At 37.6% G+C, this 266636-nt stretch overlaps 3 protein-coding genes, 1 long non-coding RNA gene and 1 pseudogene across 4 annotated transcripts; 2 read left to right on the top strand and 3 right to left on the bottom strand.

The window, feature by feature from the left end:
• Positions 1 to 8162: 8162 nt before the first annotated feature.
• sri (sorcin) lies at positions 8163 to 15236 on the bottom strand. Its single transcript, XM_041248841.1, has 8 exons — positions 15105 to 15236; positions 12778 to 12870; positions 11775 to 11844; positions 11428 to 11471; positions 9923 to 10070; positions 9509 to 9622; positions 8731 to 8789; positions 8163 to 8335 (listed from the first exon to the last, which is right to left on the bottom strand). The coding sequence occupies exons 1-8, from the start codon at positions 15150 to 15152 to the stop codon at positions 8309 to 8311; spliced, it is 603 nt and encodes a 200-aa protein (XP_041104775.1). The 5' UTR covers positions 15153 to 15236; the 3' UTR covers positions 8163 to 8308.
• On the top strand, positions 14660 to 23356 carry LOC121315010. The gene is made up of 3 exons (XR_005950187.1): positions 14660 to 15143; positions 16548 to 16633; positions 19478 to 23356. It is a non-coding gene; the product is annotated as an uncharacterized LOC121315010 (long non-coding RNA).
• An 18578-nt stretch (positions 23357 to 41934) lies between these two features.
• Positions 41935 to 54609, bottom strand: LOC121315008 (metalloreductase STEAP4-like). Its single transcript, XM_041248839.1, has 5 exons — positions 54422 to 54609; positions 52040 to 52497; positions 49289 to 49816; positions 48407 to 48571; positions 41935 to 47553 (listed from the first exon to the last, which is right to left on the bottom strand). Exons 2-5 carry the CDS (start codon positions 52493 to 52495, stop codon positions 47287 to 47289), a joined length of 1416 nt encoding a protein of 471 aa, XP_041104773.1. The 5' UTR covers positions 52496 to 52497; positions 54422 to 54609; the 3' UTR covers positions 41935 to 47286.
• A 31359-nt stretch (positions 54610 to 85968) lies between these two features.
• Positions 85969 to 89570, bottom strand: LOC121313995 (annotated as a pseudogene).
• A 41425-nt stretch (positions 89571 to 130995) lies between these two features.
• Positions 130996 to 264925, top strand: LOC121315007 (G patch domain-containing protein 8-like). Its single transcript, XM_041248838.1, has 4 exons — positions 130996 to 131204; positions 236682 to 236825; positions 255131 to 255261; positions 261408 to 264925. The coding sequence occupies exons 1-4, from the start codon at positions 131091 to 131093 to the stop codon at positions 264874 to 264876; spliced, it is 3858 nt and encodes a 1285-aa protein (XP_041104772.1). The 5' UTR covers positions 130996 to 131090; the 3' UTR covers positions 264877 to 264925.
• The last annotated feature ends 1711 nt before the right edge of the window (positions 264926 to 266636 follow it).

The following is a 266636-nucleotide window of genomic DNA, read 5'->3' as shown; positions in this document are numbered from 1 at the left end:
ACACTTTACTTTGAGGAAACGGCAAAGGCAAGGAATGAAAATAAAAAGTAGTGAAAAAGGAAATAAATAAAAGGTGGCAGAGGTCACACTAGCCTTTAAAAATGTGCATTTGTAAAAAGCATACCATCTCAATCTACATTTTCAAACATAGCATCTGCATATTGCATGAAAAATTATATTTCAGATTAACAAATTTAACATGCCAAACAGTACACAGTATAAATAATGGTGACAGAAATAGACATAGACAAGTTTACCATGAAACGTTTTCTTTTGAAAATCCCCCAATCCCAACGTCACAATCAGTTGTAGAACATGTAACAATGTATTTGTGGGTAGCTGTCACCCTCATAACTTTACAGTTTTTCTGTTTAAAAGTTCTTTACATTTTCCTTTTAAATAACTTGTCCTCTTTCCAAATCAAAGTTTGCTGGACTGACAGCTAGAGCCCTGTTCTGCTGATATTCTAGATACATCATTGCAATTGCTATAAGTTTTGCGAAAGGAAAGATTTCGAAATAGTTCTCAATGAAAATCTGCAGGCCTCATCAATGGTCATAAAACTGTTTTCTGAGCATGTGTTTTACTTGTTCAAATTCTAGGCAGAGTGTCAACAGGTAAGATGCTGTGATACAGATTACTGAGTCACTCTAACACCTGGGACATGCGCAGTGCTACATGGGATACTGAGACCTCTGCAACTTTTTTGTTTAAAAAAAAAAAAAAAAAAAAATAGCTGCAAGGCTGCAGCGAGCAGTGGATCGATTTTTACACATTGCATAAAACTGCTTGGTAATGGAAACAAAATTATGGGATACGGATGAAAAGGAGATCTGTTTTCTTTTACATCTATGTTTTAGAAACTCACTGCTGTTATTTTTTTTTGTTGTTTTATTAAAATGTCCTGCGTATAACACAGAATTCTGCGTAAATGTGACCTCAGAAATGCGGTGTCAACTTTATGTACTATTTATTTCGGAAATAAACAAAACAACATTTAACTGCTATTTGGCATCCTTTGTTTTGTAGTTAATTCACTGGGGTAAAGTAAGGCCTGTGCAACGTATTATATAGTCCTGTGATATGTTTCTACTTTGATGTGTCACACAGGCACACACATGGGCCACGCCCCGCTGCCCATGCTGCTATGTTGGTCTGCCTGCGGCCTGAGCAATATAGGCTGTTACTACTTTTTGAAAACGAACAAATATCCGAACGAATATTTAAGTTTATGAGCGAATATCCAAACTTGAAAATCCTTTGTTCATCCCAGCACTAATATATTGTAATGACCCGGACAATTGTATTGTTGCAGGACGTGTTGTCTGTCCCGTTTGTCTTGTCTATCTTTTGTTATGTTTATTGTAAGGGGACCGGGTCACGCTGTTAGTTAGCGGCGGGAAAATTGATTGAGCCAAACAGCGGCGGGAAATGAGGAGAGGATATAAGGGGGTGCATGAGTGACAGAGGGGGAGGGACTGAAACTGAGAGTGAGTGACAGCGACTTGAGAGAAAGCGAGAAAGATAGCAATAAAGTGTAAATAAGGGTTTGCTGTTTTGGTGGCGTGACTTCCAACACCTGACAGGAATTCTGTTGTAATAAAAATTTGAGATCACGAATTCCACACTGTCTCCCTGAGTCCTCCTTAATAAACCTGAGAAAAACGCTACAATATGTACACTGTATATAGCTTTACTACACAAGACCTGTTTTTAGAGGGAAGGTCAGACAATTACCAGAACAGTATGTTCTACAACCATTTTCTAAAGTAGATCTTGACTTAGAATTAACTTGTCCGTGTACATTCTGTAATACAAAAATAAATAATAGACTGTAGGGACGAAAAATGAAATCAATCTCCAAGAGTCGGTGATAAAGAAGGTAGTCTTTATTCAAGCAGATATCTGGAGAGAGAACACTTCACAGGCAATCTGTTAATGCTTCTCTAACAGGTATACACTTAAACAATGATAAATATACTAACGTATTGGAAAAAGGACAGATCTCAACCAATAAAAGCATGCCAGCCTCCTTTAGTGATCATATGGCAGGCTCTGTAAGATGCTAAAGTTTCCTCTCCCTGCGGTTTGCAGTTCTTACAAAAGAAGGAACTGCGATACAATGTGAAACTGTAAACAGAATTCACCTTCACCATATTCTGTTACAAAAGAACCCACCACTGCAGCATGAAAACACTGCACAACATTTAATATCTTAAAAATGAGATAGGTCAGGCACGGCCAGCTCGGTGTCCCGCTGTTATGACAATGCAATGGAAGTGTACTGTCTGTTTACCATCATTATTAATTAATTTAGTTAATTTAGTTTAGTAATTTTGTTCTAAGTTAAGTTATATAGAATCATCCTCATATCACTCAGTTACAGTGCATAATAATATAAAAAATAATAAGCCTTTATACACAAGGGGGGGGCCCCCCCCCCTGTAAGTTTTTTTTTTAAATTGTGCACAAAAAATATAATGTATGATTCCAAAAATCTAGGTTATATATATATATATTTATATTATATATATATACTATAATATATATATATATATATATTGAAGCTCTGAAAAATACAGCTAAGACGACCGTTCGCAAATTTTTCTTAAATCAGCATCTCTACATGTATGGCAGCCATTCCATTCCAGTGTCTGTTGAATTCCAACACAGGCACACTTCATTCTACTGAATGAGGTACTGATCCTACAGTGAGCTTGTGATGTGTATAAATAAATAGAATGGAATTCTCACAACAATAATAGTTCTGACAATTACATATATTTTCCCCAGCTGTTGATGCAATACTTTTTATTCCCTCTGTGTTTGTCTCCAATTCATACACATTTATTTCCACTTTTGGCTGGAGTAACTGTTGTAACTCAAGATATCCTAGGCCTTGCCTCTCAGTAAATGATGAGTGTGGTAAGTCCCAAGGATTTTGGTTTTTTTTTTGTGTTGATATACTTATTGGGTGAAGACTGCACGTTTACCATGCACTCAAAGATTTTACTTAATAGAACTGTGGCTCAGAAGGGCTAACTTCCCAGTTACTTTTCAGATGCATTATCTGTCATATATTAGCTGCATAGAACATTGCAGGTGTCAAAATATCAAACCCCTTTGAGAAGTAGTAAGGCAAAATGTTAAATAAGTGGGAATTATCAAAGATGAGAAGAGTGAACAAGTTTCTTGATTCAAGGAAATGTTCACTGTCATGAAGAGTTTGGCCAGAAGACATGGGAGAATGAAGAAACTAACTGCTTTTAAGAATCTGGGCTGACCCTGAAATCCATACCGTCAATGAGTGCTCTCCAGAATATATGCGTAGTATGTACAGTGAAAATAAAAATAGCAACAAACGTTCTTTCAATTGCAGAATCTGTTGCTTGGGCACTTTTATTTTTTCTCTGAACATAGTACTGTTACAGGTTTCTTTAAAACACAGCACAATACTGTCCCACAATCCCCCAGTGACATGGAAAAAGCACCGAAAAAGAAGCATAAGGTAGTCCAAGATGAGTGTTATTCAAGGTCTGAAATCAGTGGTAGGATGTCCACATGTAGTGATAATCTGTAACACATTTTGTTTAACTGGACTGCCAAGTAATTTCTACTTTCTCACACACCCAACAACTATATTGGAGCTGTCAATACAATCATTATTAAAATGTTACTGAATTTTGCTTATTTTATCTTAATGTAGAGATCAATGAACAATACAGCTAAGTTCAAAGGCCCTCTGTAATACTGGAACTAATTATCTCTGCTGACAAGACATCTTGGCAATGAAATCATATTTCAACTGAACTATGGTGCCATTTCCTTGATTATATATATATATATATATATATATATATATATATATATATATATATATATATACACAAAAAACTAAGAATTCCCTCAAATTCTCATGATCTTTATCCTTCATTTTAAGATTGTTGTAGTGTAAAAACTTGACCCCAATTTCCCTAGTTCTGTGGCAAACGTAACCATATCAGTGCTGGATACTACTTCAGCTACAAGTACAAGTTTTTTTGGTTAAAATGCACATACATTTAAGATGAGAACCAACTGAGTAAACAGATATCCTTACAGTAATTACTGTACATATGACTGAAACACATTCTTCAGCTGCAATTCATATTTGTGGAAAGACAAACCCTGCGGATAATCTTACCTGTACTGCCACTGCAGAAAAATAAGGATTGAGAGAACTCTGTGCACCATGTTGTTGAGATTAGAAAGGCGGAAACTGCACAAGCAGACAAATCACAACTGGTTAAGAGGTTCTCTGTATGAAAGCTATGCAATATCTTCTCATTTTGGTAATAGGAGGCTTAGTGGTCCAGTGGTTAAAGAAAGGGGCTTGACACCAGGAGGAGGTTCAAATCCCATCTCAGCCTTTGACTTGCTGTGTGTGACTCTGAGCAAGTCACTTAACCTCCTTGTACTCTGTCCTTCTGATGAGACGTAAAATCGAGGTCCTGTTGTAAGTGGCTCTGAAGCAATAGTTGTTGTTGAAGCATCGTTCACCCCTTAGTATCTGTAAGTCGATTTGGATAAAAGCATCTGCTAAATGACTAAATAATAATGATAATACATCACTATTGTGAAACTTGGTCAGCATATTTTATATTGATTCTATAACTGTTGCATAAATATTCAACCATATGATGGACAGTCTATTTCCAAATGTAAACTAATAAACAAAATATTTCCCATGTTGCATTGTGTTTCTTGTACTGTGGTTTTAAAGTGCAAAACATGTTTATGATTGATAAAGAAATCACTTTCCAGAATTATAAAATATGTCCTTCATAAAAAATAATGTTTGAGGTTTTTCATTAATACGAATTTCCTAAAAACAAAAAATGAAGCTGCCCTATCTGAAACCACTTAAGACTGGAATGTCGAAAGCCTGTTAGCAATGATTTTTTTTTTTTCACAATTAATCAGCAAATCCTACATGTAATTATATCATGTCTGTAATATGTGAGGGATATACTGAGGGGTGCAGCTAATATTACCAATATGTTTTGTTGCACAGTCTATAAGAAAGCCAAAAACGTTAGGTCAGTCTGTATGCAAAAATATACACCCTCCCTGCACGCTGACATATGCCTCACTGTAGAGTTTTGTGTGCTCTTTTTGCTTTGAAATTAAACATGTATTGTCTAGTCTAGTGTAATACCTTTCTCAACACAGAGAGGAATAAGGCCTGGTAGGTGTTTTCTCAGGTTCATTTACAGCTGGCAATCTTCTTTATTAGGAACACTGCATTGGAAATAACATGTCTTGCAACCTCACATTCTCCAAAAGTTTATGACTGCTAAAGAATGCTCATACCAAACATTCTCAGGTCTAACAGGGAGCAAAACTAGTTGGTTACAAAATGATAATGATCTGAGGAATTTTGCAACTATTACAATGTATCCACTCAGGGGTGGATAAAAGCTGGGTGTCCAACACTCACTTTGTCTTCCACAGGAGGAATAAACTAGCTGCGGTATCAAAATCTTAAGACGACAGATAGACTGTGAAGTTCCAATGAATGAGTAAAGTGATTGCCTTTAAAGAAATACAGCTGACATTCTTCCAAGGTAACCGCTGCATTTTGTCAGTAAAATGTTTGTTCCACCTACAGTATTCACACAACGTGCTATATTAATGCTGTTCAGATGGAATGGAAGCAGTTGCCGGATCTATCATGCTGATTTTGTCAGCTGTTAAGAGTGTGAGAATTCAGCCAGGCAATCACTGAGGCTATGAATTATAGCACATGAAGCTGAAGCAATACATTTCCTGTCAGAGAGGTGTGGCAACACAGACTGCATTGCACTTTTTACTGAGTTGCCTAAGCGACTGTAGGCCATGGTGTGGATCTGTTGGTGGAAGGGCATATTTAAGCTATGATCCTTGTTTACAGAATTTTAATAATTTAGGTCTGCTGTTTAAGAATAATAGACATCTACATTCACCTACTTATCACTGAGGTCATGGTTTGGGCACTATATATTATGTAGTATGGCTTTTTACAATGCCATTTTAAACTGACAGTTTGTAATAAGCTATGGATTTAATTCTCATTAAAAACACCCAATGAATAATGTTGTGATCGTTGTACATACTTTTGTCCACCAACATGATTATTTTTCATTTCATGTTGCCAGAGGGGCAGTCTTCTGTTTGTTGAACATTTTCATTTTTACATTTTAATTACTTTGCTAGTAATTGATGTAAATAACCATTGCTGTTTCCTTGTGTATGACAAATGTTTTCTGACAAGAGATGCACCCGAATTTCAGATTCCATTGGTGATCACGCCAAATTGTTAAGGAGCACAATGTATTCTACTTTTAAACTGATACATTTATGATACATAACTAGAAGAGAACTCTAAGAACAAAACAGTCAAATCTATACTAATATATTCCATGCAGAATCACTTGGCTTTGAGTGAATCACTGTTAAATGGGCTTAGTTGTAGTTAGTCTATTTGTTCATAGCTTTCTACAGTATATCATAATTTTGATGTAGATATATTACTTTATACTACAAACATGACTATATCTAGCGTGGGATACATTTCTGTTATTCCACTTAAGTGGAATAACGTGCTTACCGGGCCTAGTTTAGAATGTGTCTTTGCTTACATTACAATCCAGTGGCGTGCTGCTGAAATTGACAGACTGAACTTAAGCTTCTATCTAAAAAAGATGTTTTGAAATGAATCTGCGTCAAACCTGATATTAAAAGAAAAAAGAAATGCAAACATTGTATTTCGCTTATTATATTACTTGTCCAACAATATTTGGCTTACATGCTTCAAACCCATGAAACTTGTTTTTTTTTTATCACCTAGGTTATAAAGGACATGGAATGAAATTTGAATTAATCAGTCACCAAAGAGAACAAACTTAAGTTGAGCTGGTGGCTTAAATATATATTTTACTAGCAGAGACATTTCATTATGTGTAAAAGAGCTGAATGGACCTACTTTTAGAGGAAAAATGTACCAATTACCAGAGTACAAGGTCCATCTAGACCCATTTTCAGGGAAAGTATACAGTAACTGGGTCTAAAGTGTTTATGTCTCATGCTTTCCTGGAATGTTTAAGTTAAGACCTCACCTAGAATACTGTGTTCAGATCTGGACACCTTGCTACAAAAGGATATTGCAGCTCTAGAAAGAGCGCAAACAACAGCGACCAGAATTATTCAGGTTTTAAAAGGCATGTCATATGCAGACAGGCTTAAAGAATTGAATCTATTCCGTCTTGAACAAAGAAGACTACACTGTGATCTCATTCAAGCATTCAAAATTCAAAAAGGTATTGACAATGTCGACCCAAGGGACTTTTTGACCTGAAAAAAGAAACAAGGACCAGAGGTCACAAATGGAGATTTGACAAAACGGGCATTAAAAACAGAAAATAGGAGGCACTTTTTTACACAGGGAATTGTGAGAGTCTGGAAACAACTCCCTAGTAATGTTGTTGAAGCCGACACCCTGGGATCCTTCAAGAAGCTGCTTGATGAGATTTTGGGACCAATAAGCTACTAACAACCAAATGAGCAAAATGGGCCGAATGGCCTCCTCTCATTTGTAACCTCTCATGTTATTATCTATTGTCAAAAACTGTGTGTACTGTAGAAATGTAAGCACAGCAAACCAAATCAATTCACAGTGACATAGGAAGCCTTGAAAAGTATGCTACACAATAATCTGTATGCATGGTTCGCCACACAATGCTACATGGAGCTTCAATAAATAAAAGCTGCGATCCCAGCCAGGTTACATTCTTTTAAGGCATTTCATTAGGATTAGTGTTCTCAGGCACTGCAGTCTAAGACTGGATGGCAATGGAAGACTTATATCCTAATAGTTAACTAATAGTTAGGAATGTATACATACTGCTATATTCTGGTAGGAATTTATTAAGAAACTTTAAATTGTATTTGAGCTTGTGTTACTGTATCCAGTAGTAGTGGATGCATCACTTTTAAACCTGGAATTAGTCACCATGTCATTAGATTGTTAATCCAGTTTAATTGTTATTACAATTTTTTAATTATAACAATTTTTAACAATAATTGTTTTTAAATTCACAGGCAACAAATATTTTTTTTTAGTATGTATAAGTAAAAAAAATGTTTATGTAAGAAAAAAATACATTAATCATTAGAAAAAACACAAAATGTAAATTTCATGCACACCTGTTACACGGTATAAAGTAATAACGTTGCCTGTATAAACATGGAATGTAAAAAAAACAGAATGTCATTGATGTCTTCGAATTGCTCAGATACTCATTATACACTGGATAAACTGAAAGAAAAAGAAAAAACGAATTAAGAGATTTTGTTTTTGACAGTGAATATCAGACTTTTTAAAACCAAAAAATGTGTTTGACAGGCTCATTTGTAACATTTAACATTATGTTTTAACACTTCTCAAAGGGCTTTGATATTTTTACCTTTTACATAATTTAAGTATAGCTTTTAAAATAAATTCTGAATAGAATTGTTATATAATTGAAATGAGATGCATAATAACTTGCATATTATTAGCAACTAATAAAGGATAATGCATCTGAAAAGTTATTCGGGAAGTTGGCCCTTCTCAGTCACCGTTTTAATGAAGTACATGTGTAGGAGCACAGGAAAAGCATCATGCTGCTTTCAACAGGAAAAGAAGTTCAGAAATGTCTTCAGAAAACTTACATCATCGTATGCAAAGCTGGCTACACCCCGCTGACTCTGATCCCTTCTTCTAAAAGCATCTGTTATATGAAAAAATAGATCCAAATGACAATTCCTAGGTATAAATGACAATTCACGCACACATACCATCTATGGCTTTTTATGTACTTGTCCTACTGGTTTCATAGAGTCCATTTACCGCTAAAAGCAGGCGATAATGTTACAATATCATCTGTAAAGCTGGGCTTGCGCAAACATTTTTATGACATCCCGTAATTGTTTTTGAAAATGCTGTTTTTTTCCATGCTCGGTCAAACTTAATTTGTCTTGCAAGTCTATTCAGTATTATACAGTAAAATAAAATCTCCACTTAGTGCTAATGACAGTAATTGGAGCTTACCTGGTCTCAGTGTTGCGATTTCACTGTACTGAGTCCTATCTAAATAGCACTGTTTCTTGTTTCTTCCAGTTTTACATTAAGAAGTGCCCATCAGATATGTAGTTCTCCCAAAACCAATAACTAATGTGGTTTTAAGTCATATTCTTATGTTTTCTGTACAATGCAATACAGTCTACCCAGATATAAGAATTACTCTCCTTAACTTTAATAACACTTGCCACACACTGGTTTAGATGGTAACTGAAGGCCTAAAGCATGGGCAGCTTCAGCGCAAGCTTGCTATGTTATCCAGCTAGTGTGGACTATTCGCTTGCTTCTTCCAAACCCTTACAATATTTAGGTCTCACACTAGCTAAGAGTAAGTAAGAAAGTCAATGAAAAGAAAGATGAAAAACATACCAGTCAGGGTCCTAAGCTTGATACAACAAGCCACATAGTCATCAAAAGCAATCAACCCGTGGGTGCTAAATCGCTTTAGGATTACAACCAGAGCATTGGGATTTATAGAGTAGCCTAAAAAAAGAGAAAGTTAAAGGAAAACAAGTATTAAAGTAATTGAAGCAAACAGAAAAATAAATACAAATCCATAAACCCATTTTGCACTTCCATTGACTACATAGTTCTCAAATGTGCAGTTTTTAGCATTCACGTGTACAGTATACACTGCAGGTACTCATGACTTCAACGTAATGTTGCATTTTACTCTCATGAAGTGCGTTGTCTCACGACAGGTAAATTACTGGCCTTGGCTACCATTGTAACTCATACTGTATGTAACTCTGGCTAGATCCGCCTAAGGTTACAATCACTTACCCATGCTAGCGATCGACTGCCTCATTTCTTCAGGATCTACTGTGCCACTCCTATCCTTGTCCATAGTCATGAAGTGCTGTTTCCAGGCACTTAAAACAGCCCATAACTCCTTGAATTCATTGAAACCCATTTTACAAGAGCAATCCCTCTTTGACATAATGTTAAGGAACACAGCACTAACATAAAGGTGTGTTAGCCCTTTAAGGGTGAAGTCCATTTTAAAGTCCTCTATCAATTATTGCAGCAATGACATGTATTCCAGATTCAGTTATATTAGATTCAATGTACTTTGGCTTAAATAGCATGAATTAACAAAAAAAAAAAAAAAAAAAAAAAAAAAACTTGTCTTGGTTTTTCTCTTAAGCTGGTATTGTTGGTTCAAAAATGACACATTATTACATTATCTTCTACCTGTGCTAAGGTAGTAGAACATTTGGTTGGCAAGTAGGAAACAGCATAGTGCTTATATAAGATTGTGCGACATTTTCAAAACAGTGAATAAATAGTATTTGATAAACAAATACAAATACCAAAACACAACTAAAAATAAAAATCACAATTCTAACTAACATTATGCTTGGTTACTGATTTGCAACTTTCCATACAATATAAAACACTATTATTTTGCTTATTTCTTTGTATTTACAGTAAAAACAGTTGGAACACACTGTATGAGAAGACCAGACATGCTGTTTTTTCTGTGTGTAAGAAATACTGGAAGTAATAACAATCACAATGTTTATTATGAAATGCTGCATGGGTTTAACATTTGTTAAATTAGAAGTAGGGCTTCCAATTTTCAGTTTTACCCGATAAAAACCAATAAAACACCCCTTATACAAAAAAAAAGAAATCTGTGTATAGCCAATAAACACCGGAAAAACACTGGAAATGGTTACTCAATTCACGTTGACTTCACCCCTTTCCCGCGAAAAAAATAAAATACCTACAAGTTAAAAAGTAAATATAACAAATCCCAATGCAGTTGGGCAATATCCCTCCTTACTGACTTGAATCTCACATTGATTCGTTCTGAATACTTTAAACCCACCCATCTACTGAGTGGTAGCAAATTCGTACATTTCTATTGGAGGATTGTAACACACTTGTGAGATTTAAAGGAAGATGTTCTTGCTCGCGAGACTTAAAGCTATATTACAATACTATAGGTAATATTTATTTACACGCTCATGGAATTTAAAATAGAACTGCAAATCATGGCAAAATGTAACAAAAAATGCCTAAGCACACAAAAAAAACCCAGAGGATTTTGTTGTGGAAGACAGCAAAGGAAAGAAGGTACAATTGAAGTGCTGTTTTGTCGAGTTGCTGTACATATTGTGACAGAAAAAAGAAAAAAAAAACTAAGTAATCGAAAACAATACATTTCATACAGTATAAAAAGAGAAAAATAAGCACTGAAAAATGACATTAACAAAAAACAGAAAAGAAGCCCTAATTATAATAAGCCATATAGAAATGGGTTAATTGAAACTGAAGGATACATCCAGCATGCTGATCATCAGCCTGCAAGTCTCAATGTTGAATGCTGCAAATAAAAGATACAACAAAACACATAATTAGGACATACATTTACAGGCACTCAGAGTTTCCAGTTTTAGTTTTTCTGTTAAGGACCTTTCTTTGTAAAGATGTTTCTGTTGCACTAGCTCTCATAAAATGAATCTTGTGAGGAGCACAAGGACTTGTAGAAAATGACTGTTGATGGTTTTGCTTCAGGGAGGATGAGTGCACACTCTCCCAGGAGACCCCTGTAGAAGTGGCACCACGACCTCATTATGGTTCAGCCTAAATGATTCTGTATGAAAGAAGAAACAGCTAAACAGCTTACGTTTGTAGCTTCCAGAAATGTTTGACTGGGTAAGGCATCTTTGGAGCTCATCAGCATCTATTTGACCATCCTAGATGGAAAGGAACGAAGAAAAAAAAAAAGGTAAAAAAATAACTGGACTGTAGGTCATGTTTTTTGCATGTTACTAATTGTAATAGAGATAATTAAGGAAGATCAACCTGTAGTGTAAAACCACTAATTAGTTAGTGCTGCTAATTTACACTTCCAACTTTCCAAAGTTTCATGTCACCTTGATAAGCAATTCTCCATATATGCGCAAACATAAGTGTGGCATACATACAGACGGACGGCTGAATGGACAGACATCTCTCTATATCCCCAGAATCTGAGACTCAATAATTTAAACTAAGTAAAATACCAAGTTTCATGACAATTGGATAGATGGTTTTGCAGATATAGAGAAATCTGAAGTGTGACTTCTCTATATCCCCTTCACAGGGTATTTCATGGAACAAATAAACATACAGGTACCGTCCTGTTTAAACCCATCCTTAGTTACTGACAGTGCTTTAGCCACCAAAGACAGTGCTAGAAACATAGAACTGTGTTATGTGTTACACTGAAACTAAAGAGGCTTTGTCACAATTTGCAACTATGTATATTTGTTTTTCACATTGTCAATGTATAATTGTATTTTTATCAAACAATATGAAATGCTAAACTGAAATCACAAGCCCTTTTCTAAATGTTATGTTTGAAATGTGCAATACTATAATTAACTAATTGTTGAAATTACTGTTGCATAAAACGGTGTTTGCTTTTCTGTGGATTCGTTAAACAATATACCCGACCCACACTCCCCTTCTCATCACAGCCACTCTTACTTAGAAGATTCAAGAATTAACCAATCAAAATGTGATGTCACAGAAATGCATTAATTTGCAAATAAAGCACTTGTTGAGTTTAAAACTATAAAATGACCTTTACATTGATGAAAGCACAAGCCAAATATCTGTAATCCTGACCACAGAGACAACCTTACCTGTCCTGCCACTGCAGAAAAATAAGGATACAGAGGATCCTGTGCTTGACCAGGGAATCCTGCATAACCAGGGGCTCCAGGGGCACCACCATACTGTAGAGTAAAGAACAGAGAAACCAGAATATTAATAAAACTAAAATTTAAAAAAAGGAAAAGGGTTCCGAGTGCATTGTGCAACACCCAAGATCGGTAACTTATAGGAAACCATAAGGCTACTGTTCCAAAATTGGTCATGCATGAAATACCGAAATACTGAATTTCCTGGGCAATGCCGGATACTTCAGCTAGTATAACATATCCAACGTATTCTGCGCCTGACAGTTGATGTTTAGATACTGTACATATGAAACAAAGCACAATTGAAAAAAAAGGGGAAATATTATTTCTCAAAGACCTCAACTATAATATTGTTAGTTTCATTTTGATAAAATGAAACTAAAAATAAACTAATAACTGTTTTACTTTTTGTTTCAACTGAAACTGAGAATTAAAAAGAAAAAAAAAACATAATAAATGGGTAACAATATACTGCAATAAAATACGGCAAAGTGTTTCCATATGCTATGATGTCAGCTAAATCAATACACGGTATCATATGGGCTATGTTTTGTTGCATAGCAACAATATGCCACTCACATTTTGTACTGTTATGGTTGGAAGCAAGCCAAAATAAAAACCATTGTATCAGCCCCTACACAAAGACTGAAAACAAGTCTTCACAAATATTATTTGTACTTGAACAGAAAACAAACTAGAACAGGGTGTAGACCAAGCCTATTGAATTAATTAGACATTTCTTAATTAATTTTATTTAAAAAAAAATGGTAATAAATTACATAAATCTTCATTTGCACAAATTATCCCAGCATATTTTAATGTTATAGTAATATTAAAAGTAAAATGTTTTCTTAATATTCTCTAGAACTGTTCAATTTTTTAAGTGAATTATTTTTGTCATACAGGGTTTTATTTTGTCAGTTACAGTAGTCCTTTGACTGTATTTTAATGTAGATATGCACTTTCTTAAAAATATATTGCTGTTGCTTCCTGTTCCGTCAGATTAATTTCAAAAGTACACTGCAATCAGACCATGGGACCTACAGCACAGGAAGTGATAAGTTACAAGGAAGCAGCAGTTACAACTATAACCTAGTTTAAAATTCTCAGGTTAACATTTGCAGCTGGAAAGCAAGTTCATAACCAGAACTCTAACTCTACAAATGTGTGTTTTTGTTACCCAAGCATACATTAATACTCAAAAGTTACAACCAGGCCCCCACAATTTTCAAGAAATCTTGTGTCAGAGTGTCAACTTTCTCCACCTAGAAGGCAGTTCCTATCAGGAACTTTGGATGGGAGAGGCTGTTAAAGGAGCAGAACACACACCTGCAGTTCTGGATCATTCAAAAGCTGCACAACACACATTACCTTTGTGCCTTTCACACAGTGCAGCAACTAAACATGCCACCAAGCAAGTCTGCTAACGACTACTTGACTTTACAGCTTACAAAGGTGTTTCAATCAACCTGGCAGTGAATTTTCCATTTGTCTCTACTCCTCACAGAATAAGATCTTAACAATCTGGAATCCATTATAGGGATTCTACCATTGTAACTACTGGTAACCCTTGACAACGTACTGGTTAGTTTTCATTCCTTGAGCCTCACTTTGTCTTCCACAAAGCGTTATGTAGTTGCGTAATCAAGATGTCATTATCTTGCCATAGAAAATCTTGCCTCATTTTTTTTTTTGCCTTTGGAAACAAGCAGATTTTCTTTCAGGTCAGTTTTAAATGTATTTAAACGTTGGCTGTGGTTGAAACCATAACTATGAAATTGGGGACAAGACTGAGTTCACACAGCCATCCAGCACTATGCTCTGTGTACTGCTTGACACTTGGGATTTGTACCAAAATGAAGAACAATGAAAAATGCATAAATGAGATATATCCACATTGTCAGGGAATGTATTTATTTTTTTTTCTGTCCGCCGAAAATTATATTGTTGTCTTATCTCAACTACATCAACGAAGCGGAAAAAAGAATGTGGACCGATGTACCCAGGAAACAGCGGTACTGAGCAGGAAGCTCGTATGAAGGCACACACAGACATACCCTGTTTCAAGACTGAACAGGTTTATTTCTCCACTACGGTCCTATGACATACATTGTGGTTGCAGTCACGAAAACAAAATTACCACATGAAATACCAGAAACGCTCAATTTATGTTATGACCCCAAAATAGGAGCCTACGTCATGTCCTCATTATTGGTTAATCGCTATTTACACACAGAAAAACTGTTCACTGCCTGACTACTAGTACTTACTCCTCCACCGTATCCAGCAGGTGCTCCAGGATACCCAGGGTAAGACATTTTATACAGACAGTACAGTTCTTGTAGTATCGCGTACAGAAAAATCACTTCACTTTACACAGGCAGGTGTGGCAACGGAGGGATATGGACCAAACCATTATAGATAAGCGGGTGGCAATTTTATTAAGCATTATCATTTACATTTTTATGAGCAGACAAAATAGTTTACACAAAGCGACACTAGATTATACTATTAAATACAGTCTTGCAACTACTCCGTTAGCTATATTGCTCTACGATAAAGTACATTCATTTTTTTTTTTTACAATGGTACGACCTAGATATTCTTCAATTGCTTCCGCACGAAAGTGCGTAGCATCCTGTCTGCTCAGGTTGTCATGTTATATTGTGCAGTGCGCTGTTTCTAGAGAACAAAAAAGTGGGATTGGTGGTGGGAGTTGATTATTCTATGCAAAACACTCCTTATCCACTGCGGCCCTTGTTAGTGACCAGACAGCATATTCTAGCAATGCCCCATAATGAGCGCCTTGCCTCGTTCATTACAAAAATGTGCATAATTGATGTTACAGTTTTAAGACCTACGGTATGTGTACTATGCAAAAGGGCTGTCACATTCCCAGGATGTGATCCTGTAATTGACATTCTTACCACAGAAGTGTGCTGAGCACAGTAATTAATGAATGTTTACTGAAAAGGTGTTTTTTTGTTGTTGTTGTTTGCACTAGGGGGTTGTCTCCACCAGAAAAAACCTTGTCCGGGTCAAAAACTGTACAATTAAAAGTGCGAAGTTTGGTTTTAAAAAAAGAAGAAATACAGCTGTTTTTAGGAAAACAACAACCATTCAGTATATCTTTATTTTTACTAAAATTCTGTTTAAATCAGGCATAAATAGAGACAGCTATGTTCCAAGGGTCCTTTCTACACTTCCTGTGTTTTCTTTATAGGGCAGAACAGCACATGACCTTTTAAGTATTTTAGTTTGATTAATTTAAAGAAAAATAATTTGTTTTGAACATTGTCAGAACCTTAACATGTCAACTCTGTACACCTTTTAGACTAAAATTAAAACATGATTTAAGATAACAAAAAAAATGTATAATTTTATTTGCACTTTGTGTTACCTTGAAACCAAGATGGCTAAAAAACAAATCTGAGCCCCATCAGATTCACAATGTAAAAATGGCCTGACAGAATTGACATGTATACTTACAGAGTTCATAAACACCTTCTTGTAATCTAGCCTTAATCTTATTTATTTATTTACTTTAGCTCGTACAATATCGGAAATCTACATTATTTAAATAATTTCAGTGAAATAACCAATTTTTTGGAAACTCTTCTTTTTTTAATGTAAAGTATCTGGACCATCTAAAACCTGCACACATAATTCCTTATAGAAAACCCAACTGTAAAACTGTTATTCTTTATTCTCAGCACCCTAAAGTCATCATGGTCGATGTCAAACTCAAGATCTGAAAGTGAATTTCTATACCCCCATGGACCCAGGGAAGGTAGAAGAGGTGTGTTTCTGTCTATCTGCTTTTCCTTCCATTTGATGATGTTGACATCCTTCTGCCTGGTGTTCATGGCTGAAGTGTAATGCTGGCTCCAGGGATCAGCCTATTTTGCCTCCCTGGTACAAACCACTGTGCGACCTCCCTAACACATTACCTATCGCATTAGCATGACAATTGTCTGGACTGAGCTGAGTAGGGTACTTCTCTGGGGTCTTCAAGTGCGCACCTTCCATCTTTGGTGTTTCATCGACTAGCCCACAAAGAGGGCTTGACAGTGATTCTGGTGTCCCATCATCACCCCCCTCCGTCCCCCACTCATCTAAGCCCAGCCTACTTACCTTCCATTACATCAACGTTGTTTTCTTTCTACGATGCTTGAGATCCCCATCCAGAATCTTTTCGTCTCAGCCAGAGCCAGTTGCTGCTCCTCTCTGCTGCTTCAAATAAGTTCTTCACTATGTGTCACAACTCTTGACCACTGAATACGATGTCACTGAGAAACCGGATTGTGGAGCGTGCCACAAATCCTCAACAACACACCTCCACTGGGTAAACCTGAACTCTCCATCCTCGCTGTTCCGCTTCAGCAGCGAGTTGAGCATACCGAAGTTTCTTCCTTTCATTCACCTCATTAACTCTACCAAGTGAACAAGGCATGCTGATCCAGACCACAAGATAATATCAGGTGAAAGGTTAGTGGTGGCAATCTCAGGTGGGAAAATAAGCCATTGTTCAACATCTGCCAGCATTTTCCAGTCTCTAGCAGCTTCCAGTTGTCCTAGACAAGTTTTGGTTTTAAAACCTTTTCTTGGTGGTTGCTCCCCTGGACGGAGGAATGATGTTCTTCATGTGTCATTGTCACAAAAACAGCTGGAGTGGGAGACGTCAGACCAGAAAAAGGAACCAGGAAATAAACAAAGAGGTGGAGTTTTGGGGAAGCTGAGCATTTCCTTGCGCTCAGCATTTAATAAATGAACAGACAGTAAATGAAAAGGTTGTAACAAAAACAGCACACTGCACGTGAGGCCAAAATAACAAACAAAATGGACTAACACTAAAACAAACAGTGGACTAACAGACAAACATGATAAGTCAAAACAATGGTTATATATTTTACTTTGTTTAGTTTTCTCGTTTTTAATTCTCTCCTCTCCACACCCGTTCTCCACTCACTGAACACACAACCCTGAGTGAGTGAAAACATGCTGCTTTTATGCAGCTGTACTGAGACTCGATTGCTAATCAATCATTCAGTTGGAGTTGCGGTAAAACTGTACGTGAATTAATAAAGTGCAATTCCCCGTGCTCACATATTATTGCATTTTACTTGCATGTGAAGTGTTGTACAATCCTCATGCCTAAATACAAATATACATTTTAAATACTAGTGTTACACAGACCAGTTTATATCCCGTGTACCAATGACTATACATCAAAATTAACACACAACATACAACACAAAATACACACAGGGGCGGGCCACTTTGCCACAGTTATATACTGTTGAAATTGGTAGCAACCTGTTGGTCATGGTGCGCTTGCCTTCCAATGATAAGGCCAAACATCGCATCACCTAGTTATGACACCAAGTAAACCATCCTTGGCTAAGATCCGTTTTACATCCTGTCAAAATGTGTCTTAATGTAGCTGGAGAGGAACACAAAGGACACGACGGATCCTTGCCTACCAATAGATTAAGGTTCTGTGGTGATGGGACAACATCATATGTTGACCTGATGAGGAAACTGATCCTGCTCTGTTCAATTGTCCACAGGTCTTGCCAGCCGATCTTGCATTGTTCCACACTCTCCCATCTCATCCATTCTCCCTGCTTGACCTGGGAAATGGCCTTTACACACCTGATCCTTTCCTCCTGCTTTTTCACCTTGACTACCAGCTTCCTCCTTTGAGCTAGGGTTGCCTTGTGCCATGTTTAGGAGGAGCTGAACTGAGACCAAAACCTACTTTTCCATGCTGAAGTTGCCCCATAATATCTCTGATTCGAAAGGGTAGCCTTAGCGTCTTCCACAGCTTTCTTTGCCGTCCATTTTCTTCCAGTTTTCAACACAGATGCTGCCTCCCTTATACATTTGTTGCTTGAATCTACTAATGTCATTTTCAGTCAGACTTTGGCGCACTTAAACCCCTCGGTTAGAGCAGAGTTCACATTATAAGTTCACATTCCTTTTGTTTACTGGCAATTAATTGAAACATTTGAATATTTTATTTCAATGGGTAAATATTTGAAAACAATTAAATGTCTTTAACCACTGGTTTAATGGCCTGTTTTAAGGTTATTGAATTGAACATGTTTAGCATTTTCCTCATTAGAAATCCTCCTCAACCACCATGTGGTAATTGCAAGACTTGGTACATAATTATACATGTAGGGTAATAATTAGGTTTTCGTTTTTGATTATTCATTAACTATTTGGGAATAGATGAAGATATTTGTATTTGTTTTTCCAAATAACATACATATATTTAAATATTTTCAAATAGTATTTGTTTTCTGCAAAATAAAAGAAATGCAATATTTTCAAGTAATATTTGACTTTGTGCAATTAATATTTGAATATTTAAAAACAAAATTAATTTATTTGAGCATATATATTTATATATTTCAACTATTTGAAATAGTTTAGGTTTACAAATAAAATATTAAATACAACTATATTTGTCCCAGGTCTGGTTTTGTATGTTAATTTTAATGTCCCTATGGTGGCTATAAGTCATGGGGATCTACATTTTCATGATATTGATAGCTCAAATTTTGTATTTACAGAGTAAGAACTTTTGCCACTGACATACATATTGTAAATCAGTTTGTGTTTGTGTACATTGCAGCTCACCACTTCCACCCACCTACCATTTATGAGGACTGAAGATCTACAGACAACCTTTGTTCCCGAGCTTGTTTCAAGCTAATATCACCTGCCACGAATAAGAAATGGATGTTACTAAACCACTGAACCCTGGAGGCAAGGGGCCAGCCTAAAATGCCTGCTACGTGACTCGCTGGGATGGCTGACGTGCGATGATGCAAACTTCCCCCAGCTGCTTTTACCCCATAGCCCTGAGGGAATGTAAAAGACAATGCAGCGCACCTTGTAGGTCAAGATCAACACCTTTGAGCAGGTATTGACTATACACGTAGCTGCCAACACACTAGCTTAAAACTGCTTACTCCCTTATATCACATTTTTAATACAGGAGCGTTAAACTGCTAAACTGCAGTCTGTACGCTTTCAGCCCATATAAGAAAGACTGTTTACATTTCCTAAGATGACTTCACAATCTTTGGTCCCTGGGATAAAGATTTGAGGCTCATCTTTTCAGTCATTTACAATTCTCTATTCCTGTGTCTTCTGTATTTGTTACTGAAGTATAAAGTTTAGCAGAATGATTCTATAATTATGACTAGCTACCAATAACTAAATTATGTAACACCCGCTCGCTCAGAGGGGCTACAGAGGGGTTACTTTTAATATAGACTGTTGTCCGACTATGCCAGTTCAGTGTGATAAGCTAACAATAATCAGGTTCTTTTTATTCAGATATAGTGACAAGGTTTATGTGACAGCACAGTTAAGAGAAACAACACACTGTTCAATATCCAAGCGATCAATTACAGATTTTCCATTAGCAGGTCATCATAATTAAGATTTATCAAAATAGTCATTTTAAATCACCAAAGTGCAAACTGCAATACTGCACTTTAGTAAGAGTACGGTTCGTTAACCAGACGTAAATTGAGAATAATAATACACTGACCATTAAACATGTAACATGTTGTCTGGGCAGGGGAGGGAACATCAGAGCGAGATGAAAATTTGTATAACAATCTCTTACTTTACTTTCCATACGAAAGGTTCCAATTAGCAAATTGCGTAAATGATTACAGGTCATCTTGACCACTGTGACAATTTCATGTATAAAACCATCCCAGAACCTTATAACAATATTATTATAAAATGGCTTGGATAAATAAAAAAATGTGATTGGCTAAACAAGGTCACATGACCGTACAGTAATAATTGCCTTTCTGCAGTGCTAGGGCTGTTTTGCCAGAAGTTTTCCCCTCCAGATCAAGAGGATTCACATTTCAGCTCAGGGCAATCTGGAGGCAAGAAATGGGCAGAGTTTTTTTTTTTTTATTTTTTTTAAAGGTACATTTTAAATTTTAGAGAAGTTTCTAGAGTTTTTTTTTTTTTCCTGTCTGAAACCAGCTTTTAAAGAAGTGAAGCGTGTTTCAGTAGATTCCTATTAATTGCATATGCTACGTGCCTAACAGCTCTAAGCATTTAACCAGAATAGACACATTATCATAAGAAATGTGCTTCACAATTGTATGCAATTGTCAGGTATACAATTAAATGTGCCTGTAATGCACTGTATATTTTACCGATAATTGCATACTCTGGTTAATTGTATACAACTTTTAAGCACAGAGGCTATGTAATTAACAATAATCTACTGTAAAATGACTTAACATGATGTACATATTATTTAAAGTTAGATTTCAGTGCTACTTGCATGAATTGTCTCTTAATAAATTCAGATGTTGAACATTGCACAACATTGTGTGTGTTTACAATTAGGAAAATAAGGAACTTGCACCCTCATGCAAAAATAAATAAATAATAAAATCTCACTTCGCTGGGGGCTCTTTCTCTAGAGGTATACGGTGCAATGCTAAGGTTTTCTAGCATTTTTTAACCCTAACCCTAACCGGTTACTTTTAAAACAAACAAAGGTTATTAAAAAAAAAAAAAATGGCCTTGGAATGGTGCTAAGTCAATAGTGAAAATCGACAGTGGACAGAAGAATATGTGTTTATTTTGCCAGATCACAAGAATACAAAGCCAATATGCTTAATGTGCACTTCAACGGTTACAGTCTGCAAGTTGCAACATCTGCACTTCAAGACGAATCACAGTCATTTTAATGACAGCATTCCTCTTAAATCTAAAATATGCCATCTAAAATCTCCAGAGTTTTACCCTTGTGATCAGTCGAACAGCATCCAAACAGGAAAATGCAACAGCAGCAGCCTCCCTTCGGGTAGCATGGGTTCTTGCAAAAAAAAATAAAATAAAAAAATCACTGAAGCAGAGAGCCTGTGCAATAGAAATGGTCCATGAAGTGCTCAGTAATGAAGAGAAAGAGAAGTCAACAAGTCTAGATCTTGTTAAACAGGCTCTGTTGTCTGACAAGAGCTCAGCAAGATGCGTGGGCTTGCTTAGGGAGGACTTTCTGTTCTTTAATTTGAAAAAAAGGCTGCATTTGATGAATCACGTGACATAAACGACATTGCCCAGTTGTCAACTTTCGTCCACTTTGTTATGTTTGCTACCTTTGCATGGCCAAACCGCCGGTGAAACAATTTTTTGGAGAATCAACAAAGTTTTTTGAAATAGCAATCTGGTCTTCCGTAAAATAAACTTGATCACTCCATCCAGGGCGTGTCAAGTTGAAAGCATCAGTCAATGTACAGCTCTGTCACTGCACTCAACATTTACCTTAAAGTACAGAATTATATTTTATAGTGTGGTAATGTAAATACCTTCTCATGAAAACCAAATAATAAAGTTATGTGTCTTTTGCCAAAAAAAATTAAATGCAAATTGGAATATGTTATGAATATTTAGCGTATATACATTTGGTTAGCCTGTCGTTTTGAGTGTGTAAAGCAGTCTTTCTTTACTGTACGTCTTCACTGTTGAAAGGGCCTTTACATTTGACACAGACATACACGCACCACAATGCCTTGATTTTATAATGAATTGTAAAACTGCTTGAACATGTGTTTTCTACTTGCTAATCGACTGTTGAAATTCTGGACACAGATCGTATACTGTAAACCCCTGGTTGTGATATTGTAGCGTTTCACGCAGGAGACAGAAGAACGGGAGACGACATGCTGTTTTGCAGTCGAAACTCTTCCTTTTATTAAGCCACTGTTTATGAGCACCCTGTAGAGTCCACTGCTTCCACTGCTTCACTGCGGTCCTGGTAAACACACACGCAGCCTGACGAACACTCTCCCAAGCACCCGTTCCAGACACACGCAGCCTGGCGGACACTCTCCCGAGCACTGGCTACAGACACCCACTGCTGGACGCTCTCACGAGCAGCCAAACCAGCGTCGGGGCTCTGTTGCAGCAACCTAGATGCTTCTCTCAGCACCCAGCTCCAGCAGCTCAGCATCAGAAACAAGCACAGAAACAACAACACTCTGCACACCCCAAACACACACGCACACAAAACAACAACGACACAGCGCCCTTATATAACGTAGCTCCGCCCCTTTATGCTAACCATGTGAACAGATATCCCATTGGTCCTCAGCCGCACACCAGAACCAATGGGCACAGACAAACAACAGCCAATGACTGGGAGGGATCAGAATACAACAGTAATAACAGTACACGAACACAGTGGAAATACAGTACGCAAAACAGATGCACGGATTGCTACAATATTCATATACATACAGTGCTCGCTTGCACACACTTAGCTTTTATTTCTTGAAACTTTTTTTTCACACAATACAGAGTACCCTAGTAGTCTGTTGAAAATAAATACTCACTTTCTCCAAAACTAAACCTCGCTAAACAAAATACTTCAGACTGCCGTTGAACATCTATTTTATTTCCTGCAATGAGAGGTTTATCTGTTTTCTAGTCTTTTTTTTCCTGAGCTTTCTGATCCCCGTTTCTTGGACACACACACACACTCACACACATAGGCATATGAAAGAAGGTTTTTTAAAAATGTCCACAAAAGGTTTAAAGTATTAAAACAGTTCATTTTCAGGATGTTTCAGGCAAAAGACCTTCTTCAGCTGTTTAAAAAGAAAAGTAAACACAGTGCAGTGTTCTACAAACCAGTCTGCTAAATGCTTTTTAGATGAATAGCACTGTGTGTTGTATATTGTTATTATACAAAACTCATGGTTCTAAGCCATGATATAATCCCCGGTATAATAACTGTATAGGAAAAAAAATTCTATTTATATTTGAAATGTGGGATTTAGCTTTAGTGATGATCTTGTCCAGAAAGTAACAATTTTCAAAAAACAAAAAAAACACAAACATTTCCTCACTTTTGGCAAAGAAATCTTTATCGTCGCTACAAATACATCTGAGTCTTAACAGTGAACAGGGAATCGAGTCACGGCCAGCCTTAGGGTGTGAGGAGTCATACTGCAGATGTGAATGGGAATCAGCAGGTTTGTAGTAGACAGTGGTGTTAATGGTGGAATTCAAAACAGTGATGGAAATGTTTAAGATATACTATTGCCCTTTTCTGATATGTTCCATGTGAAATCCACGGTTGGGTGGAAATTTGTTACTGACTGAATGAACTGTTTTAAATCCTCACAAGAGTTGGTGGCAATGCCAGAAACGTCATCAATGTACCTAAGATATAGTTTAGGTGTGTTTCCACTGTATTGCTGTAAAACTTTGTTTTCAACTGATCCCACAAAAAGGCAAGCATATGATTGTCCCATTTTAATTCCCTTGCTAACACCCCTTACTTGAGTGTAAAAATCACCATCAAAGGAAAAACAATTCAATATGAGCACAAGTTCATCCAGATAATGCAGTAGACTATTCGTTTAGAGGTACATCTAAAATGTTCATGAATGTTGAATGAAGATTCAGTGCCTCTATCTCTGTTTATCTACGAAGTATAAGAATTAACAGCTCTACATCTCCTATTGCCAGACATTTTAATACAAATGCAGAAGACATTACAATTTGTGGTATAAATCACTACTATGGGACCAATGCAGTCAGGAAGCAAAAAGAATGTAAATTCATTTTCAAATTAGGCACTTTGGAACCTCTTGGAATGAACATTCTATTCTGAAGTCATCATGTCATCATCCTCCTTTTCTTTTCTTTTGAAAGACAACTTGTTTATAAGAACAGCTTGTTTACACACTGCTTTTTCCATCCAGCTGAAGGACTTGCAGTCTAAAACATCCTGATATCATTGATTTTGTATTTATTGTTCACAATTTTGTGTACCTACATTACCTTTTTCTTTTTTATTTTGCACCTTATGGTGCACAGCAGTTTTTTCTTTTTTTAAATTAATTATATATAGTATAAGATATGTTGCATTTTTTCTACTTTGTTGCATTATGAGCATCAACATTACTCAAAGCCTCCACTATTGTTTTCTATTATTATAACAACCTTGACTTGCATAAAGAAGGAAAAACATGGAGTAAAATAGCTTGCATGACTCGATTTTCAAGTGGTATCCAAAGCATAATCAACAAGTACAGAGAAACATCATCTGTAATTGACAAACCCAGGACTGGAAAACCCAGAAAGCTGTCTATCCACATTACACGGGGCAATTTTTGTCACCGGCGATATGTCATCAGTGATTTATTGTGAAAACCTTCTCACCATACACAGGGTGATTTTTGTCATCCAGTGAGAGAATGGCAGAAGGAAGACTGGCAGTTTTATGTGCTTTGAAAAACAGTTAATGTAAATGGGGGTGCAGGGTTTATATATATATATATATATATATATATATATATATATATATATATATATATATACTATATGTACCAAACATCAAAAGAAACATATCACTATTATAACACATTTATTTTCGAAAAGAAATAAGTTATATAAATGATGGACATTAATAAAATGTTTTTGGTTTCTTTTTAATCACTCGATCATTCATCCTTGACCATGACATGCTTGAGTGACTACCACTGAAGCATATGCACTTCATCACCTAATTAGTGAGACAGTTGATTGGACACTGGATATGGAGTGATTTCAGCTGTTAAATTGCAAGCTTGAATAAAAGCAATAAATCACAAAAACAATATGCCATGTCTGTCAAGAGAGCAGCGCCTACGTGCAATCGGCATGTTGGAGGCTGGACTAGGGCAGCGTACTGTGGCTCGCCGTCTTGATTGCTCACAGCCAGCAATTTCAAACCTGGTGAGATGGTATAACCAGACACACTCTCTCAATGACAGACCATGAACTGTGAAACCAAGAGACACAACACCTGCCCCAGATAGACAGATAATTTTGCAGCATCTTTGTGATATCAATTGTTAATCAGCACAATAAAAAGTCACCACACCTGCTCTAAAACAGAGTTTGTAATTTTTCAATCACATCTAGTGAATTTTATGCAAATATAAGTGATACATTTCTTTTGATGCTCAAATATAAGTGATACGTTTCCTTTGATTCACAGCAAACATTCCAACATGCTGTAGCATTATTAATTGTGTATTAGCCTCTTATGCACTTTGTACTTGCAAAAAAAGGAATTTGGCAGCCATTTAACATGTAATGGACATAAGATCGAAAGTAATGTGATAGCATTGAATATCACAATACTGTGCATGGTATCGTATTGATGCTCTCTAACTGAGGTATCACAGAACACTAGTAAATATTGTTGCTATGTCATGGTCCTCAATTTTATCATACTGATAGCATACATTTTGAAGTTACAGCCGTGGTGGCAGATGTGTGTTACTGACATACTTGTTATTGTGTCATTTCTTTTGGGTATTGATGGATGGATACAATGGCAGAACAAAATACAAATATGCCCAGATAACTCATGGTACTGCTAGTCTTAACAGAAATCTAAACTAAAACCAGAACTCTTTTTCCATGACATTTGCTGCTTATTTGGCATTTAAACAGCATGAATACGTGACTAATTAGTAGCTTCAAGGATCTGTGTTTGCCATTATAAATAACTTTTTTTTACATGCATAATTAAATTGAGTGACATTCAAAATTAAACAGAATATTTGTTTTCAACAACGTGGCAAAGTGGTGAGTGAATACAGGTGAGTGCAGTGCAGAGCAGATTAATCACACAGACAATTGCTTTCAGGTACAAGAGTGTTTTATTAATGAATGACAATGTCCAGAGCCCTAAGGCAAACACCAGTAAATAATAAATGTTGAAGTGGTACAGTGCCGTTTATCACTCGTATTTGTAATCCCTGGGTTTGACCCGCAACCAAAAGTTCAGGTTTTACACACACACACCCACACTAAATACAAAACAGAAACACAATACAGTGAGTTAAATTAGGTGCTAGTGGTGTGATTACAGTACTCTGTGAAATGCTGGGGTGAAAGTGATGTCTGGGTTGATGCTGGCTTGCGCTACAGCTCCGGATCGTGTTATTGATAGTCTACAAAGACAAGCAGTTACAGCCCACACTTAACAACACAAAACAAACACTCACGGTTTCTAGTACAGCACGGTATTCCTTCAAGGTCAAATCCAACCATTTACAAAGGAACAGATTACTTTGCTACGCCCCTATTTTATACCCTCGCTCATGACCCCTTGGTTAACGAGCGCATCCACTCCTTCAATCCGCGGATGCCAAACCGTTTCCCGTTCGGGTCATTGAGTTCAGGTACCGTATCTCAGTCCCTTTTCTAGCCGGCCGACTTCCACCTACCCACAGGAATAGCGTGTCATGCCTTTTATTCCAGGGTACTCTGCTCCCTTTATCTAGCGCCTTCTCAGATCGGGAGGGAGATTTAACACCAAGGGTCATTCCATCTCTGTCACAAACAAATAACAGCATGAGTGTTTCTTACACTTGATTGTATTTATACTCAGGCAGGGTCTGATTATTGTTACTGATATTACCAGTATTATTTGCCCATTTTGTTTTCTTACATAATGCAAATGCACATAATTCCAGGGTCCTGGTCCTATGGTTATTTATCTGCCTGGGTCTGTTCTGTTTTTTATGTAGAATGTAGTACTGATGTTCTCTACCTCTCCTCCCCATTGCATTGTTATTATTATTATCACTAAAATAAAAAATATCAGAGGACCACTATAGGTAGTCTAACATAGCATAATCGTTCTTACCTGTACAATACTGTACACTTTCTATGACACACTGTGGTTTTTAGTATTGTAGTTTTCACTACACATAAAATGTGGCTTTTTTTTGTTTTCATTTAGTTTTAAGCCTATAAAAAGATATCGTAAGTCTGTTCTGAAGGCAGTGTAGTGGTCAATTCCAGCCACTGGAGGGAGTCAAATACAAATATATAGGACCTGTGGCTTGACTTTGTACAATAAGTTATAGTTAAAAAAAGAAGAAAAAAAAAAGCAAAACCACAAAGTGATTTCTACAATTTCTAACTGTGGTATTGAAAGATATAAATTAGTGATTCAGCTTGTATATTAAAACACCAAATTATTACATAACATGCATAAAATGAAAAATAACATGCAAAACTAATTTCATACATTGACAAAAGTATTTGAGCAATCAACATGTTTTGTATGAAATACATTCATTGTTAATTATTGACAATTATCATGATTGAAAACCAGCACCTGATGATAATTATAGAATAAATAAATACATAATCAAGTGCCGAAAAGTAAAATTGGAAATTTGTGACACAAAAAAGCAACACAATGGTTAAAACTAAAGAGCACAGCAACAATCTCAACATGGCAGTGATACAACTAAACAAAAAAGGAGAAACTACCAGAAAAATAGCAGAAAGACTGGGTTTACAGAAAAGCACTGTCTGGCTATTACTGACAAACACAGAGAACAGGATTGACTGCAACCAGCTACAGGTGTGGACAACCAAGAAAGATTTCTGCAAGGTCTGGAAGAATTGTTCGAGCAGCCCGGCAAAATACTCAGATTACTGCAAAAATTCAACGATACCTTAAAATGAATGCCCATGGGCAAAAACTAAGATGCAAACCTCTGTTAAAAACAATACACAAAAGAAAGCGATTGGAGTTTTCCATTGACAGGCTAGAGTAATCATGTAATTAAGCAATAATATACGACAGGGTGTGTGTTATCATGAGATATCACCACGCCTTGGGTGTGTTGTGAGGCACGAGATGAAGCCAAGTACAGTTATAGTTGGCGTATTGATTTTGTTTACTGTGATGAGGCTGCTTTGCAGAAAGAAGTTCCTCACTATTGTGTTATCACCAGATATTGAATGGCTATGGAGAAGGCCTCAGCCAACCAGAATCTAGTATTTTCACCAATTGTTTCTATCCATTTTATAATGAAGTAATAATTACACAGAGAACACAACTTTGCCCAGGCACATTGAAACATCAATAATGCAGAGTTGATTGTATTTCCCTGTTTTGTATTAAGAAAGGCTGGGCTTGCTTTGCATTTCCATATTTCAGTGTACAGAAAACTGGAACAGTCCACTATGATCCTTTGAATGAACTTAGCTGCCTGTAGTTATGAGCCAAGAATATTCTACCCCTTTAGCTTGAAAGTCGTGACCTAATCAGGTAGAATAAAAGTAGTTTGGGTGAAAGATCTTGCTTGGCCTGACATTTTTCTCTTCACCTGAATAGAATGCTAATTAAGGTGTGAATATAATACTAGCTTGTCAAGAAGAATAACCCACTTTCTCATGTCCACCGATTGCCTTATTAAATATAAATATTCACAGAAAAAATTGTAATATATGTAGATTATATATACAAGACTATGTATGACACTATGTAAATAAAGTCATGTTCTGTTCAGGTTAATTGCACTTGATGTCGGCAACAGAGTACAAATATTTATAGGTGGTCTGCAGTAGAACTTGAAAAGATAGAGGCAGCTTACTAAACAAGGTTGTAAAATCCATGTTTTTACCTCTTATTAGCATTAGCAGTATTACCTCTGTCCCTTTCTTTTGTTGGTGATTTATTCAGATACAAGACCAAGCTAAAGTACTTCTATACTGTAGCTTAGTTTTACTTGAGAAAAGGGGGGTCAGTGATAAGGAAATAGATTAAAACTTTGGAAAAATACATTCCTTCCCTAGCACAACCCAATTGGGATTCAGAGAACAGATTTGGGGTGGATTTGATTTCATTTTGTAGCAATTATGCTTATTAATAAATTCATGTTCATAACTTTTTATTAAATATTGTAACAGTGTTGTTAAAATGAGTCAGCAAGTTCATTCTTTTAACAAAAAGTTTTAAGAGCTAAAAGAAAAATGTTTAAAAACGCATTTATGAAAATGGCTCAACTGAACTAAGCTAATGTTACAGAGTAACCTTACTGTAACTATGGAACTGGTCTTTAAGACTTGCAAAGACAGTTATCCATTTTTCTGTCACTCCAGCCTGTTATCCTGTACCACTCAAATCAGACCTCAATCGTGGCTTACTGATGTCAACTGACATTTAAAAAGCAATGCACTCTGGTGGTTAGAGGCAATGACTAAGAACTGGACATGTTGCGTTTTAATCCTAGTTCAGTCACCGTCTCAATGTGTGTCGAGTCACATGACCGAAACAAAAACACATGATAACGCAATGCACTTGTGCTTGTAACTAGGGCAAATCAGATTCAAAAATAAATCTTAAATATATTTTCTTATATATTGCAGATATGCGGTCTGTCTTTTGTACCAGAATTAACATTTCCAACAGTGGTAACTTACATTAAAATTAAATATAACAACTCTGAACAAAAGCATGTTTCCAGTGGTGTACAGTTTTACAAGGAGGCCTATGTACATGCGCTCAGTGCTGAGTTAATTTGTGATTTATAACACATCTGAGTGGCACACATTTCTCACGCTTGGTTGCGGTTTGTCGTAGACACTACAATGTGAAATAAATCATGTAAAAAGTCACTGTCTACTCTAAGCGCCATTCTTTTGTAAACAGTGCTCATATGCTATGAAGAGGGCTGGAATTGTAAACATTTTACAAGGGGAACAGAACAGATATAACACATTTTTTGACCCCCTCCCCTCCCCCAGCATTGACATTTTTGTCAGGACATTCGCCCTTCTGTCAGCACTAAAAAATAACAGTTTTAACATGGGGTAGTTTTATTGAATTGGTATTTTAACAACTGTATATTGGCAGGGGATAGTAAGTTTGAATCTGGTGTACAGCTAGGCTTGCCATCTGGCTGATTTTTTTTTTTTTATAAGCACAGTGATCGTACTGCGATAAATAGGCCTACACTCTTTTTTTAATTCTTAACTGTGTATCTTTTAAAGATGTAAAACTTCTGAGCAGTAATCAATTGTTATTAAGTGTATTCCATTTCCTATTTTATGTGGTTATGTATATCAACAGTGGAAGGAGTTTTAATGTCAGGATGGTGTAAAAACCGGAATGAGACAAAACGGCCTGGAACCATATTTTAATGAATAAAATTCTACTGGCTTTAAAAAAAAAAACAACAACAATAACAAAATAAAACAGTGGAGAAAGTGACACGCAGTAGAGAAGAATATTTTAGGGATTACAAGCAATTAATAATTAGTTCCCAAAATTGTCTTCTCAAGTGTGTGTAACTTTCTCTGCTGTTTTTAAATGCAATATAATTAATTATAATGGTGTTCTGTAGGGTTGAATTTGATATCTTTTTTATGTGGATAATCATCAAAGACTCATTGCAGCTACAAAATAAAAACATTTTGGGTTGACTACAGTTGATCGCTTTCTCAAGTTTAATAAAAAGAGATCAACAAACAATGAACCTTAGTTTAAATTGAATGTGCCCGCAAGGTGGACACCTTCACTTACTTTATACTATAGGAATTTCCATTACATTTTATACATGCAGTAGCTCAAAAAAATGTGTCAGGCTCACTATAGTACTTGTTAAATGGTATACAAAGATACAATGATACAAGGATTTCTGTAACCACTGTTGGTGCAGCCTGACCAGTGCAGTCAGGACATATTTAACTTGTTGGCAATTCTTTATCAGGGCATTCCAACTGTGTTTACTTTTTATTCCTCCTAGCCTCCCTTTGGGGAATAGAATGTGACGCATGCATAATATTTGAAAGGGGCCTATGTGGCTTGCTAGCAAAGAGTAGGGTACCAAGGATGTTTTCTGCCACTTCCTGTAATAAAAGTGAACCCTAACACCAATCTCTGCACTTTCATGCTACTGCTTTAAATACATTTATTACAAAAGGTGTCTGTGGCACTATATAAAAATCTAGTATGTGCAGTGGCTACAGTATTTGAAATGTGGACTGACAGCAGTGGCGGCATTTTCCCCCTTTGGGCCCTAAGCAGCACTTAATTCCGGGGCCTCTACCTATGCATACAATAAAGCAGCATCCATACAAATAAGACATGCTTTTCTCCTTACAAAACACACTACACCATTTTAACATGTCATCACGTATTCCAAGCATTAAATTACAATAAATAAGAAAGTTTCCATTTTGTGTGCAGAGTCATTCTATCTCCACAAACAGCCAGATTTTGTTCTGCCAAATGACAATGGCTACAAGTCTAGTCAGAACAGATTACTTCTGTTCCAGCTAAATTAACCCCATGTTGGCATCAATAGTAGTATTGATCCTCATTCCTACCTGTAGGTTGCACCATGTTCCCATGTTCTGTGCATGTGACTTGAATGTTCATGTTCTTTAAGAGAATTTGAAAGGTGCTACCGGGCCTTGAAACCCTCCTTGGAAATACTGCTATCACATTTACCAAAGAATGCACAGCAAAGCAAAACTCTGCATCCGAAGAAAGAGAATATACAAGCCACGCACTGAAGAATTTTGTCATCATTCTTCATGTTCACGTAGTCTCTTTCGTAAAACAGCGTGCAACCGCTGCCACATCGTTCTGTGGAAATTCCATTTCCATATGCTTCTGACCCCTTTTTACAATTTTGCATTGTTGATCGTTGCTTATATGATCTGGAAGAAGCACTAGGTCATTAGATAACATGCTGATTGCTGTGCTAGCCACAACTTGATGTGAGCGGGCCCTCCTCGGTTTCTACATCATCTGCAGGTGTTTCAGATCATGGTCCATGTGACAGAAATAGAATGATTCTTAGTGGTAAATCTCCCTCCTGACCTGTTTGGGCGTTAAGTAAAAGGAACAGAGTACCCTGGACTAGATGGCCTGACAATTCATTCCCAGGGTTAAAAGGAAGTCGGTCGTCTAGAAAGGGGTGGAGCTTTGGTGCACTAACTCATTGACCCGGAAGCGAAACTATGTGGCAGCCAGGGATTGGAGGAGCGACTGCAATTGTTTACCAAGCAGTCATGGGTGATGATGCAAATAAGGGACAGAGCGACGTGATCTGTTCCTACATTTATGGTTAAGGAACGACCCGGAAGGACCAGTGTTTATATATATCATGCCGTGAGTGTTTTGTTTGTTTGTCTCTAATTTGTTACACTTCACCTGTATCACAACATAAATTGCATTTGCACAATGAGCACTACAGCACGCACCCAGGACTGGTGACCATGTTTGTATATTGTGTGTGTGTAATTGACTGTGTTTGGACTTTGGATGTTTTTTTGGACTGCAAAGCCTTTATTTGGAACAGTGCAATACACATTACTGTGTATTACCAGGGATTATTATTTACGGTCACCAGACCAGGATTATAAAAATAAACCTCCTTGCACTTTGGATTATCATTGTCTGCCTTTCGTTGATCACCGAGTCACTCCTGCGCCTGCACACTGTTAACCACTTTGCCACAGTCCAGTAACATCCTCACTAGCTGCAGCTGATGATGTGCTACTACTAGCATCTTCCTTATCGCCTGCTGCTTGCTGTGATGCAAAGAATGATGCTAATTTAGGGTAAGTTACCATATGCTTTGCTTTTTCTTGTGAGTGTTTTTGCTCTTCAGTGCTGCTGGGATAATTCCGCTTCATTATTCTTTTTCACGATCATACACTTTAGTAATTAAAGCATAAGCAACGGTCCGCACTAGAAGATGGGTTCATCTACTTTTTACGTATGGGGGTTGTTTTTTAGACTGTTCAATTAAATGCACTATGAAATTGAATAGGCCTATTCTATTACAAAAATAATCACAAAATGTAACCTATGTAACCTATGTCTATGTAATCACAAACAAAAAAGGTTTATTTATTTATTTATTTTATTTGTTAACTTTAAACACATTTATAGTCTCCAATATAACCCCCCTTTTTTTTTTTGTAATAGTCTTGTCAGGTCATGCGGCTGTCAGTATTAGCAATGTAATTTTTTCCCTTTTAAACCTGCAAAGTCCTTCCTCTGGCCTGAAAAAGTGATATGTACTGTGCTTTGGCTTTCCCTAGTCACCAGTGACTCGTAACTGTCACCTTTGATGTCTTGTCATGTTTTGAATATGTGCATATTGTTCATAAAATGGAAAATAAATGTCACCACACTGTAGGCATGCAGTTGTATGAGTTGCATATCCCTAGCACCGCCACTGTTTGACAGTAATGGTAATCATAATAAAAATAAAAATAAAAAAACTATGCAATTTTTCTCGTGTTTGTCCACTCTATTGCCTCATGTCATTATAGTAGTAGAATATCTGATGCTTTTTACAGTTCTGTCAAATATATATATATATATATATATATTCTTTTCCTGACATTGCAAATATTGCATACTCAACCAAAAAAAAAAAAAAGGGTCATACAAAGGCAGACCTTCGCATCACATAATATGGAGAAACGTCTTTCATCCATCATAGTTGATAATTGGTTGCCAAGTTCTTGATAGACTTACTACACTGAACATATGCATAGCTTCACCAAAGCAAACTATTTTCTACTTGTGAATCCACCTTTGCACACCTCAACAAAATCTTTGAAAGCTTCTCTGCTGTGTAAACAATGCTGCTGTCAAGGCTGATAAGTTAAGAGGGACCAAGTTGACTTGGGTTCTGCATTCAGCTTTAATTACATGCAGAATGTTTTTTTTTTATTTTATGCCAATTGTCAGCACAGTGGAATCTTTATCCAGACACTGGTAGATATGCAAAACCCAATTCTTGTTTTCTTGTGGGTTTTTTTTTTCTAAAAGGACTTGCAAAGTCGAAGCGGTAGCATTATGACACTTTTCCAATCCAGCCTGTTTTTTTTCTTTTCCGGTTGTGCAATTAAAGTGGCTGTGAATCTAGAAAACATGGCTGTGAAAACATGAAAGACATTTTAGGATCATCAGGAAAGAAAAGAATATATCAAAATGGCTCAGTGCTGTTTAGCAAACCTGCAGTAGGTCTCAATAAATGTGAACAATTGCTTACAAACTTTCATTTAATATGCACCAAATTTAAGAAAAGTGTCTGCTTCATCAATGTGAAAAGCAAGGCGCAAAGGGGGTAAACAGAAACGAAAACTGGTGAATGCAGCAGTCGAGGCATTATGAGAAAGAGTAGCCTTGTATGCATTTACATTGTAAACTGAAAGCATCATAGATAGGCCCACTATTAATTTATCTTTTCCCATCCGCAGAGACACTCTGATATGCATTAACTGGTAATAACCAAAATCAATTGCTCGCTGCTCTCTTTAGAAAGGATGAATTTATGACTGGAGGCTGTTCTGTGAAGCCACCGCAAAACCATTTTGTTACTCCCATATTGTCAGATAGGTATCCTGCATTGTACTAGGATTAATGGACATTGGAGTTTTATTCAGCCATTATAACGTCCTTGGTCACAGAAAGGACTGCCAGAGGTAAAGCTTACTCAAATCACACTGACAGCCACCACCACACGAACTAGCTTCCCCTAACGGCTACAGCATCTAATTAAAAAGAAAAAAAAACTCAAGTGATCTTAATAGAAAAATAAGTGGTACTACAATGGCATTGAAATGGTTCTATATAAGGTGCCATGATAAAAACCGTGTAGCTATAATTATATGAGCCTTTGGCAGAGTGGTAACGTTTTCATATCACAATTTTGTGGATGGTATAGTTGCACTAACATGGTAACAAATAATAATTAAAAAACAATAACAAATAAGCATATTGGATCATTCCTCTGTAAATCCCCCAACTTGCCATAGAGAGCAGTAGGGGTCCTATAACACAATAGTTTGGCTGACACACCACAATATATTTTGCAGACCCGTGCAAAACACATTGTTCTAATCACAGTGTTATACTTAACAGAATTGGCAGGCTGTAAACAAAATCCATCTAAGTAAATAAGTGTGATGCAAGTAGCCCCGAAGAGATGTCAAGAGCTGACAAACAAAAATCTCTGTTTCCAGAATTGAGCTGGGGTGCTCATGTGGGAACAAGACAAGCAGTCAACCCTGCAATAGCACTGCAATCAGAGGTAGGCCAAGACAGATCTGGGACATCTAGGTATCAGCTACACTAGCCAATACTTCTAAATAATAAGCCCAACAAGTGACAGAAGAGTTACAAAATGCATACACTTAGATTTCATGTTGAACTATTAGTTGTGACTGATTTTTGTGATTTTTGGAGTTTAAACTGCTTTAGTAATGAAGTGAAATCTTGTAAAGTACAATATTGTAAAATACCTGGAGAAGGGTCTGAATTATTTTTTTTTAGAAGCTGTGTAGAAGGCCGTAACACTGTTGTGAAGTGTCATAAACATTTCACAAATTTGCAAAAGTTCCCAGAATGTATTTGTAACATGCTTAGAACAAAAATAGTTTCAGTCACACACAATGATAGTTGCACTATTATTTGGCTTGCTGCTGACATCTAGTGGTTTTATCAGCAACTGTCTGGAAGTGAGATAAGGAAGTACACTTCTGGCTCAGAGATAATATTGAGTTAAGGAAGTATACTGTCTCGTAAGATGATGATTATTCAATTTATCCCTTGAATTGGACACATTTTGACCAATGGATCGATGTTAATTGTACCAACCTGGTACTGGCCTACCCTCTCCAGACATTCCACGCTTGGAATGTGCATTTCCAGAATCTAGAAAACTATTCTACTATGGTGGCATGATGACATCAAAATTCTAGAAACAAATTATTCCATTCTGGTTATCAATAAAAGTCGCTGTAAACAGTCATTGACATGTGAATATACTGAATAAATCTTGCTTTGGCTCGAATAACCATAGAGGCAGAGAATATTGCAAAAAGAAGCTACCATTCACAACTGGTGATCAAACTGTTCACGTGCTACTTCAATGTCTTTGGCTGTACAGGAATGATAAAACTATTTGAATTTGATTGAGAACGTTACATTTCCTGATGAACTGCTGTTTTCAGCTTGCAAAGTGTTAAGAGGAATGAAAAAAAGTTATAACATTGAAAAGCTAGATAATGGAAAATAAACACAATAAGGAAACAACCTTGAAAACAACTTTCTGTAAGTGTCTGAAACTAGAATTGAATTGTAATGCTTCCACCTCTAAAGAAGATTGAAGAAGGAAACAATGGCACTTGGGAAAACAATCTGTATTCAAGATCAGACTGTAAAATGAATGCAACATACATTTAGAAATAACTGTAGCCAAAGCTGTCTTGTAACTCTTTCCTTAAAGCAGCTACCTGTGGGAAAAAAAAATGTTTAAAGAAAAAAATAAATAACATGTATGTAACAGTAGAAGTGTGTGTACACCAGAAAGAAAGCACAACAGCAGGGAGATTTAAATAGTGATTTATTCAGCAAACAGGCACGCATAGGTCAGTGTTTCAGTAATCAAAGCCTGTCTAACATAAAATAAAAAGCCATTTAGTCAGAAGTAAAAAAAGCAAGTACATCTTTTGTGCAACAAAGGTTCACCCTTTCAGCTCATTTTAGGAGATCAGACCAGTATCAAGGACTTGTCACTGGGCTGGTCCACCACCCTGAAGCGTGGCTGCAGAGGATGTCTGTTTGTGCTGCTTCAGCACCGATCTCTGGTCATCCTAGTGGAACAGCAACCAAGTGTACAACATTCAGATCAATGTCAGACTGCGTGGTTGCTGAGGGAAGAAAGACTAAGTAAATACTTCCAGTAAACATTGTAAAAGACAACAGAGCAATGTGAGAAATTGGTGCACAAGGGTGTATAAAGTCAAAGTAATATACAAATGTTCTGTTTTGTGACTGGTTTTAGATGCTTGTGGTATATACTCTGCAGTGCTCAGTTGTCTAAACTTTTGGGGATATATAGAGTTAAAAAAACTGCATGAGGAAATTTGTTCTCAGTATTAATCTAAATTGACAAATGTTATAAATAATGTAGTAAACAATTTAACACTGAAATCCTGTTCCAATGCATTTGTTATTAATGTACAAGGTACTGCAATTAAAATGATTATCTTTAGTAATTTCTAATTAATCTTGACAGTTTCATAATCTGCATTTAAAAAAATTGTTTTGGGAGTCTGTCCTGTCACACTGCTGGTTTTGAATTTATAAAGAAATATAATGAGTTAAATGCATTTGTTAAGAAATGTAGTTCTGTCTATAGAACCCCAAAGTGCTGATTGTAATTAAAGTAGTCTGGAGAGGCTCAGTTAAAACGCTGCTGCGAGGAGCGCAGGATGAACCAGATCGCGTCCAGGCTGTGCAAAGAGGCTTTGTTGGGGACCCCGAGGGGGGTGTCACATTGGCTCTGTCGCTCCCAGGGTGGGGGATAGAAAACCGGCAGGAATTGCTTCTCCTCATTGCGACCTCCGTCTCCAATCCTGTTCTCCACTCACCAAACACACAACTCAGAGTGAATGAAAACATGCTGCTTTTATGCAACTGTACCGAGACTCGATTGCTAATCAATCATTCAATTGGAGTCTCGGTACATCTGCATGTGAATTAATGTGCAATTCCTTGTGCTCACATATTACTACATTTCACCGGTATGTGAAGTGCTGTGCAATCCTCGTGCCTAAATACATATATACATTTTAAACACTCATGCTCATAACCCATATTACATCCCATGTACCAATAACTATACACCAACATTAAACACGCAACATACAACACAGAAGTACACACAGAAATACACACAGGGGCAGGGCAACATTGCCACAGTATAACTAACCTCTTTCCAGTTGTTTGATTGTCTCTTTTAAAGAGCCCTTCTCCCTTAGTTTTACTGTAAGTTCCTTGGCAATTTATTACTGGAAGTCGGCTTGCCATTTCCCGGGACTCAGGACTCGGCAACTGAAGCCTGAGCTAAACGTTGTGCAACTGCGCTTCGTTTTAAAAAATTAAAATGAACCTTGCAGCTTGCTGCCTGTGTTTTTTTGTTTTCTTTTCCACTTGGCAGCTTTTGAAAAATAACCAAGAGAGAGACATTCCTCCAGCGAGACCCAACTCTGCTGCGCACCACTGCTGAGTCGAGGACTCTGGGCAACCTCAGCATACACACTCACTATGCGAGGCATAGTGCCCCTACAGGTTGTTGATTACTATTGATAACTCTTTTACTGCTTATGGCCAAAAAATAAAAATAAAAAAACCTTACTCTCCAGCTTTCTTTTTCTCTCTCTCTGTCTCTCTTTTTTTCAGATGTGTAGGCTGTGCCACCAGCTGCATGCTATGTGCTGCATCGGTTGTGTACTATACATGATCCAGAGGACGCTGCACCGGTTGTGTGACTGCACGCAGAGCAGATTGCAACTGTCTGAAGGCTATGCTCCACAATGTTGCAAGCTACTCGCTGTTCCTTGGTGCTTGGTACTTGGTGCTTTGGCGCCCCAGTGTCTCAGCCTCGATGCCTGCAGTACCTTCGGGTCTTTAGTGCCTCGGTGCTTCGGCACCCTTTGGTGCCCTAGAGCCTCGATGTCTCGCTGCCCTCTGTGCTCAAGCGCTCCCCTACATCAGTGGCTTTGGTGCCTCGGTGCCTCAGTGATTCTGCATCCTCAGTGCCTCAAAGCCTCTGCGCTTTGATGCCTTCGAGGCTTTAAAGCCCTGTGCAGTGTTGTCCTCGGTGCCTTCGGTGCCCTCGACCCCCTAGATCCCCAGAACTTCGGTTCTTCAACACCCTCTGTGTCCCAGGGCATATCCATCGAGGCATCCTGGGATGGAGACTTCCATGTCCTCCAGAACCAGAGGTCCAGGGGACGACCCAGGAGGTGGGCCCCAGCTCTGAGGTTGCTTCAGAGACTGACGTGGCCCCTCCATCAAACTCAGTTCAAGAGCTTATGGAGTGAGCTTCCAGCTTCCACCAGGTCCAGGGAGTGCCTGAGCGATGCCGGTCTGTTTTCAGACCAGCGCAACCTTTGACTCCCTCAGCCTTTTCAGGTGTTCCTGGATTTTCAGGAGGATGTCAAATCCTCCTGGCACCTCCTGGTCTCGGTGCCCAATGTATTTAAGAGCGCAGCCTCACTGGCCTCCTTGGAAGGTGCAGAGGAGATGAGACGAGCACAGTTTCCACCAGCAGACACCACCATAGTGGCCTTGATGCAAGCCCCCTTGGTAAGAGGCCTGGCTAAGGATTCTGAATGCCCTAACGGCCAACACAGGATCACAGAAGCCCACCTCAAAAAGGTGTATACAGTTGAAACGCAAGTAACACGCCTCGCCAATACAGGAGGTCTCTTGATGGCCTACCTGGATGAAATGCTGTTGTCTGTGTTGCTACCTAAACTGCTAGTTTCAGAGCTACGTTTGGTCTAGGGAACACTGCTACAGATATCCGGCTTCCATGGGCAAGCCCTAGGTAGAAGCCTGGCAGATCTGGTGGCGGCATGCAGACAGCTGTTCCGTATTGGAGAGGGGGAGACGATGGCGTTCGACAGTTACTACGCATTGCCTTCAGGCCTCTGTGGCAGCCAATACACAGGGCCGTCAGCAAGTACTTAGGGCCCCAGTACAGCAGCCCTCAAGGAGACAGTTCCAACGGCACCACCCCAAGCAGCCTTCAACCTCAGCCTCAGCAGCCCCAGCAAGAGGCCTGAAGGCTTCAGACCCACCCGTTCACACAACACCAGCTGAGGTACTGGTTCAGACTCTTGGGTGCTTGCCACCGTACACATCGTTTACACGCTGCAGTTCCACGAGGGATCTCCTCCCTTTTGAGGGATCTCTCCAGGTCTTGGCCTTCAGGCAATAAGTAGACACGCTAGATACTTTTTGGTGCCAAAAAAGGACGACGACCTCCGCCCCATTCTAGACCTGAGACACCTCAATGGTTTCTTGAGGGAGAGGAGGTTCCAGATGGTCACACATCTCCACATCCTCCAGTCTGTCCGGCTGGGTGACTGGTTTACCACTGTGGACCTAAAGGACGTGTATTTCCATGTCCTTATTCGTCTAGCTATATATCTCTTATTCACCTTTCAGGGGAGTGTCTTCAAGTTTTCCGTGCTGCCATTCGGCATCTCCTTAGCCCCCTGCATGTTTTCAAAGTGCATGGATGCCATTCTAGCTCCCTTACATCTACAAGAGATCAGGATAATGTACTACTTGGATGACTGGTTGGTCTGTTCCCAGTTGCAGGAAGCAGTGGCCCACACAACGATTGTGATGAAGTATCTGTTGATGCCAAGAGTCAGTTAGTACCGGTGCAAAGTATGGTCTACTTGGGTCTCTGGCTGGATTCCCTTACGATACGAGCCTACCCGTCGGACAACAGAGTAGCTGCCATTCGCAACTGTCTGGCTGTGTTTCAACAAGAGTTCATAGTACAATTGGTGTTGTGTCAAAAACTATTGGGTCTTCATCAGCCATCCAACTGGTGTTACTCCACATGCGCCAGATCCCCCGTCGGCTGACCGTGTCTCACCTGTACTGGGAAGCCCTACGCTGGGGAAGGCAAGCCTCTCACCTGAGCGAAGGAGTAAGGATGGGAGTGATACACAACCATCAAGTGGTAACGACAGATGCATCCAATTCTGGTTGGCGGGTGGTCTGGACAGTGAGAGGAGTCCGCGGACTCTGGTCGGGTCGCTGGACATCCCTTGCACATAAATACAATGGAGCTGAGAGCGGTCCACCTCGCGTTTCAACATTTCCTTCCTGTGCTCAAGAACAGACATGTCCTTGTCTGCACAAACAACGTGTCAGAAGTGGCGTACGTGAACCACCAGGTAGGTCCCCCTCTACGTTGAAAGTTTACCTAGCAGCATATATCTGCATGCCATGTACCCATTGACTCAGTGTCCCCGGGCGCTCATATACTAGTGACCCATTTTCTGATGGGTGCTTGGCGGTTATTTCCTCCTAAGAAGGACATCCTTCCTGAATGGAAGCTCTCATTAAGGCCCCGTTTGAGCCTATACATTCCACAGAGTTCAAATATCTTTCTATGAAGACAGATTTTCTATTAGCCATCACCTCCACTAAGCGGGTTAGTGAGCTACAGGCTTTGTCAGTGCACAGTTCTTGTATGCGTATTTGGGACAATGGAAATAGGGTATTGTACTAATGCTGGTCTACCCCCACCTGGGAGGGTGGCCACACACTCTACCAGAGGTGTGGCTACATCATGGGCCCTCTTTAGAAGAGTTTCATTGACTGACATTTGTACTTCGGCTAGCTGGGCTACGCCGCATACATTCACCAGATTCTACCAACTTAATGTGGGAGATCCCTCTATGCCTTTATTAGGCACAGGGGTCCTTGAGGTTGCACGCTCACACCATCAACACTAGTTGGCGATAGTGAGACTTCCCTCGTAAGCTGCCCGCTCATACTCCATCACGACGGCTTTTGTACACCTTCCCAAAGGTATTGGCTGGTGGTCATCATCGAATTGAAAGAGAACAATAGGTTAAGGATGTAACCCCAGTTCCCTGAAAGAGAAGACAACCACCAAACCTTGTGAGGTCACATCATTCACATTCACATGCAAAAGAGAACAAGTTCCGTGTGGTGACTATTTATTACCTCGGTGAGGTGGGACCAAGAACATCACTCCAGGGGCTTATCGGCAGCTTTGACATAAAATGCTCAGTGAATACCTGACCTGTGCAGGCATATCCCAAAGGTATGAGTTGGTGTTCGTCTTCTCTTTCAGGGAACCAAGGTTACATCCGTAACCTGTCAATTTTAGTTAGGAATGAAAACAGAGAGAACTACTTTTGTAAAGTGAAATTCAACAAGTGATCTCACAAGGTAGTTGCACAGGCTGCGTTGCAGTTAGTTTTGGAGAATGGGGGTAGTTTTGTTATTCCAGTAGGTTGGAGGATCCTGATTTAGAGGAAGAAGAGCTTTTGGATCTTATTTTCTCTGTAGACCCGGAAGGTAAGACCATTCATTATTCGATTTTATATCTGTTCCTTTATTTATGTTCTTGCTCACATAGCCCTTACTAATATGCCAGGACATATTACATTAGCGATCATTTATCGATAGTTATTTAGGTAGATGATTTTCTTTAAAAAGCAATGTTCACATTTTTTATTTTTTGCTTTTTTAGCCTGATTTTTAGTAGTAATGCTTATACAACAGACATTTTAGGTACAAGGGTGCTGTTTATTAGTCGAGTTATAATGTTTGAGCAATAGATATTTTATTTGCAGCTTATGTTGTTGTTTCGTTTTACTAAGAAGCAAATAACACTACCCTTATAAAAGTTGATCACAAAGTTGATCATAAATTTGCACAATAATTTTGCATGCTTCTCCCATGCTTATGCTACGCATTTACTGTACTTTACTTTACTGTATTTTTTTTTTATTTGCCGGTTGAGAATGTGGCTTTAGCCGCTTCACCATACTTTCTGATTGACCATGCCTGACAGTGCAGACCCCAGTGCAGGTGATCAGGGAGATAGGCCAAGCACCTCGGGACATCTGGTGAGGCTCACCAATTCCTAAGCCTCATGCTCTCCAAAGAGAACAAGGCAGTGTTTCGGCAGTGCAGCTTCTGCAATAGGGGTTCTGATCAGTGACATCAGTATAGGTTGACCATGGTGTCCTCAGACCACTGCGCACCAGCGCCTCCTGTGGTCTGCAGGCTTGCCTGTTAGCTGCCCAGAGCTGCGTTGTCCTCCGACGCTGTAGCTCTGAGGTGGCTGCATGGTGGGCCTGCAGTGTGTAAAAGAAGCGGTCGGCTGACGGCACACGCGTCGGAGGACAGCTTCTGTTCCTATTCACCACTCCCGAGATAGCGCGGGGGTCGTAGCGGTGATAAAATAGTAATTTGCTTTTCCAAATTGTGGAGAAAATGATAAAAAAAAACAATTGCTGACTACTAAATTAAAAAAAATACAAAAATCAAGTTGGCGCATTTTCTTTAAAAAATCCACAAAAAAAAACCCAGTTTGGAAAGGGTTAACATGGAAACAAAGTTAAAGCCTAACTATAGTAGTACCGTCGTGCTGCTATAATATCTCACTATGATTTCCAACTGTGGCGAGGGATGTTACTGACATAAGTTTTTCACAATGAAATGCTAGGGGTGGAAATGAAAGCATGGATATGTGTGTTCAATTACTTATTTCACAATAAATTAACCTTTATAAAGAATAAACAAATCTAAAAATCAGGTTCTGCAATTAAAAGCATAACTAAAATAACAAAGCAAAGACAAGTTTATTAAACAATACGATTTTCCATTTTCTTTTCTGTTGATTTAACATGAATTCATTTTTGTAATTGGATTTAAATAGAAAGCCCCAAGGAAAGTTTGCTTGATCAGCTTCAATAGTACCATAATTACAAATACACGGTATAATAAGAAATGGTGTATTTTTAATATTACCCTGGGGTTCTGCTGCTCAAATTCTGTAAATTAGAACTCAAACTTTTCAGAAATACACACATGTTGTACTTAAATTATATCTGTTTACAGTTTAGACAAGATCAGGTGAAATAATAACGACCAGACAATAATGGTACTAGTTCATACTCTACAGATCCTAGGTTCAATAGAATTAAAATTGGCATGGATTGCCTTTTCTTGGATTTGCTTGGAGTAAATCTAATTGCTGCTCTCAACACAACTCAAACAACACCAGATAACGTTTGTGAACAACCATATGTGACAAATCCTTCATACAAAATGGCACTTGAAAAGAAAACCATGAAGGATTGTACTCATGATGGTGAATACATCATCCAGAACTGGAACTGAAACTGAATTAATATTGCAACATAACTTGTAATCACCTTAGAATATATCATAAATGATGGTATTGGGCTGTTCTACAGTTGCAGTTTATGTCAACTTTCAAAAACAAATATTCAAGACATGTACATGGAGGCTTTCAACTAGAAATGCAAGAAACTATTAATACAGCAGCACCTATAAATTATTACAGCTTGTTCTGAAATGGATCATTAAAGTGAACACTGGCTGATCTCCTGTTTATAGAATTGTATTAACTATACATTAAAAGAATGCATTAAAACAAACCATTAGGAACTGAATTCGAGGAGGTAATGATATCACTAGTATGAACATTATTATTTGTTCCCTAAAGAGTAATGTCTAGCACTGTGGCAGATGTGGTTAATGACTGTACAATACTATCATGCAGTTGGAATGAAAGATCATGGCTGTACCCATAAAGTTGAAAAATGTATTTATTTGTGATAAAATGGCTGTATTTATTTGTGATAAAATTTTTCCCCCACATATATACAGAATTCGATAAAAATGGTATCACATAGTTTTCATTATATAACTCAAAAATGACTCCACAGTTAAAATTACTTACATTTTTTTCAGAAGGTAAAAACCAGGTTACAAAATTAGATATAATGAGAAATATGTTTTTCTACTTAAGTAATTTACTCTTTTGCCCCGTTGTAACAAACATGCATCAACGTGATTAATATCTATATTAATAGCTATATAACTGTTGAAGCCTAAAATGGTACAAAACTATAAAACAAGAGGTAAACATGAAAGAATATATTTTTCAGTTCTGTTGTAAAATGAATTCATGAATGTCTAAAAATGTCAGTGAAAATACAGTACTAGTAAATAAATGAGTACTTCTGCTTTGGTCTGTTAAAACAAACAAACAACAAAAAAGAGCAAACCTAATAACAATCATGGCCATTAACCACAATCTCCTTTACTTCTTTGTGTGTTTCAAGAGCACCATTTAGATAGGGCAGGGGGAGCAATAGCCTGTGGATCCTAGTCCCACAATGCCCTAACTCAAGCTTCCGCCTATCAAAAGCGGGAAAATGTTTGCATGCCCTAGTTTATTCTGTTGCTTTTATGTTAAAACGTGTTAATGAAATGAAGCAGCATCAACACCTGTTTATCTATTGAAGCAAAAACATCTTTAACCACAGTCCTTCCTACAATGTTTACAACATGCTTAACATAAAACGTGTAGAGCAAACAAATTGAAAAGTAGCTTATACTGTTACGATTCACTTAAATACTGCCATTTAAAAGCAGGCCGAACTGTTGTATTTTAGTTGCACTAGTTGTAGACGAGGACAGTCAGAAGGCTCCAAGGTTGAACGGTGTCATGTTAATGATTTTGTTCATGAGGGAATGGAGATCTAACATGTCTAGAATGTCACTGTGTGTTTTTAGTAATGCTCCACGAAGCATTAGCAGCATTTGTGCATGTGGTACCGCTGAGAATTTTCCAAACAAACCTGATATTCTATTTTGTGACATTTTCAATAACTGTTATACTGTATACAAGCTTATAATGCATTCCAACTACTAACCGACACTCGTGAGACTGCAACCGTGCGATTTATCAAATATGCGCCCCTGTTGTGACAGGTCAGTGCTGATTGGTCTATTATCGTTTGTGTTCAAAAGCAATGTAAAAAGGCGCAGTGCACTGCACACACAACTCAGAGTCACACAACCAGCAGGGCTTAATTATTGTACCAGCAGACGCACATTTAACCTTTATAATATTAAAATTAAAGTCACCCCCCCACCACCATTGATATCTGAAATGTTGCCCCTGCTAAATTCATCTGCAGGTTATAAATCTTAAAATGTAGTTTCTTAAAACATAAGCTGTCTAAAGAAATTGTTGTTGAGTCTCAAACTGTAAGAGCAGCATGTTAATCAATCTGTATGCATTGCCTTACTCAAATAACTTGCAAGGCTGTTTGTGCTATCTGTGGGTGGATCAACATGTACAGGGAATTGGACCCCAAGAGATTTTCATGTTAAGCTCTGCCATATAATATTATATTTGAAAATATATGAAAATATAAAAAGCCTGGGTAGAAAACAAATGTAATTATTTATTGAATGTGGTCTACTGCTATACTAATACAAAAAAGGTGGCATAAATTAAATAATCAAGAAGTGCTACCTGCGTCATTATTTATGGGTTTTTGTTAGAAAGGATGTAAATCATAATGAGTAATGCTGGAAATAATAAATATTTCAGAATAATATACTATAAATGATTAATGTAAATTAATACGTGTAAATCAAATGTGTTTGCATTTCACATAAATGTAACATATTAAACAGTAAAAAGCACTAAAATGCACATGGTGTCGTACATGAAGGATTGTGTACTAATGTACTGTATGATAGTACTGTTGAAAGCCAGAAGCTTGAGTTATTTCCTGTTTATATGTATCCATGGCTAATTATACTCTGAAGACATTCATTTTAATTCCACGCTTTACAAATAGCTGCTGTGTTAAAATGATTTAGTTATTTTTTAACCTTTTTTTGTACTCACTGAAAACAATTCATATTGATGACTATCAGAAATATCTTTACAGAATCAAAAAAAAAAAAAACAGGTGCATTTCTGAAAATGTACATAAATTGCATTAAACAGAAGTAGAGAACAACACAAATGTTTCAGCCAGACTATTACACTTAATAGAGTTAACAGTATTTTAAAACTGGCATTGATAACGGATCCATAAAGTTGTGGTTTCCACTGTGCTTCTAAACATATACTTCAGTCAGAATAAAAGTTATAAAGTACAAATTCATGACAAATACTTCCACATGACTTTGGTAACAGGGCAGATATCATGCATTTATAAAGCAAGGGTTTGCCCAGTTGTATCATGTGGAGCATGTGCTGGCTTTCTTTCCCAGCCTTGTCTGATCCTTGTGATGACTCTGTCCACACACGGAGTTATAAGGATGAGCTTGAGGACCAACACAATGCAGGGAACAATGAGTGAAAGCACATAGGCAGGGGGGAGGTACCACCTGTAGCTAGACACATAAAGGAATGCGTTCCAACCATAGACAAGAGTATGAGCTGTGCACAGCAGGAGAGTGATGTGGCCAAGTTTGGACTGTGAAGAAAGAGTATTTTAGTAAGTCAACCACACATGATTTAATTCAGTGAATGAAAAAATATGTACTCTATGTGCAGTAGACTACAATATACTATCTTTTAAGATGCAAATAAGAAGCTATCAGTCAATTACTACTGTTCAATTTTTTTGAAAATAAACAGTAATTTTTATTTATAGTGTCCAATTATTTGACCTCCATGTTGAATGTCCAATCATGTTCTGTTATTGCAGCAACTCCCCACAACAGATAAGAAGAATTTATTATAAGTGGGAGTCCTCTAATCCCATTGCCAAGCCAATTGCCTCTTTACTTCCAGGAACTCGACAGTGAATGTCAGAGAGTCTCCTGCAGGTACAGGTAGTGCAGTCTCAATTTTACCTCCTAAATCCGTGGAAGACTCTAGGTTAATGTGACGCCTCCAGCCAATATCAACAACATGGCACAGCCAGGAAGCGAAGCTGACTATATGACTGCCCTGCCCATCATATGGTCATGGCTTTACTAGAGTAGGTAAGCAACTCAGTGACCCCAATGTCATTCATTTGAAAACTAGGTACTGTTTAAAACCTTGTCAGAAAACTTCAGATTACAAAGCTTGCACTGATGGCTTCCCTTTATTCATTAGCGCAATTAATACATACTCTGAATAGGATTTTTATAATCAAGATTTTTTTTTTTTTAAAACCATACCCTAATCCAGGTGTGGTCCATGGAGATGCAATTGTGGTACATTCATAACAAAGTTAATGAAAAGGATCAAGAGAGAACAATATGAGCTGAGAAAAATAACAGGAAACAAGTACTTAATCTTCCTATGCTTAGAGGAAACCTGTATTTAACAAGTAGTACCTGAACGAAGCGAAATTCCCTCCAGTTGACCATGTTACTGACTGATGGAAGAGATGTTAATCCCAATAGTACATACAGACCGAATCCCAGAATCCCCAGGGAATAGAAGGAATCATTACGCCAGGCCATGATATTGTCAAACGTCAGTGACTTGTTATCCTTGAGCTAAAAAAAAAATGGTAACAGTATTTTAACTAACTTTGTTTGTATATAAATATTTGCAGGGTTTAAATAATGCATGTAAGAAACAAATAATTTAAAATAAATAGGCCAGCCAGTGATACATTATTTATATTCTGTATTTTACAACGCTTAAGGTAATTTCATCCAATTGTACCAGAGCCAGCTATTAATTTATTAAGCATCAACAGCACCTATCTAACCCACACCATATAAACATACAGTACCCTCAACCAAATAGTTATACTGAAACCTGCATCGTGATCTAATTAGATCCTATTTCTGTGCCATTGTCATGGTTCAGTTTAAACACAGCAGATCCCGGTTTCATTACTAAATTTCCAATTCAGCCACAGCTCTGCCTCCTTCAGCCTGAGCTCGCAATATCTCTCCTTTATAAATCCGCACAGATAGGAGACATGAACTTTAATATCCTCAGGGTTGAATAAATTAAATAATCAAGCAGCATCTTCTGGTAACTTCAGGAATAATTACACCTGACCACTGCAAGCACTCACTTTGCTGATGTTTATGAATGCTAGCCACGTGTAAACATTCCCAGGATAACCAGGCGCTGCTAATTTATTATCCCCTTGTGTATTGAAATTGAACTGTTTACATGATTAAGATGATTACACTAGTGTATAACAGTATTACAGCTAAACAGATCAATTCACTTTCCTTATAAAGCAGTGTACTTACCTGGGAAATTGTGTAGATGTGTCTGTGGTAACTAGCATAGTATCTTAATGGAATGACCAATGAGTACAGGACATGAAGAAAAGCCAAAGCCAAGGCTACCAGCCCGAGCTGCTTTCTGCAGAGCATCCACTTGTCGAGCCAGTCAGGGAAACGCTTATATTTTGTGCCATTGTAAAGCTGCAAGATAGCAGCAATCACACCTGGCAGGTAGCACAAAGCTAGCATAATCAGAGACACAATTGGGAAAACGCGGTTAGCAATAGAAACCACAATCCGGAAAGAATGATCTTTTCCCTCAGTGACAAAGGTGTAGACTATTTCAGTGAGCACACAGTAGATAAAGAAAGCTGCAGTCAGCCCTGTGGCAATGTACATGGGCAGTCTCCACAGAGGAAACAGCTGCAGGGGGTAGTTTTCTAGTTCCTTGGCTGCCAGAAGAGACCCTTGGTCTAGAGCTGTGAGTCCGAGACTCCGTGCAATGTCCATGACCATTTGCTTTGATTCACAATTGTCTCCACAAACACAAACCTGTAGGAGAAAGGGAATGTTGTACTGTATGATTAATAACAACAACAAAAATAAATAGATCATATGTAGGGGCACCTGTCTATAGTTATACAATACCCTTAAGTATTGTAAGGATGAATGAATGCAGAATTATTGCAATTTGTGTATTTGTTGCCCATTCTTAGTCAAAACATTTACATTAATTTTGATTAGAATAAAAGAGGTTAAAATACAAACTGATGCAACAAATAAAAAAAACAACCACTGTTCTTTTCACATGAAAACCCATGAGAAATAAAGTCAGCTTTTTTTTTGTTTTTGGGTTTATAATATAGGGGATTTACACCTCTGAAAATGAAAACAGATAGTGGTGTCACCTTTTTTGAATTAGGAATCCTCAGTTGAGGACCTGACAAATTCAGTGTTCAAAACTGTGGCCAATGCACAAGTTGCTAGGGGCTTTCAGTTGTTGCCAGGGAATTCTAGATAATAAACTGAAAAGCTAATAAATAACCAACACTTCAGTGGGGTGAAAATAAACACATAAAAAATGCCACTGCTGCAGTTTGTGACCATTGGGAAGTGCTTTTATTATTTATTATCTTCATATAAAGGCAAAATATCAGTACAAGTTCAGAGAAAAGCATGGGGTAACTTGTGGCGGTAGCTTACCTAAGAAATGTGAACAAGCTGGAGGTCATACACTGGAGTGAGGGATATTTCTTCAATAGGTTATTGGTGTAACACATGAACCATTACCCATTTTGCTCTTTTATTATGTGTTATGCATTTAGCCATTTCTAAACTGCATTTAAAAAAAGAACATATTGTAGTATGCTCATAATTGATCTAATTTTCATCAGCAGGTCAGAAACAGATCTGTACTGTATTTATTTTCTATAAATGATAAATGACAACAGTGGAATACGCTGCTCACCATATATATTGATATCCCTGAACAGATAATTTTACCATCTTCAAATATAGGCAAAATATTTTAAGAATTAATATCTGTATGGGAACCTTTGAAACACACGTGTGTTGCTAGTATGTAGGGCATCACTTCATTTATAGCCATACAATAGCTTGAGATAGAAGGGCCTTGTACAACTTTTTTTGTTTTGTAGTGTGCCCAATTATTTTAACCCCGATTTTTCCCCTCACCACAGCAATTCCCCACCAGCTCAGGAGAACTGAAGGTTCAGTGGGCGTCCTCTGATCCCACGACCAAGCCAGCTTCCTCTTTTACACCCAGGAACTCAAGAGCAGATGTCAGCGAGCTACCAGCCTCTGGAGTGCAAAGGCCAGTCCTGCAGGTGGCCTCTTGAGCTAACTAGACGCCTGGGCCTTATTTGAACTTGACAGTAACTGTGTAAGTAGTATGAATGTGCAATATTTGAGTGCTAATTCATTTCCTCTTTATTGTAAAATCTATCTTCACCTAATTTATATTTAATGAATCCAGTACCTTTCACTTTTCAGGCTAACTGAGAATACAGGGAAGTTTGGTCCTCAGCACCAACAGCCAATGTGCTTCTCTGGATTATCAATACCATGTCAAGGATTGTATAGTTTTTATGGTATTCAGTTTCTGGCTACATGTACACCCATAGTATGTATCAGGTCATTCCATCACATCATGGTTTGACATGAGATACTATAGATACAATGGTTTCTATTGTCTAGGCTGAGCACTGTGAAAGAAAATTACCAGTGGAAACTTTTACCGGTGGAATTCAATTTGTTATTGATAAGATCAATTAGGCATCCAAGTATTCTACTGTAATCCCTGCATACAAATCATTGTATCATATTGAAAAAGTAGCATGATATAAGCCTGAATAACGTGTATTAAAAAACTGGTCAATGTACTTAAAAAATCATAAAAGAAGTCTGGTTACAAAACAGTTTATGAGAAGGTAAATGTATTATTGTGCTACTAGCAACTAAGATTTACCTTTTCTAATATCTTCATTAACACATCAAGTATCACTGTTGTAAACACATATGGCCATATTTTCAAAGCGTTTACCAGTCTTTAATTAACTCCTATTTTCTAAAAGATTTAAATTGAACAGTTATGTATAAAACTGATACCTTCAAGTACCTTACTGAAATGTTTTATACTAGCTTTGTAAAGTCAATAGCTGTTTTTATACTTAATTAAACATTAAACAACACTTAATTACAGACTGAAGTAGACTCTTTGAAAATACGACCCTTACTGTCCTGAAAGATTCTTACCTGCCTGCTTGCGTCCAGGCTGCCAGACTGCAGTGCCCATGCAGAGACTGTATTAAAGGCCTTCACCACATTGGATTGAGGTAGCAGCTTGGCCAGATACTCTGCATTAGACTCTGGGTACTGGTTCTTCCTCAGGTTATTGCTGATGTCCACCAACACTTTTCCTGACAGTTCTTGGGAAAATGCTGACAGGAATTCATAGTTTTCTCGGTGAACTGCTATGAAAATGATACTGGAAGTCTGTGCAGCTTCCAAATGGCTAAGCACTTGTGTTCCTTTGGGAAGCAGGCTTGAGTTCTGGGGATTTCGACTCCCAAATACTACTGAATAGCCAGCTTGCAGCAATCTCAACCCCAGTGACCGGCCAAAGTCACCAGTACCAAAAATACACACTGTACCCAACTTGTTGTGAGCACTGGGGCCAAGTGGAGTCATATTAAAGCAATTATTCTCCATGTCTGCAAAACAGAAAGATTGAATTACTGCTATAAAACAGTTACAGGTATAGACTACCTTTGCACTAATCAGATGTTGTTTTGGAAACATTGGTTACATGCAATTTATTGTTAAGTATTATACCTGTCTACACTAGTGGTAAGATTAATATATAATTATATATATATATATATATATATATATATATATATATATATATATATATATATATATATATATATATATATAGATCTGTGTAACAGATCTATTTTAAAGGCCAAGTGGATTTTAGTAGCACAATTGCTGCCACCACCTTTATTTGACCCGGAAGGTCTGGTTTAACAGATCCCAAAAGACTCAGCAGGGTAAAAGCTCAAACAAGACACAAAGCAAGATAAAGTTTAAAAATATGTCTTTATATAGAGAAAATGAGGTACATGATTTCAAAGCAATTATAATCAGGTTCAATCAATGGATCAATTATTGCACAATCCCAGACTTGGAGGTTTTATAGGCTAATTCTCACACTAGGTGAGTACTGACCTAGGCTATGTGTCTGTACTCACCTAGTCAGGCCAATTCTCATCCTAGTACTCTTCTGGGAGGGTGAACATCAGCCCGGGCCAATTCTCAACCCATTACTCTGTACACATTGTACTGTAATTCTTGATATGTTTTTTTTTTTTTTTTTTTGTACACAAATGTAAGTTGCCCTGGGTAAGGTCATCTGCTAAGAAATTAATAATAATAATAATAATAATAATAATAATAATAATAATAACATAATTGTTTTCATTACTATTACTATTATTATTATTATTATTATTATTATTATTATTAATAATTTCTTAGCAGATGCCCTTACCCTGGGCGACTTACATTTGTATACAAAAAATTGTCATGCTGACGCGCTGGGGAGAACGCACTGGGTTGATCCCCGGAGCCAGCATCACAGCCGTTGTGTGCGCTGATGCGCTGGGGAGGCAAAATGAGCTGATCCCTGGAGCCAGCATTACACTTCAACAATCAACACCAGACATAAAGATATCGGAAAACAACGCAAAAGGATGGAGATGCAGATGGATCACATAAGTTTACTGCAAAGCTAACTTAGTTGGTGCTTATCTTGGTGAGAGCCGAGTTCAAATCAACATGAAGTTCAACATCTACTCTCATGTAATGGAAATCTTTTATATATATATAATTCATAAATAACGGGAAAGCACAAAGAGAGACACATCCAAGAAGCCTGCAAGTTCCTTGATATAAAAGGGATATTATATTCCAATGGAAATACGCAATCAAAAATGTAATACTGTCCAGGGATTCTAATTTTCGATGCTTTACCCTGACTTTTCTACTCTTTAATAATTAAATTGATACCTGTTAAGCCATTTGTGTATCTCAATCACAACTAAGAAACGTGTTAATAGTAAAATAGTAAAAAGCCCATTTAGTCGTTTCTTAGAAAACCCCCTTAAATTAAATCAATTGTACTATTAACAAGTTTTTCAGTTGTGATGAGATGCACGAATGGCTTAACAGGTATCAATTATATTCTTTTTATCAATTACATTTTTAAAGGCGAGTAGAAAATTCAGCTGAAATCGTTTTATCCTGATTTATGTGGTTTAAACTGAACATTTTACAAAACGTTAAAGCTTTATTTTAAGCTTTATTAACATTCAATTAGACTACAGCTACTCACTAACTACAATTTAATCATTAAGTAAACATTAATTAATGATACATTCCAAAAAACAAAAAGCAAAAAAAAAAAAAGGTTTTATAGTGAGTTTCTTTACCAGTGACAGATTTACCTCAGTACTCATTTTCAGTTTGATTTACAATTTTATCAACATGCAAAATACATACCACATACCACATAAGTAACATTGAAATATCAATGGTATTTTAGAATGTATAACATAAAACAAGAACACTTACAGTCAGCTAGCAGAAGTTGGATTATTAAAGGATTATTGAATCCTAAAAGGCCCTTGCTGTAAAGCACTGACAGCACTCCCACTGCCTGAAGCAATCACTTCTATTTCTTCAGCAACTTCTCCAATTTATACTCAGGTTTCAAAATGTTGTACATCGACACGTTGGAGGTCAACTCCCTTCCTAGAGAAAATCCCAGCACTTGCTTACTGTATGTGTGTCCTACATGTGCTAGGATAATTTTGGAGACATCCCAACAGAAATATTGCTCAATATCCAAAACCCTACATCTGTGCACTAGCCAAAACCATAACTCATATATTTTTATAGTTTCTTAACAACAACACATTTTGCAAATGCTACTGAAATATGTGGTTATGGTAGGGATTCAGCCAGTATTAAAAAACTGGTAATACTGTGTTTCTATCAAAGATGCTGCATGACAACTACCTCTTTATTTTATCCTATCTTATTTACATAGCCCACACTATAGCTGTTTTTGGTGCTACTGATTCCCTGTTCTTTGTATTTCTGTTACTGCTATATATTCTGTATAAACATTTGTATAAATAAAGCACTAAATGGGACAAAGTTTCCATGTGCAGTAGACGGCACAATCTGTTCAATACATTAATGTTTTACTTGCTCACGTTTTTTTGGGTAATACTGAACAATTGATAAAGGGTTGTGAATCCTTTTACATACTAAAGGTTATAAGTGGTGCCTTTATTAGATTCAGCACAAAAAATTATCATAATAAAATCACATTGAATATCATTAATTTAATTGTAAATAGGTACGGTATTAAAATTTTAACTTGCTGTACTTTGCACCAGAAATCAGTTTCCAAGCTTCACAGCACATGTTTTGTAAATGTTTGATAGCCTGGATACTACGTCAATGTATTAATTCTGGGTATTATTTGCAAAAGAGATTGTTTGGCAGTTTGTTGAGGAAAGGCAGAAGTGTGGAGGCGAATCAGTGAAAGAAAGATTTATTATTTCATTAAAAGAAAAAAAATAGCCAAGATCGCTCCCTAATCCACAAGAGACACTGCCAAGCCTTATGGCAATCACAGTCAGCCTAAAAATATAATTTCATAAATACAGGGCCACTCCACTACAGTATGTGGATAATGAAAAAAAAACATTGTCTTGCAATTGTGCATGAAGTAGCTTTGGCTTATTGTTGTTTTCTTCGGATCTGTGTTAGGCCTCGGAATGACACACGGTGAGTTCAAGAATTCAATTAAAGGCCCTGTACACACAACATAACCGATCTCGAGAACCGTACTCAAAACCTTCTAATTAATCCGGCTAAAAGCATCCACACTGAAGTACCATTTCATGTTTAGTCTGGCTTAATGCGTACACACACTATTTGAATAGTTCGGTTACAGTTACTAGCAGTGCAATGAACAATGGAAATTAATACAACAGTATACCAACATGCACTGTATTTTATTTGAAAATGAATAGATATTAATAGAGGTGCTGTGACAGGACGGCTAAGTGGTGACGTCAGGCCAGAAGCAGGAAGAACAACACAGCAAGGTAAGGTACTGCAGGGCAAAAGACGCGGTGTGCGCCATTTTATTTCAAACACAAAAATAAATAAAATATTTAAACAAAAACACTTGCTCACAGAGTGAAATAACAGATTTATACAAAATAAACACGAACACAAAAAGAAAATAATAACTCCAGGCCAGGCTGGGCAATTCTCCTTCGCTGTTCCTGTACCTTGTTACTTTTCTCTCTCCTCTCGCTATCCCGTTCCTCCTCTGAACACCCACCCTGAGGGCTGAGAGCTGCAGGCTTTTATGCAGGTGACTATCTCCCGATTAGCAACGAATTAATCACTTAATTAAGGGAGATGGCCACCTTCTGCACAAGGTTTTTAATTATTAATGTGGATGGGCTTCCCACCCACGCTGCAACATAGATACAAAAACAAAGCATACGGCCACGCTGTCAAAACAATAACACAACTCTCGCGATCATTTTTACATATAACAATAAACACAAATAAATAAATCATACTACAAATACATAATAACACAGGGGCGGAGGGGGAGACCCTGTTCTAAAAATAAATCATGTACAGGGCTCCTCGCCCTGTTACATAAACCCCCCGGTGCAAAGCACACATGGCCCCAACGGCTACCTCCCCCCTCAGTCTCAAAGTTCCGGAAGAGGAGAAGCTTGGTGTCCATGGGGGTCACCATGGTGGGAGGTCCTTCACCCCCCACTTCTTTGTGGTTGGCAGCTCCCTCTTCTGGGGCTCCCGCCACAGACTATCCGACAGCGAAAATACTGCGGGGGGACCGGGTCTCCTGACCTCCCCCCCCCATTCCCCTTCTTCATGGCCGGCAGCTCCCCTCTATGGGGCTCCAGCTGCAGTATTTCCTGCTGCCTGGCAGGACTGGCAGTGACCCCAGGCGAAGCGGAGCTGGTGACGACCCCAGGTGAAGCAGAGCAGGCAGTGACCCCAGATGAAACAGAGCCCTCAGCGACCCCAGGTGAAGCAGAGCATTCAACGACCCCAGATGAAGCAGAGCAGGCAGTGACCCCAGATGAAGCAGAGCCCTCAGCGACCCCAGACGAAGCAGGACAGGCAGTGACCCCAGGCGAAGCAGAGCAGGCAGCAATCCCAGGCAAAGCAGAGCAGGCAGTGACCCCAGACGAAGCAGAGCCCTCAGCGACCCCAGACGAAGCAGGACAGGCAGTGACCCCAGGCGAAGCAGAGCAGGCAGCGATCCCAGGCGAAGCAGGACAGGCAGCGACCCCAGGTGAAGCAGGACAGGCAGCGAGCCCAGATGAAGCAGAGCCCTCAGTGACCCCGGGCGAAGTAGAGCCCTCAGTTCACTTCCTGATTATTTGTATTTTTACGTGTCTAAAGGGTGGAGGCAGTTTACAGCAGCCCGGCAGAGACAAAAGCAGAAATAAAACATCACAGGAACTTGTGTAGCGCAAATAAAAAAGGGGAAACTGATGTATTTGACTTACAATTATATTAGAACATTTATTCAGTCTCATGTGTTTTAATATATATATTTTTACAACAATTATAATTATCAAGAAACAAGTGGCTATCAATCAAATCAAATCAAATTTTATTTATAAAGTGCCTTTCATGGCAAACCATCCCAAGACGCTTTTAACAAGAAAAAGAACATTCAGAACAACAATAAAAACAATATAAATAATACAAATTGCAAGAGAAAACAACATTTTAAAATAAAAGCAAATAAAAGCAACAGACAAAGAACTCAAATCAAATAAACAGGAATAAAACTATGCAAAAAAAGAAAGATTATAAAAATATGAAAGCCCTATTATAAAGGTATGTTTTTAATTTAGTTTAAAAAATTGCCAATGTTGGTGCGTCTCTCACTGTACATGGTAGAACATTCCAGAGTTCAAGTTCACTGTGACTGAATGCTCTACCACCTGTCCGTTGCTTTTAAATCCTTGGGACAGAGAGCAGCCCTGCATATACTATTTCATGAACTAAATGTATCAGGTACTCTTTTTTCCTTATTACTGGTAATAATTGAATGAATAACTGTTATTGTATTTATAAATATTTATTTTGAGAAAATAAATCGAATAGTGTCCATCATTGCTCATAAAGACCCTGAGAATAAATGTGTATTATGTCATTGCAATCACTCGGGTGAAACAAGGTCTTGTAATTTGTACAAACATCAATATTTTTCAAAACCTCTAAGCAGAATACAGAATAAAAAATGCTTGATACTGTAAAAAAAAAAAAAAAAAAAAAATTAATTTTTATAGGAAGAGAGTCAACTACAGCCAAAAACATCTGGTCTGGGGAAGCATCCCACTGAAAAATGTTTGGTCCTGAAATGGTTCAAACTGTTTCCTATTTCGTCTGTTAATTTAATAACAACTTGTTTTTTCAGATAGATGAACTCTGGCTGCAACCCTGTTTCCTTGGAGCTCTGGTACACTATGTCCTAATATCATTCCAAAAAGATTTTAGGGAAATTCTCAACCATTATTTATTTGCAACATCTGTGTTGTATTAGGATGTTGAAATGTGACAGCAGATGAGAAATTCCTCTACAGATTCTGGGATGTAATTGCATAATTTCCCTTCTGTCAAGCCAACGTTTTACTGGCTCAAAGACCTTCAAGTTTTTAACCAGGGAGGTGTGACAACTGTGAATAGCTTACACATAGTGGTAGCTGACAACGTAATGTAGCTCTGATGTGTTTAAAATGTGTCTTGTTTTTAAAGAAACAGTTTTCAAAAAGGTTTATTTTAACAAGTATCAATGAATAGCTCTTTGTATTTTTCTTTTCATTCACAAGTAGAAATGAATGGCACAAAGCCATTAGAATTCATTCAAGTAATTTCAAATTTGGCTTGGTATGGCATGGCATGGCAATTTACAATTTTTTTCATTTTCAAAGGCGAGTGAGAGTGTGCATGTGTGTCTCTGGGTCAAAGCAAATTAAGATAAAAGCATATTTTATATGGACCATCAACACATTTGTTTTTAGCAGATGTTATTTTATGGATTTATGAATAAAAAATAGACTGGGTTATTATTACTGTATCAGTATAGGATTGTCTGAATAATATGTTTCTGGAAATACAGCTGTTGTTTGGTCTACTGAACCATTCCCAGTAAGTCAATTCTGTCCATTAATTGAGTCTTTAAATCGTTAGTTGTCCTCTTCTTTAATGATGATTCCAGGTAGTGAAGTTATTTGTTAATTGCATTTTTTCTAGATGTTATTCAGAGCTTGCAGTTTAAAATGTTACATGCTGCCTTCTTCTGACATATTATGTACGTGGGCATTTGCTGGATGGTATTAGCAGTGTTACATTCCAGTTATTAAAAGCAAGCTCCCTTTTCTCTGACTTATTCGTTCGTGTTGGTTGAAGATGTTTTTTGTAAGCTCTCTTTTTCTGACTTTGCTTGCTCTCACTCTACAGCAAAGATAGCTTCTTGGTTGCCCTTGAAGTTTTCCAAACTTACAATATCTCTCATTGTGCACAAGATTTATAATGAATTAGCCGAAGAATTGGCAAGAATTGCTACACTTGCTGGAAGTACCAGCACAGTACTTATTTGGGTGGAGGGGTTTTGTGTTGTAAGACTATTTTGTTTAAAATTTTTATTTTGGCTCTACAAGTTGTTACCTACCTGTCAGTTTGGTTTGCTGTGTGCATCTGAGTGCAGCTTGCCATATTCCAATCTAAATGGCTACTTTCAAGATTAAATATTTTCTTCTGATATATTCTCAGTTGCATTTCTGGAACAAAACAAAGGATTGATATCTCCCATGTACACCGAGAAATAAAGCAACTAGGCTTTCACTGAGTTGGCATCTTGGTGCAACTGCACAAATCCACAGTCGTAGCTATGTCTGTCTCGTAGTCAATCAACAAACAAAGAAAGGCTTGAAATAAAAAACAAAACAAGTGTGCGAGGAGAAGGGGGGATGTCTTGTTTGCTGTGTTTACAAAAAAAGAGTATCTTATGTTATACAGGTAGAACTGTTTATAACTATCATGTTTGTGATTTTGGCTGTCAAACGCCGTCATGATATTTAATTCATATATTTAGGAAAAGTAAAAAACTGGCATACACATACGATTTACAAAGAAAGAGTAATTAACATTTTAAATCCACAATGGGTCAAATTGACCTGCATGGTGGTTCTACTGTTACATACAACATGTTTATAAACCCAAACATAAATGAACAAAATATTAACACCTTTTATTATGAGGTGCAGTATTTCAGTATCTTTGGTTTTAATTCTGATTACTTAAAGAGCAACATTACCAGAGAGCATACTAAATTGCTTTACATAACCAAGAATGCTTAATTCTAAAGAATTATTATTTATTTTTACAGAAAATGTTGATGAGTGGACAGATCTATCAGATTGTGAACTTCTTCACATACGCACCGGTCAAACAATTTGGTGTAAAATTGTATTCATACAATTTTTTCTGATCCTACTTCCTGAGAGTTATAGTTACCACTGACACTTTCACAGTTTGTAGGTAGGAGACACTAAATTACACTTATGGAGACATTTCTAAAAAATAATAATAATAATAATTTGAGTACATTTTATAACATATTTTTTACATTCAAACTAGGTAATCGTAGGGTGTATTTAAGGCTTCCGGTTTTGGGCATTAAAAAAAAAAAAATCGCTAGGTACTTCTCACCACTTATTTTCAGGACTATGAAACAGGAAAAAAATCAGTTAAAACAACTCACCAGCCCATGTTCCACAATAGAAACTGGTAAAAATCACTATACATAAACAACTTACACAGTAATATAATATTAACTGTACTAAAGTCAATAAAACAAGACATGTTATATTCACAGCTTGTGACACTAGTGGAAGGTATTTACTCTCTTGCAACTAAAGCCAGGCCAATGAAGGGATCATGGAAATCAAATGCTGCACTGTACAGTCAGTTTGTCAGCTCTGTTGAAATTAACTTTGTGTATCCAACTTAAAAAAAAAGTCCAACTTAAAAACAACAAACTCCCTTTTAACCATTACACTTTTAAAATGAATAGTCTGCTTTGACTGTAGTAAAGGCACACACATTTTTTTCAACCTGGCAGCAGACACTAAGGATGTAGCAGAAAATGTAAGGAGTGTGTGTAACAACAACAAACCAGATACAAGGAAGCCTTGTAGCCTTCTCGCTTGCATTCCTTTCTCAGATGGGGATGTTAGGGAATGGAGTTCAAAATAAAAACAAGGGGAGGTTCTGCTTTTATCGGTTTAATAAAATAAATTCTGGTAACTTCGGCAAAAATCGTGTTTTACTTAAAACCAGAACCCCTAGGTATATTTTTTCTTATAGTAAAAAGATTATTCTCTTAATAATCTTCAGATTCTTAGCTGTTTAGAAAGGTATAACATGGTATACTTTCAGGTGGATATTTGTCTTGATACACAAGTCAAAAGTCATTTTATCTCAGTCAGATCTCAAACAGGTTGAATGTTCACTGGAGCGGAAGGGTAAGGACAGGTTATTATTGTAGTGTATGTTCATAGTGTAAGTGTTCTGTGGCTACCTCTAATGCACTTGAGAGTGTATTTCTCATGCCCTCTTTGCTGTGTCAGGTCCATGAGTGAAGATTTAAAAAGTACTTTGTGAGAGGATTTCCCTTAGATCACGGAAAGCTGCCTTCGCAGATGTGAGACCGAACCGTTTGGCTTCCAAGGCTGGGAAGCAAGCATTACTTCCCCCAAGGGGAACATAGAATTGGCAGAGAACCGGAAAACAAAAGAGAGTTAGAGTAGATTTGCCCAGGGTTCCCGTCTGGTTCACGGAGAACCTTCCTGGCGGAGGACGAGGCCAGTGCGGCCTCTAAGTTTGGGAATTGATCGTCACTTGTCCCCAAAAGAGGACCACTAACCCCCCATGTCCCTGGTGGGAGGAAACCTTTGGTGGTACCATTGAAGAGATGGCCCCCACTCCGGGCATACTAGCAATACTCTGTTGGGCAAAAGAGATATCATGGCGAGAGGAATGAACACGAGACTCCACTGAAGTGGGAGACCTTTTGACTTTCCCTTTGGCTGCTGAGGTTGCTGAACCTATAGGTAACGAATAAGTTGTCTTTTGTGAGGACAAGGAATGCAGAATGCAGTCCTGGTTGAAGGGGAGACCATTCGGGTGCAGAGGAGAGGTTGAAAGGAGCAAGGGCTGTGGCCATGTAGATTGCACAGGGATACATTTATTTGAATAACACATCACTGAAATGAGGAATAGGCAGAGAAACAAATGTCTAAATGAAGTAAAAACATCCCAATAGCCAAAGAAATTGTACATCTATCAGGAAGTTCCCTGCATTAATATATATATATTTATTTTTTTTATAGTTATTTATCAAACAGCCATTACCAAACACACACACCAAATACACTTACTGTTGTTGTTTTATAGGATATATTGGTGAAAACTGTTTGGTACGGTATACATTTTATTATAAAAAAAATGTGGTGATGTTTAGAGTATTTTATTTCTGAAGCATGTGATTATTTTGTAATGCTTTGTATTACTTTTAAAATTAAGGAAGACTTCTAAAGGAAAGATAGCTGAACATCTCACCATAAATAATGCACTGTTCTATTCTGTTTTTATTTAATACAATACTGTTCAATACCTAAATATTGAAATAAGCAGTTGTGATCTATAATTCCCTTGACAGCTTTAGCCTGTCTTCTTCCAAAATTGCTATTAATTCATAACTTAATTTCTTTTCAATGCTATAGTCTGCCAAACGAAATATTTCCCCAGACACTCATTACAGTATGTTGTATAAATCCACATTAATTTGTGCCCCTTTTATTGCCTTTTCCCTAGGCCCATCCTTCACCTAAATTGAACTACTGTCCCAAGTCTAGATTCCTTCAACACTCTGCCCACCGGAAACACATTGACTCTTTGACATTTATTCCAATCAGAAACCAAAGATGTTATAGACTACAGAAATGCAATTCCTTTACAGCCTCAGTAACTCCATCCAGACTTGCAATAAAGTTTTGCCTACCCTCCTGGGGCTCCTTCTTGACCCAAGGTAACACTTTGAAAGCCATGAAATTGGATGAAGTCCCAGTGCTCCACAGAAACAGGGTCAGTGATGAAGCTTCAGGACTGGGGAGATTATCGTCTCTTATTCTATCTTGCCATATTGAAGCAAGTAAAGAACCATAGCTGAGGGTTTTTTAACCTGATTATCTCCAGAAAGAGTAACTGGTGCACATTCTTTACCCTTTAAGTAAAATTTCTTTGTGTGTGAGTGAGTTTGTTATTGATGTATCATTACAGTCGCTGCTCACGTAATTCAAGATTACCAACGGTACAGCACTGTATAGTCAGGTGTTATTTGAACAAAGAATTATATGTAAATGCAAGCAGAGAGAATTAGCAGAAGGACTAAAGAGCATCTTTGAAGATTTGCTGTAGGCACCCCTGAAATGGTTGGAGATCACCGTGATCCTGGAGTATGCATGGGACCTAAAAAACAAAGTTAAAACTGCAAAAACATCAGCAGGCGTTAGAAAAGCAAAACCTCCTAAATCAACACACAAAAGCATGTCAGCTGTGTGCCACCTGACACTGATGACTGTTCTGGTTCTTCCTGTAAGAATATTCTAATACGTTTCATAGATTTCCCAGTACTGTATATTATTCATTTTTTGTCAGCATGCAAATGATTGCAACAAATTTGACGTGTTCTTTTTTTTATTTACCATTAAGCTATTTTTTAAATCAATGCATACGTATTGTACAAAGAGTCTTCAAAATCCTACAAAATTAATAAAAACTGTAACCCTTTGATTGCTGGTATATTATACATATTTTTATTAATGTAAGTATTTATTAAACCAGGAACAAACCCTTTGAGATTTTCTTCTTGTAAGATATATAATATGCAGTGCATCTTCCACAACTGGCTTCAAACTCCCAGCAATAACAATAGCATACAATGTACAATAACTCACATTGTACTTTTTTATGTGGCAAGGATGTAACAAAAATGTTGCTCAATTATGTGTAATTAATGGGGTGCAGGTTATAAAAAAATATATATTTTAAATGATGATAAGCACATTTTCAAGTAAAACATGAGCCTTGCTTCATTGGGGTATACTGTACATGCTGCACGTTATGCCATTTAAAAACTGCACAATAAGTACTTAAAGTGTGACTATCAATTAAAAACTATTTAAATCTACTGTTCTCTGTATTAGTCTGTGCAAGTTCCACACATTTAATTATAATATTCTTAAATATTTTGAAGGCTTGTCCTTTTTTATCTTAGGGGCTGTAACAGGGGACTCCCTCCCATGATCAATGAAGACTGACTGATGATGAGGATGCGTGATCGCTGCATGATTGACAGTAGACCAAGACTAGAAGGTTATGATTGACAAATCCAGTGTCCTGTTTGTTCTTCTCAAACACCCCGTCAATGGCGTCGCTATGTACCCCAGCAATGACTGTGTCCATTCCCACGCTTTAAAACCCCAACCCCGATAATCTCCCAGCTGTTGTCGGTCTTGAGGACAGACTAAAAAGGGAGCCCAAAACTAGTACTTGGATGTGCTGCATCCGGCCTGCAATTGAAATATTGCAAACCCTACTAGCTTCCCTGTCACCATCATGTACTGTTTTTCGGTTCTTCCAGACCATCTATCATTTGGGGAAATGTTTCTGGAATACCCCAGATGCAGACGATACAACAAATAGCAGCCACATTCTTATCCATCAAGAGGTGTATTAAATATGATTTTCAAGCTCTTACCCACTGCACTTGCCAAAGACCTTGGAACGTTTTGTTTCCCTTTAAGGTCATATCTTGATTTATAGCCAAGTTTCATTCATACAAATTAGAGAAGATTTAAATATTTTTGCACTTGACTATGGCTATCAATATCATTCCTTTTCCCCCCACTTTGTCCAGTCCGGTTTTAATGTTGTCCCTCAGTTCAATAGGCTATTTCCTACATGGGTGCAGTTACTGGGCTCCAGACAGACGTCTTAAACCCATGGATGGGTATTTAAAAAATACTTTCTGTTCAATGATTTATAACTAAAAGTTTCCTCCATTCCACTGATTAGTAAGAACAGTTTGAAATGTTGATTGCACAACTGGCAGTTTTCTGCTAGGTTGCCTTCTAGACACAAAGCCATTGGAGGTTTAAGATGCTCTATTTTAGTAAGAATGACAGTCAAGATTACCTGAGCCAATATCCAGTCACCCTTAATGTTGCTACACAGTGCTTCAGATTTGCTGGAACTCCACAGATAGCTTTCCAATGTGCAAGCTAAAACCCAGCCAACAAGAAACACTAGTGTAAATAAGCCACTGATTTCCAAGATATCTTTGAGCATAAATATTGTGTTAAAACGCTCTTTGACATTATGCAAAAACATCATGCTAATGAAGCCCATATCACATGGTTGATTAACTCATATCTCTGAGTTATACAATTCTGAATGAATGAGCAGAAGCCTTAAACACACAGCTTTATAACTGCTCGTAGTTAATTAATTATGCAAAATGAGCTTTACCGCCCCCATGAGCCTTTTGTATTGCATTATTGTTTTCCCGATGACAATCTACATTGGCTAGACAAGCTACAGTATGTGTGGAATTAACACAAGCTAACTGACTTAATTCCAGGCAGGTATTACACAGATACCACCCAACTAATACTACCAGCCACTAGGAGCTGGGTCGTGGGCACAGGTTCTGTTGTATATAGCCATCACCAATTCAATGATAGGTGTTCCAGTAAAACTGTACTTCCCCATTCCCCAAACAATAATGAATATTCTTTTAGGACTGCAATCTCCAGTGGACCAGATGTCTTGAGGATGTTTACAGAGCCAGCTTTATGATGTCTGTTCCCGAAACACCTTCAGGTGTTGGCTTATAAGATTTTGCTGCTGCCCACACTTTTGATTGCAAGTTCACTTTGTCATTAAAGCTACCTACCTTCACAGTTCACAACTCCAGTAAATCATCTTTGGTCCCATCTTCGGATCTAATGTTATTTTTAAAAATGACGTGAGAAGCAGGGGTGTGTCCAATAGCAGTATAATAAATAAATAAATAAATAAAACATTGTTTGCAAAATGGATAAACTACTGTGATATGAGAATAATTTGAAATAGAAAATGTCCTAGCCCACACCTACTGCAATGCATTAAAGTGAAATGTGCTAGCAAGAGAAGGGGTAGCTGTGGTAGCTCAGTAGCTGTTCTTAACTGACCCCATTGGGTGTGTTGGATTAGTACATAGTCTTGTTCTCCTGGGTCACTGTAGCAGTAGGAAAGGTATTTGATGTAATGACATCTGCATGTTTTGTTCTTTTTTTAAAGAAACAAACAAAAAAATAACTGCTAAATTATACATAATGCTGCAAATGTCTCATACAACAATGTTATAAAAGCAATATTCCCTTCATATAGGAAGAGACAGCAATCCCACCTTGACTCACACATTATATAAATGGTTATTTGAAGTAAGACTCTCTCAGGGTTGAAAGTAAAGCTGTTGTTTCAGCAGCAAATGGCATAAAGTAGCCTCATGCATGTGTAGCCTCAGTTTGAAATAGATTACTGTAATCAGATAAATTAATAATGTAAAGTAGCAAGATTTAACAAAGATGCTAAAGTAATTAATAAGACTGTTGTTTTTCTAAAATTATTGGTTGAATTTCTCCACATGGTATGGTAAGGCTAGAAAAGCAGGGTGCTATAAATAGAATCCCACCTTCCCTCTACCATCAACATGACAACACAGTCATAAATGGTGTAACCTATAGCTAATTAAATTTCATATATTAACTGTTTTGCTCTTTCATTAGCTATATTGTTCTCATATAAAATGTTTTAGAAGAATGCACATATTTTAATTTTACAACAATCATATTTGGTACTATGCTAGTTTAAAGAAAGATCAAGGTAAGTGTAAATGCAAGGTGTGAGGACTAAGATGTTTAGAAATGTTAATTGCTGTACACCAGTATGGTATATTGTGACAGTAACATTGATAAAAGGCCACGTTAAAGCCTTGCATTGCTTTGTAACAGATTTTCACTCTTTACTTTGTTTTTAACTCTTTTCTATATTATAATAGTCATGCACCCAAGCCTTTGTCCAAGCCTTTGTTTAAAGCGCATCCACATTCATTATCCCTGCACTTTGTTTTTTGTGTGCATTTGTTTTACAGCTTTTAGTCCTGCTCTGGTGGAAAAAAATAAACCTTAGATTTCAATTATCAAAATTGTAAAAAAAGATAAAAAGGTGCTTTGCCTAGGAGCTCAGTTCAACAATTCTGAAAACAATTTAAATATTGTAGTGGTGTTTCCTGAAAAATCAGAATATTCCATAAAAACTGCAATTAAATGCAACTAAGATTACTGTGTGCGTGTTAATGTAATGTATCACTATAGCAGGATAGCGTTATGGCCCGGCAGGAGATGAGACTCAGAGACAGAGAGCTGCAGTTAAAGAGCTGTTATGTACATCTATTAACACCAAACAAGCAAAAACACAGAAACAACATAAACAAGGGACAGGGGCCAAAATAAAGGCTTAAAAAAAACACAAGCCATACCCCCAGAACACTATTTTCCTCCAGCATGTAAATAGCATGTGGCTGCTGTTTGACTGATCATTAATTATTCCCTCAACACCCCAGCTACATTCCCCATGTGGATTTTTATTTAAAATAATGCAGCTTTATTTACACAGAGATATACAAGCACACACTATTTACATGTAGGGCTTCTGCCTTTCCTCAATGATTATGTGAACTTCCGCTGCCTGCTGTCTCCTTAGAATACCTTTGTAAACAAGATGGTAACATCTCAAAGTAAATATCCTGGAAAAAACATTCATAATAAATAAATAAAGATTCAAAAGGCAAGCTACTAAAAACACATACTTGTTATGGTCATGTTTTTCTTCTTTAGACTTTGATTTGATTTTAATTGCAATTTACACATTTGTTCATTGATGTGCTAAAAAAAGCAGGGAAGCTGAGAGCTCGAGCAATTACATAAAAACATAATTCAATGCTCATATCAGTGAGTTCAATTAAATTTATTATGATTGGCTCTCCCAACTGCTTTGCATTATAATAATTTACCACCTCACCTGTAATAAAAATGTGAATTAGTTTAAAACAACGATGACTCCATCTGTGAATATCATATATGAAAGGAACATAGATGATTTTTAATAATTTAGCTTGTACTTTCATGGATGATAAAGAAATGAATGTACCTTGTAAGCTCTTTCTTTGAAAAGCAATTAATGATCATCTGCAAAATGCCATAATATTAGTAGTCCATATTCAAAGCTGGGTAGATTTTTTGACATATTACTTATAATAGTGAATAAACTTAATAAAATAAGAAAGTGGAATATAGCTTTATTTTTTCTCATTCAAACATTTATATAAAAAAAGTCTAGAATGTTTACTTTCAGAAAAAAAGTGACACATTTCTGCAATTGATTTATTAATATAACAAAACTACTAACGTTTCCTGTAAGTATTGTTTTTTTAATTGCTGTGTGGCAAATCTTCCATTAAGAGAATCAGTTTTTCTTCCTTGTGTGTTTGCCTCTGTATAGAGTTGTATTAAGAACATTGCTGCTTGTATGTCAACAGTTTAATAAAGTAAACCACTCATACTTCTATTAACAGTTAACTCACTTGTGTTTATGCAACTCACGCCTAGCCCACTACCCTTTTTTTAGACCTTAAGGAGTGACAACACAGTTGTTATTAAGAACTTAAGTTTTTGGAGGGGTTTTACCATGTCGCATTCTGAAATATTAATTACAGTAACATTATCATATAATTTATGGAACAGAAAAATTTTGTTTTATTGTATGTTATGCATTGTGGACTATTTGTTCATTGTTTGGTGTGGTAGCCAGCTGGCAGCATGAAAGATGACACATAAGAATGGACAATTGCAATGAAAAGGAGCAGGTTTTATTATTAAATTATTCACACAATAAGTAATGCTTTTCATAAAATCAAATCAACAAAACAAAACCTTCCCACTTTGGCACTAACTAACCTTTTTTTGTGTAGCACCTCCAGTCCACACCCTGTATTGCTAGTTTCCTTTTTAAACTCCAGAATTCCCGCATACAGGTCACCTGACTTTTAACCAGCAGGATTCTGGTAGTTGAAGTGTATTTTCATAACACACTATTTACAGTACTAACAAATGTAATTAATTAATGTTTATTCATTATTTTGTGCACTGAAATTATTTATTGTGTTTTCCGTTTATGATTTATCCTTACTTGAATGGTTTTTCGTTTGTATTTCCTTTTGTTGTTGCACTTTAGAATCTGCATATTTAAATCACTGTTTATTTTTCTGTGCATACTTTCACCATCTGCATGAGCACTTTCCCTACATTAGTAGGAAGTCCCGCCCCACATCCAGTCAAGCGAATGAGAGTATTCAGGGGGGATATAAAAGAGGAAGGACAGGAAGGGTAATTAAATGATTTGATTTCCTTTTGTTTTGTTGTTTTGGGATTTTGGTTTTTTTGGGACTGTGCTACAATTTTTCTGTTTATTTTTTGGATTTTCTTTTTTTGGTTTATATACCACACCAACTTTTAGTGACGCTTTTCATATCCCATCATATTGGGCTTTTTTTTTTTTTAAAGCTACCAGACACTGCAAAACTAATTGGGATTTAAAAAAGACGTTTTTTGGAGCTGTATACATCTTTTTATTGCTTGCATTTGGCCGGGCTGTCCAGGTTTGAGCAGACTGTTCCACAAGTCCTGTACCAGTGACGAGAGAGAGAAGGGACGTGACGTTCATTATTATTGGCTTATTTTTTGAGACTTTAATATATTATAAACTGTATATCCATAACTTATATTTACCCACCCTGAGTCGGCTCTGTGTTCTGTCAGGGTACGCCTGAAGCCCACCAGGGTGACACCGGTTTCATGTCGGAGATTGAGGTCCAGGGGTCCATTCCAGGGTGATGCTTACCTGTCCTCTGTTGGGGGTCGAAGTCCAGTCCAGGGTGCAACAGTCAGGTTCCAGAATCAGAGAAAGAGGTAGATACATGAGAGTCAGGGATAAGCTAAGGGGAAGTGACCAGCTGGAACACAGGTGTGCATGAGAAAGCTTTACTTACCGTTGTACACGTTTCTGACGGCCTCTTTCTTTGCCCCCCCCCCCTTCCTCCTGTCAGGTTCCCCGTGATCTCCATCTTCATCTTCTTCAGTGGGTCGGTGTATCATTGCAGTGAGGGCCATTGGTGGTTCAATACGTGGGATAGTGGATGTTGGGACGAGTGGGCAGCGGGTTGGTTTGGGAACCAACCTTAATTAGACTTCCAGTACTTTTACTGGGCTCTGTGTGGCAGCTAAACATAAACATTATTTATTTTTTTTTTTTAGAGACTTTTACCAACAGGAGGGGATTACCTCAGTTTGCATTTTTTTGGGTTCTCCTTCATTTTTTATAGTTTCTATTTGTTGCGAGTTTGTGTGGGGTTTTCAAAGAGCATTTTTTACCCTGTTGCGAAACAATAAAATTAGCTTTAACCTACCTGGGTTTCCCTTAGTGTGTGTGTGTTGGACCCCCAGGGATCAAAAATAAAACATGTTACGGGAAGATTATTACTACTCAGTCATAAATGTCCTTGCCCTTTTCAAACTCAATTTGGCATAGTTAGTACTATTCAAATTATTTATTTACTTGTGGGTACCCCTGCTCACCCCACCCGTGACATTAACATTCATGTAGATATCAAATCAGACAAGTACTCAACTTTTAGGTTAATATGCCAGTGCTTATAAATAAAGTGATATACATTTTTACAACTCTGGAACTTAACCCTTCAACTACTTTAAAGTTTTCAGAGGCACTTGGCTCTTATTACCTTTGCACTCTGTAACTATGGATAAGCTTGTTGATAATTAAAATATCAATTCTACCCTTGATGCCATTGATCCAGCTAAGGTTCGAAATGTTTTGCTAAAACAAAAAAATACTTGCCATGGTTTAATGATGTCACTCAAACTTAAATGGGATGGTTGAAAATGAGAGCATAAATGGAGAGGCACTAAGATACATGTGCATGATCTTATATGGAATACGGTGAACTGTACAAAAGGCCGACAACCTTTGCAAGAGGCTTTGTTGTGGACTTGGCAATGATGAAAGACGTTCTTTGCGAACGCCGAAGCCTTTCCCTCAAACTTTAGAAAAGGAACACGTCCTTAACAGACTCATATCGCACCATCCAGCAAACTATGGTGCTGAAAGCAATGAAGACTGAGGTTGGAAAATCCACAAAAAAGCTCAAAAGTGCTATCAACCGGAGTGTTCAAGGGAGTTGCTTTAAATGACACCATGGAAAACATCAACTGACTGTAATTCTACTAGGCAGTAATTGATAATCTAGCCAAACGCCTCCCTGACTCAATTTGTCAACCTACTGAAACCACTGGATACAAAAGATCAGGATTGTCTTATTTTATATGGCAAAAATTAAATACATAGTTTGACAAAGTGTGTCAAAATGGCAGGTGCAGGAGTGACTGCACCCAATCCCATGTCCGACGCATCGGTGTGGAGGATGCATCTCTTAATTAAATTTGGGGCACTCTTTTTGATGAGGTCTACTAAAGGGTTAACCACAGTGGCATACTCAGGGATAAAGCTGCGGTAATAACCAGCTAATCCCAGTAGTGCCCTCACTGAGTCTTGGTTTTGGGGATTTCCCATTAAAAATCCCAAATATTGAGTTTTTGTCTTGGGAAACGCACATTTTCTCAAGTTAGTTGTCAACCAGGCTACCCTTAGAGACTGAAGGATGGCTGTAGCTCTAGCCAAATGCTCTTGCCAGGTGGAGTTGTAAATCACCACATCATCAACATACGCTGCTGCATATTCATAATGTGGGCGTAAAACCTGGCCCACCAGTCTCTGAAAGGCAGTGGGTGCACCATGTAGTTAAAATGGCATGGTTTTAAAGTGAAACAGCCCCTTCTGGTGTTGAAAATGCATTTTTCTCTCTAGAACTGCAGGGTTAAGGGGATCTGCCCTTTGTTAGGTCCAGAGTAGAGATAAACTTTGCCTTTCCCAGTCTATCTAGAAGTTCGTTGACCTGAGGCATAGGGTACGCATCGAACTTGGCAATAGCATTTACCTTCTGGAAGTCCACACAGAAGCGATTGGTGCCGTCTTTCTTGGCCATTATGACAATTGGACTGCACCACTCCAAGTTTGAGCATCGCCCATACCTCTTTGCGAACGCCACTTCGTTGACTTTCCGGGATCCGGTAAGGTCTCTCTTGTACTGTGACACCTGAGAGAGAGACAAGGTCATATTCAACCAAGTTAGTCCTGCTGGGCATGTCAGAAAAAAAAAAGAAAAAAAACATTGCTGAACCCCTCAAAAAGCTTAAGTAGTTCCCGTTGTTGATCTGGAACCAATTGTTCCCCCATCGTTCATCAACTTCATGGAAACCAGGACAGCAGCCATACAAGACCAACATTTGACCTCTGTGGTCGATTTTATTTCAAGGTAATCAATTTATTTTATTTATTTGTTTTTGTTTTGAAGTGGTACATGTGTTTTTGTAAAGGTAAGCAAACTCTATGTGTAGAGCTATAATAATATATGTTTGTATGTGCGTACACACAAAATATTATCTCAACACCAGTCTGACATCATTACCTCCACCGCAGTATCCTCACCTACAATGGTAGTTACGTAAGACTCTGGTGTACCACACCCTTTGCTAATTAATTCCACACAGACCACTATTTGCACTGTACCACACCCTTTGCTAATTAATGACATAAAAGGAGGCCTCTGCTTCTCATTTGGAGAGGGAGCTGAGGAAGCAGGTTGGTGTTTGTTTTGTGGTTTTTGACCACTGAAGGCATTTGCACTGTATTTTGCATTTGTGTTTGATTGCAGCGCATACTTGTCAAAAGCAAAGTTAGTTTGCACTTGAGTGGGGGTTCGCTGTCACTTCACAACTAAGTTGCTTTGTTTAAACAGTAGACTCAAATAAGTAATTGTTTGCTTCACTTACTGTTTTCCAAGAAAACCTTCATTCCATTCTGGTTGACTTGTTCCTGCGTTGAGCTCATGCCTTTTCAGCTTTTCCAACAAACTCTGTTTTAACTGGACTTTGAGGCTAGACTCCACTCTCACAAGTCCATACTTTCTTTATTGTAAAAAAATATTTTGTGTTCCAACTCTTGACTGCAAAACCTCTTCACTCTCTCCCCCTGTGCAAACTCACTCTACCCCTTTCAAAGATGGCTGCCTTTCAGATCCGGGTCATAGGTCAATGATACAGAGTTCTCTTTCTCTTCCTACAACATTTTTTTCACCTCCCAATCTATCTATCTATCTATCTATATCTATCTATCTATCTATATATATATCTATATATATATATATATATGATATAGATATATATATATATATATATATATATATATATATATATATATATATATATATATATATATATATATATATATATATATATAGTAATTACTGCAGACCTCCCAAGAGTCAAAGAGTAATTTGAACACTGCGTAAAACCACTCCTCTAGCTATGCCACTGGTGTATGGTAAGCTCAACACATTAATAGAGCGCAAGACACCCAGTCTGTCATTATACAAATCAAAACTGTGATGTGTAGCTGAGCATTATAATTTAAACAACACTGATACTTTTTAAGGAAAATAATTAGCAGTAGGTCGGGAATCTAACCATTTCTTTGACCTATCAAAGTCTTCTTTTAAAGCAGTCTGAATATCTATCACACTCTGAAGCGAGTGTAAACATCCGTGTCATCGGCACATGCATAAATATTGCTGATGTGACAAAGTAACCGTGTGTCATTAATAAAGATTTTGAATTTCTATGGAAAGCAGGAAAACATGCTGATCTGTTAACCTCAACTGAAGAGTACTGCAAGGAAATGGAAACTGTGAAAGATGTGATACTTATTTATTATTAACTGAAATAGCCAGTAGTGACTAAGCAATGTTGTAGTGCTGGGTTCAAGTGACACTATAAAAGCATTGAGGACCAATATTTATTATAAGGGAATGACATACTTTGCATATTTATCGCGGTACCAAATCTCCACTACGCACTTTTGCTGAAGATTCACATAATACTGATGAAATGTTTTTAGGGGGCAGGTCTTTTGCAGAACCAAATGTAACAAATTCAGCTACTATAAAAGCTTTTGTCCAAATTGCTTAGACTACTCAGATTAAACAAGTAATCGGCACACCCCTGCATTCGGTCTTCAGTGTGCATCATCCTGACATGCTAGAAAACATTCTCCAATTTGTAATCTTACCTGTAATTCTGGATGGTTACTTGCTCCTGGACCTTGAGAATGCTGACTGATTATAAGACTGTCAGATAAAAGACTTACATATGCAATACTTACATATGAAATACATATGTTCGACAGAGCAATTACAATTTGATCCCAATAAAATCAAATATAAAATCTGTTTATTTTATTGAGCCTTATAGTTCACTGATTACTGTACATCCTCATGTGATATTAATCCTGTCATCATTGTTTAATAATAGATCTTGGTATCACCAGTCATCTCTAATTATCTTTTAGTAGCCCCACAAACTAGTGGGGATGCTTAGGACTGGTTTATTTTATTCAATCTTTACCACAGATAAGCCCAAAAAATGTAAGTCTAATCTATTAACAGACTAAACTTTGTGAGCTGCCTATACAACTGAAGTTTTTACCCTGGGGTGGCTTACAAGTGTATGAAGTTTTGTTTCTGAAAGCGGTCAGGTGGTCATAGTGTTAACAATAAAGCTCAAGGTTCACTACCAGTGGACTATTCTGCGTAATTGCCCAAAGGCCCAAAGGGGAGCGAAAGCAGGAAAAGCACATCAAGACTCCTGCATTATGAATGAATTTCCTTTTCATCTGGACCCAGGTGGGACATTACTGAGTTTCAGAAATCAAGCGAGTTTCCATCATTTCAATATGAACTGTCATGGCTTTTGACAGTAAAAACTCATTTTCAACACTGGTTCCTTTTTTTCACTTTAACAGTCGGATTATTTAACAGTAGGCACATACTCAGTTGTAACTGTACTCTAGCCCTGCTCAGTACTGTGAAATCAACAGTGACTGTTTCCTCTTTCTAATGTTTCACTTTTTCTGAACACTAAAGATATTCTTAGTGCAGCGTTACCAATATACAGCTATGGCCAAAGGTTTTGCATCACCCTGTAGAATTAACACATTTTGCTTCATAAAGTCGAATGAAACCTGCTGAATAATGTTATGTTAACATGTTGAATTACACACTACATTATAGTTTTCCATATACCATAAACTGACAAAAGCTGAAAAATGTGACATCTAACATGAAATATTGTACTACTTCTGGTAGACTTTTGCTATATAAACATGTAGTTTCTTTGATTATATTGATAATATAAAATACAGTTGTTTTTTTAAAATGATTTCTCAATCCTGAAATTCTAGATGATGCGTAACCTGTGGCCCTGGCTATAGTTTTGATGTTGCTCTTCTCATCCTGACTTAAGGCGTAATAGGGATTTTGACTTTACACTCAACATTTTTTACTGGCAATATCAATTTACAGTGATTATGTTTAATAGTGAAAATCAAAATTGCAGAATCTGTAGAGGAGGAATTACAGCTTTTGTTTGAAGATGTTTTGCTTGCAAGCTTACACTTTAGTTGGAATTGTTTAAATCAAAGAATGTGGTTTATTTTTCACCAGTTGACCACATATGTCCACTCAAGTAATGAAAAAGATGTTCTTTTCCGCTTTAAAATGTAGCTATTTCCCATATTGACCTTGATTGTTGTAATTAACTTAGGGCCAGGTATTTGTTGTGTTTAAAAACTTTAGGGTACTTTAGGTTTTGCATTCAGATAGGGTTTTTCACTCTAGATGTATCACACTAACACAAAATAAACATTTTAAGCTTTTTTTAAAATTTTTATTTTTGCAATCATTCTGTGGGGTTCTTATTACAGTTCTTCACATATAGGTCCTCATTTGATAAAGGGTGCTAAATTTGGAGTTAACGTGGACGTAAAATAAAGAGCCTAACGTGTGAGATAAATCTAGATTTACTGCCCCATTTACTAACAGGAAACACATTAATTTACGTGGATGGTATTTGGCTAATTTACATACCATAGCGTGCACACTACATGTACTGTGAGCTATAATGTAATGTGCACAATAATGTCAGAGACGTACCCGTGACCACCGTGATAGCAAAAGCTCCAGCAGCCCTGGATTATCTTTTGGTCAGTAGCTTATTGTGAAGGCGGAGGTGGCTTACACTGACCAAAAATGAGCGATCAACAGACACAGCACTCAGCAAGGGACAGGCAGAGGCAATGTAAAGTGAAACTGCACTGCTTTTTAACTTCAAGAAGCCATGGAAAGTGCAGAATTACCTTGGAAGAGAAAGTAACTGGGATTACAACAGATGGTGCACCATATGACTGGGCAAAAGAGTGGACTGATTAGCTGGGTAAAAAAATAAAGAAATGCAGAAGTACCAGTTTTCTTACACTGGATTCTGCATCAACAGGCATTATGTGGAAAAGTTGCAGAATTAGAACACGTAATGAGCATTGTTATCAAGTGTGCAAGAAAAGAAGAGCCAAGAGTCTGGACAGGAGAAGTCATAAAAGGCACATTTCATAGTAGTACTGTTTTTGAGAGATAATACAGAAATTGCAATTATATATATATATATATATATATATATATATATATATATATATATATATATATATGCATGCAATAAGCCGGACTGTCCGGCAAAGGCATATGAAGTTTATACCTCTGGGAGCGCCACAACACTGGGGCGTTGTGAAGCACAAGACGAAGTCGAGTCTCCAGCCCCTGTGAACTCCATATATTCAAGGTATACAGATACCCTGAAGGGTCTTATTGCATTTATAATCCAGGTCAAACAGTAGATTTGAAGAAAAAAAAGCAGAAATCCTGTTTAGGGCAAAAAATTATTATTATTATTTTTTTTAATTAAATATCCTAATATTTATATACACTAATAAAGTAGTCCCATTTATAACTTTGAACTACACACCAAGTTAAGCTGAGTAAATTATTTTTATTGGAACATGCAAAAGAAAGCACATCTGTATTTCTGATATTGTGGACATTGCCATTGAAAAGGTACACCAGGGGGCGGAGTTGAGACTGCACTGAGTTATTTCTTTTCCCTGTCACTGACAGTGCAGACACACTGTTTGAGCAGAACAGACATGATGAATAAAAATAAATACAACAATGTCTCTGATTTCAGTAATTTTTCAAGGTATGTGTCTGACAGGGGTGGATAATTTGCAGAAGTGTCTTTTTGTGTTTTTCTGTAGTGTTTACAAACCACTAAAAATACATTATTTAAGTCAGGGTGACTAGTATAAAGACAGTGATTTTTTTTTTTGCCATCTTCCAGTTCATTTAATTGTTCTTCATCCAAATCCGCATGTCTCCTTACTACTATTTTTTTGAAGGTAATTGGTCACTCGGTTTCTTAGATACAGCTGTACATCTGTAACTGTAAAAGCAAAATGAGTACCATCCGATACTTTTAAATTCTGTGAGGCAGCTCAGTGATTTAGAATATGTGACAAGGCTCCAACTGTTCATATCCATCTGTAGCATGGCGGCAGAAAAACCCTGCACATATGAAATGGGGCAGGGCAAAGCCCTGCTGTTTAAAATGTGTTGTATTTAAAAAAAAAACAAAAAAAAAAAACGGGGTACCCCTCCACACACCTTGTGTATCGTTTTGTATTCTTTTGTATTATTTATTTTGTGATGGCGTAGCCGTGTGTTTTGTTTTGAATGTGTTCTGGCAGAGGCAGAGTTGGCATCTTGTCCTCTGCCAGTTTGTAATTAGAAAACCCGTGCAGAATGTGACTGAGGGATAATCAGATAATTGAAAGCTAGTTAAACCCTCGGTCTCTAATATAAAAGCTCTCCCTGTTCCTGGTGGAAGAGGAGGAGCAAGAGCGAGACTATAGGAACAGTGAAGGCGATTGCCCAGCCTGACCTGTAGTCAGTTTTGTGTTGGTGACTTGTTTTTGTTTATTATTTTATTTTGCTTTGTGTTTTTTTTTTTTTTTTTTTGGTGAAATATTTTAATTTTATTTCTGTGTTAAAATAGACCTTGCTTGTGTTTTGTTCCTGCTTCTAGCCTGACGTAACCACTTAACCATTCCTGTCACGCCATCCGCTACACGGAGAGCTGGAATCTTGCTCGACCAATCACATTGCTTGTTTCACGTTCCATCGCCAGCCCTGGATTATATAAGGGAGGCACTGCCGAAAATGTAAGCAAAAAATAAATTAAAAAATCACAAACTGAATTATCATATACATTTGCTTTTATTTGCACAAATATTACTTATTTTGCATGCACCAAGCTCCACGAATGCGGTTGAGAGCAATATCAGTTGATGGAAAATCTCGCTTGTCTGTGCATATGGCTTCCCAGACAGTCACTGGAGGAGCGGACGACAAGGGAGATTTTGCCTACGCCTGAAGAGTGATTAGCTAATCATATTCCTCCTATTTACATCTCGCAACATCACACATGTTAAAAAACACAGCAAAAGGAAGCAGGAGGTGGGTCTCCTTCCATTGTGTCTGCCAATCATTGGTCTCACTCTGCCTGAACTACAGCATGCATTGCTTGTGTGTGGAAGGCGACGGTAGAGAGAATGAGAAGTGACTGACGATACCAGTAACTGTTATTTTTGTTTTTGTGTAACAAGTTTTAAAAAAAAACAACCAAACATACAGATGCGTAAAGTGCTTTATTTCAAAGTTCAACACTTGGTTTTCCACCATAATTTCAAATCTGATAGCTAATGTTATTTATGACGAGTAAGCTTGTTGCTTTGGCAGTGAATTAGACTGATTTTTAATTTTTTTTTTATCATAATCATGCTCTTGGGGATTTTTTTAAAATATACAATAGGCATAGTACTGTCTGCTTCTTCTTCTTCTTCTTCTTCTTCTTCTTCTTCTTATTATTATGGTGTTGGTATTATTGTCTGGTTTCACGATTGCATATTCAGTTATTAGCGCTTTGCTTTGTTGGTGTATCGTATAGTAAACAAACAGAAGAGTTCAGGTAAATTGCAGCATTTCTATTGAATAGCATCTCTTCAAATGTAATAGCCAAAAAGTCGGACCTGCTGCCAATATTGTATGCCTCCCCAATTTTTGCGGCCACGAACTGCGACTGCTCGGCACAGCCGTAATATTGCAGGGGATCCATCATTTAAAGTGGTTCACTAGTGCAGACATTAAGCAGTTTAAAAAGAAAACAGTACTTGAAGCATGCAGGGATCTTTGCAGTGGATTGTCACCCATAATAAATACTAAAGGTTACAAAATGGATTATTGTTGAATTTGATAAATGCCTCATTTAATTGCTCACATTGTTTTTCAATACTGCATAGAACTTAAGTATAGCCCTGGGTTAATTAGAAAGAAAAAAAAAAAGCCTCATTATTAATTTTACAAAACTGTTGCTTTACAAAAAGGCAAGTAAGCCCAGAAGCCTGTATTTTCTGTGTTTTACATTATTGTAACATGCTATTGTTAGAAAGGATGTTAAGAACTCTTTCAATGTGTATTATCACATGCATTATACACTGTCTTACTATTGAGCTACTTTTTGTTTGTTTCTTCCATTTAGAGTAAAAATATTTAGCGTAATGTTTTCTTTTAATCCATGTATTTTTTCTGTTTATCCGACAAAAGAGATATTTCTTTAAAGAGAGCTATATTTATAACGCTGTACATTTCAATGTATAAGTGCCAAGATATCCAGGGGTGAATTTGACCTTTTGAGCCTTATCTTATAATTCATCCAATTGTGTAGTACTCGAGGTCTCCATTTTATATCAGAAATGATGAATGTATATATGATGAATGTATATACTTACATATGTAAATTACTTCTGAAAGAAAGATTCTTTCTGACAGTAATAATCTAATGCTGATTATTCCACATTGACTGTACATTAATAATTTACTACTCATTTCATGTCATTATGGGAAAGCCTGCATTGCTGTTTTTAAATTCCCACACAGTACAGGTTATAGTTATTATATAACAAATGCTCCTAAATATTTAAATGCGTACCTGAAAAGCAGTACATGCTATAATATTTAGTTTTTTATGTCCAAGTTTTAAAGACATTCAATTTTCACCGTCAAATTAAAAAAACTAAACAAAACAAACAACAAAAATGTTAATAAAAGTAAAAAAATGTAACTATCTTTAGCAGAAGTATTTTCAATCTTGGATGCAGCTGGTGTCTTGTTCATGCAGCTCTATGCAATGTGTTCAATCATGTACCGGAAGGAAATGTAAAAAATTCAGTGTATAACGTAGTGCGTCAATAAAGCAAATTTTTATTTTTTATTTTTTAAGTGATGAAAGATATGTATATTTTGCACTGAAAATTAAATTTCACAGGGAACTACATATTACACAGCAATGGGTAAATTTCACTGAATCGTGAAATCTGTGATAACCATGAAGAATACAGCCTTACCCATGTATTCATTATCTGAAATTTAATCTACTGTACTCACCTGGTAACCTTTCATTTTGGGTATAATGCACTTATTTCCTGTTGTCATGGAGACAACGCTCTAGCCAGACCTCCATGGCTGGTATTTATGTTATAGCACTGTGCATTACAAGCTATGATAAGTAGTCTAAAATAAAACAAAACACTCTGCCTGTGTATCAGTATAATGTGACTCAGTATCATACTTATAATTAAGACTTTTAAAATAAAATAAGACTTTTCCTTATAAAATGTTTTATTATTCATTTATTTTGGACTAATGGTTGATGGCATACACTTGTATTAAAATTGCAGGTCCACTGACTACACCACAGGTCATGTATACACTGCTTGACACTTTATTAGGTCATTTCTACTAAAACAGATTTTCTCTGAATTTTAGATGCAAATTAGGTTGATCATGTGATGTGACATGTGATCCCTGGAGCACTATAAAGCTATGGGAGCAGCACGTTTGCAATCTGAGTCAGAGTTGGTCATCAGAGTGTATGAGCAGATGGTTAGAGAGATTTGTCACATTTTAAATATGTCTGAGTGTATTAACATCGCTTGTGCTACATTGTGTCCAGGATCTACCCACTATTAGGTACAGGTCCATAAAGTGGCTTAGCAGTGTTTCACTAAAACTTTTTAACAAAAAGTTTAGCAGTCAAAATCTAGTTTAAAACTCATAGCACTTAGATAAGAATAATTTAAGTCCATCTCTAATTTTGTTGTCTCGTCAAACTAAGTATATGCTATTGAATGAATTAGTATCCCTTTTTATGAATCAGTGGTCGCAGTGATTTTTAAAATAAATGTTACCCCAATTGTTTTGCACCCAACTAAAATTAAATGTAACTCAAATGTTATCTCACTCCTACAACCGAATTACCTGAATATCAACTAGTTGCCTCCATTTTTACTGTCATGCCAATCAGTTCTTTTCATCCACTGAACAAAAGCAACTGATGTTCCTAAGCTACTGCACCAGTCAAGGGCTCAGTCTGGACTCATGGGCCATCTCAGCAGCATGGTTTGTGTTATGCTGTGATCTGTCTGTATCCCAAGCTGGTAACTCACCATTACCAGGATTCAAACCAGCTCCTGATCACATGACTCACAACATAGTACTGCATTTACTGGGGATCCCATATTACTCTCTTCTGTCAATTATTGCACGATTTTGTGGTAACTGAGCTAGAAAGATAAAAAAAAAAGAAAAAAGAATCACATTCACTCAAATTCTACATAGTTTTTTGTGTTACGTGTGGGTGTATAAAGGACAGGACTTTTTGGTTACGGGTCAAACCCGGGGATTACAAATAAAGTGATACACGACATTGTATCACTTAACATCATTATTGTTTACAGTTGTTTGCAGTCAAGCTCTGGACAAATAACAATTAATAAACACCCTTGCTGTATTACCTTTACCTGCACACACTTACCCGCATTGCCATATGGGCCCACACACATTCAGAAATCAAATTGCAAATATGAGTAAAATGTACTATTTCTGTGCCAGCTATCCCACTCAAGCAGCCTTTAGGGCTAGAAATGTTTAATTTTTACTAAACTAAACTAAACTGTATATGTGCAGGGCAGATTTATTACAGTTCTTTTTTTTAAATAAATCAGGCAACTTGTGTCTACAGACATGTCTGGTTTACTTGTGAAAACCTTCTTGATAGAAAAATATTTTTGATTGGGGGGTTAGTTACTTGAGGTCCATTGCCCAGGACCCACAAAAACCTGGCACCAGCCCTGCCCGTTATAATTATAATACAAATAAAATAACAACACGGGTTGAACATGCATATATGTTTAGATATGGTGGCTCTCAAAAGTATTCACCCCCCTTAGACTTGTCCACATTTTATTGTGTTACAACATGGAATCAAAATGGATTTAATTAGGAGTTTTTGCCACCGATCAACACAAAAAAAGTCCATAATTTCAAGTGAAAAATAAAATCTACAAATTGTTCTAAATTAATTACAAATATAAAACAGAAAATAATTGATTGCATAAGTGTTCACCCCCTTGAGTCAATATTTGGTAGAGGCACCTTTGGCAGCAATTACAGCCATGGGTCTATTTGAATAAGTCTCTACCAGCTTTGCACATCTGGACACTGCAATTTTGTGGCTGAGCCGTTGGTGGCCCTTGGGGCCCCAGGCCCCCCGCTCCTCCGGTTATCCCAGAGCCCCTCGTAGGATATTCCCTGCATGCAGGCTCGGGTGTCGACCCCTCCTAGCTGCTCTCCATCTCTGCTAGATGGGTTAAGCGCTCAAAACAGACGAGGGACATGGACCTCAAGGCACGGATGGCCCAGGTCCTGGAGCTCTTGACAAGGCAGCAGGCACCTGCTGCTCCGGCCACAGTCCTGGCTCTGCCATTGCCTGCCCCAGTACCAAATGCTGACTCACCATCACATTCTCCAGTCCGTCCGGCCGGGTGACTAGTTTACCACCGTGGACTTACCGGACGTGTACTTCCACATTCCCATTCATCCCGATGTTACAAATAACACTGAATCAGCTAGGCATATGCCATAAGTATGTTTTGGTGGTTGTCTTCTCTTTCAGGGAATCAGGGTTACATAATGGGCTACATAATGCATAACTAACAAATATCGTCAACATACAATTAGCCATGTATTAACCATGTAAAACTATAAATGTCCCTTATAGCATGTTTTTTTTTTCTTTTCATTTTTGTATCTTTTACCAGTCACCCAGAGTAACACTGCCACAACTTGGAGATACAAGGCATTGTGGCTTACCTCCAATTGCTTTATAAAATCACGCTCTTAATGTGCATGGAAGACCTGTTTTTCTCTATCTATAAAGACAGAAGAAGAAGAATTGGCAACCGATTTGAATTGTAAAGGTTTTGCTTCCCACTTCACTCACAGGGGCAATACACAGACCTGACACTTCACAGATTGAATTTCTGGAGGACCAGATGCACACCCCAGCCGCTAGTTGCCCATCTATAGCAACGGTTCTATTCACTTTGCACGGGGAACAGGAGAATATGAGCGCTTGGATTACATCAACATTGCATCCAAACTGTAGTAACACAAAATGCCAACAAGCGAGTTTATTGATTGATTAGACATTAGTTATATATTGCTATCGCAGGACAGTATTATATAAACTTTTTGTTTGCACCACCCAATATTTGGCCTCCTAGGCAGCCGTCTATGTTGCTTATCCCTAAAGCCAGGCCTGCTTGCCTATTATGTGAGTTCCACCTCGACTACACCACTGACTATAAAAGCAATAGATTTGGAAGACATCACCTGGGAGCAGAAAATCTTCCCCTCAGAGGAAGGTCGTCCCTGTTTGATGTCATTAGTCTTTTATCAAATCTGCCTCAGAGGCAAACATTTTTTCATGGAACTGGGAACATCCAGATTTTGCATCTGTTACAGTACATAAAGAAATATTATTATAGCCGCCCACCTGGGAGACTGAATGACAATGTTTGAACCTGAAAGTGACTTTAAATGTAGAATGAAATTAAAGGTTTGGGGTTAAATTGTGATTTAAGGGATATATTGGATTTATGTGTAGATGCTCATATATGGCTGGATGTACCTGGTTAGTCTGGATGAATCATATAATATGCACTTTTAATATGTAGTACATTTCCACCTGCTACTGTCTTTTTTTGCATCCTTATTGACCCATTTTTCATAAAATAGCAGTAGCTCTGTATTTCAGCTCTTGAAGAATGGAGGCTGTCTAATCTCAAACCATATTTAATTGTTTATGTTTTAATATTGCAAAAGTGCAAAATGTGAACTCATAAATGAAAAATAATCAGCAGTGGTAAAGTCTGACCTAGATATCTGAAGCATTTGAAAATGAGTAACATACTTGACAGAGATTTATGAAATATTGTTTAAAACGTGCGCTCCATCTAGCTGAGCAAAATGCATATAGACAAAAGCAATTTTATTCAACCCTCAAATTACTTTGGCCACTGTAGGGTGTAAATTATCCTCCATCAGTGTTGGCAGTACAGTATGTGGTCTGTTCAGATAAAGTATTTCCTTGACATTTATTACAAAATTATACCTTTTTTTGACGAAGATGCATGGGACTCTTACATAGGAAAGGCTTTAGGCAATTTAGCATGGTTTCCAATTACTTCAAAATTATTATATTTATACCATGTTATTGTTGCAACTTTAGTATGTGTGCAGAAATACTTAGTAGTCCTTTATTGGGACAGAGACATTAAAATAATATGCTCATGATGTTTGGGTGCTTTTCCATTATTAGGAAGCTCTGAAGTCTTGGGACCATAGAGATTAAATCCTTTACACACTTCTGTTTTAACTTCTGTCTCTTCCAACAGCAGCCATTCATTTCAATCAGAGCATCAGCATTGCTGCAGGAGGAGCATGTAAACAGTGTAGCGGAAATCTGTTTGGGACTATTTAGGCACTCTACTATTTGACTGGCAAAAGATAAAGTTGGTTTAACAGAGTTCATTAAAAAAAAAAAAAAAGTTTTCAGAGCATTTTGCTAATGGCATGACATGTGCAACACACAATACTGGTATTTTCATATGTTTTTTGCTGTTCTTGTTTTTTGCTGTTCTTGTTCTAAATTTCTTGAATGCAGCTGTTCATTTTAAGGATTGTTTTTAACAGTACTCACCATCACAACTGTTGCATGAAAACTGGGTTTACCATATTGTACTGGTGTTAATGCAGCACCTCTCTGCACTGAAGCATTTGTATATCAACTGACAAGGGCTCAGCTGATATCCCATCATGCCTTTCTTCTTAAAGGCATACAGCTTCTATACATGAACCCCCAATATATCTGAGAATCACCTGGGTACATATTTTTACAATAATCACAACAAAGGGAATACCTTTTTTTTTTTTTTGGTGCATATTATGTACTATATATCTCCTTACAGTACCATAATATAACAAAAAAAATGGACTGAATGACAATACCAGAAAATAATTGTGGTAATTTGAGAAGGAAGCAAGGGGTGAATCTTTCAAGTATTTTAGTAGAACAAACGACTCTCAATGATGTTAGTACAGTCACTGTGTATCAGTGCCATTTTCTGATCAGCCACGGTCTAAGCTGATGAGGTATTATAACAAAGGCTAGGGGGTGGTGCTACTCAAAGTACGGATCGTTTACAGGGACCAAATAAACAGTTATAACACTCCTCCCCCTTTAAGCTTAATGCCATTTAAATACAAATAAACTTATCCATTGTATGGCCTGTAGTGTTTTTCTTTCTTTCTTTTTTTTAAACCAAAGAATAACTGTGCTCTCTTAGAAGTCCAGTCTTATTGGAGGTTTGCCACGGCGCTCTGAACGTCGTACACCAACTCTTGTGTCCTTGGAGACTGGGATGGTAACCTCTGCAGGAACTGGGGCCGGGGTCACCGGAGGAGGCAGCGGTGTGGGTGGTGAATTCCTGGACAACTCCATTCCTGGTGCTGTTTCTGCAACCTCTGTATCCAAGATATCTGGTCCCTCAGATATTTCTTCCTGGTCTGCCGACTTAGTAGTGTCCACAGCGCTCGACTCCGTAGGGTCAGAACCAAAAAGAATACGGATGTGGTCCTGATGTCTTCGAATGACACATCCATCCGACAGCTTCACAATAAAAGAAACTGGTCCACTCTTATTCAGAATCACTCCAGGGACCCCGAGCGGACCCTTGCTGAAATTGCGGACATAGACACAGTCACTAGAATTGAAGTCTCTGGACTTGGCTTGCTGGTCATGCAAATCTTTCTGCTTCGCTTGTTTCGACTCCACTCTAGCTCTGATGTCTGGCTGTAGCAAATCTAAATGTGATCTCAGCTTCCTCCCCATCAGTAATTCAGCAGGTGAAAGTCCTGTAGTCATTTGGGGGGTTATCCTGTATTTAAACAGTAAACGTGCCAATTTAGTTTCAACAGTCCCACTAGACATCCTCTTCAATCCGTCCTTGATGGTCTGTACAGCTCTCTCCGCCAGACCATTTGAAGATGGATGGTACGGTGCAGTCTGTACATGTCGGATTCCATTTTTCTGCATAAACTCGTGAAACATTGTCCCTGTAAATGTTGTGCCGTTGTCTGTGACGACCATGTCAGGTAAATCATGGGTCGCAAAAACCTGACGCAACTTTTCAATGGTGGTTTGAGCGGTAATGTAGTTCATTGGATGTACATCTATCCATTTCGAATAAGAGTTTACAATGACTAGGAACATGTAACCCATGAAAGGTCCAGCAAAGTCTATATGCAGCCTGGACCAACCGCGTCCTGGCAATTCCCAGGGGTGTAACGGGGCCTGTGCTGCTGTCTTCCGGCTACTTTGGCACTCTTCGCAGAACTTGACCTTTTCCTCTAGGCTTTTATTCATGCTTGGCCACCACACAAAACTTTGGGCTAAGCTTTTCATGCGTGAAATGCCAGGGTGACCTTCATGCAGATCATTCATGATCGTTGTGCGCCCTGGAGGTGGTACCACTACGCGTGACCCCCACAATATGCACCCGTCTTGCACGCTCAACTCATCCTTACATATGATTCAAGGCTTTAATTCCCCATCTTCTACGTTGTTTGGCCAACCATGTAGAAGGAATTTCTTCACTCGGGACATCACTGGATCCCGCTCTGTCCACAGCTTGATCTGTTTTGTATTCACCGGTGACCTTGACAGTCATTCCATCAAGAATATGGTATCCCCAGGCAACAGTGTGCAGGCAGGTTTGTCTGGCAGGGGCAAGCGGCTCAGGGCATCGGTGTTAGCATTGTCCTTGCCAGCCTTATACACAATTGTATACTGGTAGGCTGATAAAGTAAGTGCCCAGCGTTGTATTCGTGCTGAAGCCATGGGTGAGATGGCTTTTGTCTCATTAAATAAGCTCATTAGAGGCTTGTGGTCTGAGCAAATGGTAAACGGCCTACTATACAAGTGCTGGTGAAATTTCTTCACACCAAACACAATTGCTAGCCCTTCCTTATCGAGCTGGGAGTAGCCTTTCTCTGCCACGGTAAGTGTACGTGATGCAAAACCCACAGGTTTTCCTGATCCCTCTACCATCAGATGAGACAGTACGGCTCCCACGCCATATGGAGAGGCATCACAGGATAGAATAAGCTCCTTCTTTGGGTCAAAATGGACAAGTAAGCGTGCTGACTGTAGCAGCTCTTTGACTTCACTGAAGGCTTTGTCTTGGGCTGTCCTCCAGTGCCATGGAATGTGTTTATGCAACAGCTGGTACAGTGATGATAGTACTGTTGACAAGTCTGGCAAAAACTTCCCATAGTAACTGACCATACCCAGAAATGACTTCAGTTCTGAAAAGTTTCTTGGAGGTGGAGCTTCTTTGATAGCTCTCACTTTCTCTTCCATGGGGAGTCATCCTTGGGCAGTGATCTGGTGCCCTAAGTAAGTCACACTCGGTGCTTGGAAAGTGCACTTGTTGAGTTTTAATCTCAGTCCTGCTTGAGACAGTCTCTTTAACACTTGCCCCAGATTGTCCAAGTGCTCTGTTTCACTGGTTCCAGTTATCAATATATCGTCTAGATAGACAGCAACATGTGGTATGCCTTGTAAGAGGTTGTCAATTGTCCTCTGAAAAATCGCAGGTGCAGATGCCACTCCAAACGGTAAACGATTGTACTTGAACAGACCCCGGTGCATGTTGACAGTGACATACTGCTTTGACTTCTCATCCAACAACAACTGCTGGTAGGCATGGCTCATGTCAAGCTTCGTAAAAGATTTCCCTCCAGCTAGTGTGGTAAAAAGGTCCCCTACGCGTAGCAAAGGATAAGCGTCCAGCTTTGATGCCTGGTTTATGGTCAATTTATAATCTCCACAAATGCGAACAGTCCCATCACTTTTGAGTACTGGCACAATTGGAGCTGCCCAGCGTGAAAACTGTACAGGTTCAATGATCCCTGCATGCTGCAACCTGTCCAGCTCTTCTTCAACCTTGCCCTTCATTGCATATGGTACTGGCCTGAGTTTAAAAAAACGGGGTGGAACTTGAGAGTCCACAACCAACTGAACAGTCTCTCCACGAAGTGTGCCCAGCTCATCTTTGAACACGTCTTGATAACTTTGCAGAACATCTTGGTACTTGGCTGCCTGAATGTGCTTTATTTACCCCCCAGTCAAGCTTTATTTTCTTTAGCCAGTTGTGTCCCAGGAGGCTTGGGCCTGCACCTTCAACTACTAGAAGTGGTAATCTGGCTCGTTGATTTTTGTATTTCACGTCAACATCTAGTGCTCCTAACAGTCTGATCGTTTCTCCAGTGTATGTACGCAGAAATCCTTGCGTCTCTGTAAGTGCTGGCCTGACTGGAACTCCAGGTTTCACGGTAAGTGTGCTCACTTATGACAGATGCTGAGGCTCCTGTATCAATCTCCATTTTAAGCTCTTTATTGTTAACCTTGATACTGGCATACATTGGCTCTACACAGTGTTCACTCAGGTTAAACATAGTATAAGAACACTCCTCCTCTTGCACTGTGCTCTCCAGATGGTGTGCTGTCTGGGGTTTGTTTGACTTAAACTGTCCCGACTTTGCTTTGCCCTTCTTGCCTCTGCACTTCTTAGCAATGTGTCCTTTCTTGCTACAGTTATGGCATACTGCCTCTTTAAATGTGCAACTGCCTGCATGGTGCGGGCCTCCACACCTATAGCACTCTGTAGCTGCACTGGGCTTCTTGCTGCCAGCCTTCTTGTTCACGTAGTGCACTGTACTAGATTGCGTATTTGCTATCTGTAAATCTTGAGCGTTTTTAGCTGCAGTTTCCATTCCCTGAGCCAACTCTAACGACTTTTTAAAAGTTAACTTGGACTCGGACTGCAAGCGCCGCTGTATCCGGTCGTCATTGATTCCACAGACAAGCCTGTCACGTAGCATATCATCCAAAACATTTCCAAACTCGCAGTGTTCCGAATATTGACGTAATTTGGCAACAAACGTTGAGACAGATTCTCCTTATTTACGAAAACGGCTGTGAAACTTGAACCGTTGTACAATCTCTGAAGGTTTAGGGTTGTGGTGATTTCTTACCAGCTCCACTAATTCTTTAAAGGGGGCTTCTCTCGGCTTGACTGATGCGGCCAGATTCCTTATTAGTTTATAGGTTTTCGCCCCGCATACACTGAGAAGGATTGCATGACTTTTACCTTCATCAGTAATCTTGTTTGCCAGAAAAAAAATGTTCTAACCTTTCAATGTACTCAGTCCAGTCCTCCTGTTCTTCCACGAAATCACTGATTGTACCGTAAGTAGATGCTGCTCAATTCTTAGTTGTTTTCTCTTTTTAACTTGTTTTCGGAAAAAAAAAACAAGCAAAGAAAAGTTTATCCTCATCTCCAAATATATGTGGTAACTTGAGAAGGAAGCAAGGGGTGAATCTTTCAAGTATTTTATTAGAACAAACAACTCTCCACAACGTTAGTACAGTCATCGTGTATCAGCGCCATTTTCTGATCAGCCACAGTCTAAGCTGATGAGGTATTATAACAAAGGCTAGGGGGTGGTGCTACAGTTACAACAATAATCGTAATATTTTTTAATAAAATAGCTGGCATATATATAGTATTAGGTGGTGGATCACGCTGATCATCGGTTTATTTTGAAAACCCTGCATAGACGTATCTTTGTGCTTGAGATTAATACACTTTATAAAACAGATTGTTAGAATGTTGCATGCTGATTGGTCATTCAGGTTTCCAAGCTGTTACAATATCCAGCACAATGCCATGATTAGGAATTAGTTAGTAACAAAGTCAAATCACTGCACCTGTACTAACCACGTATCACTGCGCCACCAACATCAAAGAAAACACCTGTCAAAATACCTGCTGTCATGGAAGATACTGAAGATGTCTTGTTATATCTTCCAGTGTATATTAGTTTGCACTACGAATCAGTTTGCTTTTTAAACAAGACACTGCTTTGGTATTATTTGTAGTACCTACCAGTCATGTCAGTAGTTGATATTCAGTTTTATTTTCTTCCCTTTAGTTGGTATCAGCCATCATTTTGCGAAACTGACTCTTCATTAATTTTTAACTGTGGCTATTTTTATATTTTTCGACAGTATTTACATTACTACACACAATGTCTTAACCACCCAACTCTCGCCTTTCTTCACTGTCTCTCTTCTCCTTTACCGCACACTCGCTGTCTTTACAGGTACAAACAGGTAACATTGACGTGCTAGAAAAAAACTCAAAATGAAATTAATATCACAAAACAAATTGGGCTGTTAAATGCTTAAATGACTGGCTTTCTAAGAAAAAAAAATAATACAATTGACTTTAATTACTTAATAATTAATAATCTTAATTCCAACAAGGCACCATAAAATCTTGCGTTGTTTGGTATACGCTAGAGACAATGGGAGTGAATTACCTAGCAACAACATTAGTTAGTTAGTTCATAGGGACTGTTTTCTGTTGTGGAAGGTTATACCTCAAAATGTTAATAAATCTTTAGAAATTATGTAGATTTCTCCTTTCTTTTTTATAAAACATTTATAAATCTGTTTTATAGAAGCAATAAGGCACTTGAGGACATGAGTTGTGTTGAATAGTGTCATTTCTTGGTTGGTTGCAGGCACTCGAATGTGTCTTGTGCCTAACCACGTGCTAAGAAGTGACAATACCCATCATCAAATGTGTTGGTGCTTAGATGCAAAGCTGAAGTCGGTACATTGTTTTTAAACCATTTATCTCCAGTTAAGAAAGGTTGATAATGGAAGTCGTCAAGTCATATAGACAACGGTGGTTATTTATTTTAAGAGTAATTTGGCAAAATGGACTGAAAAGAGATCATCTACAGTGGCATTAAAAAGGAAATCTAGAAAGTAAATTCAGTAAATGTGTTTGACTGGGGTTTAACTGACCTTTGGTTATACTGTCTGTGTGGTGTACTGTATATCAAGTGGAAAGAAAAAAGAATAAACAGTAAATGGATGGTACATATAATTGAAAGGTCCTGTGGGTGGTTGGGGGTGCCATTGTGAATAGATGTGCACACATCCATGAAACAACAATCTGTAAGGAAATCAAAGAATCTGCGCAGTGCAATCGTAAAATAATAACAACACATTATAATAAATCAAAGACAGATCCTGACAGCTCTGTCTTTTTGTTAATCCTGTTCCCTGTCGAAGCTGCAGGGGCTTGTTTAAACATATGCAAACAACATCACAAAAGTTATCTTAATTTGGATAGATGCCCTAGCAGATTTCTTTTGAAAATGTTTAGTATTTGAAGATGACAATTCTTGTGAACATGATGTTATGGGAACCAAAACACTCCCAGGTAGACTACCCTTTTTTTTTTTTTAAAAGAATGGAGTTTATTACACATGGAAATGTATATGAAAATCTATTTGATACTCAAATTGTTTTTGTTACTCAATCAATATTTTGCACTTTATGGTCTAAAGCTTCATACATGCATGTTGTACATTCGTTTTTCATTATGAACAATTATCATCTTTGAAGTGGAAATAAAAAGTATTAGGATCAATGTACAGTATATCTGGAAAATGGGACATTTATGGGACTTTATTGCCGATTTTTGCTCACTTAGACCAGAGCCCTCGCAAGAATATTTTTTTTAATCCCGCTCCCGACCTACCTTGCAAAACCCACTCCCACTCCCACTCTCACTCCCACAATCCATCAATAGAGACATATTTAAAACATGCTGATTCTGCACAGATTTATAAAACAAAAAGGCTAACAAAACAAAATACTTTTCAAATAAAAAGGCACAATAACCAACACAGATAGACAATAAACACACTGTAAACCAACACAAAACAAGTAACGTTCTGGTTTAAAGCCAGCACGAGTAGCAATTGCTTTCTATAGTGTTTACTTTCAATCACGTCTCTCGTACCAACTGTAGACGGACGGTCATGGTAAAGGTGCTCTGCGTGAAGTGCAGGATGCGCCCTATAGCCTGGAGGTTACCAACTGTGGACGAGAGCCCCCCAAAGGGCCATTCACACTTGGCCTAGCATTGCCCAGTTGGGGAAGGCTTAGGTCGGACTTACCTGTAAACTGCCCAGAGCTGTGTTGTCCTCCAACGCTGTAGCTCTGGGTTGGCTACATGGCAGGCCTGCAGAATGAAAAGAGCGGTCGGCTGACCGCACACGTTTCAGAGGACAGTTTGTGTTCATCTTCACCACTCCCGAGGGGGTGGTAGCAGTGAGCTGAGCCTACAATACAATTGGCTCTTTCAAATTGGGAGAAAAGTGGGGTAAAAATCAATTGGCGACTACTAAATTAAAAAAAAATTTAAAAATTTAAAAATACATAAATAAATAAAACAATGTGTTTGTAAACACCAAACCATATATTTTAAATAATAATACAAAATACACCCTGTCACACCATGCTACTAAAACAACAACAACAAAAAAAACACTACGCAATGGTCGTTATTTATTCATTTATTCTCAACAGTTTAACAAATGGGATCCAGACAGAATTTGTACGTTTTATCAAGCAGGCAATAAAAGAGTAAAACAAATCTTGAAAAATAATTAAACTCCCTTTGCTACTGTAATAATAGACTCAAAATAATCTGAAAACTCCACAAAAAATAAAAAATTCTTAGGACAGCAAAACAGCTATGAATTGATTGCACAATATTTACTATTTTTTAAACAAATTTATCCCAAATTTCTGACTTGCCATGTTTCTTCTTCTCGACTGTACTTATTTTTTTCAATTTAAACTTCTGCTTCCTCAGGTTTTAGATCAGTCAGCACTGATAGTCTGCGTATGTGACGTCACAAAAGATTTAGAGCGTGGGCTAACGGTTCACAGAGAGATTTGGACCAAACACCTCAGTGACTACAGGTGTGCGCTCGCTGCTGCCAGGGTGAAATACTTCTCAGAAACCATATCCATGGGACACGATAAACCCAATATTCTCTTTAAAACCATTGACAAAATCTTGCATCCAGCCGCTGATAAATCCATCTCCCGTTCATCCTCCTCTTTCTTTCAGGACAAAATTGACACCATCTATTTTACGGTCTCCTGCCATAAACCCAGTATAGTACTCAACCACGTTGATTCCCTTCCGTTTACCCCTCCTGCTCCCTCCTCCTTCTCTCCTCTTTCCATTAATAATGTCTCCAGCATATCGCTGAAATGTGCCCCTTGGAAATGTGTCCCTTGGACCCATGGCCAACAAATCTTGACCGTCTCTCTGCCTCTGATCTTGCTCCTTCCATTATGCACACTCTCAACCTGTCCCTGGATTCAGGCTTAGTTCCTGCTGCCCTCCCGGTTGCCCGAGTAACGCCGGTGCTCAGAAAACCCTCCCTCAACCAGGCTGTCTATAGCCAATCTTGCTTTTCTCTTCAAAACTCTTGAAAGGGCTGTAGCCAGCCAGCTGATGAAACATCTCACAGATAACAAGTTTGAATCTCTGCAGTCTGGCTTCCGGCCACATCACAGTTCTGAAACTGCTCTGCACCAGATTCTAAATTGTCTCCTACTAAGTGTTGTGCTGCTGCTCCCTCTGTCCTTGTCCTCCTGGACCTAACTGCTGCTTTTGATATCATAGATCATAGCATTCTTCTTGACCGCCTTCAGAAGTATGCTGGTATCTCTGTAACCTGTCTCTCCTGGCTGTCCTCTTACCTATCTGGACGAATGCAGTCTGTTTTCTATGATGAAACAGTGGTGACGCAAACCCGGTCACTTGCGGTGTCCCTCAAGGTCTGTTCTTGGGCCTCTTCTCTTCAAAATCTACATTTTCCCCTTGGGTCACCTCATCCGCCAACATAGCTTCAAGTTTCACTCCTATGCAGATGACACCCAGCTCTACCTAAACCTAAACCCTGGATGTCCCTCTACCATGGTCCAGCTCTCAGCTTACATCCAAATGTCTGCTAATTTTCTTCAGCTCAACACTAACAAATCTGAACTCCTTTTAGTAAGATCGAAAACTTAACTCAAGAATTTCAATATTGCTGCCTTGAACTATAGAAACCTGCTTCTGCCTTCCCCCATTGTACAAAGCCTTGGTGTACTTCTGGATAGTAACCTCTCCTTTGATGCCCAAATCTCCTCTGTAGGCAAATCCTCCTCCTACCACCTCCGAAACATCTCAAAGGTCCATCCCTACCTTTCTCTCCAGGATGCAGAGATACTCTGTCATGCATTCATCTCCTCTCAATTCGACTACTGCAACTCTCTCTATTGTGGTCTTCCGTCACGTGCCATAAACTGATTGCAGCTGGTTCAAAATGCTGCTGCTAGGATCCTAACCAGTTGTAAAAAAAAACATATTCACATTACCTCCTGTCTTGCCCAGCTGCACTGGCTACCTGTAAAGTTCGGGATTACTTTCAAAATTCTCCTGCTTGCCTACACGGCTCTTCATTACACAGGTCCAGAGTATCTCTCCAACTTGCTGACCTGCAATTGACTTTGTTTCCGCAACTTACCACAATCTGACATTTTTGCTCATCTTGTTCAAAGTACATTTTTCCTGCTCCTGCTATCATGTAGGGACCCGCGACAACCCAGTCACGCTGCTGGGATCTCATTCAGAGCCATTACTTACTAAATACCTTGATATGTCATAATAGAAAATCACCTCCTCTTTAAAAATATGCAAAATAATTCATTTTACAAGTACAGTAGAAGCCCGGTCAACCAAACAGCTTGGGGGACATAGAAATAGCTTGTATAGATGAACATTTGGATGAGAGCAAATTTACAAAAAAACATAGATTTTACTCTAAAGGTTTATTTAAACATTAGCATTCTTCTCTTAGCCCCAAATACTGTGTTCTGTACTGAGTTTTTCCCCTGCTAACCAAAGCTGCCTGATGCTGTCTTTTTTTAAATCTGTACAGTCATCCATCACTAGCTTTAAAAGTTGTTCTCTGGATGTAGTCGACTATTGAATAACAATGCTTTCTCTTCAAGCACTGGTCCTGAAATCAGAGTGCTTCTTCACTTTCTTGCATGAAGCACATGTACAAGCTTTTTCTCTCGCATTGTCTTGACAGAGACACATAGTTTTTCGCAGTGCTTAATTCCATGGTCTTTTTGTTTTGCCGTTTGTGTCAGTAATTGTGTTAGTAATTGTTGACTTAACCACAGCATAATCTTTAGCAAGTTAAACAACGCACTCAGCCTTTTTTCAACCATTCAATAATTTTTCAGCTAGAGTAAGTACTGTCCTTGCTGCTATTGGCTGTGATGGATTGATAGAGGCAGGCCTGGGGTACACAAGGGGACTGTGTGGAACAGCAAGAGATTCCTGGCTGGATGTGGAGTCTGGTTGCGTGGTATGCAGAGAGATCTGACCATGTTGTTGTATGGTGTCTCACGGGTGTTTCTAAAACCACAGATGCGATTTCTGGAGGCTGGGGAAATAAGGAGACTGCGAGTAAACAACTGCTGGATCGGTGAGCGACCGCATTACCACTTGAGAACAGTACGAAAGATCGGGGGATTGAAAACAAAGAAGATTGTTGTTGTAAATATTGTTTGTTAACCCAACACACTGTGTGCTTCACTAAAACTCTTGAGACTTGTGTTATTTCATCCATCACGCACCCCTCCCTCAGAGACACGCTTGCTGTGCAGGTAATAAGGTGATTTGGATCAACGGATTTCAAAGTAACGGGCTTCCCAAAATGTTCAAATCTTTCTAGGAAAGCAGAAAAACTTGGGATGGGGAGTTTGTTGTCAGATAACCTCACTCAGACTATTCGCTCACTAAATATATTGGTTTTAATTTTAATTTTAATGAGCAGTCTGTCCCACATATGCAGTATGTAGGGACCAAATTTGAAATAAAGATTCTCCGAGAGTTGATACGAAGCAGCAGTTTTGTTAAGCAGAATTCTGCTAATGCTTTTCTGACATGTAGTTACAAGGTACAGCTTTTTGTAGTAATGCACAAACAAGACAAAATAGTGTGTGTGTGTGTGTGTGCAGTAGAATGTATATTCATCTTAAAAGGAAACAAAGTATCACAAGATGTTCTCGGCACACAGCCAAAGTGCGATGTCCTTGTAAAGCGCTGACTTACCTTACTTACTTACCAGCTTACACCATATCAACATTCACCTCAGCCATCATTACTTTGTGTTGAGCCTTGTCCGGAGCAGTTTTCATCTTTTGTATCGTTTGGAGGAGGGCTGAGTGATCAAAAGTCCCAGCCAGAGTCCACATATAAGCATGGTAAAGCAGATATGGTATTAGAATCTATGCAGTATTAGAAATTGATGGAACATTGCCTATGTTGTATGGAAAGGTGAGTGCGATCAAAAGAAATATACCAGTGATTATGGTTCTGCTGCACAACCTGCTCAAAGCCTTTAAGAGGCCTAACAATAGCAAACTATATCGGTAATTATTACCTACCCTATCATTGCACTCGGTTGTAAGTTTGTGGTGTCATAAGGGCCCCGGAATGGATGGTACAGCGTCCCATACTTCAGCAGCCCATTCTATCCCTAAGCCACCTTCAGGGTTTGCTTGTAATTGAGCTCTATGATTCACTGGCAGTTATCCGGACAGTAAATCAGTAATATCCCGTTCTAATTGGTTTATCATAGTAGTTCCCACCCTGTAACATCTTTCGTCATGCTGAGTAACATTATCATTCATATGCACAATTAATAACACTCTAATAGATCTTAACGTTAGATTTATAGCTTCATCATTGCTGTGTATGGCCACAGCAGCTTCTGCTAACTCTTTAGCTGCATACATTGATGTTGAAACTCATCATTCAATGTATTGATGTCAAAATTAACAATTCCGGATCATCCAGCAACTTCAGATAAGATTTCTCGCCTCTGTCTACCTCTGGTTTTTCCATCCGGGATGACCTTACTTTGTAGACATATCGTTTAATGGCATCGTTAACCTGATCCATAAACAGTTGGCATAGTGTAGAAAAGGTAGACTAAATAAATTGACATAAACCTGAACCTGGTGTCAGATAACATTTTTTAACAAACCCAGAGGTTCCCCAATTTCAGTCAGACCATGTGATGGAGGTGCATCTGTATGTGAACATGGAGTACATTTGTTTTCCCTGTGAATTAGTTGCCCAAAGGAAACAAGGCCCCACCCTTGGGTCCTTCAGTATACTAATATACTAATAATATACAAATCGCGATTCACTCCACACTTCTTAGCCCGATTAAGCTGCCACATGAACCCCAGAATAAAACCACGTCTGGCTTCACTCCTAATCATTACAGAATTATCAGTACACTTCAATGACACATTTACATTTTCCTTAAATTGTTTTAAACAAAATTACCTTTATGCATAATTAGTTTTCTTAGTGTTTCAAATGTACAGATCTCCAAAGACATGTGTTTTCTTTCTAAAAGTTTATTCCAACACAGTCTGTGTAATAGCGATCTTCACATTCTCTCTCTCTCTTTCTCTCTCTCTCTCTGTGCTGACTCCGTTTGTCTCCTAGACCTAGTACCTAGTTGTTCAGCTAAACAGTGAACAGCTATCTGACCCTGCATCTTGCCATTGCTTGCAACATGATTTAAACATTATTCAAATTCCCTTGGTTTTACACTTAAATATCCCAAGAAGTAATTTTATTCGATTGACAGTTGTTATTCGCTAGAATCCTTTCCCAAAGAAAAAAGCATTCCTATGCCCAAATAAGGTCATGCTCTTTTTCTTTGAATCTGCACGACAGCGAGACACAGACCCTGCACAGCCTGACACTCTCCATAGCTCCTAATAGTCTATCTGTGAATTTTTCAAACTTGATTCCAAATTAATTATCTTTCTCTGACAATCTATCAATTGTTGTCTTTGCTTTGCATTTTCCTTATGCATTTCCAATTGCTGTGTAGCAGACAATTGCCTTTCAACCAAAGTAGTTCTTGTAATTGTTTGTAACTGCTTGACTTGCTCTCTCAAACCTTTATTCTCAATAGACAATTACTTACAATTTTCCTCTGTAAAACCATATTGTGTTTGTAACTCCTCGACAGTCTGTCATCTTGCTTGAACGCAATTAGCTTGTTTACCTTTATTTTTTTATTTCTTGTTTCTGTCTATGCATTCCTGCCCTATTGTGATAACAGGTTCACTGCTATTCAGCATAGACTCCCTTTTTACCATGTTTTGCAACATAATCTATGCTCCACGTTGTTGTAGACGACCAGACTCCCTTTTTCCCCAGACAACGTACCCAACACCATACAAAACAAAATCAAACTACACTTACACATACATGCAAAACTCTTGAATAAGCCTTATGCAATACTCTACCTCTACATACCATAACTACACATGCCTGATCCAATTTGCCTTTCTTTTATTTCACTTTTGTTTTCCCCTGTGCCACTGCATAGGCTGCTGAGGAATGCCAGCATCACGTCCTGGTCCTTTCTCTTGTGGTGGAGGTGGGAGCTGCAGGTGGTCTCCACCTAATGGTAATGGGAGCTGCAGATAATCTCCCTCAGGCAGTGGAAGCAGAGGCAACTCCTGCTGCTCTCCCTCTGGCAGTGGAAGCAGAGGCAGCTCCTGCTGCTCTCCCTCTGCCAGTGGAAGCAGAGGCAGCTCCTGCTGCTCTCCCTCTGGCAGTGGAAGCAGAGGCAGTTCCTGCTGCTCTCCTTCTGGTGGTGGAGGCAGTGGAAGCAGAGGCAGCTCCTGCTGCTCTCCCTCTGGCAGTGGAAGCAGAGGTAGCTCCTGCTGTTCTCCCTCTGCCAGTGGAAGCAGAGGCAGCTCCTCCTGCTCTCCCTCTGGCAGTGGAAGCAGAGGCAGCTCCTACTGCTCTCCTTCTGGTGGTGGAGGCAGTGGAAGCAGAGGCAGCTCCTGCTGCTCTCCCTCTGGCAGTGGAAGCAGAGGTAGCTCCTACTGCTCTCCCTCTGGCAGTGGAAGCAGAGGCAGCTCCTGCTGCTCTCCTTCTGGTGGTGGAGGCAGTGGAAGCAGAGGTAGCTCCTGCTGCTCTCCCTCTACCGGTGGAAGCAGAGGTAGCTGCTGCTGCTCTCCCTCTGGTGGTGGAGGCAGAGGTAGCTCTTGTTGCTCTCCTCCTGGTGGTGGAGACAGAGACAGCTCCTACTGCTCTCCTGCTGGTGGTGGAGGCAGTGGAAGCAGAGGCAGCTCCTGCTGCCCTCCCTCTTGTGGTGGAGGCAGAGGCAGCTCCTGCTGCTCTCCTACTGGTGGTGGAAGCAGAGGCAGCTCCTGCTGCTCTCTCTCTGGTGGTGGAGGCAGAGGCAGCTCCTGTTGCTCTCCCTAATCTCCTCCTGCTGTTCCTGCAGTTGCTGTTGTTGTTGCTGCAGCTTTCCTTGCCGGCTTCTCACCTTCCTCCTTCTCCCCACCTTCCTCTCCTGGGCCAGTTCCTCCTCCTCGTCTTGGAAGGGGAACCAGCTTGGTACTTGATGCCCCCGAAGAGGTCCTCCAGCTCACTGCAGCTGTCTCTCCAGCTCCAGCTTTCCCTTTTTGTATTTTTTTTCCTCTTGCAGTACCCTTCCTGGCCTGAGTCTTGGAGGAGCTGTTATCCCACTATAACACCACGTGTGAACAGGCTGGCTGTAGGGATGACGTCAGGCCAGAAAGAAACACACAGACAGGCAGTACTTGCAGGTGAAACTGAGATTCCGCTGCGCTCAGTGCGTTTAATAAACAAACAAAAGAGTTAAACAAAAACAGCACATGGCACTTGAGGCCAAAATAAATAGACAAACAAAACAGACAGTGGACGAACACTAAACAAGTACAGTGCTGGTGTTTCCAGCATGTTGTAGCAATTGTTACTTATTATCGTCTTTTAATTTTTCCTTCTCTCCACACCCATTCTCCACTCATCGAACACACAACCCAGAGTGAGTGAAACATGCGTCAATATATACTGTTATTAAATTACTAATTAATCATTCACTTGAATCCCAGCACGTGAACTAATTTGTGCAATCCTTTGCTCACATATTATTGCATACTTTAAATGCATGTGAAGTATTTGTGCAATCCCCATGCCTAAATACAACTGCATATTTTAAATCACTCATTAACCAACATTAACACACCACACGCAACATATAGCACATAACAAAAACACATGGGCAGGGCACACTGCCACACTTACCTATCCATATTTCAACATAGCTTACACAGACATACTGAATCATTTTCTACTACTTGTTTAACTAATATTTAATATATAGCTCACTGATAACCGCTTTCGAGTTTCTGGGTGAAAAATTAAGTTGGCTTGGATGTAGGATGTAGGAGCAGCGGGTAGTGTCCCTCCATCATCAGGGAATGATGCGGCTCTGACTCGGTTGCGGGAAACTGGCGTGGCTCTCCTTCACGCTGTAGATTCTGCTTCCTGGGCTGTGGTTCTCTCCTCCTGTGTGATTGGGCTGTGCCTTTCCTGCGAGGGCTCCCATTGGTCCTTATCCCACCGCCACAGGGCCTGGATCACCATAGGGATGGACTGGTACTCCAACCCGTATTTATTTATTTATTTATTTATTTTAAAAAACATTTCACTTGAGCAACAAAAAAAGGAATACATTGCACCTGCAGTATCCCTGGTCTGACGCTTGGAAGCGCTGTCATCCCGGTTCTGACACCAACTGTGACAGGATGGCTACAGGGGTGACGTCAGACCAGGGAAATGAAACCACAAGAGGTGGCGGGGCAAAACTGAGACGCTACGGTGCTCAGCGTTTTTTTTTTTTTTTAATAACAAAATTAAATATTTAAACATAAGGCAAAACACTTTCAAAACAGAAAGGTGTGAAAAGACTATTTTTTGACATAAACGGTAACTCAATACCACTAACTGAGGTGGAATTAAAAAATAGCCTGTCGGCATCTGATGCCTTCAGTGTCGTGTCAAATTATTTGTCTAGCGTGTATATTTTCTTTGGTTTATGTGTGTAAAATGATGGGATAGTTATTATTAGGCTGTAGTCGTTAGTCTAGTAAGTATTTAGTAGCCTATATTCTGTCACTTTTTTTAACCAGAGGTAGGCTAATCTCTAGTTTCGACTTTTTTAAAAGTCTATAGCCTAATATTATCAATATTATCACATCTGGAATGTAAGGACTATGCTTAGGGAAACTGGTGTTTTAACTAAAATCAATAAAATAGTAAGAAACTTAAATCTAAACGTAAAAAGTAAATAAGACTTTCTCATTAGTGTTAGCGTAGGCTATTCATCTCCACACATTTAGGCTACACTTGCGAATCTGTGGTCCTCATGTTCACATCTTTTCTTTATGAGAAACCACATTTATAAAGCTATAGCGTAGCCTGCTTATCACCACAGTGTGAGGAGAAAGACTAAGGGATTCATTCATCAATGTGTTATTTTCTTTTGATATTTAATTGTGTTCTTGTTTTACCCTGAATATCTCTTTACAGTGTCATACTCTTAATGTGGAAATGTGAAAAACGTGTCAATTGGGTAGCTAATGTGTTTAAAAACAACAGCAACACTTGCAGCATTCACTTAGCCGATCTGTAGGCTGGGCTACTTATCACCTTTGCATAGTGACAAACAAGATTCATTTATTAGCCTAATCAATGTGTCGTTTGTTTGCTTTTCATCAATACCGAGATCCAATAAACATGTGGAGCTTTTTAAGAACAAGGGTTTGACAAATTGAATAAACACATGCGCTTTAATAAAAATACCTGCCATTTTCTTTAGAAACTATCACTGAATTCCCTTGTGACACCGCCAGGTTTATCTTAGGTTGGGGTGTGTAATTTTGTAAACTGAATAAATACACATAAAGAATGCACTGTGAATATAATGTTTATTTGAACAAATTGCATACAAAAACAAATGCTTTACGTTTTTACGCAATAAACACCACAGTGTTTAACAACACCACTTCATGATGTCTGCTCTTCTAGGCATACAGAGTTGTTCGTTTATTCGATCCCTTACGAGTTTGTTGTGCTGTGGTTCCACTCTGAACCGCCTGCGCAAGTATCTCCATAGAATGTGCTTCAGGTTCATAGGCAGCCCTTTTTTGCCTCTGGAACCATCGTAATTTACATTGTTTGCCCACTCGTGATACCATTCAGTATGAGCACTCTGAACAACAATGCAGCATATCTTTCCACTCTTCCTCAGCTCAAGACATGGATTTCCACTTCCTTTTCCAGGCTAATGTGGTTGATTACACTGTCTGGCAGAACAGTGGCACTGCATAGTACCAGGAAATGCTGACAGAGTCCAGGCTGGTTCCTCCAGCAAAGGCAGTTGTGGCAGCGGGCATGCTGCCAATGGCAACACTGGCAGCGGAAATGCTACAATTGGCAAGGCTGGCTCCTCCAGCATAGGCGGTCCTGGCAGCGGAAATACTGTCAATTGGCAATGCTGGCAGTGGCAATGCTACCAGTGGCAACACTGGCAGCAGAAAAGCTGACAGTGGTGTGGCATACTCCGCCAGGGGCCATAGCAAATCCCCAGGGGTCAGCAGCAAACGACCCCCAAGCAGTGACGAACAAGCCTCCCCAGTCGATAGTGAGCAGGCATCCCTGGGCAATGGTGCTGGTGCTGGCAGTGGTAAGGCTGCCCTCAGCGCAGGAAACTCCAGCAGTGGCAACGATGCTGCGTACTCCGGCAGTGCAACTATTGGCGACGGCTCTCTTCTCTGGGGCTCCGGCCCCAGAATTTCACAACAAAGCCCCGGGTTTTAAACCTGATTTGACTTATTTTTAGTGATATCTTTTTTATACTACACAAATATTCTCATTTGATGTACCTGGTAAAAAAAAAAAAAAAAGATTAATTGATTGAAAAAAAACATAGAACAGTTTGATAATAAATAAATGTTAGTGTTAGTCATGGTTTAAAAAGCATATATTGCATTGCACGCAATTCAATTCATGCATGGCCTCTGTTAATTATATTTATTAAAAATCAATAATAAAACGAGAGATAATACAGTAGGCAGGATTCAAACCCAGAATTATGGGTTTAGGTTACAAAGTTTTACATTACTATTGTACCAAGGTTGCTGTCATATTATTCTTTGTACAGGACCATGCCTATTATAAAGATTTCAAAAAGTCACCATCTGAGAGACCTGCCTCAGAAATGGAATGTGCTCATATAAAACCCAGGTGATCAGTTCCTTTTCTGTTTTCTTCAGATATATGAATGGCTTTTTTTTAGAATGTCTTCCCTAAAATGGTTTTATTTTTGGTTTATATTTGCACACGTTATGCTCTCTATGAGACTTCGATGGGCTTGAATAAGTACCTGAATTAATGTTGAAGAGCATTTTGTATGACTTTTGCTTTATGTTTTGTTTTTTTTAGTAAGTGCAACAGGTGTACCAATAAAGTACTCAAATGTTATAACCTAGGGATGCTTGTTTCCTTGCCTTCATCAAGAAGAGAATATAATAAATCTCAAAGTCGTGCAATAGCTTTTAGTGCCATGACAGAATTAACTTCTTTAGCTGAAATATTTTCTCTTATTAGGCAGGATTCTGTAAAGCCCAGAAAAGCCTTATGCCATTCAACTCACTGAGGAGAAGAAGAGAAGACAGGCACAAATTATCTAATTATCTGAGCCTGGGCAATAAATAACTGGAGAAAAGTGCTTATGGATTTTTTGGGATTCCAGTAGGTTGGTGGAAGAGATCCTAGAGACCCATGGAAACACAGAGCTTTGTAACTGCAGTTAATGAAGGCAGTTAGTCATACTGAACAGGTTTCTATGGAGCAAGCATTAGGGGCCTTCAAGCCAGTATTGTTTATTTCCAGCAAGCCTGTTAGGTGAAATATTAATTCTCGATACCACATTCAGCCAGAGCTACCGATTATGTGTTGTTTTTGAATGTCATCTACAATATGTTAAGGTGTATTAAAGGACTTGTTATTGTTTTAATGTTATATATTGTAACAACCCTGGCGATGGCGGCATCTGAGACATTGTGTTTATCACTTCTCGTTTAATGTTCTGTGTATGTGTGGGAGTGTGTGAGCGTGCATCTGGAATGTGTGTGCTTGTAGTGCCGGTCCCCCGGAGGCTATAAGTAGGAGGCGGGGATCGCCCTGAGCGAGAGAGCGTGTGTGGATTTAAATAGAGAGGGAACTGTGAAGGACACAGGCAAAGATGAAAGGGGCGCCTAACTGCGAAACAGTGAGATAACCCAGAGCGAGTCTGAAGGAGTGTATGAGAAGAAAGTGAGTGAAAGTGTAGTGAGAGAGATAGACAGTTAGTTAGTTTTTATTTATTTTGGCGTGAACCCCGGCCAAACCTGGGATTCGAAGTTCGTTTATTTCATTTTAGTTAACGATTACAAATCTATTTCGAATCCCATCTAGTCTCCCTGAATCTGTTTCACCTCCATAGCACAGAGCGCTACAATATATAACAAAAACATAAAATTGTCAATTGTTTTTAAATTTAAAAAAGTGTTTACAACCGTCTTCAAAATGAAACCATATATATCTTTGTGTTAAATGATAAGAACGAGACATTTGTGAATGGTTGTTTGAGTATCCTGCTACAGCACTGCCCCTTTATTTAAAAAAATAAACAAACCAGAGTTGAAAGGTCACAGCACACAGCTCTATAGTGTCCATGAAACGAGAAATCAGAAAGCTCAGAAACTAAACCAAAAAACAGATGCACCTCTCGTTTATCTACTGTTTGCAGGAAATAATAAAAAAAATGTTTAACGGCACTTGGAATTATGGTGTTTTTTTTTTTTTTTTTAGTCATGTTAGTTTTGGAGAAAATGTTTGTTTTCAAAGGACTACACAAGTACACCGCATTGTGTGAAAAAAAGTTTCAAGAAATAAAATGTAAGTGTGAGCAAGCCCACGTTTAAAAAATGGAAAATGCCTTTTATATGTGCCTAAGCTCACCTTGCACGGGTTCCCTATTTTAGATTTTCTCTAGTTTTCCTGTATCTATCTGGTGAACCACACTTAAGTTTAATTGCCATGTTTTTATCTTTGTCATCTATTTCTTTAAGTATTTTCAATATTTTCTGTTAACATTGTTATATTGCATGGGGGTTGCATTTACCACGCTATTTTTCCCTTTCACAATTATTTATTTATTTATTTATTTAGCACTTTTATCCAAGCAATTTAGAGACTGCATGATTCCTTTGCAGTGTTATATACCCATACATTATTATTAAGAAATTAGGAAATGATCTCAGTCTCCCATGAAGACTCATTTAAATTAAAACACACATTTCAAATCTGCCTTCTGTTACACATGGGTTGTGGGAACATATAGCAGAGTAGCTCCTGGGGACTGACTATGAAAATAATAACATAGCAATAGATTCCGATGGGATTAATTCTAAGACCAAGTTTAAGGAGTGATGACCCTCAGTTTGAAATGCTAGAGAGGGCCTCTTGAATGAGAGCACTGCCCATGCTGCAAAGAGATGGAATTGTGCTTAAGAGATTGGAATCCTCTTGTTTGCAATAAAACTAGTCCCCTTCTCAATGTGAGACCAATGTGTAAAAAGAAAAACACAATACCACAGAATCCTAGAGAGACATGCTGTGCCTACAGCAATATTATTCATCAGCTATGGATTTGGCATGCAGCTAGATAATGATTTCTGGCATGTATAGAAAACTGTAAAGGCTACAGAGAAAGAAAGAGATTGGGTTGAGAAGCAAAGTAATGTCCCAACTAGCAGACACAATATGTGGGAGGCTAAAGATAGATCAAACTTTGTTATTAGTTTTTCAAATTTTGAATAATGGAAAACAGAATGGTTTATCATTTTTTCCATTTTCAACTCATATAATGGAAAGCAAACTAGTTACAAATGAAATGACAAATGCCACTGGGATGGGAAAGGCATTTAAAAACAGGCTCCACTTGTGACTGAGAGACCAGGAGAGAGACTGAGCCAGGTGGGAGCAAGAGCGGCTGCTGCACATACAGCTGTTCCGCAAGCAAGCAAGCAAAAGCAAGCGGAGCAGCAATGCTGTGCCAACAGACCCAGAGAGGTGAGGCTAAGGGAGAGCGAACGAATAATTGGAACTTGTTGTCTGGGGTGACTTTTCCCCTCCCACATTAATATCTCTTAACAAACTGAAAACTCTTGGCACAGCGATACCAGATCTCACTGGTTTGGTGGCAACTCGAATATGTTACACTGACCCAAAACATAGCAGCCTTAGTTTTTGAGATTGATTACATCTTTTTTTTCCTTTTTTCAACTTTTCAGTATCAAAAAACAATGGTATATATCTTCTTTTACAACTTTTGAGCAAAGGCAAACTTTTTCAACTTTGGATTAGTAGCTGTTTCATTTCCCCCTTTTATAGCTGTTAAATAGTTTATCTCTTTGTTCTACAGCTTTTGAAAATTGAAAAAAGAATAATGAACCAGTTTTATTTATCGTTGTTTGTTTTTTAAATTTTGAATAACGAAAAAATGAAACTCCTAAAAAAACTCCTAATACGAACTGCAAAACAGAGGCAGCCAGGGAATGGAATGGCTACAAATATCAGGACATACTTTAAAATGTATTTCATATCTGCAACTGTCACTGTTTTCTTTCATGTAACAGTGCCCACTTGGAGATAACGGCATAACTGAGTTCTGAATATTAAGTTCCAGGAACTTGACATTGTTATCTCGCACTGAGCAGTGGTAGATGTGAAAGAAAAAAAACAACAGTTGCAGGTATGGCAGGAAAAGTAATACAACAAATGAGTGTGATCGGAGAAGTTTGGGGAAAAAAACTGAAGTTACCGAAGTGATCAATGGACTTGAGACTGTACTAAGATGTGAATTACAGTATATAGAGTATATACAGTGTATATATACAAATATCTACAGTAAGGCTAAATATAAATTATACTTTTGCCATGTTTTTTTTTTAAATATAATTTAAAAGTAGGCTATTCTAAACAAAAAGTATCACTAGATACGTGTGACGGGATTAGTTATTGTTCTGCCATTAGTAGTGGTTCCTTAAATGAACTTGTTGGAAGGATGAGTGGTGAAAGGATCTGGTCCCCACTCTCAACACTACTTGTCCCTCTTTATCATTTCATTCGTTTCACTATACATCTGTTGGTATGTGCCTATTCTGTGCTTACTTCTAATCATGTCAATACAACTTCACCTTATTTAGGTGAGACACCCCTACTCTGAGATACAAATAATTACAGACCTGCAACACTTCTATTCATGAGCACTTATACAAAAGTATACATTTCAAATTACTAGTATGGTTTATTTTTATTTATGGATAACCGAAAAGAAAAAATAAGGTTAGGTAGATTATTGAGTATCTTGACAACAGTACTCATATTTCTGTAAAACTCTCAATCAATATTTGATAAATCAAACATAGCAGTGTGAATTTCTGGCACTGTTCAGTATATCATTACTTTAAATCATCAACTCAGTTATGATTGATCTTAACACTGTAATTTTCAGAACCTCAGTTTAACTGTTGGACATTAACATGTATAACAACCCTTATTTAAGTTATGGTTAAGTATTTAATTGTATTAATGAAATGAAACTCAGATTTCAATTCAGTTAATCTTCTAAATTGTTAAACCAGTATTTCTACATATAAAAATGTAAAAAAAACCACAAGTTCAGTATAGTTACGATCCTGATGTTTTCAATATCAGCGTTTCCCACTCAGGATCCAACAAGCATCTGGGAGGATGTCACTGGGCTGGCAGGGTAATGACAGGTTTGTTGATGCACTGCAGCTCCTTTAACAATCACCCCCATAGAACTAGATTTTCTCTGGCGATGGCAACTACCGGACTGCTGTAATCCCCTTCTGACCGGTGCAACTATTGACAGACGCAGCCCCTCTATACTCCTCAGGCAAAGTCTAGCGTTGTTTCATCTCCACATGTCACAATGTCCCCTGCACATATCATGTTAGACACATTATTAACCTGACTCAGAATTTAACTTTCATTTTCTGCTTTTAAAACACGGTTCTGGTTCTCGGTACAATAAATCTTCACAAATTTTCCAGTTGGCACTTCATTTAATATAAGAACATAAGAAAGTTTACAAACGAGATGAGGTCATTCGGCCCATCTTGCTCGTTTGGTTGTTAGTAGCTTATTGAGGGGTCATTTGTGACCCCTGTGACTCCTTGTATCTTTTTTCATGAATCTTTTTTCTGCGTCGACATTGTCAATACCTTTTAGAATTCTGAATGCTTGAATCGCAGCGTAGTCTTCTTTGTTTAAGACTGAAAAGATTAAATTTGTTTAGCCTGTCTGCATATGACATGCCTTTTAAACCCGGAATAATTCTAGTTGCTCTTCTTTGCACTCTTTCTAGAGCAGCAATATCATTTTTGTAGCGAGGTGACCAGAACTGAACACAGTATTCTAGATGAGGTCCTACTAATGCATTGTAAAGTTTTAACATTACTTCCCTTGATTTAAATTCAACACTATTCATTATATATCCGAGGACCTTGTTGGCCTTTTTTATAACTTCCCCACATTGTCTAGATGAAGACATTTCTGAGTCAACATAAACTCCTAGGTCTTTTTCATAGATTCCTTCTTCAATGCACATTTTTATTGCTTGCGTGCAGTAAGTTACACTTTTCTCTATGAAAAGTCATTTGCCATGTGTCTGCCCAGTTCTGAATCTTGCCTAGATAAATTTGAATGACCTTTGCTGCTGCAACAATGTTTGCTACTCCTCCTATTTTTGTATTTGCTTAAAGAAAAAAAGTGTGTGTGTGTGTGTGTGTGTGTATATATATATATATATATATATATATATATATATATATATATATATATATATATATATATATGTGTGTGTGTGTGTGTGTGTGTGTGTGTGTGCAGTCCTTTATTTTCAATTGGGCCCACACCATTGCCTTGTGTGTTCTCAACTTTGGTTCATGTTTGCTCAATGACTTTTGACTCGCAGCAACCTTTTCTTAAAAGTGAAGTATACAAAAACAACAATACGCACTCCAGTTTAGCATACAAAACACTTTAATCAAGTTTCTGAAAGGGCACCAGTTTTTCCTTTTTTAAAAAGAAACTGAACTTATAATTTGTTAGCACACGTTTTAATAGCGTTCACTCAATCCTCCATCTTGTCTCTCTGCTAACCAGTCTCCTTAGTCACATGACATTCTGATTGGCTAGAGGTTGCAGCTTTCAGTAAATTAATTGGCCTGGGGAACTATCAATTTGCGTAGTGTGACAACCTATCTTGCAGCTTTGGTTATTTCTGGAGCCATGTACATTTTTAAGTCTCAAAAAGGGGTCATGCATGAAAAAAGTTTGGGAACCTCTGCACTAAACTAAATATACATACCCAGTCCTTTTGGCTTCTTGACTACCTTTATTTGTTGGTTCTGCTGAAGAAACTTCATTCAAATTATAATTTCCTTCCCAAATAATACAAAATGATAAATCACTTCGACTTAGTTATTGAATTGAGCAGTACAGAGCATTATCCCAACCAGGTATTTCATTGTTTAATTGTAAACTACTGTAGGTGCTGAATTAAGTAATCAAGGGCCTGGTTGGTAAAAGGCACTGGATTAAAATAGGCCAGGGGTTCACAACTCTGGTCTTTGAGGGCCATTCCACATCAGAAACAATAAAATGATTAATATCTGAGTAGAGGCTTATCATTTAAGTAAAATGGCTGTGGTTGTAACTAGGGGTTGTAACTGGGTGTCTTATTTTCCAAGTAATGGCCTTTAATGAATTTGAAGTTAGGTATTGATTGACCAATCAATTTATTTCTTATATAGCACCTTTCACGATAAATCGCCTCAAAGTACCTTGCATATAAATATAAAAAAAAATGTATAATATACAAAACAATTTTGATAAATAATAAGATAACATGATAAAATACCCCTTTAAATTACATACATTAAAATAATAAAAATGGCTTTTTAATCTTACTTCAAGAATCAGTGACAAAATATACAGCATTTATAAAAAAAAAAAAATAGAAACCGGATCATAAATGTCCCTTTTTAAAATGAAAAAAAAAAATTGTAATCTTATTTTACATGCAGTGAGACATGGTGCCTCCCATACAAATTGTGGCAGATAATTTCATCACTTAGTGGTCTGCCACCTGCCTTCTTTCTCTGTATCCATGGCATACTGAGTAAACTTCCATCCTGTGATCTAAGAGAGTGACAAGGGACATATGGGATCAGCAAATCTGTAAGATTTACAGTAGGGGAACAAGCCAATTAAAGCTTTAAGTTAGAAGCAGGACCTTACATTTAATCTTAAACCACAAAGGAAGCTATTGCAAGGCTGCTACCACAGGGCTAATGTGTTCATGCTTCTTTGTTCTTGTTAAAACTCTGGCAGCAGAGTTGCAATCGAGATAAAATACAACTTGAAATACCAGAGAAAAGATCATTGCAATAATTAGTCCTAGATGTTAGAGAAATAGAACATATTAGTACAGGTACTGTAAAACAAACAGGTTCTTCAGAAATACCCTGTAACATTTAGTGTTCTGCTAGTCTGTGGGGCATCCTGTGTATTCCTTCGCAGATGCAGCCTCTTTGTGAATTCCTTTTTCCCCAGACAAACTGTTAGTTTTAGAATCTTTAGAAAGTTCAGTGATTACTTTCCCTATTTGACATGTATCGGTTGCGTTACATTCATGCTCCTATTTCAGAGATTTTATTCATTTTGTGACCATTTCATAAATATCAAAATTGGTAGTACTTACATTTTAGATTGCAAAAATATTTAATTCCTATCAATAGGGAGAAATTACAATATTTTCCTCGAGCGCTCTTGCTGCAGTAACAGTGCATAAAAACTCTACATATCCATACCACAGGAGCAGACAAATCTAAGTCATTTTACAGCAGCAAAGTACAGTTCAGAATAAAAGTAACCCGGAGACCAGAGCTGCAGCCATGGAGCCTGCGCTAACCCGAATCACCATCTTTCTCCACAGCACAGCACAAAGAAGCACCACCAGCAATTCACAGACACTCGCACCAAGAGCACAGTTTCGTGCGTGAAGGAATTGTGGTTATTGGAGAGTCTTGATTTGTTTTGTTTGGGACTGCAACCCGCCGTGTTTTGCTTGCTGGTATAGGGGCGGCCTGGTTTATTTTTGAGAAGTTTATTTTTTTAATTAAATTAAATAAACATTGACAGTTATTACACCCTTTTGCACATCCTGTTCACATTTGGGGTCACGAAGACAGATTACAAAATTCATCTGGCAGCATTGAAGGCAATTCTGGGAATACCAGCGACCCTCAGGAGTAAGGACCCACGTGGTGACACAACACCTGGTGGATCAGGTGACCCGATGGCTCTGCCCTGGCACCCGCACTGCAGAAGAAATCACCAAACTGATTGCGATCGAGTAATTTGTGAAGGTGCTAGGGGTCGGACACACGAACCTGGGTCAAACGACATCGACCCACCACACTGGATGCAGCCATAAGACTGGCAGAGGGCTATGAGGACTACCCTCACCATCATCACTGCTAATCGGAACAACCACTCATCCCTCCAGCAGACCGAAGACCACAGGCCCATGGACGGGGCCCCCTCAGCACTACACCCCCTCCCCTCACGGCTCAGCACCCCCTCGACACCCAATGGGTGGCCGCCTTCCTCAACCATGGAAACTGAGACCCAACCCCAACTGGGTGAGATCAGGGGACCCCTCCTAACCGGGCTCCGTGGACGCCCTATACCCCGACATGCTTCTGGTGTCATGAGGTCAGCCACCTTGCTAGAAATTGTCCCGCAGCAATGGGTTGTGGTGCAGTCTTCCACTTCTTGTCATCAGCACCATGTAAGTCTCAGGGTAATGATTGGGAGGGGCCTTGCATTGTTGATGTATGGGTTGGTGACCGAGATGTGGACCTAGCATTAGAACAAAAGAATGATCCTTTGCTGGCCCACATCTGGGGGCAGGTTTGGTCTATTGAAGGGAAGGAAGTACAGGGCAATCGGCCGCTTACATGTCTTCACCACATTATTGCTGGGCACTTACTGTATAGAGGGGGACTTGTGATAATCTCCTCCTAACAGCTAATAAGGTAATAATCCTGACATCAGTATAAGACACATACTTGCCTCTTGGCTGCATTTTTAGAAGTCCAATTACCTGCAACTAAGTTTATTCCTTAATGAAATGCCCTCATTTGTACTTGCTTCATAATAAGGCCCTAAAAATTTCCTGATTCTGCTACTGTGTGTAATAGAGATGTTCAAGTTTAAGTCATTTTTTAATTGCAACATTAGAATTTTGCATATGTATTTTACCTTGTGACAATAATGTGCACAATGTTCAAATAGAAAGTGCTGTTAAGACTGAAAGTAATTTATTACTGTGCAAATGATCACAATGTCTTTGCGTTAAGTACTTTCTGAGCTTTTAGACCAAATCATACTTGAGTGATTTGGGACTACTGTGTCTTCTGTTGTTTTAAAATCAGTGCTGAATACAAGGTTCAAAGACTCCATTAGGATAAAGTGCTTTAAACAAAGACTCAGTGAACCATGCCTTCTGCATAATATATTAAACCAATGGCCTGAGGATGTGCCCATAGTATTAATCAAATACATACATATTGGCTTTAAATTTGTCTTATAGTGGCATGCTACTGCATTTAAAAGTACATACTGTTATATAAATTCATTTAATGCCAGTGCTTTGATAATATACCTTTTTTTGTAAATAATTTTCATATCTGGGCAGTTCTGCTTCTGAGGCAGTTCTATCTTGAAAGCAGCTTTAACTCTGGAACAGTTTTTTGAATAAAAGCACACACAGTCCTTAGATATCACAGAGGGCTGACACTTGTTTTAAAAAGTCTTTTTAACAGCCAAATCCTTTGCCGCATTTCTTTTATAAGTAGGATTTGATCCTTTATGGAAAGATATTATTAATATTATATCATTCATCTTTTTTTTGTAGGAAACAGATTTATAATGAAGAATATACAGTGTACTGATTGACCTAATTTTGTATTTGTAGATTGACCCTATTGTCTAAAGAAGTTAAAGAACTGCAGAGCGAATCAAGGTGACTTTTTTTTTTTTGATAAGAATCTTTGTTAAACCTCATTTTTACTGTTCAATCTTTTTCAAGTTACTATTTTTATAATAGTAAACCCACAAAATTGTGTGAGTGTTTAAGCATAAAATGTAGAATGTTTACTAGCATTTAAGAACAAACATGAGTAGCACCACATGGCAGAACCAGTTCCAGTGGCATATCTGCACAATGATTCACAGCACCTATAATACCAACATGCAGATGCTAGAGCAGCGCTTTTAGCATTTGCATAACTAACTGCTAAACGTTTTGGGCCGCCTCCCCCCCCCTTCCTCTTGTTGTGGTAACCTCACTGCATTAGGATGCCCCCCCTACCTACTAGGTCAACCTTGCAGATGCCATCATTTGCCAACTACCCGAAAGTTTGAGCCCAGACTGTGGTTGGGGGGGGGCGGGGGTGGGTGTGTTCATGCCTATGATCTCACACACGTACATATACCATTTTTAAAAAAATCCAACGTGCCTGCGGCTTCTCTGATCTCACTGCTGCTTTTTTGTTTTTGTTGAACGAACCAGCCACGAATCCATCGTAATAAGAGCAAACTTAATACTGTGAATTAGTTAATAATAATCAAATACAGTCTACCGATTGTAACCAACGCTTACTACATAGTAAACTGATAAACAACATACATTATGGCAGCTGACTTCATCCAAAATTATGCAAGCTTAAAAGGCACCAGACAGACAATAAAAAACAAAACAAAATTGAACCTTCTAAACCCCCCCACCCCCTCCCCAGGATACAGTCTGTCCAGTTTGAGAACCGCTGTGCTAGTGAATGTTTTTCATATTTTGTCATCAAACATTGCTGAGCTCAATTATCACAGTAAAACCAGCTGCTACGAGACTTTCAGAAAGTAAATGCTCACTATAACAGGGCAATGCTTGGTGCTAATAGGTTGAAACAATTTGTATTAATGTATGTGTAAGCGGTACACGTGTTGTGGACATACTTAGAGATGTATTTCTCTACAGGTATTTTTTCACTCGTGCAGTGGACGTTTTATTCACACTAGTTCACTCTCCTACGGGAGAGTAAATTACAACACAAAACAAAAAACAGTGTACAAAAAAAGTGTCAGTTTGCTAAAGACAAGAGTAGACCGCCAAGTGCGGAGTTCTTCCTCTGCCTACTCCAGTCCATCTCTCAGCTGGTGCATATTGTCAGTCCTCCTGATCGCAGTTCCCTATATATACTCCAGGCTTCACCCCATCAATCTGTTCTCAACCAATCATTACCAAATTGGTTAATCGCTTAACCACAGACTTGATGAGGAGAAAATCCAGAGCACCTGCGTGACTGCCCTTGTCAAGAAGGACTCCACAACCTGATTTTAGACCTATTGTTTGCTCCATGTCGATAAGGGTACAGGTTGGGCTCGTTAGTCTCCTTATCTGTCTAGTGGCCACACTTCAGCCCTTTTACACACCTTCACCCTGTCACAGTATATATCAAACAATTTAGTGTTTAAAATAAGATATATTCCTCTTGCTAAACTGTCAAGGTGTGTAGAAAACCAATTCAGTCTTGCTTCATTTTTTTTTTTCTTTGTGAATGTTCTGCCACTGTTTTGTAAAACCAGCACTATTCATCTTTTTGTGACCATGCAATAATATTAATTCAGTCAGGACAATCTTGTATTAAATAACCCCCTTTATTAGAATACAAAGTCTTATATGTATCAAAAACATTGACCGAACAATGGGTGAAGATAAGTAGAGTAAAAATAGTTGGAGCACAGTGTTATCCTTCGCTAAAAAACAAACAATAAAATGATAAAGCTATGCAACATGTTCATGTTCTACACACCTTGAGAATTTATTTTCACACAATCTGTTTATTTCACACGTGCTGTTTAAAATATTTATTTTCAAAGTAAAACAGGTTTAACCCTTTGCAGTCCTATGTCGGACCAGGTCCCACATTAAAATTTTCCTTTTCCAGACAGATGTTGGACCCTGTTCGACATCATCAAAAAAGACGTAAAGCACAGGTCTCTAGTCGTTTTTTCTCCAGAAAAAGCTGAGAAAACCTTTCAATGGCCGAATGAAACCGAAAAATAGGGCTTATCTCAAAGCCTCATCCACTGCAGAGATAACACGGGCATAACAAAGGAGGTAGCTGCTTCCGTATCCAGCGCTCAAAGAATATCACAGACATCTGCAGAGCTTTTTGAGATGTTATAGTAATAAAATAATGAGTTGGATTGCATTATTGAGGAGTTTGGTGATAAAACTAGTGATCAGACGAGGACTTATCAGTATGCATGTCTATAAAGAGGTATGTGAAAAATACAGCGAACAAGGAATGGGGCTTGGCTGTAGATGCAGTACTGAGTGTCCTTTTGCGATTCAGTGCCTTTTAAACCTGATTTACTCTGGGGAAAAAAAAAGAAATTAACAGCGCATGTGAAAATAAATTGGACCTGACGCAGCTGACAAGCACTGAATAAATGGACTGAATAGGGTTAAAAGGCATTGAATCGCAAAAGGACACTCAGTACTGTATCTACAGATAAGCGAGTGCAGCAATGACAGGACAACATGACTACGGTGCCTATAGTAAGTATTCACCTCCCTGGACATTTTCACAGTTTGTTGTGTTACAACCTGAAATCTTGATGCATTTAGATAAGATTTTTTTTTCCTTTGATTTACACAACCTACTCAACACTCTGAATGTGTGAAAAAAAATGAATTAAAAGTAAAAACCTGAAAAATCTTCATTTAGATAATGACACTCCTAAATAAGCTCAGAATCAACCAATTGCCTTCAGAATTCACACAATAAGTTAAATGGAGTCCATCTGTGTGCAATAAAAGTGGTTCACATGATTTCAGATTAAATACACCTGTCCCTGTGAGGTCCCACAGTTGGGTAGTGCATTCAAAGCAAAGATACTACCATGAAGACCAAGGAGCTTTCAAAACAACTCCAGGATAAAGTTATGGAAAGGCACAGATCAGGGGAGGGATATAAAAAGATTTCAAAGGCATTAAATATCCCTTGGAAGTGGAAGGTATTTGGCACCACCCAGAATCTGCTTAGAGCAGTCCGTCCTCCCAAATTGAGCAGCCTACAGCGTTCCATGGCTGAGATGGGAGAAATTGTCCATGTGTCAACAATAGCTCAGGTACTCCACAAATCTGGCCTGTATGGAAGAGTGGCAAGAAGGAAGCCATTTCTGAAAAAAAGCCCATGTAAAATCCCACTTGGAATTTGCAAAAAGGCATGTGGTTACACAAATATGTATTTAGATGAGGATGTAAAAGTTAGTATTTGGGTATTGTAAGTTTTATAATAGTATATACCGTATGTTTATGTATCTGCTATTAGCTGTTGTGTTGCTGCTAGTATTTCATGTATTATGCTACTATCACATATTGTGCACTTTCCACTGTATTTAATGTACTATTTCATGTATTATGCTACTATCATGTATTATGCAATTTCCACTGTAATTAATGTACTATTTTGTGTATTATGCAACTGTCATGTATTATGCATTTTCCACTGTATTTAATGTATTATGCATTTTATTTATTTATTTATTTTTTAAACTGTATATCATGTATTATGCATTTCTCTGTATTTTAAGTGTTATGGATTTTCTTGTTACTGCATCTTGTAAAGCACTTTGTGATGGTGGTCCACTATGAAAGGTGCTATATAAAATAAAAATTGATTGATTGAAAAGATGTGGTAAAAGATTCTGTGGTCCTGCGAAACAAAAAATGAACTATTTGGCCTAAATGCAAAGCGTTATGTCTGGTGCAAACCCAACACAGCATATCACCCAGGTAATACCATCCCTACTGTGAAGCACGGTGTGGCAGCATCATGCTATGGAGATGCTTTTCATCGGCAGGGACTGGGAAGCTTGTCAGGGTAAAGGAAAAATGGATGGAGCTAAATACAGGAAAATTCTTGAGGAAAACCTTCTTCAGTTTGCAAAAGATCTAAGACTGGGAAGGGGATTCACCTTTCAGCAAGACAATGACCCCAAGCACACAGCTAAAGCGACACTGGAGTAGCTTAAAAACAAGAAAGTGAATGTCCCAGAGTGGCCCAGTCAAAGCCCAGACTTGAATCCGATTGAGAATCTGTGGCAAGACCTGAATATTGCTGTCCACCAACGATCCCCATCCAATTTGACAGAGCTTGATGGGTGAATATTGCATATTCAATAAACCATATATAATGCTTTATTAACACTCTATTACATAGTTATTATGCATCTATTGTATATTTATAAAACCTTAATAAGCAGCACCCAAATATAAAATGTTACCATTTTTCTATCACTTATGATTTACTGTTGAGCACTGAATAGTGTGTGTGTGTGTGTGTGTGTGTGTGTGTGTGTGTGTGTGTGTGTGTGTGTGTATGTGTGTGTGTGTGTTTTCACTTTGCTTATTTTGAAATGATTTGATTATTTTTCATGTGCACTATTTGAGTTTATTGGTAGCAGTAGCATTCCCATTTGGGCCAGTGAAACTACACACCAACAGACTGTCTGTGTAATTACAGATATGCAGCGGCGATCGCCTTAAATAGGAGGAACCGAACAATGAAAAGGGAAAAAACAAACGAAACGAGAAGGGAACCAGACAGGAATGAGAAAGAACAAGAAGATGAAAGAGGACAGAGAGATACAGATACACAATACGGCGAAGAGAGTAGATGGCGAACGGACAGAGAAAGAACTGATAGAGAACAAAGAATTGAAGAAAAGTGACCCAAGCAGGAACTGAAAACATGAAACCGAGTGGAACGTGGGATCAGATATAGCAGAGTACCACAGGGTGCTGGAAAGATAAACAAGGAGGAAGAAAGAAGCGCACCTGTTGAACTAAACTATCACAGCAGCTGTGTAAACTGTGGCAAGCTACAAAGTATTGTTTTCTTTTAGTTTACTTAAAAAAAAAAAATCACCTTAAGTAAACTCTACCATTCATGTACACTAATATTTGCTGCTTGTATGCATTTTTACAATAAAACTAAAAAAAGCTATTATCTTTAAAGTGCTTTACCAAATGTATGTGAAAACATAATTATTGCCTGGAATTATATGGTATACAGATTTACTTTCCAATCTTTTGTTGATAGCTGGGTTAGACCTGTCTGTTTTTCTTGTATGTAGTATTTTTACTTTTTAACCGTTTAGATAAAGTCAACTGAATCGTGATCTTACATATTTGTGTGCACATTTTAGTCAGGGTTGTTTTAAAGTATGTTGTCTGCCTATTGAGCTGCACGTTACTGTTTGTTTTACTGTCCATAACTACAGGTGTACCCGACCTGTCTACTGCTTGTTTCAGTTTCAGTTTCAGTTTTAGTTATTACGAATTTTCCCGGCCTGTATGCAGCGTGGACAAGATGTTAATATCCCTCATGCAATTTGAAACTGATTATCAAGACAACCAAAAGAAAGACCGCTTGGACTTGAGACCTAAATTAAGATTCGAATTGGAAAAACCTCTAAAGCAACAGTGTGGTAATTAGAGCTGAGAGATTCATGGTTTGGTTGAGTCTGTAACATTTGTGGGGAAGGGAATAAATTGGCAGTACTGTCCTATCTGATTTTGCAAAATTTAGGACAGTGCTGAAATTGTGGTAGACAAGTGTGTGTACATTTTGGCTGCCTGTGTATCCCAGATGGTGACACTAGAGGCAGAATTAATTGTCCTAGATATTTTAAATGCTTGTTGTGAATCCTGCAACTTTTTAGTTTTGTTGTGATTCTTTTAAAATTTGTATAAAATAAAACCTTGTTAATTGTTCTCTCTTTGACTGCACGTCTCAATCCTGGCTGGTGGTGGATTTTAGTGGTGTGGCTCCTCTACAGAAATACTATCGCACCTGCGTAAGCCTACTGTATGGTTAATCTAGTTACATTTAGAGAGAGTAAAGGTTTATATAATCCTCTTATTTAGTTCTCTGTACAGGTAACTCCCATGCTGTCGTAGTCTGGCTACATTATATACTTACTTTATCCCTACCGTGCCTGTGCACGCGCAAGAGTCCCGTGCCATATAATCAAACGTCGCAAACAGCAGAGATACAGTGCAGATACCTACAGAACCAAACACAATTCATGGTGGATCTGATTATTCAAATGTGCTACTCAAATACATTGATTCAATGCTCAGATTTAGGGCTGGACCAAATCAAAGTTAGCTCTTAGCGAACGAGGATGAGAAAGCATTCACGCTAATAAAACACAAGAAAAATTCCAAGCGAATTCTCACAGAACAAAAACAAGCCCTTTTTGCCCTTCAAAAAGCAGCTATCGTTTGTTGACTACAAGTGGCTTGAGAAGAGAGAGTGATTTGCTATCGACCAACCAAATCTACTCAATTCCAGCTATAAATCACACAGAAGACTTTCGCAGGACAGGATTTTATAGTCTACTTCGAACTTGTCGAAAGCTATCGCATATTAAGCAAATAGTAACAAAAATAAGACTAAACATCCTGATATTTGCAAAAAAAAATCATGCATTTAAAAATAACACCTGTGCATTTTTGCAGTACACCTCATTTCCATGGGCAGCCAACTTGAGTGCTTTCCAATTTACTTGATTTCTCCCAAAACTCGAGTTGATGGACAACTCGATTTGGTGAAAAAGCAGGTGTTTCCATGACTTTCTGAGTTATCACGCAAGTTGGCAGAAAATACTACTGATTTCACACAGAAGAAAATTTTTAAATGTTAAAACATGAAGCATCTGTAGACGGTATTAGTCAAATTGTTGATGATTTAAAAGATAAATCCGCCCAGATATTTCTATGCATTTGTTCATGCAGTACATGTACCATTGACAGGCTGGTGTGCAAAATGTTTGACCACCCTACTAGAACAGAAAAACATTGAGTACAAGCAGTGATTGGAAAGACTAACTTTGTAAAGTATTAATGTTATGTTGTGATCCTATGATATGTTTCTAGTTGTGAACTATTTATTTTCTTTTAGTGAAATCCTGATGTGTGGCTGCTTTTGCATTCGGCTACACTCCATGGCCTTGATGCTTCCTGACGGCGTATTGAATATGCGTCACAGGTCACCTTTCACAGTCCTGAATTTGATGTTTATGCAATTCAAGGAAAAGTAACAATAGGACTATGTTTTAGGTTCCTACCTTGAGATTTTGAAAAAGAGGATTACTGGAACAAGACACTTGTACTATATATTTCCTGCATGAAAACCTTGCAAGCTTTATAATAATTAAGTGTCATGACCTTGACTGAGAGGTATGCTGAAATCATTTTTTAATTTTTTTTTTTTTTTTTATCAAACTTAGAATTTGGCTTTAAGACAGCCTGTCAGGTTTAAAACACAGGGTAACTAAACTACTCTAGATGTAAATTAGCCTATGCTTCTGCCATTCATAACCTTAAAACCTTGGGCAATTCTAATCTCTCACATTCCAATTTTACAATTTTAGCATCTAGCTGATGTCTTCCCTACCATTTGATGAACACTTTAACTACACATTGTTTCTAAAAGTGACAAGAAAATTGCCAGATAAAAGTAGAAACCGATATTGGTAGCTGTTATAAAGTGCTGAAATAATTGAGTATTTCTCTAAATATGAAATGTTCTGGTAGAAAGTAACATTCACATTAGTTCCTTTCCATCATTTTACCGAAGAAAGTATGGATTTGGCAAATAGTTTTGGAGGTACATGATACAGAAAGTTAGCATCTCAATCTTTACCGCCTCCAGCTCCTTCATGGAAGTTAACGTGAAAATCTAGAGCCAAGTCTAATTTTCAAAATGACTCATAGGGCCTTATTTAGCAACGTTTGCAAACCCCTAAGGCAATCACTTTTATGGACAGTTAGTGCACTAAAATCAGAGGCATGTGTGGGCAAAAAGACTTTTCCCACCTATGTGATTTAGCAACTGTGTTTTAGTGCCTACCCGCAAGTCGGTGTTCTCTCTGGACATGGATTGAACTTTAGGGGAGTGTCCTCATTTCCATACAAATGTAGCGATTTAGCAAACCATCAACAGTGTTTGTGTTTCAACTGACATGTGAAAACCAGAACTAAACTGTGCGCAAATTACTTGGTCAGCTATAAATACTGGTGAAACTACCAGGGTAGCAGGTAAAGAGAAGAGAGAGAGAAAAAAAGAGACATATAAGAAATATGGAGTGTGCACTGGATTTCTACTTGACCAGACAAAGAGAGGAGGAGGAGGAGGAGGAGACGTCCCCAAATATTTAGAAGTCATCTGTCTTTTCTGAGCCTGTCTGACACACAATTTATGCAGCAATTTTGCCTCAACACACAAACAATCACTGACATCTGTCAATTGCCACAGGCTGACATGGAAGGAGACATGCGGAGAGCACACTGTTTTCCTGTAGCACTAAGGGTACCCACTGCACTAGTATTTTATGCCACTGGTTCATTCCAATGTACTGTGGGGTATTGTAAATCCATAGATATTTGCGACCAAAATATTTGTCGAATCACACCCATAAAGAAAGTGGCTACTGACTGCTGCGGTACCCCACAAACCCTGCCGAACACAGGTATAACCATACCTTTAAATGTGCTCGTACTGTAATTGAGCGAACATTTGGAATCCTCAAAACGTGATTCTGATTTTTGGATGTCTCTGGCGGAACACTACAGTACACTCCTCAGAAGGTTAGCAATATCATCCTGGCTGATTGCGTTTTAAATAGCATTGCTCTCCATAATGGATGTGATGTTGAACTTACAGAGGAAAGATTACAGGGTTTGAAGTCTGCTTTCTTCTTTTGTTTGGGTTTCAAAATGCCATCAGTTAATTATTGCAGGCACACAGGTGCTCTTAAAGGAATGGTGAATCATTATGGATTGTAACCTTACTTCCCCACTGTGCTTTGATTGGCTGGGTGCATGATTTGCTATTTGATATGCGATAGCTCACTCATTAAACTCGACTTCTAAACCACGTTTTCGTGTGGTATCACGGTGGTTCGCTAACACTGTCATTTTTGCCCAGTGAGTGGCTGCGCACATATTTGCTAAATAGGACCCATAGAGTCATAATTCTTGAGACTGTTATTTGTGAAACATAAGTCATTTGAGCCGACATGGCACTTTTAAAATGAGCATCAACTATCAGTAGCCTAAAGAAGCCTGTCTTTTACAATAAAAAGAAAAGAGAAAAGATACAACCCTTAAGAGTAAGTTGGTCAAAAAAATAGAGTGTTGTGGTTTTTCATTGTTTCAGTGCCTATATCCTGACAATTCAGTTGTTCTCAATCTTGGTATGTAAAAGGTCATATAGCAAAGCGTAGTTTCAATAAAATAAAATCTAGCGGTTGTGCCTGAGCGACAGAGAATGAGCTGCAGGTTAAAATGCATTTGTAAGGTTCGATTTCTTCTTAGTGATAATCAGACAGTCTTCTTCAGGTAAGGTTTAATCAAAGAGTTTTATTCAGGAACAAACAGATCAGAAAGTAGTACAGGATACGACAGCAACAGCAGTGGCTCTGCAAGTAAACTCCCAGGTCTCGGCAGGATGGAATATGAGCAACAGAGCTGCAAGTAAACTCCCAGGTCTCGGCAGGATGGAATATGAGCAACAGAGCTGCAAGTAAACTCCCAGGTCTCGGCAGGTGGAGTCTGAGCCCTGAAAGACCTTTTACAAGCTCTAATATACCTATCAAGTGCCTGCCCTTCCCAAACCTCACCTAATAGCCCGCCTTTACAGAAGATCTATTAGTAGGTGTTTTGCGACACGTAACTAAAGTTATAGCACGTCACTTTTAGCAGAAGTAAGTGGTTTTAGAACCAGTTTTAGCTGGTTTGATTGTGGTTTGTACATATGACCAAAACAGCTTTTTAAGCAAAAACAACTCATGTGAAAACAAGGGGTATTATCATCCCCCCGTGGTCACAGCTGCACAATGTCACTCATCGTGATTCCTAGGCATGGGTGTAGTTCAGGCTACGTGCAAAGCTAAAGAGCTACAAGGTCAGGGCAATGCCAAGGCAACAGTTGGAAAGGCCTGCATGTTTAACAGCCGATTTTATGATTGCAATAAAATATTGAAATTGTGTTCATTTTTTTTTTTCTAAATTATGTCTGCATGCTAATATTCTACTAGGTGATGCAAAACGTTTGACCATACATGTAAATTATATTCGCGTACATCGCCTACGGTGTGGTACTACGGTGTGCATACTACTCATGTGTGCCAGGTTACAGTCTGTCTCTGGCTTTATCCTCTGTGTGATAGCAGACGGCCTTAAACCGCCTCCATATGCGTAATTGAAGTTGTATCTTTGTAAATGTAAATTTATTTTAATGAAACAACAAACAAAACATGAAACGTGAAATTCTGAAGTCTAACATGAAGTATTGTACTATGGCTTCTGATATCATTTTGTAGTTTCTTTGATTACATGATGCCAAACACAAGATCTAAATGATATTCATATAGTTTATTATTATTATTATTATTATTATTATTATTATTATATATTATTATTATTATTATTATTATTTCTCAACATTTGGCCATAGCTGTATATGTATTATGGGTTTTAACCGATTAATGATTCACTAGCGTCTACCCAATGTTAAATATCCTGCCGGCAACCCGGCTCTGTAACTCTTTTTACTCAGGCGCTGTGAGACAGTTTAAAATGAGGACCTACTTTTGTATTTCCATGTAGATGACCATATTAGGAGATTGCCTTGTACGTGAGTTTTTGGAATGTTGTTGCTGCTGCGTAGAAGACAGACCTACCTCGGAGTAGTAAACAAACGTTTTCATACAAAATCCTTGCAAAATAAGAGAAATGGCAACATTGAAGGCACAAGGACCTATTTTCTGATAAATATGTATTTTTTTTTCGTGTATGTGGATCAGATGCACGAGACCATAGCTGTTTAGGGTATGTTGCCATAGTCGACACCTTGCTGACCATTCAAGCCGCAGTGAACAGCCCCATCTTGTGCCACATCAGGTGCCTGGGAAAAATAATTTCAATGTTTGTTTGTTTTTCTTTCAGTTAATCAGTTTTTTTTTTTTTTTTTTTTTTTTTTTTTTTTGTTTGGTTTTGGTCTCTTTTGTATATATGGCCACAAGTCCTTTCTTTTGTATCCAATTTGTTCAAAAAGTGTTTTCCATGTTCCTTACGTGTTGTAGTTTCATTGTGTATTGTCAGATTTGAGCTGGCCGTGCTAAAAAATGCTTTACAAAGAATACATGGTGTGTTGGGTTTTTTTTTTCTAAAAAGTGCCTATCTTTTTCTGTTTTTTGTTGTCTGTATTGTACAGGGTTTGATTCCTAGTGTGGGCACATTCATTTCATGACATGTACCTGTAACCTTTATAGCCACAAATCTAACAACAGTAAAAAAAAAAAAAAACAGTTTGGACCCTGAAGAGTTAATAGATTAATTAAACCTGTGGGCTTTGATTGATTGATGTATCTTGTCTACCTTAGTGTGGAATCAAAAGGCAGTGCTTACTGAAAGGTATACCCAATATTTCACAATATCTCAGAATGATGAAGAAAAGACTGCAACTTGCAACATTTGCTCATTGGTGCTTTCTGTTAAAGGCAGCACTTCAAGTCCGTCATTACGCAAGTCATTGTCTATTTCTTTTTATTTCTTTATATTTCTTTCAAACGGTATCAGAAAATGAATATTGAAGAATGTTTTTGTCTGAAAAACTGGCTGGCTTACTGATTTAACTACAGTGTATGTAGTTAGTGTTTGCTGATAAGAGCGTTAAAATATAAGCTGAAGAAACCTAAAGAAATTCCTAATTCTGGTTTAAATGCTACTTTGGTCAAAAAACACAATTAAACAGTCGTTTAACAGATCCAAACACGTGTATCAAAGAAACAAATGCATCTTAACGTTTCAAACCATCAGACACACATCTCCTGCTTTTGCCTTGAAAAGCACTATACACTTAACCCTATCCTCAGCATCACTGATTAAAAATAAAAATAAATGAAACATTCAAAATAATAATAGTCAGGTGTGAGCCCTGTCAACCTAAAAAACATTGCAAACACCATTTGAAAACTAAGATAATATTTGAAATGTCTCACTTTAGCTGACTTCCAATTATGTGTAAGTGAATATTTTCAAACTGCCAAATTACATGTAAGTAAATATAGCGATGTTGAAGTTGTTTTTTATTTGGCAGCTTCTTATTTGCATTCCAGCTTATTATACGCATACCGCAAATGTAACACACATTGAATAAGTAACTGGGGTATTTCGGGGGTTAAATCGCTTTGGGTCACTTATTTCAAAGTTGATTCTCACAGACAGGGACCCCCTCTATGTCACTCATGGGCATTTATCCCGGCCCAAAACGGATTTTGATACAAAAACAGCGGGCAACCATGGCACAAATAGCAAGTTGGAATGTCATCCAATAACACAAACTGAATAAGTAACTGGGTAGTATTTGAAAGATAAAATCGCTTTGGACCACTTATTTCAAAGTTGATTCTCACAGGGGGGGAACCCCTCTGTCACACATGTCTATTTATACCAACCCAAAATGGATTTTGATACAAAAACAGCATGCAAACATGGCAGATTGCAAGTTGCCCAATAACGCAAATTGAATAAGTAACTGGGTTATTTCGAGGGTTAAATCGCTTTGGGCCAGTTATTTCAAAATTGATTCTTACAGAGGGCGAACACATCTATGTCACGCATTGGTATTTATCCCTGCCCAAAACATATCTTGATTAAAAAAGAGCGGGCAAACATGGCACAGATAGCAAGTTGGCATGTTATCCAATGAAAGCAAATTGAATAAATAACTGGGCTATTTTGGGGTTTAAATCGCCTTGGGCCACTTATTTCAGTTGATTCTCACAGAGGAGGACCCCCTCTGTCACCCATGGGTATTTATCCTGGCCTATAATGGATTTTGATAAAAAAACAGCAGGCAAGCATGGCATAGATAGTGCATTCCAGCATCTTATTCGCATACAGCAAATGTAACACAAGTTGATTAAGTAGCTGGGGTATTTCGGGGGTAAATCACTTTGGGCTGCATTTTGCAAAGTTGATTCTTACAAAGATGGAATCCCTCCATGTCACCCATATGTATTCATCCCAGCACAAAATGGATTTTGATGCACTACTACTACTTAAAATTACCAACTTTCCAAAGCCTAAATCCAGGAGTTATAATTTGCAAAGACTGTAACTCAGTAAGAGTTTCCATGCTCATCCAGTCTGCAGTAACAAGGTGTGAACTCAAAACATGTCATTTAGAACGAAGACAACCTCAATGTGCTTTTATTTAATATATAAAGCATTCTTAAAACAATGACAACTTTCTTTCAATGAAAACTTATTCTCACCTCGGTTTAATGCTATTGTAACGTTGCTGGGTTCCAGGTTGAATGGTGTCAGACAAGGTAGGTATTTTAAAGGCTTGAGCCTGTATTTAATTAAACAACAAAATAAATATAAGCAAGGGAAGGATACTGGGAGCAAACACAAAATAAAGTGGTGATTCCATATTTCTTTTCATTCTTTCATTTTCCTTGTTACTCTTATCTCTCACTTTCCTCAGTCTTACTCTGTATCCTGTAATTTCTATCGTTTGCGCCAAGAACAGGGGTTGAAGGCAATGTGCCTCCTATTTATGCCCCCTTTTCCCCTCCAATCACTCCAATCCCTTCCTCCCTACACCCTGCCTCCCACTGCTAGCATGCACTCACAGTCCATCACCCCCAACCACATTTCCCCTAACCCTCAACCACTCACCCCCTCACACAAGTTAACCAGTTGGCTATAGATTTACCTCCAACCATCAGCGTGCTGCTTAATGACAATTGAGCCTATGGCCAAAAGCAGGCATTCATGAAAAATGGGATGACTAGCCAAAAGCGGGACAAAAATAAAATTTTACTAAACTTGAGGGGACACCGGAACATGTTACCTAAAAAGTGTCTACTACTAATAATAGTAATCATATTGTAATAATAATAACTTTGATTTCTTTTTTAATATTGTAATTTCTATTGTAATAGTCGCCTTGGATAAAGGTGACAGCTAAATTAATAAATAATAACAATAATAATAAACACAAATGTCTTCTAAGTTCATGAAAATTAATACTACGTTATATAATTAAATGTAATTCTGGATTTTAAGTCATATATTTCCTCATGGATATATTTAATATATTTTTTATACATTTCTGAAAGGTTACTGAACCCTGGCAAAATATCTCATTTGTAGGTTTAAAACCTAATTGTAAACAAAAATAGCATATGGATAAATCACTTTTTTTTCTTTGCTTTCATGAACTACAAAGTGGCAAGATGGCTTGAAGGAAGGATAAGGTTTGTGTACCTACAACTGATAGTACCTTTAGGGAATACAGACAAACTGAAAAGCCAACAAGGTCTGCTATCTGATGGTAAAGAGTCTGCAGAATACCTAGTCCAAGGAAGAATGTAGTAAACAGTTACCAAGAAAGTATAGATTCCAATGTAAAACTGAAGCTGAGTGATGGGCTGTGGCTTTTTCATCTGCACTGGCTCATCTGCAGAATGACAGCAGTTACTGTCTTGATATGATGATGATTGATTGGGAGGAATGTGGCTGCAAATTAATTTCCAATCAGTCAATCATCCAACCTATTGTTTAAAAGAAAAGTGATGCTCAATAACAAAGGGTAGCAGGCAGGAACCAGGTGCACACAGAAAAGGTTGTGTTTTGATGGACTTGCAGAAAATAACTTGATTATGGGATTTCACAAACCCAAACTTAGAAAATACTGGGACTGAAAAAATGTCTTGATCAAGAGAATTAGAGCTCAGCTCTAATAGTGATTGTGGCTTTTCAGGAGAGGTGTTTAAAGGTACCATATTGCAGTTTACACTGTGGCGTTCTGATCTTTATTAATTATGATGGAAAGTCTATAATTAACCACTTGGAGATTTTAACAATAATGCTGTCCAATAAAAATGCTCTCATTGCTTTTATGTGTATATTTTGACTTTTTTTTTCTTGGTGACATTGGTTCCCGTATTTTAATTCTGTATCTGAATAAAAATAACCTCATCATTTATCTAATATTCTGTACTTTATCGCACTGAACTAACATAGTCAGACTACATATTACAAATATAACCCTGTGTTTTGTAGCCTCTTAGTAATAAATGGCCCAATTCACTGTGCCAATCTGTGCCATGTTTGCCCGCTGTTTTTGTATCAAAATCCGTTTTGGGCCGGGATAAATACCCATGAGTGACATAAAGGGGTTCCCCCCGCTGTGACAATCAACTTTGAAATAAGTGGTCCAGAGCGATTTAACCCCCAAAATGCAGTTACTTATTCAATTTCTGTTACATTTGCGGGTTGCAAATAAGAAGCTGGAACGCGAATAAGAAGCTGGAATATGCAAATAAGAAAGCTGGCCGAATAAGAAGCTGGCGATTAAGAAGATGGCAAATAAGAAGTCAACTTCAGCATCATGTAAATATATGTATATTAAATATTACCTGGCATTTTGAAACATTAGCAGCAAATAGCATGAGGTACATATCGTCTAAAAGCTAAATTGAAAATGTACTCATTAAAACACAGTTTGCATTGTAGTTGTATTACTTATTTATAACTGAGCTGCTGTAGCTTTAAGAGAGTGATGTTACATAACTCAATGCTTGTCGGGACAGTGGAGGAGTTACAGGAAAGTGTTTTAACTTTTGAAGTTTCCTACTTTCAACAACGTCAGTTCATTGAGATTACAATGTTGTATTACTAGCATGTGTGATTAATTAATTATTCGATTAATAGATCAGATGATTAATCGATCAATAGAAAATGTCAAGATTAAAACCCTATATATATATATATATATATATATATATATATATATATATATATATATATATATATATATATATATATATTCAGACTGAACAGAAAAATAATGACATTTTGGATAATTATTAAGACAGTCTCTAAAGGGATATGACTAGGACTAATACCTTAATACTGTATTGCTAAGTAATAGGAAAATGAACCGTTGGAGGACTAGGCATATTGGAATTACTGGCAAGTTCACACCAGTGCCTTCTCAAGGGTTTAGCACCATGGACAGAACCCAGCTAGCGATGCTTAGTAACATATCCATCCTAACGGGCAGCACACAATGTGAATTTCACATATTTAAACATCATTTAAACGTATTAATACATTGTTATGCTGTCAATAAATTAATAATTTAGCAATGGTTTTGTGTTGTTCATCACGTCTTTACTTTAGCATTGGAGGTGAATGTTGATTGATCATTCTGCGCGAGAAATAAAATTGTACGTTAAAAGTCTAGCTGGAACAGAGGAGCAGTTGTTACTGTATTGATCTTAATGTTATATTACAGTTCATGATTGAACGATACATGCAGAGGGTACAACGCTTTCAATATGTTCGCCTTGTTTATCGCTTACCGACAGCTATACATTTCAGTGAAAAAAAAAAAAAAACTAAAAACTAAACGAATACAATGATATTATATATAGTAGCCTCTGCTGAGCGTCTCGTCAGGTGAAACAACAGCATAGCCTGCTCTTGGTTCTGAGAATGGGACTCGCACGATTTCGAGCAGAATATGTAGTGAGATAGTGTATTCCCTATTATGAAACTGAATTGATCGCTCTCAAGCCAACGAGAGAGAGAGAGAGAGAGAGAGAGAGAGAGAGAGAGAGAGAGAGAGAGAGAATTCTCAAATCCAAGTTTAATTTGGCCAACTCTAGCGTGCTTGTGATCTTTTGCCTGTAGGTGCCTCTGGGGGTAGTTAGTTGTGTCTACAAATCATTTGCCATTGTTGCACCTACCTAGCAATTCAGGACATTTTATATTTATCATTAAATATCTTAATATATTGGCACCAGAGCCGAGTCGGTGGTGCCTGCAGGGGTGATAGGCAGTTGAGTAAAAGAAGTGAATTACAAAGTCAAGTGCCACTGACTGTACGGTTATTTTATTTTTTATTATCCCTTGACTGAGCGTAGTGCTGCTGTCTCTATAGTGCGAACGCCAACAGTGTATGGTTGCTAAGAGAGTGGTTTCTGGAAAAAAAATACAGCTTGTTACACACCATGGACAGTATTTTTGCAGATGCTGAGATTTGCAAGGACCGTATCCTTAAATGATGTTAGTGGACAAGCAGTCCCAGTAGCGGTCTTCGGTGAAATATAAAGGCGTAAAAAGCCAGGTGTTTTCTATGAGGAGGATTCATGTTGGCTCTGCTGTGTACAGCTGCTGCTGATTCCCCTGCCTGGTGAGTAACCCTCTCTCTTGCCGAATCTCTACATATGGGAGAAACTGGACCGTATGGCGTGCTATTACCTTGTCATCAGCTCCACGCATCTCAGCAATGGCCATTTCCGAAGCATTAAGGGAGTTTTCAGGGGGCCGCTCTGCAAGACTACAGGGAGTGAATTACCGGTAATGTAATTCTTCTTCTTTTATCGCTTTACCCTCGTTTACTGCATGCACACAATACCCTTTCATGTGCAGAGCAAAGTACAGTAATGCTTTTCTGAAAGTTATTCAGATATCTACTGCATTGTGGTATTTCTTTTAGGGTTACAGTGATTAAAAAGTATTGTCCTACAAATACTGTCAATCACAGAACACAGCGCTGCACAGCGTGGAATTGTATATAAAAGTTACACGCAGAAACATTTAATTGTTCGACTTTGTGTATCACAGGTATGACTGTCACAGCAATGAATGCGGTAGCAGTCAATTTTTAATTTTGTTTTTGCCACTTCTGAATGAAAGTCCGGTACGGTTGCCCATTAATAGCCCGAGTTATAGTCTTTCGATTAAGAATATATCTGAAGATTTTGAAAAGAGAATTTTCTGTAACAAGGGACAATTTCTAAAGTCTTACCCCAGTTATTGTTTCTGCATGTAATGATCTATTAATATTTTGACAGTCGAAACATCTCCTTTCGAAACTTTAAATATAATAATAAATAGCTTAATAACAACTAGAAATGTTGCGTTACCAGTATGTTAAGAAATTCAGTATATTTTCTTGGTCCCTCTTTTGTAGATTTGTATAGCAATTTTTGCAGTCAATCAGGTAACACGTTTTCTCTATGAACGAGGTTATTGTTTTCAAAAATACAGTACCAATACAGTGTTTGCACATTTTTTGGGTATATATAGAATGGGCTGCTGAAGATTTTCAAAGGCTATTAATATTCAATATTATTCATTTTTGTTAGTTAAACATAACATAATTTTTCACTTTCTACTTTTTCCCAAACTGCAAATTCTATGATAACATTTTTGTTGCTCATAACTACAGTAAAAGCCAATTAAATGTGAACAAATTAAAAGTGTTATGGTAATAGAAATATAGGTTATCTAAAATATGTCATTTTTTATTAGTTGCACAGCACACTTTCCATATGTCACAGATTCACTATTCTGACAAAAGGGCAAGCTGTAATGTATTTATTAAAGTTCATTAAATTCCAACATTCTAACAGAACAAAGTAATGAAGCACATGGGTTTGCCTGTGATTGTTCTGGACATTTACAGTGACATCAGACTATTGATTTCTTTAATTAGCTGGTAAATATTGTCAACAGCACTTCTCTAGGTTACATAGCTTGGACTTTATTATTTAATACCCATGGTTGCATGATTCCATATTTGAAATGCTCTCTCTTCATTGAGCATGAAATGCAGTAAGAATTGGTGTATGTGCTTTCATCATTGGTAACGCTGTTGAACGTTTAAACACCTTTATGAAATTTCATGGCTATATAAGCAAGACTAACACAAATTGGGAGCCTTTGTGGTGTTAATTGAACATAATTTTTTTTTAAATTGAATTGCTATGGCATTTTATAGATAACATTGTGTTACATAGTCTTTGGTTGAATTTATGGTGGATTTTGCTTTCAGACATTTGTAGCTGTTCCAAATTGTAAGATTTTTTTTTATACCGCACATCGAATTAACTTAGGAGGGCGCATCAATTATTTTTATTTCGAATCCACAGAAAAGTTATAAGCTGGCATTTTTCATACTGTATGTAGCTTTGGCTGTGGTATAAAAGTAACCAGAAAATGTTTTCAGAGATTACCACTAACTGTATTTCCCATGGGACAAAACTTTGCAGAAAGAGTAGACTTCCTCAAGAAGCAACATCATCTGTAACATCATGTCTCCAGCCTCTTGACTTCTGTGTGCATAGCTCATTAACATCTCACACATTCCAGTAATTCTAAATAATTTACTATCATGTTCAATTTAAAATGAGCTTGCAGAATTGATTGCCAGTTTGTGCTAGGAATTTGATATGAGGGGTTACAACATGTTACTTATCCCAAATAGCCTGCAATAGACTGCAGGACTAAAATGAGGCTGTGAAAATTAAATTAAATTGCTGCAGATGCAAGTACAATAAAGCAAAGTGACTTTGTGTGGATTTATTCTATTTCAGATATTTACTATTTACTGTGTGTGTGTGTGTGTGTGTGTGTGTGTGTGTGTGTGTGTGTTTGTGTGTGTTTCAATATTGGCATTTTCATACTGTATAACAGGACTTGACAATCACTGTTAAGAGAACAAACCAGCCCCCAGAGAAACAAACCAGCCCCCTCCCCCCTCCCCCTCCCTCCCTTCCCCCTCCCTCAATCGTCCTTAGGGGAGTAGCAGTACCCACCAGCAGAGGGCTCTTACCACCAGTTAGTTGGCTTTGTGTGGACCCTCACATAGAAATATAAATAACTACTATCTGGCTCCAGCAGTCATATCATTTACTGTATTTGCCAGCTGAAAAACCTTTGGCACACGACTCTCTGTCATTTGAATCCAGCAGTGCTGAGTTCTGCCTTTAGCTGATTAAGATTCTGTTTTCTTCCTAATACTATTGTACAGAAATCCATTCATTCCTTTCTTCCAGCATGCAGGTTCTTATGAGTTTTGAAAAATATATTGTAAATAGATCATTCAGTCTGATACTTTAAAAAAAAAAATAAATAAATAAATAAATAAGAAGTTTAATCTTATTACTGATTCTCAAAACATTGTAAGCCTTTGGTACCAGATACCAAAATATAAAGGTATTTTTGATGTGGCTAGAATCTGGATTAATTTGACTGATTTAAGGATAACTGTGTGACATGTATTTTATTTATCACATAAGCAGGTTCAATAGTACTGTGATATCTGAAAAGCAAGTTCATGCAAATAAGTTACTTTATGGCAGGTGTAGAAACAGACACAGTGCACTTAATACAATATATAGTTAAATTACGTATCTTTTGTGATTAAATTAGAATGTAATCTTGACCACATGTTGGTCCCTTTGAAACTGGTTATCAGACTTCATTGCTAAACATGAAAAATGTGATCAATAAATGCCTTGAAACATTTCACAGTGTATTTCTAAAATTACTGTCAATTGGGAAAGGAAAATGCTATTTTCCTCAAAAACTTGAATACTGAGATAAAGTAGAACAGAGGGAATGTATTGCATTGACATTTCATGTCATAGTACTAATAAATATTGTATTAGTGCAAGCTGCATCCATTAGTCACCAGTATTTAGACAGCCCAGTAGTTTTAATTATTGTTTTAATGCCACATTGCTATGTCCAAAATCACTGCTCTCAAGCATCTCTTCTGAGCCAAAAAACATGACTTCCGCACAACATTCCCTCTAAGGCTAAAATGCGTGCATTTTTTGCAGTAACTGGCAACAACCTTCACACTAAGTTTACTAACTTTCGCAAGATATTATCATAGGTATCAGCATCAATCTAGACTCCAGCCTCTCGAGGTAACCCTATTATTTTGAGACCATTCTTACAAAGCATTAACATAAGCATATCTGTGTCTGTCTTGCAGCTGATTCTCTGATTTCTCACATTAGTGCAGAGCTCGCTCGGACACCAGCGAATCTACTGGTACAGGGTGGGCGAGGCAGGCGTCTGGAGTCCCTACCTTTGAGAGTACTGTTTGGTGCTGCTCATGAACTTTACAGTTTTGAACTCGTCGTATAATGGAATACTAAAATCAGTGAAGCACAATCTTCCTGCATTATTTTGAAGTATAAATACGCCGGTAAACATAAATAAAACTCACAATAATTACACTTTGATGTTTTTTTGTTTTATTTCCCTTTTAAAAAAACAACAATTTCAGAAATCATCTCAACCTTTTTGAAACTGGTAAAAATGTAATCAGAACATTAGTCGAAAATGCACATTTAAGTTTATCGTAATTGAAGATACCATGCCATTATTTTATTTTTTGCGAGTTTATTCATCATGTGACTTCACTCCATGTCTCTGCTGAAACTCAACATGGCGGCTGCACCAACAAAGAAAACAAAGTAATGTTTCAGTAAGACGGAGCTAAAAGAAATCTGATTATCTATATGAGGATGGGCGATAGTATTCTTAAAGTTCTGATGTAATTTGCGTGATTATGTACAAGTCAATACCATTATATATCATAATGTCATAGAATATAAGAAAGCAAATAAGATGGCAACAGTGGGAAAGCACTGCATTGTTCTATGATGAAAAATTAAGACCTAAGGTACTGCGCTCAAGGCGGAGCTTTCCCGAAGTAAGCTAAAATAATTGTGTATTTCATTATTCTTTAGTTTATTTTTTTCCACGATACCTGCCTTTAATGAAGGTATAATTAGCAATTTTAAAAGACGGCCATTTCTTAATTGAATTATATTCTCTGACGACAAAGAAATGAGCTCAAAATATTTTTTCTAGCTGTACAATCCTTAAAGGAAATTGTTCACTTTACTGTATAAAGGAACTAATCACTACACTACATACCGTTGGTTTCATTTCTTTCTGGAGACACAGCTCTTTTTAAATCATGCAGATAACACTGTAGAATTAGGAAAGAAACAATTGAGAGGAAGAATTATGTGTTTACATTAAAAGGGTCGCTATTTGAATTACAGTCGAGTAATACAGTTTTAGAGCAACGAGTCAGAACACGGCTTTATCAGTGTTTCATATTTTATCCTGATTATTATTATAATGCTAGTAAAACGCTAAACTTAATATGTTGAGTACTGTAGCGTTATTCTCATATGATATTGCTGGACTGTTACTAAACTGTTTCATATTTTTTATTGTAATTGTAAAAATGCCAAAATAATGCCAGACAATATTTCCACATCTGATTGTTCAGAAACTTATTGGGAGATGGAATTTGTGGCTGAATTCGACTTTCCCACTCAACAGTGTGTAGATGATTATGCATGTGTTGCGTCAAGAAATGCAAACCAAATACAAAGAGTGAAAAAAGACTATATTTATTGTTTTAGGTCAGATCATCTTCAAAGACCTCATTCCGAAATTTCTGAATCTCATTTGCTAGTTTATTTGATAGGTGTCCATTCTGCAAACATTCCGAATCAGCTGGAGCTATAGCTAAGACTTTGAGGATGAATATTGAAATAACACAGTGCTGCTATAATTGTGGGTAGGTCCCTTCATTAGTTGGAAATGAGAAGAACTCTGTCTTGGTTTTCCTTACATTAACCACTTGCACAGCACAGACGTTTTTTTTCTGTATTTCATTTTTTATTGAATGCAACAGTAATCATAATAATGCATCAATATACAGCATGTGAAGGAAGCTTGTACAATGGGAAAGATGTCTACTACACAACTTGAAAGCAGGTACAAGTTCCTTATGGAAAATTAGACAGATCATTTTTGTCACACAGACTGGTGTGTTTCCACACGGAGGTAATATAGCTTATTCAACGCTTCTTTGGGCATGTGCTGGTACATATCAGAGTACATGTGAGGGTACATGCAAAAGTCCTGGTTTTTGGCTCAGCAGAGATGCTCGTGAACAGTGATATTGAACATAGCAGTGAGGCATTATACAGATGTTTGGACGCATATGGATTATTATACAATGACCAAGTACATTCGGAACAGCAAGGTGTGATAGTCTATGTTTTATCTTTCATGTAATGCTGATGTACCCTTTAATGTATAACAAAAAAATATAATTATTGTTAAATGAGGACACCAAGAGATACCTGCGTCAGCCTGGTAAGTTTAGTTAATGGGTTGTTGTAATCAATACCAATACTATATGTTCTCTTAACAGTGCATTAACCACGATGCTTTGCAGAGAAGCTTCATTATGCTCACGTCAATAGCCATGCACTACCTGTAATGATATTCACTTCACACAGAAGAGGTCTGTCAGAAGTGGGCGAGAAAAAACTGCAGTAATCAGGATTACATGTGTTTTGTGCATATTTACTGATGCATGGAGCTCATAGAGAAGGCAAGCAGGCTATCTTGTGAAGTGTGAGGAGTGTCACCTTTTCCTTTATTAGGCAAACATCATCAGCCCTCCTGGTGTTTTGGCCTTACAGCAAAACACTGTTGTTGAAATACTTGCATTTATAAGTCAGCTCTAAAACTACCTAATTACAACTGCCGGTATTCATTACTTGTTGAATACCACACATAGCAATGTTTGTGTGTGTGTGTGTTGCATTGCTTTTAGGAACAGAAGATGTATTTATAGTATGTATTTGAACATAGGACTAAACTGTTATTTATTTATTTATTTTTACCTTAAGGGCCCTCAACAGCTCTTGCATTCCTGTGTAAATATTCTAAGAATGCCACAAAAACAGAACTTGTTAAAAGTCTGCTGCTTTTTTTGTCAGTCTGCATGTTCTACTTGCAAGCTCATCTTGAAAGATCTATACATTATTTGGGATCTTCAGTCACAATTAGGTCTCCTGACTGCTGGGCCTTGCTGGAATTGTCTTTAAGCAGCTCCACTGGGACCGTATCCCAGCAGCCATAAACCGATGGTTATCATATGAAATGTAGAGCGCAACATACATACTTAATCATCTCTTCCATTTCATTTATTTCCCCTCTGTTCCATTTACATTAACCTGAAGGTTTAAAAAAGTTAAAAAAAAAAAAAAAAAAGTTTAGTTTATTACTAGTTTATTGAACATTATTAGGGAAACTTAATAATAATGTGCCAGATGTCATATTTTATTCCAAACAGTCAAACTGCAGTCAGATTATTGCCTGTGCGGGTACAACAAATATATTTTATACACTGCCTGGCCACTTTATCAGGGCCTGTCTACCCAATTGCATCTGGCAAGAACTGCAGTGACAGTGGTGTTAGTAGCCTGCTGCAAGACGCTGAGTTTTGTCTTGATGTTCATGGTGACTTATTGAAAGACTATGAATCATCAAGAAAATAAAACAAATCACAGTCTCAAAATATGCATTATCCTTTTGCTAGTACTCATTAGCTCTGGTCTGATTGTTGTGTATCTAGTATCTGAATCAATTTATGTTTTCAAGTATTAAATTATGTTTTTTTGAAACATTGACCTGATTCATGCCTTGAATGCATTTGAATTTTAATCAGTTAATGAAATCATGACTTATGCCTGAGGGGACAAAAACAACTTTGAACTAGTGCCAACAAAGAGAGACCTTTATCACTAGCATTTGTTATCTCTAAATTATCTGTACTTTTGAAATTATGTTTTATTTAAAATTGTCTTAAAAGTCTACCAGAGTACAACCTTTAAATCGAAGCCCTGTTACTGAGAGTATAACTAACTGATCATAATACAGTGTTTGAAAATGATATTGCCAGTGGAGCACCTAGAATTTTTCAATGTCAAACAATTACTTTATTACAGATTTAAACTTCCGCATTTGCTCCCACATCACCTTTTCTTTTTTTTTGTACCTACATCTCTTCCAACTTCCAACAGCAGAAAATGTGATGCCAGAGTGTTTTGAGCTGCTATTGGCTAAACTGTTCTGCTGTCGGAGTGATACGGGATTATATTTGCAGTGGATTGTCGAAACTGGTGGGGGGATAACAAAAAGTGTTTAATCAAAGATAGAACATATTTTTTAACATTCTTTAAAGTTTATTTTAAAATAATGTTATTTTGTACACCATTGTTAAGCTATTTTGGCCAGTCCCCCGTCCACCCTTTGCATTTAAATGGTTTAAAAAACAAACAAATTAAAAATTATTCAGAAGACTCCAGAAAGACAACATTGATTAAAGCCCCCAAGTAGAACATTGGTTTGACCCACGGTCTGCATTATTATCGGCGATGTGTATGCAACAGAAACAGCTGGTAGATTACAAAAAAAGACTAATTAAATTTAGGCTAGGTAGTTGTTATTTTATTATGTTTTTATTCTTTATTAATTAAATTATATTCATTAAAAAAGGCAAGAGAAGCAGATTGTTATTATTTTTTTGGTTTAATTTAATATAGCAGGCTAATGTTCCTGTTGAGGTAAGTTATAGTCTATTTTTTTTTTTTTTTTTTTTCATTAAAACGTCGTCGTTTTTCTTTGTTGAAGTTAATGTTCAGCTTTCATATTTTGCTGTGTAGTACTCATTTAATCAAACCAAGTAGTGTAAGAAGTTGCTTGTATCGTTCATGACGTTTTTCAAATCAAATAAACTTATTTGTGTGTAAAAGACGACAATAGAGTTGCAGCCAGCGTCATCTTACTTAAAGGCACTCAAACTGAAATCGTAAAGTAATTTAAAGTAGGCTACAATTTCGGACTGTCTCTCTTTAGCGCATGCAAGAACTTGCAGAGTTGATACAATTGTGTTGAGAATTTAAAAAGAAAGCATTTTATGATATGTTTAACTAGAGGTACCGGGAATATGACTGCACGCGTAGAGGTTCCGGGGCTGTGTCCCCGCACAAATTAAGCACCGGATGTATGCTTATTTGATGAAAAAAAAAAAGTGGCAACTTCTGACATGCAGTCCAGAAGTTCTCTATCGGTGTGGAATTACCAGCAGCGGAAAAGTGTTTTTCAGTTTCACATTTGGGCGTGTAATATTTTGTGTTGGACATGTAAAAATTAGAGCTACATGCCCTACTACAGGAAGAAAATATTTTTGCCTTTGGTCGACTATTGTAGTGTAGACTTGGCCTTATTGTTCAGCTTGCTAACTGATGCTCATTGAATCTGCAGCTGATACAACATGCTCAACTAGGCTAAGATTACATTTTAATTATGCTGATTCTATCCTAATAGCAGCTTTCAAGAGGAACCAAAACAAAACAACAAAAAAAAGGCATACCTGCCATTTTTACACATTAAAAAAAACCGAAATGCGCACTAAGTTTAAATTGAATGCAAGGATGAAAAAAATGACGAAACAGCGTTTTAATTTCTAAATGCTATGGCAGGAAGGAACTTCTTTCTGCATTACACAGTCACCAATTTCTATTCTTATTGTGCTGTCTTCAAAAGGACCAAAACTATTAAAAACTGAGATGCTGCATCTTGTGCAGAACTGGGGAATAGCAGCTGTTTATATTTCCAGGGATTCTGGTAAGAGTGGATGGAAGTTTCCCACTCTACCAATGCCCACTGAAGTGTAAAATGCAACCTGTTAGAATCCTCGACACTCCAGATAAGGTTTTGAGTCTGGGAGTAATTTACCCTCTAATTTTAACACTGAGAGTAAAATGTATTTTCAGGTAAAATGCAACATTATCTTGAAGTTATGAGTAATCTCAATAAGCACTGTCTTAATGGGGTAAGCATTAAAAAAAAGAGCCTTCCATTTTAACTGCTATGTTACTTTGAACTACTGTACAACCACGTATGTGTTCTGCAAGGTTATTTATCGGCTCGACGTATCACCCTAACTCTGCAAATTAATTACGTTACTTATATTTTAACATTCCATGTTTAAACTCAGTGAACATGTTTAAACTTCAATATAAAGCCATAGAGGTAAATAAAATAAGAGCATGCATTAATATGTTAAAAAACAGTTTGTTTAATATTATAGGGACTTTTTAGCAGTTGCCTCTGTTGGGTTTGTAGCTGGACTGGGGTTTACACTTCAACCTGTGTAGTTTTGAATTTGCAATTGGAGTCCAATATCACATACAGAAATATATTAGTGCAACTTATTTTAGATTATACTGTCTGAAATAATTAGCATTTAAAAAATGTCATGGTGTGAAGTCAAAAATAATGAGCTGGAATAAAATAGGTGAAATCATACCAATTTGAAACATATTAAACAGACAGGACTTTTCACCAACTTCTAGAGGGCCTGTGCTTGAGCCTAGGCTTAATGTTTTAAAATGTCCACTTCTATGTACTCAGAATGTAGCCTATACAGATTGATTTTGCTAAATATGCATACTTCAGGCTAGAGATACTAATAGATGTGATATAACCATGAAGCCTGGTCAGAACGCTGTCAATTTTATTTTCTGGTCAGCATGCTCTGCTGGTGCCTCCTGAGACTTGTTCGAGTGCATCTGACTGTGTGCGATGATGGGTCTTACATTATATCTGTACCGTCTATTGTCTTTTTTTAGTTATAACACACACATTTTCATTTGAAAAGCGTCTCAGGGAACCGTTTAAAAGGCTGTGGTCAATTAATGGGAATTGTGAACGTTTTTGTTTTATTCCCCCGAGACCTTTTTTTCTTTTACTTTGAAGTAGAAAACCTGGCTTTTTGAGGCACATGGATTGTTACTGAAAAAAAGAGAGAAGTTTTAATTGGATCTGTGTTGTGCTTAACTAAGAACACTTGTGCCAAGGAGATGGCAACAGTTGTCTCTTCTATTCATTTTTTGGAGGTCATTATATCAAACTGAGAGAGGAATTGCATCAACATGCCATGCAGGTGTTCTCTCATTCATTGTTAGGCAATTTAATACATTCAGGGCTACGTCTGCCTAATTATTTCTGAAGGAAAAAAGTTCTGTCACTTGTACTGATACAATATTTGAAAGGAAGCGGCCATGTTTCAAGGATTGTGCTAATTAAAAAACAACAGTTTTGCTAAATATTTGAGGGGGCGTTCAGAACATGTTTCAGTTTTCACCAGTTTTCGGATCCACTGAATATTAATTTTCTGGCTGAAGAACCTTTACAGTGCACTGTTTGTGGGATAGACTGAATATAGAATATTAAATATATCATCCTCTTGCTAAACCACTCATCTAGCTATAGTATTATTAATTCTCATTGGAGATTTTATTTTAACACTATTTCAGTTTAATAGTTTTACTACTAAAACATTGACATCTAAAAGTTACTACGAGATGATTACACTCAAGGAATTTTTCAAATTGCATATTTAATGTAAGTAAAGAAATTCACATGTAAATAAATTACTAAGCTGCAGTAAAAGAACGGAGCACAGCCTTAATATTGTAGCATTGTGTGGAAATAAAGGAGGCTCACTCGGGATTTGCAGGTTCTCGAGTTCATGCTTTAGTAAGCCGGGACTCAACACTGGGCAGCTAAAAGTGTGCTGCTTTACCAGCCAGTGGTACACTTACAGCTGCGCAGCGTAGTGCTATTCAGACTTTGACAAATAATAAAATAAAAGAAAGTCCAAAGCACACTGTTTTGGCCGTGTGCTACAGCCAGCTCTCTTTTTCTTTTTAGTCCTGCTTCTCTTTGGCTCTACTTGGCTGTTTTTTCTGCTCTTCTCTGCCTCTTACTACAGCTTGTCTCCCCGTCTCAGCAGCCCAGCAGCATCAGCCTGTACATATCTCCGCATCCAGGAGATGCCCCCGGTCACCATCCACCAATCCCAAGCAGACAGAGCTTCCCGCTCTCGATCCCCTGGTGGTTGCAACATCTCGTCCCTTGGTTTGCGCCAAAAATGTTGTGTATCACTCGCGCAATCATGCCAAGCCCCTGATTGGTGGTGATTCTCCCCTCTCTGACGTCCCTGATGTCCCTGAACACTTGCTGCAATTTAACTTCTTGGATGTGGTTACAGTAGACCCAGGGTCATTACAATATAAAACATTATACTGTACACAGTATATTCATTTGTCCCCGTGAAAATATGTCCACAGAGATACAGTACAGTTCAAGTTCATTTGCCAATGTTTTTTTATGGTCATTTCCTGAAACCCCCTGTTTCCCCTTGTAAAATATATATTTTAGAGATAATCAATGCTTTTTCATATTGGGAGACAAACTCTCTTCAGAGGAGATGGCCATAGTAAGAAAGCACTGTCAACCATAGACTTCAAGGAACGAAAGGGATGAAGGGAAGAAGCTGCCATCAAGGATATCAAGGCAAGGTATCTACTGTACCTTGAGACCAAGCCATTGACGTACAGGGGCTCTGAACCAAGAACATAAGTTAGCAGGAGGAGGCGATGGTTTCTAAAAATAATTTCCTGAAGACAGCTAAATGTGTGAAGTTTGAGTGTCCTGCTATGATGTAGTATGTGGTATAAATAATGTAATATAGCAAAATGTATTTTAACATGTGCTTTTATTGTGGAAGTTATAGCCTACAAAGAAATAATTACTATAGTGAATTTGGAAATGGGTCTAGATATTGTTAATCCTCAGTATATCAGAATTGCCCGTGAAAAAGGCAAAGTCTGTTTACAAGTTTCTATAGGAACCTTAATTAAACTGATAAAATTGAAACCTTAAATCATATCGCGATTCAAGATATCTATTGCTGCAAAGTTAGAATAATGAGTGGACCAACTGCTATGACTGTACAGGACCAAACTACGGGAATGCTCAGGTATCGCCACAACTATCTCAACTGTTGACTGCCTCCTACAAAAGGAACCAAGTTATTAAAAACAATGGGGCTAACTTGCCCCTGCCCCCACCTTTGTTTCTAGTAGTTCCTGTTGCAATATCAATTAAGGATCTAAGTTAGTCCCATTTTATTTTCCTACCTCTTTTATAGACACCACATGTTAATATTGCTTTTCCCCTTATTCTAACTTGGGTCTTTGTATATAAAATATTTTTGGTCAGGTCTGCTTATACAAAGACAGTTGTTACTACTGTAGGACACGTTCTTGAAACAACAAACTTGGTGTATTTTAAGAGATTCAGCTCCCCCTTGTGAAGTTTAGTTGTGAAGGATTTATTGGGGTAGGCTATGTATAGCCTATAGGTTCGAGCCTGTGGGAAGTTTCAAGGCTATGTTTGAACATAAGAAGGTTGGTTAGGAGGAGGTGTTTGCAAACGGTTTTGTGGGCAACTGGAGAACATTGAATAATGTTAGTCAGTCCTGCGCGGGTCCATTTATTACAATCCGCTTCCAACCCGGGCTTGCTACTACAGTAAGCCTCCCTACCCTTCAACCCCCTGCAACACTGTCTTCTTAGACGCGATCCGACCAGCTTTAATAAGATCTGCACCCCTACCCGAACCCGCAAGTGTTTGTCCTTTACCTACTGCCTGCGCCAACTGGCTCTCACATTCACACACAGATATCTCTACCCCACAGATTGAGTTTATGCAATAGGCTATAGAGAGTGGTAGCTTTCTGTAGTGGTCTGGGTATATTTTAACATAGTAACATTAACTATCTCTTCTTCCTTTACTATAAAATACCCATCTATTCCTTTCGCGCACCACTTGAAAGGGAGCAACTCCTGTGCTTTCACAGAGATGTACTAGTTTTGTGGCTGTCGTTCACAAAAACATAATGACAGGTTTTACAAGCAACGAATCCAGTCACATGTTCATTATTTTCATTCGCTATGAATCCAAAATAATTTTACCTCTCGAACTATTATCCACTACATGATATAAACCTGTTTTATCTTTTGAGTCACCTCATCCACAGACATATTTAATATCACCAAGCAGACGTGATAAAAGGATCTTGCGACGTATCAAACAAGCGAGAACAACACTGCTTAGTCAGCTGACTCATCCCTAATTGCCTCTTGCTTTAGTGCAGGAAATACCGGTACTTTTACCTTCTAATACGTTATTTGGGAAAGGGTTACAGGCGAGTACTCTGACAGGACAGAAAACATTTTTGATGATTCAAATTCAGACCCGAACTTGACCCGAAAATGATATTTTCTGACCCGCACCTGAACTGAAAACCGTGAAAAAAGTTCACATTCCGACCCGAACCCAACCCGCTTTACGGATCACCTGCAAGCACACGACCCGATTCAGGACTCTAACGTTAATACAGTACAGCAGAACCACCACTTCTAAAAGCCTGCAGTAAAGCATGGTTAGGCACAGGCAATCACTGAGTAGGATAAAAAAAACATGCAAAATGATATGCATGGGAAAAGCTAAGGGGCTTCAGCGGTGTTGGCTTCAGTGTAGGCTACACTTGCACTTTATACACACCACTAACTTACAACACAACTACTCAAACGTGTTACCATTCAGACTTGTTTCTGGCATTTTAAGTTTACAGTTTACATGAATCAGTTCATTTTGCAGGATAAGTGAGCCCAGGTATTGGAACGTGTTTTATTTTGACCACCACATTTCATTGTGTATGCTATTGTTTATAAAAATAAGCACTGCTGTTGTGTTTACAAAAACAACAGGATTGCTTTACATATTCAGAATCAACCAGACTCAACAAAGCGAACCCCTGCAGAGAACAGAAATTTACTTTGGGAGCAGTATCCTAGCTGATTAATGATCCAAGACATTAATATAGATGAAAACAATCTAGTTTATGTTAATTGTGTTCAGAAGTTGCAACTGTATACAGCACATGGGAGGCTCCAGCTGTAATGTGTGTTTCTTTTTTCAGTAATTTTTCCTGCGGAGAGAATGGTGCCCAAGGGTTGCAGCAGACAGAGCCAAATGCTTTATGTTTTTTCAACAAGTATTGGGACAGATGAAGAGATACAGAATAACCCCTTGCTTACTTGCTATCACTGAATAGACAACCATGCTCTCTTTAAAGATGCAGTATTCAAACGGTTCCATTGAGAAACCCTTCCCGTAAGTTCCCCACAACAACATACAGTATATAGACTGTTTTATACATTCTTCTTATATTTAGGCAGTGTCAGTGCGATACATTTTTCTTCATCACTAATACAGATTGTCCATATAGCCATCACTGTCATCAGTCTGTTGTCCATTACCTCCAGCCATATTAACTTAGAAATGTAATGAGTGGCCATCTGTTTGCACATTATCTGTGAATTTTGTTTTTACAAACCACTTTAACACATTGTGGTTTCTAAAAACAGTTAAATGCCCCAAAAGAGAGCCTTTGATATCTTTGTAATTGTATACATCTAGAAATATCTGTAAATCTAGCACGTAAATATAGCAATATATGTATGCAGTATCAGAATAAAATAAGAAGGCAGTTTGCATATGAAGTGAAGTTGTAATGTATTCTGGGGAAACAAAGATTTTGAAATATTTTTGGTAAAAGAAGCACTTAAAAGAAAATGAACATCCCCTTTCAGTATATGGAGGCATTTGTTATATTCTTGTTTGAACTCTATTTCACAAAGCCTTTTAAAGTAGCATCTCAAGAAGACCATTCCAGGACCTCTGTCATCACAGAGAGGATGTTGACCCATTTGAGGGACAAGGTCAGTTTGTTACTGAGATGCATTTTCATTGACAACACTTTCATGTGTCAAAAAGTTCCGAATAACTAACTTGAACAACTCCTGAGTTCTTTGACTTTTGACTTTGAATCTTGAGTTTTCTAAAGCGTCGACTTTGACTTTTGACTTTGAATCCTGAGTTATTTCTGTATTGTTTTTTAAAACAGACTCAAAATGTATGTGTGTATAGCAGGGTTTCTAGTGAGCCACTGCAGATCCTATGCAGACCAATGTAGTGCTCCTGCAAAGTTAAGGCTGGGAATAGAGGCCACTGGCTTGAGAGCATTACAGTTCATCTGATTGGTAAAAGGACTACAGCAGTTGGGCATTTCATATTGTATTAATAATCAATAATAATCGTTGGTACGTTTTAAAAGATGCAGAAATAAAACAATGATTTATTCACATATTCTCTCAAATATTTTAATATTATGGTTGCGTCAGCAGTTAAAAAAAACAAAGCTGTTCCTATAAAAAAAACAAAATCACTAATTGGCTTGTGTGCAGACTATCATCGGTGGGAAATTAATAACATTGATATACTATGTGCTGTTGCTTTTGATTAAGGTATAATCAGAGGTGTTGTATTTTACAGAGTAGATTTTAGTGTACCTGCAATGAATTGACCCATCAAATTCTCTACCCATCAAACTGAATGGAAAGGCAGGGGCTGGACACAAACTGGTTCAAAGACGAGCCATTCAGCTAAATACAAGCTTTGTAGTCCTGCGGTTTGTACGTGTCAAATCAGTATTATGAACTCATCAACTGCAAGGAGAGAATCCATTGCATACTGCATGTATTGCTTTTCATTGCAGTGCACTGGATAGTTCCTTCCAAACACATAGCTACTTACAGTGCTAAGGTTGATGGGGTATATCCTGTAACAAATTCAGATTTCTACAAGAAGCAAAAACTTAGCTGGTCAAGTGCCCAACAGACCTAACATCATATTTTCTGTTTATTTCTTGGGCTTTCAAATACTAACTTTTTTGTCTATGAAATGTGGATGCAGCAATGCAATACCTTCCTTTTATCCTGACCTTGCAATGCAATACCTTCCTTTTATCCCAGCTTTTGGTGACCTTGCTTCATGTGAGATACTGAATACAAGTAGTTAGCTGTACAGTAAAAGACATTTCCATTTAGCTTTGCCTTCATTCCTTGACTAGTTTGTTCAATAGGGGTCATGAAGGAACAGGAAAATCCTCCAAATCCTTTTTTTTTTTTTTTAAGTTCGTAAGAACAGATTACTTGGAACAGATCAGGTATAATTGCATTTTAGCAGTTTGATGAGGCAACACAGCTAACCAGGCATTTGATTTATAGTACATTTGTAGATGATTACAAGCTAATAAAATTATATTTTATTAACAAGATTGAACAGTCATAGATTATGCTTCATGGCACAGCGATGGCTAGAGGTTTTGCACTGCAGCATCTGCAGAATAAGAGGTCCATCCAATGCAGATCTGTTTTTGAAGCAACCTAATACCATTATAATTATTCAACGCACAGCTGAGTGATTGTGCAAATCTGCACAGTACTGTTCCAATGCCATAATGGCTTCAGTGAGAATGCAATTCTAATGTATATCAAAGTAAAAACTTGGATTTCAGTCAATGACTTCCCTGTCTTTTCATGCCCAACTAGCTATATGTATTTTAGTTTATTTCTACATTTTTGTGAATGCAAGATTTATTGAACTGTATTTTGATTAAACCCAAATTTGTTGGTTTTAATATTTGATAGTAAGGACCATAAAGAAAAAAGTAGGAGCTTTGGTGGGATACTGATAAGTGGAATGGATGCATTCTCAAATATGGTTTGTTATAGTCTTTTCACAGAATTACAAGTGGGCCTATTCTTGCACCAAAACAAGAGAAACCACATTGTTAAAACAGTCCAGCACAGCTGATTTATATTAGCCAACTCAAAGGTTAATGGGAGAAAACTAAATAATTAAAAACACATTCATTACCAGCTAATTACAAGAATAATTTATGTCAAATGATATTATTTAGGGGTAAAAGTGTTCAAGCAGTTCTCTTCTGTACTTTAAAATTTATAGCCGATTAAATTAGAAAAGTGTACGTGACTGGTATAAAATGATAGTACTTTAGTCCTATTGATAATTAATTAAAAGATAACATTAAAAATATTAGGTGAGAGAGACTCAAGCTTTTTACAATTATCTTTGCACATCAGGGAAATTGGCTCCATGTTGTTGACTAGTAACTATTTACTATCTTCTGTGTAGCATGTAAACCTGCTTGGATTCACATTTATAAACCAGGTCATCACTCTGTTTCTTTTTATAAAACAAAAACAAAAAAAAATGCATTTTCTGGAGCTATTGCTTGCTCATTAAATGAGCCCCCCTGTGTATGATAATGAAAGTATAGTTCTATATTTTTTTTAAATATTCTGAACATGGCAAAAAAACCTAACTGGGAATACTTAGAGCCTCATTAAAGATGAAATTACTATTTGAGTTGGGCCTTTGTACTGTAATGCATTACAGAGAGACAGTGTGATTGCTCATACAACCTAATGCGCTGAAGTACCATTCAGACTCTTGAGTTCACATCCGTCTCTGCCTGTCACTATAACATCTGAATCTGAGTCATGTGCACTGAGCAAAAAAAGGTTAGTGGTGGGGTAAGTGGCGTTACATGACACATCCTTCCCTAAGAAATTGTGTACTTTGGTCTTTGTGTTATGAATTAGTGGCTAATGTTCGCTAAATGCTTGTGTTTAACATATTTTCCTGAATAATCTTATGTTGTGTAGGGTGACAGTACTTTTGTGAATGTATATGCCTAAAAGATGACAGCAGTGGCAGTATAGCCAAGTGGAGGAAACATACTGTATCCTAGAATCTCAACTGAACCAAGGTGGTACCATAAACATGTTATATTCTCCCCCACCACATTTGGTTGTAAATCCTGGATAAATAACTTTCCTACTTTAAAAGGTTGCTGCTGTGCAGCAAGAGAAGCTTGATTTGCACCACTGTGTCTATTGCTATTATTCTAATGATCCAGCAGCAGTTTCCAGCACACATTTACTCAATTCCTGAGATTTATTCTTGATGGTGGTGAGATCATTTTCTCATGATTTGTTATTGCTTCCTGTAAATCCACACAAATGTAATAAAGGGTTGCCATTATTTATGTCTCAATAATTACTTTAGATGGGGGTTAATGGACTTTAGGAATCCTTTTTTTTGTTTGAATATTTCCTGGAACTACACCTACAGGTACTTAACAAAAAAAGCAGAGCTTTTTGCAATAATATGGAGTCACAAGGACACTTCATTGATTAAAGAGAAGAGCCATGCAGAAGTTGTGCACTAGGTACTACCTCCAAGTATAAATCTGTAGTATAGTATATCGAACACTTTAATTGTATTACCATCTCTGGATGAATGTATGATTCTACAAGGCAAAAAACAACTGGTATAGTCTAGCAATTTGTTCACAACATAATTCCCCTTACTCCACTTTTCTTTTGTCTATAAAGCACCTTTCTGTGCATCTCATTTACACATGAGACCATTTCAGTAACTACAGTATAATTGTAAATCTCGAAACACTACTCACTTGTAAATCTTTTGTAGTCATGTTTGTATTACTTTAGTATAAATGCATGTTAATTTGGATTCATATGTTGTTTTTTTCTGACTTTATGTGAACGAAAAGACACACATTTTCCCATTTTCCCATTGGAAATAGTGATATTTTGAAACAGCCATTTTCTATACTTTTGAGGCATAAGCAATTAGGAAATAACACTTACTACCCAGGAACAAAAATTGTGTTACATAGTGTGATCATATATACTGTAATTCATTACTCACAAGACTTACATTTTAAATTCTCTCCTGTGCAATGTTAACAGCTTTCTTTATATCTCAGCTGGCTGAGTGTAAGGTTGGAATATATGTATGCTTCTGTTCTGAAATTCTTTTGAGGCACTGTGAAGCAGAACCCTTTTTTTCACTTGTGTATTAGTGGATACATGGTTAAACAAAGTACAAGTATTCTTTTTGTAGCTTGTATCTTGTATTGAAAAATAGGACTAGGAATGGAAATTGTGTCGGCATTACCATCCAGCTGACTGCTGTGTAATGAAAAAAAATATCTCAGTGAGAAATTGCAAGATGCTTCCCTGCTCGTGTGGTTGCTTAGAAATAGCTCTCTCCTTTTTGAATCAAAATCAAACTCAGTTTCATACATTTGCTATAATCCTGCATTGTAGAACAACAATTTGGAACACATGGGAAAGATTGAACCAGACATGAAACAAATTAGATTCTCAGAACGCTAAATTTCTTTCTGTGACTCGTGCTGTTCTGCTTTTGTTGTCTAATGTTTTAAAGAAAACCATTTTCAAATTGTCACGTTGAGAAGCCTTTCACGTTGTAGGCAGTTGGAAAATGTTCCAACTGTGAACACTATGATATGGGATACAGCTGCTGTACTGCTGACTGATCAGCATGCTTGACAAAAACCTGTCTGGTATCACCTAGTTAGCTGCATTAAATGACCTTTTCATGACCCTTCTCCTGAAAATGAATATATCATGACAAAAGAACAGGTTCTCCAACTCAATGTTGCTGCTTCAGTTTGTGCATTTCAGGTTATATAACCTTTTTACTGCATTTTTTGTATTTTATTGGATACATTTAAATAAAGCAATATTTAGGGTCATGCTGGCATGATTTGAAGGGGCATGTAGAAGATGGGCATGTGTGACCAAAGAATACTAAGTTACTTGTTTAGTGCAAATCACATGTAGCCCCATCGGTCTTACCCTGGCTACTCTTTCGAAGAGATCATAACTCACCTCTCCATCCATGAACTCCTACTGGTCACGTCCCAACAAGTCTTTTGGGTTAAACCACTGGCATTCTGTAGCCAGCCATGAAAAATCACTGAGACGCTTGTCCACTCACACCTCACTGAAGAACGGAACAAAAAAGAGATGAGGAGATTATTATATGTTTATTTCAATTCAAAGGTTCAGTTAAGACTTAAGGTACTATTATAGCATTTTGAGTACCTGAGGTTCTAAATTTCCAGAACCTGTCTGGTTTTGTACAGTGCTGTGACACAGCAACTATATACATAGAAATACAAGTCCTCCCTTTCATGAAAATGCTCTTGTCACTATGTGGTATGGGAGTAACCGAGTCGACCAAGGTAAGTCTTCAACAACACCTGGAACTTTATTGTTTCAGCAAAAATCATACAGTACAACCTCGCTACAACTAACCTCTTGGGGTCCAAGCCTTTTGTTTGTTATATCGAGAGGTTTGTTATAGCGAAAGGACAATCAAAATGAACGATAAGCTGTTGGAGTAAGTTAATGAGATGAGATTGTGAATGCAAGTAGAATTACAGTACCTGCTTGTCTCATGTATGCAGTATTGCGTTTGCTGTATCCTATTTGTTAGAAAAATTGAAAGGCAGTACAGAAAGCACAAATCCCAAATTGAAGCTGAGATTTTATTCAAAATCAATCTGACATGAATCGTTTCAAACTCCACCAAATCTTAATCCAACATTCAAGAATCCCAAACTGAGTTTTTATTCCAAATCATCCCGACATGAAAAGTTTGACATGAAAAGTTAATTAGATCCTCAAGTGTTTTTTTTTTTTTTTAATCAATTTTGCTTTGCGGCATGGTTGCTGAACAAGCCATAAAAGGGTTTTTTGACAGCTTATATTCACGACAGACACATGCCTGCGTTACTGCTTTTTTCAAATGATCAATATGGTTTCCAACTTTATTGCAACATGAAATTCCTATCTTTTTGGAGGCATAGTATGTCTTTTTGTATGTTTTTTTTATTTTTTATTTGGGGTCCAGGGGCCAGGTTTATTATAGTTGAAGGTTTGTTATAATAAAGGGCATTATAACGAGGGTGTACTGTATTTAAAGGCAGGTGCATTTGTCAGAAATAAAATGCAAAAACTAGAAACTACATATAATTTAAAATCAATATTAAATTGAAATACAGACAGTACTAAACACAACAATCAAAGCAACTGTCTATATATCTGCCACTCACAAAAGGATAGAAGTGGGGGTTTGTGATGAGTCAAAGGGGTTTCGGTCTGTGATTCAGCCTCCCGACAGTAGATGGCATCAAACCAACTCGGGACTTCCCTTACCAAGATCTCGTGACCATGGCAAAAGTCATCTTTTGAGGGGCGGCACCTTGGTGAGGGGCGGAAGTACGAGTATGTAAATTCCAGCCACTGGAGTCAAGTGAAGGAGAAGGACACGTGTCGGTTGGGGATTGGTGTTCCACTGACTACAGAGGCGGGACATTACATACTAAAGGGAACGTACTACTGTGTTCGGGGTTGGTCCGAAAGTAAAGTAGGAGGAGTAACGGGTGAAGGGAGAGACTGGTTTTGTGCAGCGGGATTTTTTGAAATACTAACATTTCTTTTGTCTTTTTTTTGTTTATGTATGGTCACCACGAAGACAAATTAAAGACGAGTCATCACAGTTTGTTTTGGATTCCACCCCTGCACTCCTTCCCTCACACCATTTTGTTTTTCGTTTGTTATTTAATCCTTTTGTTGTGTATAGAAAATAAAAATAAATTATTTTATTTCTGTACACATAAATTACTGTCTGGACATTCCATTTAATACACTCTCGCCTCACAGGGTTATACAGACTTCATATAAAGAAATACACACAATTTAAGCATACAGTATGTTGAGCTGCACAATGTTTGACTCAACACAATAAAAACATTTATGCACCCAATTTCAATTGTGTATGGCCTGTTCACGGAGCCCAATGTTTGGGCAGAAGGCCCTACATGTATAAGGCATATTTATATATAATAAGTTACTGGGGGCAAGTCCCCAAATCCCTACCTAAAATGACACAATAATATTCACAACCCGGGTCCTCTAAACCAGTGGTTCCCAACCCCGGTGCTGGGGACCCCCTGTGTCTGCAGGTTTCCATTCCAACTGAGCTCTCAATTACTTAACTAGACCCTTAATTGAACTGATAATTTGCTTAATTAGACATTTCATAGCTAACTTCAAATATGCAACTGTTAAGAGCTGAGGTCTAATTCAGCAATTTATGGAGTCAATTAATGGTCTAGTTAAGAAATTGCAAACTCGGTTGGAATGGAAATCAGCAGCCACAGGGGGTCCCCAGGACCGGTTTGGGAACCATTGCTCTAATCTGTTGTATAGAATTGTTAAAATGTGCATAAACTCAGTCCGCTAGACTGCAGTTTGCAAGCCACTTCCACTAGTGGTTTAGAATTTGAATATTAATAAGCTGGGTTCGCTAAACTGCGGACTACCAAGGGAATTGATTATTCCTTACCGCTGGGCTGATGTATACATCTTTTTAATCAACATTACTTTGCCTCACCATATAAAAAAAGTTGCTAATAATCCTTGGTTGTTTCATAGCCATTTGAACATGTTTAACTAACAGATGGTGTAGAATTGAGTCGTATGGCGTCACTGTAGTCTGCAATGACATTAAAAGATTTTGAAGAGCACAGAGGCTGTAGATATCAGCGGGACTTTTACTGTATGCACACAACGAGGGATGAAATGCATTGTAAAAGAGCCTAAATAAATAATTGTTAGTATGATTTTAACCGATGCCAGTGCCTCGGGTGCCTCATAGCTGGCTACAGCCTTGAAATGTATAATGTTAATGTTTTTAAGTAGGCCTACTATAAAAAATAATATCTTAATCTCTAGTTACATGATGATCTCTCTTCCACTTGTTTGGTCAGATCTGCAGTGCTCTTGTAATTCTATTGAAAGATCAGAAAAATACAAGTACAAAACATGTCTAATGGATGCTCTTTTCCAGGTAGATCTACTTAATGCTGCAATGTATTGGATTTGATGTAGGCTGTAAAAGTCAGTTTATGTCAAGTTGATTCAGTTGAACTTGCTATTAGGAGTCCCATGTCATTTGAATGTTCGGCTACTGCTAAACATTATTGTATATTGCTTTAAATAAAACATATCTTAATGTTATGGTTATTATTAATAACTTGTAAATAACTGATGAAAAAGAAGTGGGGTGAGCAAGATGGATTTTGAAAAATAGTCAGTTATTGCAAATGGATGTTCATCTCAGGGTGAAGGAATTTTTTTCATGAGAGAATAAAACCATCAGTGTAAGTTCTTTATAAATAAAACTTTTATGATATGTGTAAATACCGGCTTTCATATTTTTCGGAGGAAAAAACGTAGTAATAGTGCTGTTTGCTCTGAATACCATAAATCCTGTTCAAGGGTCAGACATTTCCACAGGGGAATCTTTATTATGGGCTACAGTCTAAACTACAGTAAGACTTTAATAACTCCAGACAGCTTCTATTTAAACTGATTACTTTGTGCTACTCATTTAGATTCATATTTTGTGTTTAAAAGCCCAACAAGACCTCTCCTAAAATGATTTTGTAGTGCATGTATGCAAAGATTCTCACTTCCCAACTAAGAACACGAGGAGATAGCTCTGCCTTCCTGATTCCTCCAACTGTTCTTTTCAAAAGAATGGATATTGACATTGTATTTGTTTATTGTGGGGGGTTTACCATAAAATCCATTGATATTGTTTACTCATTGCAATATCTATATAATATGTACAACTGTCTGTAACAGAATCAGCAGGGAGGAAAATCACTCAGTGTTTGTTTTTCTTTCTTTTTGTAATGTAAAGTTTTAAGGTATTTTATTAAAATAATAAAATGTCCGTTCTTTCATGTGCAAGTCTTGCTAAATTTTGCAACTGCACAGTATATCTAAAATCCATCATATCATGTTTGCATGCCCTGCAGAGAGGATCAAGAGGCATTTAGTAAATGCATTGAAACCTGTGAGGTTTGAGTCTGCCAAAAAAAAAAAAAACAACAAAAAACAAGCTTTGTTCTTTAAATCTGTCAAATCGTGACCAATGCATTTTGGTCTGTAGAATTTGTATATGTACCTTATTTACTATAGAATTATTTATTATTTGATGCCATGTTCCTTGTCTCTTTACAGGAAACAAAAATGTAAAGCTCACAGTCACAGGGGGTTGTGACAGGAGTGGCTTTTCACTGTACTGCCGAGCCAGATACACCGCTCTGCGGCGCTGATTTATCATTTACAATTATGGCAGGTGATATCGCATGTTGCCACCACTAGGTTAGTGCTACACACCCTGCTATCTTTATCCTGCTAAAGTAACCCTTCTCCTTGGCACGGGGATGAGTGCCGGTTTCACATATGGCGACTTGAGTTGCAATATTAGGGTATTTTTTTATTGGTTTTGGCTTGCTGTCCTGAGCATTAAGGGCTGCCTCTTGAGGACTGTTTAGCCAGCTGTGTGTTTCTCTCTCTGCCAGAGTAATCATGCACCTTTTCGGCTGTAGCCTCAAGCAACCCGGGTGTGTAGCACAGTGTCTTTTTGTTTGGTCCTCAGGACCCACCCCTCAGCCAATCAGGGATTCACGGTCAGCCAACCCTGGCCGAGCCCTCTGTTCAAGCAACTGATTGACAACGAGGCTTCTGTACAGGCTTGCATGCTCAGAGAAGCCACTGAAAAACCCTGCCGCTGTCACACTCATGCATTGTAATTTCTGCAGAAGTGTACATCTATGGCCAAAGGTTTTTCATCACCTAGAACGTAGATCTTTTATTTAACATCATGTAATCAAAGAAACTACAGCATTATATTGGAAAGTCGACCAGAATCCAGAATAGCAGTGCAGTATTTCATGTTAGATTTTGAAATGTCACATTTAATATTTTTTGTCAGTATATGGAAAACTTCAAAAACTCATATTCAGTGTTAACATTATTCAGGTTTCATTAGACTTTGTGAAGCAAAATTTGTTAATTCTATTGGGTGATGCAAAACTGAGGGCATATTCCTAAATCATAGCACCTGGGTACATGCAAATGACTGTAGTGCATGTAGAGTAAGGTGTGCTTTCTTATAAATGTGACTGATCTTTTGACGGTTGCAGTAGCTGAGAAGAGCAAAGAGGTAGCAAATCTACAGAGAGACATAGCCGCACCCAGGGGACTGAAATGGGCTGCTAAAAATTGTTGCCATATCTACAAGCGACACTTACGATATTTTCAGTGCAGCAATATTTCTATTTTATCTTAGCATTTATCTATTTATATCTCTGAAATGGATTCTGTAATGAATAGGGCCTTAACTAAATCAGAAATCAGTTTAATGAAATAATAAAGGAGTAAATGAATAATGCTGCAGTGTAAAACAGAAACAAATGCCTTTGTGTCTATTTGTGAAATTTTATTTGTAATTAAGTGTTGCTAACTTGTAAATATGGTGCCATTCACCAGAACCTTGTCTTAAGCGCCAAAAAACCAAGCCAAAATAATGTAATTTCTAGCATAAAATGTAACTTATGGCAAATGCTTTCTAAATGATGTGCATGCCTTTTTTGATTCGACTGCAGTGTTTTAGATGTTACCACCCCTTTCTCTGATGTTACCACCCTGTTGTAGTCCCCTGGTTGCAGCTATGTCTCTGTGTACATTTGCTACCTCTTCTTAGCCACTGCAGATGGTAAAACATTGGGTGCACCATGCTTACTGTTCTAAGCATTACATTTACAACCTTGAAGTCTGCAGTTGTTAAACTCCAAAGCTGCTGCTTTTTTGATCTGTGGCAGTACGGTCAATAAACATTACACTGCAATCTGATGAATTTACAAGCTTTCAGTCACAAGAGGTTCCTCTTAAACATGGAGGTCATAGACTTCTGTCATTAAATAACGTCTCTTGCATTGCTATTTCTACAGCTCAAAGATCAGTCACATTTTGATAGCTCTGACCTACCCGTGTTTCTGTAACTCACTGATATGCAAAAGTGACTTGCACACTACTTCCAGGATGGAACACTGCCAGTCAGGCCCTGGTCATGTCATTCTATCAACTGCAAGCAGTTCACTGAGAGCATGCTTGAATGTCTTCAGACATGCCATGAAACATTAATGAAATTAATTCCCCCACTCATTTGCTGTTGGGCCCTTAATCTAATTCTATTCTTTGCAGGTGCTGTGGGCAGAGTTGCTTTCAAGCAGCTGCAATAAGCAGCATTACACATTTTTCAACTATTACTCTGAGATGTCAGTATGTACTCTGCTGCATTCCTGCCAGTGACAGCGTTTGTCCAATGGTGGCCCCATGCAAAGCTTCTCTCCCCTGATGCTACTGTGACAGGCACAGTCAAAAGCAGAGGCAAGTCAATACTGAGGTTAGGATACAGGTCCAGAAAATTCCCCTTGTAGATGTAGTCGAGCATCGCAAGAGGCGAGGAGGATACATTGGCTGGAAACGCATTTATTTTAATTTGTTTCCAGGTTCATTCAAACATGCAGCCATTTGCATGTGAGACACCTATACATGCATTCCTGTGACAGAGACAGAATGATAAATCGCTAAAGGTCAGCACTAAACCCGGACAACACTGCACCTTGTTTACGAATAACTGTATTTACACCACAAGCACTTTAGCACTCACTGTTCACAACTCTATATTTTTGCTCTTGGTTCACAAATTGCCTCAGCATCTGCTTCAGGGTCTGATTGAAACATTCCACCAAACCATCCTACTGTGGATGATAAACATATGTCCTGATGGGATGTATTTTTAGTATTTAGACAGAAGTTAGTTCTATGATCAGTCAGGTTGTCCTTGGGGATCCCTACTCTACCCATAATCTGCAATCATTCTTTGGCTATTTCAGCTGCACTAGTGGACCTTAATGGAACTGATGTGCTCAAAGGGGGTGGAAATAACCCAGCACTACTCTTTGGCTGTCTGGGCATGTGTCTGCATATTTTGTCACTTCATTATGACGCCCTACCCAATAAAATTGGGCCAATTTTTCCTTGTTTTATCAGCTCTGAGGTGCTCCGTAAAAGGGATATCATGCGCCAACCTCATGACCTCGAGCCAACAAGACGGGGAATCATTAATTGTGTTACAGGCTGTCCTGTGCCCATGGCAAGGTTTACCCTATACGATAATTGCCACTTAATAATAAAGTGTGGAAATACTAGTGCCCTAGCAGCTTCAACATTCTTACCTTCAGTAGACTGGACCTGTCCCCAAGTGTGCACTAGTGAGGGGTCGTTGTGTTGGACTCACACTATACACTAATCCCAGAGCAGTACATGGTGTGTTTCCTCCGTGATGTTCAGGCAGCATAGAATGATTTGCTTTACCAGGTCATACTGTGCAGCTTTGGTGTCCGTCATGGCCTGGTAGGCTGCCTGAGCCTCCCCGATCAGGCTGCTCAAAAGCAACCAGGTAAACCTCTTGGTCATCCTCTGCCATTATCTTTTGCACTCTAGCTTTTTGGGCTGTTATCACAAGTCCTGCTGGTGCAGAGGGCGGTATCGTCAGCCCAACCCTTTTGATCAGCGGCATTTACTGCTCCTCTCTCCGTCTTTCCTCAGCCTCCTGTCTGCTGTCTAGCACCATTGAAAGTGATGCATGATCCATCCCCTTTTATCTGACACCACTTGTAGCAAAGTGGTTAACAGTGTGCAGGTGCAAGTGATCAATAAACAGACAGTGATAATCCAGGTGCAATGATGTTTTAATTTATAATCCAATTGCCTGATGGCGAAACAATAGTAAATAATAATAATGATAAACAATACAGCAGCATGTATTGCTTTACTGCAATCTGCGGGTTTGTCCTGAAATAATAAACAGTCCCGACCTTTACACCCACACGTAACACAAACACTGTATGTGCTGTAGTGTTTGTAGTGCAAATACAGTTTGAAGTGTTGTCTGCGCTTAGTTCTGGCCTTTGGCGTCAGCTCCGAATCGTGTTAGCCGTGTTAGACATGACAAAACAAGCAAAACACTCACGGTTCACAACATAGGTCTCCTTTTGATTTTGCTTTAACCATTTACAAAGGAAACAGATCACATTGCTTCATCCCCGTTTGTATCATCTAGCATGACCGCTTGGTTAATGAGTACAACAGCTTCTCCAATCCGCGGCTGCCACATTATTTCCCTTCCAGGTCGATGATTTAGTGTACCAGAGCTCCGCCCCCTTTCTAGATTACCAACTTCCACCTAACCCTGGGAATGAATTGTCTGGCCATCCAGTCTAGGGTACTCTGTTCCCTTTTCACAGTGCCCTCATAGGTTGGGAGGGAGATGTATCACCAAGATCCACTTTGTCTCTGTCACACATTGTCATACAGTAAGAGAAATAAGTCACCAAAGTAAGGTAGAAATGTCCTTCTCTTTTTTTTCCCGTTTTTTTTTTTTTTTTTTTTTTTTTCAAATTTTTGCACACCCCAGGCACTTTTATCCACGCGTATGTATATTACAGGACATCCAAGTTTAATGACAGTGAACTTGTTTTGACTTCATCATCATTTTGAGATGCTGATCTGATCTCTGAAAATTTTTGGTTTCCTGTCAGTGTAAACCCTCATTGTGGTCCCTATTGGCTCAAGGAAATATGGCTCTTGATACTGGTTGATGAGAGTCCCCACTCGACAAAAAGTAAAGTTAATTTGTAAGAATTAGCTATGTTGAAGGATAGCCTATATATTTGATAAAAGTAAAACATAAATAAATAAATGTTGAAGTAAATTAATACATAAATCAATATATAGGCATGTGCCTCTTTATCTATGTTGATATTTATTTATTTGTTTTTCACTGTCAGATATAAATAAACACTGCCATTTAATACTGTATGAAAAGCAAAAGGACGTAGAGCCATGCCTGGACATTGCCTTTGTTTATTATTGTTTCGGGGCTGAAACCCAGGATTATTTTGCTGTGCAAACTACACATTGCTGTGTAGTTGCCAGCGCTATTATTGGTGCAAAACTGGGAAAAACAAAAATAAAAGAACTGTTTGCACTGTGAACTCTGCCTGTGTGTTATTGTTGGAGCACTGCATCACCTCTACAGCTGCACACTACAAACCATTTTGCCATAGTATTTTATTTATGTACAACAAAAACATTTTTTATGTGAAAAAAAAATTGTTGATATGAATGGCACTTTCATGGGGTGGTACATTTTATTGTATTTCTTTTTTTTTTCAACATTTGAACTGCTTCTGTCTGCTAACATTTTATTGGTTCGTCTTTTTTGTGTGTAAAGTCCTTCACATACCAGACGTGATGTGATAAGCAAATGTGTAGTACAACACACCACACCACAAGCCGTTCACACTGCCTGCAAATACGACAGGGCAACACTGAAGCATTGCGAAAATAAATAGCATTGAATCCGATTTTTTGCCAAATCTGATTTGTCGTGCGACAACTAGGGAATTGACCAGATCAGAGAACAGCTTAATGCATGTGGTCCAGCAGGGTGAAGTATCCAAAATGACATAGAAAAAAATAATATTTTCAGTGGAAAAATAATTTTTTATGAAAAAATCATTGCAATTATAAAGATACAGATACAGTTTTGTCAATAGCAATTTTTGATAGTTTTATTGGTCTGGCATTCTTCTAATCTGTCACATCGCCTCATTCGCTTCTGGTGTGTGTGGTCCTGCCTTTGCGAAAATATGTTGTCGCCCAATGAAAAACTGCATTGTGTCTGGTGTGTGGCGACCTTAACTGTACCTTCACTTTGCGCCAAAAGAAGATTTCCCTGGTAAAAAACTTGACAAAAAAGCAATACATTTATTAGCATTTTTTACTCATAATAGCAACACACTTTGTGGCAACAATATCAGTTATATTTTATGCAGAAATGCAAGCGAGCAGAGAGGTAAGTTCTGGTGACATGCTGCATTTATGTGGTCCTGTGGTAGCAACAGTTATTACTGCAGGTATGTATACGGTTTACTAAAGTTGTATATGGTTTACTAAAGTTGTAACTTGTTTGTTATTTTCATTATACCATGTAGTTGCAAGGTTTAATGAAATATAGTGACAGTATAGTTTTGCATTATAGTGATTGTTTCCAGAATTACAGTCTCGTAAGAGGGGACAAAATACAGATCAGACTTTTAAGTATGTTATGTCGATAATGAGCTATATATATTATTGATTAATGTGCTTTTTGAGATTTAATGGATTTGGGGCTGAAGTATAGATAACAGACAATACTGTTTGCTATGCTGCTTATAATTTCGAGATTGATTTTAAAACGTTTAATTTCAGATGGTACATCACATTTGTTCACTTTAGAAGAAAAACCCAGTAAGAGATTGTTTTTCATACTGTAATTGTATCCAATTCTGAAGTTATTTTGATGTGCACTTTCAAATATGTAGTAGACTCTCTTTCAGCATACGAATATAATTATGTTTTCTGGATGCAATACAATAATAACCAGTCAAGCCTTGAAAAGTAAGTTAAGGTTGTATTTTTTCAGCTAGTCAGATTATCCAGCTACCATTTCTTCAAGTCAAATAGCTCATTTATTTTACCACACTGGAAAATCTTTTGTTGACCATTCAGATGACAATACTGGATACAAATAATACTTTTTTTATATGAACTAGGCATCTATAATACTGTCAGTTAAAAATGGTCTGGAAATATGGTTTCAAAGTTTTTTCTATTATTATTTTGAAGTTAGAGATTGATGTTACTTATTTTATATACTTTATCACTGCAGGAGGCTCACTGCCAAATCTATGGTACCAGCTGAGAAAGCTGTAAGGCACTAGCTGTAAGTCCACACACAGCTTGTCTAACCCTGCCACGGTTTTAGCCACATACTGTAACTGTAGCTTTCCTTTTAGGGGTCGCCTTGGTCCTTGTTGTAAACAACACTTCATTAAAGACAGACACCTGTCACATAAAACCAGTGGGAGACCTTTACTTTTGACGTCTTTTGCTCAGCAAGGTTAGTTTTCCTTAAATCAGAGGAACCTCTTGCAGAATTAGATATCAGGAATTACCACAACCGAGGAATTATTTCCCTTCTTTCTGCAACACACAAAAGTAAATAAATAACACCATTACCATAGCTCTGTGAAGCACAAAAAACAATATAGAGATATTTGCATTAATAGCAAGTTTGATTGTTGCACACAGAAGGCATATAATAAAGTCTAATAAAGAGAGGATTTCTACAGGGAGGCACAAAGGTAAATAGAGTATATTAGATAATCTTTCCATTACAAATATTGCTCAGCGGAGACCAGAGGGAGCCATATAGTGATGGGATGGGAATAGCTGTACAAGCCCACAGGTAATCAAGTCAAGTAAAAGGCAGAACTTGGCAGCACTGCACACACTGTTGTTGAAATATCTCACAGGAGAGTTTTGGGGGGTGACTTGATACATTTTGAGTTAACCCGTCATTGTTTAAGTGTTGGTCTTTTTCTATAAATCAAAACCTTTTATACAATTATCCTAATATATAAAACATTTGAAGTACTGGAAACACTGTGTGTACTTTCTGGGTTATTAAGCATTTCTTATACCTATGCTTTGAAGTTAAATATGCAGGCAATGGATTCTAATTATGACAGGGTTCCGCCGCTTACTGTTTTTGCGAATGGACTTTTTAATTATTTTTGAAGACACAGCTATGACCCCAATGTATCACAGATGAACTATCTTGAGCAAATCATCCTGAAATGTTTTAGATTGCTTCACAGCAAGCGTCCCTCCTGTCCTTAACACAGCCTGAGCACAAATGCTAGTTTAAAAGTCAAGAGAGACCTTCAGCTTTGAACTTGATTTGTCTTTTAAGTGTTCTCTTTAAAGAATGTATGTGGTTTCAGCTAGCTTGATTGTACTGTTGTGTGGCTTATGAGCAGGGGGATTAATGAGTTATCGTATGAAAGCAGTGACATTGACCCAGATTTATAGATATATACAAACTATAGATGATGTTATTATACACAATTCAATTGTTTGACAAAGAGAAAAATTTAAGTATGGATGCGGATAGGCATACATAAACATTAGATGGCTTCAAGGTATATGATTTTACCCGCATCCCAAGCTATAGTTTGTTAGGGTCTAATGAGAAATACTGCATGTAGAGTCTGCACATGGATTAAGTGTGTTTAAATGTGTCAATTCAGGTGCAACACAAGCACAAAAACTAATTTTTTTAAATTAAAGGATGACTTCTCAGGCAATTAACTTTAAATGTAATAAAACCCCTATTAGTATCTTTAAGACATTTAATAGAATGAAACAATAAACAATGCAGTCCCTCAATTTTCCTTGTTTACACAGATATTGAGTAGCAATCAATACCAGTCTGGCAGTGTTATTTAATAAAGAACCTGTCAGGATCAAACTAACTAAAACGAATTTATATTTTAAGCAATTTTTTTGTCTTACCTTTCTCTTTTATATGTTTTGATATGAAATCATTCTGATTTATTTCCTTAGAAATGTATAATTCCTTCAGTGAATTGTGGGATTGTAGTCCTGGGTAAGATGTAATCTCTGATTAAACTTGACAAAGAAACACATTTTCAAGTTTCCACAGTGGTAGCTGTTGAGTTATGTTTAAGGAATGGTCACGTTTACTTGACAAATCAATTGCATTTGCTTGTTTTGTTACACATTTTGTAAAAATGTAAAACCCTGGATGAGGTACATTTTTCTCCAGTCAGCTTTTAAAACACTCAATGCAGAAGTTAATTTCCATTGCTTGATATTCAATTGTAAGGCTGATAGAAGGACAGCTTTTCTGGTTTTGAAATCAACACATTAATAAATGGATTTATGTAATACCTGCCAACAAATACTTATAAATTTAATAAAGGTAATTACACAGGAATTATGAGTATCGACACACCCCTACTATTGACCAGAGTGTTCAAACCTTTTAAATAGATTATAAAAATGTGGTTTTAGTAAAACCTTTTAAAAGTTAATTTAACAACAATGTGATAACATAGTAAGTAAAAAGTAAGAGTCACTGTTAAGTAAAGGCTTTTTTTTTCCCCTTTCTCGCTTGTTAGAGCCCAGTTCAATTTATTATTTATTTATTTATTTTCCTGGGGAAAAAGCATTTGGGAAACTATAAATTAATACAATAAAGCAGATAAGGAGCAATTTGTACTTGAATCTTCCTAACACTCTTTTTCCTATATAAAATTGAGACAAACTCCTGCAACATAAAAAAAAAAGCTACAGTGTGCAGTTTCAGTTCTGTTAATAAGGTCCCAGGAAGACAATATTAAGTTATTATTAATATTAATATTAAGTGTTTCAGTGCTGTTAATAAGGTCCCAGGTAGACAATATTAAGTTTATGACACGCACAGAAGATGCACGTTATCTTTGCAGTTATGCACCATGACTGACAGCAAAAAAAGTTAGGGAGAGGGAAAGCGGGATCATATGGAAGAAAAACAAAGATCTATCATATATTTATAGCAGAAGGGATACTACTGTATACACATATACTGTAAAAGTCCCCATACTACAAATATAATGAAGAACAGTTTAATAATAACTACCAAACTTAAACAGCTTACTCTATGAATAGGGAAGTGTCAAAACTGTAGCAAATTTACCTGAAAAATTAAGAGAAATTACAAAATCAAATCAAAATCCTGGCTACACACTTTCATGGCAAGAGAAAAAAAAAAGTATCTGTCCCATTCATTTGTATATTTACTCACGTCATAAAATGTCTTATTTTGTAACTAAAATTAGATACAAACAATTTACATTTTGAGCCCATAGAAACTGATAAAGTGCCAACAGTGCTCCAGGCTATCTGTACTAGCATCAGGTTTAACCTGAACATCAGCGTTATCACTTGTTGTTTCTACTGGGTCACTGAAGGCATTCTCTGTTTCTTGAAAGTAATTTTTGGATAGCAAGAGTGATCTTTTCCAATATTTCATAATAGCTTGTGACATGAAGTACATTGATTAGAGCTAGGGGGCAGGACACTTAATTCCTGTTTAACCCTAATAGTCTTGGAAGCTGAAGTGCATTTCTCCAGGATTAAATAAATGCAACAGTTATCCTGGACACTAACTTGAAATAAACAGATGTTGAAGCACAATGCTGGAAATATACCTACTGCACATGAAGGAAAGATACACATATTTGTATTTAGAATGTGCTGTCAGTTGTAAACATGGTAACTCCGGTATTGTATTTGGCCCAACACCTGTTATCTTTTGTTATTAAGCCAAAACGTTGTGATAAGGCTTCGAACACTATGCTAACAAATTGTGCTTATACAAATTTTGGCCAAAAAAAAAAATCTGTGATATTCATCGTGTTTTAAAAGAATAATACATTCTCATGGGGTTTCTAACTCAGGAATCATACGGGGCATTATTCAGTACTTTTGACATCTTTCACAAAGGCTTTGTGCATCCTGGAGGTTGCTCGTGATCTATCTCTGTGGTTTGACTGAATTGTATTATGAATGTAACATTTTGACATTCTTTCAAAAAGAAGAATTCTACTTAAAAAATGTAATGCAACACATATTGTACTCATAAGTAGATATGAAAGACCGGGATTCAAACTAGCAAGCTCCTGATTGCACAGATAAACCAGCATTGTTTGTGGCAGTGCCTTTAATAAGTAGGCCACTGGTGATTCCTCCTTTCATATTTTGAACTACTGAAAGGGCTTGAAGCCAATTGGGTTTTCATGTTCATGCATGTACACATCTCTTTAAAATTCAGGTCATTCGATCAAGGCATCAACAGGCATGTGTTTTTAATACAGACTTCATTTTTTTTTTAAAAAAAGAATGAAAGATCATACAGAAATCTTCAGACTGACATACCTTATATATAAATCCCTTGGAGTACTAGTTTATTGCTTTTGAGGTTTATGTTCCTGTCTGGGAGAAATGGAAGTCAGAATGCAAACTCATCAATCTGTGTGCTGCATGGCAAGCCCGTTTTTTTTTTTTTTTTTTAGTCCCAATTAAAATGTAGCAGCATAATGAGAATTGAGTTGTCTCATTGCTTGAAGACAAAGAGCTCTCACCATTGATCTGTGGTTCTGAGAACTAGGTGCTAAATAAAAGGATTGGAGGGAAAAACTGCCAGCAGAACAAATAAGTATGGAATTATGTATTCTGTACCAAATGAGAAGTGAGAGAATAATTAACAACTGGATGTGGAGGAAAGACAATAAGTGATGTGACTGAAAAGACTAAGAGGCAAATGGAAAAGGCTCAGAAACCTTTTATGAGAAACAAGCAACAGATGGATCAATCTGAAGCACAGTGGTGCCTAGAAGACTGCAGGAAATAGGGAATTTCAAAAAATGTAAGAAATATATAGGATATGGAAAGGTGCAGAATAGGTCATTGGAAGCACATACATAGATTAGCCTTTTATAGACAAGAGGGCTGGGTTTGTGTCTGGCTCAGTTGGTGCACAATACATCGGAGTGGAATCATTAACCTGTCCCCATGCAACACTGCCCCTAGTGGATGTAAGAAATACCACATTTACATTTCCTTCATCATGAATTGAGCATAGTGAAGCTAGCAAGCGGTTCACAGTTCGCAGTTTGCTGTTCCAGCTCACATTAATCCAGCTCACTATTCCAGCCTGCAGTCTGCTATTCCAGCTTGCTATTTGCTATTCCAGCTTGCTATTCATTTTTTCCAGCTTGCTATTCGTTTGTACAGCTAGCTATTGATTTTTACAGCTTGCTATTCATTTCTACACCTTGCCATTGATTTTTACAGCTTGCTATTCCATTTTTTTTTTGCTTTTTTGCAAATAAAAAAACATGAATGTAGAGTTTTACCATGGTTTGATGTTTGCTTTTTTTCTTCAATTTTTGAACTGCAGATGAAAAAATGAACAAACAAAATTTTCAGTTTTCCAATTTATGAAAATGGTAAAAAAATTAAAATAAATAAATAAATTGGGGGGGGGGGGGGGGGGGGGGGGGGGGGGGGGGGAGATGGGGGGGGGGGGGGGGGGCACGGGGTAAAAAATAAAAAAATAAATTATGCTGCAAATATTAGGAACACTTAATTTTGCTTAAGTTTACAATTATTATGCATAAAAATAAATCTACATTGTGGAAATGATGAGCGGCTCATCTCTTACTAACTCCGGTCTATCTCATCTGGTAACTTGCCTGTCACTGAGGCTACAGACCGTGCAGCCCCCTGATCAGTCACCGACAGCTTGTACCTCTGTTTCCACACCAGACAGCCAATGGGAATGCTCCCTGTCTGCTTGCAGGAATCACAAGCTTTCCCATTGGCTAAATGCACTGCATTATAGGGCACCAGTAAACTACTCGCTATCTGCAGAGCCCAATCACAAAAAAGTAGACACATCTAGGATAATAAAATAAAAACATATATAATATATTATCCTTGATCTAGGGGAGGCTTTTCGAGTTTGCCCCAGCCCACATCACCACTGGAGCGTAGTTCTGCCCTGGGTATTTACGCAGCCTACTTCCTGAGCATCTTCCTATTAGTGTTTCCAGATTGCTATTTATTGCTGCAGTGACTAGATAACTGAATAGCTGATTGACCTACTTTCTGAGCACCTAATTCAAGCATTCAAAATTCTAAAAGGTATTGACAATGTCGACCCAAGGGACTTTTTCGACCTGTAAAAAGAAACAAGGACCAGGGGTCACAAATGGAGATTAAACAAAGGGGCATTCAGAACAGAAAATAGGAGGCGCTTTTTTACACAGAGAATCGTGAGGGTCTGGAATCAACTCCCCAGTAATGTTGTTGAAGCTGACACCCTGGGATCCTTCAAGAAGCTGCTTGATGAGATTCTGGGATCAATAAGCTACTAACAACCAAACAAGCAAGATGGGCCGAATGGCCTCCTCTCGTTTGAAAACTTTCTTATGTTCTTATGTTCTTATGTATATTACATAGGTGGGGCAGGAAGAATAGAGCCAGGGGGTGCTACACTACAAACTGCACAGCAAACAACAAAGTGCAACCAAATTGTTCATAAACTGAAATGCCTATATTTAAATGCAAGAAGCATTAGAAATACATTTCTAGAATTAGAAGCTGTAGTCAATGTGGATAGCTATGATATTATAGGGATGACAGAATCCTGGTTAACTCCAAATGATGAAGACAAGTTTAACATGGAAGGATATGGGTTAGTTAGGAAAGGTAGACATGATAAACAAATTAGAATGGGAAATACTGGAAAGTAATGGTAACAAAAATGAATCAATATGGATTAAATGAAAAAAATTAAATCTAAAGTCTTAATAGTGGGAGTCTGTTATAGTCACCCAAGTTCTGATGAATCACTAAATGAAAACTTCTTTGCAAGCATTAAAAAAATAGGTTAGGAAGGGGACACTCTAATTATGGGAAACTTTAAATTCTCAAACATAATCTGGGCTTACATAACATCAGACAACAGTTCAGACATGGAAATGATAGAGTTAGTGTAAGATTGTTTGTTATCACAAATGGTGAATGCTCCAGACTAGATACAATTCATGTCTAGATTTGGTATTAACAAACAATGAAGCAGGGTACACAACATACAGGTAATAGAACCACAAGGAATAAGTGACCATAATATGATAAAGTTTGTGGTAAATAAATAAAGGGCAATATATAAATCAAAGACAATGGTTTACAAATTAAGATTACAGAGAAATACAAGAGGAGCTTCTAAACACAGACTGGGATAGAATACAATAGATAATGAAGCTAAAAACAATTGTGTTAAATGTAGGGATACAATGTTAGAAATGCAGGATTCATTTATGAGAAAAGGTAAACTTAAGAAAAAGAAAGCACAATGAGTAAATCCATTTACTAAGATGGGTATTAAAGATTTAATAAAATATATTTCTATTAAGTCAAAGGGAACAGCCTCACAAATAGAATACAGAGAGGCCTGTAGAGAGCATAAAAAGCCAACTATGAGAGTGAAAAGGGAATTAGAGAGACAAGTGGCGTCAGATAGTAAATTTAATCCAAAAGGGTTTATCAATATGTTAATGCTAAAAGGAAACTGAAAGAGGAAGTCAGTAGTTTTTCGTGACAGCAGTGGTAATTTAGTGACTAAAGACAACCAAATCGCACAAGTACTTAATCAATACTTTGTACAAGTATTTACAAAGGAGGATTTATACAAGGTACTAAGGTTAACATAATGTACACAAACATTACCCAAGTTTGTTATAGAAGAGAATTAAGTACGAAGGAAGCTAGCAGCACTTAAAATAATCAAATCCTGAGGGCCCAACTGAATCTGTCCAAGAGTCCTTACGGAAACTAGAGAACAGATTTTTAAACTCATATGTTACATATTCAATAAATCTATAAATAATGGAGTCATCCCACTGGACTGGAAAATTGGCAATGTTGTTCCTATATTTAAAAAGGGAGATACTTTTAAATAAATGGTAAAGTAGCAGCATGGATTCATAACTGGTTACAAGATAGGAAGCAGAGAGTTATAATTAGAGGCCAGGCATCAAGCTGGAGTAAAGTAACAAGTGGGGTACCACAGGGATTAGTATTGGGACCATTGCTATTCTTAATCTATATAAATGACTTGGACCAAGACATAATGAGTAAATTTCCAGACGACACAAAAGTGGGAGTTGTAGCCAACTCCCAATCAGCAACTTTAATAATACAAAGCGATTTAGACAAGATTCAAGCTTGGGCTGACACGTGACATTAAATTTAATGTGAATAAATGCAAAGTCTTGCACATAGGGAACAAAAACATTACAGGCAAGTACAGCATGAATAGTAATGAAATAGAGGAGGCTATGTATGAAAAGGATTTGGGGATAGTAGTGGATGAATCTCTTAAGCAACTAGACAGTGCGGAGAAGCTATAAAAGAGGTAAATCGAATGTTAGGTTATATATTCAAGACATTTGAATTCAAATCTGGAGAAGTTACATTAAAATTATACAATGCACTGGTACAACCACACTTAGAATAGTGTGTACAGTTGTGGTCCCCATATCACAAGAAACACATTAAGTAGATAAAAAAAACTAGTTAGCTATTCAGTTAGCTATTCGCTGCAGCGCCCCTGTAGGTGGCACAGCAATATGAATAGTACCTAAATGCAGATGATGTCAAATACATTTCACATACTAAGTTTGGTGGTCCTAGGTGGTCGGGAATATATAACAATAAATAGCAATCTGGAAACACTAATAGTAAGATGGTCAGGAAGTAGGCAGTGTAAAGAACTCAGGATGAACAATGTTTCATGATGATGTGGGCTGGGGCAAACCCGAAAAGCCTCCCCCAGATCAAGCATAATATATTATATATGTGACCTTCCGGTGACTGATCAGGGGGCTGCACGGTCTCTAGCCTCAGTGACAGACAAGTTACCAGATGAGATAGACCGGAGTTAGTAAGAGGTGAGCCACTCATCATTTCCACAATGTATTTTTTTTTTCCACAATGTATTTATTTTTGTGCACGATAATTGTAAGCAAAATCAAATGTTCGTTATATTTGCACCATAGATTTTTTTTTTTTAACGTGCGCTTTATAGATATTAGCTCACTAACCCCCCCCCCCCCCACCCCCCCCCCACCCACCCACTTTTTTGAACACTGCTTGAACACTTACCGTTTTCAGAAATTGGAAAACTAAAAATAGTTTGTTCAAACCGTGGTAAAATTCCACATTCATGTTTTTTTGTTTGCAAAAAAGCAAAATGGAATAGCAAGCTGTAAAAATCAATAGCAAGCTGTGCAAACAAATAGCATGCTGGAATAATGCATAGCAATCTGGAATAGTGAGCTGGATTAACGTTAGCTGGAATAGCAAACTGTGAACTGCAAACTGCAAACTGCAAACTGCGAACTGCTTGCTAACTTCACTAACGTCAAGTGTTCTGGGTGGACAAAATAATGCTTATTCTCTGGTGTATCAAATGTACCTATAAATTAGATGTTAATGAGAGGTCCATTGAGATCATAGGTGTTCAAACAGTCAGTTAGTTAAATACTCAAATAGGAAAATATGTAGAAGGTGAATTGAAGCAAAAAGTGGAATAGATTAAGTATGAGTCTAATATTTTATATCCCCACAACGTTGCTCTTTAAGTTCACCCTTGCCACCTCAGAGCTGACAGTTACTTGCAGAGCAGGCTTGAGGCTAGGCTTCCTCGCAGTGTAACATTGTGTTGTTACATTTCTACTGCCTTTGCTATTATTTTTTGTGGATAAGCAATGACTATTTCTCTCAATTGAGAAACTTTCAGGAGAACCAATTTATCACACATCTATTCATAAAAAAGAAACAATTTCAAAAATAAATGATTGATTGCAAAGCCAGGTCTAGCAGTGGATGGAAAATTATTTCTGAATGTGGCAAAGATGATGATTGATTCAGTGCTGAAATTTGTCTGTAGAATATTGTTAACCAAAGAGTATTTTAGCTAAACCTTCTCATGACAATATGAAGGTCCTTGCTAATTTGTGACATAAATATAAGAAATATCCAGTATTAAAATGAATTGTAGAATGAATATTAAATATGGAGCAAGATTGTTAGAGCTATTTACTCCAAAACCATACTTGCACAACTGTTTCTGATAGTAAAAACACACCTGTTATTATTTAACTCTTTGGTGTCCTTTTATATACTCTGAATTACCCTCATCATATACTAGACCTTACTGAAGGGCCAAATTGTGTTTAATAAGGTTTTAGCAATAGGGAAACAACCTTCAACTCCTATTGACACCCACTCCAACATGCAGATGTCGATGTTATACTTTACATCTGAACATCTGTTAAAGCAAGTGTTTCTGCTATATTGATTTTTTTAGGTGGAACACCTATTGAGTTGACAAGTTCAGCAAGAGCTTCGTAGGTAACAACAGTTTTAATGGGAAAGCGTCACAAGTTTCACAAGTTAATTCTTTATTTCCCTGCCAATATATTTGTATTATTATTTTATTTACTTTCTGTTGCATGCTTTTTATAAAATTAGAAGGGTTCATAAATTAGCTGAGCTAATAGGGAAAGCACCATAAATGTCTGCCTAAGCTGAACCACGTGTGCTTTAATGGCACTTTTAAAAGGAAAGTTTTGTTTGATATAAACACTATTTGCTGCGACAGACACATTTACATTTTACAGACTACTTGTTAAGTGGATTAAATATATAATTGAGCATCTTAGTGATATACTGTTATCAAAAGTTGCTACATCAGCTCAGAGCTTTTAGAAGCTGGCTGTGCAAATGGTACATAATGATATTTGATATTCATATAGCTTACCATGCTTGGCTATGCTTTAGGATGCCTACACTTGACAACGCACTTACCACAATATACCAAATGAACCTTTCATGAGGGAGAAGTTATGGCATAATTGTACACATCCAAATGTTATTGGGGGTATTGCAATTTGACAAGCCAGTATTCAAGCAAAGAGAAGTTATGATAATTAGCAGGGATTGCACAGGAACGAAAAGAAAAGCAATCACTTTCCCCACGGCATCACAATACATCACTGAGTGAGCATGGATTTAAAAACAAAAACAATACCCCCTGCTTTTATACACACAAAGCAACTATCTACTACTAACCCTAGGTGCAGTTCAAATTGCCTGGACACAGTTGGAGGTTAAATGAAAGAATCAACAAACAATTCACAACAAATCAGCAAATCAAAGATAATCAGGTCACAGGAGGTAATAGCTCAACAAGGCTGTCACTGATGATTAGCTGTCTGTGAATGGCCCTTCTGCCAAGGCTTCTGCCAAAACAGGACTGTGACCACTTATCTTTCAAAAGAGTTAGATAGCTGCTGCTACTCGAGACACACCTGCCTTATCTCCGGTATCCTTTTCACTTTAATAGAAGTAGTGGGCTGATGATGGTTAGGAAATAAATATTGTCCCCCTAGAAGGCACAACATGTTCCATTTTAACTTCAACACAATTACATTAGGTTCTGTTTAGAAGCATAATATGTCCTACAAAATGCATTTGTAGAATTTATACCAGGTCTGAAGGGAACAGCAAGGGAAATGGTTTGTTATACATTACAAAAATTTAGGTTTTCTAGTCTGTTTTTGAAACCGATACTGTAGGATTAGTTATACAATTACATTATGCTCCAAAAATGGCACATGTATAATTTTAATATCGTGATTTTAAAAACTATATATATATGGAGGGATGCACCGAATCCAGGATTCGGTTTCGGATTCAGCCCGAATACCTACTTTTTAAGCGGGGTTCAGATTCGGCCGAATACTTAGGATTCGGTAAACCAAATCCAAATCCTACACCCGCCCAGACACACATCCATTTTAATACATCCCTCCAATGTGTGCGATTCTTCTTTAAATAAAAGACACAAATCCGGTATTGAAAGTAACTTTTTTATTTGATAACAAGAACATGTCTGATGAACTCTGTCGCAGCTGTCAACTCCCTATTACTGGTGGGGCATGCACTAAACAAGCCATGCAGCTGTTGAATGCAAACATACCGTCATTTGCAAAAGCACAGTCACGTCACACTTTTTGTGGGGTCAAGTTATGCAGTAAACCTGGAATATATAATAATGGCAAACTGTTGTAGACTTTTGTGCTTTGTCTGAGATGTGTTCTAGAGATCATACTAAGAGAAAGAAAAAAAAATCGATGCACAGAAATATATATTTGTTGTAGCTTTACAACTGTCAGATGTGCAAGACGTTGTTGAACAATATGATTCAGTAAATAAAATTTTACGTTACTGTAATGTGCCAATACAAGTTGAACAATTTGGAAATTGACATCTAATAGAGAAAAGTGTAAGGTACTGTTGTGTTTTATTAAAATAATGTTTTAACTATTTTGTAGCTTATTTGATATGTGTTACACACAAGGTGCTTTTAAATCAACGTGCGATTATTTCGCAGGGAGATTCAGGTCACTCATCATGTCAACAGCCTCCAGAATCTCGGGACACTAAGGCAGGTCAGGTTTTTTTTTTTTTTACTCACCTCTCTAAACTGCAGATGTGTTCGACAACTAAGGTGAGTGTGAATTGCTTTAGCAGTTTAGTAAATGTATTTCATTTATCAATTGTGGTGGCGATTCTATCGGGAGAGCCTCATAACAATGATTAATTGTATTGCTTGATTATTTTTATTTTTTTATACTGTAAACAATATCTATCAAAATATTGCAACACCATTATTATAGATAAGTTTGCACTCACTTGCACTCTTTCATTTCACCTTGTGGCAGCAGGTAAAGTTGCCATTTGTTTAATATTTCTTGCTTCACACAGTCCCACCCAGTCAGAGACACAGAAAGCCAATCAGCTGCTGTATAGGTCTGATTGATGGAAACGATCCTCGCAGGCATGTGTGTGCTTTTGGTATCAATTAAGTAAACAATTCAATTAATTTAGCGACAGTTTGCACAATTCACACTGACTTTACTGAATACATTGCAGTTTAGAGGTGAGTTCCAAAACCTGACTTTCCTTCAAGTGTCCCCAGATCCTGGAGCCTGTTGACAACCCTACCCTCAGATCAGGTGACACAGGTTGAAAGGCCATTTAAAAAATAGTAAGCACTATTTTGTATTTTGACGTTTCTATGGTGGGGGAGGGGGCTAGCGGTAAATTGTGTAAATTTCAAACTGAAATCTTATTCAGGGATATATTTCCATTCGGTAATAAAAATACTAACTAAAAGGCTCAAAACTATAGATTGTGCACATCCCTTGTTAATAGCTGCCAGTTCTTTTTTTTCATTCAAGAGTTTCCTTCAATTTTTCTCGCCAGTTTTTTGTATATTCGGTGCATCCCTAATATATATATATATATATATATATATATATATATATATATATATATATATATAATATATGGTGTGACCACCACACTTTTTGAAGGGACTCGGCAGGTAGGTTGGCCCAAACATCTTGGAGAACTAACCACAGTTCTTCTGTGGATTTAGGCAGCCTCAGTTGCTTCTCTCTCTTCATGTAATCCCAGACAGACCCGATGATGTTGAGATCAGGGCTCTGTGGGGGCCATACCATCAATTCCAGGACCTAAAAGAATTGATGTTGTTTTGAAAGCAAAGGGTGGTCACGCCAAATATGGATTTGATGTAGATTTTTCTTCTGTTCACTCACTTTGCATTTAGTTAATTGATAAATCCAATCTATCAACATGTCTATTTTTGAAAGCATTCTTACTTTACAGCATTTTCTCACACCTGCCTAAAACTTTTGCACAGTACTGTATATATATATATATATATATATATATATATATATATATATATATATATATATATGGAAACTATAATAAGATCCAAAATGGAAAATTACCTATATGGTAACAGTATCCTGGGAGACAGTCAGCATGGTTTTAGGAAAGGGAGATCATGTCTAACTAACCGCTTGATTTTTTTGAGGAGGCAACATCGACAATGGATAATTGCAAAGCATATGACATGGTTTATTTAGATTTCCAGAAAGCTTTTGACAAAGTCCTGCATAAAAGATTAATTCTGAAACTGAATGCAGTAGGGATTCAAGCAAATGCATGCACGTGGATTAGGGAGTGGTTAACATCTAGAAAACAGAAAGTACTGATTAGAGAAAAAACCTCAACATTGAGCAAGGTAACCAGTGGAGTACCACATGGATCAACCTTAGGTCATCTGCTATTCTTAATCTACATTAATGACTTAGATTCTGTTATAGTGAGCAAACTTGTTAAATTTGTAAACGACACAAAAATAGGAGTAGCAAACACTGTTGCAGTAGCAAAGGTCATTCAACATGATCTAGACAACATTCAGAACTGGGCAACCACATGGCAAATGACATTTAATAGAGAAAAGTGTAAAGTACCACACACAGGCAATAAAAACGTACATTATAAAAATCATATGGGAGATACTGAAGGAATCTGTGAAAAAGACTTAGGAGTTTATGTTGACTCAGAAATGTCTTCATCTAGACAATGTGGGGAAGCTATAAAAAAGGCCAACAAGATGCTCGGCTATATTGTGAATAGTGTTGAATTTAAATCAAGGGAAGTAATGTTAAAACTGTACAATGCATTAGTAAGACCTAATCTAGAATATTGTGTTCAGTTCTGGTCACCTCTCTACAAAAAGGATATTACTACTCTAGAAAGAGTGCAACGAAGAGCGACCAGAATTATGTCATATGCAGACAGGCTAAAAGAACTGAATCTGTTCAGTCTTGAACGAAGAAGACAATGCGGCAATCTGATTCAAGCATTCAAAATTCTATAAGGTATTCTATAATGTCAAAATTCTATAATGTCAACCCAACTGACTTTTTCTACCTGAAAAAAGAAACAAGGACCAGGGGTTACAAGTGGAGATCAGATAAAGGGGCATTCAGAACAGAAAATAGGAAGCACAGAGAATCGTTGGAATCTGGAACCAACTCCCCAGCAATGTTGTTGAAGCTGACACCCTGGGATCCTTCAATAAGCTGCTTGCGATTCTGAGATCAATAAGCTGCTAACAACCAAACGAACAAGAAGGGCCGACTGGCCTCCTCTAGTTTGTAAACTTTCTTATGTTCTTATGTGGTGTTTTTTTTTTTAAACCGCCACCATAAAATGTATATACCTGATTTTTCAGAGACCTAATTTCACTGTATTTGTATTGTATGTATTAGCGTTAAGTGGGTTAAAAGAAAAGAAGAGAGAGGCCATGTTTAGATTCATAGATCTATATAGACACCGTAATCATTTGGGAGCTTACTTTTCTTGCATTATTTATTGTAGTTGGCCTTATTCATAGTGTAAGCCTTGGATTTGTCACTGTTGATAAAATGCATTTAATTTAATGTGAACCTATTTTTAAATACTTTATTATACTAAAATAGAGGCAAATACATACAAAGCATTTATCACTGTTACCACCAGTTATATAAAGAAATCAACACATTTATCTTAAAAAGCTTCAAGTATATAACTGGAGGATTTGTAAGAGCCCCTCACGTACTTCAACTGTTTTTTGCTAGTTTTGTAGCATTAGCAGTTTGTGTTTAGTTTTACAATAAAGGATGCAAACTTTGCACAGTCGTAAATGCTTTATGCATGCCACCAATAACATTATAGACAATCAATGTTAAAGTTTCAGCAACCATTAATGCTTAAATATGGGTGTTTTACTCTTCAATCCACATTTGCAAAAAAATAGTTTTTGGTATTTCAGAGTTATTATTATCTTATTTTTTTAAATTGAATATACTGTATAACCATGTGTGTAATGCACCGTGTTTTATTAGTAGTGTCCATGCAGTAGTAACAGCAGCAGATTTAATACTGCAAATTAAAATAATACTTACAATGCACAAACCTGCTCTTTTGTGGACATCATTCCACTGTATGTTTATCAAATTTAATGATGTTAATAAAGAGTTAAAAAAAAAAAAAAATCGCTGACTACTACAGCGTGTGTGTTCTTTGTATGAATGAACTGAGATTTACTAAGATGCATACTGTACCTTGCTAGGAATTCATCAGCATTAAATTAATTAATTTGAACATACTCCTTAAATTGCAACAAAACATTTATTGAATTCAATAAATATACTTTAATATGATTTAGTGTCACCAGCTAGTATCCTGTGACTGCCCGAGACTCTCTCTTACCAAAGGGAATGGACATGTACCTTTTATCACTAATGATAGTTAACATGGAATTTGCTGCAGTAATATTGTCTTGGGCTACCAAGGAACACACTCCAGAGCTACTGTGTGCAGCATGCCCTCTCAGTACAGTAACAATCAAGACTGTAATGGGCTTTTCATTTTGCCTGCATGTGACTGTCAAATCAGCATCGCCATCATAGGAGGATGGACTGACAAGAGTAACGTCGGGGCCCCCATAATAAACAGCAGTGTGATAATAACACAGAAAATAGCTTCAAGCCGAAGATTTTAAACAGCAGCACCTGAGAAAGTGCTTTAATCATTTACCTGCATATCTCTATTGTGTGAAGTCATTGTTGTCTTTATGTCGTTTGGTGACTGTGAAAATTGATTTAACTTGTATTACTCCTTGACAAGGTGTAAGAGCTGTGTCAATTGTGATTTTTTTTTTTTTTTTTTTTCTGACAGAAAAGCAATATTGTCAGACGTGGCCCAGATATATATCAATGGCATCTGGTGGACAAAGATAAAATGGGGTGGCAGAAAAAAGGCAGAGGTTCACTTAGCCCCCAGCAGCAGTACAATCTTATTATTGTATTGTCAACACCTCATATTATTATTATTATTATTATTATTAGGCTTCCAAGCCAAAGGCTGGGAAGCCTATTGTTATTGTTAAAGTTTTTTTTTTTTTTTTTTTTTTTTTATTCCCAAACTTTAATCTGCTGCTGCTTCGAAGCTGTGTGACTTGGCAGGTAACAAGCTGGATACATGTCAGAATTGCTGCCATAAATCTTATCGAAACTTGCGCTTAACAGCAAACTGCTTCTTTTCGAACACCGTTTGACCAACAAACAAAAATGGCAGTTATTGTCCCAGTAACAATGGAATAGTGACCAGAATTATTCCGACCAGAATTATTCCGGGCTCAGAGCGACGAGAATTATTCCGGGCTTAAAAAGCATGTCATATGCAGACAGGCTAAAAGAATTGAATCTGTTCAATCTTGAACAAAGAAGACTACGTGGCGACCTAATTCAAGCATTCAAAATTCTAAAAGGCATTGACAGTGTCGACCCAAGGGACTTTTTCAGCCTGAAAAAAGAAACAAGGACCAGGGGTCACAAATGGAGATTAGACAAAGGGGCATTCAGAAAAGAAAATAGGAGGCTCTTTTTTACACAGAGAATTGTGAGGGTCTGGAATCAACTCCCCAGTAATGTTGTTGAAGCTGACACCCTGGGATCCTTCAAGAAGCTGCTTGATGAGATTCTGGGATCAATAAGCTACTAACAACCAAACGAGCAAGATGGGCCGAATGGCCTCCTCTCGTTTGTAAACTTTCTTATGTTCTTATGTTCTTATACAAATATGTCAAAATGGTTATGTTTTATAAAACTAGATGGCCGCCAGATGTATCTTTATGTCTGAAATCTAAAACTGCCTCAGTTGACAAACGGTTTACTTGACTAACTCGAAACTTCACAAGCACCATCCTTGACACTGTAGCAGTACAACTGACTTTTAAGAAACTTGTGTTAAACTTTCAAAATCTTCTTCTGTGGAACAATTGAAGTTGGTGATTTTAAACTTGGCACATTGAGAACTAAACACACTTAGATGGGTACTGACACTGGGGCCTGGCAGTTCTAGTTGTTGTTGTTATTATTATTATTATTATTATTATTATTATTATTATTATTATTATTATTATTTATTTGACAACTTTATCCAAGCTGACATACAGGTGTTAAAGGACAGTACTGTACAGGGTTACAATGCAAGTTTACTATTTAAATACAGTATAGTTTACAGTAAGTGCAAATAATACTACTAAAATACAATATGAACTTGGATGCAACAAGTTAGGATTACAGCAAGTTATATCTACAGTGACAGATTAGTCGTTAATAGTGCAAGGATAGTGCATTAGCTGAGGTCAGGCAAGTCCAGTGGATAGTAGTAGGGGTAGATCAAGAAATCTGCAAGTGCAGTCTAAACAGGTTTGACCCCAATTCGACTGTTAAATGAATTTTCTCCACTAGCCAATAGAGAAAAGAAAACAGTAGCTCATCATAGTTTAGTCTAATAAACATAACTGTTACATACTGCCAGCGTATGCTTAAAAATGCACTCTGGTTGCATTTGCTATTAAAATTAAATAAAATATAACAGGTAAATTAAACACGCTCTGAGAATTGTACACTCTTAATTAATAGGTTGGGCAAGAAACTTTTACTTTCAAATTTTGCTAATAAAAATAAAACCAGCCATCAAAAAACATGGAACCGAAACACTTAAAGTCAATACGTGAATGGACATTTTTGTGTTAGAGGGGTTTTATACTGTAAACAAATTATGCATATTCTGTAGTTACAAGCACACACATTTAAACACATGCACAGTACACAATTGCACTACTGGGTTTCAAGTCATTCTGACTTTTAATCTCATTGATGGTGTATTTATAGTGAATGTGGATGGAGTTTTGAAAGCATTGTGCATGGTGAGAGAATTCTAATAGTGACAGACAGTGTTATGTGATGTACTGCTATTACAGATTCTGACACCTGTCATTGTGAGCAGGTTACAAGCACTATGACCATGAATGCATATATCCAAGCTCTTTGGCGTAGTGGTTAAGACCCTTGCTTGTGGTGTGTGTGGGGTACAGGCACACAAAAAAATGATGCAGTGGTGAATGAGAGAAATTCAGAATTAATGGTTTTGAGGCTTAGATGTCATCCTCCCATGCTTTATGAAATCTAAACAATACATAAACAGTGTCACTGAGGGGAAACATACTGTGCATTTGTATAAGGTTCCAGTAACAAAGGAAAACATCTGTACTGCAATTTTGTGCCACAGTTGGGCTGAATAATAGCTTATTCCTAACGCATGGTAGACTAAGTTTTTTGCATAATAGCCACATACTTCACTGAAGGGTAGGTGGATGTTATCATAAAATGTATTATGCATCTTATCTTTGGCTAAGTGTGCAGTTTTTATGTGTAGGCGAAATTAATAAGAATTCTGGATAAAGATCCTCATTAACTACAGTACATATACACCTCTGTGTCGACCTCTGCCATATCACCTTGAGTCATTAAGCTGTTCATTATGTTGTCTTTGGTTAAAATATCCACTTTAATTACATTTTAATTACTATTGTTAATAGATTTGGTCTCCATCTATATTAATTTTTTTATTCTTATGTAATACGTTTCATAGTATTTTGCTTCACGCTTGAGCAGTGTTGTGAGTTACTGTGACAGAACGAATGAATCTTGGTTGTAAATCCGCCTCCCGACCTGGGAGGGCGATGTGTAAAGGGAACAGTATGCCCTGGACCGAATGGTCTGGCAATTCTTTCCACGGAAAGGTGGAAGTCGGCCATCTAGAAAGAGGGCAGAGCCACAGTACACCAAGTCATCGACCCAGACGAGAGGCGATGTGGCACTTGCTAACCAAGTGGGAGTGGCTGAAGGTACAAAAGGGGTTGTGGCTGAGCAAACTGCTCCATTGTTATGGTTGCGAGAGAACCACTAAAGGACTGTAAACCAACCGTGAGTGTTTAGTGTTTGTTTGTTTTGACGATCTAATTGTACTTGATTGTTCTTGTTAGGCGGCTAGCACGTACCGGGAGCTGTCGCTAAAATCCAGCACCAACCCAGACAGCACTGCACTGCTGTTCATTAATAAATTGTATTTCACCACTTTCATGTTAGCATTCACTCTGGACTCGTGTTTGTGTTTCTGTGTGTGTTTATACTGTGTTTATTATTTCGGGCTAAACCCCGTGGTTTCACTGTGCAGTAAACAGTGTTTTGTATTGCCAGGGATTATTATTTACAGTTGCCAAATGACCCACATTGTAAAAACAAATAATGGATTGTTTGGACTGTGAACTTTGTTGTCTGTCATCTGTTTATGCATTGCATTACATCTACACCTGCGCACTGCAGACCACTTTGCCACACGTGGCGTGAGAACACAGGATGGACCACACTACATTATCAGCGCTGCTGGAGACGCTGGATAGCAGACAGGAGGTTGAGGAGAGAAGGAGAGAGAAGAGGTACACGTCTCTGATTGAGAGGGTTGGGATTGCAATGGGGCCAAGCGCACCAACAGGACCCATGATGACGGCCCTGAAGGCCAGGGCACAGAAAATGACGGCGGAGGATGACCCGGAGGCATACTTGTTCACGTTTGAGTGGCTGGCTACCACTGCGTTATGGCCTCAGGAGTTCTGGGCTAGCCAGTTAGGGCCCTGTTTGATTGGGGAGGCCCAGGCCACCTACCAGGCCATGATAAATGCTGAAGCCGCCCAATACGACCTAGTAAAGCAGGCCATTCTCCAACGCCTGAACATCATGGGGGAAACACACAGGGTGCGCTTCAGGGAGTACCAGAGATTGACAGATACACGCCCCAGGGAGGCTTGTTTGCCGACGCCTGGGGAGGCTTCTTCGATGTCGCCTGGGGAGGCTTGTTCGCCATCGCCTGGGGAGGCTTGTTCGTAGTCTCCTGGGGGTCGTTTGCTGCTGGCCCCCAGGGGATTTGTTGTGGCTGCTGGTGGAATATGCCACGCCGCCAACAGCATGGCCATGTTAGTATTGCTGCTGACAGCAGTGCCATTAGCAGCCTTTCCCCCAGCTGGAGAAACCAGCCTGGGAGCTACAGTCTTTCGGCTGACAGCATTGCTACTGACAACATTGCCACCCATGGACCCCTTATTGCCTCCTCTCCTGGCTCAGGAATATTTCCGGGAATTTGGGGATTTTAAGGGGGGAGGGCATATTATGACGGGGTACTCCCAGCCCTTGTGCAAATTATGATTTGTGTTTGTATTTAATGTATTATTTAGCATTTTATTATGTTTGGCAGGACGAACAAGGTGCACTATTGTGTAAACATGTGTAAACTGGTACATACAAATCTGTAAAACCGAAATGTTTTTTTTTTTTCTGAAAGTAATATAAAAAGAATATATAAAATACATAAGTTGTTATCCTACCTGTCATTTCACTTTGCTGTATGCATCTGAGTGCAGCTTGCCTTATTCCAATCAAAATGACTACTTTCAAGATTCAATATTTCCTTCTGATATATTCCCAGTTGCATTTGTGGAACAAAACGAAGGATTGATGTCTCCCAAGTACATTGAAAAATAAGCAACTAGGCTTTCACTGAGTTGGCATCTTGACAAATCCACAGCAATAGCAGTGTCTGTCTCGTAGTCAGTCTACAAACAAAGGCTTGAAAAAACATGTGTGCTAGGAGGAGGGGGCGTGTCTTGTTTGCAGCATTTATAAAAATAATAGAATATCTTACGTTATATTAAAAAAAGACATGTATTGTAATGCCTGGTTCACATTGACCCACATGGCGGTTCTAGGCAGAACTGTTTATAAATGTATCATTTTTGCAATTTTGCCGTGAGGATATTTAATTCATATATTTAGGAAAAGTAAAAAAAAAGACATACACATACAACTAACAGCAGAAGAGTAATTAACATTTTAAGTGCAAAATGGGTCACAACGACCCACACGACGGTTCTAGTGTTAAAACAAGGTTTTGTTTTGGGTTTTTTTTGTTTGTTTAATGTCACGTTCTAAAAGGTTCTAAAGATATAGTACTGGAACTGAAAAATGGGTTTTGTGGCTGTTGAGTGTATGCTTGTTTCATTGTGGGCACCACCGCAGTTAGGACTGTCTGCTTGATATTGCTTTGTCTTTACGTGTCGGTTTAAACTACTCATATGTCAGTGTTAATGTATTGCTTGGTACAGTATGCCAAAATCGAAATCTTGCAGAGTAATCAGGTCCAATCAATTACACAGTGGGAGTGGAACTTCATAAGAATCACTGTAGAGTAAGGCAGCAATTCCAGATATTGCTGAAATATTTTCTTCTAAGCATACATTTTATCCTACACACATTTACCACCAACAAAAAACCAAACAGAATTGATTCATTGACCCTGGAACGTGTGAGTGGGGGCACCTGTAACTGGACATGACAGTTCTATTCTTACAGTCACTGATTGTACCTTTTTATTGCAGACATTTCCACAAATATATCAAATAAGTCTATTTTAAATGCATTAACACAGCTGCTCTTTATATAGCTGACGCCCCGCAACGACATCCAATAAAAATACAATGAAATGTGGTCTGCAAAGATCAGGGGCCTAACAGTTTGCTTAAATGTGTACTTAAGGAAATTCTTATCTGAATTGTACTTGCTATCAATGTTGTGCATGTTTTACTCCTATATATATTATCTGTACAGAACATTACTCCTATATATATTATCTGTACAGAATTCTGTACAGAACATTATAGCCAGGCGCATTTTAACGGAAAAATAAACTCGCCTTACCTTAAATATATAATATGACAAAGAACTTTGAAAGAATAATGTTTTGTCTTTCGTTGACTAGATCGGTTTGCGCATTGTCTTTTTCATTAGGCTACTGGTTTTTTATTATGGTAAATTACCCTGCTTATTCAGACACTGTACGATTTGACTGGGGAAAGATAACGTAGGGTTATTGGAGTTCACAAAAAAAAAAACTGGTAGCTTTTTTCACTTCCTTTTTAGCGTAATTATTGAGCTTATTGCTTCATATTATATATCACCTTGCAGTACAATAATCTGACAAAAAATGGACTGAATGATAATACCCGAAAATAATTGTAATATATTTTTAAATAAAGTAGCCGGCGCAAATATAGTATTAAGCGGTCGATTCAGCTAATTGCCGGTTTATTTTGAAAACCCTGCAGTCATTGTAACTATTTTTGCTTTGAAAATAATTGGTTATTTTTTAGCAGTCATTTTTTAACGTTTTAGCCTCTCAAAGTGCTTAACACAGAAAACCGGCCCCTTCAACTCTCTGATTGGTTAAATGTTGTGTCAAGAGGTAACACAGCTGTCATGTGGTTCCAAGATTTATTATTTTCAAACTGCTTAATTAGAGTTGATACTAATGGGGACAGCCTTCATCTTCTAGTAAGAGGGCAGTTTGGATAAAGAGGGATATACTGTGTAATATGAACACACTCTACTGAGACAAGTAATAATTCTTGCATGATTTAGTATTAGACTATCAACTTTACAATTACATGGGACCTGAAAGAAGAAAACAAAACCAGCCAGAATGTTAGTCATGAGCAACATCCCAGAATCTCAACCATATCAAATTCGGGATGACCTTACATTTCATATTGCATCTGAGAGTTCAATCTTTGTGTGCAACTGTGTATTCCGGTTTGATATGAACAAGTCCTCTGTGAGTTAAATCATTCAGTGTAGAAATAAGTGTGCTGCTATCTGAGTTCTAAATTGGTCTGGGAAGCTCAGTAAGAATACACTGACCACAAATTGCATCAGAGCTGAGGGCAAAGTATCTTTCAATATTTATAAAGCAATATCTTCTGAGTAGACTTGAATGGAATGAAATTTATAAAATGAGGATTTATGTTAGTCCACCCAAACTAGATCCTTTGCCTTTGTCAGGACTAGCCATTTGTAATACATTTCACTGTCTTATCTATCTGTAATAAACACCATGATAGTTTGTTTAATAGATAGATAGATAGATAGATAGATAGATAGATAGATAGATAGAGTCCCTATTCAACCAAGCCATCTTATATGTTTTCTTTTCATTAATTTTAATGTGAGAAAAAACATCTGGATATTACTGTGATTGAGAATTTACTTCTCTTTCTTAATGAATTCAGTTTTGCTAATTAATTCCAGGCAGTTGTAACTTAATCTTACTCAGTACCAAACAAAAAAACAAAGTGGTTTCCTTAGTTTGTAGATCACATTTATTTTGAGCATAAGGACTGTAATCTTTTCTCAAGTTGTATTTATTTATTTTATTACGCAGTCTCTGTAGAATTCCAGTTGACCTCATGTAATCCACTTTGTCACAATGCATCTTGGGACACCTACTTGGTGCAGACTGAACATGGACTCTGCAATGTCTTAAAAGCTTAAGGCCCTGTCCACACTATGCCTTTAAACCGGCTTAAAAGTAAAAACCTTTAGCATCTACGCTACGCAGTGTTTAATATCGTACTCAAGATCCAGATTCAAGACCGCCTCAGGTAGTCTCGAGTCGGGTTCTATTGCATCATGTAGTGTGGTTTGTCAGAAGTGTGGACGCTGTAATATCGAACAACATTTTTTGTGTATCCTCCAATATCCCAAAATGCATTCTGATATGATTTGGCACGTAGACATTATAAATACAGTACTCAGAACAGGCGCCTGAAGGAGTTAAGAATGACTATCAATACTGCTGTACTGTATACAATTTCTGAGACTTGTAAAATGGTAGATCTTGTAGCGAGGTGATCAGATGCCGAAATCAAGGCACACTGATATCTGGAGTGATGAAATTGGTCAAGGAGAACTTCAGAGTTCAAAATGAAATGCACATGTTATGATAAAATGCACCGTGTGTTTTTAAGAAACAAAGCCATAATGTTCATGCAAAGAAGTGAGTCTTTTGTTGGCACAGGCTCCATATTTGCCGGGTTGTAAACATAAACTGTTTGTGCTGCTAGGAACTGTAACCAAACTATTTTAGTACACATTGTACACATTAGGCCCGACTAAACCTGAAATGCTACTTTAGTGTGGATGCTTTGAGCTGGATCACTTCAAAAAAAATTGAGTACGGTTCTCGAGATCGGTTATGTAGTGTAGACAGGGCATTAAACAGAATTTTACCCCCATGCACAAAATTCTTTATAAAAGATTCATGTGCAGCAGCCAAGCACTGAGAAACCAATCCTTCTCGTTTATAACCTGTATTTTTTTCTTAATTTATCTGCCATAAATAGATAAATAAATAAATAAATAAAACCATTTTATATTTAGTTGAGTTAAATGTTATTTTAAATAATATTAAACCATTAATTGCTTTCAAATTATTAACAAAAATAATTAAGTTGAACAAATTAATGATCTGTTCTTTTATATGTTAAGTGAAAACAATAAACCACTGTGGAAAACAACCCAGATACTGCACATTACAGCATATTGTATTTTATACACTTTTTTTTAGAGATTTTGGGGGTCTATTCATAAATGGTTAATGCCTGTCGAAATGAGAAAACAGGAGTACATGATTGGATTTCTTCCACAGCCGCCTGTTTCACGGCAGTTGCTATTCATAAGTGATGATTCGGATGCGTCTTTAACCCTAACGATGACCTCATCAGCACAAAGTTTTCATCGGTCCTGAGCGTCAACCTGCTATTTATAAGAGCGAAGGACAGCAAAATGCTGTTGATAACTAGGAGTTATTGAATGATTTCAATAGTCAAGTCTAAACTTACGACAGCCTCGGCAGACTACTTTTTTAAAGACATATTTTATTACTATACTTGCTCGTTATACAGTGCGACATACCCGCGATTAACACTGTCTATTTTGAAAACAAACAAAAAAATCTGTAGCTTTATATACTCACACAAGAACATATTCTCTGGCATAGTCATTTTGAAACAGCGCTGTGAAGCGGGGAGCAAGTGAGAGACTGAGAATAGACTGTTATTTTATTATTATTATTTCTTTGTGGTGATCCGTGTCTGACAGCGGTCCTTTTTATTTATTTTATCTGTGTTCACAATAAACAGTTTAGGTTAATACTGCCTGTGTGAACTGTTTATTTTAATGGAGTGTTACAATATAAAGTATATGCAGATGCAGTCGGTGGGAAATTTGGGCAAGCTTGGTAGAGCCAAAAAAAACACTGATTGCGCCTCAGTGTGAGGCTTGATCAGTGTTCTTTTTTTTTTCCCGCGCAGTACAAAACAATCAATTTTGTCTACCGTGTGATATACAACGTGAAACTTTCACTGATTCATAAACATAAACTCACCCCTGACTGATTACCTGACAGTATTATTCAAACGCCCACCTACAATGCTTTTTGTTTTAGTTTTTTTTTTTTTTTTTTTTGGTCCTGCAGTTATGAATGGTAATCTTATGTGTGCGAAAGGAAATGTGTTTACTAGCATTGCCAAAGAAAATTAAAATACAAAAAACAAATTCTATAGTATGACATGCCCTGAATTTTTGGCATATGTGACAGGGGCATCGGAATCAGGTTTTGCAAGCTGCCCGTGACTGCCAGCTGTAGTACTGTCGGTGGATTCTGTTTCTTTTTGCAACAGCTACCGACGCCACCCAGGGGACGTTAATAATGCTGACGTCATCAAAAGAGCCGGATTTCCATTCTTGAACGACTGTATACCCATTCATAAAGTGCTTTGCGACTGTCGGGTGTTTGCTCAGATCATTTTATTAATAGCAATATGGACGACTTTCATTAGTTTTAAACTGAATTAGTTGAATGTTCCCTTTACACAGCACCCTCACAGGTCGGGAGGGAGATCTAACACCAAGAATCATTCGATCTCTGTCCCAATTTGTCATGTAAAAATGACTTGTATCTTAAACTGCATGGTCTTTCAACAGTGTCTACACATTGACACACATGTACCTGATCTGAAACTGTGACAGGTTTAGATGGAGTTCTCAAGACAGAAACTAGATCTAGTTTTGAATTCCAGTTGTAGCAGAACTGCTGAATACTTTCTGTCACTTCTTTCATGGGTCACGGAACCAATGACATTGCAAACTCATGTTTCATGCTAATTACCTGTTCTCTGCGGTGTCATCAAAAGTATTTCATTCATGAGATGTTAATTACTAGGGTCTCACTTTGGTAACACTAATGACAGACCACCTTGGGGCATTTCCTCATATTATTATTATAATGATCTGTGGCTTTTAATGTAAGCTGCCTTACATGTTGATTTATTTAGCCACAGTCAAGGAGCAGTGCAGAGCTGTGCCACCCACAAGAATTGTGATGATGTGGGCAAAGTAAACGGTGAAATAAATCAGGTGCTGTTTAACCACTAGTAATCTTAATTGTTTGCTGTTGCTCTGTAGATATTCTGGCTAATTCTGACAAAGTCAGCCCCTCAAAAAAATATTACCTTTTTATGTTATTGGTTCTTTTTATCAGACAGCTTCATCCAATTTCTTCTGTTAGAATATCCTACAAAGCAGGCCTCCATGTCAGTTTTGACATTCTGTGCTGACATTCTGTAAAAAACACTGCTGTTTTGGAATACTGTTGTGAAGGTTCTTTTTGGCCCCAGGTTTTCTATGAAGAAGGCTGTAAAATCATGAAGAGGAAAGCCTGTAACATCAAACAGATTGATTATTTATTTATTTATTTATTTATGTATTTGTTTATGTGTGTGTGTGTGTGTGTGTGTGTGTGTGTGTGTGTAGGGATGAAATAAAATGACCATCCTTAAAATTAGGCTTTGACCGAAAATGTCTAGCCCTACCAATCCTAGTGTAGGTAGGAAAAATGGTTTGCAACTAGCTTCTATATACCCCTTTCACACTGGCGCTCCTATCAGAGTCCTGACCTGGGTTCTAGCTACCAGGGTCACAATCAGATGTTCTCTGTGTACAGTCACGCTCTGTTGTTGAGGAATTTTAATTTAAACTGTTAATGACACAACTTCTATATGGCAGTGGAACGGTGTGTTTTTCTTTCGATTTGTAGATTTTTGCTTGCCATTGTAACTGTGTCTGTTTGGGTGTTTTTGTTATCAGACAACTTGGGGTATACAGAAATAACAAAAACACCCAAACAGACACAGTTACAATGACAAGCAAAAATCTACAAACAGAAAGAAAAACATACCATTCCACTGACACAAGCTGCAGGGACTTACAGTCTGAATTTGAACCATGAACGTTATTAATATGGAACCTTACGACGTATAGTAAATTATGCATTATGTGTGCTTTTGTTGTTAAATATTGAAGTTGTGTCTTTAACAGTTTCATTCAATTCTAATTTTCCTGTACACAGGGAATGTCCGAAATAATGCCAGACAATATTTCATCATCAGATTGTTCAGAAACTAACTGATAGGGAGTTTAATCATAGTAATACATCAAAATGCAACATGCGCAGTAAACATGTAAACAAAAGCAGGTACAAGTTCCTTCCTTATGTAAAAGTAGATGGACCATGTTTGTCATATAGACTAATGTGTTTCCATGCATAGGTAATATAGCTTATACAACGCTTCATTGGGCATGCGCTGGTTCGTTTCAGAGTACATGTGAGGGTACATGTTTTTTGGCTCAGAAGAGATGCATGAGAACAGTGATTCTGGACACAGCAGTGTGGCATTATGAAGATGTTTGAGCGCATACGGATTATTATACAATGACCAAATACATCTGGAACAGCAAGGTGCGATAGTTTATGTTTTATCTTTCATGTAGTGCTGATGTACCCTTTAAAGTCATGTCATTGGATTAAAGCCTGGTCATAGAAACACAGTTGTGTTTGCCTCCGCAATGTGTTAAAGCAAATGTGTGTGGCTTTTTCAGTGGCTTTAAAAATCTATTTACCTATTCATTCATTAATTATACGAATACATAAAGTGCTGTAATATAAATAAAGCTGTTCACAGATACTGTAATTTCTGTTTTATTATGAATGTTCCCTTTTCTTCTCTCACTATATCAGAACTCCCCCATCATCTAGTCCCCAGGATTAAACGATTAAAGCCCAGGATTAAAGGATTATACATTTACAGGTCATTTCTGACCCAGTGTTAATTGCAATTCATATTTTAATATTTTTCCCTGCAGCAACAGATGTTAAAAAATAAAGCTGTCTTTTATCACTGACATTTGGGGTTTTGTTATTTTTAATTTCAGTAACGCTTTATATTGCGTGGTATAAATTAACATTAAATAGATATGCAATTGCACATTAAATTCATGTTAAATTAATATTTAATAAATGTGCAATAGCTGGTTTCTTGCTAAATGTTAACCAAATGTCGATTGAAAATGTGATTGCATATCACGTCCATTTATATTGTGTTTTGTTACCCTTGAAAATGTGTAATAATTTCCCATTATTTACATGTTTTTAATTGAAAATTAAGTATTCAATGTTAATGGAAAGTAAGAAGGAATAATTGAACGTAAATTTAGTATCAATTGCATATCTATTAAATATTAATTTAATACACAATTGCATATCTATTTAATATTAATTTATGTCAATATAAAGCGTTACCATAATTTCTAAGGAAAATAGAGACATTTTAATTAACAACTGCCCCTAAACCCAGTAGCAGCAAAAATAGAAAACAAGCATTGTTACATGAATCAGCTGTCCATTAGTACTTTTTCTCTGAAGTCGGCAAATATCTGTACAAAAATGAGTATTCTGCAAACAAACAAACATAATGGTGTGTTTGAACCCGAACACCAAAATCATTGACAGTATTTGGGATTTGACACAGCTTTCCTTTATATTGCAAGGATGAAATATTTATGAGAGAGAAATAGAGCTGTAAATTATTCCAGTGCTACCGCCAGCTTTACACGCTGTTCAACACTAATAATTGAATGATACCAGTGTTTCTGGTGTTTTTGTTTATCTATAAAGGTGACAAACACCTGAGCCAGATGCGACTCGCTAATATCTGGACGTAATATGATTCAAACATGGTTTAATCCTATTACGTCAAAGGGCACTTTGGTAAATTGTTTCTCTCATTAGGAGTAAACACACTTTCACTGATATGGTCGACTGGGACCATGAATTATTTAAGCAGCAGAACCCAAAGAGGGCTTTACCGGTTTGCTCAGAATTCCACCTGTGGTCTGGTAGTCTTCTGGCTTCAGTATCTCAACGATGGACGATGTCGCATTGTGGGTATTTTAAATAGGGTAAATAATACATCATTACTAAAACAAAATCTTCTACTTACAGCTATGGCCAAAATTTTTTAATCACCTAGAATTTTACGATTGATACTTAAGAAAAAGATATACATATATTGTGGCAAACCTCAGTTCCCGCAAGCAGGGGCTTCTCACAGGCGGCGGTCACCCGTGAACCTGGGACCTCTTGCTTTGAAGCATAGTGCCTATACCACTGTACAAAAGAGCCGGGTCCCTTGCAGATATCGGGCGTGTGTCTTCATTAGATTGCGTCACCTACCAGCCCTGACCCCTACCCCCGTGCGTGCTACAAGATGAGCAAAATTTATATTTTTTATTTAACATCATGTAATCAAAGAAACTACAAAATGAAATCTACTGGAAGCAATAATGCTAGTACAGTATTGCATGTTAGATTTTGAAATGTGGGGGTAGGCTGGCATTAGTATATGCAGACAAAACTGTGTCCACAATCCAGTGAGGCAGCTGCTGCTATGAAAAGGCTTGACCCTGGTGTCCTTACACCATAACCGACAAAGATCTGGTCTGACTGAAGCACAGCTCTCGTCTTGTAAACATAACATCTCAATGCCCGAACCGGACAGAGGGAGTTTAGTCTCTGATCCTCCTCTGAAGAAAATGGAGGGAGATGGAAAGCCTCTAGTTCCACTGACTGATTAAGTGGAAAGCCGTAACCACCTTAGGGAAGAAAGCGGGGTTTGTGCGTAACGATACCCTGTTTCCAACTTTCCAGACGCGCATAAAGGAAATGTGTAACGACAAAGCCTGTAGCTCACTGACCCGCTTGGCAGAGGTGATGGTTAATAAAAAGGCTGTCTTCATAGAGAGATGTTTCTATGGAATGAATGGGCTCAAACGGGGCCTTAGTGAGATCCTCCAATACATGGACTCGACTCCACTCTGGGAGGACGTCCCTTCTAGACCTAACCGCCGAGTACCCTTCAAAAAACATGTCGCCAGGAAATGGGCACCTGGGGACACTGAGTCAACAGGAACATGGCATGCAGATATGGCTGTCAGGTACACTTTTAGCGTAGAAGGACATTTTCCTGCTTTCAGCAATTCTTGTAGGAATTGCAGGATAATTGCTATAGGGCAAGAGATAGGGTCATGACCACGGGTCAGACCCCATTCTTGAAAATACCTCCACTTGTAGTTGTACAGTGACCTTGTGGAGGAGGTCCTAGCCTTCTGCAGTGTACTTACGACTGCGTCTGAGAGCCCTAAAGTGGACAGAGAACCATTCAGGGGCTAGACCCATAATTGGAGTCTGCCTTGTTCTGGGTGCCAGAGAGTGCCTCTCATCTGATTGAGGAGATCCAGGTGTAGCGGAATCTCCCCGGGCTGGCCTTGTAGTAGCTGGCAGAGAGAACTGTTACCTTCTCTATCCGGACCATCTCTAGGAAGGCCGGGAACAACAGTATTGGCGGGAATGCGTACACAGCATCCTGAGCCACTCGCTGAAGCTGTAGAGGGAGAACCATAGGGGGAAGTGAGTCATTTCCACCATGGCAAAGTGATCGATCCGGTCTTTGCCAGACCGCGATCCAAATGCGATCCACTATCTGAGGGTGGAGCCGCCATTCTGAAGGGTGAGGACCCTCCCTCTCGAGAGATAGGTTTGACAGGTAGGCTCGCATTACAAGGGAGTCCCAAGTAAACTGTACTTTGCACTGGTTCTAATTGGCTCTTGGCATCGTTAAGGGTGAGACCCAGCCACGACAGATGCTCCGTCACGATAGCCATGTGGGCCAATGCTCCTTCCTGCGACTGGGAACAGATCAACCACTTGTTCAGGTAGTTCAACACCCTGATACTTGCAGCCGGGAAGGACTGAAGGCAGGGCAATGCTGCCTGCGTCCTGAAGACCGAAATGCGCAATTCGGACGCTGATGTCCAAGGTACTGGTAGGAACTAGGAGGCTCCCTCTACAAGCGTGGGGATCAAACTTGGAAGAGGGTGAACTCTACTCAACAGAGGGGCAAGGTAGAACCAGGCCCCGGTGGAGGAGGCACACGTTGTCTAATGTCTAATGATTATAGATCAGTTCAGAAGCTGGGTTACTGATTCCGGGGAAATGGCAAGCCGACTTCCAGTAATATTTTTCAAAAATAAAGCTCTAGTAAACTCAAGTGAGAGCTCTTTCGTACAGACTCAATCACAGCAACTGGTTTGGGTTAATATCTTACCTTACCGGGGTGAGAACCAAAACAGGAAGTGAGCTCCGTGGAGTGACTATTTGTTTCCTCGGAAGGCGGGACCGAGGATGTCACTCCCTGGAGGGGCCTGTCGGCAGCTCTGATATAAAATGCTCAGTGAATACCTGCCCTGTGGCAGACATCTCTCAAATGTATTGTTGGTGGTCGTCTTCAAATTGAAAGGGAACTACAAAGCAGTATGTAATTCAATATGTTAACGTAACATCATTCAGCAGGTTTCATTCGACTTTATGAAGCAAAATTAGTTAATTCTATAGGATGATGCAAAACCTTGCTGTTCTTCAGTTCAGGAACCTCATACACAAAGCGAACATGGTTTGTGAACTGTTTGTAAAATATGTAAAAGAATAAAAGTACAGCTAACTTTTTTTAGCTAACACTTTACTTTAACCACTACATATTAGGTATTTATTATGTACTTATTTGTGACTAAGTAGCACATAATAAATCATGTATAGCCTCCTAATAAGGGTTTGTTAGGTACTTATTCTCAAACATGCCTTACTAACAGATTACTGGATATTAATAAAGGATTTGCATGCCTTATACTGAAGTGAAGACTGTTCTTGGCCATATTAGGTCCTACTAGCTGCTTGTATATGATTAATACCTTGGCAATAAAGCAGCAAAACAAAGTGGACCATGAATGGATAACAGTCTATATCAGAGTTGGACTTTGTTTCCAATAAAGGGCTTATTAGGAAGATGTTGGTCATTAGTAAAGGGTTTTTCAGCCCCTATTCTGAAGTAAAGGTTTATTTTTTATTAATTAAGAGCTTATTATAAGCATATAGGTCATTAATAAATACTTTTGCACCCCCTTTTCAGCAATTAATTCATAATAATCAAAATTACTCCATACCGCTGTTTTTCGACATTGCATTGCTAGGGCTTTCTCTTGTTGATCAAAGAATGAGCACTGACACAAAGTGAAATGGGCGGAGATTTGTGACATGCCAAAATGAAATCTGATCAAAATGAAAGCTCGGCCAATCAACATGCAGTGATTATACTGACGTTAATGGTGGCAAATAGCAGCTAACAGAAACAGAAGCATGTGAGGAAACAGAATGCAAGCAGCTGAACTGTGCTGAACGAAAGCGGATTTGAGAAACGTTGCGCTGGTGGACTGTGTTAGTGGATGGAATGCATCCGGGTTGGATGAAAAGCAGATCTAAGTCCCGGTACCCAGTACTGACATCAGAACAAGTCCCGGTACAGGGTTGGATGAAAAGCAGATCTAAGTCCCGGTACCCAGTACTGACATCAGAACAAGTCCTGGTACAGGGTACTGGTGAGTACCAGCAGAATATCACCCCTGAGTTACCGTTAGGTCCTAAAATGTATGAGTGAAATAGTAATAAAAAAGTTTTAGTAATTAAAAGCATCTAGTAGTTTACATAACAGTAACACGTTCACAGTATTTATTCCTACCCTCCTTCCTGGATATGCTAAAATAACTGCTGAAAGCAACCAGACTGCATTCAGTTGTTTGATTTCTTCAACTCATCATTCAAACTAGAGACTAGTTGCTATTGTGGATACTCAAACACTATTCTCATTTTTTTTGTATTTATTTGATGATGTGTTATTTGATCAAGGATTCCAGATCAAAATCATTAAAAACTCATTATCTTATTGTTATTAATAAACTACACTGTAAAAAATTTCTTACAGAAACTTCTCTAGCAGAAAGTTGCCAGTAACTTTTCTGTAATTTTACAGATGATAAAAACCTGTTTTTTACATTATGGTATTTTAACGGAATAAAATCCATTTATATTTACAGTACTTTTATTCATTAAAGTACAGTTTTATTCATTAAAAACAAAAAAAAATCATGCACAGAAAATAAACATTTTGTTCATTTCTTGTGTTACCCAATACTGCTTACAAAATACACAAAGATTCTGGGCAAGCTATGTTAAACCAGCACTACATTTAACATGCACAGCAGGCACAGTTAAATTATTTAGCAAAAGGACTCACCCTACAAACTCTAACCACTCTACCACTGATAGTGACGCACAGGGTAAACAGAACAACATATTCAACACATCCACAGCACCAATGGGAGATCAGTAAATACAAGAAAATACAACAAAACAAAAACTCCAACTATATACAGGTAAATTACATTGATTTCCCATATATCCCATAACCCCCCATGCAATATTCAAAGAGGCGTCAGAAAGAGGTGTGTTCGAATTGTACAAGAACTGCTCTGTAAAAAAAACCAAAAAAAAAACAGTACATTCCATTAGATTTGGAATTGCAGTATTTTTTTTGTGTTAACAAATACAGTATTTTTTACAGTGTAGGATCAGCGCTTTCCCGTTGACTTGATCTAAAGGCAGTTGTTATTTTAGGATCAGAGCTCTCCCCCACTTTTGTTTAGTGCTATTTTTTTCTTCTTGATTTTACTGTCTAGAACTCTAGCTGGATTACTATTGGAAGATTTTAATTAGGCAAGGCCTTTGTGTTATAAAGCTACCTTGGGGAATCCAATCAAATATGCAGAATCTCTGTGGCATGGCTTGATAAAAGCTGCATAATATTACAAGGAAAACATGAAAACACAAACTAAAATGTGTCATTCAAAGAGGAGCATTTATTTATTTATTTATTTATTTATTACATTTTAAAAACAAACATGAAGGATTGTATCCCCTGTCACAATTTTTATTTCATTTCAAAAATTGTTTATTTTAATTTTATGTGGTATGAGAATATGTTTTATATATTTTTTAAAAATGTAATAAATTGACCCACCCTGGCATTGGTGACTAATGACAATGTACAAAGTATATTATAATTTTAAACTTGCATTTATTGCTGGATGGCACAATGACAATCTAGCTTCACTACAATGGTAATGTTCAGGCTTGGCTAACAGATTGAAATTTCCACCAGTGAATCAATTACTTATCCGAATGGGATTGCCCTTCAGTAAAGAGAAGTGGGACCTTATGAGAACTTCAATCTATTGTACATTATTAGTACCAATGAAAAAATAGTATTCATCTTATTTGGACCACTTCTCCAGGTATTTATCCAGTTGTATTTTGCTGTTGCTAAACCATTTTGTGTGGCTTTTTGTATACAATGATAAAACAATGATCTGTAGTTTAAAACGCTAAACTAAAAAATGGCACTCATGCAACAACCATATTTCTCACAAAAGGCCTAGTTAGAGTAAATGGAGGGTGCAGGGGATGCAGAGAGCTCTCTCTCTCTCTCTCTCTCTCTCTCTCTCTCTCTCTCTCTCTCTCTCTCTCTCTCTCTCTCTCTCTCTATCTATATATATATATATATATATATATATATATATATATATATATATATATATATATATATATATATATATGGCCCATGGTACCGCTAATGAGTAGGTAAAATTAAGTGTTAATTCACAAATGGTAATTTTAAATTAGTGTCGTTATATATACATCCTGTAATAACAATATATTAATCTAAAAGTCATCCTGTCATTTCAATAATTGTCTTAAACAAAACACAATTTAAAGGGTAAAGAAAACCAGTCGGAAACTAATTAAATGTGTGCAAGATTAGTCACATTTATCCTCTGCTGCTGCTGCTGCCTCAGCCAGTAACATTCTTTTAAAAGGTTAGAACAGAAGCAACATTTTGAAGAAAGAGACATGTCTTACTTCTTGATCTGTGTTATTTAGATAGAGATCAAGACCATGGATCTATCAAAGCCATAGCTTACTTAAACAATTTAACACCTAGTTAAGCTTTAACTGCATACTAGCACCCCAAAAAGAGAAGAATAACTAAACTCTGGCTAAGGGCTATTCACACTATAGCATTTATTCTCTGTGTTTAAAAAAAAATTGAATCTATGGAATGGAATACTACCTTTCATACTTGGACGTAATCACTGCGAAAAAAAGCGAAATTTGCTGCGAGAAAAAAACAAAACAGGTTCAATTTTTGGACGAAAAAGACATTGATCACCACCCTGTCCTGCTAAATTTGCATATAACCTGAAGACAGTGTGGAGAGGCACAAGCTGCCACATAGTTATTGTTCCAAAGAAGAAGAGAAAGAAAGAGAAACACGTGGATTCACCCTATAAAGGAGTAAATGTGTATGTATGTGTATAGCATGTTCTACAGATTCTGTTGTAATTAGTTACGTAGTTATGAAATTCAAGAGGTTATCATATCACATATGAGCTCAGGGTGCCAGTAAAAAGGGAGCATGAGAGACCGGCTGGAAGATGTGTGAGTGTCAGATTGGCTGCTGTATTGTTGTTGCTGTTTGTATTCTTTATTGAGATATTTCTTGTGCTGCTTAAAGAACAGGATATTCTGGACTGTTATAATCAGACGTTCCCCCCTCTTGCCTGTGATATTTGATGCGCAAGTCTGAATAAAAAAATAACAGCGAAACATCAGGCGTAAAAAACACAGCAAACAAATGCTAGTGTGAATAACCCTTTAGCTAGCACTTAAACTGTTAAATGCCCTAGGTTTTGTTTATTTTCATTCCCTTTGTTTTAAATGAAGTCAGAACAACAGATGTTATTTTAAACCATTCGATCACAGCAATGGTTCGAAAAGTATTCTGTACACTTAACTACTGTAAACAAAACCAAGGCATTGGTTTGATAAATCTATACCCCGGTGGTATTGTAATATGCCCTAAAAAATCCAGCTGTGCTTTATCCCAGCAGTTTATAGTTTGATCAAATCAACAGGCTTGTTTCTTCTACAGTTGTCAGTGTTATGATTAGATGATGTACCACCTTGGTTCAGCTAAGAAGAACTTCTGCTCTACAGTACCTGTCATTCGTGTTCAGGGTTTTCTGGCCTGGGCATTTTGTTTTTGGAATGTTTCCCGATCTTGTTGGTGACCACACAGCATATATCTAATTCTCATTTATGATGAGTGCAATACAGCCAGTTGTATTGGGACAGATAATTCTGTCTGTTTTTTTGCTAAATATTTACCTAGAATGAACAATGTTGTTATTTTAATTAAACCAGTTATTGTATAATTTAAACCAATTTCAATCAAATCCCACTGTGAGTGGCCCTGACTGAAAGAGTGATTAGCGGGGTTGCGAAAAATCTAGTGTCTTACATCCCCACATGTTGCTACAACTGTTTAAATAACTTACCTGTAATTTGTTAACATCCTGACCACCTTCTACACTTACAACTTTAAACTTGTTTCAAAATGGCTGCTCTAGTGCACTGATAGTGAAAAGTTTGTTGCCCACATTGTCAAACAGGTAATATAGCAATAACTACACATGATGTGATACGGAACAGAAAAGACAAAACACTTTTTTTTTTTTTTTTTTTTTTTTTTTTTTTTTTTTTTTTTAATCGCTCTTCCTGCAGTGATTTAGAGGACAGATCTCAAACCCCAGTGCGATAGAGTGGACATTTTGAAAAGATCTTTCAAACAGAGTTTAAGCTTGTAAGCATAAAAATAAAAAGAAAAAAATGACAGGTTCTTATTTAAAGACAGGTATGTTATTTAATTGTGTGCAAACACCCCGTGTGGGGAATATAAAAAGTTATATGGGACAATGAATGAGAATTCTTTACTATTGTTGACTGTGATTATATATATATATATATATATATATATATATTATATATATAATATATATAAGATATATATATATCTATGACGTATATGGACCAGAGATTACTGTCCTATGTTCACCTTATGTACAATGCTCTGGAGCTAATACATAGTTACAATTCGAAATAACCTTGACAGAAATAGGGACACTAAAAAAGAAATGCTAAAATGTATTTTAATTCTGGGAAGTTATCGGTTTACTTAATAATTTGCCATACAGTACTTTCTTTCTTACAGAACACAAGATCTATTGACTATGTTTGATATATTTAATTACAGATTATGTCAAGACACAGAGACGATGTATGCTGTGCACAGCTTAAGACATTATCAGTGACATGCACCTCTTGCTAAACCATGGTTGTAAAAGTAGCTTTCTAAACCATGTTAATCATGTTACAGTGCAATATACATCGTTTAATATCTTTAGAAGATATAAGCCATTCTTATCTAGCAATTATAATGTAGTAACTTTTTGTTTTTTAATCTCATTCTTATTTTTATTCAGTGACATTTCGAGCTTTGCTGTCTTGGGTTTGTCATTTGTGCACCTACATCAAAAGGCAAAAGCATGATTATAGTGGTAATTATCTATGCAGAGCCGAAGAGCCCTTCATAATTTATTTTAAATGCAAGCCCATGACAGGCAATTTAATAAGGACATATTTTCTACATACTGTCAATAAAATTGGGAGAAACTGAGGCTCAAATGTCTCCCTGTTGTGGAATTTCTGCCCATTATTTGTATTCTAGGAACTATATAAATGTTTTATGGGGTTCATAGCTAAGTAAAATGTTGACTTAACGTTACATAGCTTATTTTACTTGAAGATTAAATAATAACAAACAGATTGATCAAGCGTTGGATTGAATGATGTGGCAGGGCATGAGCACTGTGCATGAAAAGTGTTTTGTTTTTTGGGGGGAGAGCCTTTCTGCTGTGTGAGATTGCCAGCTGTGGGTTCCTAATCAGCCAGTGGTTGTGTTCCAGCAGGGTGGCAGGTATAAATAGGTTCCAATTACACACCCCAGGGTTGCTGCAAAGCCATATACGCCAAAAGAATGAAAATCATTTGTATGGTTTGAGGTTTGCATAGAGCCATTTCTTGTCAGCAGTGTAAGAGGACTTAATCAGATCCTCCTTGCACATGGAAAGCACTAATTTGTTTTGAAGTCTGAATTAGACTGGGGAGGGTTATGAGGGCTGGATTTGTGGACAATGGAACCAGAGCTGTGCCTTTTAAACCACTTCTCTCTTGTCTTTTGTAAAGATTAAACCAGAATATGTAAACTTATGAACTTGGGCACAACAGATACTGTATGACTTTCAGACTTGGTTGTATTGTGTCATTGAAGACACTGATAAACACTTCAGTCTAGATTCTCAGTTATTTACGCCAAATGGCCATTACGGTTAGTTTTGTTTGAAAGAAGAGAGAAAAAAAACACTGAATTTGTTAACATACTGTAGTTAAGTAAAATAGGGCTTTTGTGTTTAAACTGATCTGATGTTTTTGTACCGTTTTGCGTAATGATTAGTTTCATAAATGATCTGGCGTATTAGCGTTGAAAGGTGGTGAAAAATGAAACAAAAATGTTTGTTTAATGTGGAGAGTTGGAAGATACTAATGTCTGATTTGATTAGGATAAACATGTATGTTGTAATTCAAAGTTAATTTCGCACCACATGTGCTACTGCTGAATCTACTGTAGCAGAGTGTCGGAATAAAAGAAGACAACACAGTATGCAGCTCAAAGCAGTTAAAACTGCTATTTTTATTGAAAATGGAACGGCAGGCAAAAGGACTCTCTTTTTAGCAGCAGGATAAGTAGCTCAGTAAGCAGCGCCAACGACACAAAACACAACACAACCCGAGCTTCGTGCCGAGCCCTATTGGCTCACACACACAAGGGCACATTTACATACACACTGACCAATTGCTCAGACCCTCGGTCCCACGCAAGCAACTGACTGGCGGAACCAAACACAGACAACACAGATCCCTCTCTCATACAGCTGCACTGTGCATGTGACACCCTAGGCAGCACACTATCACTGCCTAGACACGAAACGCACTTCCACTAACAGACTCATGCAGGGTGACACACACACACAAACAGAGGGGAAGACAGGACAGCACACACACACACACGCCAATACCTAACAGAAACACTCCCGCTCCCCTTCCAGCGTCCAGTCCCAAGCAGTCCAAACTGACCCGCCATTACAGTACTTTAAGCCCTTACATAGAAAAAAAAAAATCTGTGTGTTTAGGCAGTCATTATTTTGATATTACTCTAATCTTATTTGATGCCATTTGACACATACAGATTAAATTAATGATGTGTGCAGAAGTACTAAATAATTCTTCAATAAAACCTAACTGTAATATGTAATTTGGAATTTTATTACAAATAGAATAATATAGAATAAGAGATTGCGAATGAAATAACAAAACAAAAAACAAGTAGGTTCGGATTATAAAGTGAGTTTGAGAAGTATTCAGGTAGATAACAGTACAGTTATTGCAGACATTAGGGTGTATTGGAGTGCAATTCACTGTGGTGTTTGTGTTGACTATGAGTAAAATCCAGTAAGCCTGCTGCCTGCCCCTGAGTTCAAATGATGCTCTGAGATTCTGGATGACTGGTGGTGAAAATAAACGGTTTGGCATAAAAAATGTAAAGGTGCAAGGGAAAACCATAATTTGAATGTTCAGCTTTATATACCAATGTGTATAAAACATGCAGGTAGGCAGTTGTATTCTCATTTTTGTTGTTTGTTTTACTTAAAAAAACAAAAAAAAAAACAAAAAAAAAAAACAATACATTCAAGCTGCAGTACAAAAATAATTAAACACATTTGCATATCTACAAAAATCAATAAACTATTCAGCAGTAATACGTTCTTCAAGACAATTTGTATTTTCAACAGCCAAAGCATAGGGACTATTTTACGCTGATGGAGTGATACACTCAATAAAAATGTACTTGCGATTTAAATAAACATAAAGTAGTTGCATAACAGGTTGTATAGTAGTATGGTAGTAAATGACTGCACTTCCTGGGTGGTTGAAGGCCCTCAGCTTCACCTCAAGTTTTACAAGGCACACCCAGTGCAATGGCGTAGCGCGGGGGGGGGGGGTTGGGGGGATTTTAGGGGTTTGAACCCTCCCCCTTCCTGAAATTCATTATTCAACGACGTGGGAGAAAGTATTTTTAGCCCCCTACGACACTGTAAACCCCCATCCCAACCAATATAAGCTCTGACCCATGCTCTAAGCTTTGCTTCGCTGCCCGTCTAAGCAAAAAAACAACGACTGTTAAACACATATCTAGTTGTGATTGGGCAGCCCTGTAATTTGTACACTGGATTTAGCCATCGACTCCTTTTGATTGGACAACGGGCGTGCACTTACTGTTCAAACTGACGTGCGATCAGATGTTCAAGTCGAAAATTAGTATAGAAATGATGGTCTCTGGACCGGCGAAAATATAAAACATAATTGGCTTTTAATGGTGCATCACTCAAAGGATGAAATGGTTATTGTAGCCCTTGGAAAAGAAGGTACAATGAAATTAGTTATTTAAATCCGGTTCATTGTTTATAAATCATGCACAAAACCACCTTCTCTGGTAAAAACACTGCACTTGATTTTGAATTTACAGACTTTTCTTAATAAAAATGAATCCACGTCTGGGAGGTTGCTAGATGTCCTCTGCTTTTGACCAACTCTGAGGACACCTGGTTTTTAGTCACGTGCGAATCATACTTTAACGGCTGTTATAGAAACAAGACCTGTAAGCACTCAACAAGTTTGCAATGAAAAACAGAAGGATGGACTTGGGGATGTAAACATCAGGTAAGGTAGGTTATTCTTTCTGTTGTTTAATGTGTGATAACTGTGTAGTGGTTCTAAATGCGATTGTGAGGTGAAATATCACAGTTCTTAATAGGGCGATTTCGAGTACATTGCAAGCTTGGAATGTAGTTAATTTTTTCTTACAGAAACATTTTTATAAATTATTACTAGGCTGTCAAGTGAGATTAGTGTAGAATTAATAATACAGCAAAATTATTTGTTGGATCTCTGTTCTGTACTAGGCAACGTATGCTACTGTAGCTTTAACTGAAAGACCTTATGTACCTTTGTGATGTGGCTGCTGAACTGTGGGGAGTTTGTTGGTGGTGTCTTGGGATGAAGGGGAGAGAATTTTGCCACGGGGTACTTTGAGCAAGTTTCATTGAGTTTTGTATTCTAATGCTGTAACTAAAAGCAACAAGCCTGTGCCGAGGAAATAAAGAATATTGCTAAGACAGGACAGGAGTGCGATTAATTTAAATTAATTCTCCAACGCGTTAATCACAGAATGCACGTCATTTGTCAACTCTGTTTGAAGTAAAATTAAAGGGACCAGAATTAGGCTCAGGCAAGATATGAAGGTAAAAATAAAGATTGTTTTGTAATTAAAAGCTTTTTCTGGGTTTAATTATCAAACAGAATCTGTTCAATTTGTTTAATAATAGCTCAGTAATTAAAAATAACCCCCCAAATTTCAAGCCCTACTTGTGTGTGTGTTCACATTTACTTTTTCCAAAATACTTAATCCTGTTCAGAACAAGTAACGAATTTGGTTATTAATTCAGTTTGGTTAGTTAATGCACAGCAGCTGTGTGTAGGTGCTCAGTGAATTTCTGTGCAAGTAACGAAGACCTTGTTTATCAGATATTTCTGTGTGATAAATATGGCTGCTGACGCGGACTCACTTGCTCGAAGGAAGAGACCAAAAAATGAATAAATGTTTGGTCTGAGGAAGGGGTCCAGGCTAAAGTGTTTGGCAGCAAACGAAATTCTTCCGGTGGGAAGATTGCCCAGATGTTTCGATCTACCGTCATGGTACTGCAGATTGTCACTACTGTATCAGTGTCTCTGCTGGCTTTGCAGAAAAGAGCATAGCTGCGCTTGACGAGCTCTCGATCGATTACCTACTGTACTTTCTTCCACAATCATAAACAAAAACACAGCCTCAGTTCTGCTGTCACACAAACCTATCGAATGTCATGTAACGGTGGTCCAAGTTCAGTGGTTTGTTTAAACAGGGGTGCACTCACTTCAGTAATGAAAAGTGTGTGTGTACAACAAACAACCGCATCGAGTGCAGTTTGTAAATAGGGTCGCGCTAACTGCAACGTGTGTGTGTGTGTGTATGAGGTCTAGAAATCATATTCTGACCCAATGAGATTTTACATTTTTCTTGTTGACCTCTTTAAAGAGATTTAGATTTCTGAAAAGCAGATAATAGCAAAATTACAGTCAATAATAACAAAATATCTAAAAAATGGAAAACATGTTTAGCCTTTTAAGATTCACAAAAATAAAATGAAAAATGTAGGTGTTCATCAGAGTACTTTAATGAGGTAAGTATGCATAATGAACCTTTAATACCAGTACTTATTCTTTAAGTATTACAGGAAAACATAATATGCACAGCAATCAAGACTTCATCATGGCAATGACACAGTAGAGTCTAATCCTGCTGACACTTTCTTTACCTGCTGTTTCCACTTAGAACGGGTGCATTTGTGTTAACGTGATTCACCTGCAGTAAGTGATGGATGGTATAAACAATAACCTGACATTCTAAATGTCCCCCAATTACCAGTTCAGTAATCAAAACAAATAAGCATGTATGCCGTTAAAAATATATATTAACACTAGCTCCGCCATGGCTGCTTTTTGAACGGCTTTTGCAAATCAAATTTAAATATCTCTGTGAATGTGAATATCTTGTGCATGTCTGTTCTCAAGTGTTACAAAATATTTGAATTAAATACCCATGCGGTGTTTCAGCTGCAGAATTATAAAAATGAATAAGTTATAAGCACTTGCTTCTTCAGCCAGCGCTATGCCCACTGGCACATGGAATAAAAGCCAGGTTTCTAAATGCAATAAAAACAGAACTTTTTGATGTTTGCATCCATTGTGAAAAGGCAGTGTGTGGCAAATGCACTGGTACAGTTGAAAAGTGTTTTTTCTGTGTAGATTGTACTTAGAAAGCTGTTATAGAACTCTGAACAGACAGACAGAGCCTTTGAACCTTCAAAGCGCTTTCACATTGCATAAGTTATGTTATGTTTTTGTTTTATGCTATTTTTATAACTAGTTATTTGTTTTATAATTTTATATGTGCCTACAGCTTTCTACACCTGTTTACACAGAAGTTTATTGCGTGAAGTTTATTTTATTCGTTTTCCATGTTTACGTTTATGTGCTCATTTTGTCAAAAATAATAAAAAAGTTTAATTTTCAATATAAATATGGTGTTTCTGCTCTGAAAATGTTCTGATGTTCATAAATAAAAATATGAAATATCCGATTGTTTTTTTTTTTCATTTTCACATCGAAACCTTTTTAAAATGGAGCCGCACATTTTGTGGATACAGCGGTTGTATGTAGTCCGAAATCTCGGCGGTTCTAGTGTTAAGACATTCATTACACTAATATATATATAAAAAGGTGAATAAATGAATCCTGTTTTAAATACCATTATACACAGCTGTAATAATTACTGTACACTATTATTATTGTTTTGAGAGTCATTTTTTTTTATTATGGAGCTCCCCTAAATCCCTTGTTTAGAAAGATACAGGGTATTAATGCTTGAGACAGACTAGCCGTCTCCCATGTGGATGCGTTGTTCCACACTCTCCCATCTCGCCCATTTTCCCTGCTTGGCCTGGGAAACTGCATTTATACATCTCATCCTCTCCTCCTGCTTTTGCACCTCATTGACTACCAGCTTCCCCTGTTGAGCTGGGGCTGCTTTGTGCAATGTAGGCGGAGCTGAAATGAGAACAAGGCCTCCTCTTCCACGCTGTACTTGCCCCATGATATCACTGATACAAAGGGGGTCAAGAAGAGCTACTTCCTTGTAGTGACCCCTGGGCAACACCTCTGACGGCAAAAAGCTCTTCAGATTGAACTTACCATGCAATGCTTAAGGAAAGCAATGTTGGGCTTGGTTAGTACTTGAATGGGAGACCACCTGGGAATACTGAGCGCTGTAGGCTGCATGTTAAGCTCATAAGAATATATACTGATACAAAGGCAGCCTTTGCATCTTCCACAGCTTCCTTTGCCGCCCACTTTCTTCCAGTTTTCAACACAGGTGCCGCCTCCCTCATATATTCATTGCATGACTCTTCCAATGTCATTCCCAATCGAACCTTGGAACACTTAAACTCCTCGGTTAGAGCTGAGACTAGCAGCTGCACTATCCCTTTACCATACAGTCCCACTCTGCTGAGGCAATTATTCCAATTTCTAGACATCGCCATGTAGTAGTAAATTCTGAAGCTGAAAAATAAAATTGCAAATCTCCAAAGTAGGCTTTCACTAAGTTGGTTATTGTCCTCGGTACAGTGAAAAAATCAAATGCTGCCCAAAGAAGCTCATGTGGTACTGAACCATATGCATTAGCTAAATCAAGAAACAGTCTTTTTGAATGATTAAAAAAAAAATATATATAAACATTTTCCATCAGACCTGCTTACTAGTATTTCCAATCAAGTGTGTCCTGTATTCTATTTAACACTTAAAATGTAGTGTTGGACGACAAAAAAAAAGTACATTGGACACCAGGATTTCTGGATTCCAGGATTTAAGCTACAGATTGTGGTGAGCAATCAATATGGTAAATATGTCGAGGGTACCATTTGTGCTTTGAACTTACAGCATGAAATTAATTTCAAAACTTAAAGCAGGAGCAAACAAAAAAGTCAGTGCCATTTTAAATACTATGAATTTTACAAAATAGATTGATGATGAAATTGCTTGAAAGAATTATCAGGACTAATTTATTATTCTTTTGTAACATGCACATATTAAAATTACTCCAAGCATTTCCCAACAAGATTTGTAACCAGTGTATAGACTACAGATAAAGAAAAAAAGCAGGTTTTCATCTGTAATCCATAATTTTCTTTGGTAATGATTTACAAATCCTATAAGTAGACACAATTTCCTACAAAATGAGTATAAGTTCACCATGATAGGATGATTTTGAAAAATGAACTGCTCGTGGAATTGCTTAAATGCAATATTAAGAAGCTTGAGTCTGTGCAAAGGTATGCTTGTAGGTTTGTACTGCATGGCTGGAACTGGGATTCTACTCATGACAACCTTCTTAGTCGCTCTAAACCATTAAGTAGCAGAAGGTCCTATTTTATTCTTGTTCGTTTCTATAAGTTTCTGCACTCACTGTGTTCTGCCTCTATGTCAGTCTGTGCTTGTAGTAGACCTGAGCTGAGAGTCTCCACAGAGCTGCTCTGACCATCAGTCCTTTTCATCTTCAGTTGTGTCATTATTCTTTCTTTGGCACAGCCTCGGGATTCTGGAATGCCCTTTGTACCACTGTCAAGCCTCTCTGGGTTTAAAATTGCTGTTCAGTATCATCTCTGTTTGAGGTGAACTTGTTTTTGTTGTAATGAAATTGTGATATATTTACCTTTTAATATATTTATGTGTATTGTTTGTATACATGTGTGCATATGTGTATTTTTATTGATATTACTTTGGTTGCATAATAATTGTTGTATTGTTTATTATTGAATATGGTCTACTTAACGTAGGTCTCCTCTTTGTATTAGTGCTGCACTATTGAGCTGTACCTGTGCTGACCCTGTGGGCACAAAGTGAACAAACTAAACTAATGTAAACATTTGAAAATAATACTAATATCATGGAATTTAATTATGCTAATGAGTTTGGTTGATAATTTCATTGCCAAATAATTGTCCACATCCTCAAATGCATTCAGTGGCAACTTTATTTCCATTACAGATACAGTTAATAAGGAGTCCTATTATGACACTGATAGAAAAAAATGCACAGAAGACAATTATTAAAGCAATCATTAGTAAATGATTCAGTACCATCAGCTAATAAGCTTCCACTCTAGTGGGCTGCTGTGAATCAAATTTAAAATCAATGTACACAAGTACCGCCTTTTTCATTTGGACTTGCTATAATTAAAGCTCACAGTTCACATCTATTGGAAAGCAACCAGTCCTGTACCTGCCACTGCCACATTAGCCAATCCATGGCCTGTCAGCATTTTTCAACAACAAATTGACACATGGGTAGTTCAGTAGTATTGCTCCATTCAGTTATCTGACAGATGAACTATAACAACTCTGACAAGTAAAACATTATTTGTTTGATAAAGTACCATTTTTTTTCTCTACAGTTTGCCATCCTTGTTTTTTGTTTAATTAACCATTTTGTGACTATTTCCCTCAGAGGAAAGGTGCATCATTATGAGTTCAAGGTAAATCTAGATTTGAAAATGTTGTTTTAAAGAAAATAATTAGAAAAAATTGTGTTTTAATAGTGATAGTGCCCTCTTGATGAAGGCTCTACTGTGTGGTAGTTTGCCTTTCGTTATCGCCTTTGCCTTTCTCAGGATGCATAAATTCAATTGTGGTCCGCTAGCACATGGTAGAGCCCATCAACTTTAACAGATTTGTTCTGGCAAAAAAATATATATACTGTACTAAAATCGAGTCAGCTAGGACCTGAAAAATAAAACTGACACTTGGCATAGTCACTCATGCAGCACTCAACAGAAAAATAAGACAGAGACAGCTGTTAATCAACTTGGTAAGTAATAATCCTTTGATTACAGTAGCTGAAGGCTGTCCTTTAATGGATTTTACTTGTCACTTTAAATTCTTTTTAATCTTTGTCTGCATTTCATTAGACGGCTTTATCATCCTGATGGCCCTCATGTTGGTATTTTGATTGAGTTAATGCGTTATCTTCCTTCCATGTAGATGGGGCTATAAAATATAATAGAGTTATATTTATGTACTCTGAAATACCTTCTTTAAAGATGATTACTTTGCCAGTTAGCTTTCCTGGTTTACCTGGCACATTGAAGCAGAATGCTCAGTACAGTTTTTTTGTTCTTTCCCAGCAAAGCAAAGCTCTTTCCTATAATCTAGGAAATAATCCACCTACAAAACACAGCAGACCATTGGCACTGCAGTCAGTGCAGTTCTGTTACCAGCGTCTGTTCTGTCCTTCAGCTGTAGATCTGATCGGTTTATAGGCTACAGGCCTGCAGTCCTTCCCAACAGATGATACAGGTAGCGTCAAATTATTTGCAAATTACATGAACTGTTGTTGTTTATTGATGAACTTTGTGGATAAATACTCTGTGGATAAATTGTAGGTGATTTACTGAATAAACTCTAAAAGGTTATGACGCATTATATAAGGCACATAGAAAAAAAAGGTTGCCATGTCTTGCGGATAATTTTCAGCTTATTTTTTGTTACTGCTTCCACTTTGTAACTAAAAGACACTTTTCTGGCTAAGTAAATATATAGTTATAATGTCATTTGTCAGAATTAACTCAATTGGATCGAACAAACTATTATATAAATTTAAACGTGGTAATCCTGATGAAGTATGTTTAAGCGTCCAATAGCAATATACTGAATACACTTATTGTGACCACTATTAATACACAGCAGGCTATAATTTTAGATTATGTAAAGTAGCAAAAAAAAAGCTATGGGATCATGGCTACAACTGACTTTAAATTAAATTTGTATTTGATGTATAACCTGCTGTGCTATTCAGATGTCAAATATTACGTAGCTGTTAAATGGATAGCATAGTTAAATTATATAGCGTGTTTACCAGTATGTGTGATAAATTACATTTTAGTAACAATTAGCACATTTTGCACTGGACTTGACTTGTATGACAAATAGGATTACAACTTTTCAAACATTGATTTTGGTTCAACAGATCATTAATGCCATTCCTTTCCTCAAAATGTGAATACAGCAATAATAAAAAAAAAAAAAAAAAAAACTCAGAATGGAAATATACATTTAGAAATGCCTCGGTTCATATATTGCAATGACTGTTGCTATGTACTTTTAGATTGCACTTGAGTACATTTAAGTAGTGTGTGTGTGTGTGCGTGCGTGTGTGTTTGTTAGCAGGGAAGCGGTAAGCTTGCCTCAGCCGGAATTGGTGGGTGACGTCCGGGGAGGCGGGGACAGGAAATCATATATGGGGGTTCCCAGATCAGTGAGGGCAAAGCTGAGGTAATCGGTAGATTCGTACGTGCATATGTTTCAACAAAGGTAACTATCGCAATGCTATCCTGTGGTAATACTTAAATCAACAGAATCTTAAAAACAAAACAAAAAATACGCTCAATGGGAATTTGGTCTTTTTATAACCGTTTTTATGATTATTTAAGTTTTAATAAATGTAACAAACGTTACCTTTCCATCCTATTACCCTAATAAAGTAGATTTAGGGACCTGATAACTCAGTCACACAAGCCCCAAGGGCCAGAGCGGCACAGTTATACGCGTACTGTTTAACCACTCTGGGGTAACCGCTTGTGGCAAAGTGGCTGGTAAGGGGAACAAGTGTAGCGGTGATGCGATGCAGGAGTGACAGGCAGACAACGGTATTTCAGTGAAAAAAATGTGCTTTAATTATAATCCAGGTCTGATGACCGTAAAATAATAAATCCCCGTCTATACACAACAATGTGTAAAGCGCGGGGATAACAAAAACAGGGCACAGTCCCGAACCAAAACACACAAGACGCGGTCACCAGTCCTGGGTGCGTGCAGACGTGCAGGTGCTCGGTGCAGACACAGCTTGTGTGGTGTGTAGTGGTGCTCCGGATCGTGCTGACCCTGGCGACAGCTCCGGAGGTGTGCTTAACTGTCTAGTGCTGAATACAAAAACAGACAGTTACACGGACAGACACAACAATACAAAACACGAACACAATCCACTCTGAGAGCTCCTCTCTCAGTCCTTCTCTCTCTCCACTCGTTTAACCCAAACGAAGGAGAAGATCAGCGTTACCCTGGCCCCTATATGTAATCCTGCATGATATCGAGGTAAACGGTTGCAGCTGCCTTATTGCTTGCAGCTGCTTCTCGTTTACCTTTCAAATCAATACAGTCTTACAACCGAGTCGTGCTTCTTTCCAGGCTGACCCATTTCCCTGACCCGGAAACGAACTGTCAGGCCAGCCCTTCCAGATACTTCTCCTCTCGTTCTTTAGCGCCCTCACAGGTCGGGAGGAAGATTCATCACCAGAACTCATCTTTCCGTCACACCGCTAAACAGCTAAATTATTAGCAATGCACAAACACAAGGTTTATAAGTAAATCAGCAGTTTATTATGTTGGTCAGGATAAATGCGCCATGCTGGATTTTACCACAGCTGGTTATAATGCAGACGAGTAACTTTACAGACACATGTCTGGCAATCATTTAAATCAACGTAGATAAACATTCCAGTTCCAAATACATCTGTACACCTATAGCACACTATCAGCAGTCCTTGTACAAAACAAGACTACAAGTATGATTTTTAATCTAAGAGCTTTAATCGAAGAACTTAGTTTGATTCAGAATTTTTTTTTCTTTTCTAAAAAAATAAAAAAGGACAGCAAGTACGGTGTTGGAGCTAGTTCAAAGTATGTAATTATTTATCCAAACTAATAAAGAATAAATGCTTTTTTTTTGTTGTTGTGCATGCTTATGTGCTGCTAATATAAGTTTATACAAAATAATGTTAATTAGAATATAGATTAAAGATATAAGTAAAAATGATGTCACAACATATAGAACACCATTACATCATGTAAGAATAAATCATGGATTTGAATATAAACAATAACAAGTAATTGTCATGCCATCAAATACCCTATAAATACCTTCAATGTTTTGATTCAAACATAGGCTCCCTTGAGAAAGATATGTACAACATATTGAAACATTGGGCAGCTGGATCTTTGAGATAATATATATATACAGTGCCAAGAAAAAGTTTGTGAACCCCAATGATAATTATGGAAATTCCATAGTTTTACCATGATAGCCTTCTTGAATCATGATAGTCTTTTCTTAAATATCCAATAGGGGTTATATTAACCATTTCCATGTTTTTTTTAAACAAAATGGTGTATGAATTATACAAACAATGAGTAATTAAGATTCAGGGTATGTGAACCCCTGTTTTTATCAGCTCAATTAAGGAGATAATTATAATCAGGTGTTTAAATAATTAGGTAGATCTTCAGGGGTGAGTTTGGGAGGCCCTACCCTATATAAAGATCAGAAACTTTGTGAGTTTGGTCTTCACCATACAGGTGTGTGGAAACGCGTCATGCCACAATCTAAAGAAATCTCTGAGGACCTCAGAAAAACAGTTATTGAAGCTCATCAGTTTAGAAAGGGTTACAAAATCATGTCTATGGATTTAGGGCTCCACCAATCCACTGTCAGACAGATCTACAACTGGAGAAAGTTCAAGACCACAGTCACTCTACCCAGGATCGGTCGTCCTACCAGATCTCTCCAAGAATAAACCCGAAAATCATCAAGGTAGTCACAAAGAACCCCAGAGTAACATCCAAGGATCTGCAGGCCAAACTCGCCTTGGCTAATGTGAGTGTTCATGACTCAACTATCAGAAAAAGACTGAACAAGAATGGTGTTCATGGAAGGCTAGCCAGGAGGAAACCACTGCTTTCTAAAAAGAACATTGCTGCCCATCTGAAGTTCGCCAAAGAGCTCTGGAAGAGACGAGTCAAAGGTAGAACTTTTTGGCCTCAATGAGATACATTATGTTTGGCAAAAACCCAACACTGCGTTTGAACAGAAGAACCTAATCCCAATCATCAAGCATATTGGTGGGAGTGTGATGGTTTGGGGCTACTTTGCTGTCTCAGGACCTGGACGGCTTGCCATTACTGACACAATCATGAATTCTGCATTGTATCAGAAGATTCTAGAGGAGAATGTCAGGTCATCTGTCTATGAGCTGAAGCTGAACCAAATGTGGGTCATGCAGAAAGACAATGATCCTAAACATACAAGCAGATCTACAAAAGAATGGCTGCAGAAGAAGAAATTCCAGAATGTAGCTGAAGCAACTTGAAGCAGTTCTGTAAGGAGGAATGGGCCAAAATTCCTCAAAACCAATGTGATAGACTGACCAACAATTACAGGAAACACTTACTTGAAGTCATTGCTGCTCAAGGGGGTGTAACCAGTTACTGAATCTAAAGGCTCACATACTTTTTCACACATGGATATTCAATGTTGAATCATTTGTGGTTTAATACGCTTTCAAAAAGTATCATATTTTTATGCCATTTGTTTAATCAGGTTATCTTTATCTATTATTATGACTTAGATTAAGATCTAATAACATTTTAGGTTTGAAATATGTGAAAATCCTAAGGGGTTCACAAACTTTTTCTCGGCACTAACTATATATATATATATATATATATATATATATATATATATATATATATATATATATATGTAAACAGTAATATATATATATATAAACAGTAATTATGTAAATATTATGTAAATGACTGACTCGCCAACAGGCTCGCTCGGGTTCTTTTCCCGTCTAAATCCAAAAAAAATCAAAAACACTTCAAAAATTGTGTGTTTTCTGAAGAGATTCCCAAATATTGTACAGTACTGTCTTTTGATTCTGTGCATCCAAAGACCTGTAATTGAAAGTCTTAAGAATTAGGCCTACTGTTTGGTATTCTGTTCTAAATCGGCAGTTTGTCAGTCCAAAATTGCTGTGACATAAATTATTTGTTAATGCATCTGTTAATGACATTATTCTACATTTTGCTGCAGCTGTGGTACCATTCAGTAGAGCAAAAAATGTAGAGGGTTACTTGAGCTGAAACCTCCAGACAGAGAATTAAAAGCGTAGGAAAGCTGCTGTGGAGGTCAGGGCAGACTTCAAACAATGCCCATAGCTTCCCCGCAGAGAGTGTCGCATGAAATGGCAAAAAATGCGCTATTAATAGCATTTTCCCTTTATGAGTTTCGAGTGTGTTTTAAGTAATCAATTTCTTCCAACATCATTACAAAAGAGCTGCTATGAACACCACTGGAATGTGGAAGGGGCAGGGGTTAATTTGTTCCAGTACTTTTTTGTCTGACAGGTGAGAATTATACCGTCTGAAACTTAAAACCTTACAGTATTCCAGAAACAGCAATTAAAAACTATTTTAATATGCACTATTAATAAACATATTTTAAATGACTCGCTGTGGCTAGCTTTCAATTACATGTAAGCAAATATTCTCAAACTGTCAAATTATATATCAGTAAGTATATGTATATTAAACATTAGCTGGCATTATGAAACATTTGCAGTTAATAGCACTATGTACATATTTTGTATTGCTCATAGGTGTAACTTACACAGGACATGTCCTCTTTACATTGCAGCAGTACTAAAACTTTTATTTCTCAAAAATGTTTTGCATAACTGCTGGGATCCAGTGGAAAAGTCAGTCACCTGAGGCAATGCACTATGGGTGATGTTAAGCAGAGAGGAGAAAGCAGTGCTCGGTGTTTTTATTTTTTCAATGTGAAATTTCTCAATTGTGATTCCATTTCCGATGTCTTTGGCCTCAATACTATAACAATATTTTCTATTTGAACACTGGGATCTTATTGTCATAGAGTGGCTGTGAAATATCCCCTCCTGAGTTTCCAAAGACAGAGTTCATGACCGCAAAGGCGATAATCTGAATTAAATTCATGTTTGTTTTTTTTTATTTTTATTGTATTACTATATGTAACTTAAGCCCGGACAAAATCAAAACTTTGACAACCCGCTAATCACAATTTACAGAACCGTATTTAATAGCGTTTTCTTTTTTTTTTTGTAAGAATATTGTTTCTTCTACTCATAAAAACACCCACCATCAAATTCTAAGTTGTAATTTGCAATTAGCAGGTGGGTGAAAGTTTTGATTTGGTCCAGGCCAGAATAATTTTCATGCTTGTTACAGAAACTGAACCCCCCTTTTGAAACCAAAGTTACGTCACTGGTATTACTTGTAACTAGCTTTCAATACAATTTCATGTGACTAGCAAACATGTGTGATTAATCAATTAATCGATTAATAGATCAGATGATTAATCGTTCAATAGAAAATATAAATAGTCATGCATTCTGACGGGTTTTGTTTTATTTATTAGGCGTGGCTGCATTTTAGTAGCTGTAATGGCGAATGGTTGAATTTGTTTTCGGTGTTTGCTACAGTACATCCAGATTATCCTGTGTGTCTTTTCTCAAGTCAAAAATGGATACATTTCTTATTTGCAAAAGGGCCGTACCAAGGGGGGTGCGAGTAGTGCGGCCGCACAGGGCGCTGACCTGAGGGGGGCATCGATTGACTGACGAATAATAAGTAAAACAAATTTGTGCAACGGTGATTCAAAACAAAAATAACATGACGAAAGAAATGAAAGCACTTTATTATTTGTCAGGCAACCGGCGCCCCCTTCAGGTCAGCAGCCAAATAATAAGGCTAAATAAAATACGTGTAGGTTGGGTTACCCGACCGATCCTAAATATTATTTGCTGATAACGGGCTACATTTTTCGCTGTCAATCTGAAAAACTGACTGCAGCCCATTGTTTTGAAACAGTGCAATACACATTGCTGTGTATTGCCTGGGATTATTATTTACGGTTGCAATGACCTGGATTATTCGTAAAGCGATTGTTTGGACCGTGAACTTTGTTGTCTGTCTTTTGTTTCATATCACATCACCTCTACACCTGCACACTGCAAACCACTTTGCCACAACACCACAGGTCTCAGAACCGCTATGGGAGTGGATGTGACAACCGTTGGCAATGTTAGAGGTGCTATCGATAGCAGGCGGGAGGCCTCTTCTTCTTTCCTCTCCATGTACCGAGAGGAGAGGTACCCAGCCTTAACGCTTCTACGGGGTTGTGAAGATGTCCTCGACACTACAACCTGGGCTGTTCTTTACTACAAGAAATCTTACTGGGTCTCCGTACCAGGGCATACCTGGTAATTTCTATGGTTGGATGGTGGCGCAGTCCTGGCCAAGGGAGTTCTGAGTCTATAGCGGGGTCCCATAAGCATCATCGCTAACACACGATTCGGGGCGCCTTTATGTCTACCCGTTCGTCAAGATTGTCTACCAGGTGGTTGCTGCCGAAACCCAGGCCTGGATACAGCACCACAATCCCGACACCCTGGAAAATGCTTTGAAACTAGTCGATGATTTCAAGGACTCCCTGATCTCCGCCAAGACCGGCCTAGTCACCACTCCCTTACCATAGAGCAGCCAAGCACCAACTCCTCTCCAAATTCCACCAATACCCGGGACCGAACCAAGGCCTCCTAGACCAACGACCCCAATGGGCAACCTTACCTCCCCACCATGGAGGCAAAGGTTGCCCACCTGCCAGGGTGTGTGACATTTTTTTAAAATTTATATATATATATATATATATATATATATATATATATATATATATATATGTGAGTAGTTGAGTAAGTTTGTACAGTCAGTGAGTAAAACGTTCATATTTTATTTTTACTATTATTATTTTTAAACAGTTTCAGGTCGATGAAAACCAGAAAGTATTTTTTAAAAAAAATCACTTAAGTCTCAGCAGGTTTGATGGACAGTGACCCTGAGAGAGTTGGACAGGGACCCTGATAGATAGAGAGAAAGAGAGAGCGCAAGCTTGAGAGAGAGAGAGAGAGAGAGAGAGAGAGAGAGAGAGAGAGAGAGAGAAACTGTGAATACCAACACTTTTTTTGTCCCCATGTCAAGCACTGACGATAAATAATTAAAGTGGATTTTAAACCCTAAACAAAATAAAATAAAATTATTGTCAGGTATTAATTGTATATTGAGAACAGTGCAGTACAATGGCACCCATCCCATCCTCAATGTAAAAAAGAACATTTGTCATTTTTTAAACAAAAGGCCCCTGAAAATGGAAATGAACAACCATCCTTGAAAAGAACTGTGAAAATACTTCTGCAAGCACCAGTGCCCTACAGTCAACATTAAAAGACAGACCGGCAGTAGTTCCTACCCCTATGGGCATGACAGTGGCAGCAGCCCCTATCTGTACACCACAGGAAGTCCTTTGCACTCTGACATCACCAGAAGAATGTGTTACACAGGATTCACCTGTTTGTGATGGGAACAACAGCATCTCCACAGCTGTAGATATTTCATTGTGCAAAGTGAAACAGCCAATCTAGCCTCAACTGGATTCATATCCTGCTACAAGTGGTTGCTGTTTCAACAGTAGTTGATTCTCATTGTACCCCTTTATTGAATACTCAACTGTACAGGATTCTGTGTTTTGTTTTCCATTCCATCACTTTGCAACTGAAAGCACAGTTGGACCAGGAGAACAATTCAACAACAGAGCATGGCTTTAAGAAGTGGAAGGATTTAAAAAAATGTTACAACATGCACGCAATACTAGACATCAGAGGGCTTTCATTGTATGGCAAGACTATATGAAGACAAGGAGGACCAGTTCAGCATGTGTAGCAGACCAGCTCATTTCCAGTCAACATGCTTCCATGGCTGAAACACTCTTAAAAGTAACGATACTCTGTGCAAGACAGGGTATTGCTTTTAGAGGGCATGATGAAAAACACAACTGCAGTAATAAAGACAATTTCATTGAAATCCTGGAGCTGGTTTCTTACAGTCAACCCGACCTTTTGAATTGACTGAAAAGCAAGTATGGACACTACACATCTCACCAGTACCAGAATGATTTAATACATTCTGCAGCAGAAGTCCTCAGAGAAAGTATTGTTGAGGAGGTCAGACAAGCCAAGTATTTTTCTGTCCTAGTTGATGAAACAAAAGATGCGTCAAAAAAAGAACAGCTGTGTCTCTTACTACGCTACCATTGAAAAGGAATCATTCAAGAAAGAGCTCTGGGCTGCTTCCACATGAAACACTTGAAAGCTGAATCAGTTTCAAAACTGATTATTGAAGAGTTACAGCGTTTGAAGGTTTGATCTTAATCACATTGTTGCGCAAAGCTACGATGGCGCTTCTGTGCTGAGTGGGCATTTAACAGGAGTACAAGTTCGAATTCGGGAAAAGATTCCACATGCCATTTATGTGCACTGTCATGCTCACAGGCTTAACCTTGTGATTGCAGACACATGTTCCAGCATCAACCAGTATCAGGATGTCTTTTCCTTTGTGCAGGAAGTGTACATCTTCCTCAGCTGTAGCATGAGCTGTTTGTCAAAGCACAGCAGGAGCTAGGCCAGAAGGTACTTGAACTTGGAAGACTATGTGAAACATGTTGGTCTTGTCAATATGACTCCCCCCGAAAAATGCATGCAAGATATGGCACTGTATTAGAAACACTGGAAGCAATTTCAGTTCAAACAGCTGATGGACCAGCAGCTAGCACTGCAAAGGGACAGTTGCCAAGGCTTAAGTGCTCTTCCTTTCTGCTGAATATTCAATACTTTGAACACTGCTTCAGAAGAACGCAAAATGAAAACCTGGATTTATCAAATGCCATGGAATTGTTAACAAGGAACATTGCTACTCTTCCAGATATGAGATCATCTGAAAGCAAATGTAAGGCGCTAAGTGATTCAGCTGAAACCGTGGCGAAGAACCTTGAAATTCCAGTTCCTGATCAGGCAGTTGACCTCAGCAATCCACAAACAAAGACACGAAGAACAAACAAAATGACATCCAAGCTGGCAATTTTTTTTGTTTCTAGCACACTAGGTCAGTCGTCTACATATTTTGTTCCCAGGAGCACTGAAGGATCCATTAAAACAGATTTCTGCTATGCTGTTCTGGACAGAATACTGAATGAACTTGATAGGCGATTCACCTCCAACTCTGCTTTACTCTCTGCATTATCTGCTTGTACTCCAAGCAGTGAATATTTTCTTGACTGACAAATTAAGCATAATTGCAGATCACTATGAATCAACTGGAATCAATTTTGACAGTCTTGAAGCCAAAGTTGAAGCTGCCAAGATGCACATTGTGCCCAAAAACTTGACCTCCATAACAGAATTCAGAGATGTTCCGAATTACTTACCAAGAGGTTATCAGTCTTTGCTTTCAATTGTTGATATAGTATTGAGCCTCCTAGTCTCCTGGCATCAAATTAGAGGTACTTCTCCGTCCTCAAGTGAGTTAAAGACTGCTTAAGATCCACAATGGCAGCTGGGCACCCAAGTGATTTGGTAGTCTTGGCTTGTGATCATGAAGCAGCAAAATCCCTGGATGTCAACAAGGATATTGACAATTTTGCAAAAATGAGACCATGGCGTTATCCATTACTTTAACTGATGTCAAGATTTTTATTTATTTATTTTATTTATTTACTTTCCTTTAAACTATCATGGAGAGGTAACTGCCATGCCCAGAGAGGTAAATGCCATTGCCATGCCCAGAGAGGGAACTGCCATTGCCATGCCCAGAGAGGGAACTGCCATTGCCATGCCCACAGAGGGAAATGCCATTACCATGCCCAGAGATGAAACTGTCATGCCCAGAGAGGCAACTGCCATTGCCTTGCCCAGAGAGGGAACTGCCATGCCCAGAGAGGGAAATACTGTTGCCATGCTCAGAGAGGGAAATGCCATTTCAATGCCCAGAGAGGGAATTGTCATTGCCATGCCCAGAGAGGGACCTGCCATGCCCACAGAGAGAACTACCATGCCCAGAGAGGGAACTGCCATTGCCATGCCCAGAGAGGGAACTGCCATTGCCATGCCCAGAGAGGGAACTGCCATTGCTATGCCCAGAGAGGGAACTGCCATTGCCATGCCCAGAGAGGGTACTGCCATGCCAGTGACACACTTAAACGTAGCAAAAAAAGAGAAAAGGGAACTGATAGTGATATTTCCCCTTTATAACAGATATGTGTCCCCCATTTTTCATCCTAGAAAAATAAAAGAGAGAGACAGATCCAAAAATGGGAGGGAGCATCAACGAGACGAGGCTGGGGTCTGGTGGGAGAATGCTCTGACGGTAGCAAATGCCAAAAAAAGAGGGTTGGCACGCAGTGCGACCAAACGGGTAAGGTTACTGGGCCATCCAGGGCAAAGGCTACTCCAGCCCCACTCAAAATACCGGACATGTGTGAACGAAGCACATACCTAGTGTGGGACCAGAAAAACGATTCCACACTGGTGTACTTGGGGACAGATAAGATAAGAAGGTAAGGATGTTGAAGTCGCTGGGGGACTAGCATATCCACATTTCATTATAAAAGGGTAACTGTTATATAGGATGAACCCTGCCACAGGTACAGGACAGCCTGTAATGCAATTAATGATTCCCCATTCTTATCTGTCCAAGGTCATGAGGCTTGCGCATGACATTCCTTTTTCAGTACACCTCAGAGTCGATAAAACTAGGGAACGCATATTGGCTCAATTTTATTGGGTAGGACTTCATAATGATGTATCGAGATATGTAGCCACATGCCCAGGCTACCAGCAAGTAGTGCTGGGTCGACTTCACCCCGTCTCTTTGGTCCCACTGCCGATTATTTCCACCATTTTGAACGCACTGTGATGGATATTGTAGTCCCTTTGCTAACTTCTGATTCCGGGTACATGCATATATTAGTGGTGGTAGATTATGCAAAGCGATATCCGGAAGCAGTTCCAGTGAGGTCTACAGTGCACCTGTGATAGCCAAAGAACTAGTGCAGATTATAGCCAGAGTAGGGACCCCCAAAGAGATATTGACTGATCATGGAACAAACTTCTTGTCTCAAAGATTACAGCAAGTGTACAAAATGCTCAAAATATGTCCCATATGAACCTCTGTTTATTCTGCACAGACACACGGTTTGGTGGAACATTTTAATCAGACTTTAAAGCAGATGCTGAGATGTTTTGTGATTCACGTGCGAAAACATTGGGCAAAGCTTTTTCCCTACCTCCTTTCTGCAGTGAGAGAGGTGCCGCAGAGTTCGACAGGGTTCTCCCCCTTCGAGCTCTTATATCCTCGATCTTGTAAGAGAGGGGTGAAATAGTGAAGCATGTGCTCCTACTCAGAGATCATCTGGATTTGGTTGGTCGGTCAATCCAGGACAATCTAAAATTTGTTCAGCACTGACTAGAGCAATAGTACAATACAAATGCACGTATTCAAACTTTTCGGCCAGGAGACAAATTATTGTTGCTCCTTCCCATGTCAGAATCGAAACTGTGTGCTAAATAGCAGGGGCCATATAACAGGCTATAGGAAAGGTAAAGGAGAACCAAAAATGTACCGTGAGTGTTTAGTGTTTGTTTGTTTTGTAGTGTTTAATTATACTTTGTTGTTATTAGATGGCTAACGCGTACCGGGAGCTGTCAATTAAGGCTAGCACCAACCCAGACAAGACTTCACATCTGTACTTGAATACATTGTAGTTCACCACTTGCGCATTAGCACTCACTCTGCATTTGTGATCATGTGTGTCTGTTTGTGTGTGTTTGTTCTGTGTTTATTATTTCGGGACTGTAACCCATTGTTTAAAACAGTGCAATACACATTGCTCTCTATTGCAAGGGGTTATTATTTACAGTCTCAACGACCCAGATTACAAATAAAGATCCGTTTGGACCGTAAACTTTGTTTTCTGTCTTCTGTTATTTATCACTTCTACACCTGCGCACTGCAAACCACTTTGCCACAAGCCTTCAGACAGAAGGGGTACAGTTTTAGAAAAAGGTTGAAACCACTAGTTTAGTCCATCTGATTGCTGTTATAGGCTCCAAATAAAAACAGTAATTCATGAAATCAGTGTGAAAAACAAACTAGAAAGGAAAACAAACTATATGCACAGTTCTAAACATATAATTGCTTTCTTTAAACTCTAAACATGTGTTTACTTACTGTTAGTGCTGTATTAGAACTAAAACATGAGGGACTATATTAGTCTAGAGGGAACTCAAGCAAGGCCTTGTTTTCCTTTACACAATACTAAATACAATATGTTGGCTTATGTTTATCCAGAGGCGAGATGTAAATAATCTGTATGTTTAAGGATTAGAGTCTAGAAGTGTATTTCGGTTATGAAAAAGTTTGGGCTTTCCATTTAAAAAATGAATAAATACAAAACTAAATCTGAGACGAAATTGTCACTCACAGAAAATCATTATTCAAAGAAAATATCTTCAAAATAAAAGTTCATCAATTTTTGGTACCATGTCAATGGTGCTTGTACAGCTTCCTTTTTTTGTGAGAATCTAATGTTTTGGACTAGAACTATTTAAACCAAGCAGATAAATATTGTCATGTTTTGCTATATCAAGGGACTGTGCTTAATGATGAGAATCAGGAGGTTTCTTTCTGAATCAGTAGGTTAAACATTCCCAGTAGACTCCCACACTGGGCATTTTTGCAAGGCTGCACGACTTCATTCACTTGTGTTACTAACACTTGCAGCTTTTCAGAAATTGATGCAAATTAATGAGAGTGTTGGATGCTTAGAGCAAGGAGCTTTCGATTTTCTGTCAAGCTGTCAGGCAGTGTTTCTAAACTAACCGAGGTATTTAAACTAATATTGTCACAGCAAATGCTTACTGACATTTAAAAGAAGGGTCCTTCTCTGCAATTGTGACTTGTGTAACTTTTCTGTTTTTCTCTCATGCAAATTGCCTGGGTCTTAAAAAACTCTATCAATACCCCTGTTATTGTCCTTTTGTTTCTGGAAAACAGACACAAGATATATCACTAGTGTATGTGCCTTTTTGTATTGTTACATTTGTGCTGAAGCTGTTTAGGTTAGTTCTTGTAATTGATACTTTGGATAGATGTTAAATCTGTAGCTATCTCAAAGACAACACTATAGATGAAAAGCTGATCTTGTACAATACCTACGTTTGTTATATCATGTGTTGTAGTTTAAAATCTCTCTAATGATCTAGCCGTAATCAAACCAAGCGTCCTGCTGCAGTGCCACCAGGATCCAGCAAAAGATTCTCAGTGCAGTAAACAGAGACCAGTAATAGTACATGTATTAAATATGAAATATTAAAGTAACAACAGAGCAGGGTAGGACAATTTGACCTGGTTTGTCCCCTGATAAGAGCAATAAGGTTTTACCCCCTGGGTAAATCCACATCATGTTAGAAGGACCAGGATTCAATACTGCTTATTGGCAACTCTTGGAAATGAATTTCTTTAGCGGATTTCCTAATAGACAGCAGTCCTGCAAGAGCAAGAAAACACAACCACAGATTGTCATATTGTATAACTGTATCCTGTCCTGGATCAGAAAAAAAGATTACCTTGAAGTAAAAATGTTGCACATACACACACTGAGAGCACATATTGAAACTTAAACATCATAGCGGGAATATCCACTCTCTCGACTGTGCCAAAGACATTTAGAAGAAAATAGAAGTATATGAGAAACTTTAATGTTACTGAACAGGCTATGGGGTTTAAAACACACCACATCACTTTCCCTAGTTTCCTACTTTGTTGTTTGTATTCCAGCAATTTCTTTTGCAACATGATTGCAGTTATTTTGATATTTTTTTAGTTTTTGTTATTTTCATTTCACATCAGTTATGCATTGTGTCTTCTGAATTCACAACATTGGCTGTAAAATACCACCTGCTCAATCAGAAACATTTCATTGGTTCCTTCCTCTCCCAAAGTACAGGATTTTGATTGGTTTGTCTGTCCTACCTGCTTGCTCTAACACAGGTTCAGAGGGATGGTGACAAGCCCCATATAATTACAACATCTGCTTTACAGACCACAGCGTACTTATAGCAAAGATGCAAGATGTACAGGGGGCATACCTTCAGCCATATGAATATTTATGTTTGTACTCTAAGTGTGCATAAGACATTGTCACACAGTACACTTAAAACCTAGGCAGTGAAATCTGCTGTGTGTCTAAACGCTGTTGTGTTGCTTAGCGTGTAGTCTTCTTACCTACTGTATGTTATTCCAGAATAATTGATTCATTTATTCCTTGCCATTATATGGGGTTTGTCATGCATATTTGTAAATCGCAAAATAAATACAACTTTCAGTTATTGGAAAGTACACTTTCATGTTGTTTCAGTCAAATCTCAATTCTATTGTAAAGTTACAATCTGTTAAATATTTATGGATATGTCATCAAATAAAATATGTGTACTTGATAATATCATGTTTTCAGTCTTCTGCCTCTTTTCCACCATGTATGGGGCCATACCGAGCTCTCAAGGTGCTGTTAAGAAGAGTCTGGGTTGTTTTTCCACTGCAGAGCCGAACCATGGTGCTGATGTCACATGCAATGAAAGACAGTTGTTATTAATTAACTCAGTTTGCCATAAATTGCACAAAGAAATGGTGTTCAAAAATTAATAGACCAACGGTACAGCTGTATCTTGTATTGCTATATAATGTAGTTCTATTAGGAATTTCTTTATGATGCACACATTTTACTGACTGAATATACTTAATAAGGTTCAGTTAGTTCTGTTGAAGAGTAAAAAAGAAGGTTTTAGGAATATGATTTGCCAAAGATATCCCTAGAGCCTGCACTTCCTCAGCGTCCCAAGGCTGTGCTTTTCTTTCATCACACTTGCTGACCGCCATGTTGTTTGTTGTTTCACTTTCTGGAGTGTGTTGACTGATGCAAAGTAATGATGAAAATCCTTAACCCCGCCCCTAGTCCACCTTGGCTCCGAGCCAGATTCAGATGTCCTATGAGACCGGAGTTTCATGGTTTGGTTCTTGCTGGGCTCGACAAATAGCCAGTAGAGAATCCACCCATACCCCTACCATGCTGAGTCCTCATGGGTCAGATGTGCCAGTGGAAAAGGGGTTGTTTGTAATACAGTTAATACAGTTAATCTCACAAGAATATGTTCTACTCCACAGAACATGTTTTCTCCATAACCTCCAAAAAAATTTTCAAGATCACAGGAGCATGGCCTGTTTAATGGAAATGTTGATTCATTATGCATGTGTAACGCAAGCACAGTTTCGATTTTAAGGACTACTGGTGTGCTTTTAGCAAATCTTTAGTACTTGTGGCAGCATTTGCTAGAATTACATTATGGATTTTTTTTTTAATTGAAAAAAAGAGCTCATTGAACTCTAGAACTACGTTATGGATTTTGGTAGAAAAATGAGGAACAGGGTTGTAATCATTAAATTATACAACTGCCAATAAATTCAATGGATAATGCAACATTTTAAAGGTATTTTTAAGAAACTATATGTACTTTTAAAATTGCAAATGTCATACACTGAGATATTTTGACTTAATAAAAAAATAGCAGACAAGGAAAATAGATACAATACATATACTTAGTAGTGTAAGTCATCATTGAATCAGATTAATATGAACTTATATAAAGACAAACACATACCCAGATGAGATACAGAAGAACGCTAGAATAAAAATATACTTTTTATAAATGAAGGGGTATATAAAAAAACACACAACTTGCAATCAGTTTAGGGTTGAATGATTTAACACGATTGATTTAGCAAAATTATTACTGTTGTCAGCCACCTGGATTCTCTGGCATGACAGTTTCAAAAGGTTCTAATATTGGTTAACTAATTAGCACTTTTTAAAATTAGAATTGCATTTAGAAATATAAAGTTGAGAAACGTCTTTGGTTTTACCCACCAGCGATTTATGTGCCGTGATGTGTGAAAAATATCAAAACATTTGGGATTAGGTTGAAATATTTTTTTTATTGCTAAAGCAGCTGCCCAACCTTTCTCAAGGAGGTATGTATAGGATTTTGAAAGCATAGCAGCTATTTGTGTTAGACAAATATGGACTGGCACACTGTTGTCCCCATAGGGGGGTAGTATCTGACATATATTGTCCACAGCCAAAGGCGTAGGGCTATATTGTTACCGAGAGGACTCTAAATCAACACAAGGAAAAAATAGTTTTATACAAAACCTGAAATATCCAGTTCACACAGTACATGTGTTATTGAACCTTGAAAGACTGTGTTTCTGCATTTGGTTTACAGACAGCAGTGTAGAACGGGTAGAAAGCAGTTCAAGTCTTGGGGCTCATATTGCTCCACAAAAAGTCTGTGTTTTATGGTGGAGATATTGTGAAGGATAGCTATAGGTGTTTTTATTATAACTTTAGTGATTTTAAGAGTCTTTTTTGTTTAGAATTTGTTGAAACTCATCTTTAGAAAGCAGAGGAAAATGCTCTTCAGCCATATTTTTCTCTTTGTGATGTGAAAGGTGCGCATGTCAGTCTACGTCAGAGCGGGTGAGAATATGTACTGATGATATGAATGTAGATCATTGTTAAGGACTTCTGGGGCTATAGTGAAAATTGTAATCTGTCAAGTGATTGTGTATAACGAATCACAATATGGATTTTAAAACCAAGGTTTCATATGTGGTGTTCTGTAACTGTTTAGGATCAAGTCAGTAGGTGGCATATACACCAAAATATATGTAACTAAGTGATATGTGATGTCTTGTGTATGGAGCTTTGTTGATGCCTATATTTTAAGAATTGTCTTTTAACATGAAGCTTAGACAGCCACAAGTAGGGAGAAAAGAGCCACAGTTAACATCAAAACAGAACCCAACTCTCAAGAGGCTAATAGACATCAGGTCACATTTGAAGTGAATAGGGAAGAAAAGCAGTAGGGACATCACCTTATCCAATGCAATATTAAGAAATTGGCCTTAGCTTTATAGTTTGAGGTTACTGAGCACTGCTTGTACTACTGTAGGTTTCTAGACTGAGCACAAGTAATGGGTGTGAAAAGTAAAGCTAGCATGTGGCCATAGCTAGCAAAATATCATAGACAGCTATGAAATAACCCAATTTTCTATGGTAGCAAAACAAATTTGAATAAATCATGCTGAAGCTGAGGACACAGGTGGGGCTTGCTTTGCAGCATTTTGGGATGAAGGGTCTTTTAAATTGCCTAAAACTCCAAATCAGATCAATTGAATGAATGTTTTGCACATGTCTTGCCCAAAGAGACATAACTTATCTCACACTGAGGGCTTACTGAGTGATACTTTGTTTTGTTTGTATGCTTTGTGTTTGCAACTGAAGAAATCTGCAGGCACCGCCCTGTTTAATTTCATTTTGTGGTCCAGTATTTCTCTTTACACCAGAAATCAAGTGAAAAAGCTCCTGCAAGTGGCAGAGCACACCCCACTTTGCCACAATACATGAAGCTTTCCTAGATTGTTGAAGCATTTAATGAAAATATAACTTTAGTTATATAAAATGCAAAGAGTTAAATTGTTGAATTGGGACAACATTGACAAAAAAGCAAATCTGTACATTTTAATTACATTCATATCTTAAAATAGTTTTATAAGTGTGTATTTGTCCTGTTTACACTGTTTATAGTAAAGAGAAATGTTTTAACTGAAACCCTGACTGTTTATCTACTCAGACAAGAAGTGTTCCACTGGAAATTAAACTTTAAGCCTTTGGATTCCTACTTACTCCCCTAAATGAGATTGTAACAAGATTTATTTCATTTCAATTTAGTTTTATTTGTATTTTCCTTCTGTTTAGTTAACCATGCGAAGAACAGCAGGAGACACTTTTTTTTATTATTATTACAACAACGTTTTTTGTAAAGAGAATCATAGGCTGTTTCTGATTTGTGAAGCTGTCAATTTTAAATGAGTGATCTCATTTATATTACAAAAACAAGAGCATTGGTAAAATGCTTCATTAATTGCAAAAAAATGTTTGTTGGCTGGGCCTGTACTAAATTGTTACTTATTATATGCATCATCAAAGGAGGATCACACCGATGATGAAAATTATGCTTAAGATTGATATTTACAAATGAAGGAACTGTCAGTAAAATTGTTGACCACACTGTATCCACCCTTGTATAAGAATACATAATACGGTTTATTTTGTATTTCTGTGGATACAACTTAATCAGGATGGCGAATAAGTCCTACAACTTAGCTTTTAGACTGAAAGCTGTTGAGCTTGCAGATCAGAGTTTAATTAGGTGAGGACACATACCAGTATCAGTACATAGTGCTGGGTACCTATTCTTTTTTTGTTTGGGTTCCATAAACGTTACTGTAGTATGCTCCAATGTGTAATTGCATTTTTTTTAAATACATTTTATTCAAGTTTATTAAATTCATTTTGTTTCTTTATTAAGTGCTGCATTTATTTGAGCTGGGGTAGGGAAAAAAATTATTGAGCGCAGCGTTTATTCGAGAGCGGCGTCTATTAGAAATCTGATATCCGAGTGCAGTGCTTATTCAAGGGCGGCAGTAATTCAAAGTAATGTGTTATTTGATTTCATAAACCCAACTGTTAACAGGAATGGTGGTTTCTATAAAAGCATTATTGTTCACTTCTGAGCTACAAAATTACATTTATGAGGTTCAGAGCCTGTAAAATTGTATGTTGGGTTAAAGACGTCAAATTTCATTGACCGCAATTGATAGTGGAGCCACAAACGTCCTGTCAGACAGGCTGAGTAAAGTCTGCATCCTCTTGCTAGGATATAGAGCTGCCCATATTGCAAGGCCTTTCTGTAAATAAATACAGCTGTGATGAGTTCACAGGATTAATTGCTGCCCCTGGAGGAATCATGAAACAGCATCAAACTGTAATCAGCCGCATGAATTGTTGTCTCAGGGAAGCCTTGGGTCTCTATGGCACCAATAGTAATGCTCATTATCATTATGGTAACGTATTCCCAGTTAGAATTCGTAATAGAATTACCAGCACTTTCCCTTGTTCATTCATTTTAGAGGAAGGCAGAAAGTGTTGATTTATATATAAATCGTATTTCTGTATATCTCTGCTACTGTTGAAAATCACAGCTCATCTTACCTGCTGTAACCTCAGCAGAAGGGATGTGTACATCTTTAATTAATTCAATACAGATGAGGAATTATTATTCCCTCATTTATTAAACATATACTTGCAACGATAGGCATTCACTGTTTCAACATGTATATTTATGTCTCACTATACAACGGTTTGCTTTGGCACCCATTCCTTTTATGACAGTAATTAACAAAGTCTAGAATGCCCTTCAGCACAGAGAACTGGAATCAGTTGTTGATAACAGATTAAAGGAGCATACTCAAAAGGCTTTATTTCAATGCCCCAAGGAAGGCCATAGCGTAAGCAAGTATGGTGGGTTTTGCAAGCTTAGATTGCTTTATGCTGAAGTAGAGGATGCATAAGAGGATAACACCCCTCGCTTCCAAAACCCACACAAGAACACGTGCCTGCTCCAGCTTAACCTATATGCATTGCCTTTTCCCTAAGTACAGACATCTGCTTGACAATTTCTGAAATTAATGAGAACAATAAGGTGGATAATTGCTGGCCAGAAAATAAGTTTCTTTATTCACAGGTATTTCTTTAATAAAGCAAATAACCATTTTCTACAAAAAAGCCCCACCACCGTTATCTTAGGTGATCATCATGGTCTCCACTTTAATGGAGTATTGTCATTACAAAGCCATTATGCCGCATGCAAGTGGGCCTAATTATTTCAGTCTTCTAGATCATTCCTTGAGGTCTTGTGACCCCTAACCCATCCTCTGCACTTTAGCTTTTTCTTACTAATGGAGTAATGTATTTGAATTCTTACAGCACCAAAACTTATTTTCTGTGCAGGGAGCAGCATATTCTCGTAGTCCTGAAGTAATCCATTCACACTAATACAAGCTAATTGGAATGCTCTCACTGAGGTGTGCAGACTTACCAATGGCGATGGTAGTGCAGTGAAATACATCATTTTGAAATGCAAACAAGCATAAAGATTACATTTATTTTTGTTTGTATACCTTATGGATAAATGTTTGTAACTGTTGAACTGCTGCACGTTGTCAAAATAGTAGCTCTCTACACAAACAAGGTAGTCTGTTAATACATGTTAAAAATTGTTTTATTAAGTTAAAAGAACCAAATTCTAGACATCGAGGTAGATGCCATGAGCAGCATGCTCTTCTGTAAAAAAACAAATAAGAGGGGATGTTCAATGAGGTTGAAAAGTTAAAAGGCCTCCGCTGCCATAGGAACTTGCAAATATTAAATGTACTGTAATATTAAATGTACTGTAGCCTGCATCTGCTCTTGCCTTTATGGTTGAGTTTGTTTCTCTTAGACCCCATTCACACTTGCGATCTAAGGCAACCCATGGCCCCCTCAGGACCATTTTCTCACATGTGAACGCTCCAAAAAATAACAAGGCAGCCTAGGGCCAGCCTTGGTTTTGGCCACCATTTCAACGTGGCCCAGGGCCTGCAATCTGGGACCAGGGCTGGCATTTACATATATTTACAAAGCAGACTTTTTTGTACCGCATTACCAAATTAATTGTGTAGCTCAGTAGCAGGGATCATAGGAATCTGTTTGCTGGGGAGGAGCAAAACACATGCAAATCTTTTTTTGTTAGTTTGATATTAACCAAATCAATACACATACCATATATAAACATTACCACAGACGGCTTTCTTTAAATTTACGTAAACATATCTGTTTAATAAAACTGCTTCAAGTTCAGTGTTTAATGAGGCTTCAAGTATCCAGAGCTGTTCAAAGATGCTGAAAACGATAACAATCACACCTAAAGACAGATCAACAAGTCTGGCATGGACGAATTTCACGTCAATGGTAATGTGCTGTTTTGTACTTCATACAGCAAGGCTGTAGATTACACTCGTAGGCAGACCATTTCAGAACACATGAGAAGTGCTAAACATTAACTGAATGAAATGAAACGTAAACAGCATCTCACGTCAATCTGTGAACTGACGTAAAACTAAAATAAACATACGTTTGTTTTATTGATTAATGGCACTGGTAAGCTTGTAACTTATTTAGAATTTGAAAGTGTAACAATTTGTATTTTCACTGCAATATTTCAGTGTCTGTTATTGTTAATGTTATTCTACTGGTGATAGAGCAGTTGCTACCATGCTGCATTGAAAAAAATATATATTAATAAGAAACTGTTACAAGTCAAGGATTACTGTATATCCCAGTAGCTCTTCCATTCTGAGAGCAGTCTATCGTTCCATTAAAAAAAAAAAAAAGCTTCACATTTTAAGCCTGCTCTTCAGTCACATTTGTGATTGTACAAAGGTGCCTTAAACTGCAAATGTGAACCGGGTTGCAGGCTTAAATATGCTCTGAGGCGGGCCCTGAGGCAGCAATAGGCCAGCACAGTAGTGTGAACGAGTCTTAGTAAAGGGGTTTTCAACTGGTGTTACACATACCCCTGGGGGTACTTCTACGCATCATAAGGCGTATGTAGGAATAATGCAAAAATGAAAGTAAAAGAAAATAATGGACTTGAACTTATTTTTTAACAGGGTTATATAATATCGCTAAAACTTTGCGCATAAATATTTCATTTTTGATTAGCAGCTCAAAGTTTGGTCTGGCTAGTTTAAAAATTAGCATCCACCTGTATGCATACATGATTTCGATTGAATGGGTTTCCACCCTGATAGGTGTGGCTGCATTTTACTTTGATAGAGTACATCCAGATTATCTCGAGTCGAAAATTGATACATTTCTGTGGCAAAGTGGTAATTAGTGCACAGGTGTAGAGCAGGTGCAGTAATCCAATGATATAGACAGACAACAAAGTATAGGTGAAATGGTTTCATTTATTTATAATCCAATGGTCTGATGACCAAGCAGTAAATAATCAAGGGCTGGCAATACACAGCAATGTGTACTGCTCAGTAATAATAAAGGGTTGCAGTCTCGCAAATAATAAACACAGTACTAAACACAATTAGACACACACGCGGTCACAAGTCCAAAGTGCTTGTAGTGAAGTACAATTTATTATGTGAAACAATGGTGCAGTGATGTCCGGGTCCAGTGATCTCCGGAATGTGTTCACCGTCTAGTCTTAAACAAACAAACAGATTTTAGACAGACTGAACAAACAAACAGAACACTCATGGTTCTTTATTATACTGGTCCTTCCGGGTTAGCGTAACCATACAAAGAAACAGATGACCTCGCTACGCCCCCTTATATACCATCAGCCATGACCCCTTGGTCATGTGACCGTTCCTCCAGTGAGCAGGTGCCACACCATTTCCCTTCTGGGTCAATGATTTAGTGTACCATAGCTCCGCTCCCTTTCTAGATGGCCGATTTCCACCGAATCCAGGGTACTCTGTTCCCTTTACTCAGTGCCCTCACAGGTTGGGAGGGAGATCAAAATAAAAAGTGTATTGTCAGTTATTATAGTTTTATCTTGAGGTTAATGTTTTTGATGTTGTACACATTTTAAATGGCACACAGAACTATGCTGCGATGGGAATAAGTGGTGACTGGACAAACGTTTACAGTGCAGACTGTTTTGGATTATTTATAATAAGTTTGCCAAATAGAAAGTTAATACATGTGTGTCTGAAAAGATTCCCAAATACTGGCTTCTGATTCTGTCCATTCAAAGACTTGTAATATAGAATTATTTTTTGGTATTCTGTCCTAAATCAGCAGTTTGTCATTTGTGTGACATATATTAAATTTTTGTTTTTTTAATAAGATTATATTGTCTTTTATTGCAACTGTGGTACCATTAAGTAGAGTGGAAATTGTGAATGGTGTGTTTGAAACCTACGAACAGAAGGGGCACAATTAAAAATTGAAAACCACTGTCTTAGTAGAAAAGGACTATAAAAGAAATGGCGCATGTACTGTATGTGACTTGAAGCTCTTTTCGAAGAACCCCCTTCTAATGATTCAGAACAGCTTATACACCTCAAAAAAATTAAAGGAAGAACCTTTCAACCTTGAATTTTTTCCAAACACAATTAACAAGAATCGTTTTTGAGTATTTCACTGATATTAACAGAAACATTAACTTTATTATGTATATAGCATCAGAGCTACGCATCTGAACACGAGACCCATGAAAATCCAAATATGAAAGATGTTCAAGAATTGGAACACATTATTTTAATTAAACAGAAATCCTGCATGCACTAACTCTGACATTCCTTTATCTCATGCAGGCTAGTAAAGTAGCACTATCCCCTAAGCGTGTCTTCAAAATAAGTGACAGCAAGATAGAAGCCAGACCAATTTGAAACAGAAAGAAAGCAGTTGATTTATAAGGTCATCATGAATCAAAGCATTTACAGCAAAATATTTTGAAACCTGACAATTTCAAGAGAACTGTACTATTGTTGCAAATGGGAAAGCAGAAAACCTTATTTATCATCAGCCCTTTTCAGTCCACTACTGGATGAAGCCCTCCCCAAGAGTCTTCCACAAAAGTCTGTCCACTGCGTCTCTCATCCATATTGCTCCAGCGTGTTTCCTAATTTCATCTTAATCATATATAACAAAACTACACTCACTTGGTTCGTTGTCCCTTTAAAATTAGAACTGCCGAGATTTCGGACTACATACAACTGCCGCACTGGCAAAATATGCAGCCCTCTTTTAAAACGGCTTTGATATGAAAATGAAAAACAAACAATCAGATACAACTTAATATCTTTATTTATGAACATCATACATAGCATTTTCAGAGCAGAAACACCACATTTATTTTGAAAATTGAACTCTTACTTTTTTCAAAAAGAGCACATACATAAACATGAAAAACTGTAATAAAATAAACTTTAATCAATACACTTCTGTGTAAACAGGTGTAGAAAGCTGTATGCACATACAAAACAACTAGTCAAAAATGGCATAAAATCTAACATAACTTATGCAACATTGAAACGCTTTGAGTGAAACAGTTACAGACTCTGTCTGTGTTCAGAGTTCTGTTACAGCTATCTCAGTACAATCCACGCAGAAAACACACTTTTCAACTGTACCAGTGCATTTGCCACAGACTGCCTTTTCACAACGGGCACAGACATCAAAAGTTCTCTCTTAATTGCATTTAGCAACGTGGCATGGTCTTTTATTCCATGTGCCAGTGGGCACAGTGCTGGCTGAAGGTTGAGGGGCATTTGCCAGCTGCTTCTGTTTCTCTTATCAAATGTTTCTGCCGTAGCTCCAGGGCTAGCTGCAAAATGAAGCCCCTGCGTGTGATTGTGTTGCCAGTGCACTCCTTGTACAAAACCAAAGCGTTGATGGTTGCCAGGTCCAAAACATTAGGTTTAGCGCTAACGCACACTTTTAATAATACAAAAAATAAACAAAAACAAAACAAACACCTAGCTCTTCTGAGCACTTACTAAACAATTTCAGGTCCCTGATTACCTCACAAGATGGCTAAGCTGTTTACCTGACATACAAACACTTTTTACACAGTTTTAACCAAAACAATATGGTTTTACACAATATCTTTTTTTTTTTTTTTCTTCCCAGCTCCCTGGTGATCTCTCTAATGGAGCTTCAAGCTCTCTTTTTATAATATGTGGCTGTTCCCAATTGACACCAATTATCTCATTTGGGAACAGCCACATTTTTACATATTTTTGGCAGGGAGGATTTTTAACCCCCTTTATATATATATATATATATATATATATATATATATATATATATATATATATATATATATATATATATATATATATATGTGGGAAAGATACATGTACATACATGTAGTTTTTTTTTTTTTTTTAATTTTCATTTGCATGATATTACGATAAAATACAAAACAATGCAATATTATTTTATATTGTGCTTTTCTGGAAAACTGATCAAAATTTTCTGATGTTTCAAGTCTATATTTATAAGCCGCTCAGACGATCCACTCAGATTCTCCTCGTGAATATTTTGTACATTTAAAAATCATAGTAAGAAGTTCTCATCGGATTCAGGGTAGCCAAATTCATAAAGTAGCAAACTGGTTTTGATAACGCAGTTTTAATCAAATATAAATAAGAGAAATAACAAAACCATGAACCAGTGTTTCTAAAATGACTAGACCCTGCTTTACAACCTGTGCTGGTTTGCAGATCATTATTAAATTGTTGCCGGTCAAACAAAACACCATGGTGACCGAAGGCTGGTTTCAAAACATGCTCTATGTTGTGTCAGGAAATATAATTAAAATACATCTTAGATAAAAGGATTCCAGAACCATAGAAATCAGTGGCATTCACAATTGAATATCCTGGAGACAGTAAGATATGGAAAGTGACTCTTAATGATAGGTATAATTGGATAGGTACAACTAGACATCATTAGCATAACAATGAAAAGGAGCATTCTGCTTTTTTGTTTTTATTAATAACCCTTAGTGACACTGTACACTGTAAAGTACTAGTGGGGTGCAGTATACAGATGTGATAGATCTTTACACTTTGAATATCTGTTTGAAATTCCCAAGCTCATCTGCTTGAAGTGAAAAAGAAAAGGTAATCTTATAAAACTGATAGAAGTAGACTTTGTTGCTGTCTAGCACACGGTCCTTTTGCACCTTATTTCTGTTGATTTCACATTTAAAGCCGTGCCAGCACAGCGTCTGTTAGTGTTTGGCTGGTAGCACAGTTGGATTCATTCTACTAATTTACCGTCTTATGATTTCATTGTATTAATTCATAATAAACCATGCAAAAAATCAGTGCACGTGGTTTCAGGAAGAAAAACAAAGCAACTTTAAAAGTATCAAGGTTTTGAACTGTTTACCTTTCCAGCTGTGCTGTGTGCATAAACAATGTATGCATGTGTGTCTATGTAACACCCTCGCATCTGTGATCAAGGTTCAGGTCATCATTTCAGTGAGCTATTAAAATGTATCCCTCGTACTTTTATCTTGTATTTTTTTATTTATTTTTTTTTTTTTTAGATGTACAGTGCACTACTCACCTGCTTTTGCCCAGAGCTTGTTCTGGGTTACCCATATCCTTTTAGCAGGCCCTCGTCTATTAGAGCATACTTTTCGAACTTGCGAAAGAATTACACCTACAGCCTGGATGAACATTCTCTTTCAGTAATTCTTGGCCTGAACTCATTTCAAAAGCTTCCCCAGCTTTTTTTTGCTCAAATTAAATGTCCATTTGTCAGGACTTTGTACAAGAGCTATATTCCTTTACTGCCCAGGGTATGTTCCCATTCTCAATGTAAGATGGCATTTCTCTATGGCAAATATATTGGACACTGGGCAGCAAAGGGTTAATGTTTTTACAGCACTACATCCACCAACTTTGTTCCTGTACGTTTTATGGGATAAGCCACATATATATTTACTATAAGCTAGGTGAAAATTACAGTAGCTAGATGTTTTCCATGAGTCTAAAATGTCTCAATATAGCAAGTAAGGAGTTGCTTTTTCAAAGATAAGGGATATGTTACTTTTATATATGGCCCATCAAGTAAAGTTCAATGTATCAATATTTCTTTTTTTCCCTCCCTTCAGGATTATGCTGAAAAGGAGAAAGCCATAGCGAAAGCTCTGGAGGATCTGAAGGCTAATTTCTACTGTGAATTATGTGACAAGCAGTACCACAAACACCAGGAGTTTGACAATCACATAAATTCCTATGACCATGCTCACAAGCAGGTAAGTGAGGGAGTTCATCCGCATAATTGACATCCCACAGTTTACATGCAAAGAAGAGAGCAGGCTTGGAAAACAAAGAAGCCTAGCAGCTGCTAAATGGCAAGAGCTATATGTTAGGGCTGCTATATCTGATGAAATCGTTAATTAAACATTGTGTTTCACAATTCTCACCCAGAAGGCTTACTGTATCGCATTCCCATTTTCGCCTTATTGAGGAGTTAGTATTTAGGGTATGTATTATGAACAAGGTAAATAGTCTTATCTGCAATGTTAGAGGGGACAAGCAGCTCCCCGTGTATATCAGAATTGAAAGGTACTTGTGGTAGCTTGACGTTTATAGTTATTAGAAAGTTGTTCAATGTACTAGGTGTCATAATCATATGCCTGTCATTGCTCAGCTGTTTATCCATGCTATTTGATCCATTATAGATATGTACTGTCATGAGCTCACATCATACACATGTTTGGATTCCCACTGGAGGCTTTTTGTTTTTGCATGATCTTGCTTCATGCTGTTATTAATAATAACAGTGCATGATGTTTGTCAATCAACTGTGATACTTCTCCCACACTTGAGAAACAGCTTGATGCTGTACGGTCCTAGTAATTGGTGATGACCTACATTCAGAAATGCATTAAAGATGCAGGATATTAACCTGTATTACCCATTGTGAAAACAAAGAGACACACAGGAAATGACATTGCGATGCCACACAGACTCTCAGGATTTACTTTTGTTGCAGTCGACAAAAAATGCCACAGGCAGGTACCAACAGTGGCATCAGCCAGGCGACAATACACGGTGTTGTAAAAGATAACACAACTGTAAATAAAAGGTGCTGTGAAAACCGTGTGCACGGCTCTTGCTGTACTAGAGAGGACCTGCTGACAGAACTCCTATTCTTGCTGGGATCTGAACATCCCAAAGCTAGTCCCTGTCCCTACAGGAATATGACTAAACACTGACCCCGGTTCTACATGCGGTGGCCAGATGTCAAATACGTTTTTAAATGGCAGATGTATCACCATGAGGGACATGGAGTATATCCTGAATATGAGGGTTTAGGGGATTTTGATCAAGAAGTTGTATGATCATTTCAGCTATGTACAGTATGCTGTGGAGATTTTCCAATGTCTTGTCAGTACATTTTAACTGTTAAGATTCTATATATTAGGCAATGTCAAGGTTTTTATATTTTATGTATTATCCTGATAAAAAAAAGAAGCCTTTTGTTGTTGTTGTTGAATATGCAAACATTGGAAAGCACCTTCAAAGACATTCCTTCAGCTGGTGTGTTTGACTCTGCTTTATCAAAGCATGAGATAATGAAACCTGGATGGGTATATTTTAGACATGGCTTTTTTTTTTTTTCTCATAAAACTCCACTGCAATAAAGCTTATCAATAAAGAATGAAGAATATCCAGGTAGTGAACAGTATCCCTGGCAGTTATGGAAATCAGAGCTGCTGCTCCTTTCATCCTCAAATTTAATCAGTGCTGAATCAATCCAGGCTGATTTATGCTTACAGTTTCATTCTACGGATTTGTGACCCCATTCTATTTATTTATGTATTTAATTTTTTTTGTTTGCTTGTTTGTTTATTGATGCAGTTTTTCCTATTAAACAGGATTTTTTTAAAGAACATGATCATTATTGGTAAACTAAGTCTCAAATCAGAGTGGTGGCCCAAATTTGTTTATTTACTTTACTGTATATCTTTACCTTTACAATAACCCCATGGCCCACCTAGAAATCTTAAATCAAGTTCGACCGGGTTGGGGATGGGGTTGGGTCTTGGTGACCACCCACAAAACCAAGGACACATGGATTGAACACCAAATTCCTGTGTAATAAGTGGTCTTATTCCTTTTTGACAATTATTTTTCAGATCGCCTTTGCCGTTGCCCTAATTTTCATTTAATCCAGGCTAGTTTACAGATTGTCAACCATTCCAATCTTCAGGATTTAGTTAATAACACCCCAAATAGTAACTTTTTATGTCTACATATTGGTATGTAGAACAGAGGTGTGCAATAAATTGAGTTGTTGATTTATTTACTTATTCTCTGTCAGTCTAAACTGTCTTCATTAAATGTGTCACTTGTTCGTTGATTAAAGCAAATGATATCTCTGTTCCAAATTAGAACCTGAACACTTAATTGACATGAAAAAATAACTTTGCATTTTAAGACCAATTATATTGTACGCCAGTTATACTATTTATAGTATCTGTTTTGTTTTTGTTAATAGCTAGTTGTTTCATTTATAGCTGATCTGGTTTCACAGACCCCGATTAGCACTAATCTAGGACTACCTTACCTGCAGTAACATTGGTTAGTACTAATCTTGGTTTATCTTAACTAAAATAGCATTAAGTAATTCAGGATTAGTGCAAACCAAGGTCTGAAACCAGCCGAAGGTGTTTATTTCAGAGTGAATGCAAACTAAAAAATAAATATAATATTATATACAGTGTGTGAACACTTTTTATTTAAATCGCAACAGGTATGTAGAACATGAAAACCAAGACTACAAATCCCTTTCTCTCAAGTTCTTGATATGAATAATATAAATTAACTGGAACTTGCGTGCAAACCTCTAAGCTGTCAGTTCTTCAGTCATGTCGACATTTAGACAGCTCTGCCTTTCCATATGCTATAGGAAGTAAAGCCTTTGTTGCTTTGTTGAAACAAATGTTTAACAAATGTGTTCTTAAAAGGAATATATTTTGTTTTATTATATTATATTATATTATATTCAGTTAGTTTTTAATGCATTTTTAGGTAAAACCTGCCCTTTTTGTAAGAGAATTATGTTCAAGTATTGAGGCTTTTGAAAATATATTACTCCTGTAGTGTAGAATCACGTTCTTATTTTAGTTCATCTATGTTGAGTAAATGAACAGACAGTATTCTGGAGAATACATTACTGTAGGTAAAAGGCAGTGGAGTTTATTACAATGATCTAAACAGTGATAGATTCTCCAGGGGTGACCCACACAATAAAAATACAGTGAAAGTAGGTCATCTGGTATCATGATTCTCCACAGTTTATATCATAAAAATGGACCACATTGAGTAAAGTCCCATAGAAAATCTTGGATGAATTGTTTGTCAGAGATCAATTTGTACTGATAAATAATGCTTCTCATTTTCTCCTGTCTCATCAAACTCCCTCCGTTCATGTGTGCAGTAAAAACAACACAAATCTTTTCACAGTCATGTTTGCTTGATTAAATTGCTTTTATGGTACAACTGACATACTCTAAAATATACTAAATATATCTTAAGGTAATGCAACTGATTTATTTATTATTAAACAATGAATTGTAAGACCACGGTTTCAAATGAGTGGGTTTCATGTTTGAAGAAAAATATCAAAGACCTTTCAGACATCAGACAACCAAAATAATCTATACTTATGGTGGGGCCTATTTTAACTTTTAACCGATAAACAAGCACTGAAGACAACTTATTTTTTGTTTAGGTCAAGTTTGATTGTGGGTTTTGTACAAGAAAACACTTTCCAGACACTTTTTATGCAATGCTGCTGCTGCCACAATTGCAGGATTAAATGAACACTGCATGCTTAATGTGTAGCTGACCATGTCACTGACCTCTGACATAATGCTGCTGCCATATTCAGGTCATTGGACTTTTGAAGCTACAGCTGCATAGAGGCTGTACACTTTGAGTTATTGTCCTTATGCTTGGTACGTAGCTGTATTGTTGGATTTCTTTACTTAAATTACATTACTAATGTCATCCAGTCTAAATTAACCCTTTGACTGCTGCATTCTTTTTACCTTTGGCCATATCAATGATACAGGCCATATGCTTTAATGTGGTCATTATAGTTGCTACACAATTGTATGTCCAGTGAACATTAATCGTTTCAGTGTCAAATTCTTTTAATGATACAGACCATTTGTCTTTACAAGCTATATTGTGTGATTATCTCAATAAAGTTCCTAAGATCTGGTGAACAGTAGAAATTCAATTTATCAAATATTCTTTTTAAGTTTACTTCATGTTTACAAATCATTGAATCGGAAATGCTCTAGTTTCTTGTTAAAGTAATGATATACATGTGTTTCTATTGGATGCTTTATATTTGTAAAAATGAGTGTATTTTTGAAATTGCAAAACAAGAAAAAGAGTCTTCTTCTCTCACTATTTTCCAACCACTATTAGATGGTAATGTTTAGACAAACTTTTTTTTCTTTTTTTAGAGCTCATGATGTTGAAAAACTTTAAATAAAAGATACAAACTGTTTACTTCAAGGACCATTATGTATAGAACAGATATGGTGTTCTAAAATAGTTCAGTTCTACACTGGAGTAAATGCAAAGTGAATCTACTCAAGTAAGGGTTAAATATAGTTACTCTACATATGAGATTTCAGAGAAATTATAATGCAAGAGGATTTACCATAAGTGAAGTTTGTCCCTGTGCCTTCAATTAATCCCAGAGTCCCCTCATTTATGCATGTGGTAGACAGCATCTGCTGGAAAGATTAAAGATTAATACTGCAGCTCTTGATTTTATGTGTAGTTAATCTCACGCTGATATTACAAAATGGGGAGATGGGCCATCAAGGTTATTTTCTATGACAGTGAGTTAATAGAATTGAATAATTGAGTCAGTAAGGACCTGACTCCAATTGTGGTCTAACATGTCAGTTCTTTAAACGTTGCTCTAAACTAAATAAATAAATAAAGTCATAAGTCGGCACATTTGGTGTAGGCCAAATGCAACCCTCAGAGAAAAAGCATACCTTCTTATTTTTTGATAAAACGTCAAATAAATTATTACCATTTCATTTCCTTTTTGGAATCCTGATAAAAACCCAGAATCCAAGTAGTTATTGTGTTATAACAAAAGCCCAAAGAACATATTATATTAAGTGTACAGTTCAATTCACAAGATCCCCAATGGCACTGAGGAGAGATGTTTGATAATATACCATGTAGTCATTTTCATTACAATCGCTTTTACTCATAAACTTTTGTATTACTACTGTTACAGATGAGAAGCTCAAGTTCATGTGTACAAAATGTATGCATTGTTATCTCGCTATTTGATAGTGTGAGCGGCTCAGATACACACATCACTGTATTAAACAGTGATCACATTAGCTCTTTCCTACATGTCAGAATGCTCAGGAATGCTCAGGAAATTTGTGGTCTGTAGCCCTTGTCAGAGCCAGAAACCTCTTGGGTTCACTGCTGTAGTCGTGGTTCCACATACATTAGCACCTGTCAGGTACAAGATAGACAAACTTACATTGGATTAGCTAAGAAACTGTTTTTTTTTGTTTGTTTTTTTTTTTTTTTTACTGCATTCTAACCTAAAATGTATGAACTTGTAATTGGAGGTTTCAGGTTTGACTCAAGAGTTTTTAGGGCATCTGGAAAAAAAGGTTTCTTAAAAGAGGTACTGTAAAACACATTTTTTAAAAGTCTTCATACACAAATTCACTGTATAATAGAATCAGTGCTATCCACTGCAAGCGTTACCTGCCAGATAACTAATCCCACCTTTGGTTCAGCAAGATACTGTTCTCTACTATCTATCTAAAGGTATAGGTTACTGTGGTAGACTTCTAAAGGGAAAACTGATACAATACTTTGCTTTATATAGACCTCTACAAAGTTATTTATGTAGGGTTATTTTCTTCTTTAGTCTGGAGTTAGTGTTTTATTTGGTATTTGTGCTGTAGTTAAGGTTATGGTTGGACTCATCTACTAAGAATGTGCTTATACTATTGCTATGTTTATGGTCTCATATACTCGCTGCTCCCCCAGGTATAATGATCAGTTATGTTCCAAAGAAAACAGTAGGATGTAAACTTGAACGCAGATGGAGGGATAGTGGCTTAACTGTTCACTTGCAGGCTTGGAGGCAGCATAAACAGTTATAAGGCTGCTTTAAATTCAGCACGATCATCCTTTTATTCCCAGCCTTATCAAAGATGGCTCTGAAATTTCTAGGTGTCTTTTTTCAACAATAAATCGAATGCTGCAGCCAAACTGTCACTCCACTCCCTCTGGCAATGTAATAAGTTCCTGGAATTTTTCCGAACTAAAATAGATAACATTAGACAAGAGCTTGTATCTTCTTCCATGTCTGGTCTGTTGTCACCTGTAACAACAGAACTGATAGGTCCTCTTTTCTCAGAATTCGCTGAGGTTGCACCATCATGCCTGATGAAAATCATGGCTAAAATGAATCTTACAACCAGCTCTCTGGATCCTATTACAACATCTATAATTGTTGCTAATTTTCCAGCCGTTAGTTCCTTGTGGCCAAGATCGTCAATGTGTCTCTGAGCACTGGCATAGTTCCGTCTTCATTTAAATGTGCATCAATTACACCATTGCTAAAAAAAGCCTACCTTAGACCAGAGATATTATGTAATTATAGGCCTATAAATAATCTGCCGTTTTTGGAAAAAATTCTGGAACATACAGTGGCTAAGCAATTATCTAATCACCTGTTGCAAAATAATCTGTGTGACCCCCTTCAATCTGGATTTAGATCACTACACAGTACAGGAACAGCTCTTGTAAAGGTGGTAAATTATCTGTTCATTGCTGCAGATTCAGGAGCCTTATCTATCTTGGTACTCCTGGACCTTAGTACCGCATCTGACACAGTCAACCATGATATTCTTATTAGGCACCTGTTGACCTAGCATATCTGTCAGTCAGGAAGCAATCTGTCTTGATGGGGGCATAGTCGCCATATTCCAGTCCGGTTTCCACAGGTGTCCCACAGGGCTCTATTCTAGGGCCTCTGTTATTTAATATCTATATGCTGCCCCTTGGCCAGAAAATCCAGCGCCATGGAGTTAGTTTTCATTCTTATGCAGATGACACTCAGATTTATCTTTAAATCTAATACCTCAATAGCTGTGTCTGTTCTCTCACACTGTTTGGTGGAAATCAAATTATGGATGCAACAAAATTTTCTGCAGTTAAATTGCAATAAGACAGAGGTTATGCTGCTGGCTTCTCTGCGTCAGTTGAGTAATGTGAGGAACTTCAGCTTGGTTATTGATGAGCTTGAAATTAGAGCTCCGAAATGAGAAATCTCTGTGTTATTTTTTATCCTCGTCTAACTTTCGAAGCTCATGCTTGAAATGTTACATAGGTGTCTTTTTTTCATCTGCGTACAGAGAGACTCATTCATGCCTTTGTCTCCTCCCGACTCGACTACTGTAATGCACTGTTTGCTGGAGCCTCTAAACGTGTTATTAATAGGCTACAATATGTTCAGAACTCGGTTGCTCGAGTCCTAACTAGGTCTAAATCTTTTGTACATATTACACCTGTCCTGGCATCTCTGCATTGGCTCCCTGTTAAGTTCAGGATTGAGTTTAAATTAATACTGCTAACATATAAGGCCTTGAATGGTTTGGCTCCTAGCTATATCTGTGATTTGTTAACTGTATATTCACAGGTGCGAAACCTGAGATCTGTAGATGCCGGGCTCTTAACGGTGCCAAAATCTAGGCTTCGGTCTATGGGAGAGAGGGCCTTCAGTTGCTATGAACCCTAGCTCTGGAATGCTCGCCCACAGAAAATAAAAGATTCAAATACTGTTGATATTTTCAAAGAGCAATTAAAAACATTTTTTTTTTTTTAAATGGCATTTGAGTCTGCATGTCCTCTGCTTCTGGGTTAAACTTCTTGTGTGTCCTTGTTTTAATGTGTAACCTGCTTCATGTCCATTGTGTTTTTATTTATTTATTTATTTATTTATTTATTTATTTATTTATTTTTAATATTACTGTGTATTGTTTTAAACTGTAAAGCGCTTTGAGATGTGCTGAATTGAATTGCGCTATAAAAAATGAAGATTATTATTATTATTATTATTATTATTATTATTATTATTATTATTATTATTATTATTATTTTGAGTATTATTATTATTATATAGTATTAAACTTACAGTGTCAGCCACTTCCACTTCTTCATCTGCTTTACCGGATGGTGCCCTATTTAAAACATACCTGCACTGAGGAAGATAATATTACTTTTAATTACCTCCTGGATACCTTACATTAATCATAAGTCAAACTGTGCCCTACTTTTAAAGCTGATCCTTGCAGTATATCATCCATAATGTTTTGCTGAAATATTTGTGTACATGTCTTGGGGTTCCCCTCTGTTTATAATGTACTTTTATCTTGCAGGCTGATTAGTAAATGTGCATAATACCCTCTGTGTTGTTTAAAAAAAAAACCCTTACCTATTTCAACCTATTTTTTTATTCTTTTTATTAAATTAGTTTACAGATTTTTTTGTGTGTGTTTTTGCCGGTAGTGTGTGCGGGACTTATGCAGACAATTTGTTACTTAAATGAGATATGCAAAATTTGTACCCGTCTGAGACAGCTATAAAGTAATTTGTAGCCAACACATCTGCTAATCTTGGTGGAAATGCAGGAGCTTATGGTTAGTTACAAATGCCAGTTCAAATTTCACAGATTAGCTTCAACTGCCTACGTGCATCATTGTTCTACAGACTGGGGGTTCAAAATGACCTGAGGAATCTGGCAGCATCTGCTTCTTTAACGGAAGTAAACAGTGATTGTGTGAGTTATAATCTGAACAGGCAGATAATTTTGATTCCTAATGTTTGGCAAAGGAGCAGAGAAGGGAAACATGCTTTAAGCAACCAAAAGCATAGTAATAAATTAATCAATCTAGAGACATTCTGCACAAGTTTAGCATGGATGGGGAATTTTAACCCCATCCATGCTAAATGGATCATTACCCATGCATTTTAAGACGTGTCAAGCCGTAATTATATGTATGGAGCTCATTTGTAAATGATGTCTGTGGTATTAAAATGAGATTTATGAAGCAGCAGAACAGCAGTGCTGGCCCTAACCAACATTTCATTTTAAAAAAAAAAAATTAAAAAATCACATTTTCTACTCATTTAAGTGTTATCGCTGATAGTTCATCAAAAAACAAGTCTGAAACATTTTAACATTTAGCCTAGCTACTGAGTCAACTTTTTAAAAATGTACACTGTAACTCGATTCGCTATTGAAACTATTTTTTAAAAATGTAACAAACTTCTGCTGGAAACAAGTCTGTGTTGGCGCTGATATCAAGCCGATAAAATAGAAACAACCGTGAATGACAAATTCAGCAACATTTTTGAATTTTGTAAACCTTTAAAATTTATGTTGACACATTAATTACAATGACCGTGTAATTCCCATAGCCTATTTTGCTGCCTCTAATCCCAAAATATTAAACACGGGAGAAACGTAAACCTGAAATGACAAAACTGAAGCTTTTGTGTTTTTCTTTATACACAGTGTATATTACTAGTAGTTTGTAGAAATGTCATTGTACAGTATGAGGAATTCACCAGTCATGAAGCCGGTATTTGTTTGACCCCGTTGCCGTAGTGACCAAATGCATGGCATTGACGCCGGACAGTGTACAGCTACTGTAGCGCTGCTTCTACTTGATAAAACCATAAAATCAACAGTGGAAGTGAAGAGTAGAGTAATGTAAAATACTATGTGGAAAATAAATTGCATATTTTTCATGGTAGGCAGGCAAATACACAATTTCTGTGAAATTTGTGATTTTGTGAATTTTCACTGGCATTTTTTACGATAGAGTGCCAGCTCCTAATCTTCCTGAACAACCCAGGAAGGGAGAGTACTGAGAAGAAGGGAGAGTATTTAGGGTCTGCATTACCCTCTCTAATCTCCCTGAGGATTAATTTATAGCTCAATACCGGTGTTTCGTCATGTACGCTTTGTTCATTAAGTTATCCTTTTCATTATTTATATTTGGTTTTATCTGTCGTATAATAATAATAATAATATAATATAAAGTCAATTGAGGTAGCCCATTTGGAGGGAAGAAGCTATTTTGCAGATTAGTTTATTAATCTGTGCTACCGGTAGCCCATTTTGAGGGTTCAGAACTCTGGTGCAACACATTTACGCGTTTAAATGTGCCAGCTTATGCCTTGCCTCATTAATTTTGGGCCAGTGAATACATTCGGGATGGAGTCAAATGTGTGCCGTGGCAGAGCGCTACTTTACACTCCACCAATTTGGCGCTGTGTCGGTTGATCTTGATACATGTCCCCCATTGTGTTTTACACACTAAACAATACATTTTAAATAATAATACAAAACAATACAAAATACAAACAGGGGTGGGGTGTACCCTGTCACAGGTTCCATTACCAAGGTTTGACTAACGACAAAACAGCATCTTGACATGCAGTGAAGAAAAAGCACCTTACGTACATCAACAGTCACCTGGAAGCTAGTAAAGTCAGGAGCCTATAGGATGCTTGTTTACAATCAGACTAGGCTAAATGTATTTTATCATTTTGAAGATTCCCCTCTTAAGATTATTAGAGATTTAGAAGTGTAGTTTAAGAAAGTATTCGTATTGTTTTAAAGTACAGCTAAATAGATTTACTTGAACAATTGCACCATTGTGTTTAAATGGAAATGACTAAGCGTATAACAATTAACATTATATCAACATACATTTGAGTTACGATGTACCATACTTCAGGTTGATATACCAGTGAGCAATTTAAAGTTACAAAAGCACATGTTCATTTTATGTACCACACTCTCAATAAATTCATCAGCCACTGTTTCTGAAGCACAAGGCATCTCCATACATTTTAATGGAACACCTGTAATCTCTCAGCTTGAGACTGTGGTACTGAAAATGATTTCAAGCTGTTCTTTTTTCTCAAACTGACAATTTACATGGAAACAGCAGACCATCTTGCTTGTTGCTCAGCTTAAATATAGCAGACATAGATTCTCTCTGGAGCATACTGGCTTTAGAAATAATAGAGAAACGGATGCATTTAAATCCTGTATGGGGAATCATAGAGAAAGAAGTGTTGACACAGAAACGCTAAGACATATGGAAACGATGTTAGAGCCTGATACAAAAAAAGTGGTTACACTACAATTGGTTTTCATCACTAGCTGTAGGTAAAATGATTTTTTGTAATATTCTCTGTTATTTGGTTTTCAGAAAAATGCAGCACATATCTATTGTTTTACCGTATATTTGGTTGTTGAGAAAATAATATTTCCAAGGAAAATTTTATTTTATTGCCATTCTAATGCTTTCCAGAAATAATCCATTATCTGTACAAGCGTGTACCTACTTTACAAGTTCACTTTTCTTCCTTTTTTTAACTGACTGAAATAATCCACATAGCATATGGTAAGATATTTATGATGGCCTGTACTGTTATGTTTGTGTTAATTTGCTCTCACACAACTTTGCATTGTTTCTACTTTGTTTTTTGTTTTTTTTTGTTTGTTTTTCTTTTTGTGATGTATCATTTACAGCTGGTGAACTCTTGCAAAAACATGCTTTTGATTTTGGGGCACAGACTGAAGAGTGAGTTCCGTTAGAACATAAGAAAGGCTATAAATGAGAGGAAGCCATTTGGCCCATCTTGCTCCTTTGGTTGTTAGTAGCTTATTGTTCCCAGAAGCTCACTAAGTAGCTTCTTGAAGGACACCAGGGTGTCAGCTTCAACAACATTACTGGGGAGTTGGTTCCAGACAATTCTCTGTGTAAAAAGTGCAACAATAAAACCAGCCTCATGACTTTCAAAGGACATGATGCCCATGTGTGCTTTCCACAAACGAGGTGTGCTCAAGGATTGTGCGCCCATGAGAAGGCTTGAGTTCGCCCATGGTTGAGTTTACCCATGCTTGAGTTTGCCCCACAGAGGAACAGCACTCTGGGCAAGAGAAAGAAGTGAGCTCCACCTGCCAGAAGTGGCTTGGAGTTCAGAGGAACAAAATGGAAGCTATATTGCTCTGAAGAAAGTTTCTGAATCATGGCAGCATACGAACCAATGTTCTGAAGAATGGCTAAAATCAGCTTTGTAGAGAGCCGTAGCTGATTGCCCTACAGAGACTGAAACAGTAAACAGAATCATAGCCAGCTGTATAGAAGAATTGAACACTTCTACGTTTCAATTGCAACGCATTATCTGAACTGAGTTACGTCTGATCAACAGAACTAATTCCAGTACAAAACTGTCAACAACAACTATAATGCTGCAAGACTTGGAGATCAATAAGCTGATCTCCATTTGTTTTAAAGAACTATTTCTTTATTGCGAGCCAACAGCAATACAGCAAAGTACCGTCTTCATTGGAACTTCAGATCCAGAGAGCTGCAGTATTCATCAACACAGATTGACTTCTTCATTTGGAAATCGAGAAGTATTCAACATGTCTAATATTAAATACTTTATGACTCGAGAAAGTAACTAAAGCAAATGCTATCAAGTTAAGTGGATAAACTGTTATAGGAATAGAATATAACTTCTTGTTTTAGAGTTTGTAAGAAATGTATTTTCTTTGTTGAAATGTGCAACTCAAAGGAGTTGCCTCGTAAATGCCGAGAATGTGATCACTGCCACATTTCTGAATTTAATTTGAATATATAATAACTGAGGTTGATAACATATTATTAGTTTGGTACATCGCATCTAAACTAAATTAACATGGTAAAACTAATTTGCTAAATTAGGTACTGGAATGTTGGATTCCTTTCTGAAAGGAAGTTGAAGTAATTCTCGTGCATATTGACATGATCGATTACAAAGAGAAATGGGTATTGAAAATACTAATGCAAAGTAGACACTTTGTGTGATAAAACATATTCAATATTAGTATATTAACCATGTATTCTAATGATGTTATAGTCATTGTAATTGTTTGACTATGGAATCAACGAACTATACACTATTGGTGCATATCTCTAACAAACAGCCTTTCATTTCTGTAATATTAGATTAGTTGTGCACCCCTTTTTATTCTTAAACTATTTAATATTTCTGACACATTGTGTGAATGTCAGTTGTTGTCAAGGGAATCCGAAATCTACATGATCTCACCGAACTATTATGGTATGTCTCAGTTATTAACATTTAGATGCTCTTAAACAGGGCGCCTAAGACTAATATATATATATATATATATATATATATATATATATATATATATATATATATATATATATATATATAATTCACTATAATCTTTTATGCAGGACTTTGTCAAAAGCTTTCTGGAAATCGAAATAAACCATGTCATATGCTTTGCAATTATCCATTGTCAATGTTGCATCCTCAAAAAAATCAAGCAAGTTAGTTAGACACGATCTCCCTTTCTTAAAACCACACTGTCTCCCAGGATACTGTTACCATATAGGTAATTTTCCATTTTGGATCTTATTAATGGTTTCCATATGTTTAAAAATAATAGAAGTCAGGCTTGTTTGTCTGTAGTCATCTGGTTCAGTTTTGTCTCCCTTTCTGTGGATCGGTATTATGTTTGCAATTTTCCAGTCTGTCGGTACAACCCCTGTGTTAAGGGACTGTTGCATGATCTTGGTTAGCGGTTTTTAAATAATTTCTTTCATTTCTTTGAGTACTATAGGGAGGATCTCATCTGGCCCAGGGGATTTGTTTATTTTAAGAGCTCCTAGTCCCTTTAATGCTTCTGCCTCTGTAATTCTAAAGTTATTTAAAGCAGGATAGGAACAGGTCAACATGTAGGTCATGTCGTCCGTATCATCCTTTGTAAAAACTTGTGAAAAGTAATCATTTAATATGTTTGCTGCTTTTTTCTCTTCATCTATGATTTTGCCATTTGTATCTCTGAGACATTTAACTTACTCTTGGAATGTTCTCTTGGTGTTATAATATTGGAAAAACTTTTTGGAATTGGCTTTAGCCCCCTAGAAATGTTAATTTCTATCTTTCTCTTGGCCTTTCTAACTTCCTTTTTTATTTGAGTTTGCAGTTCCAAGTACTCTTAATGTGTACTTTGTTCTTGGTCCCTTTTAAACATTCTGTAAAGTGCCTTTTTTTCTCCAGATATTTTTTTAATTGATCTATTAAACCATTTTGGCCATTTTCTTTTAGATTTAGATTTGTCTACTTTTGGGATGTAATTGTTTTGCGCCTCTAGTACTACATTTTTAAAAAATATCCATCCTTTTTTCGTGGATGTTTTCTCTATTTTACTCCAACCTACTTCTGTTAGTCTCTGTTTCATTCTTTCATAGTTTGCCTTTTTAAAATTGTAAACCTCTTTAGTCGTTACTTTTGGGGTTTTAAAAACCACTTCAAATGAGACCATGTTGTTATCAGTAAAAAATGAATTTGAAAACATCAAAACTTACAGAGAATTGTTCTTTACATACAGGTCAGGTCAAAACATAAAGGTTCTTTACATACAGGTCAGATCAAACAAAATTAATCTTACTTTTACAAAGTGGCATCTGAACGTTTCATGTAATCGTAGAACTGTAAATACTTCATAAAGATGGTTCCAACCTTCCACATACACCAATTAGTTGGCAGTTTAGCAGAGCACATGTTCAGTCCCATACTTAGAAAAGCCATCTGCCCATTTTTGTTGAAGCAGGCATTTAATTCTGACACCAAGAATGACATAAATCAGAGAAGTTTCTGTTATGATGGCAAAATAAAAAAAAAATTAAAAATCTCTTTTCCTCAGTGTGGCAAAGTGGCTGGTGAAGGGGAACAGGTGTAGCAGTGATGCAGTGCAGGAGTGACAGGCAGACAATGGTAATCAGGTGAAAAAGTGTTTTATTTATATGCCAGGTCTGGTGACCATAAAATAATAAATCCCTGGCAATACACAGCAATGTGTAAAGAGCAGGGATAAAAAAAACAGGGCACAGTCCCAAACAAAAAACAAACACACGGTCACCAGTCCTGGGTGAGTGCAGTCATGCTGGTGGTCAGTGCAAACACAAGTAGTGTGCTGTGCAGTGGTGCTCCGGACAGTGCTGACCCTTGGTGACAGCACCGGAGGTGTGCTTAACTGTCTAGAGATGAAAACACAGACAATTAACAAGACAGACACAACAATACACAACACTTAAATATTTTAACAATGAGAGCTCCTCTCTCGATCCTTCTCTCTCCAAACGTTTACCCAAACGAAGGAAAAGATCAGCGACCCTGGCCCCTATATGTAATCCCGCATGACATCTTGGTAAACAGTTGCAGCTGCCTTATTACTTGCAGCTGCCCCTCGTTTACCTTTCAGGTCAATACAGTGTCTCGCTTCTTTCCATGCTGACCGACTTCCCGGTCCTGGAAACAAACTGTCAGGCCAGCCCTTCCAGATACTTCTCCTCCCGTTCTTTAGCGCCCTCACAGGTCGGGAGGGAGATTTATCACCAGAACTCATTATCTTTCTGTCACACTCAGACCAAATTAAATTGTGAAGTTTTTTTTACATTTGACTCCAGTAGCTATATTGTTCAGCAGAAACTGAGTCAGTGGTCTTCAGTATTGCAGTAAGCCCTCTGTGGCTTCAGTGAAAGAGAACCAACAGAACATGATGACAGAGGGGATCACTTTTGATGTGAAATCCATTTCCTGATAGGTTGAAAAGTAAGCTTACATGATGTCTCATGCATACTTCAATAAAACACCAGCATGAATTACAAAATCAATCAGCTTTGTAAAGAAATCTGAATTGAGTCCAGCCATAAATGTATTCCTTTAAAGACAGAATAAGTGGATTACAGGTCACGATGCAGTTTAACCATGTAACTTGCATAATCTGAACATAAGCCCATCACATCAGCCCAAGACTTTGCAAATTTGTACAAAATTGTTCCAAGCGGTGCTGCTAAAGAAAGAGAATTGAAACTTCAAGATCAGCCATTACACATCAGTTTTTGTTATGTTTACCTTAGAAAGTAAACAGGCTACTTACAGCTGTATCGTTATAAATCTCTGGGTAATGTGTTTCAAATCATTTTCAAATGCTTTGGGTAAATACTTATTGTAAAGCTGATGAGAATGTGGCATAGTTTTGCAGGAGGTGTTTTTTTACAGAAAATATTACAGATACAGTATGTACATGGGCTTGATTTAAAGTATCGGATTGCACCATGGTTCGAACAAATTCATGGTCAATGCTTTCATCTTCCTCATGCTTTTTCTTTATTCTTGTTATTGCTGCACTTATGATATACAGTTCCACCTGAGGTACGGTGGTGGCTTCAATTTTCTATGAGTTGCACTGCTTAGGGCCTCTGAAATTCTGCAAGCATTTTTTTTTTCTTCCAGAAACAATACACTGCAGTACTTGGATACAATTTCTGCCTTTTTGTATGGCTTGTTCAGTGACATCTTCATCTTTCTTTACCTACTGGCTTACTGACTTTGGGCCGGACCAAATCAAACCCTGATCAGTCTTGCGAAAGAGTATTTATTGTTCTGTCACTGTTATGAAAGTGTGCCACATTGTTTTCATGATTTTTGTAAAAAGCCATATGGTTCCCTGGCTTGTGTCAGCACCATGCAATGCCAGCATCCTCATACCCGGCTGACTGCTCAGAGCCCTGTTGTGCACAAGGCTGTATAGTAGGCTTAAACTGCACAAGAACGAAGATAAAAAAAAAAAAAAAAAAAAAAAAAAAAACTTGGGGTAGAATAGCCAAAAACCAACGTAACACTTTCTCCAGGATCAGTACCAGTACATATTATAGAATAAGAAGTAAAATGAAATGCTATCCAGTGCTGGGGAAAAAAAACCAAGTTGATTGCAGATTTTTTTTATTTTATTTATTTTTTTAATTTTAAACAGACAGAGCTGGGTAGTATAATTTTATTATTATTATTATTATTATTATTATTATTATTATTATTATTATTATTATTATATTATTATTATTATTTCTTCTATCAAAAACCCAAAGCAAATTTAAAAACTTGATCTTGATGCTTCTGATACGACAGTTAGGCTACCATTAAAAGTATTACGTTATTTTGTTATCTACACAGATTTATACGTTTCGAGGGGACCACTTGGCATGTTGACACGGTATAGCCAAAATAAAATGTGTGCTCCCTTGTACTGGAACAGCGGGCTTGTTCTTACATGCTGAGAATTTGGGCATCATGTAATGTTTCTGTGTAGGGCTACATGTTGAAGTACTTTACGAGAGTAACCAAATGTTACAAACTAAAAGTTAATACCTTTAAAGTGGTTAAAATATTCATACCCTCTTCATTAGTATTGAAAGTTTGTTTACATTTGTTAGCCTTTAGTTTGATCGAAGTTTAATGTAATGGAGCGCTGTCCCTTTAAGAAATGAATAATTTGAACAGAAGTAGGTGACGTCACAGATGATGTGCGAGTATGTCCATGGATTTAAAAATAAAAATGTGCCCTAGTCGTAACGTACTACAACTTACTACTAAGAAAAAAAAGAAAATAAATCTAAAAAGCTTTACTATCACCGAAAGAGCCACTGCTCCACGCAAAGCTATGTGAGTAGACAAGAGTTTAGTGTTTGTACGTATTAAAGAAATAATACATATTGCTTTATTAAACATTTAACTCGGAACTCGTGTGGTAAAAAAAAAAAAAAAAAAAAAAATTAAAAATTTTAAAAAAGTAGAAGGCTAAAGGAACCCTTTCGTTTAAGGGTGCAACAAACTCAACATATTTTATGATAATAATAGGAATAGTACATAATAATATTTGATACTATAAATTATTCATTTTCAATTATTCAGGGTTATGTGCACGGGTTCAGTGTACGAGTGGAGCGTTTTGAGGCATGTACTGTTTATTTATTTTATGTTGCAAATTTCAGGATGTTTACCATTATTTTTTATTTTTTTTACTATTTGCTTAATACGCAATAGCTTTAGACATGTTCGAAGTAGACTATAACATCCTGGCCTGCAAAGTCTTGTAATGTGATTTATAGGTGAAATTGAATAGATTTGGTTGGGTGAAAGCAAACCACTCCCCCTTCTCAACCGTAGTCAACAAGTGATATCTGCTTTTTGAAGGGCGAAGGCTTGTTTTGTTTTCGCAAGATTTGCTTGGGATTTTTCATGTGTTTTATTACCGCGACTGCTTTTGCATCCTCCTTCTCCAAGTGCTAACTTTGATATGGTCCAGCCCTTTGTTTTATGTCCCACGATTAGTAATTAACCAGTTTCATTTGATGCAACTGAAATCTTTAATCCAAAATTAAAAGGAAAGTACTGTGGATTTGCCTTCATAAACTAACCCCTGCATAAACAAAATACACAGTATTTTGTTATAATGTAAATTGCTTGGCCAAGAAAAAGGGACACTAAACCTTTAAACTTCATTGAAACTGTTTTTAGTGTTGGTGTGTTTGCTTTGTTGACTGTCATACCGACTTTTATTTTTTACTTTTTTTTTTTTTTTTTTTTTTAACAGAGGCTGAAAGAATTAAAGCAAAGGGAATTTGCTCGCAATGTTGCTTCCAAGTCCTGGAAAGATGAAAAGAAACAGGAAAAAGCACTTAAGCGTCTCCATCAGCTGGCTGAGCTGCAGAAGCAGTCTGAATGGTTAGTACTGAAAAAGATAACACTGTTACTGTGTTATATTTCTACTTTGTTTCATTTACCCAGGTTTTGAGATGTGGGTGTTACAAATAATAAATAAAATAAAAAAATAATCATGCAGCAGCTATGTGGCGGAGCTGGCAGCTTCCCAACGCTCATGCCTTTCCTCTCCAGATGCCTGGGGGCCTGGATCCAGTTTAGGTCACAAAATCAATTAGCTTTATACTCTAAGCCTAACCCCCAGTGGACATTAGTCAATATCACAATACCGTAATTCAGCATAACTGGCTCTAAGTGATAGAGCCCCACCACTGTGAAGCAGTTTAGGTGCATTTGCAGATCTGAAAGCACTGAAAACCATTGTGCTAAACGCAAACACAAACTACGACTAATCATAGTAATATAGTGTATTGAAAATAAATGTGTGATCCAGTAAAGTGGAAGTCTTAGAGTATGCACTTCTAAATACTGAAATTCTTAAATAAATCTACAGAATATACTGCATTCAGTGTATCTCATTGTTACCCTTCGAGTAATCACTCCATAGCTTTGTCATTTTATTAACTTTAAAACATACAAAATATATTTTATTTCTATTTGTGCTCATGTTTGGCTCCATAGACTCTAAGTAAGTAAATCAGCTTGCTTGATGAAATGAAATACATGATAATTTATTGGATATATTATATATAGATATATATATATATATATCATATATATAGATTATATATATATATATATATATATAATTTTATAAAAGGAAAACTGATGTGTACCAAAAGGTGCAAAATCAAAAATCAAAAGGTAATGTAGGTACCTCAGGTAATATCAGGACATTTCCGACTACAAGTCTTTCTTCAGCTGGATGGAAAAAACATTACCTTTCCCTTTTTAAAATTAGTAGAAACTTGGTGTATTTCCAGGGGCTGGAGCCGGGACTCCTCCCGTGTTATCCCGCTAAAATATCTGTCAGTCAGCTTTTAGTTACCTGTCAGTTACCCTATTTAAACCATAGCCAGCTTCCTAATTCACGTCTTGCTTTTCAGTTTACAGTTACCATGCAGGCTTGTAGACCTAATCTTAAATCAACTGGTATAAGTGACTACTCACCCGAGGCAGCTTTTGTTGTTATCTTGCTCAGATGAAGAATTTCTCTCACCTTCTGGCTGTCTTTCTTCAAGAAATAATCCACAGAAAAAACTTTCAAAGAAATCCGGCCATCCTGCTTCTCCTTCATATGACAATGCTGCTGCTTCAATCCCTGCTTCGCTGCTCTAAGCGCATCAGAGCTAAGGATGATTCTTCAGTTGATGATTCTTCAACTTTTTTTACACTGGCCCATCGACAAACTTGTGAAAGCTCTTTTCAAGAAAGGGTTACCCATTGAACTTGTTGAGATCCAAACTAGTCAGTTCTCATGCCGCCCCTGCTACATTGCAAACATCACTCGCCTCCGATGCAGAGACTATAACCCCTCAGTTTTCAATTTCATCTGATCCTTGCTCTGATTTGTGTTGTCTTTTTAATTTTGAAAGTAATCCTGAACTTTACAGGTAGCCAGTGCAGCTGGGTAAGACAGGAGGTAATGTGATCATGGTTTTTACATCTGGTAAGGATCCTAGCAGCGGCATTTTGAACCAGCTGCAATCAGTTTATGGCGCATGACGGAAGACCATCATGACAGAATATGCATGACGGAATATCTTTGCATCCAGGAGGGTAGGGTCGGACCTTTGAGATGTTTTGGAGGTGGTAGAAAAATAATTTGACTACAGAGGATATTTGGGCATCAAAGGAGAGGTTACTAACCAGAAGTATACCAAGGCTTCGTACAGTGGGTGAAGTTCCAGAGATCCCAGCATACTTCTGAAGGCGGTCAAGAAGAATCCTATGATCTGTGGTATCAAAAGCAGCAGTTAGGTCAAGGAGGACAAGAACATAGGGAGCAGCATCATGAGCATTAAGCAGAAGATCATTTACAGTCTGGAGCAGAGCAGTTTTGGTACTTGTTATCTGTGAGATGCTTCATCCGCTGGCTGGCTGCAGCCCGTTCAAGAGTTTTGGAAGAAAAGGAAGATTGGATATGGGATGGAAGTTAGATAAGACAGTCGGGTCAAAGGAGTGTTTTTTGAGCACTGGCGTTACTCAGGCAGTCTTGAAGGCAGCAGGAACCAGGCCTGAAACCAGGGACAGGTTGAGAGTATGCATAATGGAAAGAGCAAGGTCAGAAGCACAGAGACCTACAAGATTTTTTGATCAGGGGTCCAAGGGGCAGTAGTTGATTTCAACAATATGCTGGAGACATCAGTAATGGAGAGAGGAGAGAAGGAAGAGAGAGCATGAGGGGCAATCAGATGCAGGATTTGATCAGTGGTTTTAAAGAGAATATTTGGTTTACCGTGTCCCATGGATATGATTTCAAAGAAGTACTTCACCCTTGCAACAGCAAACACACAACTGTAGATACTTAGGTGATCAGTCCAAATTTCTCTTTGAACTGTTAGAGCTCAGACTTGCGGCAAGCAGAGTTAAGCAGTCAAAGTTTGAGGGTATACCATGGATAGTTATGGTGTTTCTTCACGGTTCAAGCAGGGCAACTGTGTCGATGATCTGAGTAAGGGTGGCGTTGTAGAGGGACACCACATCATCGACAAAGACGGAAAAGTACCAGTCAGAGGAGAAGAGACATTCTGAGAGTATTATAGGATTTAGCAGATTTTTGGGATGGAAGGAAATAACAGTATCAGTAGTAGCTGAGAGTGAAGATAGAGAGAAGAGAGAGAGAGATATCTGAGACTTAGAGATTGGAGATGTCAAGACCCCTGGTTATGAGCAGATCCAGGGTGTGTCCACAGGTGTGAGTGGGGATGTTGACAGATTGAGAGAGCCCAACACAGTCCAGGAGCATGACAAATGTGGTCACTAGAGGGGAAGAAGGCAAATGGACATAGAGTTGAAATCGCCTAGGAGCAGAATTTTGTCAGATGATGTGCAGCTTAGGGAGAGGAATTGCGAGAACTCAGCAATAAAAGCAGAATTATTCTTTAATGGATGATAGATAACAGCATGGGTGAGGGACATGGGAGAGGGGAGCTAGATAGCAAGATGCTCAAACGAATAAAAGGCTGGCAAAGAGAGAGTTGGATGGTAAAGCACAGAGTTAGCAATAACAGCAGTGCCCCACTCTACCAGTGAGGCATGCCTTGTCAAAGAGCGAGTAGCCAGTTGGGGTGGATAAATGTAGTGAGTGTTTATCATTTACAGATTGCCAGGTTTCTGCTAGACAGAGAAGATCAAGATTAGTATCATTTATAAGTTTGTTGAGAAGCAGAGATGTGTTAGTCAGAAAACTGCAGTTTAGGATGTAGAATTTACAATTTGTAGCAGGCAGTACAGAGGGAGAGGGAGTTAGCAACAGTATCTGAAGCAAGTACTTGCCAGTGTTCATTCTGGGAGGAGAGAAAGAGTGAGCACAATTTTTTCATGGGATCCAGACGTTAGGTGTCAGAGTGGGAATGCCTCTAATAGCCATTGGGAGAGATTTGGAAAAGGTCCTCTCTATCTAACTGTCCTAGTTCTGACTGCCACAGCTCAGATTGCCCTTTGACAAGTGGCCCTTAGACTGTCACAGCCCAGACTGCCTTTGGACATGTGGCCCTTAGACTGGCTGATGCTTAGAACGGCTGGCATTCTAAGACATTATTTGCCAATTTATACTGTCCTGCAGGTCTAGAGCTAGTCCAGTTTACACGCTATCTAAATACACTTCAATCTACCACAGCTCTGAACACTAGAGAACATTAATTACTTCAACCAGCTGATGTAGTTACATCAGCAAACAAGCATTCAAATTTACTTACCAATCACTATTCTGTTCCCTTTCAACTGCAAACAGCAACATAATTTCAGACATCACATTAGCACAACTATTTTAATAGCAAAATAGGCATAATGACCCCTTGAAAATGCCAAAATCAATGCTACATACCGATTGGTTGATTAACACTGGAGTTATCATTTATGACCTTTTGAAAATCCTGCCCAGTGTGTCTTACCAACAACTACCACTTTATGGTGTCAAGAGCACAGGGTTATTTAATTAGTAACCTACTGTGAACATGAGTAGAAAGTTCTACAACACATATAAACAGTATGCGTATCAGTACAATGTTTCAGTTTATTATAATATTAATGTAGCACGTTTGTTTAATGGCGTTTCATATCAATTATAACACTGTGACGTCTGATTAATTTGAAACGTTACGTCAGATGCTTACATGTACAGTACGTAAAGCAAATGGGTAAATGCATTTGATAATGTGATGGCATAATTAGCTGGATGAGGCTTTTGCAGGCTGTACCTGACCTGTGTGTATTTATTGTGCCTTTGAAGAGACAAGAAACAGCTATTAATTGCTTGCTGATGTGGTATCTGCCAGCTCAGAACAATACCAAATGAAGTTTAAATAAATCAAGAGAAAATAGAAAGTTATTTGATGTAAGCAAGTCTTGCTGTACTGTCTGGACCCATTTGATTAAACACTGTAAACTGAGAAAGCACCAGTGTAATGCAGTTTGTACATTCAAACTTACTTTTTCTCCACTTCCATTTTCTTGCATTTTTAGGTTTTTATTGTTTATCCTGATAACTTAGTAAAATATGCTTCTATTAATAGCATTTACTATGAACCGATACACACCCAATATATGGGTATGTATTTATTTAAAAATCACATTGTGTGGCCTTGTTCAGTCTATTTATAACTATCAGACAACTCAAGTTAACTATTTTTCCCTGCATCTCCACAAACCATTCAGCTGGTCTGAGCACAGCTGCACCATTCTAACAAGCTCCAATGGGCCATAGCACATAAGAACATAAGAAAGTTTACAAACTAGCGGCCATTCTGCCCATCTTGCTCATTTTGTTGTTAGTAGCTTATTGATTCCAGAATCTCATCAAGCACCTTCTTAAAGGATCCCAGGGTGTCAGCTTGAACAACATTACTGTGGAGTTGGTTCCAGATTCTCACGATTCTGTATACAAATATTTTCTGAATGCCCCTTTATCTAATCTCCACTTATGACCCCTGGTCCTTGTTTCTTTTTTCAGGTCGAAAAAGTCGCTTGGGTCTTTTAGAATTTTGAATGCTTGAATCAGATCGCCGCGTTGTCTTCTTTGTTCAAGACTGAGTAGATTCACTTATTTTAGCCTGTATGCACATGACATGCCTTTTAAACCCGGAATAATTCTGGTCGCTCTTTTTTGGACTATTTCTAGAGCAGCAATATCCTTTTTGTAGTGAGATGACCAGGACTGAACACAGTATTCTAGCCTGTGTAAGGTTGCTGCTTTGAGCCTACATGACTTATCCAATTATAATCCAGTTTCTTTTGCAAGATAAAGGTGTTTGGTGCTTATAGTAAGCCCCTAGATTACAATTGACCATAGTTAAAACTGTTCAATATAACTGACACTTCAAAATAGTAAATGAATATGTTTATACCAAAAATGCAGTTTATATTTGTATTGCAGTCAATATTTTCTTTTCTTTTTCTACAAGATCAAGTGCATTAAAACAAAAAAGCTTTTTTAGCAATGAAGTACATACAGTGATGACCAATTTAGGAGACTGGCATTATGCACAAAGGAATGGCACTTTTCAAGTACAGAAACATTACAACCAAACCTATGTAAAACATTTGAGTAATCTGTCTTTGTTTAAAACTACGTTTGAGCGTTCCAATATATAATAAGTCTTAACCAATATCTGAATGTACAAATCATATACAGAAAAGCAGTCACAGTGGGTTACCTATTCCCTTCCCTTTTCAACTACTAATAACGATGTTAATAATATTCAAGCTTCAAAGGGACAGATATCTTCAAGAGCATAATTCTTTCAGGAAAAAAATCATTTCAGGAAAAGCAAATTTTGTTCTAATTTTTTTGTTTTACTTTTTATGTCTTTTTTTTTTTTTTTTTTTTTTTTTTTTTTACCAAACGCATACAAATATATATTCAAATTAAATCGACACAACACATTCTGTATTGTCGAAGCAACTGTATAAATATATGCAAAGTTTATAATGTACAGAACTATGCCATAGTGATAATGCCTTAATGCTGTTTTACTCCTTTTTTGCAGTGGTCCTGGAAGTGGGCCAATGTTTAGAGCCACCACAGTTGCCGCAGAAGACCAGCAGCAGGAGAGAACATTCACAGACAAGGCTGATGGGAAAGGACAACGTTATATACTTATTGGAGATGGAAACTATATGGCTGGCACAACTTCCAGTAACCCACAGGAACTTCCTGACACCAGAGAACAATTGCACAAATCAATTGGAAAGATTGGTATACAGTTAGCTGCAGATTACAACAACCAAAGAGCGGGGGTCTCCTTTTGCTTCTCTAAAAAGGCCCAGATGAAGCTAGAGTCATCTGCATCAGTTTTCAGTGACACCACAGAGGAGGCCAATGATAGAGAAGAGCTACATGGTCAGAAAGGAAAGCAAATAGCTGAAACATTTCGAGCTCACATACCTTCACCAGGAGATACTGCAGATGAAAAAGAACCAAAAGAACAACAGATGAATAACAAAACACAAAACAAACAGGAAAAAGACACTGAATTCTACCAAAGTGTGACCGCACGTAGCACAACTGACAAGGAAGATTTTCCCTTAATAGTATTCACTGGATCTTTTGAAAATACTGAATTAGACAAAGGACTACCAGGGTTAAGCCACGGTCCTGAGGCAGATTTAGACAATAATGAATCTAATGCATCCAACTGTTTTGCAGCAAGAGATAACAGCAGTAAAGACACCCATGCTGAGGGAGACTCAAGCTATCAACAAAGAAAGGTTCTCATTGAGGAGTTCCCTGATACTGAGCCAGGCACACACATGACCTTTGATTCAGACAGGGTCAAACCTGAAGAATCCTTGGGCAATATACGTGCAGCAGATGATGAGTGTGCTTTTAAACAGGCATGTGGGGAGTCAAGTAGACTGACTAAAACAATAGGGCCCTTCCTTGATGTTCTAAACAGAGATGGATCTATGATGTTGAAATGGCCATCTGAACTGTTATTGCATACTAAGACTGAACCCTGCATTTCGTATAGCTGCAACCCTCTATATTTTGATTTCAAACACTCAAGAAAACACATTACACAAGATGGCACATTGTCAGTAGAGACAGAATACTGTAATGCAGACATGGCAGATGAAGAAAGCAAAGAAACTATTGTTGAGTTGCAAACTCAGAATTGGGAAACAAATCAGTCAGAGTTCTTCAAACCAAAGAAGGTGAAGCAGTATAAAGCACGCCAAACCCTGAAACTAAAATTAGAAGCTGTTAACAAAGCAAGCAGTAGTTGTAAGCACAATATAAAATCTAAAGATGGAAGAGGGTATAGACAACATGATGTGACACACAATGAAAGTGTCAATGCAAAAAGGTTTGGCTTTAAGAAACGGAAGAGATCTCTAAACGATGAATCCTCAAATGAAAGTGACGTGGCGGAGCACAGTAAAAAAAATAACAGCAGTCCATTTTCCTCTTCAGAGGATATCGGCCAAAATTTTTACGAAGAAGCACCTGAAACTGACTGTTGGTTGAAGTCAAAGAATGATTTTTTGGACTCTATTTCTAATATTGGAGATTCTAAAAAGGAAATCTACAGAAAGACTCTTAGTGATAAGTCAAGTTCCTACAGCAGCTATTCGGAAATGGATACTGATAGCGAGTCTTGGAGGTATTCATCCTCTTTTGATTCATCTCACAGGTCATCATCAGAAAGAGGTTCCAGTTACTCCAGAACTTATGGTGTCACATCCAGCTGTAGCAGAACTTACTCCGGTTGTAGATCCAGTGATGATAATACAAGCAGCAACTCATATCATTGTTCAGCCAGAAAGTCCCATCAAGATTACAAGAATACCCATCGGCATAAAATGAAAAACTATTCCTCATCTTCTGAGACCATTGATGATGATGAGTACTTCAGACACAGTAGAAGCAGGGAAAGGAAAAGAAGCAGGGAGCATGGGACAACTCAGAGCCGAAGTAGAATTTCACACAGTAGCAGCACTTCTGATCAAAGTAGTGACTGGAAAAGATATTCTAATCTACGTTCCAGATCCACTAGAAGAAGTCACCGTTCCGATAAATCCGGATCTAAGTCTAGGCATTCAAGCAGCAACAGTGACAGGAAGTTAAGTCAGAGGAGGTCTAGGTCATTTTCAAAAGACAGGTTGTATTGCTTGAAACCCCCATTAGCTAAGAACAGAGAGATGGTTAAGGACACAGGAAGACAACACCAAACTGAAACAGGAGATCCTGCACAGAACTGCAGCAGAAAGTATGCAGTTAATTGTCATAAGAAAAGGTTTCCAGCTGATAAAACTAATGGAGGAAAACATCTTCTTGAACAATTCCATCCCAAGGAACCTTATGAAGAGAAGACACATACAAAGGCATTGAACATAAGCAGTGTAAAACTGAAGGATCCACCCCAGGTTTACTTTGGGTCTCATATCCCATCACTACTCACCAATGCACCAGCATTACCCTTAATTGGAAAATTGCCTGCTGTCAAAAAAAGTTGCAAAAAAGAGGAGCACAATAGAAATAAAAGAAGAGATAAAGTGGAGGTTCTTGAAAACAAGGCAATTGGGGCTCTCATTGGTCCTAAACAGTCTGAGATTCGGTTTTGTGAAGGGGAAGTCACAGAGTGCAATCTTCAGAGCTCGGAGGTGGTACTGATTGAAGGACAACTGCTACACACTGAAGGAAAGGAACTCAGTCGACAGAACTACTGCCCAGTTTTTCAAGGACTACCTGAGGCATGTTCCTTTTCTGTTAATTCCACTGAGGAGGAGAAAGCCCAGTTATCGAATACTGAAAAACACTTTGCTTCAAGGGAAGGCTCCCAGCAGTATCCTTTAAAGACTAAAATGCAGAACATGGAGGAAACAGAGCTTCAGTTTGAGAACTCAAAATGCATTACATCGCCTCTGACTGAACAGCCAATAACCTTCACACCGGATGAAATCGACAAGTACAGACTGCTGCAGCTCCAGGCTCAGCAGCATATGCAGCAGCAGCTGCTGGGGAAGCACGTGAAGGTACTACCATCTCCTGCTGAGGTACCCACTTTCAGCCCCGTGCCAGCCTTTCAACAAGTCCCTCTTCTGCAATCCAACCCCATTACAAGCATCCACCAGGCGCTCATTCAGCACCATGCGGTGGCAGCCTTTACATCTGCCATGCAACCCCATGGCAGCCTACAGCCCTTGGCACACATTCACCCTTTCCCTCAGCCACACTTAAATCGAATTTCTCTTTCGCCATTTGCTCCAGCGATTTTTCCTGCCCACCCAGCTGCTCTGCTGGCAGGCCACCCCTTGCATTTTATTCCAGCGTCCTCCTTCCACCCAGCCCATCTGGCTTTTCATCCAATGCCACACAGCTCCCTTCTTCCCACCTTCCTAGCTCCTAGGCCAGTCATGGCAGCTGCTGCTGCGTCTGCTCTCCATCTAAACCCTTACCTTCATACTCTCTTCCCAGGACAGGATTTGCAGCCCCACTCTGGCCCCAGCACTTGAGTGCGCACAAACCCCTTAGCGAATATAGAGCTGTGGCCAAAAGTTTTGCATCACCCTATAGAAGTTGAATGAAACTGCTGAATAATGTTACGTTAACATATTAAACTACATTACATTTCTAAATCTAACATGAAATACTGTATTACTATTATGACTTCTGGTAGACTTTTGCAATATCACTTTTTAGTTTCTTTGTTTACTTGATGTTAAATAAAATATCTAAATTATGTTCATATAGGTTTTCGTTTTTGTTAGTTTTTTTAAGTACCGTATGTCCCAATCCTAAAATTCAAGGTGACGCAAAACTTTTAGCCATAGATGTATACAAAAACGTTAGAAGTCTCTAAATTGATTTACTGACTAAAACTGGCAGCATTTTAACGCTTGACAACCATATACATATAGTGAGGGTCTGTGGCTACAATCTTTGATTGAGGCTAGGACTAAAGTATTCTCTGTGGGTTGTGGTTCCTGTATAGCTTTTCAAATAAAATGTATAGATGATGGATGAATTTGTTGGTTTCTGAAGTCTTGTAAGATGCTTTGTGCACTACAGAGCTTTCTCATCTTGGTGAGGCCACGTACCTTTATTAAAAATGCCTATTATAGGAAATAATACACAAGGTTGTTTTTTCCTCAGTGTACTTTGTTGGCCTGTGAGAAAAAAAAAAGATGTAGTAGTATTCTTTGTTTAGGGAAAATTGAGTGTTTTTTTTTTTTTTGTTTCTAGTGCTTTGTATTCTAGTGTCAGAAAACCAAAAACTGTCCAGACAGTTTGTTATTACCTGTATTCGTGCAAAAAAATCAACACACACACACATTTTTTATTCCCCTAAATAGATTTCCTTGTGTATTTCAAAACAGAAATAGCTGCTATAAAGGCAGGATGTACATTTGGATTTCAGAAAAGTATTTTAGGAAATGTATGTTTCTTTTTGTGTTTTGCATTGGCACAAAATACTGAAACTGACTACAGAGCAGAATATTACTGAGGCATTAAAGAATATTGAATGGAATTTCCTGAGGCACATAGGCAGTTTTAACAGGGTTAGGGTTAGGTCAAATGTAAACGCAGCATGCAACTTTACAATTGTCTTTTAAACTGAATGCAGTGAGTTTATACTTAGCTGGTTACAGCAGTATTATCATTTTATTAGGCAATATGTAAACATTGCAATGTTTTTTGTCAGACGATCGTGAGCAGTCAGCAAGTAAACTGAATTGCACTGACTAATGTATATGAAATGCTGCTTATTAGGCACTCCCATTTAGAGGATTGTAGTATGATGCAATAATATATTTTTCAATATATATATATATATGTACTGTACTTTGTAATGTAAATACGATTATTGCTGATGTGAGGTGCACAACACTGTAAGATATTCTGTATGATACCCTTTTAAGATAATTTTTGTTTACTGTTATTTTCTTGCAGATATTTGTTAGTATTTAACATTAAAGTGTCTGTAAAGGAATGTGATGAAAAAATATTAAAGATTAATGTTATTTGAACAATAATCCCTTTTTTATATTTCATTACTTATTATTATTATACATGGCATTTACATAGTAGAAGTGCCTGACCTTTCAGAGCTCACAAACAACTCTCATGCTGCCCTACTCAACATAGGGCATGTGCTTTTTAACTGAGTTCCTAACAAGAGCAGATAACCATACGCCAGAAAGACAACTTCTTCACATTAGATGCACAAATTTGTGTAAAATGAATTGACAGCAATTTTAAAAAAGCTTATATT

This window comes from Polyodon spathula, chromosome 4 (assembly GCF_017654505.1).
Source record: "Polyodon spathula isolate WHYD16114869_AA chromosome 4, ASM1765450v1, whole genome shotgun sequence".
In the NCBI taxonomy this organism is placed as follows: Eukaryota; Metazoa; Chordata; class Actinopteri; order Acipenseriformes; family Polyodontidae; genus Polyodon; species Polyodon spathula.
Note: the sequence above shows the minus strand (reverse complement) of the source record. Positions and strands in the feature narration are given on the sequence as shown.

Coding starts and splice junctions, on each gene's coding strand:
- sri (XM_041248841.1), bottom strand. CDS start 15,152: ATGTCTTACCCTGGGTATCCTGGAGCACCTGCTGGATACGGTGGAGGA. Junction 11,472..11,774: donor CATTTCTGGAAGCTACAAAC/GTAAGCTGTTTA, acceptor TTTTATTTGCAG/CATTCAACATTGAGACTTGC. Junction 9,623..9,922: donor GCAGTCGATCGCTAGCATGG/GTAAGTGATTGT, acceptor CTCTTTTTTTAG/GCTACTCTATAAATCCCAAT.
- LOC121315008 (XM_041248839.1), bottom strand. CDS start 52,495: ATGGAGAATAATTGCTTTAATATGACTCCACTTGGCCCCAGTGCTCAC. Junction 49,817..52,039: donor GCCTGGACGCAAGCAGGCAG/GTAAGAATCTTT, acceptor TTTCTCCTACAG/GTTTGTGTTTGTGGAGACAA. Junction 47,554..48,406: donor GGGAATTTCGCTTCGTTCAG/GTACTACTTGTT, acceptor CTTTCTTCACAG/TCCAAACTTGGCCACATCAC.
- LOC121315007 (XM_041248838.1), top strand. CDS start 131,091: ATGGCGTGCTATTACCTTGTCATCAGCTCCACGCATCTCAGCAATGGC. Junction 131,205..236,681: donor CTACAGGGAGTGAATTACCG/GTAATGTAATTC, acceptor CCCTCCCTTCAG/GATTATGCTGAAAAGGAGAA. Junction 255,262..261,407: donor CTGCAGAAGCAGTCTGAATG/GTTAGTACTGAA, acceptor CCTTTTTTGCAG/TGGTCCTGGAAGTGGGCCAA.